The sequence below is a fragment of the Coffea arabica genome, chromosome 10c, assembly GCF_036785885.1.
Source record: "Coffea arabica cultivar ET-39 chromosome 10c, Coffea Arabica ET-39 HiFi, whole genome shotgun sequence".
Classification (NCBI taxonomy): Eukaryota; Viridiplantae; Streptophyta; class Magnoliopsida; order Gentianales; family Rubiaceae; genus Coffea; species Coffea arabica.
Genome location: NC_092329.1, coordinates 2,896,654 through 3,148,818, shown reverse-complemented (window position 1 = coordinate 3,148,818; position 252,165 = coordinate 2,896,654). Strand labels below are relative to the sequence as shown.

The 252,165-nt window shown below is 36.9% G+C and overlaps 31 protein-coding genes, 1 long non-coding RNA gene and 1 other non-coding gene across 67 annotated transcripts; 18 read left to right on the top strand and 15 right to left on the bottom strand.

Annotated features, from left to right (window-relative positions):
- The first annotated feature begins 954 nt into the window (after positions 1-954).
- LOC113714954 (uncharacterized) lies at positions 955-2,678 on the top strand. Of its 3 annotated transcripts, none has more exons than XR_011822241.1 (4): positions 955-969; positions 1,918-1,985; positions 2,409-2,485; positions 2,580-2,678. It is a non-coding gene; the product is annotated as an uncharacterized lncRNA (long non-coding RNA). The 3 variants fall into 3 exon arrangements; XR_011822240.1 differs by lacking the exon at positions 955-969 and adding an exon at positions 1,686-1,698; XR_011822239.1 differs by lacking the exon at positions 955-969 and having other exon boundaries at positions 1,904-1,985.
- A 16,232-nt stretch (positions 2,679-18,910) lies between these two features.
- On the top strand, positions 18,911-21,093 carry LOC113714296 (S-type anion channel SLAH1-like). The gene is made up of 2 exons (XM_072069839.1): positions 18,911-19,803; positions 20,456-21,093. The coding sequence occupies exons 1-2, from the start codon at positions 18,958-18,960 to the stop codon at positions 20,735-20,737; spliced, it is 1,128 nt and encodes a 375-aa protein (XP_071925940.1). The 5' UTR covers positions 18,911-18,957; the 3' UTR covers positions 20,738-21,093.
- Positions 21,094-30,462: 9,369 nt separating this feature from the next.
- Positions 30,463-32,732, top strand: LOC113714952 (floral homeotic protein DEFICIENS-like). Of its 2 annotated transcripts, XM_072068964.1 has the most exons (7): positions 30,463-31,042; positions 31,163-31,229; positions 31,329-31,390; positions 31,498-31,597; positions 32,133-32,174; positions 32,298-32,342; positions 32,465-32,732. In XM_072068964.1, exons 1-7 carry the CDS (start codon positions 30,855-30,857, stop codon positions 32,633-32,635), a joined length of 675 nt encoding a protein of 224 aa, XP_071925065.1. In that variant the 5' UTR covers positions 30,463-30,854; the 3' UTR covers positions 32,636-32,732. The 2 variants fall into 2 exon arrangements, with proteins under 2 accessions (XP_071925065.1, XP_071925066.1); XM_072068965.1 differs by lacking the exon at positions 32,133-32,174 and having other exon boundaries at positions 30,595-31,042.
- A 1,015-nt stretch (positions 32,733-33,747) lies between these two features.
- LOC113713508 (uncharacterized) lies at positions 33,748-40,528 on the top strand. Of its 3 annotated transcripts, none has more exons than XR_011822386.1 (7): positions 33,748-34,207; positions 35,080-37,260; positions 37,353-37,407; positions 37,949-38,097; positions 38,214-38,290; positions 38,520-38,606; positions 39,091-39,144. XR_011822386.1 is itself a non-coding variant. In XM_027237242.2 (7 exons), exons 1-7 carry the CDS (start codon positions 34,136-34,138, stop codon positions 39,879-39,881), a joined length of 2,781 nt encoding a protein of 926 aa, XP_027093043.2. In that variant the 5' UTR covers positions 33,776-34,135; the 3' UTR covers positions 39,882-40,528. The 3 variants fall into 3 exon arrangements, 1 of the variants encoding a protein (XP_027093043.2); XR_011822387.1 differs by having other exon boundaries at positions 33,749-34,207; positions 38,232-38,290; XM_027237242.2 differs by lacking the exon at positions 38,214-38,290 and adding an exon at positions 39,774-40,528 and having other exon boundaries at positions 33,776-34,207; positions 39,091-39,219.
- Positions 40,529-48,252: 7,724 nt separating this feature from the next.
- LOC113714951 (B-box zinc finger protein 20-like) lies at positions 48,253-50,151 on the top strand. The gene is made up of 3 exons (XM_072069669.1): positions 48,253-48,659; positions 48,792-49,343; positions 49,435-50,151. The coding sequence occupies exons 1-3, from the start codon at positions 48,474-48,476 to the stop codon at positions 49,768-49,770; spliced, it is 1,074 nt and encodes a 357-aa protein (XP_071925770.1). The 5' UTR covers positions 48,253-48,473; the 3' UTR covers positions 49,771-50,151.
- Positions 50,152-55,120: 4,969 nt separating this feature from the next.
- Positions 55,121-58,957, bottom strand: LOC113713423 (SH3 domain-containing protein 2-like). 4 transcript variants are annotated; one of them, XM_072069726.1, is made up of 11 exons: positions 58,618-58,957; positions 57,523-57,642; positions 57,373-57,442; positions 57,139-57,290; positions 56,891-56,992; positions 56,410-56,610; positions 56,246-56,308; positions 55,969-56,121; positions 55,787-55,861; positions 55,521-55,619; positions 55,121-55,427 (listed from the first exon to the last, which is right to left on the bottom strand). In XM_072069726.1, the coding sequence occupies exons 1-10, from the start codon at positions 58,675-58,677 to the stop codon at positions 55,554-55,556; spliced, it is 1,062 nt and encodes a 353-aa protein (XP_071925827.1). In that variant the 5' UTR covers positions 58,678-58,957; the 3' UTR covers positions 55,121-55,427; positions 55,521-55,553. The 4 variants fall into 4 exon arrangements, with proteins under 4 accessions (XP_071925827.1, XP_071925826.1, XP_071925829.1 ...); XM_072069728.1 differs by having other exon boundaries at positions 55,208-55,427; positions 55,567-55,619; XM_072069727.1 differs by having other exon boundaries at positions 55,244-55,450.
- Positions 58,958-60,129: 1,172 nt separating this feature from the next.
- LOC140016290 (uncharacterized) lies at positions 60,130-61,050 on the bottom strand. Its single transcript, XM_072069814.1, has one exon. It carries the CDS (start codon positions 60,926-60,928, stop codon positions 60,341-60,343), a length of 588 nt encoding a protein of 195 aa, XP_071925915.1. The 5' UTR covers positions 60,929-61,050; the 3' UTR covers positions 60,130-60,340.
- Positions 61,051-62,283: 1,233 nt separating this feature from the next.
- TRNAE-CUC (transfer RNA glutamic acid (anticodon CUC)) lies at positions 62,284-62,356 on the top strand. Its single transcript has one exon. It is a non-coding gene; the product is annotated as a tRNA-Glu (tRNA).
- Positions 62,357-62,427: 71 nt separating this feature from the next.
- Positions 62,428-66,244, top strand: LOC113713614 (uncharacterized). 2 transcript variants are annotated; one of them, XM_072069567.1, is made up of 5 exons: positions 62,428-63,034; positions 63,647-64,042; positions 64,323-64,928; positions 65,294-65,421; positions 65,898-66,244. In XM_072069567.1, the coding sequence occupies exons 1-5, from the start codon at positions 62,600-62,602 to the stop codon at positions 65,899-65,901; spliced, it is 1,569 nt and encodes a 522-aa protein (XP_071925668.1). In that variant the 5' UTR covers positions 62,428-62,599; the 3' UTR covers positions 65,902-66,244. The 2 variants fall into 2 exon arrangements, with proteins under 2 accessions (XP_071925668.1, XP_071925669.1); XM_072069568.1 differs by lacking the exon at positions 65,898-66,244 and having other exon boundaries at positions 62,449-63,034; positions 65,294-65,425.
- A 2,904-nt stretch (positions 66,245-69,148) lies between these two features.
- On the bottom strand, positions 69,149-71,939 carry LOC113714454 (uncharacterized TPR repeat-containing protein At1g05150-like). The gene has a single exon (XM_027238289.2). The coding sequence runs from the start codon at positions 71,703-71,705 to the stop codon at positions 69,294-69,296; it is 2,412 nt and encodes an 803-aa protein (XP_027094090.2). The 5' UTR covers positions 71,706-71,939; the 3' UTR covers positions 69,149-69,293.
- A 5,864-nt stretch (positions 71,940-77,803) lies between these two features.
- On the top strand, positions 77,804-86,315 carry LOC113714949 (kinesin-like protein KIN-7E). Of its 2 annotated transcripts, XM_072069530.1 has the most exons (15): positions 77,804-77,989; positions 79,713-79,799; positions 80,011-80,423; positions 80,789-80,878; positions 80,964-81,064; positions 81,173-81,286; positions 81,370-81,451; positions 81,537-81,604; positions 81,857-81,922; positions 82,090-82,214; positions 82,980-83,313; positions 83,542-83,646; positions 83,732-84,859; positions 85,159-85,457; positions 85,779-86,315. In XM_072069530.1, the coding sequence occupies exons 3-15, from the start codon at positions 80,201-80,203 to the stop codon at positions 86,098-86,100; spliced, it is 3,057 nt and encodes a 1,018-aa protein (XP_071925631.1). In that variant the 5' UTR covers positions 77,804-77,989; positions 79,713-79,799; positions 80,011-80,200; the 3' UTR covers positions 86,101-86,315. The 2 variants fall into 2 exon arrangements, with proteins under 2 accessions (XP_071925631.1, XP_071925632.1); XM_072069531.1 differs by lacking the exon at positions 79,713-79,799.
- Positions 86,316-86,978: 663 nt separating this feature from the next.
- LOC113714948 (uncharacterized) lies at positions 86,979-88,450 on the bottom strand. Its single transcript, XM_072069533.1, has one exon. It carries the CDS (start codon positions 88,192-88,194, stop codon positions 87,238-87,240), a length of 957 nt encoding a protein of 318 aa, XP_071925634.1. The 5' UTR covers positions 88,195-88,450; the 3' UTR covers positions 86,979-87,237.
- Positions 88,451-89,246: 796 nt separating this feature from the next.
- Positions 89,247-94,113, bottom strand: LOC113714826 (protein ACCUMULATION AND REPLICATION OF CHLOROPLASTS 6, chloroplastic-like). Of its 2 annotated transcripts, XM_027238927.2 has the most exons (6): positions 93,440-94,110; positions 92,909-93,133; positions 92,047-92,307; positions 90,939-91,905; positions 90,346-90,479; positions 89,247-89,654 (listed from the first exon to the last, which is right to left on the bottom strand). In XM_027238927.2, the coding sequence occupies exons 1-6, from the start codon at positions 94,007-94,009 to the stop codon at positions 89,364-89,366; spliced, it is 2,448 nt and encodes an 815-aa protein (XP_027094728.2). In that variant the 5' UTR covers positions 94,010-94,110; the 3' UTR covers positions 89,247-89,363. The 2 variants fall into 2 exon arrangements, with proteins under 2 accessions (XP_027094728.2, XP_071925633.1); XM_072069532.1 differs by lacking the exon at positions 89,247-89,654 and having other exon boundaries at positions 90,398-90,479; positions 90,943-91,905; positions 93,440-94,113.
- Positions 94,114-97,393: 3,280 nt separating this feature from the next.
- Positions 97,394-101,350, top strand: LOC113714305 (uncharacterized). The gene has a single exon (XM_027238088.2). It carries the CDS (start codon positions 97,846-97,848, stop codon positions 101,245-101,247), a length of 3,402 nt encoding a protein of 1,133 aa, XP_027093889.1. The 5' UTR covers positions 97,394-97,845; the 3' UTR covers positions 101,248-101,350.
- Positions 101,351-104,411: 3,061 nt separating this feature from the next.
- On the bottom strand, positions 104,412-109,111 carry LOC113713453 (probable 1-acylglycerol-3-phosphate O-acyltransferase). The gene is made up of 9 exons (XM_072069659.1): positions 108,691-109,111; positions 107,984-108,220; positions 107,396-107,442; positions 107,164-107,282; positions 106,915-107,075; positions 106,016-106,125; positions 105,841-105,940; positions 104,918-105,041; positions 104,412-104,756 (listed from the first exon to the last, which is right to left on the bottom strand). Exons 1-9 carry the CDS (start codon positions 108,930-108,932, stop codon positions 104,631-104,633), a joined length of 1,266 nt encoding a protein of 421 aa, XP_071925760.1. The 5' UTR covers positions 108,933-109,111; the 3' UTR covers positions 104,412-104,630.
- Positions 109,112-110,551: 1,440 nt separating this feature from the next.
- LOC113714906 (V-type proton ATPase 16 kDa proteolipid subunit) lies at positions 110,552-113,350 on the bottom strand. The gene is made up of 3 exons (XM_027239042.2): positions 113,103-113,350; positions 112,719-113,004; positions 110,552-111,016 (listed from the first exon to the last, which is right to left on the bottom strand). Exons 1-3 carry the CDS (start codon positions 113,179-113,181, stop codon positions 110,884-110,886), a joined length of 498 nt encoding a protein of 165 aa, XP_027094843.1. The 5' UTR covers positions 113,182-113,350; the 3' UTR covers positions 110,552-110,883.
- Positions 113,351-114,365: 1,015 nt separating this feature from the next.
- Positions 114,366-116,700, bottom strand: LOC113714886 (V-type proton ATPase 16 kDa proteolipid subunit). The gene is made up of 3 exons (XM_072069660.1): positions 116,485-116,700; positions 116,052-116,337; positions 114,366-114,848 (listed from the first exon to the last, which is right to left on the bottom strand). The coding sequence occupies exons 1-3, from the start codon at positions 116,561-116,563 to the stop codon at positions 114,716-114,718; spliced, it is 498 nt and encodes a 165-aa protein (XP_071925761.1). The 5' UTR covers positions 116,564-116,700; the 3' UTR covers positions 114,366-114,715.
- A 1,895-nt stretch (positions 116,701-118,595) lies between these two features.
- On the bottom strand, positions 118,596-121,211 carry LOC113714945 (uncharacterized). Its single transcript, XM_072068421.1, has 4 exons — positions 119,415-121,211; positions 119,264-119,332; positions 119,040-119,168; positions 118,596-118,940 (listed from the first exon to the last, which is right to left on the bottom strand). The coding sequence occupies exons 1-4, from the start codon at positions 121,209-121,211 to the stop codon at positions 118,731-118,733; spliced, it is 2,205 nt and encodes a 734-aa protein (XP_071924522.1). The 3' UTR covers positions 118,596-118,730.
- Positions 121,212-123,874: 2,663 nt separating this feature from the next.
- LOC113714395 (uncharacterized) lies at positions 123,875-125,503 on the bottom strand. The gene is made up of 4 exons (XM_072069526.1): positions 125,368-125,503; positions 125,050-125,134; positions 124,638-124,717; positions 123,875-124,293 (listed from the first exon to the last, which is right to left on the bottom strand). Exons 1-4 carry the CDS (start codon positions 125,429-125,431, stop codon positions 124,220-124,222), a joined length of 303 nt encoding a protein of 100 aa, XP_071925627.1. The 5' UTR covers positions 125,432-125,503; the 3' UTR covers positions 123,875-124,219.
- Positions 125,504-125,636: 133 nt separating this feature from the next.
- Positions 125,637-137,327, bottom strand: LOC113714394 (lysine-specific histone demethylase 1 homolog 3-like). The gene is made up of 9 exons (XM_027238204.2): positions 137,042-137,327; positions 134,303-136,645; positions 132,671-132,812; positions 130,196-132,538; positions 129,980-130,073; positions 129,038-129,459; positions 127,310-128,020; positions 126,985-127,059; positions 125,637-126,338 (listed from the first exon to the last, which is right to left on the bottom strand). Exons 2-9 carry the CDS (start codon positions 136,543-136,545, stop codon positions 126,273-126,275), a joined length of 6,096 nt encoding a protein of 2,031 aa, XP_027094005.2. The 5' UTR covers positions 136,546-136,645; positions 137,042-137,327; the 3' UTR covers positions 125,637-126,272.
- A 1,127-nt stretch (positions 137,328-138,454) lies between these two features.
- Positions 138,455-146,189, top strand: LOC113713512 (protein DECREASED SIZE EXCLUSION LIMIT 1-like). 5 transcript variants are annotated; one of them, XM_072069580.1, is made up of 14 exons: positions 138,470-138,935; positions 139,099-139,292; positions 139,433-139,495; positions 139,802-139,873; positions 140,034-140,090; positions 140,985-141,175; positions 141,574-141,632; positions 141,712-141,802; positions 143,029-143,095; positions 143,821-143,903; positions 144,012-144,103; positions 144,791-144,897; positions 145,391-145,454; positions 145,860-146,189. In XM_072069580.1, exons 2-14 carry the CDS (start codon positions 139,132-139,134, stop codon positions 145,962-145,964), a joined length of 1,212 nt encoding a protein of 403 aa, XP_071925681.1. In that variant the 5' UTR covers positions 138,470-138,935; positions 139,099-139,131; the 3' UTR covers positions 145,965-146,189. The 5 variants fall into 5 exon arrangements, with proteins under 5 accessions (XP_071925685.1, XP_071925681.1, XP_071925683.1 ...); XM_072069582.1 differs by having other exon boundaries at positions 138,479-138,935; positions 139,147-139,292; XM_072069581.1 differs by having other exon boundaries at positions 138,479-138,935; positions 141,012-141,175.
- A 5,447-nt stretch (positions 146,190-151,636) lies between these two features.
- On the top strand, positions 151,637-153,607 carry LOC113713599 (aldehyde oxidase GLOX-like). Its single transcript, XM_027237356.2, has one exon. The coding sequence runs from the start codon at positions 151,699-151,701 to the stop codon at positions 153,376-153,378; it is 1,680 nt and encodes a 559-aa protein (XP_027093157.1). The 5' UTR covers positions 151,637-151,698; the 3' UTR covers positions 153,379-153,607.
- Positions 153,608-163,426: 9,819 nt separating this feature from the next.
- LOC113715083 (histone H3.3) lies at positions 163,427-164,644 on the bottom strand. Its single transcript, XM_027239249.2, has 5 exons — positions 164,501-164,644; positions 164,322-164,406; positions 164,126-164,202; positions 163,929-164,019; positions 163,427-163,813 (listed from the first exon to the last, which is right to left on the bottom strand). The coding sequence occupies exons 2-5, from the start codon at positions 164,391-164,393 to the stop codon at positions 163,643-163,645; spliced, it is 411 nt and encodes a 136-aa protein (XP_027095050.1). The 5' UTR covers positions 164,394-164,406; positions 164,501-164,644; the 3' UTR covers positions 163,427-163,642.
- Positions 164,645-169,064: 4,420 nt separating this feature from the next.
- Positions 169,065-172,662, bottom strand: LOC113714572 (protein BASIC PENTACYSTEINE6-like). 5 transcript variants are annotated; one of them, XM_072069090.1, is made up of 4 exons: positions 172,450-172,662; positions 170,896-170,947; positions 170,625-170,678; positions 169,065-170,466 (listed from the first exon to the last, which is right to left on the bottom strand). In XM_072069090.1, exons 2-4 carry the CDS (start codon positions 170,917-170,919, stop codon positions 169,522-169,524), a joined length of 1,023 nt encoding a protein of 340 aa, XP_071925191.1. In that variant the 5' UTR covers positions 170,920-170,947; positions 172,450-172,662; the 3' UTR covers positions 169,065-169,521. The 5 variants fall into 5 exon arrangements, with proteins under 5 accessions (XP_071925191.1, XP_027094278.1, XP_027094279.1 ...); XM_027238477.2 differs by having other exon boundaries at positions 170,625-170,782; positions 172,450-172,660; XM_027238478.2 differs by having other exon boundaries at positions 170,625-170,782; positions 170,903-170,947; positions 172,450-172,660.
- Positions 172,663-176,473: 3,811 nt separating this feature from the next.
- On the top strand, positions 176,474-180,468 carry LOC113714944 (bZIP transcription factor 29-like). Of its 3 annotated transcripts, none has more exons than XM_072069674.1 (5): positions 176,474-176,908; positions 177,218-178,360; positions 178,458-178,533; positions 178,743-178,827; positions 179,816-180,468. In XM_072069674.1, the coding sequence occupies exons 2-5, from the start codon at positions 177,363-177,365 to the stop codon at positions 180,031-180,033; spliced, it is 1,377 nt and encodes a 458-aa protein (XP_071925775.1). In that variant the 5' UTR covers positions 176,474-176,908; positions 177,218-177,362; the 3' UTR covers positions 180,034-180,468. The 3 variants fall into 3 exon arrangements, with proteins under 3 accessions (XP_071925775.1, XP_071925774.1, XP_071925773.1); XM_072069673.1 differs by having other exon boundaries at positions 176,480-176,908; positions 177,372-178,360; positions 178,458-178,590; XM_072069672.1 differs by having other exon boundaries at positions 176,480-176,908; positions 178,458-178,590.
- A 2,614-nt stretch (positions 180,469-183,082) lies between these two features.
- LOC113714643 (uncharacterized) lies at positions 183,083-189,295 on the top strand. 3 transcript variants are annotated; one of them, XM_072069138.1, is made up of 18 exons: positions 183,083-183,228; positions 183,479-183,602; positions 183,700-183,906; positions 184,261-184,322; positions 184,427-184,494; positions 184,744-184,865; positions 185,099-185,204; positions 185,299-185,350; positions 185,822-185,939; positions 186,055-186,085; positions 186,189-186,212; positions 186,333-186,457; positions 186,774-186,855; positions 187,277-187,399; positions 187,493-187,546; positions 187,636-187,705; positions 188,393-188,426; positions 188,696-189,295. In XM_072069138.1, the coding sequence occupies exons 3-18, from the start codon at positions 183,714-183,716 to the stop codon at positions 189,028-189,030; spliced, it is 1,599 nt and encodes a 532-aa protein (XP_071925239.1). In that variant the 5' UTR covers positions 183,083-183,228; positions 183,479-183,602; positions 183,700-183,713; the 3' UTR covers positions 189,031-189,295. The 3 variants fall into 3 exon arrangements, with proteins under 3 accessions (XP_071925239.1, XP_071925240.1, XP_027094419.2); XM_072069139.1 differs by having other exon boundaries at positions 183,180-183,198; XM_027238618.2 differs by lacking the exon at positions 183,083-183,228 and having other exon boundaries at positions 183,276-183,602.
- A 7,557-nt stretch (positions 189,296-196,852) lies between these two features.
- LOC113714450 (protein IQ-DOMAIN 32) lies at positions 196,853-204,950 on the top strand. Of its 3 annotated transcripts, XR_003453713.2 has the most exons (7): positions 196,853-197,207; positions 199,889-200,218; positions 200,294-200,518; positions 200,915-200,992; positions 201,104-202,775; positions 202,994-203,203; positions 204,753-204,950. XR_003453713.2 is itself a non-coding variant. In XM_027238278.2 (6 exons), exons 1-6 carry the CDS (start codon positions 197,115-197,117, stop codon positions 203,011-203,013), a joined length of 2,418 nt encoding a protein of 805 aa, XP_027094079.1. In that variant the 5' UTR covers positions 196,853-197,114; the 3' UTR covers positions 203,014-203,391. The 3 variants fall into 3 exon arrangements, 1 of the variants encoding a protein (XP_027094079.1); XR_011822479.1 differs by lacking the exon at positions 200,294-200,518; XM_027238278.2 differs by lacking the exon at positions 204,753-204,950 and having other exon boundaries at positions 202,994-203,391.
- LOC113714943 (zinc finger CCCH domain-containing protein 6) lies at positions 204,243-206,968 on the top strand. The gene is made up of 4 exons (XM_027239092.1): positions 204,243-204,362; positions 204,753-204,962; positions 205,629-205,753; positions 205,852-206,968. Exons 1-4 carry the CDS (start codon positions 204,243-204,245, stop codon positions 206,966-206,968), a joined length of 1,572 nt encoding a protein of 523 aa, XP_027094893.1.
- A 1,265-nt stretch (positions 206,969-208,233) lies between these two features.
- On the top strand, positions 208,234-210,420 carry LOC113713786 (uncharacterized). Of its 2 annotated transcripts, none has more exons than XM_027237578.2 (2): positions 208,234-208,690; positions 209,932-210,099. In XM_027237578.2, exons 1-2 carry the CDS (start codon positions 208,334-208,336, stop codon positions 209,965-209,967), a joined length of 393 nt encoding a protein of 130 aa, XP_027093379.1. In that variant the 5' UTR covers positions 208,234-208,333; the 3' UTR covers positions 209,968-210,099. The 2 variants fall into 2 exon arrangements, with proteins under 2 accessions (XP_027093379.1, XP_027093380.1); XM_027237579.2 differs by lacking the exon at positions 209,932-210,099 and adding an exon at positions 210,260-210,420 and having other exon boundaries at positions 208,237-208,690.
- A 456-nt stretch (positions 210,421-210,876) lies between these two features.
- Positions 210,877-215,272, bottom strand: LOC113714751 (uncharacterized). Its single transcript, XM_027238806.2, has 7 exons — positions 214,991-215,272; positions 213,859-214,476; positions 213,066-213,253; positions 212,464-212,687; positions 212,124-212,323; positions 211,324-211,449; positions 210,877-211,225 (listed from the first exon to the last, which is right to left on the bottom strand). The coding sequence occupies exons 1-7, from the start codon at positions 215,141-215,143 to the stop codon at positions 211,127-211,129; spliced, it is 1,608 nt and encodes a 535-aa protein (XP_027094607.1). The 5' UTR covers positions 215,144-215,272; the 3' UTR covers positions 210,877-211,126.
- Positions 215,273-216,232: 960 nt separating this feature from the next.
- LOC113714873 (probable methyltransferase At1g29790) lies at positions 216,233-219,922 on the top strand. Its single transcript, XM_027239002.2, has 2 exons — positions 216,233-218,166; positions 218,479-219,922. The coding sequence occupies exon 1, from the start codon at positions 216,876-216,878 to the stop codon at positions 218,136-218,138; it is 1,263 nt and encodes a 420-aa protein (XP_027094803.1). The 5' UTR covers positions 216,233-216,875; the 3' UTR covers positions 218,139-218,166; positions 218,479-219,922.
- Positions 219,923-220,402: 480 nt separating this feature from the next.
- Positions 220,403-228,000, bottom strand: LOC113713606 (auxin response factor 5-like). 3 transcript variants are annotated; one of them, XM_072069078.1, is made up of 15 exons: positions 227,836-228,000; positions 226,658-226,834; positions 226,374-226,486; positions 225,513-225,611; positions 225,354-225,410; positions 225,056-225,208; positions 224,865-224,949; positions 224,375-224,465; positions 223,831-223,995; positions 223,611-223,733; positions 223,452-223,527; positions 223,204-223,339; positions 221,796-223,123; positions 221,143-221,333; positions 220,403-220,897 (listed from the first exon to the last, which is right to left on the bottom strand). In XM_072069078.1, exons 2-15 carry the CDS (start codon positions 226,761-226,763, stop codon positions 220,768-220,770), a joined length of 2,853 nt encoding a protein of 950 aa, XP_071925179.1. In that variant the 5' UTR covers positions 226,764-226,834; positions 227,836-228,000; the 3' UTR covers positions 220,403-220,767. The 3 variants fall into 3 exon arrangements, with proteins under 3 accessions (XP_071925179.1, XP_071925180.1, XP_027093163.1); XM_072069079.1 differs by lacking the exon at positions 227,836-228,000 and adding an exon at positions 226,974-227,819 and having other exon boundaries at positions 221,796-223,069; XM_027237362.2 differs by lacking the exon at positions 227,836-228,000 and adding an exon at positions 226,974-227,818.
- A 10,170-nt stretch (positions 228,001-238,170) lies between these two features.
- Positions 238,171-242,636, top strand: LOC113713277 (uncharacterized). 7 transcript variants are annotated; one of them, XR_003453494.2, is made up of 7 exons: positions 238,171-238,380; positions 240,059-240,210; positions 240,396-240,505; positions 240,655-240,740; positions 241,620-241,724; positions 241,869-242,058; positions 242,290-242,636. XR_003453494.2 is itself a non-coding variant. In XM_027236959.2 (7 exons), the coding sequence occupies exons 1-6, from the start codon at positions 238,271-238,273 to the stop codon at positions 242,005-242,007; spliced, it is 702 nt and encodes a 233-aa protein (XP_027092760.1). In that variant the 5' UTR covers positions 238,171-238,270; the 3' UTR covers positions 242,008-242,046; positions 242,290-242,636. The 7 variants fall into 7 exon arrangements, 4 of the variants coding, with proteins under 4 accessions (XP_027092760.1, XP_027092761.1, XP_071925673.1 ...); XM_027236959.2 differs by having other exon boundaries at positions 241,869-242,046; XR_003453495.2 differs by having other exon boundaries at positions 238,205-238,355.
- The last annotated feature ends 9,529 nt before the right edge of the window (positions 242,637-252,165 follow it).

Sequence of the window (252,165 nt, the reverse complement as noted above, 5' to 3'; positions counted from 1 at the left end):
TAGTAAGTGAATATATATATACTTTTTGGGTAGGTTATAGTAAATGAATATTTGACTGTATCTATTTCATTGCCATTTGTACCCTAAACATCATCTTGCATTTTTTTCCCTTGCAGAAGAGGTTATCTTCGATTTTGTCAGATTACAGGTTTTTTGCTCTCTCTTTTTGTAAAAATTTTTTTATTTTCCCTTGAATTGTTGATTTATTTATGCTTATAACCTATTAGGTGTAAGTTTCGATATTGGTTATCATGGATTAGTTGGCCTTCAAAAGATTAGGTTGTGGCATGTTTCCTAAACGTTTGAAACATCAAAGTTGATATAATGTTACTAGAATTTGTAGTCATTTGAGTATTTTATGGATGTCTAGCTTTTTGTGTCTTTTGTATACAGGATTTCTTGTTTTCTTCCCTTTTTTTTTTATCCTAAATTTCTGTAATAATGCAAAATGATATTTATACGAAATCAAGTGTTTTACAAAATGCCAAAACTATTAATTTGTTTGTAGTAGGTAAAACTGGAAAGCAAGAAAGTTTACATGGACCTAAAATCAGAATTTTGTATGGATCTTATTGAGTTTGTTGATTCCATAGAATATCTCCATTTCTGCATGAGACAAAATATGAACTAGATTATTGTTGACTCCGCCGTGTTTCTATGCAACACAGCTGATGCTTAGCAATTTCTAGGTAGACATGACGAAACCAAAAAAATTGAACATAGGCAGACCAAAGCTTCATAGTAACGTTTTAAATAGAGAGCATATTTCTAAGTTGTTTTCTCATTTGGTTTTCTAATTCAATTTCTCAATTAAAAGAAGATTTTCCTTTTTCTTTATATGTTTGTCTCTCAGGAAAGTATTTTTGTGTTGCCAATTTTTGGTTTATTTGATTTTGTGTTTTTATTTTATTGTCTTTGCAGGATGAAAGATAACAATACCTATCTTTCATTCTCTTCTATTCTCTAGAGGTATATTCTTTTAAAGTTTTTTAAGTCTTACTTTTTTCTACCTATTTAGTAAAAGCATGAATGAATTTGTTAAGATGAATGGTGATTGTGTTGATGTGGCTGTGTTTTATTGGTTGGAGGATGGTCGTCACTCACAAGGACTGCACGTGCTTAAGTTGGGAGGAGAAATAGCTGCTCATTGTTGAGTCTCCTTTCTCACCTTTCTCTTGATTGTTCTACCAGTCTCCTCATCCTCTTTTTCCAGAACCCCCTATTCCTTTTGTCTCATCCGAGAGTATGATTGACCTCCTCCATTCCTTCCATGGATTTCCTCCATTTTTTTCTCTGAAAAAAAAAGAAAAGAAACAGACTAATAGCACACCGCTTCTATTCTCTCTTTTTTCTTCATTTTCCCCCTCTTTTAAAGATTATTCGAAAAAATGACACCCAAAACCCACCTTTTATTCTCTCTTTTTTTTCTTTTTTTCTCTTTCTTATCCTGAGATAGGAGAACCTCGAAGATTGGTCGCAAACTGGTGTAAATGTAATGTCACACATCTGATTTATCTGCTTCTCTTATGCATAATGTATAGACTAGCTTTGTTATTTCAGTTACAAGATTATGGGTCACATTTGCTCTTTGAACCTAATCTTGGTATTCTGTATATTTAGTTCAGTTTTACTCTATTTTATAATCAACAGAAATCCATAGTACCTTGAATAACATCAAATTATAGTGCTGGTGTAAATGTAATGTCACGCATTTGATTCATCTGCTTCTCTTATGCATAATGTATAAACTAGCTTTGTTATTTCAATTACAATATTATTGGTCACATTTGCTATCTTTGAACCTAATCTTGGTATTCCGTATATTTAGTTCAGTTTTACTTTGTTTTATAATCAACAGAAATCCACTGTACCTTGAATAACATCAAATTATACTCTCCCTGTTCCATTTGTGTTTAGGTTCATTATTATGAGGACGAGTCTGCTCCAACGGGTACTTGTGCTGTTTGTGTTGTTGGTGGTGAAAGGTCAGTTTTGCGGAAAATGGTTTAGACAAAATAGTTTGTAAACTTGTCCTGAACTATCCCTGCTAATAAGAACTATCGTCCACAGGGGAAGTGAAAAGTGAAAATATTTACCTTGTCTTTTACTGGGTTAGTGTGGTAGTAATTTGCTTTTCTGCAGACAGCTATATGTCGATACTTCTGATGATCCTAAATTTGTTGTTGTAAACAAATTTAGGATATCTAAATATCTTCTTCTTCTTCACATATCGGCTCCCTTCTCAACAAAAAGGATCTTCTTCCCTATTTTTAAATTGTCTCTTCATTGCTGTCATGCTTGTTGTGCCTGATCTGACAATTAGCAGATGTCTTATTCCTTTCTTTCATGAAGTTTAGACTGTTATTAACAGACTGGATTGATAAGAATACAAATGAAACCCTATGCAGGTCACTTGTTGCAAACTTGTCAGCTGCAAACTGCTATAAATCTGAACACCTGAAGAGACCAGAAAATTGGGCCTTAGGTAAGCATTTTTTCTGTTTCTGTTTCTTTTTCCATTTACAGGATATACTCTCTTGTTATCTGATATCTGATCTGTTCTCTTGGCATTTGGGCAGTTGAAAAGGCCAAGTACTACTATATTGCTGGATTCTTCCTCACTGTTTCCCAAGAGTCTATCCTACTTGTTGCGGAGCATGCAGCTGCAAAGAACAAGGTAAAACTTTTGACCTCATAGCTAATCTATTTGGTTTTTCTTTTTCCATTTCTGATCCTCATCCCTTTTCCTCATAAACCTATGATTTTTCCCTCTCTCTACATAGAAAAATTTCTATTTTCTCTCATTTATTTTTCTCTTTATTGGGACATAATTACCTTGGAGATCTTTCTTATCTGATTTATTTTCTCTCCGCTGAGCTCGCCATTTTTTAGTTTTAAAACTTTCCTTTATTTTGACTGATTTTCTTTATTCTCTAATCAATTTCATGTTTGTTTCAGGATGCGAGTTTAAAGTTTGCATTTTATTATCTGGTATCCTCAAATCTCTACAAAACCCGCCAGGTAAGAAATCTCACATGATATTTATTTTTCTCATGACTTTTTTTACTATGATTATTTTGTTCTTATAGAATTTTTGTGTGATTATCTCAGGTAAAAAAACACAAGGAAGGCCGCTGGAGGAGGAATTACAGTTAGTTTCTTGCCCTTTCATTTTTTTGGGTTATTTGGCTGTGATAATATGGTGTTTTTTTTTTCTCATTTCTTCCTTCAACTATAATATGAGAAAATCCAATATTGTTCATACTGGTCTCAACTATTTTTTTGTTAGAAAAGTTATGGATCTAAAGTTTCGTTCTAACCATATTTATTTGTTGCCCCCATCCTCCTTTTTTGAGCGCATATTATATTAGAGATGAAAAATAATCATTATAGGGTTTTCTTTCGTATGGAATAAAATTTGATCATTTTTCTCCCAAGGACAGCTTTAAGGTATCCTGCAATTTGGGGCTCTCTTTCTGGAAAATTTTGTTTATTGCACGTCAATTAATTTCTTTGATCTCTTTTTTTTTCTCTTCTTTTGGTTGGCGGTGATCTCTCCATACCTTTGCTACTGGTTTATTGGTCTCAGTTTTAATAGTTCTCATGGAGTTGTATTTATATTTACTTAGATTGTTTTTTTTTTTTTGCCGTTTCTTTGAGAGCCCTTATACAAACTTATGATTTGTGTGATTTGCTGGTTTACTTTCAGTTACTACATTTCTCATTGTCTTTGGGTAATTGTTTAATAACCATCTATTTTACTTATTTGTTTTCAGGTTCTCTTTGTGAACTCTTTACCCTTTCTTCCATATTTTTCTTGCATGATGAGGTGGAATAGTTACAAGCTATCAGAATATATCGCTTCAAGAGGTGGAAACATTCTCAATTATGATATTTTTGTACCTGAGCACAAGAATGTATAGAAGGCCTGTTGCTCTATCATGTACTTAATTGTATTTTAGCGCATTTCAATTCCAAGTAAATAAGCTCATTTTATGCTTTCTTTTTTTGGAATATTTGGCTTATGTTTGAGGTACTATTTGGGTAGGTTTAGCTTGGAGTTATAGTCCCTTTTGTGATTTGTCCCTCATCCTTCAACTTGTGGATTATGTTTAGTTGATCTGGTGGATTATGTTTATTAGATTTAATGACTCATGGTTTCTTTTTTCATTAACAAGACCTTTGTTCTTCTGATCTTTTGCCTCTTAGAAAAGTATTTTGTATCACTGATATTCTTTTTATCTGATTTGTATTTGTATGTTATTGCCTTTGTAGGAAGAAAGATGGCAGCACCTACATTTCATTCTTTTCTGTTCTGTAAAGGTATATTCTTTTGAATTTTTTTAAAGTCTTTTTGGCTGATAAGAATGTTCTTTTGATTTCTGTTTCTCAAGTCTCAAATCTTTTGACTTTTTTTTGTCTTACCATTCTTTTTGTAGGAAGGAAGAGGAAATTATCACCGTCTGAAAAAAAAAGATAAACATTTTTTCAGTAAATAGACTTGTCAAAAAAGAACACTGGATATTCAAAATGCTATCTGAGTAGCAGTATGAGTTAGTAATCAAGGCGCTCATACCTAATGACCTCAATTTTTGTGATTTATCCCTTTTGAGAATTGGTGACTTCATTTTAGTGTTGTTCCCGCATTTTAGATTGTGGCCAATTCTCACATTTGAGAATTGGTTGTTTTATAATGATTATAGAAGAACCAGGTTTTAGATTTAGAAAGCCCTTTTTTCACTGACATAATTCTACTAAATCTGCTACGTTGTTTGGACATGTGGTAGAATTATCATATCACATTGTTTGAAAACTTTCTTGTGTTGTTATAAGAAGTACAAAAAGTTTTCAGAAAAAGTTGATTTATTCTTGTAAATATTGCCCTTTTTGACTTATCAGATATTAACAGAATTCTTATGTAATTCTACGTGTCCTTTTATATAGTAGATTGCATGCTTAAGGTGGTCCAAACCCTTTCATGTATTCACCTATGATGCAACAAAAATAACTTTAAAAGTATTTTTGGTCCTTAATTGTTGCTATTGTAAGGTTTAGGTCCTTTGTTTAGGTTTTAGATTTAGAAAGCCTTTTTTTTAATAGCATAGTTCTACTACGTTGTTTGGAAATGTGGTAGAATTATCATATCACGTTGTTTGGAACTTTCTTATGTTGTTATAGGAAGTACGAAAAGATTTCAGAAAATGCTGATTTATTCTTGTAAATATTTCCTTTTTGACTTATCAGATATTATCAGATTTCTTATGTGATTCTGCGTATCCTTTTATGTAGTAGATTGCATTTTGATCCATTTGCTTAAGGTGGTCCGAACCCTTTCATGTATTCATCTATGATGCAACAAAAGTAACTTTAAAGGTTTTTTTGGCCCTTTCATGTTGAAGCGCACTCTACATTCCTGCTAAATATGACTGAATTGCAATGAAATTAAGCATGCAGCAAGAACATTACAAATACCTAACATCTATTCTTGGTGCTACTTTTTTTCTGCATAATCAGTAATTAATCAGTAATTAATTTCATATAAATGGCCTGTTGTGGCATGAAACTCAAGTACGCTAAGAATTCCACCTTTCTATTTGTCAGCTTGCTGGGGAAAGTTTGAACCCAATTCCTACAGTGATGAATATGAGCGCAATTGAAATTTTCAAAAGGAGTTCAATTTTATAAATATAAATCGTAAGGTTTTTTTTTTCTATTTCGATTCATTCTCCCAACAATAAACTTCAGTTAGGGAACGTTTCCATTGATTGCGAAGATAGATTGTTGCACAGAAGATCCTTTTTAAAAAATATGAACCCTCTTCATTCTCAGTCTACACATACTTCAGACCATGTTCACACTTCCATTCTCCTGTCTAGAGTTGTCGCGTAGTTGTTCCGATTTTCATGTTACATGCAAAGAATTGAATAAACAATATAGAAACAATTGAACAACATCAAAATTAATGCTTGTTGTAAATTTAAAAACAGCAAAGATAATCAATCCTCCACAGAATAATAGAAAAAATGAATAGTGTTTACTCATTTTTAATATTTTTAAATCTCCCATTTACTTCCCCCAACACTTCGTCCCATCTCTACATGAAGCAAAATCATACTGATGAGCTTCAATTTTAGTCACCTCAATTGTTTTCTTTTCGATCTTTTTCTCAACGCCATGTTAGATATAAACCCTTATTTACTCACGTTTTGTTACAACATTGCTTATTTAAAAACTTAATCATTTTATAACCAAATAACTTAAATGCAATGCATACGATTTATGATATCTTCACTTGAAAATCTGGGCAAGATGAAATTAACACCGCGCATCGCGCGGTGATCCCCTCCTAGTCTTTTAATATGTGCTGTATATGAAATATAAAAGTGATTTGAATAAAAAATTTGGTTGGAAAAAGATTTAGGAAATAATATAAAAAAGAAAACTAGTATAATCACTAAACCAATCCTATTTATTAATAGATGCAATGAAGTTCTTCGTTTTCCTTTCTATATAATATAGAAAGAGCAAAAAAAATACTAAAAGTGTGAATTTTCAACAAACAAATGTATTATTTGCATAAATCTATCATAAACTATCAATTTAAATATTTTTCATAGTAACAATATATCACATTTACAAAAATTGAATAAAGATTCATCTAAACCTAATAGTGTCAAAATATCCTTACACATAGACTTTATAAAAAAATATATGATCCGTATTATTTATGTCAATTATCCATGAAAAGGCTAAGACCCCCGTTGGAATGGCAATAAGAATTCCATAAAGTTCTAACTTTTGAAGGTCTCACCTCATATTTAAAAACTAGTGAATTACAATAAAGAATGATTAAGGTTTTTTATACATTGTTAGTGTACAATTTTTTATACTAATAGATTTAGATCATGCCACATAATATGAATTCAAATTTAAAATTTCAATCAAACACATGTGATATACATCCGTAGCTACTAGTGTAAAAAATTAGTATATTGTTAACGCATATAAAGTTAATCTACAAAAAATATCTATACCTACTAAGGTTAAAGGCACACATAATGTGTGTACAATCTAAAATAATTACTATTTTTTTATGAATATATAAATTTTGCTTCTACGCAAATAAATTTTATAAAAAATTTTTCATTGACAAACTTCAACTCATGAATAAATTTTTCTTCAATAAAATAATAGATAATGTAATAGTTACAATATTTAAGATAGTTATGAATGCTTATGTTAGCAAAGATGATTAGGGCAAAAAATAATTTTTATAAGAGTAAAATTAGAAGTTCAAAAAATGACGAAAAAATTGTTTACACCAAGTATCACTGCTCACCCTTTTGCATTATATATTGCATGAATTTCTTTATTGTTATGTATTTTATCTATACTATTATCTATATCAATACTATATATTTCTATACAATAAACAAAGCTAGAGTAGTGGCAATTGATTGTGAACATTTTTTTGTCATTTTTCAACTTTCAATTTTTCGTAATAAAAACTAATTTTTATTCTAATTTTCTAATTGCATTTTGTTAACACAACTACCAATAATCACCCTACTTATTGTAATTGCTAGATTACTATAGCCTTATTGAAGAAAAGATTAATAAATCAAATTCGTTTAATGAAATTTTTATATAAATTTTGATTTTTCATATTTTGACAAATTTAAGCCTAGGGAGAACTGCACCAATCGTCCCTCACATATCACAGATGTGAAAATTTAGTCCCTCGGAACAAAAGTAATTAGTTTTAGTCCCTAACAAATAAAAAATGATCATCTTTAGTCTTTTTTCACTTTTTCGAACAAATTTTGGCCGGAATTCACTGGGTCCACATGCAATGCCCAATTTTTAAAGGATAAAAGTGACAAATCACCGTTGATCATGGTTGACTCTACGTAATTTTAATTATTTAATGTGTCAAATTCATAAAGATGGTGGAATATAGGTTGCTCTAAAGCATCGTTAATCCAATAACATAGCCCTAGCATTAGCTTTGTTTGTGGAGACACACACATTGTTGATTTTGCATCGTCCTATGTTTATATGAGATTAAGCCATCCATCTGACTAATTAAGAAGCATTAAAAGAAAGCAACATAACCAAAAACAAGCAAAATATACTTTTTAATAAAGAAAAAAATTTCATGGTTTCTTTGAGGAATCATTACTCAAATTTGTAACCTTGGATGATGATAGTGATTTAAGTTTTAAAAGATTGAAATTGTTGCAAACTCAGGGTGTGAAAATATTTATTCATTATTCAACAATAAATTTTAACACCAAACTATGATACTTAAAAGAAACTCTAATATCCCCCTTTGACACCAAAACAAGCTGAAGGTAGTCGCTCATAAGGAAAACAACACTTAGGGCTTGGGATGAGAGAACTCAAAAAAACAAGTTAACTATCACTAATTTACCATAAGAGCAACAAACACACAACAGTCTTTCGACTATGTGTTGAGCTTTTTAGTTTCCATGTTGCATGAACACCTTTTTGAAACTAGAAGAATTCTAACTTTTAAGTGGTAAAATTCAATACAAAAATTCAATACATCCACCAACGGTATGTAAACATGCAAAAGAAACCTAATCCCAAAAAGCTACCATATTCCTAACCCTTCATATACCATATCCCAATCCATCATCTACTACCGCCTGGCCTCCTGCGATTCATTTGTGCTCTTGCCCTTCTTGCCGAATATTGATGATAGATGTTTTTTGTAGCTTGTCTTAGGGAAACTTTGTCGGGAACCCAAAGGGTCTTGGGCTGCATTTTGGGTGGGAGGTGCCTGAGGAAAGTGTCTTTTGGGTTTTGTTAACTCTTTGACAATGATTATGAGTAGGCAAAATCCAAATGTAAGCAATGAATGGTGCTACTCCCAAAGTAGACACCAGCCAAATGACATGTGAGGTCCAATAACACCTCATGAAGGTGATAGAAAGTGTCAGGGTTTGGGAGGAGTCTTGCTAGACATATAGATGAAACTGAAAAAAATACCTACTGGGCCTATAGTCCACGGATTAATAAAAAGTTGACTTTGAATTTCTTGCCTACCTTCAAGTAGAGGTCAAACTTTTGATTAAAATCATGCATGAGGAGAGTGATCGTGTGTGAAGTAGAAAGATTACGAGCCATAAAAGCTCTTGTACCCATGCGGGTTGACATATAAAAAGCTATGATAGAAAGTGAGAAGCTCAAAATTCTCATCAAGATTCTTGCAAAGGCATTCTCCAGTCCTCTTTGGAATCTATTAAGCCAGCAGACTATTAAGAACAAAATAGAAAAAAGAGCGGAGATACGTGCAGTGATAGCCATTACAATACCAGTCACCATGTTGAGCTGAAGGTATTGGTACAAGTTACTGGGTTGAACTTTAGTATAAGAGCTTGATGGACGTGACTTTGAAAACCAACGAGAAGCAGAAGCAGAGAGCAAGTGATTTGGAATGGGAGGCACAAAAGTTTGGACAAACCTACTTTTTGTAAGCAGAAAGAAACCCAGAAAAGTAAGAAGGATACCAATGATCATGTAAAAACCTCTTTGCCTGGGCCTAATCTGATATTGCTCTTGTTGTGGAAGTTGTTGATGCTGCTGTTATTCATCTAATTGATGTGTTGGGTCCATCGTGCAGAGATTTGGTGATGAAGGTAAAAAATTAAAATGGGTGATGAAGGTAAAGAAATAAAAAGGGAAAGAATAGAGAGTTTCTGAAATGAAATGAGGAGAGCAACGAAGTGAAAAGGAGAGTTTTGGTGATGGGATGCATAGTAGATTAATTATATATATAGCTGATGATCATGTCTGTGACTCTTCAAACTTTTCCATCAAAGGGTGAAATATTAGAAAAGTAAAAAATACAACTGGAAGAAAGGTACAGACTAGTAGACTAGGTACAGACTTTTAGACTACATGTGTCCCCCGGCAGGGAGAGTGCTACGGGCATTACTGACATTCCGTTTTATTGTTGTTTGTCGACTTGCTCTTGTGGTTGTGTACCGCTATCCACTATACTTAAATACTATCATCGGATAATTTTCACTGTTATTATTCACCCTACGCACACTTTTACAATCACCATACACCTCTACCATCATACATATTTACATTGAGTAGCATTTTTGATGTGGTTGTTCCATTTTATTAACCATTTATGTTGGTGATTAGTGATCACATATCAATTATTTGCTGATGAGGTAAAAATTTCAATTCAAATGGGACTAACTATGGAATGTAGTAAAAGGATAGGGTTGAAAACTAAAAAAGAAAAAAAAAACTTAGTAGTACAAGAGTACTCTGGTGTGTATCACAAGGTTGTGTGCGATGACAAATGTCCAATTGTCTCCTTAAGCATATATGATATAGCACACAAAGCTTGCATAAGTCTCTATCCATATGACCACCTGTATTGTATCCTGTACAAATACGTCACGCTTTATCTTTTTTAACCAAGAGTATTATGAATAGTAAGTTTAGTTCAAGTAATAGTAAGTTTTTATAAATGAATAGTAAATCTTTTTGATAGAATAGTAAATTTGGTTAATCGTCAAAACTTACTAGTTTGTGGCATAAATTTACTATTTTACTTAAAGAAACTTGTATGAAACAAGTATTAGGAAGTTTATATAAAATAATGCTAAGATTTTTTTATTAATGATTGAAACTTAGTATTATAGTTAGTAATCTGGTAATGTAAATGTATAATAAATGATTGTATGTATCATTTATAAATTTTATGTGTTTTAATCATTTTAATAAATGTGTGTATCATTTATAAATGTTATGTTTTTTGATAAATTTATTTTGTAGGTTACAAGTTTAAAAGTTAAAGTTGTATTTATGTTGCATAATCTTTGAAAATTATAGTAAATTTATCCATATATTAAGTTTCGTGAGTTTCAAATATATTTTGTATCATTTACATTATGGATTTGTATGCATATTTTTTTGTAATTGGCAAATAGTATGTAAGTTGTTATAGAATGTCATTTTATAATAATCATAATTTTTTTGTAGATGAATGGTATATAATTGCTAAAATTGTCAATTCATAAATGATTAAATTTTACTACTTTATGGCATGTATTAGTTTGATCGATTAAAAAATTACCGTAATCAAGTGTACGTTGATGATTCAAAATTTGCACCCCTATCACTATTTCGTTATTGCTACCACAAGTTTTTCCAATCAAAGTAAAACAAAATCAAATATCTTTTCCTTTTTATGTTTAGTAAAAAATTATTAAACCATTTTTACATTATATAATTTCTAATGAAATTAGTAACATTTTCTAAATAAATTGGAGTAATTTGTTAAATATATTTTTTTACCAATATAATCAAAAGAAATTTGCACTATTAAAAAGCAAATAGAAAGAAAGGACGATGGCATAAGTATAATTGTGAACAACTACATACATATCACACCATGAGTTTAGGTTTGATTTGTTTAAAACATCGGTAATTTATTCGTTGGTAGATATAAAATGCATATTATTTTTCTACAAATGGAAATACAATTTAGTATATACTAATTGTCCACTTACAGAATATGTAGTGTGAACACGATCAATTGAGCTCATATTTTATTTGTTTAGTTATCATTTATTTTATTACTTAGGCTGAATATTTACATTTGAATAGAGTATTGCTATCAGCACTTCAGTTATTCTTAATGACACTAATTTTATGCTCATAAAAGTTAGTATAGACAATTAAGTGTCAATGATAACAATTGCTAAAATATTGTTTTTCAAAATTTTTGAAAAATGACAATCTAAGTCCCAAAATATTACATTTTTTTAAACAAATATCAACTTGTTAATTTAATTCAAATTAATTTTTTAATAAAAAAATACTCCATCCATTCCACTTTGATAGTTCTATTTTTCTTTTTTGTCTGTCCCAAATTGTAGTCCACTTTCCAATTGAGGAATGTAGTTGTCTTTTAATTTCTCTAAAATATTCTTATTTAATGTAAGTTGTTATTACTATAAACTACCTTATTTAATATAGATCGTTTGTATTGAATATAACCTACCCCATTTAATGCATTTAGATTTTTCAAAACATATTGATATATGAAAAGCCAACTTTATTTAATGTAAGGATATTTTAGGAAAATAGTAATCTAAATTTGTTTTTCCAATAAAATTAACTAATTTTTCTTAAATTGTGTGTAAAAAAACTAGGACTATCAAAATGAGACAGAGGGAGTATTACTCCTCAAACTAGTTGCTTAATCCGTGTCTATGCCCGTACTACGGATATTTCCAGCCCCAAAATTGCAATAAAATCTTCAAATTCTCAGCCCTGAGTTTGTAAGAAAATCTTGACAAACAAAACAAATGAAAGATAAATAAATTACAGCAATATAATCAAATGATTTTCAAGAGGACATGATGGTCTAACCTCTTTACCGCTATTTTTCAATTGGTCTTTGGCTAGCTACCACCTTCGCTAACCCTTTTCTTGTGTCTGGATATGACATCACCTAAAACCAACCGATCGATAAGGAAGGAGAAAGGGAAAGTGTGGACTAAAGAAGAAAAATTTGGAGGGAGAACATTTATTCAACCGTAACAAGACACAATGTGGACCAAAGAGGAAATTTCTGCTAGGGAATTCAACCGTGAGAAGTAAATAAGAAGAAGCATGTAACTTTAGAAAGAAGGTGATACCCAAAAAGGTTTCGGAAAAATGGAAATTTTTTACTTAAAGATCCAAATTTTTTACTCTTAGTATTAGTAAGTTTAATTGAAACAAAAATAACTTTTGTTAAATTATAAGTAAATTATATTACTCAAAGTGTAAAATTTTAATTTCTGACTAAAACCTACTATTTCAGACATATACTTACTAATTTTAATTAAAAACTTACTAATGTTGATATTAATTATTTTAATACAATATTTAAAAAAACATAAAAAACTTGATGTGTCGCTAAAATTAATAGAAATCTACAATAACAGATCACCCTAATATCGTTATCATAATTCATAACTATAGGCACTACAGCACTGTCCTTTGGAAAATATATGTCCGTAGATAGTAGAAATGTCAAAGGAGCGGTTTTGGGGACCCGTTTTGGATACCAAGGGTCATGATCAAGGCGTGAACGGGGCTTCTTTTCATCCTACTCTCCCTTTAATTGTCTCTGGCGCAAATGATCACAAAGTGAAAATCTGGCAAATTAAAGGTCTGACATCATGATTATTTTAATTTTTCTCCTGCCATTCCTTTTTTGACTAGTAGTTTCTTTTAACTAGCAACACCCCGTGAAGCATAAACTTACTTGTGTATATATTATAGACAGCACTAGTTTGGGTACAAGAGAATTCTTTGAGTGGAACTAAAGTATGTTTTCTAGGGTTTGGTTCAGTGCACTTCTGTGGTTGTATTTACTGATCTTATGATAAATTCCAAGTTCAATATGCAGGGATGTCTCTATTGCTGTTGGATGGTAGTTGACAATGTTTTCCGACACTACTTCTTCTGCTTTAAAAACTTTAATGACTTCTATGCATCACTTGTTTATTCTTGAAAGATTTGGTGCAGTTTTCTCATGATTTTGTGAACCACATATTTTAGAGTTATCGTTTGGAGTTGGTGCCTTGTGTATGCAGTTTCCGTCTAGTAAATCAGTCTAGCAGAGCTTAGAGTTAGAGGTAAACAGAAGATGTGAATTTCTTCTTAGAAAATTTCCTTTCAGAAAATGTTTCGTAATTTTCTTTTTAGTCAATTTCTTTTGTTGCATTTGAAACCTGGCTGTGACAATCTGATTTGGTACCCTTCATGTGCTGTTTCCGTCTAGTAAATCAGGCTAGCATAGCTTAGAGAATAAACAGAGGATGCAAACTTCTTCTTGGAAATTTTCCTTTCAAAAAAAATGTTTTTGTAATTCCAGTGTTTCTTTGCAGTCAATTTCTTTTGTTGCTTTTGAAACTTGGTTTTAACAATCTGGTACTTCCAAATTAAACTATTCTGCCTCAGATGCAAAAGGTTGGGAAGTCAAAACAATGTAAGGGCATGTAAATAATGTATCATGTGTATTGTTCCAGTCAGGGAAGGGGGACTTTATTGTCTCGAGTTCTGAAGATAAAGACAGTTCGAGTTTGGGATGCTAAGAAGAGCATTGGAATTCGGACTTTCTATAAGGATCATGACAGGTTCTGGATCCTTGCATCTCATCATGCGATGAATTTTCTGGCTGCTGGTTATGACAGCGGCATCCAAGTGTTCAAGTGGGAGAGGGAACGCCCAGCTTTTTCTGTGAGTAGTGATTTTCTGCTTTACTTCAAAGACCAATTTCTTGATATTTTCAACTATTCAACTGGGAAAGTATTCAGTTAATACCAATTCATAGGCCTCCTTCTAACAACTCAAACCTAGGTCTCTGTTCTCTTTCTTACGGTCATACTGTAAATGCTGCTGTAATCAGTTCTGACATCGATGGGGATTTTTATGAGCTCTGTATTTTACCTGCGGGCAGCGATACTAACGACATACTGGAGGCAAAAAGAGGCATTGGAAGATCAGCAGTTTTTGTGGCGCAAAATATGTTTGCTGTGCTTGAGAAGAGCAGCAACCAAGTCTTTCTCCGGAATCTTGGAAATCAGATTGTCAAGAAGAATGTTCTTCCAAGTTCCAATAGCAGCAGATGCAATATTCTATGCTGGCCCTGGAAACTTGTTGTGCTGGGCAGAGGAGAGATTATTTATTGTTGACCTCCAACGGTGGACTGTTCTTTGGTATCTTCAAATTCCTACTGTCAAGTACATTGTATGATCACATGATATGGAAAACGTCGCTTGGCTCCTAAAGCATAACATAGTTCTTGCTGATAAGAAACTTGTGCCAGCTTGCATTCTTAACGAGACAAATGCTATAAAGGGCGGAGCTTGGGATGATGACGGTGTTTTTTTGTGCTCAACCCTGACCCACATCAAGTATTGCCTCCCTAACGGGGAGAGTGGAATTATTAAGACTCTGGATGCTCGAATATACATCACTAAAATATGTGGAAATACAATAATTTGCTTTGACCAAGAAGGGAGAATTCTTCCAACCATTATTGATCGAACTGAGTATAGTTTCAAGTTGTCATTGCTAAGGAAGAGATATGATCAAGTTATGGGCATGATTAGGAATTCGGACTTTTGTGGGAAAGCTATGATTGCATATTTGCTGCAGCAGGGCTTTCCAGAATCTGTTCTGCATTTTGTGAAGGACAAGCGAACTTACTTCAACTTGGCTCTTGAGAGCGGGAACATTGAGATAGCAGTTGATTCTGCTAAAGGGGTCGGTAATACAATTAATTGGTCTAAGCTGGGGGAGGAAGCTTTTCATAGGGGTTATACCTGCATTGCAGAATATGCATACATGTGCACGAAGAACTTTGGTAAGCTATCTTTCCTTTATTTGATAACTGGGAATTTAGGCAAGCTGTCCAAAGTGAAGAAAATTGCGGAAGTAAAGAATGATCTTATGGCGCAGTTCAATGATGTCTTGTGCCTGGGTGAAGACGAAGGGCGTGTCAAGATTTTGGCAACCGCAGGTCATTTGCCTCTTGGACATAACAACCAGAAGCAGAATATCACTAACGATAAAAGCAGAACCTTGGCAAAGCCCCGCTTTCTTGGACATCCCGCTTAATGGATAGTGAGGTGTATCAAATGCCTACAGAAAAATAATAATGGGCGCTTATTCTTAATTTAATGGCATTTAAATTAATTACAAAATGTACTCGATTTCATAGCAATTTCACAAATGTTTCAATGGTATTTGTTCCAGATATGAATTAGCAATTGATTGGTAGAGTCCTAATCCACTTCCACGATAAAAGTAGCAATTATTCCAATCCGCTAAATTTCCATTGACACAACAATATTTATTGGATTAATCTTTTTACATTGTTAGTTTTGGATGAATGATAATTATGTAAAACTTAAATTTGAAATTCAATATCATGAGATCCAACGACTGGTATACATGATTTACACATATTTTTATAACAATTGGTTTATTAGAAGGATTGAGATTTCAGCGGATACTTCATTCTTCATCTCACTATGTGGAATCAAGTTTAATGGCAAATCAAAGATCTTCGAACTTATGATTTAGAGATACCATCTCTCCAGTGCAAGCACAGACTGTCATAGCCCGTAAACCATTCTTTCCGAACGATCAATTGTTTTCATTATCAACAAGAATCCATGTTGGTTCCTCCTAAATAAGCCTGTCTTTAAGTGGCCAAGCTTTGCTATGAGGACCCTTCTTGAACCAATCAATGATGTGATTTTGTCGACTATAAAGCTTCTGTGTGCTTGGATTGAAAATAATTTGAAAAACTTATTTATTTTAGTGGTATGATATTTTTTGTAGTGTGATGCATATAAAATAAAAATTATTAAAAAGACCAAAAAGATGGTTAAAAAACCTGTGAGGGAAATAAACATTTTTCATAGTTGAACTCTTATTCAGGATATGTTATGCAAGTGGTACAACATGAAATACTACTTTCTTTAAACTTGTTACTCTTTTTTTTTTTTTTTTTAACTCCCACACCTTTTCACATCTTTCTCATTCCCCACTGTCAGGTTCAAGATTCAATTTTGAACCTGGCAATGAGGAGAGTTCTTTGGGTTAGTCCTAGTGATTACTTTCTCGTTACTTTCTTTAAACTTGTTACGTTTTTTGGGTAAAAAAGAATCCAATATTATTAATAAACTAATTAAAAGTGGTCCAGTATGATTTGTTTGACAAAAAAAACTACACTATTGGCAAAACATATATAGGACATGTCACAGATATATCTAATATGAAAATCATTAAATTTATCTGAGTTATAAAATATAAAGGATTATACTATGAACTACAAACTGTCAGATCTGACCAATTATACGAGTTATTCCATAAATATCTGTGAACGTCTATTCCCTTAGATCTACTATCCAATTAGTTCAAGTTCAAAACTAATGTTCAGATTTGATGAGAAGACCCAAGAAATTTTAGATCTAACATATAGATCTAAAAAACTCTTACATCTACGAGAAAATAACAAAAACTAAACAAAACTTCCACTAAAATAGTTTAGTAGAAAAGAAAGCACACTCTAGTAAAATATTAGGAGAGACGAAACTCTTGCTAGAATACATTAGGAGAAACTTTATTAAATCTAAAATAAAAACAAAGAAATAGGAGGGAAGACTTTGCTTTGAGGCCAAGATCTCTCTCTTTGATTAAGAAAGAACGGTAGAGCGAAGGTTGAGAATAGAGAAAAAATAAAGAGAACGGGTGGATTGAGAGTAGAAAGGACATAGGCTATGTTCTTGTATCGTTACTCTTTAATCTTGTTACTTATCTTTTATATGAAAATATTATATATATTTTTTAGTCATATACATAGTAATTACAGATTTCACAATTCTATAGAAACTAAAACAAAATTTGCAAAAATATTTTTGTAAATTATTGGCTGAGTGGGCAATCCGATAGTCCAATCCAAGTTGCAATACCGGGACCAATTAATTTTGCATTGGATTTCAACAATCGTTTTTATATCTCCTCAGTGCCCAACATTACAAATGGAATCCAAATTTCTAAATAATTTAGAAAAACCTATAATTTTAGAATGGTGGGAAAACCAAAATAGAGGGCTCTTACAAGCAACAATGGGATGAATTTTCAAGTTCATATAATCATCATAAGGGAAAACAGTAAATAAGTCACAAATCAAACTGCCAAATCTAAGAACCATTGCCCCATTCCCTCCCTTCCCCTATTTTCCGCCTCTTCAGCAATTTTCCCATTTTTTTGGAAAAATGATTAGTGAATTTAAAATGTTACAGCAAAATAGTTCCTACGAAATGGCATGAAGGGTCTGATAATACCTCAACGCTAACTCACCTTTCGCATGAATAAGAACAAGGCGGATGGAGATTTGGATGTGATAATACGTTATACAGAAATGAATGACCCATATATACAGATCCATGCTATCTTTTTAAGATTATACTCGTTAAATTGCGCATAACTTGATTTTCAAATAGCTTTATTCTCCTGTACATTTCTGCTTATTCATGTCGTAAAATTAAAAGCTTGGGTATTTTTTTAGTTGTACAATGTTATATGATTTCTACTATTGTATGAAACCTTTTTGGATCCAAGTTGTTTTTCTTTAAAACGCCAAGAAACTTTTCTAAAAGTGAAGCTCAAGTAAAAGAATCAGTCAACAAAGTTTTAAAAGGCAAATTGACATTTAGGTTGAAGATGTGCAGCCATCCTTCTTTGTAATTGTAACTGAACATGTAGTTTTTTTTTTTTCTCTCTAGGTCTGTGCGAGGAGAGAACTTGGTCTTTAGAGAAAAAAAAAAAAAAAAAGAAGCGTTGAATCATTATTGAAGAAATGCCAATAAATAGAGAATTAAGTTTTTACCAATTTAATTAGGATGATAAGTTGCAAATTGGGATGGTGCATGATCACATTTGAGTTACAAGTAATAAGCATGAGATTTCAGAATCATGTAGTTGACATCAGCATAAACCATTTTGCGTTATTGTTACCTTTCACACAAACTTTTAGCATATTTATCCTGTCCCGAACGGCGCTATCTACGAACAAAATTTCGTATAAAATCCTACTCCGGCATCGGCATACAACATCAAATACTGCCGTCTTTACTCTTGTTTACCTTATTTTCTTTTATGTGGAACTATTATACTATTTTAGTAGTGCTCATAGTAATTACAAATTTTATAGTACAAAAAGATTGACTTTTGTGATCAATTGGTCGGGTTGTTACTCCAATTTTCCAATGCAAGTTGCAATATTGGGACCGCTCAATTTCCATTGGATTTCAATAATCATTTATATATATCCAAGGTGCTCAACATCTGTAATCCAAATTTCGGGTAATACTAAAACTCATACAAATCGTCCTAATGGCAGGCCAAAAATCTCAATCTGAGACCGAACATGTGATGGATGGAGCCACCATCTCTCCAAGTGCAATGACGCAGAGTTTTAACCTCTCAGCCGCCATTGTTTCAAAATCACTGATATTACTACTAACCAGATTCCATGCTGGCTACTTCAGAATAAGCCTCTCTTTAGGTGGTCAGGCCTTGCTATGGAAGACCCTTCTTCAACCAGCCAATCATGTTATCTTGACGACTATACCAATCATAGTGTGGTTATTTGCCTTGTTCATCCTAGTTTTATTCTCCATCCTATATATCCTACGGTGTGTATACCGATTTAACATGGTCAAGGCAGAATTCTTGCACCATATTGGAGTAAATTATCTCTTTGCTCCATGGATATCATGGCTACTCTTACTTCAATCTTCTCCTTTTGTAGCTCCCAAGAATGTCTCCTACCTTATCCTTTGGTGGATTTTTGCAGTTCCAGTCTTTGTGCTGGACGTCAAAATATACGGCCAATGGTTTACCAAAGGAAAGAGGTATTTGACGGCGGTAGCAAATCCGACGAGCCAAATATCGGTCATAGGGAACTTGGTTGGGGCAAGAGCTGCAGCTCAAATGGGATGGCAAGAAATTGCAGTCTGCTTGTTTTCACTGGGGATGGTTCATTATTTAGTGCTATTTGTAACGCTTTATCAGAGATTCCCGGGGTGCGATCGGCTGCCGGCAATGTTACGGCCCGTTTTCTTCTTGTTCTTTGCAGCACCAAGCATGGCAAGCTTGGCTTGGGACACCATATCTGGAAGCTTCGATATTGCGTCCAAGATGCTATTCTTTCTGTCACTCTTCCTGTTCATATCACTGGTAAATTAAAGTTGGGTAAATAAATGGATCTCTAGGATCTTAAAATAGTGATGAATGATGATGATATATATGTTTTTGGGAGTCTTAATTAAGTAGGATATTTCTTGGAGTTATTTAGTAGGAGCCGTGATGGACATGAAAAAGTAGACAATTTTTCTACTCCTACCACCGCTCTTCTATAAAGGCCTGCCTGGGAAAGTCATAATCTGAATGGTTTTCCAAAATAGAACCTTTGTTTGTATGCTGATTTGAGTTGGAGTTAAATAGACGGTGCATGTGCACGGGCACGGGTCCGATGTCGCATAATCTTGGTTTGTTGCTTCTTAATGATGGTAATTTAATTCTTAAAATTATGGTAGGTAGAAGAGAATTTGTCCTGTAGAAGCAGATGACTTGCGTATCTTGGGCGGCTTTAGAGTTTTGACCACGCCGCAGCTAAAGAAATTAGTAGAAACTATCTAGACGTACGACTTGAAATTGGATGGGATCTTCAATTTCTGTGGCCATTTTTGTGGTAGAATCGCACGTGAATACCAGAAAATGCTCTTAACTTTTCTGCATCGGACTCGATCCTTTTTTCATTAACACTGATCTGACTAATTAAGAGTTTTTTTTTTTTTGGGTGTTATTATCTTTACCAACCAAAAAACAGATTTGCAGACCCTTCCTTTTCAAGAAATCCATGAGAAGATACCACGTCGCATGGTGGGCTTACTCTTTTCCGGTAACTTCTCTAGCGTTAGCTTCAGCAGAATACGCTCAAGAGGTGGAAGGCGGTGTAACACATGCGATCATGCTCATTCTATCAGGGCTATCTGTTCTGGTGATCCTGAGTCTTTTGGTCTTCACTGCTCTAAATACCAAAATGCTTCTGCCGGACGATGATCCCATTCTCCCCACTAGCCTCCCAGATCATCCCTTATCCACTGCATGATGCCAGTTTTCTGAAAATTATTGTCATTTTTGTGCTGTATCATATCGTCCTCACCAGCGGTCCCGGTCGATTCTGCACAGTGGCAACAAGTTGCTTGCTATGACTAGCACATATTGCACTCTGGCAAATGAAGACAGCCCAAAGTTTAATTCATGGTCTGGTTGGCTCCTCTATCCTTCACTGTAAAAGATCAGGAGTTTGAAATTCTGCATACCTATAAAAATTTCTTTATATCTCTTTTTTTCTTTTTTGTAATACATTCTTCCTTCATCACTTAATTTAGTTTGTTTCTTTTTGGAATCCTGGTAGTTGCGCCGGAGTGTAAAGATATATCAAAGATTTTCACATTTTCTTTATTTGCCCGAGTTGAGGAGATACTGAAGGAGCATTGACTTTAATGGATTGCAATGGCTGCGAGGCAGACGACTTGTGTACTTCTTGATTTTGCACTAAATCAACACTAACAAATATCTCTTTTTGAGCACCAAAGCAACGTATAAACAACGTGCGGCTCAAGTATTTTTGGGACAATTTTGACCAATACCATCAACGAAAATCCTATTTGTCAAAGATTGACGTAAAATGTCTCCTTTTCTGTGTACGGAGAGCAGAATATAGTCAAACAATATACGCCATATTACATGCGACAATTTTGACCAATAGCATCAACGAGTATACTCAGCAGCGGAGCTAGAAAAAATATTCAGCGGGGCAAAAGAAACTCTAAAACTTTTTACTTAATTTTTTTCTAGTTTTTTAAGGAAAAAAATATTCACCAACAAGTACAAATGATTCATATATTTCATGAAAAATATAAAAAGATAAATTCTTATTAATGTAATAATAATTTTATTTCAAAAAGTAAACTAAACTATTTACAATTACTTATGACGAGTTTTCATATTTTGATAATTATTTACAATCTTTTCATTTTGAACTTCATGAAATATATTTTTCTCAATTTAAGTAACTAAACAATTATTCATCCAAGTGTCTTCCATTCTATTTTGTAATCAATTCTTCATTATATTCATAATTGAGAAAACCCTTTTTAAGGTAGTTGTAACAACAGATAAAATCAAAAGCAATTATAAAAGCATATAAACTAATAGATACACAAAACTCCAAGGGACACACTTGAGATTATATCAAATTTTTATCGGTATTATAGAAATTTAAGGGGCAGTGAGGCCGTGCCCCCAGTGTAAATCCGCCACTGAGTATATTACAGTTCACTAGAAACGAAAGGATTGTTGAAATACAAGGAACAACGTGTCAAAGACACAAAGAACAAAAGAGTAATTTTCAATTAACAAATATTTAAAGCCAGTGAAGGGTGACTGGCCATGCAGCGTCCATCGTCAAATGAAATGTTATGAGATCATTAGCAGCGTGCATGCCAAATTAACAACCAATATTAATACTAATAAAGAACAAACTAGCATGGGGAAATTAATTGGCTCCTCAAACGTAAGGATGGGCATAATGGGAAAAGGAATAAAAAATACCATTAGTATGTACAATAATTCTTTTGGTAATAAAAAATTTGGATGAATTTGATTTCGATCACCACCACAGGTCAAGACGTGTTAGAATTCGCCTACAAAAGTTCGTCTATCAACACATTTCTCGCATCGGTAGAGGAATTCAAACACATAATATTTTATAAAAAAAAAATAGTTTATTCTTATCAATTGAATCAATTTATATTGACGTAGTATGTATAATAATATTGCCAATCTTGGGTGCTTGGCTTGCCAATTTCGGCTGAGCCAGTTGTTATCTAGACGGGGAGGAGTGCAAGGGAGAAAGGGAAGGGCAAGCACGCCACGCTTGATTTTCTTCACCCTGTCGTATTCGTTAGCAAGCATCTTCTTAATTACGTTTGGCTTTTCAGGATGAGCCTGTAACTTCTGCTAGGATTTTTTTTTTTAAAATTATCTCCGAATTAGTTCGAAAAGAGCCAAGATTTGAAAACGAGGAAGACAAAAATGTGACCTGTGGAGACGGTGTAACCTAGTATACCACAATATACTACTATGGAGTTTTGTCATTCCTCAGGGACCAGTGATTTCAGGAGGGCGGCCGAACATCATATTCCACCGAAATTTGGTGGGTTTTCTCCTTAGTGCAGATCCAGGTTGTACAAGGCAACCAGAATTTCCATAGAACATGTCCCTATTTTCTAAACCCTGATGTGCGAGGGCAGCAAAACTTGACCTCCATTCATTGTTATTGTTTTTGCACTAGCACTGGGACCATTATAGCTCTCAGCATGTGACCACAAGCTGTTCAGACCCACAGGGAAGCACAAAGCCTCCAATTTAGATATCCAGGGTCAGCAAACTACAGAAGCAAATAATTTCTAATTGCCCAAATTGTTTGAAAATACAAATCCGGACTTCTGTTTTTATAAATTTTGCAACAAGTGGGGATGCATCAACAACTCTAGCAGACAAGACAACAGACAGACATCATCGGAACATCCAAAAAAAACTCATCTTGTCAATAACATGCACAGGTTGGGATAGTGAAGAGTTCTCAAAGAGCTACAACCTAAACCAATTATCGAGTTTGACACATTACCCAAAAAGATTTACAACTGAATATTGAATTGAGGAATCTAAAACACACAAATATTTCCAGAAGAAGGTCCCATGGGAGAGAAAAGCACGGTTTTCAACTTCCAATTTCTTAAGGGCTCAAAATAGATAGTCTGTTAGCCTCAAAAGAATGTTGTTAAGTAACCCAATCTTGTATAAACAAAAATTACCAGGCAATTATAAGTTTTATAAACAAAAATCACTTTTTATAAGTTTTCATCTGCCTCCTATGGGTTAATTAAGTAATTCAGAGGCATTCTTATTCAAGAGGTTAAGCAAATTGTACAATCATATGCAGCAGGATTACGTACAAAATGACCAGTTTAGCTTTTATTTGTGCATGCTGATCATTAATTTTGTTGGCGTAGAGGCTCATAATTACAATTAACACGCATTTATTGTGGAATATGCGTTAAAATGTAGCTCCTATCCTTCCCATCTTTTCGTTTATAGCTTTTCATCTTACAGGTTTATTGCTTTTCGCCTTTTCCCCTTATTTCTTACAGGTCAGGTCTACTGCGTCTTATGATGGTTGTATGCTTGTGTTTGATGGTATGGGTTATCTACCTGGTGTTCTTTGATTGCTCATCTTATTCAAAATTTGTTTTTGCCTGCTTGCGGTTTTGTAACTCAAAATCTTACCATTTTAAACTCCTCCTTGTTCTTAATTTGCCCTTTGCATTAGTTAGTTGTGGTATCTGCTAATTTGATCATGATTAAAGCTAGTTTCCCTTCTATTGAAGCATCCATTTCTGATATTTTTTGACCTCGGCTTTTCTGTTAACAGGTTTGATTTTGTTCCATCTTTTCCCCTGTTCTGTTAAATGCATTGATCATTGCCTCTAGCTTTCTTATATTGCTTCAGGTTTATATACTGATATTGTATCAGTTACTATGTTTAACTTTTTTTTTTTGCCGGCCTCTAACCTTGTGGATTCGATGGCTATTTAATTCACTTGACCACTATGGCTATTTGATTCAATGTGTTTTACATAGAGACATAAATCGCGGAGCTACTCAAACCTCTAGAAGGACCATATTTTCAGGTTATGGATCGTAAATCAGCAATAGCGTGAGTTCTTCATTTTGTTGGCCTTCTTTTCCCCTAGAAGAAGACCAGAAAAGAGTGGGACAAGCTTGCAAATCATTTCTTTTGATTACTGAATCTTGTTTGGCTGCTCTCACTCTTTTTTACTGGATGCTGTGTCCTTGGTCACAACTTTGCCCAATAACTTTGATTTGGTCTATCAACCTCTGTCTGATTTTATTTGCTTGCCAATTATCAGATTTTCTTGACATCTCCAGCGGGATTTTAGTAAAATTTACTTGAATACAGTTTTATGGTCACTGTTATATGCAGAAGCTGATCGCGTGACCAGAAAAAATTCATAATATTAGAAACTCAAAAGTCCAACAGACGCTTCCAAATAATGCTAATAATAATATTTTGTGCTTTATTATAAATGAAGCTAACACCCACTTCTGGGCAATTATCAAGAGTCACGATTGCAACATTTTATATATCCAAACCAGATACACATGAACCAAATGCACAATCTATAGACATACAAGGAAATGAAATTTGTAGACATCATCGAGCAAGAAGATTTGGATATTGGCAACGAGGATGAAGTTAACGGAAGGGAGAAAAATCAAGAATACAATTTCATTTTCTTTGAGATTGCAGCTGCTATCTTCCAAGTAAGAATTAGAAAGGATTAATAGTTGTGGTTTTATACTAAGTAATGCCGGCTACACCTACCAGTATTGAGCTCCAAGTTCAAACCCATGACCTTTACATCATCCAGAATAGCTAATGCTAATGCTATCAATTCACTTTGTTCAACTCCTAGTTCACGGATAGCAAAATATATCTGATACTAAGGAAGGACGAAAGATACCACTAATCTCCTTCACTTTCAGGTGAATCCATTCTTGTTTCCAACACATCCCAGTTAGTGGTTTCCTGGATTAACATATAAAATTCTACGACTAGAGTGAGCCAACTGAGATCAAAATACATCGGTTCCCTATTTTGGTGAGCCCTAAGAAAAATAAGGATGAACATAATGACCGATGCCACCATCACAGCAACATGTACCATCAGTCGAATCACGTCATATAAAGTGATTCTAGAACCAGTACGCATCCTCCGGTAGAAAGGATGAACAACAATGGGGGCGTGCATTAGGATAAATACTAGGGTCAGAGTTGCCCAGGTAACCATGGCAGCACCGAAGTTGTTTTTCTGAATACAGACCGTCACCATGGTTCCACACAAAATTTGTAGTCCTATCAAAACGATAGCCAACGTTCACCGCCGAATGAAGCCGTTTCTCTTCCGACATCGTCTCTTCATCAACATTTCCAAGTTTGGACATACTGCTACTATTACCGCCGGTGAAGTAAGTTCAGAGCTACTAGTCTCTATTTCTTGTGCAACAATCTCTGCTTCTTGGTCAACTATGTTGACCTTCACTGGAATGCTAGCGTCACCAGAAATGGTGGTTGAGCTTCCAGTAACAGCTTCCTCCGGCAGTCTATCATCAACTTTCAAAGTGGTATATGTGGCCAATATTCATCGCGTTAGGTTTCTCTGCCACCGAATGAAGCCGCTTCTCTTCCGGCATCGTCTGTTCATCAACATTTCCAAGATTTGGACACACTGCTAGTATCACCGCTGTAAATGAAGTTCAGAGCTAGTCTCTGTTTCTTGCGCAACAATCTCTGCTTCTTTGTCAACTATGTTGACCTTCACTGGAACGCCAGCGTTTCTGGAAACGGTGGTTGACCTTCCCGCAATACCTTCCTCCGGCAGTTTGTCATCAACTTCAGATCGGTATATGTGGCCAATGTTCATCGCGGCAGGTTTCTCTGCCGCAGAATGAAGCCGTTTCTCATCGAAAAATGTGATGGTCGGTGTAGTGTTAAGACCTGCGGGCTCTTTGCCCGGATTCATGTCATGCTCTTCAAGATTCTGATCAAACAGAGGAGAGAATAACAAAGAAAGCGAAAAAGAAATGAGTTGAGAGTAGAGAGAGAGAATTGAGAGAAGAAATAAGAATCAATAGAAAGAAAATTGGGATTATATCTTTTTGTTAAGCAATCGTCTATACAATCTAGAATTTATACACATTTGCTGTGAATGTTAAGACTCTAACGAGTAACGAGCTAAACTAACTCCTACAACGGTTTCTGGATTTCAGAAACCTCCCTGAAGGTTTTTCACAATTTTATTTAGCTCCTTCGAGATTTTAAAAATTACACATATCTCTCTTGTCACGTGAAATAATAATTCTATCCTTAAATATTTTTTTCTTAAAAGCTGAAAAGGGAGATATTATCATTTATTCAAAAACTGCATTTTTCTCTTAAAATATTGAAGAGTAGTATTATCATTTTAAATGACAAGAGAGGTATGTATAATTTTTTAAACTTTAGGGGAGCTTAGTGAAATTATTAGAAACTTCAAGGGAGGTTTCTGAAATTATCCCTAAATTTTAACTGCATTGGATTACTTTAGACTTTAGTCAATTGCAGGTTCCATGTTTCTTTTGTTTGAGTTGTGGACTTGAAAGTAACAGAAGCATGCGCTGATTTTGTGAATGAAACACTGTAGATTAACCTTAAGGCAGTTGGGCCTTAAGCACTGATATTTTGTTATTTCTTTTGTGAGGTTGCATTGCAGTGGCCGTGATGTCCTTGACTTTTCGATTTACCTTTTCGCGTTGGAGATTCCTTGGTCTAGAGGTGGTTTTATTCTTCTCGTTTTGCAGAGATTTAACTTTTGAAGTTGTGCTGGCTTTTTTTGGGTTTTTCCTTCTCTCTTTTAGCTTGTGCTCCATTGGACCGATCTGGGTTCAGACTTGATAGCTGTTGACCCTTCCAGTTAACGACGGAGCCAAGAAGATTACACTTGTATACACTTGTACATGTGCTATCTCCACTAAACGATATATAATGCACGAGCCAGATTTTCATATTCGCTTTATTTATCGGAGTTGAGGTGATACTAAAGCAGCAGCGATTAACTTGACTGATTGAAATGGCTGCGAGGCAGACGACTTGTGTACTTGTTATGCACTAACAAATACTCCTCTCTGTTTGTGCACCAAAGCAACATACAAACAGCGTGCGTCTTAAGTATTTGCGGGACAATTACCATCAACAAAAGTCCTAATTGTCAAAGATTGCAGTTCACAAAAGAAAGAACAAAAATGAAATGTAAAAGATTAGGAGTTCGAAACTTTTTAAACGTGTGTTAAAAAAAAATAATTTTGTTTTTTCTTTAATACGTTCATCCTACATCACTTAGTTTAATTTAATTGGGTAAAAAACAAAAAAACCCCTTGTGGTAAGCCTAATACACAGAAAAGCCCCCTATGGTTTCAAAATATACAATATGACACCTCATGCTTTGAACTAAATTGTAAAAGTGACGGAATCCGTTAAACTTAACGGAAATGACTTATTGGAACCTAAAAAAAAAATTTTATACCTAATTTTTATCAAATATACCTATTCTACCCCTTAACCCTCAATTCTCTCTATTTAGAGAATAAAACAAATGATTTTTTTGAGCTGTCTTTTGCTTAATTATATCAGGGCATTTTGGTCATTTCATCCATTTCGGTTAAGTTTAACGGATTTCGTCACCTTTACAATTTAGTTCAAAGTATGAGGGGTCGTGTTGTATATTTTGAAACCATTGGAGGCTTTTTTGTGTATTAGATTTACCACAGGAGACTTTTTTGTTTTTTACCCAATTTAATTTGTTTATTTTTTGCTCCTTGGTAGTTGCACTAAGTCCAAAGATATCAAAAGATTTTCACCTTCTCTTCGTTTGTCCTAGAAGATGAGTAGATAAATATTGTGTACGGAAAGCAGCATATAGTCAAACAATATACTCCATATTACATGCGACAATTTTGACCAATAACATCAACGAACGAATATACTACACTTCACTTGAAAGCAAAGGATTGTTGAAATACAAAGAACAACGTGTCAAAAACACAAAGAACAAAAGAGTAATTTTCAATTAACAAATATTTAAAGCCAGTGAAGGGGTGACTGGCCATGCAGCGTCCATCGTCAAATGAAATGTTATGAGATCATTAGCAGCGTGCATGCCAAATTAACAACCAATATTAATACTAATAAAGAACAAACTAGCATGGAGAAATTAATTGGCTCCTCAAACGTAAGGATGGGCATAATGGGAAAAGGAATAAAAAATACCATTAGTATGCATAATAATTCTTTTGGTAATAAAAAATTGGGATGAATTCAATTTCGATCACCCCCACCACAGGTCAAGGCAATTATAGTTCGCTTACAGAAGTTTGTTGTCCATCATCACATCCCTCGCATTGATAGAGATATTCAAATACATAACATTTTGTGAAAAAAATAGCCCGTTCGTACCAATTGAATCAATTTGTATTGACATAGTATGTATAATAATATTGCCAATCTTGGGTGCTTGGGTTACCATTTTGGGCTGAGCCAGTTGTTATCTGGACGGGGAGGAGTGCAAGGGAGAAATAAAAGGATAAGTATTACCATTTTGGGCTGAGCTAGTTGTTCTCTGGACGAGAGGAGTGCAAGGGAGAAATGAAAGGGCAAGCACGCCATGCTTGATTTTCTTCACCCGGTCGTATTCGTAAGCAAGCACCTTCTTAATTAAGTTTGTCTTTTCTGGATGAGCCTGTAACTTTGTGCATTTCTGCTAGGATTTTTTTTTAAAAAAAAATTATCTCCGAATTAGTTCAAAAAGAGCCAAGATTTCAAAACTAGGAAGACAAAAATGTGACCTGTGGAGACGTCGAGTGGCTTAATTTCAATTTTATATCCGAAAGAAATCTATTATGGATGGAGTTTTGTTTTGGTGGATCATTATTGACTATTCCTCAGGGTCCAGTGATTTCAGGAGGGCAGCCCAACACCATATTCCACCCAATATTGGGTTTTCTCCTTCTTGCATATCCAGGTTGTATAAGGCTATCGAAAATTCGCAGGACATAATCCGTGGGCCTCTATAGTTGGAATTTGTGTTTTCTTGAATATATTTCCGTGTGGTTTTAGGATCAATTACCGTTGAACCCCCCCGCTCGTCCCTTCCGTGATCAGGTTGTCTCACTCTATCATAAATAAATAAAGCAGAAAAATCATTCAAAGCGTAGTTTACATTTTATTAAATAATATTTTTCATTCCTCAGTTTTAAAATGCTGATTCTACGTCTCCTATAAAATTAAATCCACTAAATTTTGGAGGGATGATTGGGTTGGATTGAACGATAAAAGTAGATGGACTGTAATTAGTTAATATTAGGTTCAATCCGTCTCACTTACAAACAAAAATCCATCAAATTTGGTTTTAACTTGAATTTTTTTAGCCCCTTTTAGCCTGAATACGCTGTGTGATTTATATTTGTTTATTATTTTAAGTACAAAAAGGTCAAATTCTATTTTTTATGGGTAAATTTAAAAGTGAATAGAGTGAATGTTTAACTATATATGGGATCTGATTTTTATGCCCCTAAAAAGATGACCATGTAATGGTCACGTGATAGATACAAGTTAAAATATCGTCAGAAACCTAATTTGGGACTAAATTTGGCCAATTTGATTTTGTAAGAGGCATAAATAGTGTATTTTAAAAGCAATGGATGAAAAAATTCATTTGACGAAATGTGATGAGATATTTCGAACAATTTTCCCACTAAAGAAAGTCGGAAGTAAAATGGAAGTCAAATAGAGTACAAATCAGTGGCATTACCTCTACATGTATTTTGTTGCTCTAAACAAATTAATTTACAAGAATTCTGAACAAGAAGGAAAATAATTTTTAGTTACTGATACATATATACAAAATGATTTTGCTCGAGTAATTGGAGACCCAAGTCAGTGGACGAAGTCACTGCGTGAGCCAAATACACCAAAGGAAAGAACGAATTAACCAAAACCAGTCAATAGAGATGGTTTGAGCAAAGCAGAACTGAACAACTTGTGATTGCGTAACAGGAGGAAAAAAAAAAATGAAGACAAGACGGAGTTTTTCCTATTTCTTCCTCTCTAACTTTCGAGATGGAAGGCAAAAGGATTGGAAATTTCAGCAACGACTGGGACCCAATCACAGCAAGAAGAGTCTTAAAATCTTGAAGCATTGGCAGTGACAGATAACTAAGAAGTGACTGATTCTTAAACAACTTTATCAACTTCTGCCAACACTTTTTCGCGCAATTGGTAAGTCTTTCCATTTTTAGTAACCCATGGATCTAAACAATTCTCAACCTCTCCTTTCATTTCAGAAAATCCATGTGCGCTTATCCTCTTCTTGAGTAGGAACAGTAATAATACTGGTAGATGGCTAGATTCATATAACTCAACTGACTATTTAAAACTCTTTAAAGAGGGCTTAGGCGTAAAGAAGAGAAAAGAAAATAGTCGTATAGAAGGGGGAGGAGGAGGAGCAGATTGAGGTAGTAATAGTTTTAGAAAAAGGGCAAAAAATGGCTCGTGGGAAGATCCAGATCAAGCGGATAGAGAATCAAACCAACAGGCAAGTGACCTACTCTAAGAGAAGAAACGGGCTGTTTAAGAAAGCTCATGAGCTCACCGTCCTGTGCGATGCTAGAGTTTCCATCATCATGGTCTCCAGTACCCAGAAGCTTCATGAATACATCAGTCCCACGGCCACGTACGTGTCCGGGGAGCTCTTTTTTACTGTGTGTTCTGCGTGTGGTAATTAACTAGCTAGCCCCTACTGGGGTTTCTCTTTTTGATGCTTGTGCAAAGACATTTTTGTTTTGGTTTACAGGACAAAGCAGTTGGTTGATCAGTATCAAAAGGCTGTAGGGGTTGATCTTTGGAGCTCCCACTATGAGGTCCTTGATTTTTCTATTCCCTGCCTACATTTTTTTTTTTTTCCTTTTTACTTACTTTTTATGTCTGGAAATCTGCTTTCTGTCAAATTTTTGGCTCAGAAAATGCAAGAGCAATTGAAGAAGCTAAAGGACGTGAATAGAAATCTTCGTAAGGAGATCAGGTTCTTCTCTGTTTGTCTGTTTGCTTCTTTATATTTGAATATTCAATTTAATAATATGTTCTTGCTGGAGTAATTTTTTTTCCAAAAAAAAAAAAAACAAATAACAGGCAGAGGATGGGGGAGAGTTTGAATGATCTGAGTTATGATGAGCTCGGTTTTCTCATGGAAGACGTGGATAATTCTCTGAGGGCCATTCGGGAGAGGAAGGTAGAATTTTGCTTCATAGATCTAGGGTATCAAGAAGATTTCTTGTTTCTGCGTATCAAAACCTAAAAGAACTTTTCAGAATAAAGGAAAAGCTATGTCGTTTTTTCACTTCTTCCTATGAGAAATTATCACTAGTAGTTTGTAAAGGCTACCTTTTTCCCTATACCTCAAACATATATGTTGACCAATAAAAATAGAAGCAGAATATCTTAAAAAATTCCATCTGAATTTGTTTGCATTTTGATTAGATTAGGCCTATATGAATCCAACATGCCTCTCCATTAATTGAATCAGAATTTTAGACGGTTTGTAAAACTCGCGGCCTTCATGTGTGGATTACAATTGGCCAATGCTTCTTGGATCGTATCAAAATGCTATCCACTGTTTTTCCCTTTCTAAATCTATATCACAAATTGATATTGGACCTAACCTAAGTAACATATCTAATCACTTCCTAATTAAATACCCTCCGTTGGAGGGTTCATGATACCTATTATTCTTTTATCTCTAAAATTAGTCTTTTTCTCTGCATCAGTATAAGGTAATTGGGAATCAGATCGAGACTCACAAGAAAAAGGTATTCTTGATTGAAATATAAAATCTTGGAAATGTTTTCTTTTTTTTTTTCTCATTTTTTTAGTATGCATTTATGAAATTGGTATTTACCATACCACGCTGGTTACCAACATGCCAATTGCAGCTGAGGAATGTTGAAGAAATACACAGAAATCTCCTGCTTGAACTGGTGAGCTGCCTAGTTCTTTTCTTCTTTCCTTTTTTTTTTTTTTTTAAATGATGAGTATGTGAAAATGATGGAGGCCTATCACAAATTTTTTTTTTTTTTTTTTTGGAAAATTTGGTACGCAGGATGCTAGAGGAGAGGATCCACACTATGGCTTGGTTGATAACGGCGGAGGGGACTACAATCCGGTCCTTGGCTATCCTCGTGTGTTGGCATTACGCTTTCAGCCTACCCAGCCTAATCTTCACAGTGGAGGTGGAAGCTCGGATCTTACGACTTTTGCCCTGCTTGAGTAGCAATTTGATGTACTATATATATACATTTGATCTCTATTTCTACGTTGTGATGATCTCTATTTCTTTTTTAAATACATTTGATATCTTTTTCTGTGTTGTTTCTTTTCAAAACTTTTGACACAAAACACATATTCCGTTTCTTTTTTAATTACATTTCTTTCTTCTAAAACGTAAAAATACGAATAGCTTGTCCTTGTTTAGATTGTATAACTTTTCACAATAATTTTTTAAAAAATATTATCTCAACACATTCTTTAATTTTCTTGTTTTATATATATCGATATAGTATCTTACCAAAAAAAAAAAAAAAAAGAACTCAAAAAACTTGCCATTCAAACGGGTTCAAAGCTTATTAATCATCAATTTCAACATAAGGACAAGGAGGCCCAAGTCCAATTTTGGAAGTTTCTTCATTTTTCCTTTTTGGGTTAATTCCATCTCACCCCCTCAAATTATAGATGAAATTTCGCTTCAGTTCCTAAACTTTATAATGGAACAATTAAGTCCCTAAACTATGAAATCTGTCCTAATTAAGTAAAATCGTTAACGGAATTTAAAAAACTATCATTGTTTCTGGAGCGTGCGAAAACACACTCATTTAGTGTGGTTATCAAGTATTAGAAACCAAAATAACAAGGACATAAATGTAATTTCACCCCTAAATGTACAACAAACAAATAAAAAAAAGCAATCTAATATCTATACTACATATAAGCCCGCGCTGGGTTGTTCGGATGGTGGAGGCTGGGACTTTACTCAAAGTCCACTTGGATTCGATTTCAGTCCGCAACCCAGTTGTTTACGTCCTAGGCATCGGTCAAACCCGCTCTGTTTGGACACTGTGGGATTAGTCGGGTGGTCCCGGATACCCACAGTGTAGAAAAAAAAAATCTATACTACATATAAAGGGGGAGAGGGTTCTACATATAAAGGAATTGGTTTATAGATATATAGACCTAAACTTTGTTTATTTGTTTGTTAGATATTTTAGGGCGAAATGATATTTGTATTCTCGTTATTTTGGTTTTCAACACTTACATATGCGTGTTTCTCATGCCCCAATAATAGTGATGATTTTTTGAATTTCGTCAACAATTTTACTTAGTTGGGAAGGATTTCATAGTTTAAGGATTTAAACGTTTCATTTTAAAGTTTAGGGATGGAAGTGAGATTTCATATATAGTTTGAGGGATAAAGTGAAATTAACCCTTTTTCCTGGCGAATAGAGTAAGAAACTAACAAAGTTCTAGGACTCCTACTGTACTTCTACAATTCTTCAGAAGTGGTGACCCACTCTTAAAACCAAAATCCTTTTCTCCGTCACACTCTCACACAATCTGGAGACAAAGAATTCACAAGTTCAAGACACTCACAAGAAAGAAAAAGGTAAATTAGCAAAGAGGTACAAAGATAGAACAACCTGAAAGCGGCGCCGGGGCACCGGGGGAATAACTGAGACAGAGAGAGAGAGTTTTTTATGTAAGTCTTGTTGGGGCAGACATGGGAGCCCTCGCTCCGGTGGCAACTCATTGGCTTCCCCAAGATGATCTTCTGCTTAAAAACGCCGTTGAGGTAAGTTTAGAATCCAAATATAACATGTACAATAATATATTTGTGCTCTGTCTCAGAATTTCTGTTTTTTTTGGGACTTCTCAGAATTGCTTTACTAAGGAAAATTTGCTTTATTGAAATTCTGTTGCTGTTGTTTTATTTCTTTCTTGTTCTTTTTTTTTTCTATTATTTTTCGTGTTTTCAGTACGAAGAAAATTTTCTTTTTTCTTGTTTTGGGTTGTTTTTACTTTATTTAACTGAATTCGGCTGCGATTGTGTTGAATTGAGTTGTGCTTTTGATTTTCGAAAGAGAGGTCCTTTTTTTTTAACTCCAATTTTATTATGCTGCATTTCTTCTGGTGGTTTGTCCTTGGGACTTGAAAGTTGCATGCATTGTTTGCGTTTCTATTAAGCTTTACTTGAAGCATACCTGTATATACTACATATAGTTTATTCTTTCAGTTACAGTGCTAAGGGGTGAAGTAACTGATAGTGGAGTTTAGTTTAGATGGGGAAGTTCAGGCGTAGTAGTAGTAGTATAGTTATGGCTAGAGTTTGCACTACCAAAGCAGAACGGTGGCCATGGGGATTTTTCACTGCTTCCCATCATATTAAGTGCGACATTTCTTGCTATGTCGTTGCAGAAGGCTTATGGTTGGAGAGCCATTTGTCTTATAGATATTCTTGATGTGCTGATAGAAGGGAATCCACTACATTGTTGATTTCCCTTTATATAAAGCCCCGGAATGGCAATGAATTTGGCTAAGAGGGATGCACTACATCATTGAAAGTCTTGCACCCAAAATTTTGTAGTTTCTTATGATTAGTCATGATTATTCTGAAAAGATTGTTTTCTGAGTGCTCATTTTGTGGTTCCTTTTCTTCTGCTTTAGGCTGGTGCATCATTGGAATCCCTTGCAAAAGGCGCAGTGCAATTTTCTCACAGATTTACTGTTCAAGAATTGCAAGATCGTTGGCATACTCTTCTGTATGACCCAGTTGTTTCTTTTGAGGCATCAGTTCGCATGATTGAGTTTGAACAATCTGCTCCAATGGCACAATCAAAATTGAACAGGATTGACAATAATAAAGAGGCAAAGTGCATTTCAAGGAAGAGAAAAGCAAAAACTGTACGTAAATGCTATTATACTATGCGAAAAAGAATATGTAATGAATCTTTTGACTCGATAGATTTGATATTTCTGGATGAATCGAGTTATGGTGATGTTGGAAATGGAAATGGACCTACATCTAATGGTTTCCTGCTCGGAGATCAAATTTCAAACTATTTTGGGAATCAAGAACTAAATTTTGGAGCTATAGATCATTCTCTTGGAAAACTTGGAGTCAATGAAGGCGGTTCATGTGGTGATGGTCTTTCCGCTGCTGCATGTTGTACAGGATTAAATGATCATCATAGATTTTCCCCTGGTCAAGGCAATCAGCCTCAAAATCTTTGTCCTCCATTTGACGAAAATCTTTCTTTGACTGGGGATCACATTTCAATTAATGAATATGGCCCATCTCAAGAATTACAAGCTTGTAATTTACTTCAATCTTTGAATGTAGAGGAAAAACCCCAAAACATGTTTGGTCAAAGTGTTGATAAAGAAGGAAACGCCTGTTCTGGATCTACATGCCAGGTGATTAACTCATCTTTATCTGATTGTGGTACTGTTTTACAGAGTTTGGGTTATTGTTCTCCTATCACTCAGATGCCAGTTTTGAGTAGCATTGACAACATTTCAGCATCTGCTTGCCCTGGTGTCTGCCTTGGAGATAATGAACAGCATGGAGAAGATGAACTTCTAATATTGGACGACATTGATGTCCCCTCAAAATCTGAAATAAAAGATCAAACCATGTCTGGTATCATGACTGATTTCTCTCCTTGTGCTGAAAATTTTTCTTCAAATCAAACAATAGGTGATGAAAGGAACATTTTGGCTCCAAATGCTGAAGAGTATTTTGAACAGTTATCCAATTCGTTGCTCAATTTCACTTCTGAGGATGAGCAACTTTTCATGGATGCTGATGCTGATGGGAAGGACATCATTGATAAATCTTATATTGAGAACTTAAGCTCACTCTTGTTGGATTTTCCTGATGGAAGTGATGTACCCAGTCTAGGTCTATCAGAAGCTTCAGTCGCTCCACAAGAATGCCTTAATATTTCTAATGCTGTATACCATGGACAGGAATGCCTTGATATTCCTAGTGCTGCACTCCAGGGACAGGAATGTCTTGATATGTCTATCGCTGAACACCTTGGAGATTCAGGTGAAAACGAGCAATATGATTGTGGTGACGGGCGACAAGTTTGGAGTGTGGAGGCTCAAAGGTTATCTTCTGCTTTGACTGTGAATCCTATATTTCCAGAACTGCGCAATGGAGTTATTTGCTGCACACTCAACACTGAAGACACTGAGATTCCTGACAATGACGATGTTTTTCTTCCCATTTGGATGCCATGCTCATCTATCTCTTTGATAACTAATGCAAAATCTGATGAAGCTTATTATCCCATGACCTCATCTGTGAATGATTTCTCACATGGTGAAAAGGCTACTGCTGGAGTTATGGTCAAATGCGAACCAAGAAGCACCAGTAAAGTACATGTGCCTCCCCAAGAATCAAGATTTCTATCAGAAATGGGTCATAACCATCAATGTAATGATGACGGGCTTAGATTTGAACTGCCTTGTAGTGATGTCCCACATGTTGCACTCAAGAAGACAGGTGGTAGTGAGTGTCCAAATGGTGCTAATATAAAACATTTAAGCAACAAGGATATCATCAACGAATCTCTTAACAATGGTTTGATGAAGCAAGCAGAAAACAGTGATCAAAATGACAACTCTGGTGATTACGACAGACAAAAGAAAGCTATCGTCTGTAAGCAGGAAGGAGATTGTATATCTCCTGTTCAGATAAGCGATGATATACATGCAGAATTGTACTCCATAGGACAGATAGTTCCGAATCAAGCTGTAAATTGTGCTTTATCTGATGAGGAAGAGTTTTCTTGTGAGAGTGATGATGATGTGCCATATTTTTCTGATGTTGAAGCAATGGTAATATATTCATTGCTGTTAATTTAAAGTTTAGTATTCTGTTAATCTTTGCTTTCCTAACATCAAGATTTTTGTTACTCACTATATTACAGATCCTCGATATGGATTTAAGTCCTGATGATCAGGATGTTTATCACAGTCCAAGAGGTATTCTCAGTTTCTTGATAAAAGTTAAGTGATTTAGATTTATTATGTCTCAAGTAGAAGTTTAACCTAAGTGTGAAATTTGGGGGTTGGTCATGACTTCTTAAATATTTTTCAAGTAAATGGAGTTTTGCCTATTTAATAATATGTCCATTTCGGTTGATAATAAGATTTTTCTGGTAAAATATTAGTCAGCAGAATCAATTGAACTTTACCAGTTTTAGAAATTCTTGATTTCTGCTTCACTGAAATTGCATGGTGTCTGTCCTAGTCTCTATTATTAATGTCCTTTATTTGAAGTTTGAGGAAAACTTAACTCTGTATCTTGTAATTAACATTTTAATGCCCAGATCAACAAAAATTTTGAGTCAATTGAACTTTTTCAATGTCATTCTTGATTCTGGTGACACATGATATCTGTCTTATCTCCATGTTAATGTAGTGTTCGAAGTTTGAGGGAAACTTAAGCCCGTGTCTTGTGATTAACATTTTAATGATTGGATAGACAGCCTTTTACAGTCAACGACATTTATTTGATTTGCAGTCTTAAGATACCAACATGAAGATGCAAGAAAAACAATCATAAGGCTGGAGCAGGCTGCAGATGCTTGTGTGCAGAGATGCATTGCAGCTCAGGGAGCACTTGCTGTTCTATATGGCCGCCGCTCAAGACACTTCATAAAGAAACCCGAGGTATTATGATTCTTTCAGTGCCTCATTAAGTCAAATGAGTTCCAATAAGTGTTTGCTGACCCAGTGACCAATTATGGTTTTTATGGCTTTGCTATGGTGAACTGATTTATCTGAAGGCTAGTTTGATGGATCAGATGATGCATGCTTTTCTTTTCTCTTGGGGGGTGGATGTCATTCAATACAGATTTTCATAGTGAGCCCTTTCTGCATCTCTGTTGTCTTGAAAATAGAGTACTTGCCTGAAGTTTTCTAATACATGTTCAATTATGGATGCAAATTTCTGTAATTTAGTGTTAAAATGACCATGTTACGTTAAAAAAAAATTGATTATTTTGACTTAAATTGCATGCTATTGTAGAGTTCTTTTCTCTTTTTAATAATAAAGTTTCATTATGGAGTTTGCTAAGTTGGGTCGATTTTAGGTGTTACTGGGGAGAGGAACAAAAGATTTCAAAGTTGATATTGACTTGGGAAGGGAAGCCCGTGCAAACAAGATTTCCAGACGACAGGTGAAATGATGCTCCTACCTCTTGCATGCACTTCCCAAAGGGGTAGAATGAGTAGATGCATATTTTATGACTGAAAAATGTTCAGAAATGATCCGATCTTCTGTAATGCTGATTAAAATTCAGATTTATTTGTACTTAGCTTGCAGAGTAGAAGAAGAAAGCTTGGGTTTGGTTGGAAAAAATTGAAACACTAATTATGCTAGTACTTAAAAGCAAGAGAGAATAGTTGTAAACAAGCATAACCATGCTCATGACTACAAGCATTTGGTTAAAGAGGCTTTTTTATCAGTTTTTATTCAGCAGGGTTATCCTTGAAAATCCAATATTTTAGGAGCTCATTTCCTTTTATCTTTAAAACATCTCACCTTTAAGAGGAAGTCATATTTTAAATCTAAACAAGTTTTGTCTAATAGATGTTGACCTTCTGTGTGTGTTTATTATCATCTATTAAGTTTCTTAATTGCTTCTATTTGCTTTTTAATAGGCCACTTTAAAGATGGAGATTGATGGATCATTTCTTTTAAAAAACCATGGAAAATGTCCAACTTTTGTTAATGGCAAAGAAGTACTGCCTGGGCACAATGTCAACCTTATTTCTGGCTGTTTAATTGAGGTATGCTCATTCTTGTTTGGAGTACAGTGCTTATTTGTTTATCTTTTTATCTCTTAAAATAGATTATTTTTAATAGGTGCTAATTGTGCCCACTTCTCATGTTTTCCCCTGATAAAAATATGTGTTAATGGAACATAGATACATTATTTTTCTTTGAATTGTTATTAGTTTTTGGAATGTCACTATTCTTTAACTTGGGAGGAATATTGGTTGGTTTGAATAAAAGAGTGACTCGTTTTCTTGCTCTGGAACACCATAAACGTGTGAGGATTATTGTGATAGTAGCTGCTAAGAGTTCTGAACATTCAACTGTGATCTAGCAGTTGCTTACAAGATGTCTTTTTAATGACCTTGCCATTCAGCCAATTACGTCTCTTATTTGAGCGTAAACATAGGGCCAAAAATCTTGTTATTTTCTAGGTATTTCAAATAATCAGTTCTTCCCTTCAATGTTTATGATATGATGAGGTCAACATTTTCTTCTCATATAGCATAAATTTAAATTTAATTACATTTGTGCTATATTTGCAATAATGCAATTGTGGAAATTGCAGATGGGGAGAATTACATTTGTATTTGAGACAAATAGAACTTTGCGTAAAGCATATCTTGATAATATATGCGGTATGAAGTCAGACCTGGGATCGCAAGACATGGATTGAAACAAGTACTGGAAGGTGCGCGTTTCCTTGTTCTTTAGCAGCAGATTCCTGAAAATAGGTTCTAAATACCTTTATTATATCAGCACTTGTTCTGATCTCTACCTTTTGTAGCCCACTCTGCGTGGAAATAGTTTCTTTTTCTCTGAGCAGACGCATAAATTCCAATTTTTGTCCACCAAAAATCCAATCTCACCTTTCATTTGTGGGTTTGGGACCAAAAATTTTGCTTTGCGTGTCATATGTTGGTGGCTATTCAAAAACAGACGCTGCGTGCACATTGACTACTTGGCGAACAAAACCAAACCGTGAATGGAAGTTGTCCATATTCACATAATCAAAGTTTTGATATTTCTTGTTTATTTATTTGTTCTTAATTTTTTAATTTTTATGGTTGCCAAGATTTTACGAGTTTATCATCTTTGGATTTCATTGCGAATAGACTTGAATTCCAGATGGTGCAAGGATCTGCAGTAACTTTCAAGTAAGGTTTCATTTCCATATCCCGCTGTGGAAATTCTTACCTTGTCATGGTCAAAAAGTCTCTATCTAGTGTGTTAGTCCTCCTCAAGTTGTTGTTATTTCAAATATTGCACAAGGTTGAGGAACCTCGTTTCCCTGTTTCGGAATGAACTTTGGTTCTCAGTTTACCCATTCCTCTTTTCCCCCTCCTGAGAAAAGAATTTGAAAAGAGAGATGTCTCGTCATCTTTAGGGATGATTATGCACGAGGCATCTGATTATCATCGACATCTGAATTTTGCTTGCTTTCCCAAACAAAGAGACTCTGTTGAATTTGTACTGACCAATCCGACTGTGAAACTAGAGGTTTGCCAGCTACAGTACTACCTGCCTAAAAGGCCTAAAAAAGTTAAATGATAAATAGAAAGGTTAATGGCTTTCATCACAATTCACTACTCGAGCCCTGTTCTCGATTACTTCAACATGATTCATCCTTTTTTTTTTTTTTTGTATAATTTTGGGGGTTACTGTTTGATTCTCATTGCTTCTAGCGGATGCAGAAAATGAGAGAGATGCACTCTTATCTGCTGTTTTCAATGGGCGATTTGTAGAACTAATTTTTCAAAACTTGGACACTTACAATCCACTCAAGAAAGAAAGAAAAAGTATAAAATAGTAATATAAACTTGGACCGTTTCCTGGGGAAGAAGAGGAAAGTTTAGTCCCTGGACCACAGAGGTCCAATGACATTGCTGATATTGAACTAAAGAGCGTGTTGTTCTGCGGATTTGTCCATGTGGAAGTGGATTTATAAGATTGACTAGGCTCCATTAAACAGTCCAGGAGGACCACAGCAGCACATGATTCTTGAAGTTATCCGTGTAATCACCTAATTATTGAATGATTATTTCATCTACAAGCTCAAGTTATTATGCATCATAATGGTTTATCCACTTTAATCTACCCTAAACGCATTAGTTAAACTACCTTCTCGTACAAATTGGACGTAGCCCCGCAGGTTGGCACCCTGAAGTACTATGACCCACATTAACAGGAATGTTGCTATAGGAACACATTAACCCTGCAACATCACCAAAAGTTTCCGACTGAAATTTCTGTACAATTTCGCGCGCTCTCACCACATTGCCGTACGTACCCATCAGACTCTAATTAAGAGCAAGAAAAGTTGCTAGTCCACTTCTTTGCAAGTCCCAATCCCACAGACGTTTTACGTAGGGTTGAAAGATGAATCAAACTTCTCGATACTCGAATCGACTTTAGCTTGGTAGGAACTCGTTCGAACTTGATTTGTCTAACTAGTCAAATCAAATTTGAACGACGTTTGATGTTTGACAGCATTCAAACTCAACCCAAAAAAAAGAAAGAAAAACTCGTTCAAATTCGATTCGACGAATGAACAAGTTTGGTTCGAATAAAATTTCAAACTTGCTAAAATAATTAAATAACTTTGAACACTAGCACGTTCGATTGGATTACACTCCTAATTTTCGTCTGTGCTGTGACCTTCCAAAGCCTTGTCGAGTGTAAATTCTGTATCTTTCGACTTGCACTGAAATTTATCAGGAATCCCATTCAATTGGGTGAGTTGACGAACAAGGCAGCTCATCAGATCTTAGTTGTATCTGGAGCCATTGTCCGCACTTGCACAAAAACACGAATAGACACAGTAATAGTATTAAACAACCGAACCGACTGATTCAATTCTATTCTCGAGAAGAGATCACAAATATCGTCCACATATTCAATCCTCGTTTCAGAACGCGCAAAGTGCTCTCTTGTCCCATGCAGCCTGACCACAATTTTCCCATTTTTGTTGGGGGCGGGGAACGTGCAAAGTTTCAGACTACTTCAATTTCTCATCCCGACATCCTTAACTTCTAAATTCACGCCCCCTGTAATCTGACTTCGGGTCATTATCTTGCACCGCTCTCTTATACTGGTCAAATCATTAAGTATTATGATATTGTATCTGCGCATTATTATTAATTCGGTGATTAGTTCCATTTTAGCAAAAGCTTTGTCCAGATGAAATGAACTTGGATGGACGGGTGTCCGTTTCCATATGCACTTGAGAGTGGACATCTGTCAGCTGATAATATGTGTGTGGATCTAATCTTCAACCTGTTAATGATCGTTGATTTTAAGGAACATAAGTGACTTTTTTGCGGTGACATTATGCCCAAAAAAAAGCGTTTTTTGTCCTTTAGCTTGAGTGTTAGCTGCTCGTCGAAGAGGAAGATTTTTCGAACAATAATTGTTTTATGGATGCGTTGCTTATCGGATTTTTGTACTACTACTTCTAAGAAAGTATGTATCAGAGGCTTTTAATTAATTCCATTAGTCAAATTATTGCTCCTCTTTTGCCAAACATTACCCAATTTTCTTTCCCAATTGGGTAATTAAAAATTCATATAACATGCGGTTTCTGTTACGGCCAATCTGCGATTTCCCACTTCCCTTTCACATGAGTCGTCATTTGATATTGCGAAAAGTGATTGGATTCTCCTGGGGTTGAATTTACTAAAAAAAAGAAAATTTGAAACCAAACTGGCTGCGTTTAGGTTCTTCTTTTTTTAGGTATTTCCATTTTACCGACGTGGTGGTGATTGATCTAGGATAATGTTGAATTGTCCGATATTTTCTGCCGCATTTTCGGGCCTGCGGGAGCACGTACGTATGATTCGTTTTTTCATGAAACGGATGAAAAGGAGAAAGTCGAGTAGATTGGCTGCTCTCAACCGATAGGAATTTTATGGTTGACTGGCCAATTAACTCATGCAAAAAGTATTAGGGTAAATCTTTTATACACTGACTGACAGTGTATACACTAGCGGGTCTAAATGCATGTCACATATACAAAATTTGATATTTAAATTCAAATTCAGATGATATGGCATTCATCCAATCCCGTCAGTATATACACTGACAGTGTAGGAAAGATTAATTCAAAGTATTATGCTTGCAATCTTGGGATATAAATAAGTTCAATTAAAATGAAGCTGTCCACAAAAAAAAAAAGAATATGTAAAAGCGATGATCGATCTAGAGATCGGGAATTTCAGTAATTTTCATTGATCAAGAAATAAAGTACACGTTAGTGAGGTTTTCAACCTGTTCACAGAGAAAGGTTTACATAATAAGTCAGCTAATTACAATCAGAAACTAGGCATGTACTAAAATATAGATGCGTATACTAAAATATATTGTACGGCCGATTAAGGTCAGAAGACATCTCCAATTTGTATTTGCATACCAGTGAAAGAGACAACATCTAAGCAAAATATACTACTGTAACCCAACCCAATCCTCACGCATGCCCGTCCTTCACATGCAAGTTATAACTTTGATTACTACTAAACAATGCCTCTCGGAGATATCAGTTGCGAAGGCATCCAATTGCCTATCATTCACATGGTATGGGCTATCGATATGAGCTGTGGTGGTGGTGGAATTCAAGAAATGTAGCATGGTGGAAAATACTCAAAAAAAAAAAAAAGGGGATGAAAACAACACCTGCTGGTTGCCCATTGCCCATAAAATTAATGTGGGGCCCCTCGACATAGGATTGGCCGAACAATTTTTTTTTAACCTTTTTAAAATAAAGAATACAAATTTTACAGAGAAGAGGGAAAAACAAGGTATCAAAAAGAGTTGAACCAAAAATTTCACGATCATTTGATTAATTAGTTGTGTGCCTATAAATCTTATTGGTTGCCTTTACGAAATAAAGTTGCCTTCCAATGGTTCAATAACACCTATGGCATAATTCCAATTACTTGGGTGGTCTTTTTTTTTTTTTTTGGTAAATGGGAGATTTCGAATCTAAAATCTCTCATTTGCATTTTCTTCCTTCGTACCATCTGACTCATTCCTCTCCCTGAGTGATGGTGTCAAATAAAGCATACCTCTATCCTTGGTAAGTCCACAATGGACTCTAGTGCTTTGGCATTCATGAGCGAGGACTCATATTAACTATTCTCTCCATCTCATTTTATTTATCATGGTCAATTTTGCACACAATTTAGGAGTTTTATTGAATAATTCTTTCCATGACTCCCCCTTCATTTAAATTCAAATTTTATTATTAATTTGCTTTTAAATTTTTGAATTATACAATGGATGGTTAGAGCAATTAATTTTGAAACATGACTTTAATGCACTTTTTGGAAATTGAAACAAGGGTAAAATGGAGAGATTTGGTCTTTTTTCATTTCCCATTTTAGACTAGGATAAATAATTTGGAACAAATCAAAATAGAAAACAAGACTAATAAAATGGGATGAAAGGAGTATTAAGTAATGAACTTCGATTATCTCTCTCTTTTGGGTTTTTTTTTTTTTTTTTTTTTTTTATAATGCAGCATCTTATTAGTCATTGCCCGAGAGAGTAATCTTAATGTACTCACCAAAAAAAAAAAGTGCTTTGATAATTGGGTCTGAAAAAAATAACGTTATCCAGTTAGAAAAGAAAAAAAAAACAAGATTATCCTGTCAAGACAGATAATGAATAGTTTAATGGTGCACTAAAATGGCAAACGCCGAATTATTCCATTGGTCGGCAAAAGCTAAGGCTGTTGATTTACTGTATCTCTATTAATTTGCTAAAAGAAGTGTAATATATCCCATTAGCTTTCCTACCAAAAACACAATCCTGATGGGTCTAATTAGAAGGCATAAATCCGGATTAATTTAAGAAACGATGATGATGTTAGAAATATAGAGACCTAGACATGGGTCAAAACAACACGGCGGGCTAGAGAAATGTGGAAGGGAAGATGGATGAAGTACTAATTCGAAGGATAGGGTGGAAAATTCAATTTCTTTCATTCTTTTTTTAAACGTGCTACTTTTTTTTTTTTTTTTTTTTTTGTAGAAACGGGATATATAATAAATAAAGCTTAAACGTTTACGGGGCAAGAAAAGGCCCTATAATCAGCATTCAAAAGACTTTTTTTTTTTTTTTTTAACGTGCTACTACTGCGCCTGCTTCACGTGAGATAAGCGTATTAACAAAGTCAAGCACGGTCGTCATCACTGGAAAGGAGCATTGCGTCACGATAATCATCGTTCGGTTGTTTTCAGTAACAGGACTTATTTTGCAGGGTGAAGAAAATATCTTTCAGTAGTATTTTTCAAGCAATGATGCAAATTTTTTGCTGGTTACTGTAAAACAGGATTGAATGGTCTTTTGGTAGGTTAACGAAACAAAATTACTGTACAGTTCTGTCTCTCCAACTCGATCTTTTTCAAATTTATCTGAGGCACTTACATTGAAGAATGAACTTTTTCAAGTGACATATTTCTCTATTCATGCATGGTGCTTCATGTCTTGATGCCTCAACTTGGTGTATATGATGACATGAAGGTGGGTAATTTGTTGAAAACTTCCCTTCTCCTTTTCTTATTCCCATTTCAATACGTGATAAGAATTGGGTTCAGTGTCATTTTTGGCGTAAAAAGTATAATTTATTCTGCAAAAGTATTGCAATTCAAAGATGAATGGTAATAATATTGAAATTGTCATAATATATCCATCATTTTTTTTAGTCTGCTTGTCCATGTCCTTGAGAGTACCTTTCTACTTCCCTCTATTTATTAGAAAGAATCGTTCAAAATGTTATTCACATTTTTGCTAAATGAATTTTTTTGCCTTCACTTTTAAAATGTTAATTTTACACTCCTTACAAGTTTAAGTTGGCAAACATTAGTCTTAATCTAGGTATTCAACTAATTTTTAATTTGAAATCATCACGTGACTCATATGTGATTTTTTTTTAGTACAAAAAGGTTAGATCCCACTTGTTTTATGGAAAAAAAATGAATATAAATTGAGTTAGATCTAAATTTTTTAAAGAAAAATAAATATAGCTCAGGTCCAATTCTATATTTTTAGAGGTAAAAATGAATGTGTATTAACTTATTTGTTTTAACTACCAATGGTATCTAATCATTTTGTTTCTGAAAATGATCACGCGTGAGTCACTCTGATGGATTCAAAATAAAAAGTGATAAAAAACTTAGATTGAAACTAAATTTTACTAAAACTTATAAAAGACATAAAATTAATATTTTAAAAATAAAAAATAAAAATATTTATGTGATGCACGTTTTAATGGATTTTCCACGTTACTATTCAACGTTTATGGAAAGGAGTCGCCGGTAAGAGGTTTCTTTATAGGCTCTCCTCGTACAGAGGCAGGAGATATTCTTAGGTTTTTCTGCGATCTTGGAGCAAGGTCAAAGCTCCCTGCGATTAGTGGGGCCAATCGGGCTCCAATTACTACAGTAATTAGTTCCTAATTTTTTTTCCAAAAAAATTTGTTAAAGAAAAAGAAAAAGGAAATATTATAGCAAAAGTTCCACCTGCCACGACCACAACGAGGCTGCCTTTCCCAACGAAACATGGCATGTGGAACACAGAATTCCAGCTTGGAGAAGCAAAACAAAATTAACGTAGGACTATAGAATGCAGGGTGTCAGATGCATCAAATCATCCTTTCAATTTACTCTGCAACTAACCTTTTTTTTATAGTATTTTTTTTTAATGATAAGCAACACTATGGCAAAAGTATTCATATCAGCTTAATCAACTTGTAATTTTGTATCCAATAAATTAAAAGGAATCCCATCAAATCAACTTGTAATTTTCTATCCAATAGCTTTTCCCTTCTTTTAATGTATTTGTCTACGCATACTTAACTGAAAAGACCGCAACTTACACTCTAGAAAATTCACGACAATTGACGGTCCAACATTTGCGACTTTGTTTGGAAAGCAATATTTCAAAGGAAAATTATTATTATATTTTTTGTGAATATATTTTTTAATTATTTTTATCTTATATATATTAAATTATTATAATATTTTTTTTACAAAAAATTCAGAAAAATACAATCCAAACAAGGCCGTACTTCAGCATATTAATTAGTTCACTAACTTTTACAAATTCAGTGTTGCTTTTCTCTAATGGCTATAACATATTACGGCTAATTTAGACCCAACAAACAGTTGTTCAAATTAAAGCTTGGATTGTAGCTTTTTTAAGTTTTTTCGAAAATATTCCCTTAAAGCATTTATATTTGTTACCATAAAATTCTTTTTAATACAAATAAAAACTTTAAAAAAAACTCTTCTTCCAAAAATGCAGTCCAAACGGGTTCTGAATAGTAATGCATTGGCTGAATATGTTTCATAGGGATTAGTGCGGCATAATGTACACGGAACAGGCCAGCAGCCAGGTTGCCATGTCTCGCTCCGTCAAGTAGTCCAACTAACACAAATACTCCACACATAATCCGATCGTACATTTTAAGTATTTTTTTTTCTTTTGGATAGCAAAATATCGCAACGGATCTTCTGTCTCACATTTTGTGCCATTCTCTGTCCCATTTTTTATTATATTGCTATTTCTCCTTCATAAATATCGTATTTTAGTTCTTTTTTTATTTCCTTAAGATCTAATAACTATTAATTCTGTAATACAAAAAATTTAACAAACTCAAAAAATCAAAATGCATAAAAAATGAGATTTTTTATGCATTTTCTGCTGTATTTTTTAATTTTATATTATATATTACTTTTTTAAATCTGTTGTATTTATTTTTTACTGAATTAATAGTTATTGAATCATAAGGAAACAAAAAAGAACTAAAACATGATGTTTATGAAGGAGAAATAACAATATAATAAAACATGAGACAGAGAATGACACAGAATGTGAGACAGAAGATCGGTTTCGGCAAAATATCCAATCCACCCCATGACCTCCTCTTTCCAGTTTCCACTTTCTACGCTAACATATATTGCATCCTATATTGTACTTATCATCTCAGTACTGTTTTCAGTATTGTATTCCGGTATACATTATTCACCTAATGAGTATATAATATTCACCATATCTAATTATAGTAACTAAAATATTAAAAAATTTGCTTGCTTCTCGCTTTCAAGTTCCAAACTTCAACACCCATCCATCATCCCCCACCTTTTCTCCTCCCCTCTTTCTAGAGTCTAGATTCTCCTTCGTTTCCGGGCTTCCTGATCTTTCTCAGTTCTCTGTTTCCCTCAAAAGTGTCGGATTGCAATATCTATTGATCTAGCAATCAAGTTACCTGATGAAGATCCAGTGCGATGTGTGTGACAAAGGAGAAGCATCGGTCTTCTGTGTTGCAGATGAGGCAGCTCTATGCAATACTTGCGACCACAGGGTCCACCATGCTAATAAGCTAGCAAGCAAGCACCACCGCTTCTCTCTTCTTCAGCCACCACCCAAACAAGCCCCTCTCTGCGATATCTGTCAGGTACGTTTTCATCACTTCTTAAGTAGAAGTCCAAATTTTATTTTATTTTTTTTTTAAAAAAGGGACATTCTTGGATGAATAAGATAGTTATGTTGATCGTGATAATTTTTCTTCCGATTTTTATGCATACAGGAGAGAAGGGCCTTCTTGTTTTGCCAACAAGATCGGGCTATTTTATGCAGAGAGTGTGATATTCCAATACATAAAGCAAACGAGCACACTGAAAAACACAACAGGTTCCTTCTCACAGGTGTCAAGCTCTCAGAAAATTCTGCCCTTTATGCACCATCAGAAGCAGCAGCAGCAATCTCTGCTAGTACCTCTCTGACCAACGTTTCTGATGCAGTTCCCACTTTCAACCCCCAGAGCACAGTTATTAACAAGCCTGTTTCTATTAGCCGCGAGAACGTTTTGCAGTTTAATCCAACCCCTCGAACGAATGCCTCGAAGGCTACCAGTACAACTTCAGCTAGTGCAAACACGGTAACTGCAGCAGCAGCTACAAATGAGAAAGGTATTACTACCACCACCACCACTGCTATGAATGGACAAACGATGAATGGATTGGATACCAATAATAGTTCGACTCCCACAAGTAGCATAGCTGAGTACTTGATAGAGATGCTGCCAGGATGGCATGTTGAAGACTTTCTTGATTCCTCGTCTCCTTTTGGTTTCTGTAAGGTTTGCAAGCTATCCTTTCATTCACTTTTCTTTGTTAGTAATAGTCATGAATTTTCAGTACTGATGTATTTTGGCTAATTTGATTCATCAGAGTACTGGTGATGGTGAGATGATTCCATTTTGGGATGAAGGTCTTCATAGCGATCTGAGCTCGTTCCTGCCAGAAAATACGGGTCTTTGGGTCCCGCAAGCTGCGCCTGTGCCCCTGCATGCACATCCTACTACTCAACCTCAATGCTTTTCCACTTCCTCCGCATCCAATGTGGGTTTTGGTTTTGGTTTCGGTGGGCATATAGGTTCCAAAGACATGATCTCAAACATCAAGTCCAGCAGAAAGCGGAATGACGACAATTCTTTTGCGGTTCCACAGATCAGCCCACCTTCTTCTGCCTCCTCCAAGAGACTTAAAACGACTACTTTATGGTAGACCGAACTCATCCAAATTTCATCTCTTTAGACCCCATCTCGATGTGTCTCTCTTTTTCTTTTTCACCCCTATCTAGCTTCGCTCGCTCAAGTGTCACGGTTTTGCATTTTTTGTTTCCCTCTACCATATGGACAAGCATATTTCTCTCTCTCTCTTTTCTTTTTTTTCCTGTTGGATCCTGAATTTCTCTGATCCATGCTCCTCTCGAGCAACCAATATCGTCCTTACGGAATTAGGTTGTTTGATGCGTAGATCTTCTACGTGCCTGCTATGCAGCTTTCGCGATGTACTCGCAAGCCGCAAGGATCCCTTTTGGATGTAAATATCTTTTTCCTTTTCATGAATGATATGAATATGAAACCATCCATCCAATTCAGCAAATTTTGGGTACAATTTTGGTCCCTAATTAAACTTGAGCATGCTCTCCAGAGTGACAATCAGGGGTCACATCTCACGTGCTTGTTCATAGGAGAAAGAAACTGTAGAATCAAGGAAAATTTTCATGTTAATTTGGAAAGGAAATTAAGAAAAGGCAAACCATGAGTCTTGATTTGAAGCAAAGGAACAAGGAAGTGACAGTTAGAAAAGCACAAGTCCTTTCCCTTTTTGGACTGGGAATAAGGTTGATCTCGTGGAGACTGCGACATTGCAGAAAGTTGAGAAAATGATTATGCAAATTGATTAGATAAGGAGGACAGACTGGCAAATTGGATCGCTCTACCTTCGTCCCATACATAGAAATTGAATTCCCAAGTTTTCAACTTTATATTTTTCCCCTCCTTTTCTTTTTTTGGTACTAATATATTCCTCAACTCACTCAATTAATTGTTGGATTCCCTACCACCTGCCCCAGCCATAATCTGTCACTTCATCACCTCTCCTCCCGAAAGCTTTATGTGACCTCTTCTGATAGAATTAATTCCTCACGAAATTATTGGTTATGGTCTCAGCCTATTTGCATCCTCTGCTTACCTTTTGAGCCATGCACCTAGCTGATAACGCTGTTATGGTGCAAATATTGTGGCATTCCATAATGGCTTAGCTGCATTCATCCCGCAAGTTCGAAATCTTTGCCAAATAAGAGGCAAGAAACTCGAGAGCACGACGAGGGCCAGAGCCAATTAGGCTAGTGATAATTTTGGATATTTTCCAGACAAGGGATTGGCTCCATACTCTCATCCTCGTCCCTCATGCCCTCTTCCCTACGTAAAATGTTGTTTGAAGCGTAATAATTAGAAGTTTGGGGTTGCCTAGAAATGATATAGCTCTTGCCTAGACAAAACCTTGAAAATATTAAATAAAAGTCTTCAAGGAATTGAAAAGGCCAAACCTATGGCCACTGCAAGAGACAAAATTGGTTTTCAGACAAGTAGCAAGTACGAAACAAAAACATAAATGCAATAAATTCCAATCTAATCGGAGTTGAAATTGACAATTTAAATGTATGAACCAAAAGAAGTTTTTAGAAGGCCAAGAGTAGGACGAATGGCCTTGATGGGGAGGGGAGGCATTGAGGACTCCGCCATCATTTTTTTAATACCGTCATGGACCAGCAGCTCAAAGCTGCAGCCAGATCCAAAAATCTAGCGTGTGTATGACCATCAGACCATCACTATTAGTATTAGGGGAGTTGGCTTGATCTTCTAACCAGAATGGGTAGTTCTGGTTGGATGGCGGTGGAGCCTTTAGCCGAGTTGGCGCCAACCGGGTCTAAAGCTGCAAATGTGCACAATTGCCTGCTGCTGACAAGGACTGCTTTCGAGGCAAAGAAACAAGACAAAGTTAAGATGATTTTTTCCCCCTCCCCCTCTCCACATTCTTTCCTTTCTCAAGGCTCAGAATTCTAACCATAAGCTTGATTGTGTAAAAAAATGTAAAGAGCATCATTCGGGTAACTCCAATAGTTTAGATTAATTTTATATGGTGTATTCATATGAATTTTATATTGTTTGGATCGTGATTTTTAGGAGAAAAATTTTCCGGATACATGTTTGAATTATCTTTTTATCTCACGTACATTATTACATCGTTACAGTATATACTTTTTAACAAAAGTTTTTTTTTTTTAAAAAAAAAAACTTACCATGCAAATTGGTTCTTATCCCGATTCCCTTCTCTTGAGACTCATTATTGATATTTTCCAAAATCAGCGTTAAAACTTCATAAGGATGAAAAAGTAGTAATTACACTAAACTTTGACCAGTGACTGGACGCCTATTCGTCATGCAAGAGGTTACGAGAATTGTTTCGGCAACCTCTTCTCCAAGAAAGGCTTTTTTTTTTAAAAGAAAAATGGAAGCAAAAAAAATGAAAAAGCGACCATCTGTTATTTCCTTGATGAATCGATGGTATGTACTCCCTCCCTTTTTTTATAACTAACGTTTAAGAAATTTGCTCTTAAGTACTTTTATCTGTCGTTTTACTATCCCCATGCAGCATTAATTATTTTTTCACAATTTTACCCTTTTATCTTTCTTTTCCAATACAGGGTTCTTAATTACTACTCCTAGTTAGTTTGCATTGCTTTTGGCCTAGTAAAACAACACCATTTAGTACTCTAGTGAGAGAAAACATGGGTGAATTGGACAATTAATGAGGGTACAAAAGGAAAGTAGTGTATAGATTTAAACGATGAAAAACTTTTCTTAATTGGTGTGCAAAACCTTAAACGTCAGTTATAAAAAAAGGGAGGGAGTATGAGTTGAGAATCTTAGACTTTGAAAATTTGTTCAGGATATCGAAATTCAACACACATCCGAATAACAGATGCACCTCAAAATTCAAAGATAGAAGAGAAAAAGTATATAGTTTTGTCATCTTGTTTAGTTCTAGGAAAGTAGGCATCCGTGGATTCGAGAGCGGTGAAGTTATTACTTGTTAATGGGTTCACAACTAGGAGAATTACTCTGATAGTCGCCAAGCATATCGCGATGTCCTATTTTTGTACTTTTGGCCCACCAAAACTGTTTTTCCTTTCTCTGCCCTTGCAATGTTACACCTGCCCCCAGCCCCCGATCATAATTATTCCTCTTTTGGGATCTTTCATAATTATTCTTCTTTTGGGTGTTTAAAAAAAGTAAAAACCCCTGTTTCAGTCATCAGCCCAGCATCATCATGCAAGCATTATTATTATAGCAGTTATACCCTTCTTACCATGATTGACGTCGAATAAAAGGATTGCAGGATTCTTCAACTTTTCTGTATGTCTCGAGCCTCAACGCACCATTTCAAAGTTGGGGGAATGTTAATGCAAATTATTTTTGAAAGCAAGAATTTGACCTCGTGTCGTGTGTGAGCAGATTCATTCCCATTTTCCTTAGAATACCATTGTAATGCAAATCAAATCCCAATATCGAGGAAATGAAATTGAAAGATGCAAAATTACGCCGGCCAATAAATAATTTAAGGTCGGTAGAGGATCGATTTTCATATTTACGAGGGGTTCAAATTTCTGCTTCCTTCTTCTTTCAAGGTAGCAAGTCAATCATGTAGAGAATGTATATTTGGCGATTACAGACACATACAGTATTTGCACTTGCAAGCGACTTTATAATTTCGAATGTGTATTTTGGATCGTGATGATGGTGATCGAAATCGAATTTACTTAAAACTTTTTCCTAATAAGGAAAAAGAGGAACTGCAGTATCTGCTTTTTGTTTTTCAGTCTTGCGAATTCCAAGAGTAGAAAAGTGAACTGGGGCAAGATTGCTGGTAAGAGTATTTCAGCTGAAGTCTAATCTTTACTAGTGTTATTTATTATAAGCATTAAAGGGTTGGCCGACATAGATGAAACTATTCCTCCTTAGAGCCAGTAATCATCAATCATCATCAGTACGCCCGATGACTTGTTTAGGCTATAAAGTAAATTAAGTATGGCGAACCCACGCATTAACCAGCATGACAGCCTCTATCATTATTATTTTCAATTTCCATTTCTGCACCTGCAGAACGCACTGAAAGTTAACGGAGCTGGAATCTTTGCTCTTTCACCTGCCTTCTCTTCACTGATCTGCTACGTTTGATGGCAAATTAGGGGCAGTAACCGCTATTGCTACGTTTATGAGGAATTAAGGCAGGAACAGTTGCTCCATTAACTGTTCCTGCAGGTTGAGGGCCATGATTGATTAGTCTTTTTTCCTTTTTGTCCCTTTTGTGAAGTTCAGATCATGCGGGGTGTAATAAAAGACTGTAGATAGTTTTTAGAGAGCACTATTACTTTTTTTTTTTGTCTCAACGATAGAATTCTTATAACTTAATCTAACCTAATCCAGGGGGATGGGGGAGAATAACTCGATGTGAGTACAGACTCTATGAAAGAATGTCAATTAAAGCCGTCACATAAAATGACAAATTGACACCATCAAAACTTAAGTCTTTGGTGATGACCATCGGATCAAAGGCCTAGTGGCTTTAGAGAGCACTATTACATTAACATGTTTTGTTAGTTGACGAATCAGGTCAGCGCTTTTAGAAAGCGTCTTCTCAAATGTAAATGATAAAAGAATTGTAACTCAATATAAAAAAGAAAGTTGTCACACTTTTGGAGAATTTCAGAAGTTCAACATAACCCATGAAGAAAAGGAGTGTTGTTGTTGTTGTTTTTTTTTTTTCCGCAATAGCATCTTCATGGAATTCAAGTATAACTTGTCAAATAACTTTTCATGAATGGCAAAAAACTATTTTTGGTGTCCAAACAATTTATCCACATAATTATTGAAATTTACTCTATAAATAACTTGTGTTGCTGATTGGAAGGTACAAAATGTAGAAGAATTATATACACACGCACACAAAATAATAATAATAAATGTATGAATAGTTATTCTGAGATAATTTGAAGACAATATTGCATTGGTAATTGATTGTTATTTAATGCAGACGGTCATGGAAATTTGACCAAATTTAAAAGTTGCAACATTAATTACACTAAGAGTAATGAACCACCTGGTCCACGCAAAAGTATTCTAGTCAACGATTTAGCGGTTGAACTAACAAGTTAAACGGGGACAATGTGGGTTTCGAGTTTGAGTCCTTGATCGGACCAAACAACAGACCGGTTGACGGTTTAATCGATTCAACCACCCAATCCGGTCTGAATTTCAAAAACATATAGTTAAAATCATATCCTACATCGTAATGATTAATCAAATGACAATACCCAATGAATCTAAATATAATGCATTGTTTGTGTAAAACCGAATCAAGTGATGAAATAAATGGCATTATAAAAAAATTATTTATTAGAGAAACAGAGGTTAGTTTTTTTTTTTTTTTGGGTAAGTTCTTAAGGTTTATTGGATTAATTTTTCTTACTCAAATATATAAAATGATATTTGACAGATCCTCAACATGAACAAGGAAACCTTTCACCGGTTTACCCAAGTAATCGAATTCGTTGTTTTTCAACCAAGTTGGCACTACAGTCGAACAAAAAGGGTTCCAGCGCTCAAGGCAATGCAGATAGCAACAGGAATTTTGCAAACAGTACCAGCAAGAGGCCCAGTTCAAACTACACAACCCAAAAGGAGGTTTGCAAAGCTTCAAAATACTTCAGCCACTTTGCTTGCAAGAACCCGTTCACGTCTTTCCACATATCCAAAAGGGAACCAACCAGCCTTTCCCTTGCATTCTCCTTCAGCCCACCCATTATTTGATATCTACAAAATGCCACAAAAATCAACTGGGTCAGGAAAGTATATATTTGAACTTAACATGAAAGGAAGATTAAACAAAAGAGAGAGCAGCTGCACATGTAAAGAGAGAACAAGCAAGGGTGACCAATCCTACAGCACCAACCAGATAGCAGCTCTGGCGCTACAAGTTTGCTGTCGCCCACACAACTTAAAAAACTGCATTTAAGGAAGAACAATCTTACAGCAGCCATTGTGCTGCAACAGTGTATATAACCACTAACATTCAGGTGTGATATGAATATGATGATGATAAAAAAAACAAAAGGGAAAGATACCAAACACGCAAGGAGATGTAAATTGGCAATGAAAAATCGTGTATTTACCTTTCTCACTACGACATAGTCACCAACCGACAATGATAACTCCACATCAGACTCGGCTTGGTACGGATGCACTACCTAAGTACAAATCATAATGGTCACCAAGACGAAATTATAAGAACCAAAAACAGTGTACTGACAATTTGGATATAAGAGTGCGATATCAAGAACACAACAATATTTACCTCTCCTAGGAAGTAACCCAAGGCGTCCATGGACCCATCATTTGATTGAGAAGCAAACACACCATTAAGTTCTCCATAAGAAGGTGGTGGCTGCATGGTATTTTCTGCAGCCGTTCTTGGTGGATCTTCATTACGTTGACGTTCTGACAACATCTGTAAATAAACAATCGACAGATAAGTGAATATCCATCATGACATGATACACATACCACTAGACAAAATGGTTTATGTTGTCTTAAGATATAAAATGCAGTGGATAGAAAACAAAAAAAAATACCTCAGCTTCTAGTTGATCAAGTATCTGTAGAATTCGCTGATGATAATGGCGCTCTGCCTCGACCTTCATTAGAACAAAATTACAAGTTTCCTATGCCAATAAACTAATACCTGAAGTAAAATGGTGTTTGGCTTACTGCAAAAAAGGCAAAGAGATAGCATTACCATTGTTATAAGTCGCTGGAGCGTCAATCTCTGTTGTTGCGCTTCCACAGCAGCCATCGCAGCAGCAGCTTCTTTGCCCAATTTAGCCATATTTGACTTGAGCTCTTCAAGCTTCGTTTCTGCAGCTTCCAGCTTTGCTACATAATCAGGATGACCATTTGACTCCCTCACTTTAGCTTGGCGTCTGGAAACCTCAATAGCCTGCTTGGGTCCAAAAATGAATGTAATCCTGGCAAAAAGGATAATATGGAAACAGGGTCCTATGCGGTTCCACAATATAGTTGCTTGGTGCATTACATTACTCAATTCTCTTGATAATGACTAGCTGCGATTAAGTTACTTTATAAATTCCTGGAAGTCATTCTTTCCAATTGTATGCACACAAGTGGTAAGAACATCCACGAAGCTAGATTTGGTGGAGAACTAAATCAACCAAATAGGCAACAATAAGGAGGCGAGTCTGAATCTAATTTTGTGTTACCTGAGCTTCCACTTCTTGTCTCACTCTGTCATAACGTTGCGCAAGCTGCCGAGCATCCTCTAGTGGAGCACCGACAACCATGGCTCTCAATGGCTCAGCAACCTGGATAGAAAAATCCATTACAAATAGATGAACTACTAGTAAGGTAAAGAGTTATCATTGCTACTGTAAAGAAAGCAATGCCACATTTAATCTCAAAAAGGTCCCACTAAACAACCACTTAATGAGTTAAAAAAATCATCTCAAACCTGTGTGCCAAGTGCTTTCAACAGATGACCATGCTCCTTCTCGATTAGAGCACGAGCTCTACTGTAACTCAATGCAGCTTGAGATAACGTACTACCACAGGTACACGTGTTTTCAGCACCATACTTTCTACTATCTTCTGACAACTTAGTACCTGTAAGAGAAAGCGCACAATTTAGAGGATATATAACAAGATACCAATTGACCAGAGAAAAGGAAGAATGTTGGCTACTAACCGATCTCAACTTGCTTTGATCCAGTAACAATATAGCCCTCCACACCTCGAATAATATCCCTCTGAAAGTGCTGGTAAACAGGAAAAGACACATAGGTCAGGAAAAAAATAAATAATTGAGCCATAAATGAACAGTACCACAAAAATCAACCTTTCCAGCACGAGTAGAGAAGTAAAGTTTCTCAAGTTTTTGATGCTGCTGCAGTTCTGTGTCATCATTTACGGCAGTTTCTGAACCCCCAAGTCCACCAGCAAACTGTTTGAGCACAGCCTGGAGCCAACTCATACAAGAAAATGCAAGGGAGAAATATTTATGAGCAAACTTTTGAAGAAATTAACAACTAGAAAACAATGCTAACAGAACAACTTCCAGTCGCACATTCAAAAAAATAAAAGAAAAAAGGAAAAACAAAACAGTAGAATTGGCACATTACTTATCCACCATATGCATGCATATCAATTCACAAACACAGAGAAACTGGAAAAATAATCACTCCAATAGGACATAACCTCTTTCACCACTCACCAAAGGGGACCTGAGATATCAAGAGCTTTATTCCTCCACCTGACAAGTTGTAATTAAGTACTAAAGGATATCTAATTATATTCGCTTACTCATCAAAGTAAAAACTCAACAGACTTGTTTCAACAAGTGCATGCTCATAAAGAATCCACATAAAGGAGCTTATAGGTGTAATGTATGCAACTCCATGAGTAGCAATATTTTCCACCCAAAAAGAGTAGCAGAGCAAACGAAGATCCAAGGAACGCTAGGAGCAAGACAAATTATAATCCCGCAAATCAAATAAAGGGTCCTGTTCATAAACTAAGGCGAACCAGCCAATATTATAGCTCTAAAAAGATCAAGTTTTTCCTCCTTATACTACCACTGACAGATCATTAATACTCATGAATTTCGTTTCCAGTCTAAAATGGAAGAATAAAACACAACTCCAAATGCAATTACACAACGATATGAAGATAATACAAGGGCTGAAGATATTAGAAACAACCACTAGAATGAAGTCCAAAGCTTTCAATGTCACAAAAAAACCACAAAAAAAAAAAAAGAAGCCGAACCCCAAAATGAAAAGAAAAACAGAAAAGGTCCTACCTAACCAGAAACAAGAATACCACCATCTTGACAGTAAAAGCATTTAGTAAAAATCTATAGCTGGTAGGCATAATTTTAACAAAAAAAAAAAAGAATCAAATTAGGGCTTATGGGGTGTGGGGGCAGGGGTACCTGCTGTTGTTTGGCGACTTGTTCCCTGAGCTTGGTTGCCTGTTTCCTAATAGCTTCCATTTCACAGCACCATCAAACCACCACCACCACCGCCACCTTCCACATTAACTTTGGTGTTGTGTGTATACTTTATACTACAAATCCCACGTAAATGCCAAGTAGAGAGAGAGAGAGAGTTTGAGCTATAGTGAGGGAAGAAAAAGCGGAGAGACAAAAAGAAGGCTTGGGAGTTTGAAACGTGTCGGAACTCGGAACTGAGCTTTGAGCGATACCACACACATTCGGACCCGGGAGGCTTTTGAATTTGTTTGGACTTCGGACTTGAGATTTTGCTTTAGTTAACGTTGTTTGACCTCTAGGCTCTATCTACTTTCCCTTTTTCTTTTTCCTTTTTTTTTTGGTCTTTTTGGACCCTGAGCTGTTCCAATTATAATACTAGTGTAGTATTTGTCATGGTACTCAGTCACCAACGCAATGGTACTCTGCCTTTGGAACCAATAAAATTGTAGCTGTTTAATTATTTATTTAATTTCTGTGGACTGCGAAGATGACAAATAATTTAATTATATATATATATATTAGGGCCAATAGTCAAGAAACCTTGGCCCTTGGCCGTTTTTCTATCCCGAGTTAATATGAAACAATGCCAAAGATGAGTAATTTGCAAGCAATTTTGTAAAGTTGAATGCTTTCTAGGAGGTGTATATGACAATGGTCCCAAGAAGTCCTCTATATTCAGAACCGTCACCCCCCCCCCCCAACAAGAAGTCCGACTTCTTTTGATTTGGATCGAACCATGCGCCTCATCCTGTGCATGTTACTCTGTTTCTGTGGCCAACACAATGCTTCTGCCTCACTCATGAAGTGAGGTCGTGAGGTATAAAAGAAAGTATTGAACATCGACCCCAAAAGCCAATGAATCCTCTCCTGCCCGCATCAATCATGATAAGCTTCCAAAATAAAGTGCAGATGTTCTTAGAATGCATTCATTTGCCAGCATCTCTCTTTTTCTCTCTCAATGATCACTGCTTACGGGAAATAATCATGCCGGGTAGTATTCTGTTTCCCTCTGAAAAGAATATCTTGCAGGCTTTAAAGCCGCCCCAAAATGCTTGGTCCTCTTTTGAATTTGTGGTCTCTTTATCGTGCTTCCCAATGATTTGAGCTTCATCCATACACAAGGATACTGCAGATTGGACGTTCCTAAAATGGAGAACCATGGCAAGAGGCAGCACTGATATGTAAAGGAATTAGCCAACATTAATTAATTAAGCCACCACAAATGTAGATGACACATTTGCCACCATGCAGATTGACAAATCTGAAACAATTCATAGCAGTAATACGACACATTTGCCACCATGCATGCAAAGCATTTTGTGAAGTAGTGCATCACAAAGTAAGTTGTAAAGCCAATTAATGCATCAAATCCCCAGTTTATAGCAGTATATTTCTTTCATTTTCTCTAAAAGTGTGCAAGTATGTTTTTTGGCAGACAATACAAGGCAAGAATAGGGATACAATACAATTAAGAACAACCAATGCAAAGTCAAGGAGCACAACCATTACACAAAACAACTATAGTAGATGATAACTGCAACCTCATTTGGTTTACTAAGAGCACATTACCGACTAAAACTCGTATAGACACAACTTAAAACAGCCCTCGTTTCAAACTCATCTCAAAAAAGCAGATGTGGAGAAAATTGGAACGGAGAATAATCTAGCGTCTACAATGAGCCTTGCACATATTTTTGCAGTCATAGAAACAAGGTCCGCCACAATGAAGAGGACAATCCAGTCTCATGCCTTGACACCTTCCCTCCGTCGTGCATTGCGCAAATTCCCCTATCTTATAGTATTGGTTCGCAGGCACATTCTTCCTGTGTGCATGGCCTTGGTGCTCTCGCCCGTTGTACTTTTTTTGTGATCTCCCACATCCCCACCCCCACCAACCTCCCCCGCCCCCGCCCCATCCCCAGCCACCACCTCCTCCCATAGCACCCGCACCCCCACCACCACCACCACCACCAGCAGTAGCTCCCCCTCCTCCCCCTCCTCCACCTCCTCCTCCACCACCACCTCCATAATTTCGCTTTTCATTGTACTTGACGACAACATCATTGTAAGTTTTGTTCATTCTGTGTGCCTCTTGACCACTTCCTTGTGGAAGCTTAGCTGAAGTTTGTGAAGTCACATTGGTTTGAGCTAGAGTAGTGCTAATTCCATCTTGTTCCTCACCTCTTATTGACACCATCACAATCAAAGCTAGGAATAATAAAGCGCTCGAACCTTTTCTCGTCATCTCCATTAATGCTTTCACTACTATTACCCCTGAAAAGATGTTGTAAAACTCTTTTGTTGCTCTCCCGATTATATATAGGACAGGTACTAAAGTACACACCGACTGCTAAATGGTAAGCCAACCTAACAAACGTTCACCAAATACTGCCCACCAACAAACAGTTGGAGGCGGAAAGATGGCTTCATTTGAACTTTTGTCCCCACCTTGAAGCAGTTCACGCTTGGAACCGATTAGTGTGCTAACACAGGTTAATAAGGCAAGGTAACTGGCACGCATGCGAACGTTCTGCAGGTTTCAGTGCTCAGCTATCCCATCCTCAAAGGACCTCATAATTGTTGCCTGTCCTACATATTGGAAAGATACAAGGACATGAAAAGATTTTAAAGCATAAAAGTACGTAGTTCTTGTTTACTGTAGAATGCAAGTAACTACAACTTGCATGTGGAAGAAGTATTCTTGTTGGGACCTTAGATGGTGGCTTCACAGTGAATCTTGGATGGTGACAATCTTGAACTTGAAATATTCTTGTTGTATAGTAGCATGCTCATGATTGATGATACATAATACATTACGTTGTTGTTGGTTACTAACTTTTTATTTTTATTTTTTTAAAATCAGATGAGTGTATTGTAATCCAATCGAGAAATACATACTATTCCCTCACTGCACAGTGCACCCAGCGATCGTACGCTCAAGATGGAAGGAAGGATGCCAACTTGACCAAACGCCACCAGAAGCTTGCCATCAAACCAGTCCCACAATTTTTTCGGTAATGAAGTTCCTAAATTGTTTCAAAGCCTAAGCATGCAATTCTGCATATAACATAGTAGTAACCGACTCTCCATATTCCAGCTTGAGATTTGCATTTACCGCGGTTAAAGCTGTTTTGATGGTTCTCCTACTTTTCGCTCAAAGCCCCTTCTCCAAAGAGTGAATTGGAAAAGGAAGCTCTACGCATGCTTGCTTTTTGCGGAACGCCATTGCTGCCTTGAGGCATTTTGACTGCAACCGTAGAGCAATGCCGCTTTGTTAAACACTCTAATGATAGAATTTTCCGGAGATTCAATATGTTTAAAACTTCAATTTGCACCCTTAATTTGTACTAATTTATATAGTAATCTTTCCATACGGCTATCGTCACATGTTTCACAATCAAGAGTTATTTTTGCTACAATATCAACTGACAGAACGGAAATTAAATTAGTTAACACAAGAACTTTCCCGAGTACCTACCACCGGGGCTGGCTTTGGCGTAGAACTGCGTGGGTTTACATGTAATCATTTATTTATTAGTCTGACCACGATTTCAACCTTGTATTTGGCATAGATTATAGGGATCTAATTTAATCCTATGCCACAAATCCGTTGTAGTCTAGTTGGTTAGGATACTCGGCTCTCACCCGAGAGACCCGGGTTCGAGTCCCGGCAACGGAATTTTTTCAAATTTTTTTTTTTAATTTTCCTTCCTCACTGGCTAATTTCCAACGCGAGGTGCACGTGCTTCCGGTTTTAGCAAATTTTAGGGTTTTAGCCATCCAAAAAAATTCCGTCCATCGTCAAATATCGTCTTTACTAGTTTCTTCTTCTTCTTATTTCACCTTTGCTTCAGCAGATTTTCATCTATGTATTGGTTATTTTAATTCTTAATTATCTTCGCCCACTAAATTATCTATCAGTATGGGAAAAAATAAATTCATCGACAAGAAAAATTCGGCGACGTTCCAGTTACTCGCCCGGGATACTTCGGATCCGAACTGCTCATCCGGACTCTCTAGTGACCGAGGTTTCGTGAGAGTCGACAATAATCAATACAAAGTTGGCGGCTTTTCTGAGGATGAGGAGCCAGCAATCGACGGCGTTCTGTTTGATGACCCAAATTCAGTATTCGACGACGCGCCGGAGGACTATTACGAGTGCGGATACCCTGGGAATGGAGCTCGGACGGGGTCGTCGTTGCCGGACCATGTAAGGAGGGAGATACTTGAGCTAGGGTTTCCGGACGATGGATACAATTATCTGATGCATTTGAGGGAGATAAAGAATTCCGGCGGCGGTTCTGTTTATTATCAGAATCCCAAAGCTCAGCTTGGTCATCTTCTTCCCGATGTTAAGGTTTGTTAAGCTTGAGACTCTTCCTCTTTATTTATGCTATGTACAATATTAAGGATTTTAGCCTAAATGGGACTATATAGCTTAGAATTCGGATTAAATTTTGTTTTATTGACAAATTTCTAGCCTTCATTGTGGGCAATTGTTAATCTTGCAGAGATAGTTATTACGCTTGTGTTCATTTAGATAATATTCTACTAAAGAGCTCAGAGTTCTGTGTCTAACCCAGCTGAGCTCAAGTTGATTTTGCGTCGGCTTGATTTAACTTGGTTTATGTATCCCTAGATTTCAAGATTTATGCTAATCGAGCAGAATGGACTACCTTCACAAGTTAACATAAGCTTAATTTGTTCGGGGAGGATTGATTAGTTTATCAATCAATTTTAAATGTGCCCTTACTCAGTTTAGCTCAATGCTAATACCGTGTAGATAAGACAGAGAATAGTAGTAATTCAGTTTCTTTTGATTAGTAAATGAGTAAGGCATATGCTTCTCATGGATATAATTACCGAAGAAGTGTTGTTTCGAATTGACGTTGAGTTCTAAATGGTGATATTAATTGTGTGTTGTATGTGTTTTGTTCTGTCAGCCTCTTATGTAATTTGTTTCTTGTAGGCCTATAATGCATCAAGGCTAGAAATTTCAAGAGTGGAGGATGAGTCCAATGAGAAGTCCATGTATGCTGTTGCATCCAAAACTCGGAATGCAAAAGTTGAGAAAGTGGCTGATGATGACATTGCAGCATTACTAGATGACAGTGATTTGTCACGGTTTGGCTCTGATATAGAGGAGGACTTGGAAGAGGACTTTGTGGTCAAAGCAAACCTTCTAGAAGGACCATCTGACCTGGAACTTGGTAAAAAGCTGAGATTGCTAGAGAGCCTGCAGGTTAATAGGGTAGAAAGGAATGATTTGGTTGTCTCTGGTGCAGAAGAAAGTGTCGCAGGATCTGTTACTGTTGAAAATGAGAAGCCAAGGGTTCGCCGTCCTTTAGATGAGCAGTTTGACTTGGTAAGATTTTTTTTTTAACATATTGATCTTTATTTCTTTCCTAATATTTTAGAACAAAAGTTTTGATTTTGTTTCACAAATCTTTAGTATGAGTCAAGTATTCAGCATTGTTGCATTCGACCTTCTGTTCTTGTTAGAAAAGGGATGCAAACTTTGATAATGACAGAAAAACAGAAGTACAAACCATATAAAAAATTTTATAAAGAAGGGGAACCAAAGATGTCTGCCAAAATTGGGTATCTTATAGATTCAATTTCTCATATAGTGTAATTCGGTACAGCTTGAACTTCAGGAATATGGTGCAGACAGTGATGGTGATTATGGTGTTTATGATGACGCTGAAGAAGATGCTTGTGAAGAATCCCTCGCTGAGAAGCTTAATCATGCATTAAAAGACCGTCATCTTGATGGCTTAAATGGTAAATATGCAGTTCCTTCTGATCTCTTGGAAGAGAAGAAGGAATTGGAGGATCTGGAGTCACCAGAATCTGCTGCAGATGTCATCCAAAGGTGCAGAGAATATGCTGAAAAATATGAAAATGAAAGTGAAGATGAAAAGGAGGTGGTTTTTCAGGAAAGTAGTGATGAATCAGAGGTATGGGATTGTGAGACTATAGTTTCAACATATTCAAATCTTGATAATCACCCTGGGAAGATCGGAGCTCCAGAAACGAGAAAGAAGAAGCTAGCTGAAACCTTTGCTGCAACGTTGAGTTCTCCAGGACATATAATAGCTCTTAAAGGCAAACAGAAGCTTCCTGTAGACTTTTTGCCCACTAGAAAGTCTTCTACAGATATGGTGACGGACATGAATGGTCTGAGACCTGAGCAACCTCAGAGGAAACAACGTGGTCAAGAGACAAAGGAGGAAAAGAAAGAAAGAAAGGTATCTGTTATGCTGCTCTCTTCTTTTTTTTCTTTTTTTTTTTTGACAATGATTGGTTTTGAATGTGGAACCATTGCTTACACCAAATATTTTTGGTTGAACCTCTTTTTTCTCTTGACATTGTGGTTTTATTCTCAAGACAAGTACCATAAATATTTTCCAGAAGTGGTGCTCATGGGCTGAAAATTGATATTTGTGTCTTAATTAATCTGGCAATCTTCCTTGATGTCCTAACTACTATTGAATTTACTTGATGTGTTGCTATGCGTCTTAAGTGTTTTCCTTTCAGGTTTGAGTGACATTTTTACAGTTCCCCCCCCCCCCCCCCAAATTTTCCTATTGTCATTGATGTATAATGGTTACAGGCTGCTGTCAAAGAAGAACGACGTGAGGCACGTCGTGTGAAAAAAGAATTGAAGGGGGTTTACAAGTATGAAGCAAATCGTGCTCAGAAGGTTGCTGCTGTTGCTGGTCCATCTTTGGTTCATCTAATGTGAGTATGTATGATGTGATCATACTTCAAAGTTCAGTACACTGCACAGGAGTCCCTTGATATCTCGTGCTTTTCACCTATGCTGATTTATTGGGGAACTTGCCTCACATTCATTGATGTATCTGAAATTTGTTGAGTCCAGCTGTACTTAAGCTCAGTTCTCTGTAGTTTGAAATGTCATCAAAATGCATTTTGCAACTGTGCATTTGTCCTTAGTATCAATGTGATGTTCGTCATTGCAAGTGCAACTTTTTTGTTACAAAATTACATTTGGAATTTGAATCATATAATCTCCTGTCCCCAGTACACGTTTTGGGTTAAAGTCCCAGAGACCAACATTTTGCTAATCCAACCTTTATTTTGTCCCGTGCTTTTGGTGTTCATTTCGATTAATAATGCTTCTTTTAGGGAGTGCCTTGTGCTGTTGACTGATACTAATTACTAATCATCTGTTCTTTCTTTGATGTTTCCAATAGGTAATATGGTTGCGGATCATAGAAGACACTATGGTACTTCACCAGGATGTTTCTGCTCTCAAGTTTCTGGTAGTAGCTGATATTACTGGCTCAAATTGGCTAGCGTAGTCTAACATGCAGCTGGGATTGTATTGCTCTGACGCTTTGGTGTTTCAGGCTCTATGCTGTTTTTAGAGTGAGGAAAAAAAAAAAAGAAAAATAGAAGGAAAGCATATACACTATTTGTTAGAAATACAGTCTAGCGTGATCGGTATTCTGGTAAAAAAAAAAAATGATCAGTTGAGTTGTTTGGCATTACTGTACATTTTTGGACGACACGCCAGCGAAAATATTTTTTTTTGAACTAAGGTATGATTCCAATGTCAATTGCCGTATACCTAAGAGATCAAAATGGTTTAAGAATATATGGTCTCAAAGATGCAAGTAACTTTTGAAGAAAGTCCCCAGTTTGCTTTTGCATCAAGTGGGATCCCAGGGTTTTGCTAAGTTTATCAGGATTTTGTTTGTATGACGATAAATTCTGTATTTTTGTTAGTAGTGTAGATTCATAGAGATACACTCCCAAGTTTTCCGGCAATAAGTTCTAAGATTCAATATTTTGATAGCCTCAGGGAACGGATGCCCCTTTTTGTGAATTGGATGTTCTGCAACTCTTTAATTGTGTCTTTTGCTGTCAAATTCCAAATGCAGCTACGGTAACGTTTGTTTTGTTTGTTTCCTTGGAATTGCTTCAATGGACATAAATTTGAAGAAAAGCTCAGAGACTTTTATAACATGTGGATGAGCAGTTAAGTCAAAGTGTGAAGACAGCAGACACCGCTCACATTTTCTTAATCATACTGTGGTATAGTAATTCCACAATAGGAGGAGACAATGAAATGCCCTCTACTAAAATTTTCCAATTTGCCCGGATAGGAGTGACTTTAGCTACCTGTAGTTAACATGACACGGCAAATATGTCAGATGATTTGATTCGAACCTTTCATAATACCCCACGTAAAGGTGGCAACATAAAATGGAGAAGTAGATAGAGCCGAATTGCCGAAGATCAGTGAGGTGAGGACTGCAGTTTGAGCCCCTGACCACCATCATAACAGGCACAGCCATAGGCCGAATGGGGAAGGGGAGCTTCTGCTGCTGCGGCCGAATGAGGAAAGGTAACTTCTGGAACTGCATGAGGAATGGGATCACTGCTTCCTCCCCCGAAATACGGTGTTGGAACCCAATTGCCATAATCTTCCTCTATTGGATCATCAGGAATTGGAGTCTGGCTTTGTAGCTGCACCTCCTGTTCTTCAGCAGAGGCGACTGATGCTGGGGAGGAGAATGGTGCTTCTGCTTCTGCTGAGACTGTGAACAAGGATGGGGCTCTTGCATCGGCAGCTGCCCTTGTCATCAGCAATATCATCAGCAGCGCCAAGCGCATGATCAACCTCACAATCGCGTTCGCCATATCCAACTTGATTCGATACTCTCTGATCACGCTGAATTAGTTTTTAGCAATATAAGCAGTGCTGGCTTGCTTCTTGATAATCTCAGAAATCACCTTTTTTTGGAGTATGTACTCTTTGTTAGCAAACAATCCTCGCAATCTCGTTAATTTATGCCGTATTATCTGGAGGATGCTACGAGCACAAGGACAAGTTTGGCACACAACGTTTGAGGTTGGATAATACTTGTTGCATGCCATGCGTGTATGACATAATCATGGTTCTTGCATGTACAAGGTTTTTAGAGATGAGACAGCTCATGTCGTCGCAGAACGGACAACTTCCTACTTTTGGAGTTTCGTAGGTTCATCCAAATGCGGAGAGGAAATTAAGTGGAAATGAAGTAAAATTCGCTAAAATTAGAGTTTTACTTCAAACCAAATATTAAACCTTTCTTTATATTGTTAAAAAAAAAAAAAAAAAAGAAATCCTCCTATTGCCTCGACGAATGATTAAAAGTTTTAAATATGATTCCTAAAAAAATTGTTGCATTTCAACCATACAAATGCGTAGTACTGTGCCTAATTAGTTACATCAAAACTTTAAATTACTTGGGAGGGGTTATTATAGCGGTGTAAATTACACGTCCAAGAACATTAACATGTTAGAGCCTGAAAACAGAAAACTCCTCTTACTCGGAACTTATCTTTTCGACCAGGCAACCAAGACAACCATAACCGGCCAAGAATTTCTCAAGCGCAATGTGGTTTAGTTATAATTCAGCATTTATAGGTAAACCAAATGAGTTGCAGCATATAAAGTAATTAAAAAGAGATGGAACCTGTCAGATATGGATGATGATGATGATAATGCAGCTTGAGGCATATGGTGGATCATAACTTGAACACAAAAGGTAATACCAAGGAAGTTAGGAACAGACAAATCCAAACGTATATGCTACCAAATATCCAATACCGCAGAGAAGAAGACGGCGTGTCGTGCAGAATCCTTGCAATGAAAGGTGAAGATATAAAGCAATGGAGAAGTATCAAATGGCGAATCATCCAAGAGCCAGCAACATTTTCACTCATAGCTCATATGATCTGTTTTCATCTTATTCATCCAGACCTCTTTCTGCGATATAATGATTTCTCCAATTCTGTTATTCAGACTCTACTGGTATTCATTTGATGTTTTTTTCCCTATCACGCACGCTGCACGCATTACTTACCTTCGCTCACTTAATTTTATGATCTTTTATTCCATAATAAATGGATACGTTTGGTCTTAATAAAGTTAGTACTCGTACAAAGCATCACATGTGTATGTGTGATTTCACACATAAATTTCCTTTACCTGGGCACCCTGTTCAATAGGTTGGGGAGTGTAATTAACTGCTCAGATAGGATACGAACAGAAACAACCCAAATTCATCTATTCTCAGCAAATCCCCCTATGCGTGACTGCAACTTTTATGACCTGTACCATGAAAATGCAGTGTTTATTTGGATGTCTGATATCAGTCCCGTTTTCTGACATTCGTGAAATGCGCAACACAATGAAACAATTGACATGAAATCAGCTCTCACCAGTGATAATCAACCTCTTTGCATTCTGCAGTGAATTCTGTACACAATTAATATCCCGTAATACAATCCAACTCAGCTCAGTGAATGTGATCTTTACACGGAAAACCTTAGTTGAGAGAAATGTCATGTACCTAGGAGTAGTCAGCTACAGCCAATACAGCAACAGGACAACCAAGAAAAAGAAAGAAGAAAAGGGAGAGAGAGGAGAACCTTTACAGTGACTGCCACAAAGTGAAGAATACAGAGGTACCAGTGACCTCATAGGAATTTATTGTACAAGGCCAAAAAGCTCACTAAATACATTCAAGTGCTAAGCAATTCACACTGAACAAATCATCTACATCAAGCCTGCAAAATCACCCAAAAACTAAACCTTGCTAGCTAGGTACAGCAGGGGGGGAACTCTTAGAATGCCAATTGAACCATAGGCACTTATCCTTCACTGCTTCAGCTTCACTAACGTACTCTTTGAATCTGTACTCTTCTTGCTTGCATGCTGGGGGAACTTTCCCCTCACTGTAACATTGACTGCAGAGGCTGAAGTGTGATTTCATCTCCTTAAAGCGGGACCCAATGATAGGATATCTACAAGTTGCACAAATATGCCTGCCATGGCGATTTCTGTCCCCGATTTCTAGCTTCAGCAGAGTAGACATGATACCAAAACCCCAGTCTTGATCATCAAACATTGCAAGGAACTCAGTCAGAGAAACCGGTGATGTATCCATTTCTCCGTGTATTTCCAGCATTTCACTGACACCTTGAGAAGGAATGTAGATGGCCCTCAAGAGCTTGATGTACCTTTGAGCATCACTTTTTCTTATCTGGGTGCTACCTTCATTGACAGGCCGCCACAGCAGTGCATCATATGCCACCCGCTTCCGCCTCTCTGCAGGACCTCCACAAAGAGGGGCAGCAACGGCAAAAAACAAGCCCAAATCCACCCTGCCTGACTCAGATTCATCCAGAACAGAGAGGATTTTCTGGTTTATTGCCTTAACAGCTCCCACAAAGGTGTCAGGCTTCAAAAAACTCAGTAATTTGCGGAGAATCTCCTCTAGTGCAGCCTTGCGTATGGATTTTTCAGGCAAACCACCGCCAGAGTAGGACACTGGTACATCGTTGTCATTCATTTGCTTCTTTATCAGTTCCACATCACATCGATTCAGTCTGGTAATCTTCTGAAAAGCTCTAATATCAAGCGAGTTTGCTAATTCTGGCCTCAATGTAGTTCTCTCCCCCACAGTCTTGAACTTCGAGGGTTCCACAGTTATATAAACCTCCTCCCCAGTACCACTTCCATTCCCCTTCAACCTCTTCTTCTGGAGCTGCTTCAAGTGAGCTACTGCATCATGCAATTCAACCCTGTTTGTCATTTTCAAAGCTTCTTTCAAAGCTTTCTTAGCTTCCTCAGTTTCACCAGCTCCCAGCAACGACACTGCCTTATTCAGCTGTGCTTTCCAATGATTCGGCCAAACAGCCAATACCCTGGTATACATTTCAGAAGCTCTTGGATACCTACCCATATCCATGTATAGCCCACCTAAATTGTACAAAGCATCCACATGCCCAGGTTTCAAATCAATAGCCTTCTGAAACTCCTTAATCGCATTATCATCATCCCCCATAGCATGTAAAGCTGAGGCCAAATCACAATGCGCATCCGCATAATCATTTTTCATATAAATAGCCTCTTCCAATGCCTTAACAGCCGCCTTATACTCGCCTACTCCAAATAATGCACTACCCAAAAGTTTCAATGCCCTAAAATGAGTTGGACACAAAATAGCAGCTTCTCTATAATGCTCACAAGCACCAAGAACCATACCTTCACCTTCAAGAGCAATTCCCAAATTGACATGTATCTGAGGAAGCAAATAAGCCCACTGATTGCCACCAGCTTCAGCTGCCTCTAATGCCTGCAAGAACTCCCCTTTAGCCTCCCCATGCCGTCCAAGTACATATAAACAATTGCCAGCTCTAAAATGAGGCCTTACGTCAGTTGGCTGCAACTCGGAAGCCCTCTTGAAGCTCACAAGAGCCTCGTTGTACAAATGGTAATCATACAAAACCCTTCCAATAGCCATATGCCCATCAAATGCCTCCTCCCTTGACCTTGCCCCGTCTGCCCTCGACCTCAAAACACCCAATTCCTTCACAAAAACTACATAATCATGACCAGATTCCTCCCAGAGAAATCTCTTGTCCGAGATCTCTGTTGATGGACCCAATTCTCTGGACCAACCGGCATCTGAATACATATCCGAATTATCATTTTTAATCTTCCCATCTTTCGTTTGCTTCGATTTTAACCTTTTAATTAAAATATCAAGATCATCCACCAATTTCCACGTATCATCAAACACAATGCCGTGATTCGGTGATGCAGCCCAGGCCGCAGTCCTCTGCTTCTTGTGAGGCTCAATAACTCGCTCGTCAGCGATTGATGAAGTGGAGGCAGCTTCGTCGGAGATGCCAGCGGCAGCTGCTTCGGGCTTGAGCTCGAGACCCAAGGCGTCGAAATCACGGTCAACATCGCCAGCTCCATCATCATAAGTGCGCAACAGCCCGTCATAGGTAAGGCCCTTTTCGCCATCAATGAATTCGCCGTAGGTTCGGAAAACTTCGTCGAGAATGGCGTTGATTTGCTCGTCGCTGAACTTCACCCTAGGGTTGACGGCCACCACCAGTGCCGCCATCTCCTCCCTGTTCAGACCTCCATCCCGGTTCGCGTCGAATTGCTGGAAAATTCTCTTCACCTTCTCCGATCTGCTACCTCTAGTTGCCATTTGGAATTCTAACTTAATTATGAAATATTACAGCTGGCAATTGGAAATCAAAATGCTAAGGACTAAAAATTTAAACCCAACAAAGAAAGACTAAAACGAAAAGAATTTGAGAGGGTGGGGAATCTAATCTTGGAACTGAAGGGGATTGAATTTTGGATAATTGAAATTAGGGTTAGGGCTTAAGTCAGAGTTCAATAAGAACCCTAAAAGCTGGATTTTTGATGGGGGATTGGGCAAAAATGGTCCAAATTTTTGGAGGGTTATATGTGGGCGAGAATTGGTAACTGGATAGGGAAGGGTAATTGATTGGTTACGAAGGTGGTTGCATTGGATCTGAAGCAAATGGGAATTGGAATGGGAATCAAAGTGGAAAAGACTAAAGAGAAGAGGAAAAGGGTGTAGGGGTTCCCCTTTTTGCTCCAGCTGCTGCTGCTGCTTCAGCAGTTTCAGCTGTCTCATATTATCTTTTTGTGGCTGTGATGATGGACTGGTGGGGCAGAGTTACAGACCGGGGAATGCCTGCTGTTTCTGGGAATGGGATGTATGGACCTTCTTTTTTCTCCTTTTTTTTTAATTTCTTTTTAGTTGGCAAAAGGAACGTATTTGTCAGCCTCGAATTTTATAATTTTATTAAATTATATTTATTTTTTAAATAAATAAATATGAAAAAATAGTTAACAAAGTACAGGATGGTTAAGATCATAGTTAGTAAAATACGGGATGAGTATAATATAAGATATGATATATACATATATCATATATAATTTTTTTAAAAAAGTATGCTTAAAAGTTCAATGTAAAAGTACATGTCCGGCATAATTATATATGTAAATTCATACGTAAATAGTATGAAATATTAAAAAGTTACGAAATGAAAAATACCGGTAAATTTACTATAGTTTTCTAAAACTATGCTACTTTCATACCAATTTTAAACTTATTTTTGTTTGTGAGACGTTAAATTTATTAAAATTTTATTGTCATATTGCTTAAATATGTATAAATTTATAATTATTATGATATATGTCGCTCTTATTTTATATACAACTTAGAAGCATGTTATTTTCAATACTTAAATTTAAATTTTTTTTCAAACAATGAAGTATAATTCACAAAATATTATAGATGAAAGTTTATTACACATTTATATGGTTAAATGAAAGCACGAATATTTTTCAAAATATTTTTAAAATGAACGAAATATAGATATGGTTTTAAGTTGGAGAATGGAGATCGTAATGCTGCACTTTACATGTCAAAAGGCAAAATAGATTATTTAAAATAAAAGAGACCACCTGTGCAATTTTTGAAAATTTGAACTCAGATTTTTAGGATGTGTTTGATAAAATTTAAATCTGGAAATTGAAATCTAAAATCTAAAATTTGAAACTAAATCTATAAAGTTACTGAATTACTAAATACTAAATCCAATACATTTGAGTGTATATAACACTAAATGGTAAGTGAATATCTTATTACCTATTGTTTGAAACAAGTTTTATTTAGAAATTTAGTGCCAATTCATATGTACTTTTTTTTTTTTTTTATCAAATGCTTTTGAACGTATAAGATTTGAATCCATTGAATTTAAGTGTTGAATTATGTTATCAAACGGGACCTTAGTCAAAAAAAACAAAATAATAATAATAACTTTTTCTACACATAAAATTGCAAGAAATTTATAATTGTATGAATCATATAAACAAATTATAGCTCAGTAATATTACACACTGTCCCACGAACTATGGAAGGAACACTAAACGTATAGATATAGTTGGACCTGTAATTACTTTTCTTGATCGATTACTTAAGCAAGCTGGCTAAGGGGGACTCTTGAAATAAGTCTTGCTTATTTGACTGCTTCTTTTTCATTCATGTATAACACTTCAGTTAGTTGCGTTAATGAGTAGTTGCATTGATTGCTCATCAGCTGGCTAAAGACTCGAAGGAGAATAAGGGTTAATCAAATGGATGCTTTATCATATAGTTTTGCCTTTTGCTTTGCATCTTTCTAATTTCTCATCATACAGGCTATGATCTCAGTTGATGGGGTTAATTATGTTGGATTATAAAAAGGCCGTTGATAGATTAGTAGCTGGTCCTTGAATTATGGGCAATCGATTTCTTTGTTTCTTCTTGACTACTAGCATCTTGTTTCGATGGACTAAATGATTGATAATACGCCAATGACGGTAAGTAGGTTCGTATGAGAAAAGTTGATCACCATATCTATCTTAATTAGTACCTTCCTCCTCTGTTAACATCTTTCCACCTGAGTTGAGATTTTTTTTTGAAGGTAAATCGCATCAGGTTTTCGAAATAAAAACCAGTTGTAGATATCAGATTTGTCCCACGATGAAGGAAAAACCATACGTCAAAAGCGTAACAGAAAGAAACGTGAAAAGTGACCTTTTGGCCTTGTAAATTAGGAAATCATATCACGATCATCAGAAGAGAACCAACATGATTAATCGACTAATTATATGAAACTGGGAAACTCGATTATTCGTACATTGTTGTTAGTCATCCTAATTTGTTGCCATTTAATAAAACTTCTTCATTTCACTGACACAAATCATAATAAACAAGGGTTTTTCTGACGAACACTCGTTAACACACCTATTATTCACCTAACTTATCATATATTTACACATACTAATAATTATTATCCTCTCTTGTATTTATATATATATATTTTTTTTTATTTAGTCTTACCTACTCTTCCTTGTATTTATTTATTTTTTTCCAATTAGTTTTATATTTTCAAAAATATAACATCTGAAATATATTTTAACGAGTGTCCTATGGGCATCTGTTAGACAAATCGAATAAACAATTATTTGCGTCAATGAATCAATCCGCACTGGAAAGCAAAAGTATGTTTGCTTGGTTTAGAAATTTTCTTTCCCCTGGAGGATACAAAAGAAGAAGTTTAATAGTACTACTTTGTTGAGAAGTTTTTTTTTTTTTTTTTTTTTTTGGATTGACGTCGCAATATCCTCTCCTTTTCTCTTCAAGCTGGAGTCCAGCAGGCACGTTACAATGAGGACAACAAGAATGATTAATATTTGTTCCGGCCATGAATAAATCTTAGTATGATGCAGATCCAGAAGAAGTTTCTCCAAGTTAAAATCAAAAGCAAAGAAAATGCCAAAAAAATAGATACAATAAAAAGGATATCGACAGGTAAAAGATGGGAAATACATATTCACAAATTATTGTCCCTGTAGGAAAGTCCGTCAGAGAAATAGCCAAATTTAGAGTGAAGTACGAGGCTCAAGAGGTTTAGTACTATTTTTATGTGGAGTCGTCTATTTGGCGTCTTGTCGGGTGTTATTTTTTTCTTTCTACGGAAAAAAGGTTAATTTTTATTACAAATATCACAATTTAGGGATAAGTAGTAATTTTATAGGTTTAATAGAGAGTCTATCTTCCTTTTTGTGTGCTTATCTAGTGTAAATTCAGAAACTCCAAAAAGAAAATGCAAAGCTATCCATCCCATTATGTAGAAACTATGCAGACAGAAGGTATTACATATAAATTATCTGACTATTAAGCATTTATTACAGTAAAAGGGAAGGCAAAAAACAAAAATCTGTTAAGCGGTTAACAAACTCGATTTTTATGCCTCTTAGACTTGAGCTTAATTTCTTTGTTTTTTCAAGAAAAACTAGAATTTTACCCGTGCATCAGCACGGTCTTTATTTATTTATTTATTATGAATTTATACAAATATGAATAATTTAAATATATATAAACACATAACATAATCCAAATAGGATTCAGTATGGGTAAAACCCAAATAACCCACAATACATTAATTCAGTGAGAAACACTGTGATTAAAATAACTATCTTCATATATATAAATATATATATATATATATATATATATATATATATATATATATATATATGCGCACCTGCACGTCTACTTTAGCCTTGGGGCTTAATTTCTTTGTTTGCATGAGTTCTTTTTTTTTTTTCAATAAAAAGTTTGTGTGAATTCGATTCTGATCATCAATAAGGACCAGAGAGTATGTTCAATCGAAGCTAAAATTCAAACACATGACTTTTATTAAAAGAATAATCCGACCTTACCCACTAACCGACATACATTGGTTCATGAGTCCTTTTGTTAGAGGGCAAATTATCCATTTGGCCCTTGAACTTTTAGTTTAAGGAAAATTAAGCCCCTTAACTATTTTTGGACAACTTTTAGCCCTCAAACTTGTAAAATTGTGCACCTGTGACCTTTTGACCAGTTTATCCGATTTTGCAACCCTTTTGACCATTTTGCAACAGGAAAAGCTAATTCACACGAATGGCAGTAATCTGAGTGGGAGGGATTTTTGTCCGCATATTCTAAGCAAAAAGGGAACAACTGCTCCCTGTTGTGATGAAGCGCCCAGCAGGGGAACCACCCTAAAAGAGGATTTTTGCAACTGAATGCCTGCGTGCTGAACTGCCACCTCCATGGCCATCTTGACCACGGCCTTCATTGTGTGACTGATTCGTATGGCCTTTGCTCTTGAATTTTGCACCTACGTTCCTACCAACAAAGACTCCAACTTTTACTGTTGTATACAAGCCAACTGCAATTGCTAAAGGCCGCACAGCCCAGTGAAAATCCTCAGCATGCTGGTACTTCTTCATTACTCCAGGACATGTATCGAAAGAGACAAGCTCCACTTCAGCTGGATCTACCAAGAAACTTTTACATTCTCCCCCAATCACAAGTATTGCTGGGAATTTCACAATGACGCACCCATTTGGAAGTATTTGAGAAATTCTTCCAGTTGCCCGCATATCTCTGCCTTTACGAGGTCACTTAAAGCGGGGATTCACAATACTTGCCTTCAACCTCACAAACTGCCCCACAAAATACGGCTCTGCCATTTGGAGATCAGAAGGATGTCCTTTCCACAGAGTTTGTAGCCCTAAGAAACCAACAGCAACATTTCCATCACGTTGTATGAAGTGTAGAATACGCACAGATGAGTGTTCTTCGTTTTCCTTAATCAAGCGGACCCAATCTCCAATAGCAAATCCAAATGTAACCCTCTCAAGAGTTGAAACGTTCAACGTAAGAGGGTTTGGCAAACTAGGGATTCGCACAAGAACATATCCATCTTGATCAGTGTCCTTCTCCAAGCCAACTACAGTTCCTTCTGTTACAGCCATTGTCTGAGTACTGCAAGAATTTACTGCCTTCCGTGAACGCACTATGTCACCAACTTGAAGATGATCTTTTGAGAGAGACCATGAGGCATAGCTCTTGCAAGTTGACTTGTCCAAGAGGAGTGTGCTCTGAGGACCGCTCCCGTCCTCTTCAATAGTAGCAACATTCAGAGATCTACAAGCATCCGCTCCTCTGTTTCTCTTAATTTTGCCTTCAACTTGGCAGCTTTTGCCTCGGATCTTGCTACTGCAGTTTCAAATTCCTCTTTTTGCTTTTCTGTTGCATTGATCCGCCTTAGAAGGCCTGGTATCAACTCGATAGAATGACGGCACATCTCGTCGTCAATCCAATTCCAATACCCACAGCCACCAACTTCTTCTGAGCAAACGGCATACCTTCTCCTTGGATTTCTATCAGTCCAAGAAGTAATCATCTTCGTGACTTTACCGCAAGGACAAATAGGAAGCACAGGGCTACGATATTTGCGCATTTTTTCTTCCCTTCACTTCACTTTACCTTCTTCCCTTTTTCTTGTTTCTTTGCCGACTTCTCTCTCTTCCCTCTGCAATTCGTTTGTTGAATAAGTTAGCGGTTGGGTTAGGTTAGGAAATGGGAAGAAGGAGGAGGTGTTCCCTTTTTGCTTAGAATATGCGGACAAAAATGCCCTCTCACTCAGATTATTGCCATTCGTGTGAATTGGCTTTCCGATTGCAAAAGGGTCAAAAGGGTTGCAAAACCGGATAAATTGGCCAAAAAGGTCACGGGTGCACAATTTTACAAGTTTGAGGGCTAAAAGTTGCCCAAAAATAGTTAAGGGGCTTAATTTTACTTAAACTAAAAGTTCAAGAGCCAAATGGATAATTTGCCCTTTGTTATATATATATATATATATAAGTCAAAAAAATTTTCAACTTGTAGATGTGGAAGGTAGCTCTTGGATTGCAGCTTGGGATCTGGGGCTGGCCTCACAACCGGCAGCAGGCACCCGAGTTATAATCTCGCCGCTAGGGGTTTGTGAAGGGTTTTGAGATTGGACTGGAGTCCTCTCCTCCAATTCATACTCTCTTGGATGCTTATACCTTGAGCCGGGGACACAAACATTGGTATTGGATATTCCTCTTCCAAATTTTATTAATTTGGCCGGTTATGTTTATGTGGGCATGAAAAATCGTTATTTGGCAAAATTGCAGGAGCTATTCCTATTTCCTACTTGAATTACCATTAAAGAATTCCATCTTGCTATTAATAAAATGAACCACGTAGGGCAAAGTCATGCTTACAAAGAATTTTGGCCGGACCACTGCAGGAATGTATATCTTTGGCTCAAGAAAATGGAATGTGTTAGATAGAGCCATTTACATATGAACCGTCTCAGTCAATGAATTCTTGAAATCGTATTCAAATAAACTAGATTGAAGCCGGACGGAGGAGATTCACCAAATCTTCTCTCCTCTTGTGTCTCGGCGGTTGCAATTAGGTCCAAAGCATAGTCAAACATAAAAAGATGGCATAATGCAATACACAGCTTTCGGAAGTTCATTTTGTTTCTGTCTCCCGCATGCATGTCTCAATTGAACGTCTCCTACTACTTTAATCTTCTTAGGTTTCGTCCGTTGCGTTCACTGTGATTATACAGTTGGATTACATGTCACCGTACATCAGAAGCCCAAAATTGATGAGCGCCACAGGACTTTAAGACTAGACGTATTCAAGCTCAAGAAAAAAAAAATGGTCCAAAATCAAATGCAAATGCCTTTTGACTATTGAGTAGTATTGAAACGAGGCTATAGTTTAAACTTTAGTGAAGCACAGGCAAACTCTCCCAGCGCCTGTCATCAATCTCTTTAGTTTTCTTGGTTTGAATTCGTTTGACAATAATAATGTGGTTCTTCATACCATGTAATAGTGAGAGAAATGACTCCGAATGTTTCGGCTCAATATATCTTCTCTTTTCTTTTTTTTTCTTTTTTTTTGGTTGGAGGGAGCTTCATATATCTTCAAAGTTGTTATACTATTTCAATTAACTCACTCGATCACTTGGAAACGTCAAGTGATAAATAACTTACTTGGATAAAAATGTCATGACAAAAATAAAGCAAGGGTGACTGATTTAGGAGTGCGAATATAATTTTCCTTCGAAGAAAATTCATGGTGAGTTTTGATATCTTAGTATAAGGAAAGATGAGGTCCAAGACTCAAAGTTGGTACTCCATTAAATTCCCCCGTGTTCCTTTTTCTTCTATTGAAATATTGAAGCAAAAAATATATCCGTCATAGTTGGCGATGAATTTCGGCGGTCCAAATGCTTTTGACTCCGCTCAAAGTGTTGATATTGGTTTGCACTTCGCAGATTCTCTGATCCTCGCATGGCATGATCTCATCAAAAGTTAAATCCCCCTTGGAATTGGAAATGTTGTCTGGATTTGTCCGGAATTCTCTCCGGGTTCTCAAATTCTCCGTTTCAACCGTCATTTTAGCTCATCCGTTGTTCCCTAATAATGTACAACTGCCAATTCCCTCTTCCCGACCAGTCTCTCTCCCTGAACGTGGGAGTTTCTTTGTTTCTTCTTTTTGGATCATTTTGAGTTGCATTCACCATTCTTGATTCGAAACAATGCTAATAATGGTGAGCTAATCTTATCCGGGCATTCATTATTGCTGTGAAAATTGTAGTGCTCGTTCAGCATTTTTTGTTTATACTTTTTCATTTTCCAATTTCAATCAGTCAATGCATGTGTTTATTGTGTGTTAGATTGGTGGTCATTTTTGAGCAGCTGTTTGCTATCAGACATCAAAATGTCACTAAATTTACCTTGTTACTGGCAGATTGGAAGGTATTGCTCATTTTAGTGCTGAATACGTACATTTGCATTACAAACTTCAAGACCCTAAGGTTTTACCACCTTTATTAAGGTAGGATTTCTTGTGTTGCCTGAGTTACTCACACAAGCGTTATAGCACTGCAATACAAAAAATATTGTTTTGTGATTGCATGCAGCCCTCAAAAATGTAAAACCCCAGTCCTTTTTTTTTCCGAATTATTTTTCTACTACAATTTCATCCATATCTTATGTATCTTTTGAATGATCATTTCTTATTCTTTTCCCTTTTATCACATATACAGAGGCTTGTAGGGGTGTATTTCCATTTTGGTGGCGTAGGACGAGCGTAGAGCTTAGAGATGAGTTCCTCTTCTTTTCACGAAGGGAGGAGGAACCCATATTGGTTTTTGGTTCTCTAGTTTACCTGCCCATTGATTCTCCTTTTCAAGTGCATCTTCGGTAGCAGCTGGGGAATTGATTTTTGAGTCAAAGATGGGGATGGTTAATAATAATGTGGACGAGTCGGCTAAGTGGGATAATCAATTGTCAAATGCTCACGAAGAGAAGATCTTTGTCTCGATTAGACTGAGGCCTTTGAATGACAGAGAACTTGCAAATGAAGATGCTGCTGTTTGGGAGTGCATCAACAGCACTACACTTCTGTACAAAAATAGCCTACCAGAGCGTTCCGCGATACCAACTGCCTATAATTTTGGTGAGCAAATGGAGTAGCTCTTCCTTAAATGTGATGCAATTTCTTTTTGGCATTCCTGTAGCGGTTTAAGTAAACTTTCCTCTTCAGTAACTACGATGAAACTCAGAAAACCAAGGCTCTCAGAAAGTTTTCTTGTCTCCTAAATAGTTGATTCTATGGAAAATCTTGAGGTTAGTTGTTCCAGAAAGTCACATTGCCATTTAATTGAAGATATCCAGTTTAGCCTGATAATCAGGACTGATCCAATGTGCAATAGGCCACACATTTTGAGAACCAAAAATAACTTCAATATTGTCCTGCTGTTTCTACTTCGTTTTTGTTCCAACATTGACTTTGTCATTTCCTTTTCAATCCTCTGGGAATAGATAGAGTATTTGCAGGTGATTGCTCCACGATGCAAGTGTATGAGGAGTCTGCTAAAAGAGTTGCGCTTTCTGTTGTGGGTGGCATTAACTGTGAGTATTACTCCTGTCCTTGTCTTCTTTGAGAGCAAATCATTACTGTGATAAGACTATTCTTTAAAATAAAATGCTTCTGCAGCAAGTATATTTGCCTATGGCCAAACAAGTAGTGGAAAAACATACACTATGTGTGGGATTACTGAGTACGCAATAGCAGATATATATGACTACATACAGAAGGTACTTGCTTTTCCATTTTCTTTCTAGAATTCTTTTGCAACTAATTTTGCTGTTTCTTTATTTCATCTGGACCTCCTCTAACAACAATAGATGTTTTTGATTTCACAGCATCCCAACAGACAATTTGTCTTGAAGTTCTCCGCAATGGAGATTTACAATGAAGCCGTGAGAGATCTGCTCAGCTCAGATGCTACTCCCCTAAGACTCCTAGACGATCCAGATGTAAATGCGTAAAATATTAAAAATTTGTGCAATTTTTGAAGCAGTAGATGTGCTAGTGAATCTTATTTTCTTTTTTTCTACAGAGGGGAACCGTGGTTGAAAAAATAACAGATGTTGCATTGAGGGATTGGAGCCATTTAAAGGAGCTCTTATCTCTCTGTGCAGGTAAACGAGTGCACCTCCTATTGCAAATAGATTACCAGAAGTGAGTGCCATGGCTCAATTCCAAGTTGAATTTGTATTTTTGCAGCTCAAAGAAAAATTGGAGAGACTTCTCTGAATGAAATGAGTTCCAGGTCACATCAGATATTGAGATTGGTATGTCTATTAGTTCCTGAGCTAGTTTCAGTGCTTAAGATACCTAGATAGTAATTCATAAACTTTAACTTAAATGTCAATTTTTATAGGTCAGTTGGTAAACCTCTTACAAAACGTGAATTTTGATGCCCAAGACATTCAAACATATCTTTGTCTAAGTCATCAAATGGATCACATGGCATTGGACTTTAACACTTATAATATGCTCCCCAAAACATTCATTAATTCTTCTGCAACAATGTATTCTTGCAGACAGTTGATAGCTCTGCTCGAGAGTTCAGACGCACTGAAAATTCCAGCACTCTATCAGCTACAGTGGTATGGACCTTTTTTTTTTTTTCCCTTAGTGTTATTCTGCTGATGCTTGGTAATTTCATGCTCACTATGAGCCCTGCTCAATGATTATTCCCTTCTACTAAGCTGTGCATGATGTCAATAGATGAGATACAATTTGGCATCATCTTTAAATTCTCTTGCCATCACAGAATTTTGTAGATCTTGCTGGAAGTGAACGTGCTTCTCAAACCTTATCAGCTGGTACAAGACTAAAAGAAGGTTCCCACATAAATCGCAGTTTGCTGACCCTTGGAACTGTTATTCGCAAGTTGAGGTGGAGCTTCATTTTTTTTTTCCTTAAGAGTTTCTCACATTTGGATATTAATAACTGGCAATACTGTTGTTGGTCCTGCTCTTTCGTGTTCTGGGGGGTAGGGGCCAAGCACTGTTGGTCATTGAAAGGTCTTCTTTCCCATGTATAATGATAGCATGGCTCTTTCTAAGGTTGAAGAAAATATAATTTTAGAAGAACTAGAAAAAAGGGAAGAAGTTCAAAAGGAGAAAGGGAAAGAATTAGAAGGAAGACCAAAACAATTTAAGGAGAGAATTGCAGTGCTCTAGTACTTACTACTTGTGGAGAAGACTGTAAGTTGTCTTTCCACATAGCTTATACCTATTTCTCAGGAGTCCACAAAATCGATAATAAAATATTTATTAAATCAAAACAAAGAAAATCTGCTTATAGATATTTTGATCGGATGTAATGTAATAGTCATTTCCTTAGTCTGATCTTCAGTGAATGGTAATTTCCTCCCGTTGTATTCCTTATCATGTCCGAAACTGAAATGATAGCCATTATGTACTGAGAACACCAGAAAACCAAATGATAATAACTAAAATTCCAGAATAAAGAGCAGAATATGCACTCAGATACATGTTAACGATATGTTACTCATGTTTTTGTGAGGTTTCAGTCAGCATTTTGAGCTTGTTACTTGAGGTGAGGTTTTCAAAGGTGCTTTAGTAGCCATAACTAAGACTGTAATGTACATTTGTCAATATGCATTTCTTATTGATTTATGACCATCAATCTATTCAGCAAAGGTAGAAATGCACACATTCCATACCGAGACTCCAAGCTAACACGAATACTTCAGAACTCGTTGGGAGGCAATGCAAGAACAGCCATCATTTGCACCCTGAGCCCTGCACACAGTCATGTTGAGCAATCAAGAAACAGTCTACTATTTGCAAGTTGTGCCAAGCAAGTTAGCACCAACGCACATGTCAATGTAGTGATGTCAGAGAAGGCATTAGTGAAGCAATTGCAGAGAGAATTAGCTAGACTGGAGAGTCAATTGAAGAATATAGGATCACTTTCTAACTCATGTGACTCTCTTGCATTGAAAGAGAAGGAGCTTCTCATTGCAAAGGTGACAAGAAATTAATTTCCTTCAATCTTTGGTTTTGCATCCATAACATATGATTTCATTTCGTTTTAGCCATCCAAAACAATTTAGAATGCACCATACAGGGTGGGTTCTCTTGCGCTTTGTCCAGCTTGAAATCCACATGGGGCCATATAAATTTTGAATGTAACTAGAATATTTATCTAGCTTTATGCATACAGGTATGCTTAGCTAGTGTATTTACTTCTGCAGATGGATAAAGAGATTAGAGAGCTAACTGAGCAACGTAATGAAGCTCACTTTCGCCTTCAGAATTTGATGCAATCAGCTGGAGAATCTCAAGGTTCAAGACCATGGGTATGTGTACTCACGACATGTTTGTCATACGTTTTACCCTCATATTACATCTTGATAAAGTTTATTCTCCTTCCATCATTTTTAGGATGCACTCAGTAGCATGTCAGAACCTCAAGAGAAAGGCACATGGCTTGATGAATATCCAGCATCAGAAGCATCAGAGATAATTGATCCTTTTCGCTTAGATGTTGGTTCAAGCATATCTCATTTTTATGACAAAGGTGAAGGCCTGAGTTTTAACAAGTCCGAGGAACAATTTGCTGAATCTTCTGAAGAACAATTTCTCTCTGATGATACCTCCCCAAGAATGTTTATAGAGAAGTACTTTGGTCCAGATCCAACACAAGGTTGGGAGAAAATTGCAGAAAGAATTGACCTGAACAATGAAGACAATTGCAAGGAAGTTCAATGCATTGAAATTGATACAAGCATCAGAAAGATAAACTTTGACTCAGTGTCATCCCCAGAAAAGGAGAATCAGGGTTTGGAGAATGTTAACCTGAGAATGATAAACTTTGACTCAGTGTCATCCCCAGAAAAGGAGAATCAGGGTTTGGAGAATGTTAACCTGAGAATGATAAACTTTGACTCAGTCTCATCCCCAGAAAAGGAGGATCAGGGTTTGGAGAATGTTAACATGAGGAAGATAAACTTTGACTCAGCGTCATCCCCAGAAAAGGAGAATCAGGGTTTGGTGAATGTTAACATAGACCATGATAACAGAACTCTGAAGCCAACAGTTGACGAGGTTAAGGAAATTACAATTTCTCCCATTCATTCCCATCCAGTGGAACAGTATTCTTCTTCATCAGACTCAGAACTAAACGACTCGAGAAGCATTGAGTCATCAAGGAGCAGAAGTTGTAGCGAAGTCCTCACAACAATGCCATTTTCTCCCAGATCGAAGATGGAAAAAGAACATGAAACACCATCCATTGAATTTGAGGAGGACTCGATTAGAAGTCTGGAACACAACAACCTGAAATTCTCCGAGTCAGAATCAGTTGCAGATGGTAAAGATCTATGCAGAGAACAATCCGAGGATGGGAAGTTTTCCGAGTTAGAATCAGTTGCAGATGGTAAAGATTTACACAGAGAGCATTCCGAGGAATATTGTGAAAGTGACTCCACAGATGCCAAGGAAGAAAGTATGAAGGCATTGGGACTTGCTGATGAGGTGGTCAAGTCTAAGAATCAGTTCGTGAATGAGCAGGTTCTCTCTCTCCTAATTCGTCACCTTCCTTACTCAGTAGTTAATGCTTACTATTTATTAATTGTCACCCAATGTGAAGAATGCATCTTAATCACCTATTGATTGACACTGTACCTTTTGGTTATCATGCTTGCACAAAATTGGACAAAATTCCAAAATGAAAACATCCCCAACATGGCTTATTGTACAAGTGTTTGTCATTAATTATTCTAATACTTCAAATGACAAAGCAATCTTCCTTAAACTGTGAAGCAGTAGGTCTACTTGCTTTGATACCTGCTCATTGATTTATCTGTTAGGTCCTGGATGCTGAACCAACTTCTAACAAGTTTGAAACAGATTCTAATCTTGTTTTGGGTGGAGTACATGATTCTCAGAAATCCCCTTCAGATTGGTCCATACAATTCGAGAAGCAGAGAGCAGAGATTATTCAACTCTGGGATGCTTGCGACATACCATTGGTCCACAGGACCTACTTTTTCCTGGTCTTTAAAGGAGATCCATCTGACTCTATATACATGGAGGTAGAACTCCGCCGATTGTCCTTTCTCAAGGTGTCTCAGCAGACTAATACTGTGAAAAATGGTCAATCCTCGAGGTATAGATCTATTCTTGCTTTCTTTTTCTTTCCAACTCATTATGACATGCCAAATACGAGCTGCTTTTTGCACCAAGAAGCTGTTATGTGAGCTGAAGACACAACAAACCTGTACTACCACACTAACTATAGCTTGGCGGGATGAGTAACTTATTAAGGCCGTATCTAACTGCTTGCTCTATCTCTATTCCCAAAATTTTCTAGTTATCTTCATCTAAGTTGATCCCAAGCATCTTGAAAAACTCATATTAGCGGAAGACACCTTCTTCATTCCTGGTTTTACAGTTATATCAGTCGTATAATTAATTACTTTGGCTACAGCACGAGAGCACTGAAACGCGAAAGAGAGATGCTGAGCAGCTTAATGCTTAAGAAGGTCTCAAACACGGAGAGAATGGCCCTATTCCAGAAGTGGGGTATTGGATTAAAAACAAAGAGAAGAAGGCTTCAGTTATGCCAACGATTATGGACAGACACAAAAGACATGGACCACATCAAGGAAAGTGCTGCCCTGGTTGCAAAATTGGTTGGCATTGTGGAGCTGAGCCACGTCCAAAAGGAGTTTGTTGGACTCAGCTTCTCAACCCCACAGGTGAATGTTAGGTCCTTCAGTTGGAAACACAGCATGCCGTCTCTGGTGTAGCTGGAGGCAGTGCAGTACCTCATCCAAAGAGATGAAAGAAGAAATCCAATAAAAGATAAAGAAAAAGAAGAATGGTATATAGTTTTCCATAGCTAACCTAACTGTTTTGTATATTGTTAACATGTATAGGAATTCTGCTCAGGACCCAAATTATGTAAGAGAAGACTGATTTGAAGTCTCATTCAAATTCAATCATTCTACTATGGTCATTGCTATTCAGAATCTTCAAATAAATTGGCATTTTATAAGCGACCAAGCCTAGAACATATAAACTGACATCCGCAGCAAATTGCAGTGAATAAACAATTATTTGAATATGCAGTTGCTACGTGACTAGCAAAAACTTGACCCATGCCATCATGGCTGCAAAAATGATGTATTGTGGTAAACAGGATAGCAATTTTTCAAGGATTTTCACAGAAAAACTCGATCCCTCCCCTAGTCCCCTGTTCCTCACGGTTGCAAAAATACTATGTACTTACGTAATGAAAATAGAAAAAATAAATAGAAAATAGAAAAAAATCAAGAATCAAGCAGCAATAAAACTATAAGTGCTTGTGATGCGATTGTGTCCATTCTGGTTCTGGATCGCGATGACGAGTTCTCTGTTGTTGGCTTCTGGAGGCCGAGAGCTCCACTTCGGCTTCGCTAACTAATCCAACACCTCCACCTGAAAAGCACGAAAGATCAGATAGTGATCACAGGAATGGTTTGTCAAGTTTCATACTCGCTAATTTCCGGAATTGGTTTGGTTAAGCCCAAACTTCGTTTACGGATCCATCAACTTAGTCCTCATAATAATGTTTCAGAAGCAGTTATCAGGGTTGCAGCAGAATTGGTGATTTGGGCAAAAGAGAGTTCCCCAGAAAATTGGAAGATAACCTCAAAAGTGCAAATTTACATACCCATTTTAAATGAACAAATAACATCCCCACCTTTTTTCACACGTGATGTTTGACAACATAACTAACAAATGAACAAAAAGAAAAAAAAAAGAACGGGTTCATCTTACAAACGAACAAATGGATTTATTCCACATGCTGTTCACGACGGAGAAGACAAGAAAGGAGAAAGTGAACGAAATCCTGGGTGCCGCCCATTGGCCTGACAGTGCCATTTAATCCAATGGGATGGATATCAGAGCTTTCCTTCAATCCTGGCCTGAGTGAGCCCAACACATGCATCAACAAAGTCCTCGTCTATAAAATCTGTTGAGAAGATTTGCAAACGATCGACGTAACCCTTGGAAAGGCACTCGATAATAAACAGTCTAGCATACCCATGAATTCGATTGGTGACCGGTTTCACACATAAAATTGGATTATCAGCTTGAGGCGTTGCTGTATTCTCAACCCTGTAAAAGAATTTCCTGGAATTCGCAGGTGGCTGCTGGCTCAAATGCTTCATGTTGCTGTCAAACTTTGTAGATGGCAAATCAGTGTCAATCCAGTTGTCCTTCAAATAGCCAGCGCTCCACAGTGGACTTCCATGCTGAGGCTGTGGAGATTTCCTCGGCTTCCACACGCAAATTACTCTCTTAGGCAATAATTCTGCAATAGTCTTTCCAAAAACTGAATCATCCTGGGGAATAAGATATTCCCCGAGCTGATCCTCCAAGTACTTGTCAAACTCAGGAGGATCATCGTGTCCGAATTCTGTCCGAATTTCAAGAACTATGACCTCAGATTGGGTTTCTGAGAGGAACTTCTTAACATCGTTGATGACAACATCGACGCTGTAGGTCAGTAGGATCCCATGGCATACCCGTCGATCCTCCTGAACTCGGACATCGACGACTCGGGCACCTCTGACGAGCTGACGGTAGATTGAAAGAGATTGGCATTGAGCAAATGGGCGGGTGATGCAAGGAATTCCAATCTTATTAGTAGCAGAGTCATGGGTTCCAGGCCACACAATCTTTTCTATGACAAGTTTCCCAGGGTCAAGGCCTAACATCCAGTTTTTCCTATCTGCAGGACGGTAATCTGAACCAGGAAAGTCACTTCCACTGCTTTGCTTTAGATCAGCCAAAGCTTTCATCTCGGTTGAGATATTCTTCCTGCGTTCCGCCTGTTTAGAGACCTGGGCACCCATGATTAAGAGAAGAGGGAGAACAATGCTGTAATCGTCCTTCCCCTTCTTCTTCTTCTTCTTCTTCTCTGCTTTAGATTCCTTGCCCCTCTATCCTTTTCTCTTTGTTTGTCAACGTAGCCGGCAGGAAAATGATTGGATTTGTCAGTCTTTGTACGTGCATGCGCGCTGTATTTTACAAAAATTATGTAACGGGGTCAAGAATTTAACCATAATTATGATTCAAGGATAAGGTTCAATGGGTTATGACTAAACTATCATAATGATAGATAGAAAGATGAAGCTTTTCAATACCCTTCTTTCAATCTTTTAATAAATTGTCTCGTCAATGTCACTACACCATTTAGAGACATTTGGCGTTGATTTGGTATGGTGGAGCCAGCCACTTGAATTATTGGCCGATAGTCATAATCTCTCGTGCCAATCAATGCATTTGTATATAATCTCTCTTTGTTTGTTTGGTCCGCTGGTAGTTGTACAGCTGCCCCTGTGCCATTTGGTTTTGGTTGGTTTTGATTAATGTTGTCACATTCGCAATATGTATATATCTTCCTTCTTCTTGTCGACCTTCAGCTAAACGTACCCATAGACAAACAGAAGAGATCATCATTTCCGTCTAACCAGCTGCCACTTGGCAATCCAGAGATGCAAGAAACAAAAATATGCTACTATGTTGCAGCCACTGAGCGTAGTTAACAAAGTACTATCTGATTACGAGTCACCAGTCGCAACCTTTCAACGGTGATTTCACAGCCTTGGTGATAAACTAAGAATTGTGCAAACCAACAATCATATAATTCTACAACGATAGAATATACTCAGCGTTGAACTTTTTCACAATTCTACATCTGGAGCAATACCTTGAGCAATTTTTTTTGCATATCTCAAGCAATGGAAGCAAACATTGTCTGCCATGCAGTCTGGCAAAGTGCTACAGTCCAACGGCATTTTGTTCACACTGCTCGATTTTGGCAATCTTAGATTCCATTCCGAAACCAGAATTAGCAACATTCGTTCTATGCTTATTACCGAATATTTGTGTTGAGCCAGCAAAAGAATCAACAATAGTGGCAAAACTTTAATACTCAATCCACCAAAAACACAGAACTAATTCAACTCCATGAGTTCAGCAACATTTACATTAAAGAATTCATCACTATACAGATTCCAAATCATGCTTTTAGGACAGCTCCTTCTGTGATTTTCCAGCCTGATTTTGTACATGACATTTCATACCTTGTTGTGTAAATAGAATTATAAGAATCATTGTGTTCTGGATGGACCACATCAGTGAGCTGAGCTGACTCCTCAAGAGTGGCTTCCACAATTGCACGCTGACCATCAACAGAAACTGTTACACTGTCAATGTTAAGGTTCAATAGCATGTGTTGCCAAAACCAACCGTGTTGCGCAATCTCTGCTCCACGGTCTGTCCAAATTTTCAGCATTTGCCCATCCAGAACCTGGAGGCAAGTTAACATTCTTATTTTTAGTCTCAGGAGAATAAAAATAGTGCAGTTGAAACCAGGATCTTCATCCTACAACAAGCCCAGCTATAAAACCCAACCCATAATGAATAAGCAATCGAAGAGATTCTCCAGCTCAATGTTTGTATTTGGACTCTAGCTTGAACTTTTACTAAGGCTATTGACAACAGACCAAACGATCGAGTTAATCACCTGTTGCACCTACCCGTTTACTGCAATGCCTCTCCAGAAAGAGAGCTTAGAAAAATCTAGCAGATAAACTAGTAATACACGATACTTTGATCAGAATAGATATATATATATATATATATATGTTGTTGTGGGTGTGTCATGTGTGTGGGTGTGGGTGTGGGGATGCATGTGTATATGTGTGTGTGTGTGTGAGAGAGAGAGAGAGAACCAGGCATGCGTGGCTGTGTCACAATTTATGCCAAGTTTCTAAATGATATTGAGTGCCACAAATATCCAGGCATTCTGATTGGCTTCATTTCAGACAATGCACGATTAATATATTTCATTGCTACCAGATCCATGTACTTATAAAAATAAAGGTCAGATTAGAACCCCCAAGGGGGAGTGAAATAAAAACGAAACCAAAAGCTAGAAACAGTAGGAGGAAGCCAAGACTTTGACAATCAAATCACAAATTTACTCAGTTGATTCTTACCTCTGACAATTTTTCAAGACAATGATCAGGTCCAAGAGCTTCGGACTTGATATTTTGCCACTTGCGAACTAGATTTTCAGCCAACCTGGCATCCATCCTAGGTATTTTTACGTCCTTTTCATCTACTGATGCCCCTGCAATTTAGGCAACAATCAAGAGAACGAAGAAATAAAAGCCAGAGAGAAGGATGGACTCACATTAGAAACTGATGCATACGCTCTCATTTATTAACTGTAAAACAACTTCAAAATACATCCTGGATATTTACAAATCCAACCGCAAAGAATTCAATATAGAAGGGAAGTAATGGCACCACCCAAAGAAGCGTATAGTCTTTGCATGGATTTGATATACTTTCTCAGTGAAATTGTCCAGCAGTACAGCAAAACAGCTAATGTGGTATATTTCTGTGGCTGTAACCAGCCTTATTACAGGAGTGTTGTCCCAAGAATAATGTTTTGGTGTGTCAATTTCTAATCGCAAACCTTCATGCTTTTTTAATTTGCTCATTAAATTTCATGTACATATATGAAAGAAGATGTCAAGATACAGCAATCAATAATTTCTTGACTGACATAATCTGTAGGTCATACCCACATTGATGACGTCAGATTCAATAGCTGAACCAGCATCTTTGCGCAGAGTTGACATGCCATGTCTACTTGGAATGAACTTCAACCCAAACAGAGCAAGCAAACCAACAGCTACTCCAGCACACATAATCTTCACGATTGTCTCTTTTATTTCCTCAGTTATCTGCTCCTGTTCATGTAGTTCATCATATTCTTGTCTATCAGGTAATACTCCAGTATTGGAGGAATCATCCCAATTGTTAGGTCTTGTAGGCTCCTCACTTTCTCCGGCAACTTCAGAATTTTTTATCTCAAATTCCTCATCAGTTTTCACACTCCTGTCACTTGGACCAAGAGGGAACACCTTCTGCAGTGCTTGAATTGCACTAAACTTTACACTATCAAGCACAGCAGTAGCTTCAGCCCCCAGTTTTGCTATGGCTGCTGCAGCAGCCAATGGTGAACGACCACGTCCCTCCAACCTCTCTAAATACCTCAAGACCGTTGAATCATCATAATAGTCTCCTAGCTTGAATTTTATATGCTGGGTCTCCCTAAACCTGGGAAATACCACCTCCATCAGCCATGTTTCCAACAGCTTACAAAGCCCAGGAAGAACATCATTTTCCTGGTCATCTTTGGAGTGTTCAAGGACAAAGTTAACTATGGATGGATCTCTATAAGGAGAGCTCTCAGAATCCAATCCTAACCACATGCGACATTCATCAATTTCTCCTACAAGAAGTGCACAGAGACCCCTTTCCAATGCAAAGTCTATTTCGCGGGTCTCCCTAACAGTATAGACGGTCATGGAATTTGCAAGAGCGGTAACCTTGGTCTGTTGAAGTTGCTGAAAAAGGTTGTTAGCATCCTGGATCAAATGAGGTTTCTTACCCACAAAAGCCAGAGCAACAAGTGCAAGTGCCACTCCATAGACTTCAAAATTTTCTGGTGCAATATTATTTGGTGTGGCAACAAATAGATCAACCTTACAAAAAATCAAGAAAAAAAATTATTTACAAAGTAAAAGTTAAGTATTACTCCCCAAAAAAAAAACAAAGTAAAATATCACAGCCGGAAAAACTTAGAGCTACATTTTCCTCATAAACAAGAAAATGCAATTGATCACCTGTTCTGCTGCTGTCATATGCAGGAACGCCTCATTCATAAAACCTTCACGAGTAAACCCCCCAGAAATGGCAGCAGCACCTCCTCCTCCAACAGCCCATAAAATATTGCGCACACCTTGTAGACCCTCCGCCTTTTTTGTGCAAAAGTCCTCACCAAGGGGTAAAGCCAGGAGTTCAAGAACATATCGCGGGCTTATTTCTTCCAACGTCTCATCAATCTGTGCTTGCAAATCTTGTGCAAGACTACTTGCTCCTTCTTCCTGGAAGTGTACATTTACAAAAACTTGAATAGACAAGATCAAAAATAATTGAGAATAAGGGATAATTAATACTAATAACTGGTCTGGTTTTCCAAATAAGAAGATTCACATCCAATCTAAAAGTAAGGAAAGTTAAAAACTGAGAAGTAACAACCTGCTAGAAATCAGCTCAAGTCTTCCTAGTATTGAGAGCTAAAATAGTATGAGGGAAAAGCCTAGTGGCAGTTTCACACAATATTGACAATGTCTGGCAGGCGCCATTTCTCTATCTAGCTAAGCACATTTCTTACAGAACCAAAGAAACAAAAATCTAACTAATTGCACAAAGTAAAATGACCCAACAGTGGCAAATAAAGAGCAAAGAACTCTGAATTCCTGCCATACGCATTTACAAACATGAATGGGCACAAATGTGAGCTATTCAAACAGACTATTCACAACTAGTTTAAATCCAAACATATGTAATCAGCAATAGGTTAAGTGCGTGCCACCCCATGAAAATATAAAAAAGTATTTGAAGAATGGTTCTTGCAGTGTGCATTATGCAACTCATAAGGCAAATGCATGCTTAGGCTTCACGATCACACTTTTAAAAGCTTACCTGCAACAACTTCAATGCCCTCTCAAGGAGTTCACAACCTGTAATAAAATCTGGAGGTGAAAGAGCCATAGCATCCCTTGAAAAGTCGACATAAGCAAGTGCCATTGCCAATAAGACATCTTGCTTGAATGACTTCGGCAACCTTTCTTTCAACAAGTTCTCCCCAATTTTAAGTACTACTTCAGTCTCCCCTGCTTCTTGCAACACACTCAATGCTCCCGGAACCTTGCATATCAAATCATTATAACATAAGCTGTAATACAAGAAAATTGGTTTGACAACCCTTATTATTCCAATCCATTTGGACTAAACCGATCAAACAAATAATTAACTTGCCCACCAGGTTATCTACATTCCCAAGTTTAGACAACATTTCTAGCACAAGAGCGCAGCCTAAAAACTCAAGAGAAAGGAGCAATTGGATTACTAGTAATTTGATTAATAACCAGGACAATATGCAAAAAGTAAGATCAATTATGCTGCTTTCGCTAAGACAAATAATAATATAATCTGGATTTTCGGAAAGTTCACCTTATCCCAAGGTACTTGAGTGATAATAGTACCAAATTCATCATCCGCAAGCCCCTGATTATACTCTCTTCGAGAGCTAGCATTTGCTAGGGTTTCACAAGCAGCTTGAAGGATCATCCGTCGGCTGACTAAAGCATCTTGGCTGTAACCATACTGCGGCGGTCTGGAAACCTTAACTTCGTAAGCTCTTCTGATTCCATCGCCGAGGAAATGAGCCTCAGCGCCGAGAATTCTGTAAAAATCAATGGGCATTTCTACGGAGCGCTCGGTCGGGGCCAGTGTAGGTGTAGTAAATGGAGGATCGAGAGTGGCGGTGGCGGAATTGTCGTCGGAATGGTCGGCAGTGACGTTGGTGGAAGGGAGAAATTGGAAGTCGGCGAAAAGTCGTTCGGCCCATTTACTGGTGGCGGAGGAGAAGCTGTTTGGGATGCTGCTGCTGCTAGCGCTGCCGCTGACAGCGTTGAGTTTTGGGAGCTTTCTGGTGATCAGTAGCGGCGGCAGTGGTGGTGGTGGTGGTGATAACAGCGACGGAGTACAGATGCCAATGTTGAGGTGTCTCAAAACTTCCATTTGTTTCGGAGGTTTTAGAGAATTTACAAAATATATCTTCGCTCAGCTAATTGCCAGTTTTTTAGGTGCTAACTTCTTAAAGGGTAAAAGCCTTAAACCCCTCGTGCGGGCTGCTGGCGTTTTGGTCATATTTTATACGAGAGCAGATCCTCTAGCCAATATTTTGTATCCAATTTACTGTCCAATATAAAACTACGTAGTTTCACTTATTATATCTGCTGATGTAGCAACTAAAAATAGGTGGCTGTTTGGTTTGCCTTATACTTCTTTTTATTTTTTCTTTTTTGAATTTCCTTTATTTACACAACTTTGTTACAATTCCCATCTTTTTTAAATATTCTTTTGTATTTGAAATCCTTAATACTTTGTTTTAAAAAGATGAGAATTGTAACAAAGTTGTGTAAACAAAGGAAACCCAAAAAAGAAGAAAGAAAAAGAAGTACAAGGCAGCCAAACAACCACCTATTTTTAGTTGCCATATCAGCAGATATAATAAGTAAAACTACGTAGTTTCACATTGGACAGGAAATTGGACACAAAATATTGGACAGAGGATCTGCTCTCATTTATACTGCCTGTTTTTTCAATTCGCTCAGAAGAGGATCAATCGTAAGGGCGAGCAGCGCTCGCTAATATATAAACCCAAAAAATTTATTTCATAGTTAAAGTAAAATATAATATATAAATAATAAAACTACTTGATTAGGCTCAGCCAATAGCATACAAAGGAGTTCAAACTTTACTTGAAACCTAGAATAAATAGTTCGAATTCGAACTCGATCTCAAAATTGATTGAGTTCAAGTAGAGCATTTAATAAATCCACTTGTGAGCATTCCTAATCAATCAATGGTAGTTCCCCATTTACTCTCTTTAATGACTCCAAAGTTCTTCTATTGTTTCTTTTTTTTTTTGTTAATCCAGATTAATATTATTACTGTCTAGTTATTTAGCACCACTATATGGGAACTTCCCCCTAAACTTACAAATTCAACACTTCATTAAAAACATACAAATTCTATATTTTCTTAAACAAATATTATTCCATCCATTCCACTTTAATAGTTTTGTTTTTCTTTTTTATCCGTTCCAAATTATAGTGTATTTTACAATTGAAGAATATCATTAACTTGTAAGTTCTTTAAAATATCATTATTTAATGTACTTTGTTATCGATAAATATAACCTATTTTATTCATTAATTGCGTGACTTCATATCTTAAGTGGTGCAACTTTTCACAATATTGTTATTGTAATTAATATAAAGATATCGTGATTAGTCATACTTCTAATATCAATTTTATCAAAAAAAAAATGCTTCTAATATTAATGTAAGGGTATTTAAAAAAAATAGTTTTAACGAGACGGAAAGAGTATAAAGTGAATATAAGATTGCAACTCTTCGTTGACCCAATAGAACATCTAACTGGAGCTTTAATGGCTTTGCCCATGTAGACTCTGGGTCTGGGGGACAGGAGGGTGGGTTTGACCGAATTTCACTTTTACGGCTTTACATAATGGGGCTAATTTTATAAAATGGGCCGAATTTCGCCATGCTAACGAGACACGTCATTTGCCTGGAAAGAGTTGTAAAGTGACGAATGAGCGCGATCTCTTTTCTTCACCCAAACACGGCAGGTGAATTTTAGAGTTTCATTGTATTGGGCCTCCTGTCTATGAGAAATCCGGACACTCTGAGTCAGGCTCTTCTCTTCAAACATATATATTTCTGCTGGACTACTTTATCCAAGGGCTTGACATCCTAATCAAACACTCAATCTAACGTGTGAGAGAGTATCATCAAATTCTCTACTGAGCCACAAAAAAATGTCATCTCACAGGCTCCAACAAGATTGCCCTATAATTACTAAGAAAATTTTTTTTTATGCAAAGTCGTGCCAAAAATGATAGCTGCGTACGTTCTGTCGAAATGGTTTTCCCCAAAGCAGTAGTAGCGATCTTTAACGTCCTCTCTGCCTTGAAAGTGCCTAATTTTAATCATAAGAGTCCCCAAATGGCCGTCTTACTTAAAGATAAGAAGGCTCCACATTTTCCTCATAATGGTTAGCAAAGATCGATGAATACAAAGGAAAAAAAAAATCAGAATGCCCAGATATGTACAGACCATAGATGACCAAGTCGAAGGACTAATAATATATTCCTTCCTCTACTTGGTTCAATAATTTGGAGAAATTGCAAGGCACACGCAATTGAGGTCCATACGAAACCACCAGCCTTTGGGTTGGTAGCCACCACCTAGCCATTAAGGCTTGGTGGGGTGAATCCTTGCCTCCCACCAAATGCCACATTTAAAATGGCTTGACTTCAAAAAATCCAGGCAAATACGTAGTACACCCGTTTAGTCCGATGGTGGTTCAGTCTCTTCCGAGTTACTCCTGAACTTTCTTAGGTCCGCTCCTTCCTCCTCGTGTAGGATAGATTAGGTTATATAACAATTATCGTCTCCGAAAAAAAAAAAAAACAATTGAGGTCCATATGCGTCTTAATGCAAGAATGGGATAAGTGATAATATACTATCCAGACAAAAAATGCAGCATCGCTTTCGCTTTCGCAGGCATAAACTCTCGGATGGGCCAGGACATGCATGTTTAAGGATGATGCTTACCGCAACTCCACCAGATTTTATAAATTGACTCAATGCCAAGCTTTGTTTGATACCGCAACAGTGAAATCAAGGCAAGGTAGTTTGGGAAATTGAATGAACCCTCTACACATTTTTTGATGTTGAGCTCTGCGTGTGGAAACGCTCAACACACACAATAGCTGCCCTTAAAAAAAATGGGGCAGCAGTGGTCCGAGAGGAAAAATACTAGTCAGTAATAGGGGAGGGGGGTGGTGGTCCTAAGAAAGGGTCTGTACAGCTTAAAACAGTGACCTACTTGGACTTCCTAAAGATCATTATTGACTTTGAAAGGTGATTGCTACTGCCCATAGTTAATTTAGGGAGCTCTTCTTCCCCAGTCACGTTCACAGTCAATTTACTAATATGTCACTTTTGGCTGAGCTTCTGGGATGTTGAGATTTTATGGAAGAAAATCTAGTGCATGTTCTTCTTTTCGGCTCCTAATTTATATGAACACCTCTGCACCATTCTCGTATGGTAATGTATCTTTTTTTTTTACAGGTTAGTTTATGTCAGTAAAAACCAAATATGTTCTTAAAGAAGTACCAAAAATTTTCAACAGTCAATAATGTCTTAATAAAGGCCAATCAGGCTAAAGGAGTGAACAGTTTGCATGTGCTCATAAGTGACGCTATCCCAACTCTTGTGACATGAAACCACGGAGGGAAGAGTTGAGCCAATGATGAAATCCGCATTAGCCCTGTTGAAAAGGCACCCAAAATGGCCAGAAAAGAAAAAAAAAAAAGGCCATTCCCAGACTCTCCCCTCTACTTTTCGAGGACAGGGAAACAAAACAGAACAGACCCCCTTCCCCGTTCCTCGCAACAGAGAAAAGACAGCAACTCCTTTTTCACAAACAGTAGTCTCCCCATACATGTAAGTTCTACCAAAACCCACCCACCAACAAATCCCCTTTTTGGCAAATCAGGCATTTAACCGCAACATATGGCGTTAGCTCTGCCAATCTCAAACGTACTATTCCCCCAGCCCAGACCACCTCTGCTACAATACGCTCCTCCCCTTTAGCGCCTCCTCCAAAACTTCACCCGTTAAAAAACATGTCCATTCCAACGTCCCAAAACCCCCCCATTTAACCCTTAACCGTTCTCTTCTATTCCCCCGCCCCAACTCAGAAAACAAACAACCCCACCACCAGCGCCACGGCCATTTCTTGATTCTTTCTGCTCCCAACCCATGTCAACAACGGCTACGTTTCTTCACTTGACCGCGGTGGTGGTGCTAATGTGCGCCGCCACCTTATCCTTAACGTGCGCCGATAATGCAACCGAGATTCAAGCGTTGCTCATTTTCAAGCAGAATCTGGATGATCCGCTCGGAGCAATGGACGGTTGGGATCCATCCACGCCCTCAGCGCCCTGTGACTGGCCCGGCATTGCCTGTTTTGAAGGCCATGTTCGTGAACTCCGCCTGCCCCGGTTCCAGCTCAGCGGCCGGCTGACAGACCAGCTTCGTAACTTGCGCCAGCTGCGCAGGTTAAGCCTCCATTCCAACAACCTCAACGGTTCCATCCCACCGGCCCTCTCCCAGTGCGCCTTCCTACGCGCCGTCTACCTCCAGTACAACTCTCTCTCCGGCGCCCTCCCTCCCGCCTTGTCCAAATTAACCAACCTTCAAGTCCTCAATGTCGCCCACAATTTCATCTCCGGACAGGTCTCCGGCGACGTCCCGCCTGGCCTCCGGGTCCTCGACCTCTCCTCAAACTCCTTCTCCGGCAACATCCCGGCAAACTTCTCGGCCTTCACTCAACTCCAACTCATAAACTTGTCATACAACCAATTCTCCGGCGAGATTCCTGCGACGTTGGGCGACCTGTCCAACCTCCAATACCTCTGGCTAGACTCAAACCGCCTTTACGGCACAATCCCATCTGCTATCTCCAACTGCTCTAGCCTTATCCACCTCAGCGCCGGAGATAATAACCTACAGGGACTCGTTCCGGCGACGATTGGTATATTGCCAAGCTTACAAGTAATTTCTCTGCAGCATAATCAGCTTTCTGGGGTGGTCCCAACTTCCATAATTTGCAGCATTTCAAATGTCAGTGCTCATTTAGTTAGGATCATTGACCTGAGTTTTAATGGGTTCACGGGGATTCAGGGCCTAGCTGATAATGCAATATGTTCAAGTATTATGGAAGTTTTAGACCTTCACGGGAATCAGATAAAATATGTGTTTCCAGGGTGGTTAATTAATGTTTCAACCTTGAAGATTTTGGATATTTCCGGGAATTCAATTTCAGGGGTTATACCAAATACAATTGGAAATTTGATAAGTCTCGAGGAGCTTAGGCTGGCGAATAATTCCTTGACTGGTGGGATTCCGGATGGTATTCGACAATGTGGGTCATTAAGAGTGTTGGACTTGGGAGGCAACCGGTTGTCGGGCTTGATTCCGGATTTTCTGGGGGAAATGAGGAGCCTGGAGATGCTATCCCTGGGAGAAAATTATTTTAGCGGGTCAATTCCCGGGAGTTTAGGTGGTCTTAACCGGCTTGAGTCTCTGGATTTGAGTAATAATAATCTTAATGGGACTTTGCCCCAAGAGCTGATAGCGCTTAGCAATTTGAGTAGTTTGAACTTGAGTAGAAATGATTTTTCGGGTGGATTTCCAGGGAATATTGGGGATATGAAGGGGTTGATGGTGTTAAATGTTAGTGGCTGTAGATTTTTGGGGCCCATTCCTGAAAGTGTAGGAAATTTGTTGAGGCTGAGAATTTTGGATTTGAGTAAGCAAAAATTTTCAGGGGAACTGCCTCTTGGGATTTTTGGGTTGCCAAGTTTGCAAGTTGTTGCTGTAGAAGAGAACTTGTTATCAGGAGATGTTCCTGAAGGTTTTAGTAGCTTAACAAGCTTACAGTATCTGAACCTCTCGTCTAATGCATTCTCTGGTGAGATTCCCGATACATATGGGTTCCTCACATCCTTGACTGTATTATCTCTTGCTGAAAATCATGTTAGCGGTTCAATTCCTGCTGAGTTGAGCAATTGTTCAAATCTTGAAGTCTTAGAGCTGCGTGGGAATCGCTTAACGGGTCGAATTCTAAATGATTTCTCGCAGTTATCTCACTTGGAGAAGCTTGATTTGGGTCAGAATAGTCTAAATGGTGCAATTCCACCGAGCATTTCTAACTGTTTCTCATTGAGGATGCTACTATTAGATTCTAATCACGTTTCTGGAAGAATACCACAGTCACTGTCAAATTTATCCAATTTAACAGCGTTGGATCTCTCTTCCAATGATTTAAGTGGAGGCATACCCGAAAGTCTTTCTTCCATTTCTGGTTTGAAGCATTTGAATCTTTCCCATAACAATCTTCAGGGTGAAATCCCTGCATCTCTGGCTTCACGTTTTAATGATTCTTCTATTTTTGCAATGAATGACAATTTATGTGGAATGCCACTGAATGAGTGTAGGAAACCAAAAAGGCGGAGAGTGAAAAGGATCATTCTGTTGATATTTGTGGCTGCCGCAGCAGGTTTGATTTTGTTTTGCTGCTGTGGCGCGTACCTATACGGTCTTATATGGTGGCGTAAGAAGCTGAGAGCTAAAGCAGCTGGAGAGAAGAAAAGAAGTCCGAGTCCGAGAGACGTAGGGGGTCGCGGAAGTGGAGAGAATGGAGGGCCGAAGTTAGTATTGTTCAACAACAAGATCACATATGCAGAGACTTTGGAAGCAACAAGGCAGTTTGATGAGGAGAATGTGTTGAGCAGAGGAAAATATGGCCTGCTATACAAGGCTACTTATGCAGATGGAATGGTGCTTGCCATCCGTCGCCTTCCTGATACATCCATTGATGTAAACGCATTCCGCAAAGAAGCTGAGTCGCTTGGTAAGGTGAAACATCGCAATCTAACAGTTCTTCGAGGGTACTATGCAGGACCTCCTTCGGACATTCGCCTCCTCGTGTACGATTACATGCCCAATGGCAACCTGGCCACCCTCCTCCAGGAGGCTTTGCACCAAGATGGTCATGTCCTCAATTGGCCAATGCGCCACCTGATTGCACTCGGCATTGCTCGCGGGCTGGCGTTCTTGCACTCAGCCTCGGTGGTGCATGGAGATATAAAGCCACAAAATATCTTGTTTGACGCTGACTTTGAGGCCCATCTCTCTGATTTTGGCTTAGATAAACTAACGATAGCAACACCAGCCGAAGCATCGACGTCTTCAACCCCCGTTGGAACTCTTGGCTACGTGGCGCCAGAAGTCACATTGACTGGTCTGCCGACAAAGGAAGCTGATGTATATAGTTACGGAATAGGCTTACTAGAGATACTAACAGGAAAAAAGCCAGTGATGTTCAATCACGATGAGGACATCGTCAAGTGGGTCAAGCGGCAACTACAAACTGGTCAAATTTCAGAATTGCTTGAACCGGGATTGCTTGAGCTGGATCCAGAATCTGCAGAGTGGGAAGAGTTCTTGTTGGGAGTAAAAGTGGGTTTGCTATGCACAATGCCAGACCCTCTTGAAAGACCATCTATGACTGACGTTGTTTTCATGCTAGAAGGCTGCCGGGTTGGCCCTGACATGCCTTCCTCGGCTGATCCCACGACCATTCCTTCCCCCATCTGAGTTTGTAGGGAGAAAAAAAATAAAAATAATTAATTGACATTCATCACTTAACGGATTGCCATTGCCAAGCAGAAATCATTCTTGTGCAATTTTCCCCCCCAAATCATTCTTTGATATTTGTTTTTTTATTTCTAGTATTCTCTCACTAATTTCTTCCTCCGGATTTTAATGCTTTGAGGCCCTTGACCTTGATAGTGCGGTAGCTACTACTAGGTAGTGGAGTGGAATAATTTTCCGGGAACTCGGAGGGGACCCCATATCAGATTCCCGCCAAAAGTGTGAGTTGTTCAATGGGGAATGCCACGTGGTCTATTATATACCCACTACTACAGTCACTAGTTTCCAAAGGGGTCAGGGAAAGTAGCCGTTAGGCATATGAGCCAGAAGAGAGCCTGAAACGGACTTTAATTATTGGGAAAGGGCAAGTCAGTGACGCAGGATCCGTGAATGTCCTCTTAGATACTAGTACATCCGAGTATAAATTTGTTTGTCTGCTTCTGTTCTACTATGTAAGATAAACTACTGCTACTACTACTGCTACTGTAAGAGGATAGTGGTAGTCAGTCATTCACATGAAGTTCGGGTCGGCCCTTATAGATATTCGCTTCACGCAGTTTGTAGCTGTTATAGAAGTGGGTTGACACTTGACAGGGCATGTATGACTATGGACCCCCGCCCTTGCCATGCCATATTGCCATTTGCCTTGTGATTTTATTGCTTCACGAAATCTTTTAAGGTGGTCCGTCTTGGAGAAACCCCCAGTCCCTTTGGGTCTCCATTACTCCTATTTAGGATTAATCTTTGGGATAATTTCTCCCAAAGATGACAATTTCATTGATCTTTCCTCACAGAATTTGGGGCCCAGTTACTTACGTCACATGGTGCAAAATTTTGTTATACCCTATACATTATGTGTCATTAGAAGACTAAAATCTGATAAATGAGTCGTTAGGGCACATCCATTAATATGGTGCTACGTGAAACTATGATTAAACAATAATGATTTTGCAATTCTCGCTCTCTGCCTGAATTGCTTTAAGGTTGACGATGCTTTGGATAGTCTTAGATTGCATTACTATTTGCTTAGAGTAGAGCTACTGATATGGTTATAAAATCTGAACTTGTGATATTTCTCTTGGAATGCAGAATCCGGTTTGCACCTTCTTACTAGTTAGGTTTCATAGATGATTATTCCAGTTCTTAACTTGCATGTGTCATTTAATGGATCTATGATGTTGCAACTTGAACATATGACAAATAACTTAATTAGTTTATGCATTTCTCGTGAACCCATTTAAATCACTTTTTTCACCCTAATTTCTGCAAGAAATCACTCTTTTTCGCCTTAAATGCTGATGCTTAAAATGAAAATGTCTTCCTTCTTCATGCTGATTCATGTCTTTGTATACTATTGCAAAGGTATTCAATTTTAACCATTGCAAAAGAAAGCAACAGCCGTTGCTACAGTTTTGAGCAAAAATGGTTTGATGCTCCTTCTGACTCTTTTTTCCTTATTTTACTAATATCCCTTCACTTTTTCTAATTTATTTCTAGCTTTTATTAGTTTCCATTATTTCACTAAATACAACTTGTACCCCTACAAGAGGCGCATTTGTGGGAACAAAACTCCTTCTCGCTCTTGAAAACACTTTTTTATGTTCACTTTTCCTAACATGGGCTGATTTTGTTATCAAATGCTAAATCTCAAGGGAGATTAGTGTAATTCTGAAAACCTCAGGGGAGGTCAGTGATATTGCCAAAAATCTTATGGGAGGTTTCTAAAATTATCCCTTAATCTTTTCTACAATAGGGAGAATTTTTTTGTGCTAGTAAATCTACATGCATGTCACATGTCAAAAGAAAAAAAAAGGAGTTTCAAATTTAAAATAGAGAGAGAGAGAGAGAGGCTACTGTAAATATTATTCTCTATTTCATTCGCAGTCAAATTAATGAATGTACAGTTTTAGGAGTGAAGACAAAGTGACTTTTACTGTCAGTAGATTTGAATTCCAGATTCTAAGCTAATGAATGTACAGATTTTACTCTTCCAACCACCGGTTTAGAATGGATACTAATTAACCAAGCTCAGCGCCTTACGCTCCCTCACTTCTAGTTTATGATAGAATAAGTTATATAATTATTATCATTTTCAAAAAAAAAAGAAGAAGAATGGATACTAATTGATGTTGGCACTACAATAACATAGACAAAAATACAATGCCCATAGATCTTATTTCATTGCCCATATTTGCTTTTTACCCAATCTCAATACAATGTCAAATTAATGGGCGATAGAGTGAGATTAATGGAGGGTATATATACATATATTGTCTATCTTGTGTCAAAGGAAAAGTGTTACCATTGACAATTTGAGAGGTGGAATTTTCACCACCCTAGTCAAAAAAATATACTGAAATAAGTAGGGTTATCAATAGAGTAAATTGGACTTTGACAAATTCAAATTTGACACACAAAAATAAACAAAACTTTTGAGTTTTTAAGCTTTTGCATTCGAGTCCAGATTAGAAGGCCCAAATTTGATTCACATTTTCATACGAGTTTTGGAATCAAATTGGGTTCAATCCAAACTCATAATTAAACACATAATTTTGTATAATATATGTTTAACATTTATGAATTATTATAAATTTATAATTTTTATTGTAAATTATTATAAGTTTATAACTGGTCCAACCTCAACTCACATTTAATTTGAATCTAGCATTCATATTCAAAATCCGAGCTAGCCCGACCCTATTGATGGGTCGAATTTGAGTTAACCCGACCCTATTGATAATAATCCTAGAAAGGGGAGAAGAAAAAGATTTCTGTGAGTGGCACCGTGACTGGTTCCGAATACAATCACCATCGCCGCAAGTTCGACTTTGACAATATATAAGCTTGAAAGCTTATAGGTCTATAACTGGTTGACCAAGTGGTGACTTGAAGCATGGAGCGGAACCATCGGTCCTCTCATCCAATCGGAGTCTTGCGAGCTTCTGACGAAAGGAAACGGAAGGTCACTTCTCAGTTACTTCAGTTGGGTTGACATTGAGTTTGTCCCAGCGGGAAAAATAAGACGGTCATTGAGAGATTGCCCAAACCATGATATGGAAATAGAAGTTTGAGAAGGCAAATTAAGATAATGACACCAACAAGCCCAATGAACGAATTTAAAATCATACATTTTATTTTCTTTCGTCCTATGTCAGAATTTTACAAAGATCTCGGCGCATTTAAAATAATGCATAGAGCCCAAGACCAAACAAATACATTTAAAGGCTTGAATTAATGATACAATAAGTGGCAGCCTGCGCTCAAAAGAATGATGCTCTTTAGTACACTAAGAATTACATTTAGTAATACAACATTGAATTCTTCATCTAAGCAGTTGTCAGGCCCTCAGGGAGGGACTCACTGTCAGGATCAGGGGACAAAAACCTCCTGCAAGCATACAGAACCGCTGAATGGAAACCATCCGGAGCGTCTATAAATACAAAATGGCCAGCCTGTAGTCACAAAAAGACCACCTTTACCATCATTTTTAATCAGAATATAAATTATTAAATTATGTGTCTAATCAAGCGATAAAAGTTAAAGAAAGCAAAAAAAATGAAAGTAACTACTTTGCTTGTTCCCCTCATATCGCACATAAAGGAGAGATACAGACCTGAGGGACCCTTGTGATTTCGCATGGAACCCTCATATGCTGGCGAGCTTCTTGCGCCGCTTGATAATTCATCCAATCCTGGAAACCATAAATAAAGGAAGTTGGCACCTTCCATTCTGATGCCCTGCACTCAAAAAGATGACAGGATTGTTTACACCTTAACATAGAAACAATACGAAAAATAGACAGTTCTATTCAAGCCAAGCTATTTAGACAAGATTTGAAGAGCAAAATGTTATTGATGAACAGTTTCTCTAGCAAATTGTCATTCTATCTTAGTCGCTCAAATTAATATACTGGATCTAAACTTTGATTCTTTGAAGAATACAGCTACAAGCATTCTACAGCCTGCCTCTTAATCCAGCACTTCAAGAGAATAAAATATTAGGCTCTTTTGCAAGTACTATTGCAACCCGTCCTATGCAGACTTTAAATGAATAAAATTACGAGGGAAAGGGAAAAGTAAAAATGGAACCAAGGAAATAAAAAGCTAATCGCAGTTCTGTTTGAAGATATTGTAATATTGGTTGCAAGTATCTCTCAGAGATATCCAAGACTTGCAAAGTTGGAACTTGGCAGATCAGTTATCACCCACTACATTTCCAAGGAAATCAGATATATGCCTTGTCTTCCACAGAAGCAAATGCTGTTTTAGCTAAGGATCAATGATCCCCATGCCACAAAAAGGCAACAATGCAGTCATATGGTTATTCTGGTCTTTAATTTCCAGTCAAATATGCAACTTTTAATTACCGAACCAATATATTAACTTGTGGAAAGCATTCATAACTGCTGCCCACAAGAAAATTCACATGATTAACTCTTTGAAGATGCTAATAAGAAAATTGCAGTGGAATTCTGTTACAAATATTGGGAAAAAGTAAAGAATGAGAGAGGAGGAGAAAGTATTATAACCCTCTCACCTTTGGACAAGAGGCATCCTAGCAAATGCTCCGAACGAAAATATGTACTTTAAACACAGTTCTCCGCTAGCTTTGGCTGCTAAAGTGTGGTATACATAATCTTCAATCCAGAAATAGTCATTATGAGGAACTTTTCATACTGTGCCACAATGAAAAACATTTGATATTATCCTACCTGTGAGTAATCTGGATTCCTCCTCAGTCAGAACAGATCCCTGTGCGCGAGAACCAAACCGAGCACTTGTATATTTGCGGACCATATCTGGTCCCCAGGGGCCTAAACCTCTACATACAGAATTCCCAACAACAAAAGTGAATTCCAGACTTTTGGTATATTTAATCCATGGTAACTATATTTATCAGTTGATGTAGAACATGAGTACGCCACACTTCAAGCTCAAGTAAAAAAAAGTTCCATCGACTGAGAAAGAAGCAACCACCACAGTTAACCTGCCACTCATGCATAAAGAACCAGTGTATGATCATTTATTAGATGGAAACTACTTTATAAATTGGTTTGCTGCTACAGAACAGCATGCCCTCTGAATTGCTTTCCCAATAAAACAGGCAGCTTATATTACTAAGAAGAGATACTTGTAACATACTTGTATTACTAAGAAGAGATACTTGTAGCATAATCTTTATCCAGTCATGCATGAGAAGACGTCGGAGATGCAATTTCCGCAAGGACATATTGGGTATCACTTAACTGCTAATGCTAAATATAAAACTTAATCTTTCAGGCACTCAAAGAAAGGACCAAGGACTGCAAAAAAAGATAGTAGTTTTACAAAGAGAAGAAAGATTATCTGTACATCTGCTAGAGTCATCATAAACTGCCAGTGTATGGTAGGAATCTAGAAGATAAACCACAATGGGAGGAATATCAAAGTCAATGAGTGACAAGCTCTAAGATGACGCAGTTTTGTCAGGGGCATAAAAAATTGATGTTAGCATATGAAAGAACCTAAAAATGGCTGCCCTCTTTAAGCTAAACAGAAAAAATGAAGATAAAGAGCAGTATCAAACAAATTAAATTAAATTATAGATGCAGAGCAAGAGACCTGTCATCACCTTACAATTTTCTGTGGAGTGAAGTTAGACTCCCACAGATGATTCAAAACGGCTCCTTTCCACGTTGCTCTAAAACGAGTAAGCCATTCACTCTTGTAATCATTTTCTGAAGCAAATCCAGCAGGTCCAACTAAAATCAAGTGCTGAATGTGCTCAGGATGCTTCAAGAGAATGAAGTGAATATCAGGAATTGATAGCAGTCATCTTATACGCCGGTACGAGCAGAGACATAGCATGAGAAGTAATTACCTTGAGAGCATATTTTGCAGCAACATACCCGCCAAATGAATGACCAAGTAAAATAAAATTGCTAAGATTCTTGGCTTTGCGCCATTCCTCTAAGGAATCAATAAACCATGCCTCAGTTTCTGCATTACAAATTCCAGCAAAATTATGCATGATTATCATGATTGACAAGAAATGTCGGTGAAGAAATTTTGGGATTTAGATAAAAGATTGGGCTAATAAATCCACAACAGACCTTCTGTACTTTTGCACGTGAAGTCAGGCCTGCTTGATCCACCCCAACTGCAAAAAAGGAAGACGACATTCATAAAAATAGAGTACCTAATCATAATTTCTACACGTTCTTAACTATGAAAACCATCAACTTTCAGGTTTTGTATATATATTTTGAAAAAAAAGCTGGTAAAATGTTGGTAATTCAATCCATTTTTTAGAAGACGTCTACTAAATCTAAAACTCCTCTAACTTTATCAAAATTCTCAATAATGCCCGTCATCATGTTTAGTCTCAGTGCAATTAATATAAACATTTTAATGTATCCAGTTTTAATTAGTAAAGGTAAGTGTGCATTATTTCTATGTAAAAATATACATAATTTCATACTTAATAGCGAATTTCACTTTGGATCTTGTTCACTACAAAGCATACCATAAAAAGTTCCCGATGCTATTGAAAAATTTTGTTCTCTTCATATCTTTCAATGTACAATCAAAGTATGTCATTTTCCCACATCTCCAACATTGCAAGTGCTTCTAAAAGTATGTAAAGATAACTTGTGTTTCAAGCAGGATTGGATGCCGAAATTTACAGGCCCTAAACTCACCCAAGCTGATCAATAGCAATGACTTTGAAATGAGCTGCAAGAGTATCAAAGTTCCGAAAGAAGAAACCTTGGGAAGCACCGTATCCATGTACCATAACAAGAGTGGGAGAACCCTCTTTGCTGTCGAAAGTTAGTGTATTGATAAATTTTGGGTCATTGCTAACAGAGCGAAACCACCTGACATTAGAACCTGGTGGACCAGATCCTATGTTAACGTGTTCTTGAATATATGGAGTCCTGCCATTCAACCCAAACACAAATTAATGACATTGCATCAGTAACCAAAACTGCCAAACAGTGCACTAATTGAGATGGCCGAAACCAGAGATGCCAAACAATTACCTAGCTTTAGTCGCTAGTTTTCTCCAAGTTAACGCTAAACGGATCCAAATTGAAAATTAAACGATCAGAATCTAATCCTTGATGAACTTTCAAGCTAGAAATGATCAAACAAAAAGACATTTTTCTTTTCCTACTCTTAACATGTAAAATTCGATCAATTGCAAAAGCAATCATAAATTCATAAAATATGTCGGGAGGCTTATATTCATATCGAATCAATAATCCGCCGCATCAATTACACTTGGCATTGAACAGCAAATTAGAAATTCAACGGCAAAATCGGAATACTAAATTGAGAAGGAGATTACATTGAAACTGTCCCAAAAATCCGGAAGTGGGGAAGAAATGGAAGAGAGATAGATTACTTTACAACAGACAGGAGGCGTTTCTCAGCTCTGATGATGTGGTCGGTGGAGGTAGGTATCCAACGAAGAATGGAAGGCCATAGCGATCTCTTCTTGCTAATTGACTCGGCCGTTGTGGCGGCGGTAGAGGTTGCAGTTTGAGAGGTGGTTGCTGCTGCGGCAGCAGGAGAAGCAATTCCCTCCGCCATGCTCGCCAGCGATATCTTCTTTGACCACCTGCTGTTTGGCCTCCTAAGTTTCATGCGATTTTCAAAAGAGCGAGTCCAAGTCCAAATTTCATTTCACTGCTGTTGTTCTCCGAGCATTGTGACTCGTATATATATATATATATATATATATATATATAGCGCGATGGTGCGAAGGATCTAGGTGACTTCCCCCGACGGAACGGACCCTTTTTCCTTTGCTTACTTTCGTCTCTGGTTTTTCCTGCAAGTAATGCTAGCAATTAATAATAAAACACGCAGTCAAAATAAAATAACGACCTGAATGAATCTTCTGAATAGAGGAGAAGAGGCGTTCACATTGTTGGTCCACGTCAGGGATGACGTTGCTGCTTCCCTCCCTCCGATTTTTAATCAAGAATGCATTTACTTTTCTAGTTATTTTCTTATAAAAGAAAATGAAAATTAACGTTTCATTTCGAAAAAAAAAAAAAGAAGAGGAAGCTGATTCCAGCATTTCTGCTGTTTCTTATGTGGAGTATTACTTAACTAAGGATCATCAAAAAGATTTAATTACCTTTATGCCTTTCTCCCAAGAAGAAAATTTATTACTTTTCTCTTTGTTTTTTTTGTTATAGTTTTAGTGCTAAGGACATTTTTTAATCAGGTCAATATAGGGGAAAAAATCCTTAATTTTACTCTAAATACACATGAGCAAACTTAACTTTTGTTTGTTTACATTTATTCAATAAGTTCAGACCGGTTAAGAATGTTAATATACATTCTTATTGGATACAGTTCAGTCCCAGATTAAATTCTCATAGGAATGAGAATAGAGTATTAAAAATAAATATACCAATCAAGTTCAAATAAATAGATGCTCGAATTGGTTGCCGGAGCAAAGGCCAACTCGTAAGAGGAGACAAAGGAGATCATTGGAGCGGATACGGTTGGAAGAGGGGCAGGAACGGTTGCAGGAAACAACCGTTTTTTGACAGTTCACGGACAAGATTTGACCAAAAAAATATTGTACGATCCAGATCTCATCTTGTACTTCATTTTTAACATTGTACTTCATTTTTAACATGTATGGAAACCACAAAATTTTGTTTTAAAATTACACGATATTGTAAATAAATTACACTATATACAAACAAAGTTAAAACGGGTGCAAAATGCACATAGCCTTGGTCCGATACGGTTCGTCTTGAAACAGGTGCACTAGCTCTATTAGGCACCGTTTGGATTGAAGGAAAAGAAGGGAACGGATACCAATAGAAAAGGGAAAAAAAATGAAAGTGATTTCCATCCATCTTATTTGCCGAAGCAAAGGAAAAAAATACTAAATTTTTGCTTGGATTGAAGAAGGAAAAGATCAAGTGTTAATTTATTGAAAAAAAAAATGAAAAAACTACCTTTTAAAAAATTTTAAATTATTTCAATCAACAAAATAAAGATCCTTCCCCTCCATATCCTTTCCTTTCCCGTTTCAAAAATCAATCCAATCAACAAAAATCAAATCCCTCCAATTCCCCTCCACTCATTTCCCTCCCATTCCCTCAATCCAAACACTGCCTACAACATTTGCCTCAGACAGAAAACCAAACGAAACCCCCCAATAGACAAGTTACAAAACTGAAACACGAACACTGGCGCAATCAACTGCCTTACACAGGAGTATACACAAGATTCCCAGATTTACTGTTGCAAACAGAGACTCAACTAGTGAAAGATTTAAGTCTCAACAGACTAATTAAGATGATAGTGTTACACAATCCAATCCAACTTACAGATAATGAGGCACTAAGTAACACAACACAGATGTTATTCAAACCAAAAAGTCTAAATCCAATTTCCACAACCTAATAAAACAACAATTCAGATTGAGCAATGGCCTTGCATGTATATAATCTTAGAGAGACTTGGACTTTTATCCAACTGGGTGACCATCCCTAAATGGAGAAAACATAAACATAGTCCTTAATCGAGGATAAACACCAGAAAGTCTCCACTAAAATAAGTTCCTCTTCTAATCTGCTCTTGATTGACCAGCCCGAGAAGAGAGGATGATGCCAACAATAAGGCCATAAAGAGCCAAGGCTTCGGCAAAAATAAGAATAAGAATCATACCCACAAAAAGCTTCGGCTGTTGAGCATTGGCTCTGCAGTAGGCAAGTAAAAAGTAGAGTTATAATCATATGCATATGAGAAATGCTTGATAAAAATGCATCCCAAAAAATGCTAATATACAATGCCTCAAGAGATGGTGCACTAAAAGCTTCTCAACTACATAACACTCTGAAGACACACAGCGCAAAAGAAGATACAGTAAATGACGAAGCATCAGCGACGACAGTAGTAGCCTATAAGTTATTGCCAGTACTAAAATAAATTAAAAATTTATTTCTATCCCTGGACAACCATATTCAGAACCTTCTGTAACATGGATACATTACTCATTATCTCAACTAAGATGTCTATAGCAGCAATATATCATAGTTTTCGAACTACTTCAACAGTATTACCTGCATTGATTTCTGAACGGAGATTGACACTAGCTATAGAAGCTTAAATCAAGCTCTTTTAAGTCTAAACAGATCTACCTTGGTATAATGTAACACCTAGGTAATTAGTGATGTCCAGCAAAAATTCAAAGCTCAGGAAAAGAGGAAAAGATCAAAATCAACGACATACAAATAAAAAATAATTGAACGCTGCAAACCGAGAAGATTATAGTGCAATTCACAATTCAACTACACTATAGGTCTGTTTGATTGGAATGAAAATATTTTCTGGAACTTCCAATGTTTGGTTGCACAAGTGTGTGGCAAAATCTTTTCTGCTGAAAAATATTTTACACTGGCGGATGTAAAACAACTTCCTTTCTTGCCATAATGAATACATTTTACTCACGTTCTGCCACTTCATTTAATGCAAGGATAATGAGGTGTCGACTACCCTTCAAAGGCCATTATTAAGGTTACTCAATCTTTACCCATATGATTCATTGGTGATCTTGTTGGCACTTCTCCACAGCAATCTCTCTCTGAAGGCCCAAATTCTTGCTTCGTCAATCAAGGGTGACTTTTACATCTCTCAATTTGATTACCTATCTGATCATGATTTTGATATTGAGGTATAAATCTTTGAGGAAAGATACTCCTTCATTGAGGAACCAATCTGATGAATCTTAATTTCGGCAATATTATTTACCAGCAAATTGGAATTTTTGAATAATTTGTTATTGTTTCATGAGACTTCCCCATTGATGATAATTTTCTTTTACTATGGGGAATGGGTAGGGATGGTGCCGGGGCTGGCAAGAAGGAAGTGGTGGCAATGGTGGTGATGGTAAATACTGGGAGGAGGCTTTTTGCAGCTGTGGTGACAATGCGGGGAAAGAACATGGATGGTAGGCGGCTTTGCTGGTGGTGGGTATGACAGAGCAAACGGTATGCTAGGATGCAAGGTGTTGTTATGGTGGGTTGGACATTTGGGATCTAACTGGCTTCAATTTCTAGGAGACCAAATTAGTCAACCAAACACCGAAAAATGAATAGGAAAACATTTATTTTCTTTGAAAAAATTTTCTTTGGAAAATATTTTTGACCGGAAAATATCTTACACCCAATCAAACAGACCCAAAATTACTGAGAAAATCGAGTAAGAAAAAAAATCTCGCATGATAAAGAGGTAGATTTACTACCAGTAATTGATAACCAAGCTAGAATAGATACTCATGAAACAAGCTAAGAATTCAACTAAGCACGATCACAATGTACGAACAATCCAAAAACCCAGGCTAGTTACTTAATAATCATGCAGAGAAAAGTCAGGGAAGGGAAGGAAAGAGTAAAGTAATACCTGACGCCGGCATCACCGACGATTCCGATAGCCATACCAGCAGAAAGACCAGCGAGGCCACAAGCAAGACCAGAAGAAAGGTGAGCGTAACCATCGAAGAGATAGTAAGCTTTAGTCTTAGGGTTGATTCCGGTACTTATAATCACGGCAATAATCAATCCGTAGATACCAAGCACACCAGCCATGACCACCGGAACTATAGACTTCATCACCAGCTCCGGCCTCATCACTCCCATCGACGCCACTCCAACGCCACTCTTGGCCGTCCCATAAGCTGCTCCCATACCTACCAAATCCGAAAATTCAAACAATTAATATCGAATCCTAATTCTAATCCCCAGTTGATTTAAGAGGGCAAGAAAAGAAAAGAGAGCATATTGGTACATGAAAAGACTAGGGCAGCAGCAGCGCCGAGAAAGCCAAAGAAGGGTGCGGTCTCATCGCCACTGAAAGTCGAAGACATTTTCTTGGGATTAGATCTGGTAGGAGGGTCCAAGGAGGATGAGAGATTGGATCTGGGGGTCTTTCCAGCGACGTAGGCTAATCTGGCTTGATATGTTCAACGCTGTTCCTGATGTTGTCTCAATCTCACCATCACGGCCCCTTCGCTCCTTCCTGTTAAGCGCCTAGCTAGGAAATTTGTGAAATACAGTAGTTAGACGTATATAATAATTTGGGAAGAGGCAAAATTTGTGAAATACAGTAATAAAACGTATATATAATTTGGGTTTACGGGGAAAAGGGAAGAAATTCTGTCTTGTGTTTTCGTAAACAAAAAAAAAATGAATTACCATATTTAGCTTTTATGTGCACTCCGTTTTGTTTTGGATTCTGCATCATAATTGCCTCTCTTGAACAATTTATTACACTAAAATCTCTATAAATCAATATCCGATAAATTAATAACCTCTATTAAATAATAACTTTTTAATGATCCCAACTTGAATTAATGGGCTAAATTAATAAGTTTTATAAAATAATAAAATAAATTTTTTTTGTGAAAAACCTTACATAACTTTCTAGTCTTATTTATATAATAAATTAATAATTCACTAAAATATGAGTGTCTTATTTTTTTTTTAATCTAAATCTACCTGACTCCCATCCTTAATTCTTCCTGTTGCATTACTTGAATTCTCGTATTGTAATAAGAAATTATACATGCAAATCAAGTACATATTAGACTTTTAACCTCCTTTTATTAATAGAGTAATTTATATTTTTATAAAATAAAATAAAAATTTAAAATTAAATGAGTGTTTCTTTAAATTATAAGTACACTCAGTAAATTAATAAATTACTAATTTATCAATTAATTAATATCTCTTTAAATTAATAAATTTTATATGATTCAAAATTATTAATTTATAGAGAATTTACCTGACGTATTTATAGATGCCCTTTCGAACACAATAAAAGCTTTTGAAAGCTATATGACTTTACACACAATAATGAGATAATCCTTTGAAAGCTAGGATGTGGTTGATTTACTTGTGCAGAAAGGAACTTCGGCTCTAGTAGGCAGGGAACACAACCATTTAAACGACAGAAAAATGCAGATCCTATTTCAGGAAATAAAATGAATTACCCCAAAATGCAATACTGGGCAAATACCAAGGGCTTACAAGACAATAGACAAAGAGAGTATACGCCGGAATCACATTTGGAGATTAAAGATAATATAGCGAAACGTTTAGGTCCTCAAATAGCTAATGTAGATAATACTAGATAGTAGCGTTACACAATTCAATCCAGTTTTGACAAGGTGCAGCACCAAACAACAGTACAGAGGCTTTATTCAAGAAAGAATTTTAAACCCAAAATCTACATGCGAAGACCACAACAATTCTTGAGGTTGAGCAATGGATTTGCACGTATAAAAGCTTTTAGAGCAAAAGTAACTCCCGCAACAGGATAACCACCTCTAACCCGAGAACGTAATATAGTCCTTTATCAATTACTAGCACCACAATGTGTCAGCTAACTATAATCCAGTTCTAATCTGCTCTTGATTGACCAGCTCGAGAAGAGAGGATGATGCCAACAATCAGACCGTAGAGAGCCAGGGCTTCAGCAAAAATAAGGATGAGAATCATACCCACGAAAAGCTTAGGTTGTTGCGCATTGGCTCTGCAAAAGACAAGAAGAAATCAGAATCATAAAGATCTCTCCAGCGCAGAACCACGACGGTTAAAGCTAATGGCAGCCATATAACTGCATTTATAAGAGCCTAAACAGGTAGAGATTTCAATCCATCTCACAGGAACAGTACTCCAATAATGAACACAAAAAACAGGTTTCAGTACAGCATAAATAGGAACTTTCCCTTGTCCATACTGAGCAACATGACAAAAAGGGCAAACAATGAAATCAGCAAAAGCTTAATGCAAAAGGAGTAACATAACAAACCTTGTCCTAGAATGCTAGACCCCTTTGCAAGATCAACTATAAAACCTGATGGGATATTGTAAGATTGAGTTTTTATACCCAACTTAGTTATATAAAGCTACCTCTTCTCCTCCTGCCAAAGGTTATCATATTTTACAAACAACTCCAACTTATACTACCTTAAGTTTTTCGGTAGACACATCCACCAGGTGCATTTGATTGAACATTTATATGTTCCCAAAAAGTGAATATTCAATCACACAGATTGTACTAAGATGATTCCCCAAGAATCACAGAAGTAGTACAGATGTAACTCCGTATTATGAAAACAACATTAACACATATATCTCAGATAGAGCTTTAATTTCTTCAAACCACACATTTTAAGAACCAAAGGAATAAACGCAAAGAAAAGTTAAGCATAATAACATGAAAATGCCAAAGCAGCACGTATACTGAATAGATCAATTTCAGAAGTAATTTAAGTACCAAACCCTCATAAGCTAAATTCCAATCAAATCAAATTTTAACTCACACAGATGCCGCATAAAATTAAAAAAAAAAATTTCTTACAATGTAAAAATTAGTAAGTTACATACACTGGATATTCAAACCCTAGGCAAAAGCTTTTATCAAGTTGTTTGTCAAGCCACTATTCTATGGGCCAGATATTAGGAGAGTTAACCATTCACTTTAGCATATATTACACTTAAATTGGAAATAAACAATATTATACATAATAAGCACGCAAATAAAGAACTACCACATAATCAAGCTAGAGAAAATATTCATTCAAAAATTGCGGAAGAAAGAAACGTTCCTGAACTATCATCAGAATTCAGAACGCACAATCAAACACATCTTTTTGGCCCTAAGATCAGATGCAAAATATTAAGTAAGTAAAACAAAGTCTTGGCAAATTAGTCAAGGAGAGGGTAAATATACCTAACACCGGCATCACCAACAATTCCAATTGCCATACCAGCAGAAAGGCCAGCGAGGCCACAAGCAAGACCAGAAGAGAGATGAGCATAACCATCAAAGAGATAGTAAGCCTTGGTCTTAGGGTTGATGCCCGTGCTAATAATCACAGCAATAATAAGCCCGTAAATACCAAGCACACCAGCCATGACCACGGGAACAATGGACTTCATCACCAGCTCCGGCCTCATCACACCCATCGACGCCACCCCTACTCCACTCTTCGCCGTCCCATACGCCGCTCCCATACCTACCAAGCCATTAAAAAACACACACACACAAAAAAAAAGATGAACAAGGAAACCAAAATATCACCGAAACTTAGCAATTGTAAGCCTAGATCTGGACGAGAAGAGGAATGTCTTAGTATAAAAAAAAGTAGGCAGTGTTTGTTTACAGGAGAAGACTAAAGCAGCGGCAGCCCCCAGGAAGCCGAAGAACGGTGCCGTTTCATCGCCGCTGAAGGTCGAAGACATGTTTTCGGAGTGGATTGGATCTAATCAGAGAGGAAGAGACAGAGAGAAGAGTAGAAAAAGAAGGTTGGATCTGAGATGGAGATTTTTTTCCCCTTTTTTTTTTTTTTTTTTGGTTCACGGCTCCTGCGGGCAGGAGAGTCGTAGACCTGTTTGGTTTCGAAGCTGCCTCTATTAGGGGTGTGCATCGAATTCGAATTCGGTAATTCGGAAGTTTGAATTCGGAATTTTTCGAAATTTTGGTACCTGATAATTCGACCGAATTCGATTTCGAATTCACCACTTCCGAATTCGAATTCGTACCGAATTCAATTCGGAATTCGGTAAATTCCGATTTCACCGATTTCACCGAATTCGAAAAAATTTATATATTATTATATAATATAAAATTTATAATATTATATAATATTATATAAATTTTATAAATTTTATAAATTTTATATTATATTATATTATATAAATTTTATATAATATTATATAGTATAAATTTTATATTACATGTATAAAAAATATATTTATATATTAAAAACGAATTTGAAATCGAAATCGGAAATTCCGATTTGAAAAACTCCATTATCGAATTCGAACCAAATTCGAAATATATGAATTCGGAAAATCCGAATTCGATTCCGATTTCCGATTTACCGATTTCGAAAATTTCGAATTCAATTCGAATTCGGTCGGTAAATCGGAATTTTTCGATTTTGCACACCCCTAGTCTCTATCTCAGGGGGTCCCTTCCCCTCCTTTGCTCAGTTTATTTTAAAGGGATAATTTCACAAACCTCCCCTGAGGTTTCTGACACTTGCACTGAGACCCCTCCAGGTTTTAAAAATTACACCTAGCTCCCTTGCTTTTCATATTTTGGTAACAATTCAGTCCAATTAGCAATCCAATATTCCTGTCATGACAGAGTTGATAATTATATTCCATGAATGCCCTCAATGGAACTTATTAGTACAAGATTGGTAGTTGATAACAAGGTAGACATGATTATCAAAGTTGAAGGGGTATAAATGTAATTTAGGAAAAGTTCTTTTGTTACACCAAGCACTCTTCAGTAGGCAACGGTCTGATGCACAGGAATAGGCAACGGTCTGATGCAATCTTCCAACGGCCAAAAATTTGGAAAAGATTGTGCATATAAACATCCTCAATAGCAGATTCCATGGCCTCTTCAAGCCAAATTTTTTCATGCAAATTTGGAAAGCACATTTTATCCTCAAGAGCCAAAAGACTATGAGTAGCAGTCACAGAAGGCTAAGCTGAAAACATTTAGCAGATTCCATGGCCTCTTCAAGCCAACCAACAGAATTTTGGAATTCACCAACAACTTTCAGTATTAAGAATAGATATTGCTACTGCAATCGCAGGGCCACAGTGAAGATATCAGAGAGCGAAAAGAATCCAGACAAATTGTATTTCTGCTGCTCAAAATGCAGATATTTCAAATGGTATGATGGAGGAGAAGAAGAAGAAGTTAATAGCAGAAGAAGCAACCAAGACACAAACAGGGAAAGGAATATTAGCAGAGCTAGAGTGCTTGGCATTTCAGAAAGGCAATCTGAACCTAATGTGGAATTGCAACGACAATTGCCAGCTCAAAGTGTCTTAGGAAACGTGCTGCTCATCACCAATATGCTACTGTTAGCTATATATATTTTCATTCAAATAGTAAAATCAATCAGCTCCTGAATTCATGTAAATCTGCTGCAACAATGTAGCAGTTGTAGTATGCCTTTTGTGGTGAAAGCCAAATAAAAGTTATCCAGCTATGTCAGTTAGAATGCTACATAAACTAATGTAAAATCCATGTATGCAGTAGTTTACAGTCATTGTATGTGAAAGGGAATAGCACCAGTATGCTAATTTGATCAATAGCAACTGAACAATAGCAGCAGTTACATTACACATGCTAAAATGCAACTTTTCTGGCCAACAGAACATATAACATTTCCATCAATGCAATCCAGAATTACAAAACACCATCTACCAAGACAGTTTCTAGAATAGATGGTGAGGATTGCACCACTAATAGTGTAAAAGAGTGTGAGCTCCCATTAACAAAATATTTCAGCAGTCCTAAATTCTGGTACATTTCCAAATAGCAGCACCGAATTCAAAAGAAGCTAAACTAATCATTACATGCTAACTAGTCTGAACTGGCAACTCAAAACCAATTACTGAAAGTGCTGGTACTGCTAATGCTATTGGAGTTCATATTTGGTGGTGCATTCATGCTGACAGATGTAGCATTTTCAGCTATGTCAGAAGTCGAATGAACTAGAACCTGAGGATTGGAGTACATTCTAGTACTTTTGGTCCTACCAGCACCTCTGACTGTTGAAGTAGAAGGATTGTTTGAAGCAGGCCTTCCTCTCTGTAAACATAATAGGATGAAAATCAAGTTCAAATGAGCAAAAATTAGATCACAGAACTTGTTATTCTCTTACACAAGCTATAATATACAAGTTATTACCTTTCTGTTAGAGCCTGCAGCAGTAGTTTGACAATTATTTTGCACGTTAACACCTCCATTATGACCAGTAGGACTATGATTGCTCCCTTGACTGGAGTGAACTATAGGTACTGCTCCTTCTGCATAATCCTGTGAAATGAGAGCACTTGTGAGTCCCTGGAAACATTTTCACATATATAATTGTAATAGATAAGAAATGAAACATAAAACTGGCAGCAGAATACCCAAAGTACAGCTCCTGATAAGCCTGTGCTGGCCATTCCTCTGCCTGGCCTACCTCTCCTATTTGTCATCTGTGATAACAATTTCAAATGAGTAGCACATAACAAAAATCAATGTAAGATGATGCAATTCAGTGATAAAATGAGAAACTACCAGTTCAGCTGTGGTTTTGTTTGCAGTCGTTCTGTGCACAGGTTGTCCTTTGCAGGTCCTCTTATTATGACCAAAAGCTCCACAATTGCCACACTTGAGAGTGCTGCTCCTTTTTGGTTGTGAAGAAGAAGCTCCCTCATCAGCTTCCCTTCTTCGATTTACTCTTGGTCTACCAGGAGCTCTTCGCAAAGGAGGTGGCAACACAGTTTTTGGGAGTAAATCAGGCATCACAGGCCACCTTTTCACATCAGGAATAGGATGAATCATTTCTGAGTATGCCTTCAAATACATGTCCCTCGTGAACCAGGCTTCACAGTAATGTTCCAATTTTTCTCTCCTGTAAATAATTCCCAATGCTGCATGTTTACATGGAATTCCAGATATCTGAAAAGCACCACAATCACAGATTCTTTTGCTGAGATTAACTACGTAGCTTCTGTCACCATCACCAATCTCGAATGTATCTTCACTAGCCATATGTATCTCACATTTTCTTGATGCTTGGCTAATCTGTGTGAGTTTCTCAGCAATCTTGGGAGTGATATTAGCAGTCAAAGTGCAACCTTTCTGGTACCTCTTGTGCAACTTTTTCATGAACTTTCTCCTCAAACCATCCACTAATGTCAGTATAGGCTTTCCTCTAAGATCACCAACCCAATTATTAAAGGATTCAGTGAAATTATTTGTTACATGATCACACTTAAGTTCAGATGAGAAGACATGCCTACACCAGGAACTTCTTGGAATTTTGTCCAGATATCTCCAAGCAGCAATGTTAATATCTTTAATACTTGCCATTGCTTCATTATAGCCAACAACATCATAACTTTTTGCTGCCTTCCAAAAGAAACTTCCAAGTAATATTCCTGGAAATTGAGACTTGAAATTACTACATATATGCCTACAACAATGCCTACCAGTTGCATCAGGAAATATCTCCTCATAAGCAAGATTCAGTCCCTTCTGCCTATCACTCATGAAAGTTAAAGGGATGTTGTTGTCTAATGGTCCAAAGAACTCTTGAAAGTAATAGAAGAACCACCTCCAAGTATCCTTGTTCTCGCATTCAGTTACAGCAAATGCTATTGGAAAAATGCTGTTGTTTGCATCCAAAGCAACCGCTGTGAGAAGCACACCTCCAAATGGACCCTTCAAGAAACATCCATCAAATCCCACAAAAGGTCTACAACCTTCTAGGAATCCCAGCTTTTGAGCTCTAAAGCTAATGAATATTCTCAGAAATTTAGGCTCTATTAACAGATTTGGCCTATCATAATGTATTTTACAAATTCTATTGGGATTATTGTTCCTTAATAGTTCAGCATATGAGGGGAGTTTAGAATAAGATTCAGCATGTGTGCCTTCTATTTCATTAAGTGCTTTGTTCTTAGCTCTGAAAATCTGCATTTTACTTGGCTTCACACCATACTTTCTCAACTCTGCCTCTACACCTTTGCTGGTCATATTAGGATGATCTCTCATGACACCAACCAGCTTCTTGGCCATCCAATCAGAAGTGGCTTCAGCACAGTGTTTATCCATCACACAAGTGTGCTGTGATTGGTAACTTTTAATCTGAAAAGTTATATTATCAGCCACTGGTGATGCATGTATTCTCCACTGGCATCCCTCAGCATTGCATATAGCAGTCACTCTCGATCTCTCATTTTTCAATCTCAGAAGTGGAAAACCTTTTTGAATAACATAATCTTTTAAGACAGCTCTAAATGCATCCACATTGGTGAATAATTGACCCTTCTCAAATTCTATGTCATCTTTAAGATTGTAAATCCACATCTTTTATCTTATTAACTGTCTCCTAGAATTATCCCCTTCCTCACTTTCAGAATCAGGCACCACAATTTCCATTTCATTGTCTTCAAAATCAGAAAAATTAGTATCATTTTCTTCACTATCATCATTTGAGACCCTATCCAGAACTAATTCATCCTCATTGTCACTATACGGATTGTGTCTCCATGAAGAATCAGAGCTAGAATCTCCATACTGATCATCTGAGATATCAACATCTATAGCTACTGTCTTCTTATTCTGTTTACTAATAACCAGAGTATCTTGCATGTTCACAGTAGTCGGATTTACTAAGTTATTCTCTTCATCAACAGGGATAATTTCCATATCAGAGACATGCAAGTTAATCACTGGCTTAGATTGATGTATTTTGAACATCTCACTAACAGAATAATCATCATTAACATCCATCGTGCAATTTTTTTCAGGAATTTCACATCTCATCTGCATAATCATGTTAACATTCCCACTTATCTTGCTCAGTGCCTTTTCAGTTACATCAAACAACAAGTTAATGTACGAGTAGCCACTTGGATCAACATTTGGAATCCTGATTTTGTTTGCATTACAGTGAACAACAATGTCATATGCAGCAGCAATACTCCCCATCCTACATTTTCAGATTTGGATGCAAAGTAGTGATTAAATAAAAGTGCATGCTTCCTGCCTTTACATTCTTACATAAACACATATAATTTCCAGAAACACATCAGCATACATCTCACTACATATCAACGTACTTCAGCATTACAGAAACTACTGATCAAGCAAAACAGTCAATATTTGCTAATACATTCATGCACATTTTTAATAGAAGTTAATGAAATTTCCAGAAAACATCTTCCATGCATCCATCGTGCATGAAATTTCAAGAAACATCTTTACTTACAGTACTACATGAAGCAACAAACATCTTTAGTTTCTTGACACATCTACTGATCAAGATTAATACCTTAACAGATAACATGCACTTTTTTAACAAACTGATTCATCACAGCGGAAGAGATTATAGTACTGCATATCTGAAAATGAAAATTGGTACCTCAATTTCTGCTTCTAAGAAGCTTAACTTCCACCAGATGAAGACAGCTTCACACCAGTTCCATTGCCTTCTTCATTGTCCCGTTTCTTAGCATTTAGATATAAGACATGTTATCTGCCAAATTGGCGCCAAATTATAAGACATGTTATATAAGACATGTTCAATCAGCCTAGTCACATCACTTATCATCAGAAATTGGCGCCAAATTACATCTTCTATTGGCGCCTAGGAGTAATCATTTTTTAATCACCTTCATTACACATTAAATTTCTGTTATTCTGGTTAAACATAATTAGAAATCTCAAAATGCATTTGTGTAAGTAGTTAACGTCAGTGCAAATGTATCCTCTGAGGACAAATAGGTGATTTCAGTGCTCTGCATGTCAGATTTGGGCCCCAATAATCTGCCAGGGGAGCTAGGTGTAATTTTTAAAACCTGGAGGGGTCTCAGTGCAAGTGTCAGAAACCTCAGGGGAGGTTTGTGAAATTATCCCTATTTTAAAATACTACCAATCAATTATGAATCAATCAATTATGATCGGGAGTGGACCGGAAGAATGGTGCAAATGTGATTACGAATGAGAAGACGCTCAATTTAGATGTCATTGGCAAGTGATTACTGTGTATAACTCTGTTTTAGGGATCATTCTGATATAACTAAAAAATTGGAGCCTGAAATTAAAAAAAATGGAATTTAGATAAAATTTTAATTTATAAAATTCATATAGTTACATATGTTTGATAATAAGCTGCATACTAGGGGCATGTTTTATTAAAATAAAATTGGAGTGTGAATATTTTTTTTTAAGAAAAAAAGAGGGAATCTAAGTGGCATATTATTATTATTAAGATTAATGACAATACTACTTTTATGTTTTATTTGATAATTAAACACACTTTATTATTGATTGTTAGGTTAAAATACACGGAGATTGTACACTGACATTATATACACATTGAATATTATACATTAATATAGAAAAACTTTATTAAGGGTGTAATGATCACAAAGTAATATTTGTAACCCACCACCAACACCACCAACGCCCCCTTTTTTCTAGTCTTTTCAGAAGACTAAAAGGCAGAAGGGAGCGAGACTAAAGCCCAAGAAAAGCATATCCTGATTATATTCCAAAAGAAAAACACTACACTGAAATCGATTTGCTTTCAACTTGTACATACATGCAAATAAACATTTATCAGAAAGGATTAGCAGAAAAAACACAATAACATGCAGGACACAAAAAGTTGTTCTGGGCATTATGCTATCAATTGGGATTAAGTGTCTCCACAATCGTCAACCACACCATTATACACGATTATGCTCTACGATCTAGGCGCTAACACATGCATCACACTAGTACATCCGTTCTATGCACTAAAACAAGAAGTGTATTAAAAAAAAAAAAAAACACTTTTAACCCAGCTCCTGAAAACATGCAAAAAGTAGATGTTTCAAACTTGTTCTTTTGAGTTCATAAGAGTTGTTATTTCAGTTTGGTTTACACACTTCATTTGCTAGTGCTTACACTATAAAGTAAAATTATGGCTAACAATTGTAGAAGCCCCCCCCCCCCCCCCCCCCCAAAACCTCCTGCGGGTTAAATTTTGTAATTGCTTTATCATTAGGAAGAGCCAAAAGCTGCTTGCTAAAAATGGCAGAATCAAGGCAACAGACGCACAGCAACACCAGCAAAGAGTACACTCTTTTCAGTCTCATCACCAACTAATTCTTGATATTGAGCTCGTTTCACTCCTCGGCCCATTAAGCAGTGGAACACGCGGTTGTACAAATACCATTTGAAATACATAGCAAATCTAGGAAAATGCCCAGTGAATCAACAGAAAAGAACATTCAAACTTACCAAAAAGATCCATATCTAACACCAAATTACAATTTAATGACAATTTGAAACGAAAAAAAATTCTCAATTCCAATTTGCACGGTGGATCATCCTGTCGAATTAAGCTTAAGTTCACCACTATTTTTTGAAGCAAATTCTCCACAATGCAAAAGCATATAACCTAGTACAAAAGCAACAACAGAGATCTGAGCAATGTTTTCTGGTGCAACCACGATCCAATAAATGCTTATCACACAATGGTACATAAAAATTTTAGGAAATTGATATTTGCACTCCCATTTTAGCCTCTTGCAGTCCAATCCACTCAGTAAATAATATGCCTCCAAGGAGTGCAAGAGGCTTAACTTGGGATGCAAATATCACTTTCCAAATTTTGATGTACGAAATAAACATTAGGTTGCTGGATTATACATCCAAGGCATTCACCAAGAGCTAAAAGCAAAACAGTTCCTTCAGAATTTGTCAAGTATTTAATTCTGAGGGACCAACCTAATTTATCCTCACCTCTTAAAAGGATTTGGTAAACCATTTCGCCAACAATACACCTCACAAAGTCTTCAAGTACATAGTTGAATAGGTTGATTCTGAAAACAGAGAGAGAAAGCAAACTAATTGGAGGGATGAGGAAAGGAAGAGGAGCAATCCATGAATGTCAAAGAAAAGCAATCCATGTGTCGGGAACAGGTAAACTTTGGGGTAAAGAATTTTTAATAAATAAACATCATTTTTCCCTTTCCAAAGTATGGGACTAAACTATATCATGAACAATTCAGCACAGATAGTAAACACACTTGGATACATATAATCACTCTGATTCCACCCTCAAGAACAAAGTACTAAGAAAATTCCTAAATGTATTCCAGGAAAAGAACAAAAAACAGTGTGTGTAATACGCTTGGGATGGACCAGATTTTACCCAAAAATTATTGGAGAAAAATCTGAACAAGAACCAAAGTGCTCAATGCAAAAGGTTAAAAAGCCACGGCCTGCTTTATCTTTATCTGCAAACAAGAATAAAATGTGCAAGTGAATAACAGGACAATAACAGAAGGGAGAGTGTGAAAATTAGTACCATTGAAGCGCAAGACTCCAATCAGCATCTCCATCATGTATCGTCATCAGCAGATCTTTACAATGCATTTGGGTTAAATTATTGAGACAAAAGAAGCACCTTACCTATTCACTGTATTCCCATGCCTATATAAACATTAAGTCGCCTCTTAAAGTAACCTACCCAAATGCCACTGTGTCCGATCGTCATCTTCAGAACTTGGTGAACGGGTCTTACAACACAACATGGTCAAACTTGTTTCTTAACTCGCCATTCATATGGATGGCCAGCAGCTCCAAGTAAAAGAAGAAGCATGAAGCTGTACTCCTTAAAAACAACACAACACCCAAATGAAAAGTTATATTTGATCATATAATTGAAAATTAAAGCAATAATTCCATTTCTGAAATCTTTGTAGAACCAGAAAATATAATAAAGCAAGAGAGCATAAATGCCTTGGAATAAGTACGGCAAATGTCTGTACTCCTGTAGCCATTAAAACAATTCTGAGCTGTACATATGTCAAAATTAGGAAAACATGTCATTTCTCATCTACAAGGATCCCTGAATGGAAAAATTAGGGGTCTTCACTTTCTAACCTAAAAGATACAACTGATGAATTATGATGAACAATCCTAAATGTATTCTGTTCTTGTGTCTCAGAAGAGACTGATGCCTATCAGGTGGGATTTAAATCCATAACATTTCATATAGCACCCATGTTCAAATTTTCACCACAGGAGGCCTTTGCCATCCTGTAATGTAATTTCCTGTCACATTTTGGGACATATTGCATTAAACCTGACATTTTTTTGAAGAAACAATAGTAGGATTTGGTCGCCCCAACATAACTGTGTAGATTGGAACACAGTCACAAGAACTATTAGAGTTCCATCCTGAGCTGCATCCTTTAATTTACCAAAAGCTTGTTGGGTAGCTTGGATAAAGAAGTCAAGGCAAATCCAAAGGACGCCTCATTCTCACATGCAGGTGGAAGCCGAGGAAAGATCCATAAGGGAACAATCTTCTGCTTCCCCAACCATCAGATAAGCCACCAAAAAACTATGACCAGCCATTCCAGACAATCATCATGATTTCACAGCTGGCTTCATCGTCATGTGTCTTTCAATCAATTTGTCCACAAATGCACGAATCTGCATCGGAGAATGCAAAGAAACTTGCAAAATTAAACAGAAATTACAGAAGTAACTATTATTTGACCAAATGTCTGAAAGCAACACATGCAACAAAATGGAGAGATGAAGAATTAATTAGCTAACCACTTGAGAAAACAAAAGCAAGAATAGAGAAAGTTGACTAGAAGAAAAAGAAATAATGCTAACTGTTTGGACAGAGACAGGCAGGCAAACCCCAAACCTGAGTAATCATAAGCTAGTAATGAGACAAGAAGAATCTCCTCATGCTGGTTCAGTTTCACTTCTTTTGGACAAAGTTCATGGAGGACAGACACTTAAGAATCAAAAAGTCCACCATAATTTCATATCTCATTAAACAAATTTCCTAGAAAGCCAACCACCACCAAGACAGGAAAAAAAAACCCAGCCCAAAGAAAAAGAAAAAACTGTGCAAAGAGGCTTTCCTGTTATAGCAACAAGCTGTGTATTAACACCAGGATTTTCAAGCCTTCAAGAGAGGACATTTTACAAAAATTGTAGAAACATTCAAACCCAAGCATCCATTTGCAGTTTACAGCATGATAATGCATCGACTCTGGAAGCAATCTAATGTTGACAAAACAGATCTACAAGATATTTCACAAATGAATAAATGAAGCTTTACCTTGTTTTTCCGTTTAAAATCAAGAAATTCGGAAACAGACATTGCTTTCTCAGCATCAGTGGCTTGTTCCATTACCTGAAATTTGCTCAAACAATGTTAAATTCATAGCATAAACTATCAGAGAAGGAAATTTAAAACCACTTAGTGAAAAGGCAGCACGAAGACTGAAACTTTCTGTTAATTTTTCCATATCTGCTGCATAACAGAAATGACTCAATATCCAAACAAGAAGAAATCACAGAGCAAAGCAGCACTTTGCTACTTACCGTTAAGGTGATTGTAGAAAAAAGTGAGAACTAAAAGTAAAAAGAGGAGGAATATCAACCTTAGTAGCAGTTTTCTTCATTATTGTCTTGTAACCATCTCTGTCAAGTTTCCTTGCTTTATAGAGAGGCATGAGTAATGAAGCGACATATTCCACAACAGCCTGTTTGATACGCTCAGCTCCTCTAAGTTGATTTTTCACCAATTCCTTATTAACGGTAACTTGTGAAACTGAGCTCTCATTTGCTGGGCCATCTGGCTTCTTAGCAGGTAACTTTAATGTTGAATCCTCCTCATCAGTTAAGTGCATTGTCTGATGGTAGAAATCAGAATTAGCAGCAGCTGCCTGACATTGCCATCTCTCAATGTCATTGTAATCTTTTGTTCCAACACTACCAGCACTATCAACCCAAGCTTTGGTGAATAGGCTGTTGTCAACAGCCACACTTTCCCCTGAGTGCTCTCTAAAGTTCAACTGGCAGCCAATCTCATTTGACTGGCTATGCTGTGAATGATTATCAACAGACATTCTTGAGGGATCAAGGTTGACACCAGTAGCAGAGAAATCGACAGACCAGTCCCTGACTCTGCAGTTCCTGGAATCTATTTCTGATAGACAGTCTTGTTTCCCAAATGCACCAGCAGACCAATTCCTTCTGATATCAGCGTCATCCATACGTGAGTACTGTTCCCGTCTAGCAAATTTGTGAAAAGAAGGTATCTTGGGAAGATGCAAAGACAAGCCACTCTTGGCACCAGAAGAAGCATATGCCTGAGATAGGGAATAATCATTCAGTCACTAAAAAATTTCTCAAGATGCCTATAAGAGTAGTTAATGAGCATGGGAAGGCACCCAATCTTAAGAGCCAATTGACCCTCCAAGCCCAGCCATCGAAAAAAGAAGGGAAGGGTTGGGGGCAGGAAAAGATAAGAAGTCCCAACAACGAATACACTTTTCAAAATATGGCAAGTCAACCAAATCAATCAAGGTGCAGCAAAGTTCAAAAACACCCAAAAGTCAGGTATGAAGAATTTGCAAAGTCAAAAGTCAAAAGCTTTAAACTGCAACAAAAAAGGGAGTCCAATAAAGTCAAAAAAGGAAACCCTCATGACATACGTGGTTATCAAAAGATACCATTTAATCAACAGACCACACCAGATTGGAAAGCAAGGCACAAGAAAATAAGCAATGTGGCAATGCCCTAGATAAATGCACAGCAATTACAGATGAGGCAAAGCCAAATATAAGTTAAACACGGGCGATAGTCAAATGTTTAGCGCCCTGGCTGACTCAGTGCCAGCAGCTGCAGTATGACCGCCCTGGGGGGAAGGGGGGCAAGTGTTGTTTGGATATTAACCATAAAAGGGCAGGTAATAAATTGACTTATTGATTCCTAAATAACTTGCGTTCAGTGATGGCAACATGCCAAAGCTTTTAAATGCTACTTCACCTGCAGGCCAACATCATGTTCATGTTCATTGATTCGTAAAATGCTCAAGTATTTATAACAGTTTCAGTATTGATGAAAACAAAAAATAAAAGTTTAGCCATATAAAGTACATTCATACAAAAAGTGGAGGATCTTTGTTATTAATCAGTCCATTCCCAGCTAGCCAGCATCTAGAAACCATGGCCCAAAAAATTTTCCTTTACAATGTATCAAATGCACAACTTGATTAGTGGAAATTTCTATCATCCTTTCCAAACAAATGCTCCATCCCCTTCAACTCCAAAAACAAAAGAGATATGCAAATAAAAAGCAGCATTTTTTATTAGGAACAAACAAACCTTGGCAGCAGCAAGAGCCGCAGCAAGGGATGCTTCTTTTGCAGCAAATGCAGCTTTTTCCTCTTTTTCCTTAGTTTCCTCTCCTGTTGCATTTTGCCTTTCCACTGAACCTTCAGAACTTGATGGTTTAGCTTCAACTGTTGGTCTTATAACATTAGAACTTGAGGCTAAATGATTCCTAGAAGACGAAACTTTTGGACTTCCTCTGTTCTCTGGAGCAATGTGATTTGTCCGCAAAGGTGGTTTCCCCAGAGCTTGAGATGATCTATTCTTAAAAGAATCAACACCACTTGGCTGCCTCAATTTTGAGGCCTTCTTTTTGCGGAATATTTCAATCCACACACGAACAAGCTGGCTTGCTATAGCACGAATATCACGGCTGGTGTGTACACATACTTTTTCTTTTACAGTCTTCCCAATTCCTAAAAGACAATGAGAGATAGCATGGTGAATAAATCTTTAAGATTTGCAAATTGGAATTTAAGCCTAGGATCCGCATGGAAATTAACTTGGGAAAGAAAGGGACAAGGCATGCATCTGACAAGAACAACTTCATGCCATGAAATACCTAATCAACCTTTTGAACATGGAAATATTTTTCTTTCAGCCTTTCCTGAGACTTTAACTTCTAATATGTGACAAATATTCAGCCTTTCCCGAGACTTTAACTTCTAATCATGATACAGGTATAAATCATTTTTCTTTAACTGTAAGAGAGAGACCAGTTACTGAAGGAATTCAACTACTGGAGCTTCAACCAATAAAATGCTAAGAGAATCAACAGGGATAGAACTACAGCATGATCTTAAAACCCATCTTCCCTATAAAATAGACCTTTATGTGATTATTAGAGAATCAAAAAGAAAGAAGGGTACTTTGTTTTCACAGGGAGAGATTTGTATTTTCAAAAAATCAATGAATAACAAAGAAACTTCCAATCACCTGAAAGTCGAACTGCAAGCAAATCAGTCGAAACAAGTACAAGTAGACGGACACAATGACGCAATAGCTGAGTGCCATCCTTCCCCATGGAGTCCTGTTTGTAAGAATCAGAAGTCAAACCACCAAAAAATAAGTAGACACATGACATTCATAACATAAAGTTGACATCAATGATCAATGATCAATGACACAAGGAAACATTCCAGTAAAACATACCAGCATCCATGAGTTAAGCATGCTTAGGCCATCTTTGTTTCCAGCAAAGGATTTCAAGACTTGAACGGGAAGCTTCAGCAACTGCTTTGCCACATGCAATCTTCCTGCAGTAGTTTTTGCACTGTAAAATAAATCCTGTAGCAAACTCTTCTTGGTCAATATTTGAGTCTGATCCAAAGAATAAGCCTCAAGTCTGTTCATGATGTCCCTAATTTCACTCCTCTCAATGTCTGAATGTCTCTTTGCGGCCTCCATGGCCTCTGCTTCAGCTGTATAATCAGTTCCAGTGTTCAATATGTCAATGATGCGGACAGCCTCACGAAGTCCACTCATCATTGCCCCGCCAACTGTGTCCGGATGCTCCTTACAAGTAGCTTCACCAGCAAAAAATAAACAATTCTCAACAGGCCTACCTAACATATCATAGTCCTCTCCAGATGACCCCACAGCAACATAGGAGTAAGCCCCATAACTGTAAGGGTCCCGCCCCCAGTCAGTCACTACTGAAGCAACTGGATCAGGTACAGCCGTCTCTCCAAAAAGCTTACGTAGAACAAATAAAGCATGGTTTACATGATCAGAAGAGCTCATCTTTTGGCCATCCATAGCAGCTTTGCCAACAACTAAGGCTATAAGAACAGGGGCCCCAACAGTTTTCTTGACATTCCAGAACATAAAGCACCATCCTCTTTGACTTGTTTCTTCAGCAGTGGCACCAAAGTAATCAATCGAATCATCCCAAAAAACCTCGGAGAATTCCATGACAACTTTATTAAGAACACCAAAACCAAGCCGCTGGATTGACAAATACTTCCACTGCGGTAATGGTGGAGAAAACTTGATGGTTTCAGCTTTCAAGCATCCCAGAGGCACTGTTATCAGGATTGCATCACCAGAAAACTCACTGCCATTTGCTGTAAAAACTTTGACCTTCTTAGACTTGTCATCATTGCTCATGCCATCTGTCTGCCCATAAATAATATCTGTTACAACATGATTTAAGTTGACGCTAAGTCCTTCCCCCAATGAATCAACGACAGTGCCATAACCCCCTTTAATCATACAATGAGCTCCACCAAATCCTCCATAATCGTCATCTTGGTTCCAGTGAGGAAGAGAGACTTCTTTAAGCAATGCAGCACAACCATATTCCAGATTGGCAAAATGCCAATCCATAACCCTTCTCTCAAGAGGAGCCAAGATCTCTGTTTCACCACTATCACCCTGTGGAACTTCATCATCGGTAGAAAATTTTTCAAAGGCCATAACAGCATCCAAAGATTTAGGCAGTTCAGTATTCATGAGACTCTTTCCCCTTCCAAAACGAGCCATACAACGTCTTTTGAGGGCATATTCCAGACCCTCCTCAAGAGACATCCGCATTGCATTCTCCCCCCTCTGAGCTATCAACAATATCATGTCATCTAGGAGGCTGTTGTATTCTGCTTCCAATGCTTCATCGAGATTGGCCGGAACTTTTTGACCAGTTGCTGTATCATAAAGAGGACAATCACTATTCAAGACAGTCAACTCAAGGCCCAATTGAGCACAAACCAATGAAGAAGGGTCAGCTCTTCTTTCAGTAGCTACATCAGCCTCAACACCAGTAATAATGCTAGCACCAAGATCCACTGGAACTGATAAAGATGAGCGATCGGTATAAACTCGACCCCCAATTCTACTCCTAGCCTCAAGCACGGTGACATGAAAACCTTGACGCTTCAAGTGCCTTGCAGCCGTTAAACCTGCAGGCCCAGCTCCTACAACAATAATTCTTTTTCTGGTATCTAAATCACATATCCCAAAATGACTCTGGTCATCACACGAGCTAGGTTGACGATTAGAATCTTTTTCAAGTTGTGAAAGACCACAAGACAACAATCTGCCAACCTGTGCTTCACTTGTAGGAAATGAATCAGGATTTTCCACAGGAAGTATTCTACTCTTCTCATCTTCACTAGAAGGATTTGAACCCAAATAATCTGAACTCACTGTTTCACCAGGTATTTTTGCATCAAAAACACCATTTTCCTCATAATTGACAGCAGGAAACCCCTCATGATCAGTCTGGGCAGAAATTTCCTCAGCCTGAAGATTAATGTGTCCCTCATCTAACTGGGATTTAGCCATTACCTGTTTCTCATCACCCAATGCAGTGTCATTCTTCTCCATTTTGGAACTCTCTGGATCTCTAATCCTCCCAAGGATAAAGCAAACTCCATCATTTGCATCAGCAACAGGAGCCCCGGATCTCTCCACAAATTTTTCCTCCTTTAAAAGTTTCAAGCTATGTGCAGAACCATTTTCGGCCTTTTCCAAAGCAACACCAAAATTTATATAACCCTGTCAAAAGGTGGTAGGAATTTCAAACATGAATCTTGGAAACACATCAAAATGTGACCCCTAAATTAAGTTAAAATGCAATGCACTAAACTTAACAAGCATAAAAGAAAACAATTTATGCTTCAAACTTACCCATTGGTCAAGAAATGCATAGATATCTCTAACTAGCGAAGCACGTGGTGATTCATCCACCAAAGCTGTATCAGACACTCCACATTCTGAGAGTGGCAAAATGCGACTGACATCTTTGTTCCAAAGACTTAGAATGTTATTCCTACACCATATTGAAAAAGGTCCAAAATAAGAGCTAGAAAATTTTGAAGCAGCAAACTACAAAAACAGATATAATCAATTGACAGCATGGATCAATTGAATAAAACAGAAAATAAAAGAAATTTGAAGTGAATGTTGTTCATTAAGCCATGTCAAACAATGTATTATTAAGTACAAAATTAACTAGTCTAATTATCCCAAACAACTTTCATTATGAAGCGGATACTAGGTACTGAAAGTGATTTTAATATCTTCTTCCTACAGAGACCTGAACAAGGTTATACATGAAATCGAAGAATCTTAGAGCAAAATGATGTACAGTTAGTAGGATAACTAATACGTGTTAAGGATCACATCCTTGTATTTACTAATTTTGCTTGAGCAACGAGATGATTAATCCAAAATGGCATTCTTTCAACATGAAAAGCTTACCACTTGACAAAGCTAAGCAGAAAGCAACATGAAGTAATGCAGCTTACAGAAACAGCTACATTTGCTGCTTTTACTCTCAATAAGGAAATCAAGATAAACATAATTGGCTAGCCATCCCTAGCAGAAAATAAAACTCTGATATTAACAAAAATTTATCCACAAAGTTGTACATTTAGGCCGAATCCATGCTTAAGATTTGGTACAAACTTAACAATAGATGTATTCAAAGCTTGAGGATTAACTTGAAAACAGCATCAAAAAAGTTAGTAGTAAGTTTGCAATCTCGAATTTAAATAGTGGAAAAAGGACCAGCAATACAAAACTATTATAGTCCACTGTCTTACGGCCAGGCACAGAAACCCAAACAAAGTTCTTTTCCAAGAAACTGAGTTCATAATGCAATCCCACATTGGTGCTTAAGCCACCATAAAGCTCGTATTTACTACATACATATGTATGGCTGATTCATCCACTCCAACTCTGACCATCTCCTTGCTTCATAAATGTGAAGTTCTTCTCTGGTCCAATTGTTGGACAACTGGTTCTTAGGTCAAAATAGAGTAGTGTAGGTTTCTTACACGACGAAATTCTCTACCACTAACTTAGGGCATGGATGCTACTTTACTCGAACCTTATTCCTCAATAAAGCCAAGTGAGATTAAGGAATAGCATATGGCAGAGAAATGATATCAAAACAAATTACTTCATAATCAACAAACTAGGCCAGTTTTAAATCAAACTAACCTAATTGTTACAATTCACAATTAGAGCCACAAGAATCTTATCAGGCTCAGCAACAAAACAATAAAGAGGAAAGAAAATCAGAAACACCTGATCAAGTGAAAACAACAAAGGTACTATCAAACATGTAATACCCGTCAAAGGCAAATAGGAGTTGATAGTTGATAGTAGGTGATTATAAATATCACATCCTCAAATCTTTACAACGTAACTGCAAACATATGGTAAAAGATGGCGTATGCAAACATCTAAATAAAACAGGCAAATATAAGGAGAGAAATTTTTGCAAACACAAGCATATTAAAGTTAAGTAATGACCTGCAGTCTAGATATTCCTGCAGCCCTCCTTTGCGCTTCAGTACCTCCTTAAACTTAAGTTTTTCAACTGGACCAACTGCATGAGCTCTTAGGCCAGCTGATATGGCTGCTGCTCCTCCATTTTCAGTTTCTGAAGTGTTAGACAGAGAAGGACTCAATTTTTCCCTTGCTGTGGAAGACTGGAAATCATCTCCAACCTGACGGTCAATGAGAAAATCTTGCCCATGGATTAGGATCTCCCAGTCAGCATCACCCTCATACGCCATATCTCCAAGCCTACGCTTCCTAGGCTTGCGGCGCCCACCAACTTCTGTGCTGTTGGTTTTATTATCGGGATCAGGAAACAATCCTGCATCTTCTGCATAACTGTCATTAGAATCTGGCATGTCTGATGGTGAAGAGGCTCCCTTAACCTCTTCCTCAGCAGAAAAATAGTCCAGACTTGGAAAGGATGCGTCTTTTGACACTCCATCAAAAGGTTTATTTTGGTAAAAGCCAGAACTGCATTTATCAATCAAGATTAAAGAGTCATTGGGAGTTTGACATTGAGAAAGCTGATCGGCTTCACCCACGTGCCTCAGGGGTCCGTCCTGTTGCTTCACTCGAGGAGCAAATTCATACTGGGTGATTCCACAAGCTGATGCTGGAGATAAACTACCCTCCATGACATCTTCCTTTTCTGAAGAAACTGAAGCAGTATCTGGCTCGGCAGTGCAAATTTCCATGTCATGATTTGAAATCTTATTGGGTGAATCAGCTGTAGAAAATACATGAGCTTGAGCAGAATATTGCCCAGGCGGACCAGAATTTGAATCATCAGCCGTATCCATCTTCCCCGCAAATGTTGTTTCATCTCCCATTTGAGATATTGATAGTTCCAAAGTCTCTCCACAGACCTTTCTATTGGAGCTTGGGAATTTATCCTCACATGACCTGTTTAGTGTGTCGTCATCTAAACAAACCTGCAGAAACTGTTTACCAACACTATTGCAGGTTCTCAGCTCCAAGTTTGATGCATCATTACTTGAAGTAAAATCTGACCGTAAATTTTGCCCATTATTGTGCACTCGCGCCAAAGGACCCTCATCAGTATGATGGTTCTCCAATCCTTCCGACACAGAAACAGCAACTGGAACTTCCATTGCGTGCAATAAAGCACTAGTTCTTTCCCCTGAACAGTGCTCAGAGCTACATGAAATCTGTGTATGAGAAGTCAATCCAGCACCTTGGACTTGCATGAAGGTATCAGAACACCCCCTTAAACTAGATTGAGATCCTTGGATTTTAGACATGGGAACTAAATTATATGAAATTCTTTCAGATGATGTGTCATCTACATCGTCACTGGATCTACTGGAAAATTTTTGCTGCAAAATTTCATCATCCTTATCAGCACCCACTGTTAAACCTATCTTACCTCTACCAGATGCTAGATGTGAATACTGTTTAGACTCAGCTATTTCATTGGCCAACTTCGAAGCAGATCGAGACTTGCTAGTTGACTCAGGCATAATATCTTCTGAGACACCATTACGGGAAATTTGAGTTTCATTTCCAGATTTCAATCTCAAAGAATTGCACGATTTCCTAATGAAACCAGATTGCGCCTTGCGGAAAAAGGCAGATAACCGATCTTCTAAGCCTTCCTCTAAGCAGTTACTAGGACCGTCTCCTAGCCCTAAATCCCCATCCTTCTCATTCTCACATGAACCCTCACCAGAAGGCTGGCAATCTGAAATATTGTTAGACACAGAGTCAGCACTGACATCCTTTGACACTGCTGCAACTTTGGGTCTTCTATCTTTCCTTCTAGCCCCCAGTCCTAAGCCTTTGTCAACTGTATATCCATCATCGTCTACTTTGACTTTTTCTATAACCTTTGAAACCAAATCTCCAAGACCCTGTCTGGTAAAAGATTGAACTGATGGTTCTGCCACAGTACTAGCTAACCCCCCTCCAACCACCAGAGCAGGCCCACCTTCCTTCTTAGGAGCTCTCAGCTTCTTCCTAAAGCTTGCTAATGTGTCGTCCATGCCAACCAAATCCTGATCTTCAACCGACAATTTATCAACTCCTTTCCCTTTGTCTTCGCCATCTGAAACCACCTTATTCTTTTTGGGGTTTCTTTTACTTTTCAGCTTCAAAAATGACCCAATAGGTTCGTCATCATCTGAATCAATCCCAATTTCAATCCGCTTTACCCTTTTCTTCAAACCAACCTTGTTTTTTTCTTCCCCTTCCATCCTCACTAACCCTAGGGTTTTTGAACAGCGTCTCTCCACATCGAACCCCAGCCCCAAATTCTCCTCAAACTGGAGCCATCATGCAATCATTCAATTATTCCTGAGGGAATCCAAACAAGCAAACTTCAATATCACATTTACCAGAAACCAAAACAATATACCTTCATCTGTCAATTCACAAGTAACTCAACCCTAAAATAAAATCGACAGCAAAATTCTCAGCTCTTTCACAAACTGCGACCGCCACTCAAACCCAAAATTTTCACAGGAAAATTAAAACACTACCTATTCTCAAAAAGAATTAAAATATCGACTTCAAAACAATTGAGTCATCCATTCGGCAGTTTTCATACTCATTAGTTCCACTTATACAACAGAAATTACAGCTATTTACAAAATCACAAGAATTAAAAAAAAACAAAAGTGAAAGCTAGGGTTTTGTGCGAAAGGATACGAACTCAACCGACAGAAGGCGTGAAAAGGAGGAGGATCAGACCTGAAGTGGTGGAGCTATGAATAGGGCTTTTTTCTGCATTAACGGAAAACGAAGACGCCAAGACGGAGTAAGGAGCGAGCGTTAAGCGTTTCCTGTGGTACGTGACTTTTGAGATGGGATCGTCGTCGGCTGAATTCTCGAGCGCGCTGCTTCTAGTGTAGAGTGAGATGGTGGATGATTTTTCGTGTTTTTCGTTTTCTCTTTTTTACTTTTGCTTCTTTCCAAGATTATTGTGATTAATAAATTTAGTACAGTACATGATAATCTTTTTTGTTAGTTAATTAAAGATAATGAGTTGGCTTATTTTACCGGAAATTTGGAATGGTGCGCTTTTCGCGTGTTTTTATTTGAAGGCGTAACCTTTTATTTCCGTGGGTGCATTTTGAAGGCATAATACTTCTTCGTCTCTTATTGAAAGTATCATACTTTTCATTTTAAAATATTTAAAAATATTTAAGATATTGAAAAAATCAAAATATCTTTTAATTTTTCTTTCCAATATAACCCTTATTTCAAATCTTTTTTTTTTGTAGTTTATGCGAGAGGACTCGAATCCGAGACCTCTAATTTAGACTCTTTCCCCTTGTACTATCCAACCCAATCCTCTCCGGTTCTTCTTTTTAATCATATACATGTTACCATTTAAATTTAAAATTTGAATTTATGAAGGTAAATTTGAAAAAAAAAAGTGCAAATATTAAAATCAAACCATTATTTTTAAAAGGTTGGATTCGTCAAACATGACTAAATAATTGGAACGGATGGAGTATAACAAAAAGTCCAAAACTTCCTTTTTCTTTAAAAAAAATAATTATAACCAACCAATAGGTTAAAAGGCATTATTTGAAATATGAAATTGTCACAAACTCAAACTTTATGACCACTTCCTATGCCTATAGAATAGTTTGGGGGTTCAGGAAAGAAAAAAGTAAAATAAAAGCTTTTAATCCACATGACAAAATGTTAAAGAAGAATAAAATAGGTGATTTATATTTTAACTCTTAGATTTAAATTGACTAATTTAAAAGACAAATAAGACCATCCAGAGTTATTAGAGATGAATTTACATTTTATCCTACTCTTCGCATATATTTGAAAAAAAAAAATGTTCTTCTCATATATCTGAAAAAAAATGATTTAAAGAACGCTTTCTATTAAGAGCCTTTTAGCATTCTTTTTTTCCCTTTTTCTTTTATAATGAGAGAATTTTACTGTACATCTTTTGTATTATCTATAACTTTTCTACGGCTGTACGTACAATTGCTTACTTTCAAGCCATCTCTTACAAAACATATGCCCTGATTTTAGGAGGTTTTAAGTTCATAAGCTCATAGTTAATTTAATGGTAAAAGCAAATTATGGATCCGCTTAGTATCAATGAAGGATTTATGCTTTTTCCATTCTATTTTCTTTTGCCCACGTGTCTTCACGATATTTTGACTCCAGATAAACCAATTTTCACGGTTGATGACTTGTATGTCCGAAATTGTTTAGTTTCTTTCACGAATTTCCAAAAAAGAGAAGAAATAGAAATTTCAAATTCTCTAATCTATTTTTGTCTCAAAACCCTCTAAGCCAGAAGGTCCAGAACCGAATCGTTCAATCCATCCTTGCGTAGGACTTGACGGGAAAGCTCAAAAGTGGACGTGACAGGAAACTCACGCCTTCGTATTCGCCGTTGGCGCGAGGACTTGACGGGAAAGCTCAAAAATGGACCTTCTCACCAAACCATTAATTAACATGTTAATCTTTCTATCTAAAGTCAACTGATCCATCCCTTAATATTTAATCCCACACCAAATTCCAAACGTCTGATTATGATTGGAAATTCGTGGAATCAGAATCTAGAGACTAGAACTTCGAAGAAATTGCACGCTTCCACACCCTCCCACAAGTAAGGACAGCATTATTCAGTATGCCTTCTGTTTACTCGTACAAAATTAATACCAGAAATTTTTCCTTGGAGTGCATATCTTGTTCATAATTACCTATATTAATGAAAAGTAATTGAACTCTTTCTCCTTTTTCTTTTTAATTAAACGGATGTGCAACGGTAGAGATTCTGTAATTCTGATAAGGTGGTTGACAAAATGCTGCAATGGCAGGCTTTGCGTTGGAAAGCCATAAAGGAAGAGGAAGATTACAGAATGAGCAAGAGACCTCCGCCGGACCCGGTAGCTGTGCTCAGAGGCCACCGTGCATCTGTTATGGACGTCTGTTTCCATCCCTCCAAGAACATACTGTTCTCTGGGTGTGTACTTGTGTAAAAAGTTCACTTTGCCGTACTTCTAGCTGAAATTGTTAAATGACCGTTGAACATTCATTGCATAGATTCAGACGTGCTCCTAGATACTTCTTGCGTATAATTGGTTGGTGCTTGTTTTTCTACAGGGCTGCAGATGGTGAATTGCGCATTTGGGATAGTGTACAGCGCCGGACAATTTCATCTGCATTGTAATGAATTAGAATTTAGTCAGATAGGACGCATTATTTTGTATTATTTCTTACACGAAATATGTTCCCAATGAACTATTCAAATAACCCTTTGTTATTTTTATGTTGGTCACAATTATGGAAGCCGGATTATGAAGTATAAGAAATTATCTATTGATTTAAAAGTCAGTCTTTCACTTTTGGTTTTGTGAATGCATAACCAAAGTCAAAAAGGTAACTGAAAAGTGATCAATAAAAGAAAAATACAAAGATCATGAGAATTATTATGACACATGAGATGTGATAAAATTTTGTGAATGATTACAGGGTGCATAATGCAGCACACGGGATTATTGGTCTTGCGGCTAGTCCTTTGATTGGAGACGACAAAGTAGTTAGGTTCATTTCCTTTACTCACATACTTTATATTGGTTTGTGTCATCATACATGGATTACAATTTTGTAGGTTACTTGTCTGTGTTTATGTGGCTCAAAGTGACTTCATGCATTTCTGGTTTCTTTTGGTGCTTATTGGTCTCTGTGGCTCTGATATATGCAGTCAGGGCAGGGATGGAACTGTGAAGTATTGGGATATTGGAGATGGGGATCTCTCCAGGTATTTAGCTTTCCTTCTGGTTTCTACTTGTTTATGTGTGATTTTGGGGTTCAGTTGTTCCTAAGATGCAGAATCTAATGAAATGTAAGCATAATGTCAGTTCTTAGTGCTTGAATATGGCAGTTTTGGTTTGAAAATTGTCATAAGCTAGATTGCTTCACCTTATATTCTAGAGGTACAAGTCGATCAACTGATAATTGGAAGTAGAATAGATTTTTTGCATGTTTCTCTGCTGCCTCCTCTCCGTGTGGGAGTTGGATTAATGAATGAACCAAATCAAGCTTGCAAAGGAAAGTTAACCATATGGAGTATTAATCATCACCAAGAGGTTCAAGCAGCAATTAATTGGATCAGATCCTATGACTCCTTTTTTAAAACTCAAAGCATTGGGAAAGGTAAGAACGTGCCTATGCTTGGTATACCATTTTCGAACAGCAAATTGGGGTAACACAACAAATATCTTTTGCCAGTAAGTGGTCCAATTGCAAATAAACAGTGGAGGTTCTATTTGTCCATCAGCTCCTTCTTGTGTTGAAATTTCTATGCTTTATTTATCTCTTTGAACTGTTCTCATCGACTGGTTTGAGTTGAAATTTCTTTTGAATGTTTCATGGTCCAACAAGTAAAGCAGGTATAGAGGACTGGTGAGGTTTGTATGCTCATGAGAGAAAAAATTATCCAACTTTAATTCTAGTAACTTCTTATGTGACTGAGAAGAATTGACGCATTTAAGTTGTACTGGATTTTGAAGCAAACAAAAAATACTTGAAAATTACTTGACAATCTCTTTTGGCATTGACCTTTTTAGCTTGCTGCATGCATTACTTATTTTTTCACTTTAAGTTGAAATGAGCTGATTTCTGCCCTTTTTCCCTTTTCAATATAAACAAGCAGGTTAAAATCTAGTTTTTGCTTGAACAGGAATCCATTAGTTACAATTAAAACAAACTCTTACCATTTCTGCAAGCTTTCATTGGTAAAGAAATTTGCCTTTGGCCCATGCCAAACTGGAGTACCAGAGAATTGCCAAGATGCAGAGGGTGGGGAAACTACATTTCAAGGAAATCAAATGGAGAGTATAGAAGGTCTCTTCTATATTCTCTTCTTCTCTCTCCTCTTTATGATCCCATTGCTCTCAACCTTCTTTATGTCCATCGTTATGTACAATCTACCTGTACTGACGTTCCCAATGAGCTTCCCTTCTCTTAACCTCATGCTGCTTTTCAAATTTATGAACTATACTTTATATTTCACTTTTCTTATCTTATGGTTCCACTCAGGTGGTTCTGTAGCATTCTCCCTGACAAGTTTTAGTTTGGCACTTGAAGAAATTCATCCTGAAGACAAATTATCTGTCATATTTATCCTACTTTCAAGCTCATCTATAAGGAAATACTGTTTAGGAAATTTAGTTCTCCTCAAAAGTGCATGGCGGTGACGACACTGATGAAGATTGACTGATATATATCTTTTTATATCTTAGATAGTGAGCAAGTAAAAGGACCAAAATATGTTGCTGTTTCAGGGGAGCAGTCTTCTGTGGTTAGTTCATGCCTCTAAAAGCAGCTTATCATGCATCTATAGTTTCCGTGGATATGACCTCTGTGATCAAACATGCTAGGTTGAGCTTTGGGATCTAGCAAGTGCTGAGAAGTTTCTGCAACTACCTCATTTGTCTTCTGGCTTGCCTAACACAACTACGAAGGCTAGAGGTCAGATTCTTAACTATCTGCCAATGTTTTACTGGTTTAGTGAAATTGCTATATTTTATTTGTTAACAGTGTAGTTTACTAACTGATAATGTACTCCATATTTTTAAACATGATTTTAGGTCATTTATGTACATCCCCCATCTTCGGAGTCACTTATTAGTGCACAGAATTAGACAATAGTATGAAAATTGAAAATTGCATATTGACACTGAATATAGAAAAGAGACGATTCAAAAGAAGTAACGTCTGATGGGGGTGTAATACGATACCCTATATTGATTGTTCAAGAACTCATGATCACTCATATGGACTTTGATTTTTACCACATCATATTAGAGAAAATTCATGTATCTGCCAACTAATAGTTTCTGAAGAAAGTTTTTGAAGTTACCGTTCGACATTGATTTTTTGGACCTTTAATTTATTTGGACATCTATTTGGACTCAACATTCTTTAGCATTATTGCATAATTTCAATCTTGTAAAGTGATCAATCAGGATATTCTATTGTTAATAACATATCTTCATACCCATCAGCTCTTTTCGAGATGAAAGTTGCTTAGACAGTAAATAGAATATGTTACATGTTGATGCAGTTCTAAGAGTTGTCTGCTGCTTGGTTCAGTTGTGAAGCCTATCCCTAGAAAATTGAAAAAAAGTTTAAAATCCATATAGAATATATATTCTAAAGTGCCAGCACAGCATACTTTCAGTTGCTATGTAAATGCTATTACACCTTAAGATAATTTTAGAAATTTTTTGACAAATATCAAAAGTGCTTTACCCCACATTTTTATGACCTTGGATCCTTTTAGTTTTAGTTTATCCTTACAATCATTAATGATTTAAGATTTTAGCTCCGAGGACTTGAACCATGGAGGGGTTTTGACTTTGCTGTTTGGCATTCTCCATTTTTTTTCTCACCATGTAAATGGTCTCTCACTTTCTTAAACTCTGACTCTGTAAATGATGACCTGCACTTACTTTGCAAAGTGACCTGTTGAACGCTCTGGATTACTATACTGGAAATAAAATTTGCTTGTAATTTCTATTTATTTCATATATACTGAAGGCTCATCTTATTTATTTTTTTGCTTATACCCCCCCCCCATCTTTTCTATGTTATTGAAAGTGTGACAATATGTAGGCTAGCCCTGTGGTTGTCTCCCTTTATTTTCCATGCTGGAAGTTCTGTCTATCTGCCCCTAATTTGATATCTCACCCCAGGAATGTGCATGGCGCTTCAAGCATTTTTATCTCCTGAATCACAGGGCTACCTAAATGTTTTGACCGGGTTTGTCTTCATTTTATTTGCTCATCTTTTTTCTGCCTTGGGACTCAGCTTCTATTGCAATAGGGTAGAAACACTTATAGAATTGGGGGAAGGGCTTGTGCTCATGATGGCATGACAACAAATGATTGGGGAAACCCATGAATGCTATCTTTATCATTGGATATTTCCTGATGAGTGTGGTTCAGGTTTCCTTAAAGAATGATTTTCAGCATATTTAACTGGTTGAAGCTGCTCCCACCTCTGTCACTCAGCATAACTGATGAAAATCACCCAAACTTTTTTTGCATTCAGGTTACTACTCCTTACCAAAAATCTTAGCTTTTAGACATGAAGCAAATTCACCATATGAACAAGAAACTTTCGGTCAAAGCCTCATGGTTTTTTTTTTTTTTGAAAAAGGATACACAAAGTACAGCCCCTTTATTGATATATAACATCCAGCCTTTTCTTTGTCATCCTTTGGTCTTGGAATTATGATTCTTGTCACAAACATGGTACAATCAACAACCCTTTTTCCCCTAAAAAACCATCTCTATGACTGTTTGCCGCATTTTATCTGATTAAATGGCTTTATAATTTTTTGAGTTGCTGTGATTGGTAGATGCTTGATGTCACTGGAACAGCTGCTTAGAGTCTGCATAGAGCAGATGTACCTTACATCTGATTGAAATTCTTAAACTATCAAATGAAGTTTATTCACTCCCTTTATAGTTTCAATATTTTAGATATGAGGATGGTTCCATGGCTTGGTGGGATGTAAGGAATCCAGGGGTTCCAATGAATTCTGTTAAGTTTCATAAAGAACCAGGTATACTGGTGCTGGCTCCATATACATCATGTTATTTGTTGATTGCAACTTCTCTCTCCCCAAGAAACCCAACAAAAAAAAAATTGAGATCTTGTTCCTTTTTTGCAGTTTTGAGCCTTTGTATTGATGGGGCATGCAGTGGTGGTATCTCTGGAGCTGCTGATGAAAAACTTGTGTTTTTCTCTTTGGATTATCAATTGGTAAATTCAGGCTTGATAAATTCTTATCCCTAGCTTGTTAAGTCACTTTATTGCATGGCATTTTTACACTTTCAGCTAACAGGATGTGGCATGCTGCTGTTAGTCATTGCTGCCTTTGCCTTGCAAAAATGAAATATAAGACAAGATAAAAATATCATGTGCCATTTGTTGGCAGCTCCTCTATGGTGTTTTCATTTCCTGTTCTTGAAGTAAATTTGATGCTAATATACCTCAATCCAGCAATCTTTTGTTTTGCAATTGGTGACTAGTTAACATCAGAAGGTGCCTATTTTGAACTTTAATTTTCTTAGTGTGAGGATTACTGTTTTCCTTAATTTTGCATTCTTGACTTCCAAGTGGTCTCATAATAGTCTTCTCCTCCTCGTCTGGCAAATGCCAAGTGATCACGAGATGTTATGCTCGTTTGTAATGTGTTAGATGCACCTTACTGAAAAAACAAGTTCAGAACTTTGTGGTTTGCAATTTTGAAGGATTTAAATTGCAGTTGGTCTAAAAATGATGATTGAATTGTAGTTTGAACTTGAGCTGCATGTGATAGGCATCATTGACATGCAATATTTCTTTGAGCAGCGGCCAGCGGGCAGGAGGAAGAGACTTTTTGTCATTTTTAACATCTTGAATTTCAAATTTCTAAGTTATTCATCTTTCTACCGGCTTGCGATATAGGGATCAGCACTGGTCAAGAAAGAAATTACATTGGAGCGACCTGGAATAGCAGGAACATCAATCCGGCCAGATGGCAAAATTGCTGCATTTGCTGGCTGGGATCACCGGTTAGTCACTCTTGAACTTTTTCTGTGAGCTGCCCTGTTCAGAAAAATCATCTTTGTTTTTTCCATATGGTAGCTCATCAGTATGAGAGCAAATCTATGGCATCGAATGTAACAATTATTTGTGTGCTACTTTACATAAAATTTTATTCATTATAGAGAAATTGGGGAGGAGATGAGGTATATTTGCCCTTCGTCCATGTATTTTTTAAACTCATTCCAAGTTCTGCTGGATCTTTCAAAAGCACAGAAATAATCTCATCTCCTCCCCTGCCCCATGGGTGGATGGGTGTAAAACCAGCCTTGTTGAGTTCTGGTGGTTGTTTCTGATAAGATTGGCTTCTTTGAATTATAGTCATGGTTTTGGCATTCCTGCATTATCTGAATTCTATACGTTAAAGTTCCAATAAAGCATATCACGTACTACTTATCAGACCAAGAATTTGAGAATTTTTTACCAATCTTAAGCAGTATATGTTCATCCCTTTGGTGACAGAGTCAGGGTTTACAATTATCGGAAAGGAATTGCATTGGCCATATTGAAATATCATCATGCCACGGTATGCCAGCTTTTCTAATCTATATCCGTTGCTTGTTGTATAGTTTTTTCATCCAAAATACTAGAATTGTACTCCTTTTGAAGATTAGCAGCCAGAACTGGGTGGATTTTGTTTGACCAGTCACTGTTCTGGGAAGGTTATTTGTTTGAATTAGTTATTAGAAGTGCAGCTAACTTGTTTTTCTGGAACATCGATGCATTAATGGTTGATCGTGTCTCATTTACTGCTTACATGCTAAGATGAAAAAGGTAAGAGAGAGATTTACTTTCTCCAAGCTGCACGTAGGAGTTGAAGTTCAATGATACTTGCCCAGAAGTTCAATCGGCCTTTAGAGGTTATAGAGCTTGTTATTTCTGTAGGGGTGCTTGATCTCATCTTATGTATAGCGGGTACTCTTTTTTGCAGTGTAATACTGTTTCGTTCTCCGCTGATAGCAAATTATTAGCCTCCTCGTCAGAAGACACAACTGTGGCAATGTGGGAACTGTATCCTCCTCAAACTGTCACTTGAAATCCGGTCGTACGGACAGACATTCAATGGTTTTAATCAGCAAATATTATTAATGTGATTTCGACTTTGTGTCCTCCGCGTCAAACATTAACGCATTTTGTTTCTTTTTTTTTTTTTTTTTTTACCTGTTTTATGTGCTCTAATCTAAGATTTTAGGATGCTAAATGCAGTTGGCTACTTCTACCGGCCATGTATAATTAATACTCAACGCTGGATGTTATGGAAGCTCTGTTTTGATGGTAAAAAATAATGCCTTCTAATAGTAGGGAGCGCATGCTTCCTGTCCTATGCTTCAGTTGCAGAGCCAGGACTTGATGACCTTATCCTTTGTCATCTCTTACGTCAGCTTAGCCAAGTGTATTTTCAAGATCTTGGGCAATTTTGGGGACCTGGACTCGTGGTCCAAAGTTTGCTCCTTGGTAGTAGATTTGAACACGGCCCGCATTAACGAGTTGCATTTTTTTTTTAAACGGAACGATAGGATTTTTTCATTAATTAAAGGAAATTTACATGTGCGAGTAAAGGCTCGAAAAACTGTTCAATTAGTGCTCAATTGCTTCAACGAGTTGCATGCTCCAAAGAAAAGCTGTTGTCAGTTTTTAGATTTGGCGTTTTAGTTTTTAAATAAATGCATTTTGTTTACCCAAATCAGAATGCATGCATGTGTTCGATATCCCGCTAGAGACTTTTACTGCTTTTCAAGATTGGACTCCCCAAAAAACTGAGCCAAGGAAAGGCTAGACTTCTAAGAGATCTTAGAAATACTAGTTTACATTTTTCTTTTTTGATGTTGGATTTTTTATTGGCTTGACTATGTTTTTTTTTTAATAAACATATTATTGTGTTTTTAATAATAAAATGAGTGCGACCTGTGAATTGACTATGCGAATTCGAATCATACTGCCCAGTGGAATGCCGAGTAACAACAAGAAGATGATCGATCCCTTGGAGCTATATGTGGGTTGCTTCCTCAAATTTTCCTCTGCCATTAAATGTATGTCTAGTCGACAGCTGCCAAAATCGTCGAGGTGATGCTGATGGCAAAATGGCAATGTTGATTTTTGTGATCATGGGGATGTTAGTTTATATTACATTTCCAACTTCTTCTAATCTACTTCTCATTTCTCCCTCGGACTGGTTCCGTAATTTGACGATTTCTAGCAAGTCCCGTAATCGATATTTGTGTGCTACCTCGCTATGTATTCTTAGAGTAAGATACTACACAATTTTAGGAGATTAGTCTGATTGAAAAGTTAGGATACAAAAAAATAAATTCTAGTTCTAAGACCCAGCCCAGATTGGCTTCAATTTTGTGAATGCAAGGCAGTTCTTTATCTACTTTCTGGATTATTCGAACCTATAATCTACTCTCTGGATGATTCGAACCATAATCTACAGGTAAAATGTCTTGCCATCATAACTGTGCTTTCTTGTCCAGTAAATGCATAACTTTGTTTTAAAAAAAAAAGAAGCAATTCTTTATTAGAAAAATTGAAACATGACTCCAAATAGCTGATTTGACAAAAGTGGTACCAAACTGATGGTGTAGCAAGTTGTGCCTGGTAGCTAGCCTGGGTAATGGACCCAAAGAAAAGAGATACTTACTTCTTTCTTAAATAAAAATTTAATGCTGGTCCGGATTTATGAATTCATGAATTTTAATTTCCTCTCTGTCCCCAGTCCTGTTGGTTTAGAAGTTGTACAACTATATATATTAACGGTTCGAAGTTTTTAATGGTAGTACCCTCTCAAAAAAAAAAAAAAAAAAAAAGAGTTTTAAATTGTAGCATAATACAAGAACAACTGGGCCAATTCAAATTCCAACTCGACGCCCAACACCAGTGGCCCACAGCCCATCCGAAGACCCAATAGAACAAAGTCTTTACTTGTCCGTCCACGCCAATTAACTCTGGCTGGTCCCTTCGATTCTAATGTACAAAAACGAAAAATTATTGAAGCAAATAAAACATGCTTGAGCAATTTTAGTCATTATCAACTGCGTAACTTTCTTTGTACATCGTGTAACTTCTTTTTCACAGGATGTATTTTCACAACAGATAGTGGTGGGCCCCACACTTGACGCGGAAATCGAGTTACATGGTGTAATCTCAGCCGCACAAAATTTTGAGGGCAAATCTTGGCCCTTAACCGTGCAGGGACGGTCATACTGATGACCGTCCCTGCCCCAAATCCGTTTGTATCCATACTACGTCTACTACTAGACTAGTAGTAAGTATTTTCCAAGCTTCCTTTAAAAAAAAAAAAGAGTAAAGTATTTTTCAAGCTCGTCGGTGGTCTAGAGGATTTTGACTTAGTGAAGGAAACATGCCCCTACAAGAACACATATACAAATTCAAATTCAATTTAGACATGGAAAACAGTAGTATGATTTTGTCATTTTACTGACAAAAATTCCTCTAGAAATAAAAATTTAAATCGAATCAATTTGCAATAGGAAATGTGAAGCAGAGATTCGTGCTTTCCTTTTTTTTTATTATTATTTGTTTGGCCTTTTCTTTTCTTTTTCTAGTGCCCTGTGAATCATAACAGTTTGGCAAGCGTCAAGATTTTCTCCTTTTCCAGTTTGTCATTTGCAGGCACCGAAAGATGGATGGAAGCTAACGCCAGCAGTTTGGCCCTTTTCTTTTTTCTAGCAAGGTGAGGGAGGAATATTTGGCAGCCAACTCCATTCCTTTTGCTCATTCCCTCCATTGCCCTACCCACTCTTTCAGGTAGAGAGACGGAGGGCTGTGGCTCTTCAAATTTTTGTAGATAAAAAAAGGACTTGACAAAATGTAGAAATTCCATTCATTCTAAGAACCTTGGTAAGCGTTTTTGCATTACCTTTTTGGATGGTATTTAACAAAAAAATTAAAAACCATAAAAAAACACTACTGATAGGGGCGTTTTTGGTTGGTATCCTGGAATGAAGTAGAATTGGACACAGCAAATTGTGGAGCCAACCACAAATGAAAAAGGGGGACCCGAACACATCGGCATAGCCATGGTTGATCCTAGGAAGGAAAACAAAAAGATTCTAAGCAAATCATTAATAACTATTCCAAACAAGGAGAACACGTTTTGTAGGTCAATCCATCGGGACCAACAACAAAAGAACCTCTAACCTAATAGTTCTGTTCACGGGATTAGTATATGTACCAAAAACTCAATAGTTGAAGAAACACACACACACACACACACAAAAAGAGAAGATGGAGAGGGTAAATTTGCCTCCTAAGTCTTCAAGATTAATCATAAATTTTAATTTTCATTTGAGAGGGTAAAAGGATGCATTGCAAAAGCAAAATTTCTACTTAAAGCATCTTTTTTTTTTTTTTTTCTGGGCGCAAACAATTCTTAATTGAACCGTCCAACCTAAAGCTGCGAGCTTATATATTCAACTCTTTATCTTTGCACCGCTGTTTTGCGCGTAGGAAAAGAAGAAAAAACCAGAAGAACAAACAAAGCTATATGGAGTACCTCTTACTGGGGCCAGGCCAGATATCCTTAATCTTTTTGTTTAACGAATCCTGAATCTCTGAAGAGGACAAAGTTCTTGATTTTTTGTTTTTTTTGCCCCCTTAATTTCAATCAGTAAATCTTGCTGACCAAATGTGACTCTGATACTTACTACTGACATGGTTTCAGACGCAGAGATGCTAGCTAGCTTGAATATTTCTATTCCCACATTAAATGTGCAACCAACGCCCCTCCTCCTTACTCCTTAAATTCACATCCAACAAGACACTAGTATTATATCGTATGGGAATTGTTAGGGGACGATTTGGTATCTCGATTGAGCAGATTGAAGAAAAGCGAAGTTCAAACAAAATGGTAATGGTTATCCTCGAGTCCTTTTCGTCTTTCCACATTAAGTCCAAGACGTAACCGACTATCGCAAGAAGCATTTCTGAAAACGTACCATTTGAAAGCAGACTTTCATATGTCGCCAAAAAAAAATTACGAAAAAAAAGGAAGAAGGGGCAGCAAACTCATGGATTATGGTTAATCCTGCGCTTTCAAATGGCCTATGATGTTCAGCATTCCTTCTTCGGTAAAGATGCGTAACCAACCTTTTCAAGCGACGAACAACCAGACGAGGATTGAATTGCTGCCTATTATGTTCTTTGCCCGAATGGCCCAATCATCGGGTACCTGACATTTATTTATGATTTAAGTGTCAGCTTCAGTTTTTGGGCACCCACCCTTTATGTAAAGCGGAAAATTAACACTATGAATGAATAATGAGGCTGCTATAATGGAACATGGACGGCAAAACACGTCACTTGGCTATCTAAGATTGCAAGTTTGATCACTAACACTACTCAGGAATTGATGAAGTTTGGCAACTCAAAAGATACTTGATCTTCTCTCTATTACGCGTCAGAGGTTATGTTATGAGGCATTTTTGCCTTTGAACATTTAAGTGCATTGCTCGCATAGATATTATTTAAGGTTTATGGCCATTTTAACAGTGAAATTCAACAAAATGGCTAAAAAAATGTACATTATTATGAGTTAAGTGATTTTTTTTTTTTTTTGGTCATTTGCTCAAACATAAATGTTATGGCACCCCTTACTATTTTGCTGTAGATGGCTCGAAACAGTGATTACGCGTAATGGTAGCCACAGAAAGGCATCTAGTTGCCCCTCCGGGTTCGGTCCCATGGTTGTAGTCCCAGTTGGGGGAGAGCCACGTCCAGGGATCGAATCCCGGCTACTACCGTGGCTGGTGATGCTTGGGGCAGGCCGCTCCTAGCCCGCTGTGGGATTAGTTGGGCCGTACGGTATTACCAGTTTATGGCCCAGATACCCACAATGATGCCAAAAAAAAAAAAAAAAAAGGCATCTAGTTAGTAACTGGTACTCCTGGCTACCAACTCCCTAATTAATCACCCTTTAAAACTTATCCGGCAATACAGACAGGCCTACATATTCGATATTCTAATAAACTTTTATCTCTCAATTGGACGTTTTCTCTTCTTTCTTTTTTGACAAACAACAGTCAGGAAAGGGAAATTATTGTTCTCTTTTCAGAAGAATCAATTAGGTGGTGTCTTTTGACAGAGTTTGTCGTCCAACTCAACACAGGTAGCATTTTACATGCATGAAAACTATTCAGCTAGCCTTTCTAGTTTCCACCAAGGCAAGAAGTAGTGCAACTAATTTTGATATTAGAATCTGCGAATGGGGACTATAGATCCAGTTAACTTGTCACCTTAATCTGCTAGGCATTAATCACTAATACATTCACTATTTTTGTTAACCAATGTACCATTTCCTGTAATTCTTAATTGACATAATAAATGGCATCATTTTCCATAATGTACATACATTATTACCTTAGTCAGGATACTTAAAAATCATTTGTGGAAAAAGACTAATAATCAGTGCCCCGTCCCCATAAATTCTCTTGTACGCGTTTGCTTGCTTGCCTGCTTGGATGCCATAACTTCATTTCTCACCACCCAACTTTACAATGCACAAAGCCAAGAATTCTACTATTATTCTCGACATAGATAAACAAGCAGCAGTACTTCTCTTGCCCTAGTAAGTAGTAAATACACCCCTGCAGCATATAAAAATTTGAAGAATTCCAATTTACTATTGAATTATGTATTTATAGCGCTGGCATGCATTCACCAACTATACGACTTATCCTGCCAAAAGAACATCACGCTACTTCTCTCAACCCTCGAAAGTGTCCAAAAAACTTCCATAGGAACAAACTCTCATGACTCGAACTCATCTGATACGTTCCTCTCCCCCCTGCCACCGCCTGGTTCTACTGCTAGTGCTACTTCTGCACCCATGTCACCGGAAACTTGCGGAGGCCACCACCACCGGAGGCCAGTGGGCTCTACTCCAATCAAGCATTGGTATCACATCCATGCACATGCAACTCCTCAACAATGACAAAGTGGTCATTTATGACAGGACAGATTTTGGCCCCTCCAATATTTCACTGGCCAGTGGCAAATGCAGGTATGACCCCCAAGAGCAAGTCCTGAAAGTTGACTGCACTGCGCATTCTGTTGAATACGACGTCGCTACAAACTCCTTTCGCCCCCTCACAGTCCTCACTGATGTCTGGTGCTCCTCCGGCTCCCTCATGCCCGACGGCACTTTCGTCCAGACCGGCGGCTTCAATGATGGGGACCACGTGGTTCGACTTTACAAGCCATGCAGTTCTGGTAGCAACTGTGACTGGCAAGAAATTAATAATGGGCTAATACAAAGGAGATGGTATGCTACAAATCATATTTTACCCGACTCCAGCCAGATCATCATCGGTGGCCGCCGCCAGTTCAACTATGAGTTTTATCCCAAGACAGCGGCAACTAACCAAGTCTTTAATCTGCGGTTTCTTGTCCAGACCAATGATCCTGTGGTAGAGAACAACCTGTATCCATTTGTCTTCCTAAATGTGGATGGAAATTTGTTCATTTTCGCGAACAATCGAGCTATTTTGCTCAACTATAAGAAAAATATCGTGTTGAAAAACTACCCACAGCTGCCTGATGGTAATCCTAGGTGCTATCCCAGTACGGGTTCTGCTGTTCTTCTACCGCTGAGGAACCTTCAGGGGCCGGCCATTCAAGCTGAAGTTTTGGTGTGCGGCGGCGCGCCGAAGGGTGCGTACGCTAGCGCACAAAAGGGTAACTTCATGGGTGCATTGAATACTTGCGGTAGGATTAGCATAAACGATCCAAACCCACAATGGGTGATGGAGACCATGCCATTGGCTAGGGTCATGGGTGATATGTTGTTACTACCAAATGGCCACGTTTTGATGATTAATGGGGCATCAGCTGGGACTGCTGGTTGGGAATACGGTCGTAACCCGGTTCTCAGCCCGGTTATTTATCGACCCAACAAGACAATTGGGTCAAGATTCGAGGTTCAAAATCCGTCCACCATTCCGAGGATGTATCACTCTACCGCAATTTTGCTTCGTGATGGTCGGGTACTCGTTGGTGGTAGCAACCCGCACATGTTGTACAATTTTACCGGAGTGCTTTACCCTACTGAATTAAGCTTAGAAGCCTTTTCACCCTCGTATCTGGATCCCGGAGTTGCCGACTTGCGCCCACGGATCATCTCACCCGCGTCGCAATCTCAAATCGGGTATGGGCAACAGTTGGTGATCCGGTTCTCCGTTTCAGGGCAGCTAAAGGGGAATTTGGTCACGGTGACAATGGCTGCACCCTCTTTTAACACACATTCGTTCTCTATGAATCAGAGGCTTTTGGTGCTTGGTGGTGACAATGTGAAAATTGCTGGGAATTCAACTTATCAAACGGTGGCTGTTTTGACACCTAGCACCAGCAGCCTTGCACCATCCGGCTTCTATCTTCTCTTTGCGGTGCACCAAGATATTCCGAGCCAAGGCATTTGGGTCCATCTCCAGTAAATATTTAATTATAGACAGTAAAAAATAATATCCTCTCATATAATTCATTTGCACAGGGATTATACATAGGGAATAAGGCTTCCAACTCATAGGACTCACACCATACGTAATACGTAATACGTAATACGTACGTACATTGAATTTGTTGTGCATCTGTTTTAATACGTATTTACGACAATATTAATTATTCCTCGGTTGCATGGGAGTAGTAGTACGTTTGATTTTAACAAAGCGGTGAATCCTTTATCATTGAATTACTAGTTTTCATTTTCCTATCCTATTGTGCTAGACTACTAAGTGATTGGCAATGGTTCAGAGTACGGAATGCTCTACTTGTGCCAAACTTCCCGACAAGATAATAAAACATGGGTGGGATTAAGGCATACCTGAAGACCTCATTCATTCTATTCAAGATGATATAGAAAATACTAGTAGTAATTTGTAATGGTTCATGAACGATTTGGTTGGAGAACATTTTTAGAAACGTATAATGACTTCCAAGGATAAAGAATTGAGAAAGAACAATGTCGTCTGTTCCTTTAGTGTCACGAGACAGCTTAGGTTAGCTAGATCAAGTCAATTTATTATACACGATAGAACAAGCTAGGGAAATAAATACCAGTGAAAAATAATCTGCTGAATGGGTACTATCTATTATCTGTTTTTGCAGCAACAACAAGGCGTACCAATAGTAAAGCCTCAGAGGTTGGAAATTGTGGAAGGTGATGATGTGAATAATTAAGCCATGCCCCAATATATATATATATGTATTATGGCTGTGAGCAACTAAATCCTTGTTTCCATTGGTTTGAATACTTGAATTGTCCTCTTGATTGTCATTTGTCTATACTAGAACTCTTTCGAAGGGACAACATTAATGTCTTAGTGTTGAAGAATAGGTCATTTTCTTTCCATGCAAACTTGAGAACGAGATAGAAAGCAAAGATCGGAGGACTACTACCACCTCCATATATATGATCAGTAGTTCTTAATTACAAGAAGTCCTCCACATGTCCCTTAATTTTGTCTGGCGCTCACTGTCTGCAAGTTGCTTGGAGGTGACCAGTTCAACTATGTCACGGTGATTGGTGACCACCTCAATCAATAATCGCCATCAAGTCTCTGCCCTCCGGAGAAAAGCTTCGAAAAACCAGTTAATTTTGGCATACTTTTCAAGCCCACAATCACATACGTGGTGATTCTCATGAAGACCGCAGAATACGTTCTTATATCATAATGAATCACAGCTATTGAATGGAGGGAACTTTTACTCTTCCAGTATTTAGCATGAGATAGAAAGAAAAAATTTAACATGCAATTCTTTGACATTTGTTAACAAAAACAACTTTGATTCTTAATAGTTGGTGTCCAGTATTTAGCAGATGTCCAAAAAGTTGGTGTTCAAATGAACCAATCGTTGACATATAACGGTGAGTCTTAAGTGCAAATGTTCGGATGTCTCCGTCACAAGTTTTCATGCATGGAGCTAATAATTAATTACGCTCGATAGTATGATCACATCAAGGGTTCGACCTATACTGGATCAGATATAATTGGTCTCCAATTGATCCATCAGATTCAGAGGCATGAATTCAATTCTCTCTAAATCATCATCCATTACATTTCCTGCAGGCGACAACAGCTAAGCTTTAGACCCACATTTCGTTTTCTAGCGCAGGACGAGAAGCAAAGTGTCAGCTTCAGCTCATTTATAGAAATCGGAAATCAATTCTTGTCATGGATCACTCAATTTCTAACTTCTAATTAAGCAAGGTTTAAATCCCTTTCAGAAAATGAACAACTTAAATCTTCCTCCGTGATAGTTGATAATTGCTGGCATATCTATTTCGATAAAGCGCAATCACTCTTGACTCTTGGGAGGAGGTAACTAATTAAGGTTTGGCCCCGAAGGTACGTACCTGCTGGTGAGTTCGCTGGAGACATTTTTTATGGGGTAGGTCTTACATTTAAAGTGAACTTTTGTGGTTGAAATCTACGGAGCGCGATTGAAACGCATACCATCAAACTTTGGTACGACAATCTTGCGCTGGAAGACCATTACTAACAAATGCAATACGACAATGATTTCATGTTTTCCAATGTGATAGAGCTCTTTAATTTTGTGCAGATCAACTAATACGTGTGGGGGCCAGAAAACTTGAACACATACATCGTTTACACTTTACCAAGACTTGCTGCTATATAAGTAGCATAATAGAGAATAGCAATTCCTGGATAATCAAAAGGGGTAATATTAGAAATCTTATCTTATGGGAGGTTTCTCTTAATAGCACTTGGTATTTTTGAGATTTTTAAAAATATCACTTGCCTTCCTTGTTCATTGTAAAATGACTATATTAATTCTCACTTTATACATGACTTGCATGTCAAATAAATGGAGTTTAAAAAATTAAAGAAAAAGAAACAAAGTCACTTTCTTTTCTTTCCTCTTTTTTCAACAATCTATTTTGTCCATTTTTTTAGCTGACTATGCGATTTTTTTTTATTTTGTAAATTATTGCAAACTGAATTTTTTTAATTTTTTTTAAGTGATTGTGATAGAGTGCAGTACGATTTCTTTGTTCATTTTGATTTGATTTTTATAGAGGTTTAGTACAAGTCAAAAGTTTAAGTCATGCCCTCAAAAGAGATTTAAAAAATTAGGTTCATAAAGAATTGGTTTTAATGATATAAAGTTGAATTGGTGCTGAAGTATTTCTTTACAAGTGATGTTACCAACTGATATTAAGAGAGACCTCAGGTGAAGGAAGGCTTCTGATATTATCCCTAATCAAAATGAAACTCCCAATTGGTGCAAAATACATCTGTTGATGCTAATTAATCATACGAAGAGCCAACATGGATACATACATGCTCTTTAATTTTGATGTTGTGCTGCAAATGGCTGTTTAGCATAAACCAGATAAGCCTTCTCCATTATTGGATCATATCTATACAACGAAGTATCTTTTCAATTCTAAATGATCCGTGTAGCGGAAACAGTTTATTACAGAACTACTTTTATTGCTTACACTCAAACAAAGGACAAAGAACAATCATGTTCATCCATCCGATGACTAAATCGAAATGGGAAACTTGCATGTCCGTGCAAGCAAAGTCTTAAAGCTTAAATATTTCTCTTTTGTTATCTGGGAAAAAGACATCCTACTTCCACCTTCTGCACAAGTACAGCGCAAAGGAAAGAATCAGAAAGGCGGTTTGCACGTCACAGGTCTCCAAGACCATGCCGGGATTTCAAACTTCACGGGTCAGTCCGGCCATATTTTGGGATTTTCTGCCCATCATGAGATAAAAGGAAAAAGGACTAACGCGACACCCTGATTTGTCATTTACTTTTTTAAAGCAAGAACACTTCTGACCAATAAAACAAACTTCTCGAGTGACAGAAGTAACAGGGTTCTTAGCTAGTGCGCCCCCACCCTCTTCCAAAAAAAAAAAAAAAAAAAAGGGCGGGTTCGTCAAGAATTTCGTGTGAATAATGCGTTTGTTTCAGCTATGCCAATGCTCATTACTATATGGAGCGGGGCTTAGCCCTTAGGCTAGGTACCGGGTAAAAATTTGATATGAATGCTTAATTATGTCATGATTCTTCAGTCTTCACCAGTGGTGGAAGGAAGGAAGGATCCATAAATGAACTCATCGGCCGTGAGCCCATTTTGTCGTTCACCGAGATCCAAACGTTTCCTTCCGTTTTTCGATATCTCAGATTAGGATGACAACGGAATAAAAACTTGACTGCCAAATCCAGCTTAATTTACGAATAAGGGGAACGTCGCAATGTAATAAAATATTTAGACATAGAGGATAATCTCCCGTGATCACATTATTGAATACCACTACTGTTCCTATCATAAAAACTTGCCACCCTTCAGTTTGGAAATTTGTCCAGTTTCCATCTAGTTGTGTACTTCTTTGCTACATTCGAGGTAAAATGACATGACATGATTTTGATGTAAATGTGAATTTTATTCTTTTTTTCTTCGAAACGTTAAGTGATTCTATAGATAATAAACCTGTACAGATTCAAGTAAAGACTTGAAATAACTTTACAATCAGTGTACCCTAACACTGAGGAATCCAAAATTCCTGGTCTTCTATGAATTCTAGCGCTTGCACGCTAATCCGGTGACTAATATGGTTACTATTCCTATTTACTAAACAAAATGAGCACATGCGAAACAAGGACTGAAGGCTGTAAATATCCTCCATCAGAGTGGCCATTCGCATATCCTGAGATTTCCTTTGCTGAATGAGATTGTACGTTAGCTTGTTCTGGATTTGCATTTCAATCCTTTCCATTTTTTGGACAGTAGCTTTACACATCAGTAGTTTGATGGCTGTTAATTCGTCCATGACTTGGTGACCAGAGCTTCTTTCCTGTAAAGTCCAGCCTCGTATCATGTTTTGATTGTCCCTGGAGACAGTGACGCCTATTCCAACTTGAGGCGTGTCTTTACTCTTTTCTGTTGCAAACCTTAATCTCAGTATGCCTTCCATTTCCTCATGATGCTGGGGGGATTCCATCTGTTCTCTTGTTTCTTTTGTACTCGTGCTTGAGGTCTTTGTCAATGCCTCTTCATATTCCAACCATTCCTCCTGAGATGTCTGTATTGTTCTCATAGGGGGGTGCTGCTTGGCATTGAATTCCTTTTCATTCCTACTTTTCCAGATTTGCCAAAGGATGTTCGCTGTTAGGGAGATATGTTTGTTACCCTCACTTCTCGTGCTAGCTTCCATCATTGTAGCCCACCACCTGCTAAAACAATCATGCTGGTCTAGTATTCCTTCCCACTGAATAGGTGACATTTTCCACACTAGTTTGACTTGGTTGCAATTAAGCAAAGCATGCTCTATCGTCTCACCTTGCTCACCACAGATTCTGCATATTGGATCACCTTGTTTGGTTCTATCGTAGATGAGTTGTCGTACTGGTAACACCTGGTTTAGGCATTTCCACAAGAAAATCTTCACCTTATGCTTGATGTTCAGTTTCCAGAGATGCTTCCAACATTTCTTTCTATTCGAGCTCCAACTTGTACCAGTTACCTCCGTGGCTTCTTGCTCTCGTTCCATTTGGCCTTCAGATTGTATTCTATAAGCTGATCTCACTGTGTAATTCCCATTTGAACTATGGATCCAGTAGTTGTTGTCCTCTCTGTTGGTTAGGCTTATGGGGATGCTTAGAATGCACTCTGCCTCCTTGGAGCTAAAATTTCTGAATATCAGATTTTTGTTCCATCTATACTGGATGATCAGCTCCTCTACTTTAACCAGATTACACCCCTGTGGTTTTTGTGAGGTAACCTTTCCTTGATTGTTATCTGGCATCCAGCTATCTTCCCAAATATAGGTACTCTTTCCATTGCCTATCCTTCTCCTGGTTCCTATCTCTATCAGTTGCCTTGCTTCCATCAGACCCTTCCAAATCCAGGATGCATTCCTAGCTACTTTGCACTTGAGAAGCGATTGTTTGGGATGGCATTTGTCCTTAAGTACTTTACTAACCAGCAGATTTGGTTGTGTGATTAGCCTCCAAACTTGCTTCCCCAATAGAGCTGTATTGAATGCCTCTAGATCTAGAAATCCCAATCCTCCATCCTTCCTGTCCAGTGACATTTTATTCCAAGATCTCCAATGCATCTTGTTCCTTCCATTTGCCTCTCCCCACCAATAGTTTGCCATCACAGCATTAATCTCTTTGCATATCTTCTTTGGCATCTTGAAGCATGACATCGTGTATGTTGGCATTGCCATTGCTACTGATTTGAGCATAACCTCTTTGCCTGCCGCACTTAACAACTTGTTTTTCCATTTCTTCAATCGCTACTGGATGTTGTCTCTAATATAGCCAAAAAGTTGTTGTTTCGATCCTGTGACCACCATTGGGAGTCCCAAGTACTTGCCTTGGTTGACCTTCTGGATATTTCCAAGTGCTTGACAGACTTCCATCTTGGCTTCCTGCTCCAGATTCGTGCTGAAAATGACTGAGAATTTTTCTAGGTTGATCAGCTGGCCAGTGCCTCTTTCGTACACCTGGAGTATCCGTCTCAGCTCTGATGCATTCTGATAGTCAGCTTTGCAAAATATCAAAGAGTCGTCTGCAAAAAACAAGTGAGTTAGTCGAGGCCCTTGTCTACTGATCCGCATGCCTTCAATACTTCTTTCAGTTGCTACCTTCTGTAGGAGATTAGTGAAGCCTTCAGAGCAAAGCAGGAATAGATAGGGTGACAGTGGGTCGCCCTGTCTAATTCCCCTCTGTGGTATCACATATTCCTTCACCTCTCCATTGATCATGAAAGAGTATGAAACATATGAAATGCATTCCATTATCCAGCTCCTCCATTTGTCATTGAATCCCATCTTCTGCATCACAGCTGCCAGGAATCTCCATTCTACCCTGTCATAAGCTTTTGACATGTCTAATTTCACAGCCATAAAACCCTCTTTCCCAAGCCTTTTGTTTTTGAGATAATGTAGAAACTCACGGGAAATCATAATGTTATCTAAAATTTGCCTACCAGGGATAAAAGCTGATTGATTTTTACTAATGCAGGAGTGAAGGAATGTGAATTTTATTCACTCATGCAATTAGGTGGCGTTTGGTAAAAGGGTTTCGAAACGGGGAATTGGAATAAACTCCATGATTCATGTTTGATTCACTACTATCGGAATTGAAATTTTGGAATTATATCTAAAAATTTAGCATTCCACCATTCCTTAGTAAGTTGGTGGGTTTTGTCCAAAACCCAAGTGTGATTCCAAAATCTTATAATTACATAATATTTATATATATTATATATTTATAATTATATTATAATATATAATATATATAATATTTTATTATAATATTAGTATGTTATATAAATATATATTATAATTATTTAGTTAAATACAATTATATTTATATAATATATATTATAAATTTATTAATATTATATAATAATATATTTATAATATATATGTATATTTATAAATGTATATTATATGTGCATATAATTATAATATATAAATGTATATAATATTAATAAATTATATAATTATATTTATTATTTTAAATATAATATATATAATAATAACTATATTTAATATTAATATGCATTATATTTATATAAAATATTACTACAATTAATATTTATACATTATATGATTATAATTATATATTTATATTATAACATTTGTATAATTATAATTAATTATATATAATATTTAATTTAATTAGTTACAAACTTATAATAATGATATTATTATATTATATATTATAATTATTTAGTTAAATATAATTATATTTATATAATATATATTATAAATTTATTAATATAATATAATAATATATTTATAATATATATGTATATTTATAAATGTATATTATATGTGCATATAATTATAATATATACATGTATATTATATTAATAAATTATATAATTATATTTATATTTATTATTTTAAATATAATAATATATAATAAAAATTATATTTAATATTAATATGCATTATATTTGTATAAAATATTAGTACAATTAATATTTATATTTTATATATTTATAATTATATATTTATATTATAACATTTGTATATTTATATTATAACATTAGTATATTTATATTATAACATTAGTATATTTATATTTAATTATATATAATATTTAATTTAATTAGTTACAAACTTATAATAATAATATTATTAGTTATATGTATTATATAATGTATATTAATTTATTTACTATTTTATATATTATCAATTATACTAATAATTATACATATTTACTAACAGAAATTATTAATTAGTTATACTAAATTTACTAATACATTTGTACTAATATATTTAATTAGTGAAAATTTCTTATATCTCATTTACAAAGAGCCAATGACTATCATTTACGATGTGGTTTATAATATATTTATTATATTCCATTATGAAAGAGCCGACGAACCAAACATCAACTATAGTAATGATACATATTTCAGATACTTGAACCAAACAGATGTATTGGAATGAATGAGCTCATTCCAAACCCAAGATATCCGATTCCGAATCCAAATCCGATTCCAATGTGCGAACCAAACGCCACCTTAGGTTGTGTTTGGATTGCATTTTCCGTGATTTTTCATGAAAAAATTACTGTAGCGATTTGATGTATATGAGGGAAAAAGGTAATAGAGAAATGTGATCACGAAAAACGACGTAATTTTTCGACGGAAATCGGCAATCCAAACAAGGCCTTAGTTTACCCCCCCACGAGTTTAGCCACATGGTAGCAGCGTTCCCTTGAGACCTTCAGGTCCCGGGTTCGAAACTGCGCTATGAGGACGCCTGTGCACTTATCGTGCCTTGGTTGGGTTGGGGCGCCAAGCTCGGGCCGTAGGGAATTAGCCGGGCTCCGTAAGGATTGACCCGGACACCCCTGTGTCAAAAAAAAAATGCAATTAGTTTACGATAAGCCCAAAATTGCATGAACTTTAGGTCAAAGAAGTTAAATAAGATTTTTATATTAACTAGAATGACTTGGGCAGAAACGCCTGCAATCTCATGTCACTGCAGGAGGTGTTAGGGTAATACGTCTAGGAATCTAATGAATGAGGCTTTGGTGTCGAGTGCATTTGGGACAAATCCTTCTTGTTAAATTTCAGGCCTCAACAGAGCTTAGAATTTTACATTGCTAGAATGCCGGTAGCCTATTGGAGAAGAGTACCGATCCATAGGATATTGCGACGATCGTGTCCGAATATGTAAAAGTGCGGCCCTTTTCCAGGTCCATGTGGCTGGTCATTCATCCAGCCTAATAAAATCTACACCACACCACACCACACTAGTACAAATTAACTAGCATTGTTCCCTTCAGAGTGCATCAGATTATGACCACCCCCAGGTCCCTAGTTAGGGCTTCAATTCTCATAAGATCCATATACAGACACAATATCCGGCCTGGACATCAACCCAAAGCCCAGCCCTAAAAGAAGAACAATTGCAGAGGCCCATTTGACAATCGGAAGTTCATGAGCACGCAGCCAACACGACCCACGTGTGTTTGGATTAAAAACCCAGGTTTTGGCTTTGATTTAAAAAAAAAAAATTGTAAAATGTATCTGGGATAAAAATAAAAAAATTAAGAATAAAAAAATGAGAGATGTTATTAGCATTCTACCATTTTCATAATCCCTTTGGACTAACAAGATCAGAGCAGGAGAAGCGCATTTTCTCGATTTGTGCATGTCATCGGTGTACAAGGGCCGCGTTAATCTTCTCTCGTATCATTCCAATTTACTTAGGTATTTTACTTTCTTTCTCTACGTCCCTGCTTTTTTTTTATCACAACGATAATATTTGTATAAATTACTCTAATCTACTTTAAATTATAACATTTGAATAAACTACTTTAATCTACTTTAAAGAGAGAAGGAGCCAACACAATTTTCCCCGTAAAAGGAAACCACAAGGAAGCCACAGTTTAACGGCAGCCTCCGACGACGGACTTGCGCCTGCTGCCATTGACCCGTTCTGTGTCTTACTTCCATCCTCTATCTTAGATAATTTTCTTTTTGGCTCTTGGTACTCATCCACTTCAGCACAGCTCTCCAGCCTCTGCCGCGGCAAATATTTTTGCTCAGGTTGTAAGAGGCTTTGCTGGTAAGTCGTTAAGAGAACTTTCATATGGACGTCCTCCATTTTGAAACCTACCATTTGCATTTCATTTTTTTTCAGCCCCACTCCCTCTCTGTCCTTTGGATGAATCTTAATCCAATTATTATACTTAATTGAGAAATCTGTGATACTCCAATTAAACCTAAATTGGGGCAGCACAAGTGTAAAGAGATTCTTTGTCATATGATTGAAAAACGAACAACGATTGAAAGCTAAGACTTTCTGGAAATCATAATCTCGAGTCCAGGCAAAGGAGAAAGCGACTTTTCTGCCGACAACCACGTTAGACAGACATTGAATATCCCTCTGACGACGATTGCAAGACAAATCAGGAGCAAACTAATCAGAAATATTAAACACCAATTGGGACGGGGATCAAACATCCATGTTAAACTGAACATATAGAATCCTTAAACTGTAAAGTTATGAAAACACTAGAGATTTACAAAAACTATAAACGCCAATTAGGAATTAAGCCAGAGTAACTAACTAAATCAATACGGAAGCCATATGTATCTAAACAAGTTTCTACCAAGTATAGTATTTATTAGCTCGTCCAAGGAAAAGGCCACTGTTTCAGCACATAAATGTTGTCTAGGATGTCTTAAGCACGTTCTCCACGAATCCGCCGGGCAAGCTGGATATCCTTGGGCATGATGGTTACCCTCTTGGCGTGGATGGCACACAAGTTTGTGTCCTCGAACAAACCCACCAGGTACGCCTCAGCAGCCTCCTGCAGCGCCAGTACTGCATGACTCTGGAACCTCAAATCTGTCTGCAATTTGGCCCCCCCAAAAAAAAAATCAAAAAAAAATAATATCAGTTATCAATTCTCCACAGGATATTCCAGACTACCGCACATATAATTTATACAACAGTTCCAATTTTACCTTGAAATCCTGGGCGATTTCTCGGACCAGGCGCTGGAAAGGCAACTTTCGGATCAGAAGCTCGGTGCTCTTTTGATACTTTCGGATTTCTCTGTTCATTGAATAGAAAAATAAGAAGAAAAAAATTAACAGGTAAATTACTCAATTAAGTGACTTGGCTACACATATTAGCTGAGAATTAGGGTATAATTAATTACCGCAGAGCAACGGTTCCAGGGCGGTAACGGTGAGGCTTCTTGACTCCGCCGGTGGTAGGTGCAGACTTCCTTGCGGCCTTTAAAAGAAAGAACAACATAAATTTAGTACAATTCGAACCCCTAAAATCTTCAAATGCTAGTGCTACTTATCAATTTCTCAAGAACGCCAAACAAGAATTGAGAGTAAAATATAGACCTTGGTGGCGAGCTGTTTCCTGGGAGCCTTTCCACCGGTTGACTTACGAGCGGTTTGCTTGGTACGAGCCATTTCTTACACAAATCTACAACCACCATATGAAAAATTACACCCCATATCTTGACAATAAATCTTTAAAAAAAAAACACGCACACACACACACATAAGATGCAGCTTACCTTTACTAAGGGGGAATAGAAGAGAATCCCCGGTCGCTAGAAGGATTAAACTGTAACGAACGCAGGAGCGAGAGAAACCGAACCAGGGGGTTGGTATATATATATATATATATATATAGCTGCGAGGAAGCAGGGTGGGGTGGGTGAAGGACCTGAAGGTCGGTTAAATCGGGGACGTGGACTTGGGAGTGTTTCAACGGTTGCGTATGGGAAGAGGAAATGTCCCAGCTATTTGAAAAATATTTCGATCGGCGTGCTCGCTTCTCATTGGCTGTCGTATTGCAAGAAAGCCCTCTCATTGGTTGCCTTTTGGTTCACTCGGATCGCTGAAACCTGTGCTTCTTCTGTGTCTGTTTCATGCTCTGGCGAGTTTAGTCCATTGGTTCTGGTGGCAGGCACGTTTCTCTCACCGTTCAAGGTTTAAACTGGCTCCCAAACTCTTGGCCTATTAATTTTTAGGGTTAATTACATTTACCTCCCCTAAGGTCTGTTCCATATTACCAAAGAAATCTTGTGGCTTGACCAAATTACATTTACGCCCCCTCATCAATGACGGTTCTTAAACTCCCTTAATGAATGTAGTTAAATGACAGATATGTCCTAGTTTAAACTTTACCAAAAGTAAATTACTTATACTGTTTTAAACAAAAAATTTAAAACAAAGTAAAGGAGAAAGACAAAATACAACAATATAACAAATATAAAGAAATGAGAAAAATATTAAGGAAAAAAAAAGGAAATAATTGTTGAAAGACATAAAATATACATTGAAAAGTGAAGGCTTTTAAAAATATATATACATTGAAGAATGCACACCGAACCTGAACTTGACAAATACTAGTACTCACAATCGGCACGATAAAAATTTCAGAGGACTGAACCTTTTTTTTTTCTAACATTCTCCGGGTTTGTTTGGATTGCTTCATATTTTCCCAATTTTATTTGCTTACATCATCTTTACAATTTCCAATACACCTTTTTATCTTTCCAATATCTTTTTATCTCACATACATCACATCACAAAAAAGTGTTACAGTAAAAATATCACAAATAATCCCAAATAACTTACAATCCTATCCCTATTCTTCCTATCCTAATATATCTTGAATTTAAGGAGATTGAACTCATGCTCAAATTCGTTTGAGAAAGATATCAAATTTTGTAAATTAACATTTCGCTTGCATTATAAACACATTTCTCAATCCATATTTTTAGGCCACGTTTGAATTGCATTTTTTTGTTAAAAAATCACTGTAGCGATTTAATATATATGAGGTAAAAAAATAATTGGAAAATGTGTTTATAAAAACGTAACAAATTTTCTTTGAAAAATTGCTTTCCAACCAAGACCTTATATTTTCAACCACCTTCTTATCTCACATACATCACATCATAAAAAGTGTTACAGTAATTATTTCAAATAATTATGTTTCAAATAATACTCTATCCAAACAAACCTAAAGTAAACTCAAATTAACTCGTAAGTACTTGAACAAAAATTTAGGACATTTTACCCTCAAATAGGATAGATAGATAAAGCAAAGCAAACTCAAATTAACTTGTAACTCCTTGAACAAAAACAAGCCCTAGAGAAATTTAGGACATCTTATCCTCAGATAAGATAGATAGATAAATGAATTTTGGGCATGAATGTTAAACTCCCAATCTTACTATTACGATCTTATGATTTTATGATTCAAAATTATGATTTCGATCCCGATCTTAGTACAATTCTAGAGTTTTGAACTATAATTTTGTGAGTTCAAGTGCGAATTATATGATCTAAGAGGTTTCTTATAAGCATTTGAAAATCTTATATTTCATGCAGTTAGATCAATAATATTTAGTTTTTAAAATTTTAGCCGAAAAATGTAATAAATTCCAGGGTCATTTGAACTTTTACCTATTGCTACAAATCACATATTTAGTCGAAGAACTATACTGTTTTAGTTATAATTGCATTTGCATACGTTTTCACGAACAATATAAATAAATAAAATATCAATTTTTTGTATTTTTTAGTACAATTGTTCTCTAATTTGAGAGAAAATTATTCAACCAACCCCTAAACTATTTGCATGCACTCTTTTGGTCTCTCAACAATATATTACCATAACGAATTCCATCAACAAAAAGGCGTCATGTTCAAATACTTCCATCAAACTTAGCTATTAATATCAACAGAACGTGAAATAAAGTGTATAGAAAACCCTTAAACTATTCACATTGTTAAGTTTTGGCCCCTAATATCAATTGTCTCATAGCACCATGCCAACTATTTTAGTAGTAGGGTAAAAAACCTATGTCGTTGATCAAACTAAATAGTTCTCAAACTATGTCGTTGATCAACTTTAAGCTCTCTAATTATTAAGTGCATATGTTTACCTCTTGACTTGTAAAAGGGCATATTCTTTACCCTTTTAGGTTTAGATAATTTTAGAAATCTTCTTTGAGATTTATGGTAATATCATTTGGCACTCTTGAAGTTTCAAAAACATCACTCAACTTCCATATTAGTAGAATGGACCATTAATCACTATCATATTGTGTGAATTTAAAAAATTATCTTCACTACTTTAACAATTTTTAGGCAAAACATAATGAAAAGAAAATTTTTAGGTAAAACTTGTAAATGTTACATTATAACCAACTTGTTAGAAAATTCAAAATAAGACAACAACACAAATAGGTAGAATTGAGAGAAAAATATATCTCTCTAGTTAAATGATTATTATAAGAATAGTTTAATGACACAAGGGTGAAATCATTACAAAAGATATGATTTTAAGGGAGGTCAGTGATATTTTTGAAACTTTATGAATGCTAAGTGATATTAACATAAATCTTGAAGAGGTTTCTAAAATATACCTTTTTACAAGTTGGAGGGTTAAAAATATATACTTAATAGTTGAAGGGTTAAAAATCTACTAACATAATAGTTTGAGGGCCTTCCAAACTTTTTGCCCGTGTAATGAGTGCAGTTGGAACCAAAGGGCATTTTTGTCAAATCATTTAATATAACCATCATAACTAGAATCAGAAAAGATAAGACGAAAAATATACTTCATTAGTCAACATTGTTAAAGGCTGAATCTAATAATGGTAAAATGAAGTCTATATTTCTTCTTAACCCTTTTGGTTCTGGTCTCGACGGTTATACTAAGTGGTTGGACATAAATATCTTCAGTTCTAGATACACTTATGACGGATTTGGGGCAGGGACGGTCATCAGTATCCCTGCACGGTTAAGAGCCAAGATTGGCCCTCACAATTTTGTGCGGTTGAGATTACACCATGTAATTCGATTTCCGCGCCAAGTGTGGGGCCCACCACTATCTTTTGTGAAAATACATCATGTGAAAAAAAAGTTACACGATGTACAAAGAAAGTTACGGCCAGTTGATAATGACTACAATTGACAGGGACGGTTGCACCTGCAACCGTCCGTGCCCCGAGTCCCACCTATGACTAAGGGGTTACTCTGAGATAAATTAAGAGCCAAAACTTGACAATGAAAATCGTTTAATGGTTCCCTACATACTTTACCATTAAAAAACTCTTGTGTTCAGTTAATTTTATTCTTCGTTCTATCGGTATCAACGACTAAATTTGACAAAATTCCTTAAACGTGAAACTTTTTTGTTGAGGGATTTATTTACAATAATTTATTATTGAGTGCAATGAAAATAGTTTAGGAGTCGGACAATTAGCTTTCTCTTCCTCTAATGGGCTCTGTGCACTACGTTTTATGGATAAATGATGAAAAGTTCCGAATCTTTTACCAGCTACGTCCATTCATCACTAATTCACAATTACCACTTACATTCCTCACTGAATACACGTCATCCAAAAGTGGGTTTTACAAACAAAATATTCATCGTTTTTCCATTCTACCCGAGCCCTTCGCTAAAAACTCATGGCAAGGCGGGAAGGAATGCCTGAAACAGGATTGCAGTGCTAATGCATTTCTTTTGCTACATGGGAACTGTTTTTTGGATCCATCCGAATATCCAGTGAATTGAAACGTGCATGGTCAAAACTAAGGCTGCAAATGAATCGAACCGCTCGCGAGTCAAAGCTCGACTCGACTCGAGCTAGAGCTAGCAAAATCGAAACTCGAACTCGAGTTCGAACTCAAAATATTAAGTTCGTTAGCTCGTGTACATATATATATTTTTTATTTTAATAATAAAATTACATATATATTCATAATATTTTATTATTTATTAAAAAAATAATTATTTGTTATTTTTATTAGATTAAACTCGAGTTACTGAGCTGTTTACGAGTCAGAAATTCGAGTCACATTACGAGCTAACAATTCAAGTTGCTCGTGAGGCTTGTCGAGTCGAGCTCGAGCATGACTTTTCCTTGGTCGAGTTGAGCTCGAACTCAATTTTCTTGACTCGTCGAGCTCGAGTTCATTTGTTATTAAGTCGAGCTCGGCTCGATAAGTCCAAATCTCAACTCGGCTCATTTGCAGCTCTAGTCAAAATCAGCACTAACTCATTGTCAGCATAGAACCGGAAAGGGGTCAATAGCAATTGCCAGTGATCAATATCGATGCTCGAGAAATTGCCAGTGATCTATATTGAAAGCAAAATCTAAACAGAAAATAATAACACAATTAACATGTACCATGTACCTTAATACAGGAGAAATACAGCGGATCTCTACACTTGATACTAGTTACAAGCAATAAGGGTCCAACCTTACCCCATGGCCCATACAGCCCATACACATGCTCATTTATCTATCACTTTTCAATAGCCCTGCATCTTTTCCCCGACCAACATTACAAAAAGGAAAAAGGGGAGACGCAGACAGCTTAATTCTTCAGATTATCCAGAAAGGGAAGATTAGGGGTGAAGGAGAGAATTGATTGGCACCAATAAAAAAGGGAAAACTCCAATTACTTCGTTAACTAAACGAATAATTTTTCCCCTGACAATTCCAAATCAAATATATATAATTGTCAGTAGTGGCTGACAACCTTTCCCCCTATAAACTTCAACTTACATTTATTTGATGGTAATGTAGCGATTTGTGCCATGTTTCGCCCAGTGCTCTTTAAGGTCAACAGGGTTTGACAGATCGTGGCCTTCTGCTGCTAGGCGACTCAGCAGTTTGTTAAAAGCACTTCCACTCATCTTCCGACCACCAATTCTGGCATGACGCTTATTAGGCACTGCTGGCAATGGATACATAGACAAATTGGTGGTACAACAAGATGATTGCCAGCCTCCATTTCCCCACTTGTAGCATGGCCTGAGAACTCCTGTGCAGGAGCACACAGGCACTGGCATGGTTGACTCGTCAAAAGCAACCTGGTTCAAACCCAGGTCCTGATCCTTCCAGTCTGGCTTCGAGACACCTAGTTGTCTGTTCAGGTCATCAGTGCCACTACCCACTTCCTGCCCAGGCTTCCACTCATGTGACTTGCCAAACATTGTTTTGTTGAGGTCCTCACCCTCCCTTTTAACCTTCTTCGATGACTTTGAAGCCTTCTTAGTTGATGTTACTGCCTTCGGATCCTTGGTTCGTTTTGTCCTCCTGGACTTTGCAGGCTCCAGCAAACCAGGTGATATTGGAATAGCATCACTTATGGGCATATCTCTGCTACCATATGGAGGTTCATTTACTTGGGGCTGGTGGTGTACGTGCTGCTGAGGATGGTGCATATGCTTCACACCACGTGTAATTTGGCATCCTGGTGGGCAGGGAGACATATTACCACTATTTATAGAGTTTTCGCGATACTGAAGAGTGGCAATTGCATTATCGCGTTCCATAATGGCATTATTTCTTTCAGCTATTGCTGAATCCCTCTGCAGGATAGCCATGTCTCGTTCTGCCAAAGCAGCCTTCTTCTCAGAAAGAGCCAAATTCCTCTCCTGGATAGCAGCATCTCTTTCAGCCATAATGGCCATGATTTGTTTCATTGATGGCTGATGCTGCATTAACCACTGAAACAAATGCATCAAAATAGTTATAATTAGCACCTATAGATAGCATTCCATAGTACAGATACTATAGAATCCATTTCTCTCCCATGTAGGATTTACTAAAGAAAATGTAGTAAAAATAAAACCGTATCACTGATCCATAACATGTCGAATCTAACCTGACCCTGAGGTGGCTTATGACGCCCATTCTCACGATGCCCACTATCATCCATCTGTAACAAACAACAGGACTAGCGGCTGGTATCAGTATGAACTTTCCAACCAGTACTATAGGTGCAACATGGACTCAGGTAGGCATGAAACAACCACTCAGGCCCTGCAACCAAACATTTAAGAACAGCATATCTAAAAAGATTCCCAAAAATTTCTAAAGGATGCAAACTCTATACTTTTCTATACAAAAAATTACAAAGTAGAAATGAATGATACCATTAACCCAAGCAGGAGGATCATGAACTGAAACTCATATTCCGTAAAATTCCTGCTTGGAAAAATTCACTTGTGTGTCAGCATGATATCCAGTAAAACAAACTCATTATAACACAATATCTTTGACTTAAAAACAAACAATTTCTTAAGGCATAAGAAAACCGAGCAAGTAGAAAGTACGCACATACTATTTACATACAATAGAACTACACTATATTTCTAAGTCACTTCTGCCTGACGGATATCAAAGGATTGACATCCTGATAAAACAGAAAACCCCAACAAGAAGCACAAATGAAATACACCTGGAAAGCTCATACAGAATCAATGACCAATAATTTATAAGACAATAATTCTTCTGGAAGACAGTAGTCAAAATTGCAATTAGCATATGTTTCCTACATCATAACCAAGTGTGTTCAAACTCTTCTAGAAATAATTAAAATTCTATCTGTTACAAATGAACCTTGTTAGGATTTTTATCCTACTTTTTGTTGCAGACACAAGTACATGAGCATCTGCAAAAAAAGCATTTGCAGACACGTTATGAGACAGAAACAAGGGGAATATTGAGAAAGCAAATGCAGCACGTATTTCCAATAAACCAATGACCAAAATGTGACACAGAGTGGCAATGGGTGAACCACTTTCGTAGCTGAAGGAGGTTCTATAAGCTAACTTTGAGCAGCAAGTTTCTGAGAGCACTTCCAAATCGCAAACCAGAAACATGAGAAATTAGTCCACCCCAAAAGTATCTAGATTTTCTTTATCATGCATAACGGCATAACTTTTAGAGTAATAATAGAACCAGTCTAACGGTCCATTTTAAGGGCAGTATGAACCTTGAGTAAACTAGAGTTTCATCAAATAGGCACTTTTCCACCAATAGTTCTACTGGTAAAATTGTTCCCTTCTCAATGGGAAGCAAAGCTAACAAGAAGAAATCAAGTAAGCCTTTACACCTACAGTTTTTACATATTTGTCGGAACCAAAAGAACATTACAATATTCAGCACCCCGTCAATGTTATCCTCTCCATTTCCCTTCAATGCACACTTCATCTTATTTAGATCTCATTTGGGAAAGAAAGAACAACAGTAACTCAGCTTTAAAAAAAGAAAAGAAGGAAAATTAAGATCCCGAAAACCCCAACAAAGGAGCGGAGAAGGAAAGTCTGTCAACTGAAATGAACTTTAACGGCTTCCGAAGCTGAATTTACAGCTAAAATTTCAAACCTTCAATGCTCTAAAAAGCTCAAGTTCACCAAAAATGAACTTCAACCTGCATCACACTTGGGGAAAAACGAACTAAAACTACTGGCTTGAAAAAGAAAGAAAAAAAGATATCCAATCAACTTGATTAAAACTCAGCAGGGGACAAAATAAAATAAAAAAAAAAAGGAAAGAGCGCAAATTAATCAATGCAAACACAGTTGTATTGACATAAAATAAACAGTCAACCAAATCAAGTAAGAAGCTAACACAAAAAACGATGAGTAGAAAAATCAAGTAACAGCCAGGATTAAACAGAGATCATAAGTTAATCGAAAGCTCACAGTGAAATATCATGGAGCAAAGAGTTGCAGAGACTATAGAGAGAAAGCAAAAGAGTCAAAACCCTAAATCGAAGGAGAAGGTGATTGAAGAAATATCTATGACGAAAGAACAGTTGTTGTAAGGGCAAACAAGAGATTAAGCCCCCATTACTCCAACATCAACTCAACACACACGCGCACACACACACTCTCTCTCTCTCTCTCCTGTTTTTAACGTTCTTTGTTTTTTCACTATTTACAGGACCTTTCTCTCAAGTGTCAACGCCACCATGCCATCACCTTTTTTTTCAAAAAAAAAAAAAAAAAACTGCTACGCATAGGGATGTTTTAAAAATAGGGATCATATCAGAAAACTCCCCTAACGTTTTTCTAAAATGTTACCTAACATCCTTAAAATTTTAAAAAATTATTTACCTCCCTTCCTTTTGTTATTTGTGTAACAAAATTTTGAAAAATACTAGACCACCCTTTTATTTGCTAAATAAAAATACTCCAAATCCACTTTGTTTACTCTAAGAAAATCATCATCTAAAAAATAATTTCTAATAATACTACCACGTCAAAGTGTTATAGTCCATAAAAATATAAATTTTAAAAAAAATATTTACAAAGAAATATATCAACACCAATTTAACTATATATGTTCAGAATCATTTTCTTATGAGTCTTATATTTTTTTTCAACTTCTTCTCAACCCTGCTCAAACCTTTAAATTGTGTTGATTATCATAAAAATTAACTAAAAATAAACAAAAAAATCATACCACTCTCTATCACAATTACAAAAACTAAAAGGCAAACAACATTTAATATACTATGTATAATTTACAAATAAAAACCTCATAGTCATCCAAAAAAAATGAATAAAGGAAAATATTGAAGAAAGGAGAAAATGAAGAAAGTGACTTTTGTTTCTCTTTTTTTTTATTTTTTGAATTCTATTTATTTGATATGTAAATTATATATCAAGTGAAAATTAATGTAATCTTTTTACAATTATTAGGGGTACGTGATTTTTTAAAACATTAAAGGTGTCAAGTGATATTAATGGAAACGTCAAAGGAGGTTTCTGATATTATCCTTTAAAAATATTTGAAAATGATAGGGGAAGTGCGAAATGACTGCTGGTGAGGAGTGACCGCGAATCCCTCGTCCTGACTCCTGAGCCGTCCATTAGATGTTCTTAAGATTCGTGCCATACCACTTTTTTAATTTGTCCTTGTACACATTTGATCCAATGGCTTGGGTCCGCCTTTTTCCAAAACTTTTCTCCACAAAAAGGCAAATCAAATGGCTCAAAAGGATAATGCCAATTTGACCCTCTAAGGCTCCTAAAAACTTTTTTAAAAAAAGCAGAAGGAGCTCGTGAAAACTTCAATATGACCCCCTCTAAGGTGACAAATTTTTGATTTTGGCAAATCTCTTTTCCTCAAGGGTATGCCTGTAATATCCTTAAGGGTCTTAATTCTCAACAGAAGTTAATATTGTGAGATTAGCAGTAATTAAGATGTGGAATGGACTTATCCAGTTCCACCAAGCTAAGATGCACAAACTATAAAGTATCCTTGAATATTTGCTCAGATTATACATACTTTTGACATGAGTAATACAACTCAGCGTTTCGAAAAAAAAAGGAAGGGATTAGCAGTAATTTGCAAGTGGCTCCGTTTGGATTAGCTGTTTTTAGGGTTGTTTTTCAAAAACACCACTGTAGCATTTCGAATCTGAAAAACAAGTCCGTTTGGATTATTTGTTTTTGGGGTTGTTTTTCAAAAACTATATGAAAAACTTTTACTGTAGATTTTTTTGGATTATTTTTAGAGGTATTTTTGAAACATATTTTTGAGTATTTTTAGAATATTATAATTTTTATATTTTTATATAAATATACATTTATGCATTTATAATACATTTATATTTACAAATGTATAAATGTATATTATTATAAATTATAAATTATAAATGAATATTATATAAATGTATAAATTATAAATTATAATTTTTATATAAATATACATTTATGCATTTATAATACATTTATAAATAAATATATTTATATATTCATATAAAAATATATAAATGTATTGTATTCTATATAATACATAATATAAATATATTTATAAATGTATAAGTGTATATTATTATAAATGTATAAATTATAAATGAATATTATAAATATATTATAAATTATAAGTGTATATTATTATAAATGTATAAATTAATATATTATAAATATATATTAATATTATGTAAAAATGTATTTATATAATTAATATAAATGTATATATGCATTAATATTATGTATAAATGTAAAATTAATATTATGTATATTAATATAAATGTATAAATGTATTATAAATGTATTATATTATATATAATATATAATATAAATGTATATTATAAATATACATAAATATTTATATATTATGTATAAATGTACATTTATATAAATGTATAATAAATTATATATTATATTATATATAATTTATATAACATATAATATTTATGTAAATATATTATAAATATATAAAAATATATTTTAAATAAAATAAAATATTTATGATATGTATACGTAAATATATAATATTAGAAATGTATAATATATATAATATACATTAATATTAATATAATTTATATATAATATACATAATTGACATATACATATTAATATATTTTATAAAACAAAATTGCATAAATATATTTATAAATTTATATATAAATAAATGTATTTATATAAATATATAATATTTATTTCAATTGACATAATATATATAATATTATACATAATTGAAATAAATATATTTATATTAATATAATATATATATAATATACATAATTGAATATACATATTAAAATACATAATTGAAATATACATATTAAAATATATAATTAAAATATAATTGAAATATACATATAAAATACATAATTAAAATATACAAATTGAAATATACTTATTAAAATATACAAATTAAATATGCATAATTGAAATATATTTGGAGTTGTTTTTGATATATTGTTTGGATTGGTGTTTTTGAAGTTGTTTTTGAAATACACATTTACTGTAGCATTTGGAATGTGAAAAACAGTTTTTCAAAAACAGGCTCAAAAACACCAATCCAAACGTACCCTGCAAGTGTCTTTGAAAATAATATATATAATATATTATGAAATTGAGCGTATTCTTTAATTGGTTTCACAAACTTTAAGCCATGGGTGCACTTGCTCATCCTCAATTCCGTAGCCAAAACTCTTGGGGAAACTTTCCAATAATGATGCACTCTTATACAGAAACTTTGACATTCTATGATTTATGCGTGTTTTCATTCTTTTTTTTTGGTCATTCATCAATTTTTTATTTTATCTATATCCTACTCTATCCTAATCTATATAGAGAGGCCCAATTAAACCCATGAGAGACAGATGAGAACTAAACCATCACTGGATTAGACTACGCACTCATCTGGATTTCTTGGAAGATATACTTATTGTAATAATTGATGGGAGATAAAGTTTAAAATCTTGACTCACCCGTCACCGGTCCAAAAGCTGTTGGTTTGCGTGTTTTCATTCTTGGAAAGTGATTTTATGAGATAAAATCTAGTCTCATTTAATAACATCATCTTATCTTTAAGAGTCAAAACAAGAAAGACAGTTAATTTGCTCTAATCAACTTATGTTTTTCATTTTTATCATGTAAAAAAAAAAGAAAGTAAATTTCATTTTGATTTGCAGTGTCAAAGCATAGTCCTTTAACAATAAAGTGCCAAGCTCGAGGGCGATCGGGCTGAGAGTGTCAAAAATTCGGGTTGTATTCTATCGCTATAGAAAGCAAGAAGTCAAAGCTAGAAGGGGAATTTGGAAAATGAAAGGCTTTACACCACAAATATATTTTGATGAAGTGTCACACAAACGTGGTTTCCATATGGCAGTTTCCTGTCAGCAAATTCGGGCTGAGCATTGTCCCCCTGCAGGCCATCCAAGAAAGCCCAACACGGTTCGGCTGAAAAGTGAGGAGTGAAAAATGCAACTATGCAAAAGAGTCGACTGTACATTCACCTGAAATTCACGCCAAATTCACCGCGGACTTTCCCACAAACTCCCACGTCACCATCTTTGTTATAACTCCAATTTTGTGCCTCTCACTCCTCAGCTTGTTAACTTCGTACGGCCTGCACTGAGATAGCAAGAAAGCAGAGATTAATGTATAAATAAAAAAAACGCTTCTGCTTCCATTTTGCACTTTCGTCATTTTCTATGCAATCCGAAGTTTTTTGTCTTTTCCAGAACACCTTTTTCTTCTGCTACTATTTAACGTAATCACCGCCAGTTTCAGCGGGAAATTCGCTTGTTTTCAATATAAAGTAAGCGATAATTCCCATTACTTTCCTTCTTCCTCATTTTCTTTTCAACGCGGCTCCGCTGATCGATGGTTTGATTGGCTGCATTTCTGATGCTGTAAGGTAAATCACTTTTGTGTTTCTAGAAAAAGTTTTCTATCGGCTTAATTTTCTTTCGTTTCTCGTAGAGTTGTAGGGTTTTGGATGGATAAGAGTTATTGAGTGGAAATGAATCAAAGTTCTGAGTTTTCTCTGATTTTAGCTCTTGGTTTATTTGATTTAATTGGGTTTTTGATAGAATTAGTAAAATGCCGGAATTTTTGCTCCTTCATTTGTTTTGGGGTTTTGGGTTTAGGCCGGGGGGTGGGGGCAAGAAAAACCCTGCTTTGTTTGATACACTTCAGTAGTTGACTAGCTATATTCTTACTCCAGTTTCAGAGATTTTGGGCATTTGCTTGTTCTTTGAGGCTCAATTCAGTGGCCCATTGAATCAGCACTAAACTTCTGGGGGCTAGAGGATAATTTAGGATTTGACGAGGGAGGATATACTTCTTGCGTATTTGTAATCAGAATTTTGATGGCTCAGTTGAATTGTAAGCAACCCATGAATCAGAACTATGGCGCGGGGAGTTCGCACTCCAGGTCTACATCTCAACCTGCATTTTTTGCTAATCATAGCTTGCCCCCATTGAGCCCGTTGCCTCATAGCGAATCCTCATTGGCCTCCAACTCTAGTATCAAGGACGTGTCAATGGATGAAGTGGATGTTAGTTCTCGAGTTCCGCCAGTGGTTGGTGGTCCCTCCGTTACATTTGAGAATAATTTTCGAGGCAATTTTGAGGGTCTTCCGCCTCGAAAAGGCCATAGGCGATCCAGTAGCGATGTTCCCTTGGGGTTCAATGTTATGATTCAGACTTCACCTCAATTGGTACCAATAAGCGGTCAGGGAATATCGGGCAAAACAGCCTTTGGAAGTGATAAAGTTGGAATGGATAAGGCCATTCATTTGCAAAAGCAAGAAATGGATGCAATTAGTGAAGGTAACAGCAATTTCAACAGCATGGGTCAGAGAAGATTGGAGGGAGAGATTGTGAATGACTTGTTTCAATCTTATTTGAAATTGGACAATGCAGATAGTCTAAATCCTTCTAGAACTGATGAGAAAGATAAAAGAAGCATGGTTAGTGGCATGAAGAAATGTGGTGGTGAGAATAGTAATACTGAAGCCCAAAGCATCTCAAAGGCAAATAGTACTAAATTCGATGGGACAGGTTCAGCAGAAGGAAACAAAAGGAGTGCTACTGGGGATATTGCTCCTGCTGCTCGCCACTTTAGAAGCCTTTCAGTTGATAGTGCCTTTGGAAGTTTGCATTTCAATGAAGTGTCACCAAAGTTACCTAGCGCTGCTGGGATTCATGTCAGTGAACTCTCACCAAGCAATTTGGCCAGTGAAAACTCAGCTAAGTTTAGCTTGGACTTTGGAAATGGTGAATTTAGTGAAGCTGAGGTAAAAAAGATTATGACAGATGAGAGACTTGCTGAAATTGCCTTATCAGATCCAAAACGTGCCAAGAGGTATGTGTACTGGATATGAATTTGAACTGATGAATTTTTTTGAAGTTACATTTGTAGATTGGATGTCTCATTTACATGGTTGAAATTGTTTATCCAGGGTACTAGCTAATCGTCAGTCAGCTGCTCGTTCTAAGGAGCGCAAGTTGCGATACATCTCAGAATTGGAACACAAGGTGCTGACACTGCAAACCGAGGCCACTACACTATCTGCACAACTTACTGTTCTTCAGGTTTGCACATGAGTTTATGGAAATCCAGTACTAAAATCCCAGTCAGCCCTATGGAAATCAATGCCTTGGCCACAAATGCTTAGGACTAGTTTTTTTCTTAAGGAGGTAGCCTTGATCCTATGGTAATTGTCTATGTTTTTTTTTTCTTACAGAAAGATTTTTCTGAGCTTACAAATCAAAACAATGAGCTGAAATTTCGTCTTCAAGCCATGGAGCAACAGGCACGACTTAGAGATGGTATTTGCACTTCCTCCCTTGATTCTTTGTTGATAGTTTGTCTACATTGTTGATCTACTGGAATCTCTGTATAACCTTTGAATTATGTGTGTTTGCTACAGAACCCTTTTCGTAAATTTCTTTTGGCGAATAAGAGGGGGGGGGGGTGGAGGAGTGATTTGAAATTCGTTTGGATTTATGAATGCAACAATATTATTATGCACAGTCCACTGAGTCCTGATTATTAAAGATGATTTGGTTCTGTTTCTCCATTTGCTGACTTACATTGCACCTCCCTAGTTTGTTGAAAGTCTGTGTCATGATAGTTTTGGAGCTCAGATAAATCTTCCAAATTATTAGTATCTGCAAACCTGTTATCGTAAAAACAAGTGCAATTCTTTGATAGAAAATTGGCAATACGGTCAATATCAAAAGATTTAGGGCCTAAAACTCTTTATTTTACCAATTCTTGTGTCAGGTGTGGACTGTGACGTAGTGCTTATTTATTTATTTGCGTGTTGGGGCATTTTGCTGGGTGGGGTAAAGGGAGGAGGAGGCTCAGCCGGGGGGGGGGGGGGGAAGTTATTGTGACTGAATTTTGTATGAGTTTAATTATGGATGTGTGAGACCTAAAAGTAGCAGTTTGACCATTCAAGATAGAATCATGATAAGTTACATGATTGGATTATTTAAGGGCTACTCCTCTCAAACACCTCCTTCCAGCTTGTGGCTTATTGAAGACTAGAATGCGAGACCTCTTTATAAATGCTTGGTTGGTTAATGCTCCTCTTTAGCCTGCTTATATGGCAATTTGTTATGAAGAGTGACTTGGTATGTAATGCGTGCTTTTGCCCTGTTGTTGTGCAGATATGATGAGTTTGCCTGTCTTGTATTATGCAGTTACAAACAACTATTAATAGGCACAAGATATTATTGTACAGATAAATTTTTCCCCCCTTCATTTTAGTCTTGGGTAGAACAATTATTTATGTTGGTATATTTATGGCAGCTCTTCACGAGGCATTGACCGCAGAAGTGCAGCGTCTAAAGCTTGCAGCTGCTGAGCTTGGTGAAGATGATGGGTCATCGACTTCCATGATTCAGCAGCTACCCATGAAGCATCATGTACTCCAGCTGCAGCACCATCAATCCAGTCAAATCCAACAATTATCAGTTGCAACATCCAAAACTGCAACAACAACTTCGGCAACACCTACTTCAGCTTAGTCAGCTGAACGAAAATTCAGCATTCTTGGGCATTTCCTAACGAACCGGAAAACTTTGCCATATAGATAGAGCTCGTAGACTCAGGACGATCTTCCTGTGTTAGAAAAACTGAAACGTTCCGTACAATTTGTGGCTCCTTAACTGCTTGTTGCATACTTTATTTTGGGTTATTTATCCAATGAACCAGTGGCTTTCTTCATTGGATTGCTTTATAAATATTTAGGAATACTTAGACCTGCCGCTCTGTACTGCGGACAGTGGTGCAGCCAGTAGGAAACTCTTCCATCTTGTGGTTGTGGCTCCCCAGAACTTCTTTGTTTGTAAAATAGGTGGTGGATAGGTATACAAAATAGATTTTGAACATTCCAACGTTGTCTTTGTTGATGTACATTTTATATCGTGTTTTAATTGGTGAAGAAACTCATATTCAGGAAAGTTATGTGGAGTTGCCTTTCATCAAATTTTCTGTTAGCAAAGTTAACGTGGGGGGAATTCTGAACTTCAAAAAAGATGGGAAAATCGTTCAAAACGTCCCTCACATTTTACAAAATAACTTTTTTCGTCCTTTACTTTTAAAAATATAATTTTACGTCCTTTACAAATTCACATTGGTCAAATTTGGTCCCTGTTTAGATTTTCAACTAGTTTTTTGTTGGAATTCACCACGTGCCTTGCACGTGATCATATTTTAAGGGCAAAATTGTTAAATCTAATTTTATATAATTCGATTCATAATCCCTCACATTTCATAAAATAAAATTTTTCGTCCCTTATATTTCACAAAATGAATTTTTTCATCATTTATTGATCATGTGTGTGAATAATTTTTTAAAAATTCATGTATATATTTATTTGATTTTACTTGAACAGTACGAATAGCATATGAAATCAAATAGAGATATATTACATACTATTCGTACTGTTCAAGTGAAATCAAATAGATATATATATGGGTTTAAAAAAATTGTTAGTTTTTCACTTATATTCATTTTCTTTTACTCGAAGATTGAAAATAAAGAAGACATTTAATCCTAAATATTATCGACTGTTTATATCGAATTAAATTTGGATAGAAAAAGTAAACAAAAGAAAAGTATGACAAAAAGAAATAAATGACTGGCACTTTCAAATTTTAAGACAATCACAAGGTAAGTAATTCAACTGTTAGTCTTAAAAGTGTCGAATAGAAATTTCATATTTAAACTGAATTTTGTTAACACAATTATAAAATTCGAGTTAGAACCCATTAATTAGATGACCTTATTATACAATTCAATAAATAAATTATTATCAAAAGAAAAATATCACAAATATTGAATAGGTTCAAATGGTGAAATCATATAAATATATACATGGATTTCAAACAAAATCATTAGTTTTAAACCCCTATATATATATATATATATATATATATATATATATATATATATATCTATTGAATAGTTTGTATATAACTACAATTAGTATGTTTAGATGAAATATAATAGAGATAAATTACATGTTATTTATACTGTTCAGATAAAATCAAATATATATATATACGTAGATTTATAGAAAAAAACTATTCGTACACATAATCAATGAGGGATAAAAAAATTCATTTTGAAAAATGTGAGAGATAGAAACGTTCATTTTTTGAAATGTGAGGAACGAAACAATTCATTTTGTAAAATGTTAGGGACGAAAAAATTTATTTTGTGAAGTGTGAGGGACCTATGAATCAAATTATGTAAAAATTTGATTTGACAATTTTACCCTTAAAAATTGATCACATGCAAGTCACGTGGTGGATTCCGATCAAAAACTAGTCGGAAACCTAGGTAGGGACCAAATTTGGTCAATGTGAATTTGTAAGGGATGTAAAATTACACTTTTAAAATTGGGGGACGAAAAAAGTCATCCTGTAAAATGTGAGGGACGTTTTGAACGATTTTCCCAAAAAAGATGGAGAAGAATGCTTGAAAGTTGACATCTTGACACAGAAGGTGAGGTCTATAAACGACTCCGTTTGGATTGGTCATTTTTTCAAAAATAAAATTTTCAAATATAATACTACAGTAATACACAATAATTCAAAAAACATCTCATCTATACAATATATCAAATATTTCAAAAAATTATTATAGTAAAAATTTTTCATATATACTACTACAGTAAAATTTTTCAAAAACACATTAAAAAACAGTTAATTCAAACGAAGCCTAGAAGAACATAAAGTAGATATTGCTACATCTCATCAAGTTATCTTCTATTAATAAACTCTAAACACATCCTTCTTCTATTCAAAATTGAAAATATGTTCCCTCTTTTCTATTCAAAATAATGCAAGCAAAAAACCAAAATCAATATTTTGTTTGGATAGTGGATTATTTGCACAAATTTATTTACTTGTATTATTGACATATTTTTCAATCGCCTTATTATCTTACATGCATCACACAATAAAAAAGTGTTATAGTATTTTTTTCAAAAAATTATCCCAAAAATAAACAACCATCCAAACACACTCAATATTAATATTTTACAAATATAAAGTTAAATAGAAAAAACTTATAATATGAGATAGAATAATAATAATAGTTATATATGTATTCATATGGTAAGTTATGTATAATTTACGTGTTTTCTTATAGGACATCGTTAGAAAAACTCTTTAACATGTTATTAAAATAGTAAAAAAATTGAGAAAAAAAGGGGGAGAATATAGCCAAAAGAATTGAATGGGAATCAAGTCACTTCATCCTGAAAGTGAAATGTCCAACAGTTCAACCGTACAAGGCATACGGCGGGCTCACAAGGCTTGTTCGAAGATTTGGCCAACAAGTTAAAAAGCAGCCCTCCCCCTCCCTCGAGTCCAATTGCCCCTTCCGCCCATATATTGCCCCAATGACGAAATTTGCGGGAAGCTTTATGAGGCCGAAACCCTGCAACAAAAACAAACAGGAAATTGATCCGACGGTGACCAGATACAAGTCGGAGACAACCGTCCAGGCCCCTCGTCCATAAAAGTCATACCAAGCCCATAAAAAGTAGTACCGCACTACCATTTATGCCCGGACTGGATTTCGACGCCGAGTGAACAAATGGTACAATTATACTGCTATAAAAGGAAAGAAGAACGACAGATTTTTGAAAAATATTTGTACGCTTAAAGGAAGGAAACAGGTGAAGTCACTCACTTGAGCAACAATTCAAGTATATATCCCATCCCATCTACTCATTTTTTTTTTTTTATCCACCAAATTGTAAAGCTGTATTCTTTAATTAGATTCATTCATTTATTACTCATAAAAGTCGCATTCTCGGAAAACCCACAATCCCTGTCTTCGCAGATATATCTCTTTCACTTTTTTCTTTAATCCAAAAGGAAACAAAAAATAATAATAATAATAACAACTCCAACAAACACAAAAAAAGTGCTTACTCTTGTTGGCATTGTTCGTAGGGTTTCGAATGAGGTTTTCTCTCTGATCTAGGGCTTACTTAAACCCTAACCGCCGATTCCCGTAAACTAGCCGTTGCTCCGTCGATTGCAAGCTCTTTTTGAACCTTCATTCGGCGGCAATCGGGTAATTGCGGTTGGATCTCGGAGTTTCTTTGTTTGCTTTATATATATAAAAAAAAGTGAAAGGTCTTTTCATACCTAATAGAGTTTTGGTCGTTTAGTTTGCCGGAGATAGATGGCAGCTGTGGAGCCGGAGAAGAAGGTGGAGGAGGAAGAGCAGGCTGTGAAGGGTGGAGAGCTCTTGTTCTGTGGGGCCACTGCTTGGGACGCAGTTGGTCGGCGCAAAGGTTTGGAAGGGAACTTAATTTCTCCGACTCGGCTCCGCCCTCTTATTGGCATTAATATTTCTTTCGTTGCCTCTGGCTGCAGTAAGCTTCTTAGCTTTTTTGTTTTTCTTTTCCTCAGTCGCTGATTTAGCTTCAGTCTTTTCCTTTTATTTTGTGCTAAATATTTTACCTTTGCGTTTATTTACTGCATGTAGCTCTAGTCCTGCCATTTTTTGGTATGCTAGTTTCAGTTTTACCTGAATGAAGTGAAAAGAGCTTTGAAATTTATACATCTTCGACGCTAGTGGCTGTAGACTTGTTTGGCTTGTCATTTTTAGGTCAAAAGAAAAATGCAGCTAATATGGCAACAATTCAAGCATGCCTCTTGCTCTAAATGTGTACCAGGATCTTTCATAATACTGATATTTTGTTCCCGGGTGTAATGTGTGCCTTTAGCTTCTTGTCACTGCGTGGCTTTGGATGTTGATGGACGTTGCTACACCTGGGGCCGCAATGAGGTGATTTTTGAGTTTCAGTTCAAAGTTTTTCTCCCAGTAATATTTTTGTGTAGAAGTATCTGTAAAAAATATTATGTGGTTTCTATGTTGTTAAAAATGTGCAGAAGGGGCAGCTTGGTCATGGAGACAAAATTCAGCGTGATAGGCCCACTGTTGTTTCAGGACTCTCCAAGTTAGTGGCGTACTAGCTCATTATAATCCTTTCTTTGGTATTTTCCATCTGAATTCCGGTGGTATGAGCTCATGGTTCTTGTACTTTGCTTGAATTGCTTTGGGAATATCTTACTGCAGCCCTTTTTGATACATAATTTAGGGTTTTAGTTTGAACTCTGTTGACCCTCGTTATCTATCCTTTTTTTAATTCTTTACCATCTCCCTCACTAATGGAGACTAATTAAATTGCTAAACTCTTTTTTACCAGGCATAAAGTCATTACAGCAGGGGCAGGAAGAAGCCACACTGTAGTGGTGACTGAAGATGGTGACTCTCTTGGTTTTGGTTGGAACAAGCATGGACAGCTGGGTACCGGTTCTGCTAAAAATGGTTTGTGTTCTTCTTTGCTGTGCCTTGTATCAATATTCTGACAGTTGATTAAATTGGTGCTTTTTGTGAACAGTATGCTTGATGCACTGAAATGGATCAATATCAAATTTAGTGATCTAGTCTCACTTATATGTGGTCTTTTATGTGAATGTTGCTCTGGACATGGTAATACAAAGTTGTATGTACCTTACTATAAGGGCTTTGTAACTTGCCTACCTTTGCCTTTGTTGCAGAAGTTGAATTATCGCCTGTCCGATGTCATGTGTCTGATGTTAGTAACACTGCTTGTGGGGCTGACTTCACTGTGTGGTTGACTTCTGTTGAAGGAGCATCTATAGTGTATGGTTTGGGAATGTTTTCTCCTTCTGCATGTACTAATGTGGAGCTACTCTTTGATGATTTCATCCGTTGACAAGCTCTGTAATTTTTTCAGAACTGCTGGTCTGCCACAATATGGTCAACTTGGTCATGGAACAGATAATGAGGTATGTGTTAAGTTGCTCTTTAGACATATTTGGATTGTTTCCATACATATCAGAGAGAGAGATTTACACCAAGAGAGAAACAGGTTCTGGCTGTCAAAGCTAGAATCTTCAAAAAGTTGATTTTGTATCACATACTTGATAGTGTCTAACCTGGAAATGATCGATGGGCTGTGTTCTTTATGCTTGAAACAAAGCATGAGAACATTTACCAGGCTGAACTCCTTAAGAAACATTGTCCATTGTGTTAGTGTTGGCTTAAACCAAACTGTGAATGTTGTGGGTTTCATGCCACTCGATATTAAGATGCAATCTAATGACTACAAGCATTTACGGGTCTCATGAAAAAGGGTATGCTGCATCCAACTGTACATTGTCACGCCAGCAATTGATTTGTAGTTCATATAAGTGATGTTTGCATAAGTGGTGTTGCTATAATTATTGTAAAGGATTTTTTTAATCCCTTTTCTGCAGTACAATACAAAAGATAGCTCAGTGAGGCTTGCATATGAAGCTCAACCCCGCCCCAGAGCTGTAGCTTCTCTTGCTGGAGAAACCATAGTTAAAGTTGCATGCGGAACAAATCATACAGGTTTGTGAGATTATCTTCATACCGTCTATCTTATAAAAGTGTAATGAACCTTTATAGTTTATTTCCAAAATGCTGTTAATATACATCTGACTTGAGTTTTTAACATTTAATTCAGTGGCAGTGGATAAGAATGGTTATGTTTACACGTAAGTTGAGTTGCATGTTTAGTGATCTGCTATTAAGTTTTGTTCATTCAATTGCTACCATGTGCTACGTACTGACCTTCATTTTTTTTATTTTCTGGCGTAGATGGGGATTTGGTGGTTATGGGAGGTTTGTATTCTAGATTTTAAGTCAACTCATTAAGTCAATATCAAGAAGGTGTGGGCCTTTCTGATTAGCTGTCTCTTTTCCCCATGGTCATCTTGAATTTTGCTGGTCTGCTAATTACAGACTTGGCCATAGAGAGCAGAAGGATGAATGGGTTCCCCGCCGTGTTGATGTCTTCACTAGGCATAATGTTCTGCCTCCAGATGCAGTCGTTTCTGCTGGTTCTGTCAACTCTGCATGTACTGCTGGTACAATAAGCCACTCCTTTATTGGCTATTTTCAGTGCTACATGATACTCTAAATTTTATTGTTGCCGTTTTGTGAGCCTCAACCTCTTCTGCTGGTATGCTGCTATGGCATCATACAGAAGATAACTCTAACTGGGGCCAAGCTCCTAGAATGTATATCCTTAAAAGTGAAAAGGTCTCTGCTTAAGTCCTTTAAATAATAGATAAAATATTGAGGCACTGATTTCAATCAGAGGGTATAAGACCACTATAATACTGGAAAGTTTCTTCTTCTTCTTCAAAATAAATCAGGTACTTATGGTAGTTGTTTTTGCAGGGGGAGGACAGCTTTACATGTGGGGCAAGATAAAGAACACGGGGGATGACTGGATGTATCCTAAGCCTCTAATGGATTTAAGGTTGTGTACATGTCTTGAATCTTTATCATTACCTCTTTCTCGGTGTAGTTTTCTTCATTTGGCTGGGCACACATACATATACAGCGATTTCAAGTCATAAGCAGCGTACATGAGTTACTCTTCATCAATTCTTGTCTCTCATTGATGTTAATGTGTTGCTTTCTATCAGGGGAAATCTCCCACTTTTACGAGCACTGCATCTTTCTCCCTTTGAAAGTTAAAATGAACATGAAAATGATGTAAGATGTTAATGGACAAAAAGAATTTAGCTGATTGGTTTATTGCATTCTCATATTAAATTTTGCCATTTATACACTTATATTGAATTTGTTCAATCTAGCTTTGATATGGTATAATTTTGCCCTTAATTATTCCACATGGAGACTAACAGGGTTGTTCTCATATAACCTATGTTCTGAAGTGGCTGGCATCTACGCTGTATGGATTCAGGTGGTATGCACCATTTTGTTGGTGCCGATCGCTCGTGTATAAGTTGGGGACATGCACAATCAGGGGAGCTGGGATATGGACCTGAGGGGCAGAAGTATGGTTGACGTCCTACTGATAATCATTTTTCGTTTTTACCAGTGTTCCTCTGTCAGTGTTACTTATGTTTTCTGTTTCTTTTTCATTGCAGATCTTCTGCAGTTCCCAAAAAGGTCGACATTCTGGAGGGCATGCATGTTATCAGGTTGGTAATTCACCACTAAATACATTTAAATAGGTCACAAATTAATGTAGCAAGAGCTTATTTGAGCTTTCTTTTGTTCGCCAATGTAGTGTTGCATCTGGATTTGCCCACTCAATGGTAGTAGTTGATAGGACTAATGTTGATGATCGACTTGAGCAGGTAAAAACTTTGCTCATCTCTCTCTTTTTTGTTTTTAATTAAATAACAAATTCCTATATGGAGGGGATGGTTATATAGGGAGACGAAGTGGTTGAAGTTTAATTGTAGGATCTATTGTGTGGATTTGCCCACTCAATGGTATTAGTTGATAGGACTAATGTTGATGATCGACTTGAGCGGGTAAAAACTTTGCTCCTCTCTCTCTTTTTTAATTAAGTAACAAATTCCTATATGGAGGGGATGGTTTCTTGGATTTATCAAGAATGGGGTTAATAGGGAGACGAAGTGGTTGAAGTTTAATTGTAGGATCTATTGTGAGGTAGTTACAACTGAAATGCCGGAAGATTTAACATAAGGATATCTACTGTTATTGGTATTTGGTCATAGAGTATCCTTATGTTAGGTGCTGAGTATCACGCAGTTACATCCTTTTAATAGGAGTCTGATCTGACGTGATGCTTCTGATAATTATGATGCACGAGTTTTTCTTTTTGTGTGTTTTTTTTTGGGGTTTGGGCGGGTGTGGCAATGTGAGGAGACCATATTATAGTGTGTGTATGTATTTCTATCTTATTCTTCTTTTTTTTGTGTATATTTATTTTTAAGGATCAGCTTCTTTAAAAATTGCATCACTGTGTTTTACCCAGTTCCGCCAGAATATAATCTTTGTCCATTTACTTTTGGCAGCTGGACGTGTATGATGGCAAAGCCTCTTTTGAAGGTATTGACTAGCAAAATTATGAATAGGGTGTTGTTTCTGAATGTTGTGCATATGTTTAGGCATTAGTGCGTTGTATATTCAGCAACTAGTTGGGAGATCTTGAACGTGATCTCTTAGGATTTTCATAATATGGTTGGACTAGCTGTTCTGTTATGTAGATGGGGTTCAAGACACATAAGCATATCTGATGGACTTAATTTCTTAGAAAATCTTAGTTTGCAGATCCGGCATTGCCAACACTCCTCTGATTTTGAATATTGTTCCTGCAGCAAATGAAGAACCACAGAATAATACACTGGCTCTGAAAAAAGCAAAAAAGGGTGCTGAAAATTCCAAGAAAAGGAAAAATTCAAAAGATCTACCAGAGTCTGAAGAAGATGGCGAATCTAGTGACGATGCTAGTGATGAGGATGAAGGAAAATTGAATGGGCAAGCTGAGAACAAAAGGAAGCAGAATGCCAGAGGTCGAGGCAAGAGCATTGGCAAATCATCGGGTGACAAGAAGGGCAGCGGGAGGGGGCGAGGGCGTCCCTCGTCTGCTAAGAAAAGTTCCGAGAGCACCCCAGCAAAGTCAGGGAAAAGGGGAAGACCCCGAAAATCATGATCTACAGTTTTCTGCCGATGGAGCAATTTTGTTTTCCACCTGGGGTGGTGTACTATGTCCTTGTTGGCTGCTGCATCTGCAGTCTTTCGTATCATCTTTTTTTTTATTATTTTAAATGTGCTTTTCCCCTTTGCATTTTATCAGGATATGATTGTTTCTTTGGAAATGGTCATCTTGAATTTGATGACAATAGCGTTTTAAGGATGTGCCTTGTACCTTACATTATTACTTTCCAGGGAAAAAGAAGAATTTTTCTTACTTCTTATATTCTTTGTTTCAAAGATTGGGTAGCGTAGTAGCGAGGCAAAGAACTTTAAGTGGTGCCTAGTATTGCATGTTGAATAGAAGTTTGAGGTTTCTGGTCTTCTTCCAGTGAGTTAGCAGGTGATGGTTTGTGAGTGGAACATGCTATGTGGAGGAAATGTGCCAGGTTGGTTGGGAAGACTGGTTCGCATAGTTGCTTGATAACATTTGAAGGGAAAGAAAGACTATCCTGCAATGCACGTTAAAACTGATCCCCACTTGAATTGGTTGGATGTTTCTTCAGGGTCCTACCTTCACTCATGTTTGCTGCCAAGTATGGAAAGCTGTAAGCAGGTTTCCGCTTGCTGAGCAGAGGTTGTCAGTTGTGGTCTCACTGCCAACAAAGAATGTTGGAATCGGAGGAAGCTTTTTTACATCACAATCTGATTAATCCTACTGGGCCTTCTCTTCGCAATCATAAAAGCGATTTAATCATAATAATTGAGAAGAAAGGCACACGAGGACATCTGGGCTGAAACGCTACGGGTAATGTGCAGCAGTTGTTTGTTTCATCAATGTATTTGAATCTTCAGGAGATGAACTGTCCATCGCTTTATACGATCTAATAACTAAGTTGATCTCTCAACTCGCTGAAGGGATTTTTATCAATTTCTTTTTTTCGGTCCAAGGATTTGTATTACCTTACCCCCCTTCTTGAAGTTGAACGATGCACCAACGAGATTGTAGCCAGATCCGTACGAATGTTCAAGTCCTCCAGTTGTCCACAACAGACATTGAGACTCTCAACTCAAAGTGGCTGGACTTTACTGATGGAGAGGATGCAGTAATAATTCGCACCAAGAAAAAAGGAGCCTTGAATCAGTCCGTGGTTTGTAATGATTGAAGGTTTCTCCATGTGACCAAGGCTCCACCACCACAATGACCACACCTCTAATTCTTTTGAAAAAAGAAAGCTACACGCTTGAGAATGACCCCTGCTCTTGTTGTACCTAATTGCTTGTTACTTGCTAATTGCCCACGAGCAGCGTGGTATTCTCCACCTTCAAGTAATGACCATTAAGGCATGCCTCTGCAGTTTTCGACCGTGACGTATTGCCTTAAAAGATGTTCCCCAACCTATAACAAGCATGGAAGAACCATTTTATGCCTTCAAAGGCTGGTTTCCTTGATTAAGTAACGAATTCCAAACCCCACAAAAAAAAAACTTTATAACTGATCGTAGAAACATAAATGTCGAATGGAGGAGAAGCAGGCGAAGAGCAAAAAAAGGCTTTAGTTAGACTGAGCGTATGTTTTCTTGAGCTAGTTTGGTGCTTTCATTGAAGGGAAACAAAATGAGGGAAATTATCACGGAGAGGGACCAGACAACTAAGTCGGCATATCCAGTTCACATAGGATGGCATTAAACAAATATTAAGTTGGAACAACAAACTTATTAAATTGAATTTGTTGCGTTGTTGGCTATCTATCACCCACATGATCTGCATTCATGCCTGTGCTTAGTACATTTAATGTGTAAGGTATCCTCTTGTTTGTCACCTTCATTCTGCAAATTGAAATTTGTACAATAGAGAGAGAGATGTGATGGTCATTAGATGCAGACATCTCGTCTCGCTGCTCTAATTGCTATGCCCAGTGTAGACCGAGGACCAAACCAACCACCTCCAGTTGATTATTCCACTTCTTTTATTCTTTTCCTTTGTCCCCCCCGCTTTATTTCCTTTTCTTAAGCTAGATTTTATTTTATTTTTTTCCCCCATATAAGACTATTCTAATCAAAGTTGGTCCTTCAGAGAACAAGTGACTTGGTTTGGCACGCGAGATAAATTAGAGCCACGAGTTTTAACGAATCGAGCAAGTCTTTGTGCCTTCTGAGTTCGATCAAGTCCTTTTATACCTTCTTGAGTCGGACAATTGAGGTGGCTGCAGTTTAATATAACTTAAGATCAGAAGTTAAATAAAGCTAATTTGATGGCCATAAGCCCCACAACGTCCAATTTTCAGAATGTGGGATTGCATGGAAGATGTATGCCATAAGATACCTTTTTTTTTTTTTTTTGTAGTGCTGATTATTCGTAGTATACAATTACTCCGTCAACCATTTGGCTTCCCGCTCTTTTTTTTTATTATTTTCTTTTTGGGGGGAAATTGATTTTTTTGTCACCTTTTAGTTTACTTTTAGGTAGGACATTTTTTGTTATTTTGCCTTGTGAAATAAAACACGAAGGTGAGCCAAAATTTTTTTTGGGGTAACACTTTTCTTCAACATTGCTCCTTATGTTGAAAATATCAAACTTGCATATGAAGTGGCTAAGAAGGGAAGTTGTAATATATAAGGACATACCAGATAGAGAGATCTGCTAAACTAAAAAGACAATTGAGGAAAATTTGTTCAAACCATCCTTCACATTTTGTCAAATCAATTTGTTCATCCTTCATTTTTAAAATCGCAATTTTACGTCATTTACAAAAATTAAGTCGATAAAATTTGGTCATGTCGTCTACTTTTTTCTCTGAATCTATAACTTGATCCACATATAATCTTTATTTTTTAAGGAGTAAAAAGATTATATTCCATTTATAGTTAAAAAAGTGGTCTGGTTCATATTCAGTTTTGGTCCTAAAAAAGTAAGATATGACCCGAATCATATTCATTTTTTCCCGACTTAATCCATATTTATTTTTGTTGCTAAAAATGTGAAATTTGATATTTTTGTATATAAAAAATGACTACATGTAGATTACATAACGATTTCAAGTTAGAAATTGGTCAAAAACTTAATGTGAGATCAAATTCTGGTAATTTGAATTTGTAAATGACGTAAAGTTCATATTTTAAAAATGAATGATGAAAAAATTCATTTGATGATATGTGAGGGGTGTCTTGAACAATTTTCTTAAAATGAAATATCAAGTGTAAATACTCTCCAGGTTCTCCTCATCTAATTCTAGAGTTTGCTATTAAAATCTAATAAGTTTTACATCATTCATCTTTTAATCTCGAAGAAAATAGTACTCTACTTGTATTTATTTTTTTGAAGAGATATTTCAAACTGCACAAATGGAAAGAAAGAAACGGGGGGATGAGTTTGAGATTATGTAATACCAGTGAGAAAAGCACATTCTACGAGTATGTAAATTAAGAAAATTTTTAATTGTTTTATTAAAACCAATAAAAATCATTAGATTTTTTTTTTTGTTTTGCAAAATAGTTTATGATTATTTTTGGAAAACGAATTAAAAAATAGAAGTTAGTAGAAATGGAAGTATTAGAAGTTAGCACTACATTTAAGTAATTATTCTTATAAATCTTCACTTTTGTGAGGAAGAAATTAGAAAACTAAAAAAATGACACATTACTTTAACACCGAACCCATTGTTCATACTTTATATATAGAAAAAAAAGGCGTAGAATTAAGCATGTTTTTAATTTAGGGATAATTTCATAAACCTCTCATTTGACAATTTCACTCACCTCCCTTTAGGTTTGAATAATTATACTAACCTCCCTTTATGTAGTAAAATGACTATAATATCCTTCACTTATAAATAATTCATACAAAACAAAATTATACAACTACAACTAGTCTAAAACAACGACTACCACACAAAATAAACTATTATTTTCTCTCTCCGACCGTTTCTCCTGTATCTCATAATCCACTATTTTCGCAACTGCCATCTAATACATCTCAAATCCTTATTATTATAGAAATAGATCCTTTATCTTTTTTTTTGTGTTCTTTTTTTTTGTGTAAGTATTATTGAATTGAAATTTTCAAATGACAAGCTGTTGGACCAGATTTGTTGTCGCACTAAATGAAGGTAAAAAAATGTCATAATTGATTTGCATGGAAAGCTTTGGAACAACATTGATAGGCTGTCAAAACTGTGAGAATATGGAAATTAAACTGAAGTGGTTTATTGAGTCCGTTAGGGTGGTATAGTTGCAACGTGGAAGAAATTTATTAGTGAGTTTTCCCACTTCTAAGTAACAAAGGAGTATTTTAGGATTTTTTTAGGATAAATTTCGCATACTGGGTCTGTATTGTTACTGAAATGCTAATCATATTGGAGGTAAGTGTAATTTTTTAAACTAGAATGGAGCTTCTTGCAATAGTTAAAAACCTCAAGGAAGGTTTCTAAAATTATTACTTTAATTTAAGTGTTGATCGTCCTTTTCTTTTGAGCTAAATGCCAAATGACGATGGTGGAGCGGTCCAGCGGTGGGAATCCTGGTGGGTCCCATGGAAAGATATAATGGCGGCCTTCTTAATTGAAGCAGATATCTGACATGGCATGCGCAGCAGAGTTGGGCATAAAGTAACCCGCATTAGCCCTGCCCAGACCAGACACATAGCTGAATCGGACTCGTGTGCCATAACGTGTCGGTTGTGGATCGCAGACACGTGCCCAACCGGACAAAATAGCTGTCAAGATGGTTTGGTTACCTCACACTGGTCTGATCTGTTGGAGACCTCAGCCTCAGTCCTGCCGCCCAGCAGCACTTGTGTTCAGTTCACTGGGAAACTACTATTAGAAAAGGTTAAAGATAAGGCCTGGAGCTGGAGATACTACTATATTTGAGCCAATATCTACGAATATTTGGTGCTCGAGCCATAATATTGCGGTCCTTGAACAGATGTCAAGATCTTGCCAACTTTGAAGTAATGAGCATTTTCACAATTATGTTGTACTATAAAACAGCTCTTTGAACAATTCTTTATATATACGTAGAGATATGTATATAATTAGTATTCTGATCCGTGCTAAGCATGTCTAACCTGAATTCCAAATTACAAAATATTTAAATTTATAAACTATTATTAATCAAATTAAAATCTATATCAACTAAAAAAGAATAAAATTAAAGTTATACAGGTCATTATTTCATTTTTACATCTTATTTTACTGATCATACTTAAGGTCGAACTATAAACTAATATGTATTTATCTGAACTAAATAACAACCATTTTTTTTTCAAAAAAAAAAAAACTTATTTCGAACGCTATCATCTAACAATTTGTTAACAATCATAGAAAGAGTGAAAATTATTATGGAAATTTTAGTTACTCCAAAATAAATTCGATTAAGAAAAGCTACTTTCAAATTCGGAGCACTCGATCCAAATTTCAGTTGCTTGGTGTTTGTCAAACTAAAAGGATAGTGCATCACACCATAACCTCCGTTTACCCTGTTTAACGTTACCGTTTAATTAAATAAATTACTAGTCCTCCAAATCCTGATGGTTACCTGTCCCGGAGGTCATGATTCCTATCCGCTCGCATGAATGGTCCCACCCTGGGCCCCAACCCCCGCCGCGGTTCTGCTCTATGATTCGCTATCATTTTGACTTTCTCGGCAGGTCTATCGTGTGATGTGTTACGAGTCACCATCTTCCTCTTCTTCTCGCGCTTGCTTTATTCACTCTAATCATGCAGGATTATGACCAAACATCCTGGGTAATAATGGCATCAGATTACGGTCCATTGGCTAATCATGCTGGTTCAGTTGATTAACCAATTAATCCGACATAATTAGCAATGACCCGGCTTTTAAGTTGTAAGTGGTAACAACTATTCAGGTGGGGAGATGATTGCAACTGCAGTCACCAATTAATGACAATTTGAAGATTGATGATTATGGTGTGGTGATCTTATCCTTCCTGTGGGGTCAAAGGCTCATTCTTGTAGTGCTAAAAGTTATCGACAATGCTTGTTTATGCATCCAAATCCAATTCATCATTTTATTTCCTGAGCATTTGGCAAACCCGGTATTGTATTCGAGCATTCGTATGATGCACTAAAATCAAGAACAAAGAAAAAATTCTCTTTCCATCTATCATAGAATGCAATCATCTCCATGCGTACTTCCGTAAGCTAATCTAATTAGGTTGTTTCCTTCATGATAAGAATCATAATAATAATAATGTACTTCCGTTTTAGTTCACTGACTTGACGTGCTTTGTTTGAATACTATTATGCATTATAAAAAAGGTAGGAAAATGTAATTTACGCTCCATTTTTTATTATCCGTACTCTCTCACGCTCTATTTTATCATATAGTCTTATAAATTGAAAACTATGTTATTAAAATGACAGAAGGAGCATGATTAACCAAAAAAAAAAAGGGAGGATTAGATGTATTTGCATGTTTCTGTACGCTTATTTGTTTGTATCATAAACACATTTTTCAATCAATTTTTTTTTTAAAATTTGTTCAACCACCTTTTTATCTCACATTTATCATATCATAAAAAGTATTACACTAAATGTTTCAAATAATTTCCTATCCAAACACAATATATTTCCCAAAGGATATTACCAACTGTTTGCTTTGTTATTTTCCTAAAATTTTCACGAGATTCTGGGCACAACATTTAGCTAAGTATTTCTGTTAAAGATGACCATAAATCATACTTGAACGAATTTTGTGGCTGTTATGTGGAACTGGCCATGTTAAGAAAGCTTCAACTTGATATAAGAAATGCCGTACCATACGTGGTTATTAGTTTATGAAAAAAGAAATGATAGGCAACATTTCTACAAATTTTACCGATATGTTGAATTTCTTGTGTTTTTCTATGGGCGGGTGATAAATCTATGTGCAGAAGATTTTTTACCATATTTTTTTATGCACGTACCTCCTAAAATATCTTTTTGCAAAGTTCAACGGAAAAGTCAATAAGAATAAAACGTTTGGATCGTAGTTTATTAACACAAAATTTTTTACATAAACACATTTCTTAATCATCATTTTATCACACATACAATCAAATTATTATCGTACACATTTGTAAGAAAATTTTATAAAAAGGCAAATCCAAACGGATCTGTCAACAAAAGGCACACGTACTTGAATACATTTGCAACGCGTTGAGTTTTTAATTCAAAGTTAACCATAATCTATAAAAAGAAAAGGGTAAAAGCAAACTGGATACATACGAGGATTACTTGTTTAAATACCAATAGTAAAAATTAGTTTGCTTTTTTTTTTTTCTAAAGTATCTTCTAAAAAAAAAAAGTATTAGTGATGTAATTAAATAATTTTTTTACAAATAATGCCAATGCAAACACATCCATTTTTGTTGGTATCATATCCGTGCGAAAATAATAATAATATATCATAATACTGTTTAGACATAAGGTAATCCACGAAAAACTTAAAAAGAAAAAAGAAAAATGTAGAGAGAGAAAAAGGCAAGTATCAAACTTTTTACGGTGTAAACACTAAAACACATGTAACGGATAAAGAAACACAAGTACCTCTAGGCATGGTACTTTACATTCTTTGTCCGCTGTTGACACGAGATAAAGCAAAAAAAGTAAGCAATTTATCGTGATATTTTTTTTTAAAAAAAAAGCTTTACCCGATATTTCAATTTTGTACTAATCAATAATTGTTTTTTAATTCAGAAAAAACAAAGAAAAAGGAAAATTAGTAACAGTATGGATCTGACAACTTTTGTTAATCGGATTTCCAAACACTGCTGCTTTTTATCTCACTCGTCACTCATCTCTGGCTTTGAAATCTCAACGGATATATATATAGAGAGACGAAAAGAAAACGAGGACCTTGGCGGACTCGTAAAGCAATATTGAGCTGGATTTCAGGAGAGGGTTGAGGTCCGGCGTTCCTAAAACTTCCTCTCTCTCTCCGTCTCCCCCAGTGTGTCCTGCCTTGGGTACAATTTCCCATAACAAAGACCAACTTTAGAGCGACTCCAAGCAGTAGCAGTTCTACTACTCTGCTGGAGACTGTGAGAAGTGTGTGTACTGTGTGAGTGAGATCACGACATTAGAGAAAATCGATCGATAGAATGGTGAGATCTGGCACAGCTTCATGTTTCAAGCTCATCAATTGCGCCGGCAACAATGACTCCGTCGACAGAGATGATCTTCAAGCTCCTGAGGTATATGCTTCGGTTACTGGTTTGGTTTGTTATTCCTCCGCTGTTTTGTTATGAAGTTTTTGACTTCTGATGAGGAACTGTCGTGATTTTTCCATTCTTTCTGGAGATGAGAAAAGTAAGGATCTTTGCGAGTAGACATGGAGATTGAGGTAATATCTGAGGATTGGTATGGAGGTATGCCAATATTGTGAATGAACTGGCGAGCTAGGAAATTCAGAAGTTGGAGCCGTATTTCAGATGGATTAAGGTTTAACTAAAATCTTACTTTTGTTTACCCGGCAAGTTTAGGGATGAAACGAAAAATGTAATTTAGAGATTCAAGTGCACTATTAATTTCATACTAAAAAGCATATTATTACGCAATTAGTTGGTTTCTCCGGTTGAGTATATATATCATTAGGGAATCTTAATTCATGCGATTAGTCTGCCACGGCCGAGGTATGAAATCGATGTTGTTAGTTGTTTCCCCAGAAGTAATTAGCTATGACTATTACTTCAAAAGATTTAATTCGGTGTCACTGTTCACTTTGCCAAGATCCTTTGATAGTGTATTGCATTGGTAAATGCTGAATGTTAACGAGGTATTAGAAGTAGATCTTCGATTCTGGAAAGATAGAATCCTACATATCCCACTGTTTCGAGTTTTATTTGTCCTCCTTCCTCTGCATTTCATTTATCGACGAAAAGTGTGTAGAATGACTTTTGATTTCCAGTGGCTTTGCTTAGTGTAAATGGATTCATTTTATTGCATAACTGAATCAATTAGGATATTGAGGAATGAGGGCTGGGGTTTAGGATTTGAATCTGAAATTCGCTTGTGATTAGTCATTGTGGATATATGGTGCTACAGGATTTGCAATATTAAGGGAATCCGTGTCTCAGAAGGAAATTTATCTGTGTACAGGAAGTTATCTTGTTGATTCCTTTCCTTTCCACCTGGAATTATCTTGCTTTTTGTTAGATTTTAGACTGTGAACCTGATATCTTGTCTTTCTTCAAACCTTCAACTAGCTTCTTTCTATTAGAACAGATTATAGTTGCTAGCGGAGGAGTATCAAGATGTTCTATATTGTTGGTCCTGAATTGCTGCAGATTTAGCTTTAAATTTATCAGGGACACTGTAAGGGAGCTTTTACAGTGCAGCAGTTTGATTGTGAAGCTATGCATAGTTCTAAATGTGTAGTCCATTGCTAGATTGACATGGACTATCCAGAGAAGATACTTCTTGTTGTTTCTGCTTTGTCTTAAATAGTGGTCATTTAGTGAGATTGTTCCTTTCTTAAAAGTTGGAGGATGTGTGTTCAATGCTTCTAGGTTATTACTTATCTATCTATTAAATTTAATTTGTGGAATCACTTTGAAAACCTGGGATGAGTCAGTAGTTCAATGCGTCTCATGGTGTGCCTTACTAAAAGAGGGAACAAGAAATGCAAGAACCTTGTCTAGTGGCAATTTTTACGTTGTTATTTTCTGCAAAATTATTGAGATATTCATATTTTTCTGCTCATAACAAGTTTTGTCAAGATTTTATTGCCTAACAATATTTTGCAAGATATAGTAGCATGGATATGGCGTACATGCTTGAGGTGACTTGTGTTGCCAGCAATGAAATGCATGCAAGTAATTCTAATTAATGTATGTTGAGTTTTGGACATATTATTTAAGTTTACTCTAAAGAAAAGAACATGTTTCTCTCATCTACTTACAAACTACAACAAAATTAGAAATAACAGGCTGCTCTGCCAGGTTCATGGCTGATGCTGCACAAGCATTATTAGAAGTTACTAGTGGTTTTAAGGCCAAATATCTACCTACATAAATATGTTAATTCATTTACATCTAAACAGAGCATTTCTTGTGTTTCCTCCCTGAGTCTGCCCATGTGAAGAAAAAGATGAGCGCCTGAGCTTATTGTCCACCATAGTCATGGCTGCTTGTGAGTCTTGGTAGCAGGGTGGCTAAATGCTTGTTTAATTATTCAATTTTGTAAACCATCAATTGAAAATCAGGTTGATGGCTATTTCATCTGTCAATTGGAGGGTAGATGAAATTGTACAACATGAGTGTAATGTTTGCTAGTATCTTATCCGGTTTATGTCTAGGGGGTATTCTATATTAATTTCAGAAGGAACTTTTATTGTGCGCTGCAGTTATTAGTGACTTCCACCCACCTTTTATTTCCTATAACCAGCATCAAAGTCATCTGACTGAAATGGTTGTGGTTTCCTGGCTTCTCAACTTCTGAATAAATTGGTTAATTATGTACTGATTGCTTATCATGCATTTTGCTGTCTTCTTTTTGCAGCTACCTTCCAGCAGGATAATGTCTTGAAAGAAACTTCCAAAAGTATGGATATATGTTGTGTGTCAGCAAAATTAACATGTGTTGTGGGCTCTTCGGAGCATTGTGAGTCCTGACCAAGTGTGATTCTTCTTGGAAGAAGCTAGCTTTCTTCTGTTTCTGATAAAAGATCACAATTGATAATTAGGAACTTGCACCTTTAGAGTCTTTGTTAGCGTATGCTGTTAACCTAAATTTTCTTCACACTTGCGCATTTTTCTCGTTGTTGTGCGAATACGTGCATGATTAAACAAGTAGTAGCATTTTTCTCATTGGTATGCTATCTCTTCGTTTTATTCTTTTTCCTCCTCCCTACTTCCGATGATTTTGCTGCTTACAGAGTAAGGGCTCAAGTGATAGAAGTAGGTGGAGTTTCCGGAAAAGATCTGCAAGACATCGAGTGCTGAGCAACTCTGTTACCTCAGAAACACCTTTTGTGAGCAAGACTGATCCGGATACTGCTGCTGTCAGCTTGCAGACGCAGGCTAGCTCTACTATTCGAGATAAAACCTCTGCTGCTCAATGGACAGAGGAGAAAAACGAGGTGCAAATTCCTGTGGATTCAAAATCATCATCAGCTATAGCTTCTGCCGAGGATGAGAACGGAATTGCCAGCATCCTGGATGAAGCAATTGTAATTGTCATCCAATCTGCAGTTAGGAGATATCTGGTGAGGCTTTCAACGTATTGATTGTTTAACTTAAGATGAAAATAGATTTTTATTATGTGTTTCTTATGTTTCCAGGCTCAAAGAGTGTTATTGAAGCATAAGAATATAATTAAGTTGCAAGCTGCTGTACGTGGACACATAGTTAGGCGGCATGCTGTGGGTAGCCTTCGATGTGTCAAAGCCATTGTTAAAATGCAAGCGCTTGTCCGAAAACGCCGTGCTCGCTTGCTTCTAAAACGGTCAAACATTGAAGAAAATTTAGATGAAAAGAATGGAATTAACAATCATGGTTCATTCATGGTAAAAGTTCAGCTCAAGTTATCACTTTTCACAATTTCATCGTGAGTTAAGTTTATCATGGTGGTTATTTCTGTTTCCATTGATTGACTTTTAGACAAGTACCTGCATGAGTTGTTGGTCCATCCTGCATATTTAGGACGAGGATTAAGGGTAAAGTTTGTTTTTTTTTTTTTTTTTTGTCTTGTATAAATAGTATGCAAAATGATTTTCTAGAAAAATTCATTGTGATCTAGACAATTTGTGGTTGTTGGTATTATTTCTGGATTGTACTTTGAAGATGTCTTATTGTCAGGCTGACTTGCCTGATGGAAAAGTTTGAGGAAGAGAAATTTTGTATCTAAAATTTTACTGTGTTGTCTTTTAAATATTTGTCTAAATGTTCTTCAATGTGTTCAGGAGAAAGAAAATACGGGGACCGAGCCATACACATATACTTCCATAGAGAAGTTGCTAAGTAATGCATTTGCACGTCAGGTAAAAGAAGTTATTATGATTCCTATGTCTTTTATTTAATCTTATTAAGATTGGATGGTTGAGAATCTTATTCTGTTGTATCTTGTTTTCTGTTACTCTTCTTGGCGTAAGCTTCTGGAATCAACACCCAAGACCAAAACCATCAATATCAAGTGTGATCCTTCCAAGTCGGACTCAGCCTGGAAATGGTTGGAGCGCTGGATGTCCGTTGCATCAGTGGAAAATGGACAGTCACAGAAATTAGAGTTTGCTAAAGATCAACAAGGTAAGGACGACATCGTGGAAGCAGACTGCCAACTAGAAACTGCAGTATCATCTCCAGAAAATTGTCAATCAAGAGACATCAAGACTAGTGCTGAAGCATTGTCACTGGCTTCCGAAGCTGATAATAATGTCAACACATATGATGCAGACAGCTACAACTTTCAAGAATGCAGGCCAACCGTATCTTCAGTGAGTCACAGCCACAAGCAGTCCCATCCTCAAAATGTTGAACAAGCAAATTTGAGCAATAACACATTAGAATCTCTACCTGATGATCATAGAGCATCTGATGTTTGCAAAGCTGAGCCTGATTCATTTCATGATCAATCTGAAATGGAACGCAGGCAGCATGTGGACGTGTCCGAGAGAACTGCACCTGAAGGTTCTGAAATTGATGGAAAGAAATCTTCATCCGTATCAAGAAAGGCATCAAATCCTGCATTTATTGCAGTTCAATCGAAGTTTGAAGAACTTAGTTCAGCTGCCAATTTAGGAAAATCAGTTGGTTTGTCCAATCAAGATGCTGGTGTAGATTATTCTATGGATGCTGTTTTACCTGGCACAAATCATGCATTTGGTGCCAGGGAAATTGATCATGCTGAAAGTTCTATTCCCCAAACTTCTGGAATTCAAGTTGGTGGCTCTGAATGTGGGACTGAACTTTCTATTTCTTCCACACTTGATTCTCCGGATAGGTCTGAGGTTGGAGTGGTTGATTTTGAGAAGGAAACCAAAAGTTCGGAGTACGGCACTGAAAATCCTAAGAGCAGTCTAAACTTGGAAGTTGATGAAAAGGTTGAGTCCATACTCTCGGAGAGAGATGTATCACACTCAAATTTGAGTCAGCCAGAGAAACAGGAGAACAGTACTGCTGTTGAATCCGAGCATGTGAGCTCTATAGTGACTGTTGAATCATCTGAGATAGAGGAGAAGCCAGATTCTATTGCCACTGGTGTGCTTGTGGAGATGGAATCTGAGTCAAGCCATCCAGTGTCTAAATCATCACCTGAAGCTTCTCCAAGAAGCCATGTAACAATCCCTGAATCCCATGGAACACCTTCTAGTCAGGTGTCAGTGAAGCCCAAGAGAATCAGGAGTGGGAAGCATGGTACCAAACATAAACATGGACCTGTATCTACTGGTAAAGAATCCCAATTGGAACCTAATGAAGATAATGGTGCAAGAAGTATCTCAGAGCATTTATCGAGGGAGCATAAAGCAGGGAAGCGGCGCAACTCCTTTGGGACAGCTAAAACTGATCATGGTGATCAAGAACCAAGGGAAAGTAGTAGTAGCAACTCTCTGCCGAGTTATATGCAAGCAACAGAATCAGCAAGAGCCAAAGCTCTTGCTAATAACTCTCCAAGATCAAGTCCTGATACGCAGTACAAGGATGTGTACATTAAAAAAAGACAATCCCTATCTGGTTCAAACACAAGACAGGGGTCACCTCGTGTCCAGCGGTCTCTGTCTCAGGCACAGCAGGCTGCCAAGGGAAATGGAACTCATTCTCCTCAAGGTATTTTGGTTTTTTTAGCTCTACAGAGAGCTTGTTGAAAAGTTGATTTCATGTGTAATCATTATTATGTGTTTCATCCAGTGTTGGCTTTTTTTTCTTCTTTTTTTGTAAAATTTATTATTTTAATATTGTCTGTGGTTTTTTATTTGTATGCGGTTGATGTTTGGCTTGTAGCCTTGTATCTTTTTGTTCACAATGAGATTTTACTTTTTTTCCAGAGAGGAAGTGGCTAAGATGAACATATCGATGACACAATGCACATGATGCTCAAGATTCCTTGAAGGTTTATTTGCGCGGATTTGACCAATTTACAGGACTGGCCATCTGCTGGTGATTTCTGGCATTTTGCTCTTTATGATTCATACTAAAACTGGTACCTCAGGCTCATACTTTTCAGAGGCGGAGAGATGTGAAGAGACAAATTTCATGTAAATTAACAAATTGCTCTTAATTTCTTCTTTTGTTTATTTTCCCCTGCTTTGCCTAGTGAAGATTCGTGGTAAGGTTTGCCTGTATGCTTGCTGTAATTTGTGATTGATCACTGCATCTTGACACGATTTTGTGTGGGGCAATATATAATTAAAAGAAATGGCTGCTTGGCTAAGTTTTTAAGTCATGATCCGGTTGTATGCCCGAATCATGTTGACTACTTCGGCACCAAAATATTCCTAAAGCACTGCAGAAGTTGTTTGGTCGGACTTTTAACGGGAGGACGATGAGGACCATGTGTATGATGGTTCTGCTCTGATAGCTTAAACTCAAGACCTCTCAGGCCTCAGCCCAGAGATGACACTGTTCCACTGAGGGAAACTCCTTGGTAATTTCATCGTTTGATTAGTAGGAAGAATGAACTGTGCTGAGCTGGGGTCTAGAAGGAGCTTGACTTGGCATGTTAACCTATGTCCATGCTTAAACAACTGTGGATGATTAGTATAGTATACTTCAATCGGGGGATTTTCCAAAACGACACTTGGGAAGGAGTGAACAATCTGCAAAAGATGTAATCCTAGACATTGGTAGACATTGAACTCTATTAACTTTTCCCCGTGACAAGCGCATCAGCATTCAAGTAGTGTATAACATCTGATATTGTTGATGCCATCTATAGTTCTTGATTTTCAGAATCTTGAAAGAAAGTGAGTGATGGTTGAGTGGATCAGGGGCAACTTGCATATCTGTCTTGGTCAAGAGGTTTATATCATCTCGCTGCTTTAAAATAAAAAATTGGGTTTTCAGTTCCTAGAAGACATGTATTTTCTATTTTATCATATTCATCTAGTCCTTTACTTTTCTATGACAGTCTCCAGACTTCATTGTGCATCTGAGCATCAAGAACTGTGTAGTATGTGCAGCACAGGGTTGCCAATGTTCAAAATTTTATTGTTCTTTGGACAATACGGTTCCACACATGCTTCCAAAGCTGGTCACAGATAAGCTGCCTTGTCACTGGTGAATGAGGTTAGACAAATGGATGCAAGGATGCTACCACTTTCTTGGGAAGCAGTCATGCTCATCTGTGTTTTTGCATCTGGGATGAGGTGGTTTGGATTGTGGCAATTTGTGGAGGGAGGGGAGAGAGGGAGACAAGTGGGGTGAAAGTATTCTAAGGCCAAAATTGATTGGAGCTACTGAAGTGTTTTGGAACTTGGGAAGTGTGGTTTAATGTGGAAATTGCTTTTGCTGGCAATCTGCTTTTTGTAGTAGTTCTAACCAGACAATTTGTCTGTCAAGTTTTCTACTTTAAATTTCTTTACTTGGTTGTTCATATTCTTTTGCAACTTTATCTGGTTATTCTGGAAGTTCTGTGTCTTTTCATTCTTTTATTGCTTTATTGTTTGCATGCTTTAATGGATACACTATCAAAATTTTCATGGGAGTATTTTATCTGCTTGTCCCTTTCTTGATAATGTGGTACTTACAAACTTATATGATTGATTTATATTTGTGTTTGATGGATTAATGTATTTCTTTTAATAGGTAAGACTGTTTTTATCGGAAGAGACTCCTGCACAAGTTGGGTTTGGGTGTCAGGATCACCTCCAAGCAAAGACATCATGGTCATCAAACTCAAATTCCTTAGTGTCTGATGACAATTTACCACCAGGCTTTGAAGGAACTCAGCCTGCAAATCTCCTTTGGAATAAATTACCCCAAATACCTCTTATCAAATGGAAATGCCCTCCTAGAGTAAGAGACTTTTTCCACTGAATTTGTGGCGTTTATATTTCTCTTTAAACTCTTGAGCCATTCTTTCCATGTATGGGGAAAGGAAGAATAACACTGGGAAAGAGGATAATTTTTAATCAAATTTGTGATCAAAATATGATTGAGTAGAAACAAAGATGACTTATGGTGCTACTTTTTTTTTTAAATTATTTTTGGGTGTAATGTGGAGTTGTATACTTGCATGGAGTTGAAAATCTGCAGTTTTAGTTTGTGTTTTATGGAATAGAGGATGTCACATGGGGTGAAAGAACAGATTTTCGTTTAGGTTTTGGATATTTCCTGAATTACGGGGTAGGACGATAACTAATTGTCTCACGAGTTTCCCACTGAATTTATATTCGTTTAGATTGTGTGAGTTTGTTTCCACTTTGGTTTTCAATTTAGCATAAAGTCATATGTATGCAAAAACAAAGTTGCTCGTAAGATTCCAAGCTTAAAGTTTTGTACGTCTTTGTGGAAAAAGAAAATTTTCTTGGAAATCACTCTTTGTAGTAATGTGAACTGTCTCTTAAAGTGCATGATAAAGCATACTAATTGAAGACAATTTGCAGGTGCACGATCATGTAATTTGGGTTGCAGAACCCGTTCCTTGTTGTAACATTCTGTTTGTTCCTTTGGATTTGGCAGTTTGTATTGGATGATGCTTGGAGAGTGGTTGCTGGAGAAGAAAGTGTAGAAGTTGAACGTGAAAATAGGCGGGAGAACACAGTGCTTGAGGCAATTTATCCACGACCATCTGCTATTCCTCCAGAGTGGGTTTTCTTTCTTACTAGGTGCTTTATATTTGTATGTGTTTTGAGACTTATTAGCATGTAAAGTTTTTCCTCAAATTACATCTATTTCCATGCAGTCCTTCTACTGATGCGGGTGCAGAAATCTCTTCTGATGAACCAGTTACTCATATTCCCATCACTCCTATTGAAGATGAAGATGCACCTGCACCTACAAATGCATTATTTGATTCTGTGACAATGAACACTCTTCCCCTCAGCTTACAGTCCCAGCCCTTGACACCTGGAGCTTCCTCATCTCATGTGACAATTAATCATCCCCAGAGAGCCCCTGCAACTGAGGTAATCACTGGAGTGGATCTTGATGTTGTAGCAGCTGCACATGCTGCCTTGAGTGCGGTAATGACCAACACCAATCAAGGAAATATGATTGACCGCGACTTGCTCATCAAAATTCTGAGTGACCCAAAAATGGTTGAACAATTGGTCAAGAACCATGGATCCTCCACTAGTACACAAACCATGCCAGCGACCAGCATGCAGAATGTGCCAACTAATATGCAGCATATGGCATCTATCAGTACTCGAATGCCTGTTGCAAGCATGCAGAATGTGCCAGCCACTGCAATTCCAAATATCGCATCAACAACCACACAGAGTATACCAGGCCCTAGCATGCCAAATAGGCCCAGGCCAATGACACCAGGAATAAGTTTATCTGATCAGTCTCAGATTTCTATTAGTAGAACAGATCGGCCTTTAGCCCACATTAGCAGACCAGAAGTTGTTGCACCTCCTGTTACAGCTGCTTCTGGTGGAGTCTTCTACCCTCCGAGTCGGATTGCATCTATTTCCAATATGCGGCCGCCAGTACCTGATGTTGTCTCAGCTCCATCTCCATCTGTAGGGGCTCCTGTTGCAAAGGATATTAACTATTATAAGAGCCTGATCCAGCAACATGGAGGAGATAGACAAGAACCAATGCTACATTACAACAACCGCAGCAACACTCCCTTGCTCTCGGCCAGAGAACCCTTAAATAACCCGAAATCCAGAGATATGAAACCCAAAATAATGAAGCCTTGTATGTATTTTAACAGTTCAAGGGGATGTCGGAATGGAGCCAACTGTGCATATCAACATGATGAATCATCACCCCAGCAGAGGGTTAATGGAATGCCAGATTCACAAAGTGCTAAGAGAATGAAAATGGATAGGGAGATCACTGGTACATAATCCGTACAGTTAGCATCTCCATGTATATCATTTTTTGTTTTTTGGGTGGAATGCTAATTGTAGTGGGCCGTTTTCTTTTGTTTTCATTTTTAATACTATACAGCAAAAGAATCAATTTTTAATTTATTTATTTCTGATCGGTTGAGATTATTTTGACGTTTTGCAAATGTGCAACTTGATAGTTGGTATTTATTTGACATGGTTCCCGGAATTTCATAATGTGACCTTTTCCTTGTTTCCTGCCTTTCAATGTCTGATATCGGTTGAACATCTTTGGAAGTTTGATCAGCGATGATTGTTGTGTTCTCAGAAAGATGCTCAAAAGTTCGTAACTATTGGATTTGTGGATATTTACAGTGTGGGAATAACACATATGCAGTTCAATTTTTTTCCTTTTTTTTTTTTTTTTTGGTCTTTCCACTCATTATTCTTTCAATCCTTTTGCTTTCTGATATGTTTATGTGCATTGACGTGATAATTTTAGACAAAACTACAACTTAAAGTTTATTCGGAAAGTTAAAAAGGGAGAGAGAAGCTAAAACAATTTTCGCATTTAACTAGTTTTTTTTTTCTTTTGTTTTACGGCTTCTTATATTTCTATACCCGGATTAGCAGTTTGTTTTATTGAATCGAATCTTGCCTAATCCCTGCCACAAACTAAAAATGTGATCAAACAACAACCACATTGTGCTCAAAATAAAAGTATGACCCAATGCTGAAGGATGGAAATTAACATACTAAATTGGAAGCTAATATATGAGATTTAAATATTAAATTGTAATACGAAGAAAAATATATGAATCCGTATATCCTTAATTCAAAATGAATTTGACAAATAGAGAGAACAAAGTTAACCACAATTTAGGGGTTAAAAAAAAGAGCCAAACAACGAATTATTCTCGCATTTGAGGGCCCAAATTTGCCGTCCGAAAAACAATACTTCAAAGCAACACTGTTGGCCCAAAAGGCGAACACCACGGATCATAAGCCCCGTTCTGTTAGTCTCAGTGGACCAAGTGAATAACTGTTTTTCGGCCAAGGTACTTCTGGACGGGAGTCACAAGGCTCCACACGCGTCTCAGCCCAACAGACTCCCCAGTCCAGTAAGTTTACTCGTTGCCGAGCCTGTATCTCTACAGTAATGGCCCGGGGACTTTCCTGGGTCCAAACTCACACAGGTGGTGGTCCTGACCCGCTCACTTCGTCCGCGGTGTGATGCTCGCTTAGCCGCCAAAAAATGAATTAAAGAAAAGAATGGTTATTAAGAGGACCGATGTGGGACTGAGTAAAGGAGAGTTCGACCTGGTTTGTGCAAAACCTCAAGCGAGAGAAACAGAAGAATAGGAAAAAGGAAAGGTGGGGAAAATGTTGAAGTTCTTGTCGAAGGTGAGGATCGAGTTCAACGCATTGGATCCACGGACGGCGGCGTGTATGGAGTTTTTGGCTCAATGCAACGCCCGCAAGGCTAAGGAATCGAACCCAGCTTGCCAGGTCCAAGTTAAGCGCCGGACCGACGATCAACCGCCTCAAATCACCGTCACCTTCGTCAACGGAGTTGAGGAGAAATTTGACGCCACCGCCACTCCAGCGCAGACCATCCGGAACATGATTCTGGAGAAGGGTCAGTACCTGGAGACCGAGCAAATGTTCCGAGAGGCTGGGGAGCGGTGGCCTGTCATTATACCTGAGGAAGAGCTCAACCAACCATTCGCTGGTATTAAGGTAGCTTCTGTTTCCATTTTTTGGGGTTTTTCCCTTGATTATAATTTTGATGTGGGTTGGGAGTGGCTGTGGCATTTGGTCGAACAAGGTGTGTGCTTGATGAGTATATCTCATTAACCTTGAGGTTAATGAAGCAATATTCATGATGATTTTTGTAGATAGATGTTGATTATGGGCTTATATGATTTTCCTTTTGCTTTTTTTTTTTCGGAGGATTATGAAGCAAAATTCATGATCAAAATTTAATTTTTCTGCTAAACTTTAGGTCTCTTTTATTGGAGTCTGCCAAGTTTTAGCTTTCATGCTCAACATGTTCTTCATTCTATAAACAACGCTAGAAGTTAAATTGTGAAAAATGCTAATATAAATGCAAATAATGTGCAATTTGATAGTGCACATCAGCTTTAGATTCTTGAGAAATACAAAGAGCTGAAACTCTCTCTTCTTGTAGCTGAAAAAAGAAATAATGTGCAATTTTTATATCGAATTGGGCTTCTCATTCATTACGATTTCAACTTTTTTTTTTGGCCTATTTTACCTTGTAAATGCCAAAAACAAAAAGTACAAGTGTATTTCACGACGTGTATTTCAACTTTTTGTTTTTGGCATTTAAGTACTCTGGTGGGGTGGTGATTTTCATACTCGAAATAAATGCTTTGATGGACTGCGAGCTACTGTTGCCATGACGCGGTGGTGTTAAATTCCTGTGTCCCTCTTAGATGTAGCTCTTCGTTCCATGTATTTGACCCTTACACTGATAAGCCTTGAATGAGTGAGAGCTTTGGTTCACTAAACCGTTAAAAGTACTCGACTTGGATTAGGTAATTTCTAGCTCAGATTCATGGTACTAGCTCTCTTACCCATCCATAGATCAAGAAATGAATGGCCAAGCAATTTGTATAGTGGTTCTGTTGAGTTTAGTTTGAATAGCTTTGAGCTCATAAAGTATGCCATTTTTATTAGTGGTTCATAATTGGACGTAAGGGCCGCATGGTAATGCCTATTGAATTAGCAGCATCATTCTCAATAGAGTAAATGGCGAAAATTATCACTTAACTATCTAAAATAGCACGGTTTGGTCATTGAACACATTTTTTTTTATTATGCCAAAATGGTCATTCAACTCCTTAAAGTGGGTCTTTTGGGTCATATCGTCCAATTTCGCTAGTAAACCAACAGTAAAGAAGCACATTTGACCTGGTATTGTACAATTTTACGGACAAAAATGTCTTGCATTGCAGGTGATTTCAGAGAATGATCCCAAAGGCTTGTTTTAAGGAGTTAAATGACCTTTTGGTCGAGGAAAAAAAAAGTTCGGTGACCGAGCTATGCCATTTTTGATAGTTTAGTAACCACTTTCGCCATTTACCCTTCTCAATGTTCAAGTTCCCTTTATTACATGACATTATTTCAAATCATCTGCATGGTGCTGAATGTCGTGAATGGAAATATTTTGCTTGATTGTAGGCGCAGGATTAATTTTCTATAGCAGATTGTATACTCTAGTAGTAATCTGAAGTATACACGGCTTTGAGTACATATTTCTTTGTGCTTGTTTTTCTGTTCCAGCCGAAGAAAGCAGAAGAGAAGAAGCAGTGACTGCAGTCAGCAATGTCAAGGATATTAGTTGAGCAATAGGGCCGAGTCTTTTAGTTGTGACTTGAATCTCAATTTTGAAGACAAATAGTTTGTACATCTGCGTTATTGAAGGCTCAAACTTTTAAACTGGATCCACAATCTGTTTCATCAGCTTTCCATTCTTCTATTTCCCCTTCATAATTTTAAATCAGTTAGGAAAATTATAAATCACTTGGAATTTTGGACAAGACAGGAAATGATGGAATGCACTGAGAAGGGCTGAAGGAATATTTAGATGAATCAGGAAATCTGCTCGAGGTTTTCTAATTCCTTCAATTTGGAAAAAACGGATGAAGGCTTGCATCAAGGCCTGGTTGAATGTTCTATAACTGAACATTTCAGATAAGTGTTGCTCCAGACCTATATCGCTTGGCTTGCATGCCCTAGAGCAATAATTGCTTCCGATTAAATAACTGAACATTTCAGACAAGTGTTGTTGCGGACGTATATCGCTTGAGTATGCAAGTAAATGCCCGGCGGCAATAATTGCTTCCGATTATCTGTTGACAAAAAAGAACTAATACAGTAGGACCCAAGTGAAACAGTGGTGAGCAATCAGTAAAACAGACTTCCTGCCTCGGGCCGAAGTCAAATTTCTCCACAATCTATATATTCACAAATTTCTGTACATCCGAATCTAAGTAGTTTTCTATTGAACCCTAAAATCACAGCCTGGTGAAAAGGTAAAAGGAAGAAAAGGAAAAACAAGGGTGTATTGTCGCCATTTAACAGTCTGGCTTAAAATAAAAGATCCGCTTAGCCATCAATAGTCTGGCTTAACATAAACTATCCGCTTTTCTATCGATCTTCCCGTCGGACTATATTGGGATCAGATACCATGTCCATCATCATCTTCTCAGGCGAGTCCTCCCAGTTTCCAAACGTCTTCAAGTCAACCTGCACAGAAATTAGAAAGAAATACTTGAATAATTAATCTCAAATAGTTCTGATTTGATCAAGTTTCAAACGCAGAAGTGTCCATTCCCTTTATCTACCTTCCGTCTTTGCTCAGTGAAAAGCTCTTCTCGCTTCTTGTATGAATTTTGAACTTCTTTTGCTGTTCTTCCTCCTAATCCCCATACCTCCACCTCTAAAACTGAAGCTTCAAGTGGTAAAAACCCCTGGAATAAGGAAACTATAAGTCTTCATAGATACTACAAAGTCACTTTTAGCTTTTGACAAGGTTTGTGAGTTCAATATTCAAGTAACCCTCAGATAACAAAAAAGCAATACTATTAAGTGTGCCCAATGGTTGAGGGGCACTCAGTTTAACATTATCCCACTGAACCAGGAGTGAACATAAAGGGGCAATTACCACCATTCCACTAGATAATTTGTATTCCTAATTGCAATAGAGAAAGAGTTGAGTACAATACTATCATTAACTGTAAGGACTTTTAAGTAAACAAATAGTACTGAAGGGTTCTACTACATGGCAATTGGATGAGGTCAGGTTGGCATCTGCTCGCTACTTGAGGACGATGGAAGTATGAGATGAATATAGACTACAAAATTATAGTCTTCTCATAGATCATACAACATATCCCAATATGCATCCCATGGTTTGCTTGTTTCTTTCAGAGTAGTTGCTTATTGTAATTTTCATCTCCATGAAGCAAGACAAAAAAGAGCACGAAAAACCTTAGTGCCACCAATTTCTATAGTGAACCAAGAAATTGGTTCTAGGACAACAAGAATCCCAGTACCCAGTAATCAGTGGAAAAAAAAGGCATACATGATGACTTGCAGGTAAAAGTGATTGTCTCTAGCAACCTGAACATCATTAAAACTGTACCTGATCAGGGATGAGGGGACCATGTTGATAAGTTTTGTCAACAGCATGATGACGAAAAGTAACTCTAACAAAATCCTCATCCATAAGTATTCTCTCATTCCCAATGGATCCTCCAAATGCAATTCCAGCTGGCTTTGGATGAGGGTCATATGCCCTCATAGTTGGATGCAAGTGGCTGTACACAAAATTTTTTTCCCTCCCTGCAAAGGAATAGTAACAATTTTTTAACCTTACATAAGTACAGAGATGGATTTCACCTAACTTGCTGAGAGAATGCAATTTGTGTTCATTCTAAATTAAAAAATAAAAATAAAAAGAATTCTGTTTAGTGTTTACCTACCTGAAGACAAGTAAACACGAAAGACAGGATCTATTGCATAGAGGCTACCAGAACTTCCGTAGAATGCATCCCTATTTTCAAAACCCTGATGTGTGAGGGCACCAAAAATTGACCTCCTTTCATTGTTATCATTCTTGCAAGCAGCAATGAGCACTAACACTGGCCCATTATAACCCTCAACATGTGACCAGAATCTATTTAGACCTTTCCCGTGGAGAGATGACCTGCACATAATTAATAAAAGATCATGAGGCTGCCAACTGCAGGTGTCGGCCAACATAAAGTTTGCAAGTCCAATGGAAAAATCCCACATGTCAGCAAGTCAGGCTTTTACTCTTAAAACCCCTTATTATATCTAAAGAGCACTTTTTCCTGAAAGAAAATTTTCAGGTGCACCTAAATCACCCATATTCATGCAAGTTATATTACACATTTCTCAAGATCACAGGTCCATCAGAAGCAACTGGGTGCATAGCTAAACATATAACTTGAAGTGGAGAATTAAAAAGGTGAAAAAGTACACAGAAATTGCAATTAATACTAGCAAAAAGACGTAGGTAAACTATAACAAACACACGAGAGAGAGAGAGAGAGAGAGCAACTTGTAAAGTAGATTTTCGCATATCCAATCTGTTTCACTTGGGAAGCATGCTTTTAAAATCTCTTCATTTAGAGTACCACTTAGGGTCAGTGATACAGCCCAAGCCCTTCCACATGTAAGAAGGTGGGTATTGCAAACTTCTGCTGCAGAATTGGCATGCACAGGGAAGCACAAATCCTCCGATTTGCCCTGCCAATTAGGTATCCAGAGTCAGCATACTGTATAAGCTTAATATGTACTTATTGTTCACATTGTTTGACAATGCCATTCTACAGCTTTGTATTATCAATTTTGTGTCAGATGGGGACACACAAGAAGTCAACTACTCTAATAAACTGCAGACACTATCAGAACATCCAAAAACACTCACCTTATGGGACCCCAGAACGACATTAACAAGCATGGGCTGGGACAATGAAGAGTTCTCAAAGAGCCAGAACCCAAAATAACTATTTAGTTTGACACATTACACAAAAAGAGTTACAACTGAATATTGAATAAAGGAATTGAAAGCACAAACCTATTTCCAGAACAAGTCATCATGAGAGAGACACATGGTTTACACATGGTTTACAACTTCCGATTTCTAAAGAGCTCAAAATAGATAATCTGTTCGCCTCAAAGAATGTTGCATTTACCAAATTAAATCATGTAAAACAAGTTGTGATTTGTCCTTACCACTTGTTAGACCATATAACACCCAATACTGACTTCTAAACATGCGAAGGAAGATACAAGAAAAGGTTCAGAAAAAGCAAAGATAACACATCCAGAAAATCTCAAGGAAAAGGTACCTCATGGGTTGTAAAGTAACCCAATCTTGTATACACAAAATGCGCCAGGCAGTGTGCAAGATATGGCACTGTCTTCACTGCCCATATGTGAAATTTTGCAGCAAGAAGTTGAACATCCAAACCAGAAATTCTTGAGTTCCATAGATCAAATTTATTGCTTGATTCTGCACATGACTCAACAGCTGACAGCACCAAGTGATGAATATCTGGAAGACCACTACTCCCAGGGCTGGTAGAAGATTGCAACTTCCTTGAATCCCATGACATAATCCAACACATCCAAAGAAGCATAACTAAATCAGTGGGCAACAAGGATCCACTCATTTTACCATCATCTTCAGCTGAATCAAATTGCAGCCCCACAGGAAGGCCAGCCTTGTTATGTGCGATAACAAACACCTTGAATAAATTATTAAATGAAGCTGAAGTAACTGTCCTTCCACAGCAATTCACGTAACCTCTCAAAAACTCAACCCAACTGACCCCTCCTTTCTCAGTCAAGAAGAATTGGTCCACAATGGCAGAACCCACGTGACTCAAGAGCACCGGAAATTCTTTTGGCACTATACTTCCTTCAGTTGTTGATGATTGGTCCTCAATAATGAGGCCAAAGCATTTCTATTGTCCATAGAGAAGGAATGTAAGCATTTCAGTTGGAAAAACAGTTGATTTAACCAATTTGAATCCTAAACTAATACGATGAGAGAAAGAAAGTATGGAAATATGAGCTCACATAAGAGGTTCATCAAACATCAAAATCATCAGATGGCACACTTTTTGGCTCTGAAGAATATTAATACGAAGAAGTCAAACATGAAAATTGGAAAGAAAAACTAAAACCCCGCGTATCAATTATCATATCATAACAGAGGTGCGACAAACATCAAAATCATTGAAAAAAAAATATTTTTCGGCAACTACGAACTGGGCGTTTAGTTGCATATGAGCATGAATGAGTTAAATAAGACAATCCGAAAAAACAAAAGTCTAAACACCGCCAAAAACAAAGAATCAACTAAAGAATGATAGCTGAAATTGGTACGATCAGTTAGACTTATTTACTTGATGTAAAGGGAACTTGGGATGATAATTCTAACGGGGATTTCGTGGAGATTGAGTAATAAGCACCTACCTGGAGGGAATCAAGAGGGATAAGTTCCGTTTGGGGATCAGAGAGACGGGAAAATGCTTTCTGAAGAGTTGGAAGAGCCCCAGTAGATGCTGCCAATGATTCTGCCTCCCGTTGAACCCCTGAAATTTGTTCTGTCGATGATGATTGCCCCATTATTCTTCCCCTTTTCCTTCCTCTGGTTTCCTCTTCTTTCTTCAACCTTCCACACAAACTTCTCTACACGTTCTGCTGGCTGAAGGCTTGAAGCTGCAACTGTTCTCTACCGACGGAGAAGGGGAAGGCCAACAAAAAAAAAAAAAAAAAAAGCTTTATGAATATCTTTACTGGGCTGGGCTTTACGCTCCCTGGACCTGACCCAAGCCCAAGACAATCAAAGTTATGACCCAAACACTTTTTCAATTTTATTTAGTTGTTATTAATGTTATTATTATTTAGTTAATCTACCCCCTAATTGGGTCTTGTGCACCAAATTGCGCAGAGTAAAGCAATGGGTTATACTAATAAATGACCAAAAAAAAAAAAAGCACAGTAGTGAGATACATTAATTAAATAACTGTGACTTTCTTTATTTAACTCTTAATCCCTCCCTCTTTTTAATTCATCTATTTGTTCTCAACAAGACTGCAACACATAAGATTCCAAACAACAACTGAAAAGAAAAGCAAAAGGGAAGAGAGTTTCCGCAGCTATGATTTTCAGTTTTTGAAAACTTTTGATAATTTAGTGCTAACATTTTCATTTTCTCTTTTCTTCCTGCCACGACTTTTCCTTTAATAATCTGGGGTCAAAACTAGTTTATATTAAGTTTATAACACTAGTTTATATTAATTTTTAAAAAAAAATGTAAGTGGGAGGTTTCAAATTTCAAAACCTCGTATATCATCCAATCCAGTTAATGCATTCCTCTTCCGTTGTATCAAGTCACTTTACGGTTGAAGATTTCATATAATGTGAAGTTATAAAGCAGGATACTAAGAAAAGCACATGACACTTCTAGTTTTTACTTGTATTTGTGCCACACATAAACCAGATTTTAAGTCCATTTTACGAGTTGAAAATTGATGCTTTCACAATATTTCGACGGTAATAACATAAACCAAGCGAGGGCAACATTGCTCAAGAAATTAGATTCAATACTTTAAAGAATCAAATGGCCGAAGGGGAACAGCAGGACATTGCCGATTGTTCTCCCTGCTTCTCTTTTGGGCTAGTTTTTCATGGCAAGCTCTAAAGTGAATGGTAAATTAAACTACTGGACTGGACGACGAGTGGATGTTTGACACTAACTAATGTTCTCGTGCCTGAGGTTTACGTCCAGTGATGATGGGAGATTGGAGACCAGTCGTGGTCAGATCAGTCTTCCCGTCTTCTCTCCAGTTGCTAAGTGCAAAGCGCATTAACACCCCGTTGACAACCCTTTGCTTTCTTTGGAGTGATTTGACTCATGGGTCCGACGCCCTTTGTCATAATACTCCATTAATTAGCAAAACAACCGTGCCACTTCAATACATTATTATTTTCACTTCTCCGGATCAATTGATCAAGCAAATCTTGGCCCTCGGGTATTCCATCTTTTCCGCGAGCTCACCAGGACCGGAGGATGGAGGAGAGCGGATTCAGGTAATTCTGGACCAGACCCCACAAAGGTCCAATCGATTTCATACACGTACACGTCTTACACTAAAGCATCCCCTATCATAGCCCAACCGACGAGTATCTGACTCCCAAGTTTATTGTCTTAATTTCTTCTTAATATCATAATCAACTTTTTAATCTTTTCTCTCCCACTTGCTGGCTCACTCACTGTCAAGACTCTCACAAAGCTCACTCTCTCTTTCACGGGCTTGTGATTTCCGATTCAGTTCAGCAAGAAAGCAGAGCAAAGATGGGCTCTGTTTCGCTGAAAATAGGTGATGGAACAGCAAGATTCAAGAGGGCTTCTCTGTGTTCCTCGGCAGTGAATGTGCTGATGCTTTTTTCTGTAATCACTACCAATCTTTTTGCTTTGTATGCTTTCACTTACTCCCCTAAGGACCCTCTGACCAACCACTCAATTCACCATACTCAAAAGAACATATCTTTGATATCCGAACAAGTCTCCTTGATCCTCAGGGAGATTGAATCTTCTCAAAAGAAGCTCGCCCAGATGGAAAAGGAGCTCTTAGGTTATGAAAGCATCGATCTTTCCAGACCCAATACTGCAAATGAGCTAAAAGCTTTCTTGCAGCACCATTTGCTGCCTCTGGGAAAAGATTCAAGAACTGGGATCACTGAAATGGTAGCTTCTGTGGGGCATTCTTGCGAGAAATCTGTGGATTTGCTGTCTCAGTACATGAATTATAAGGTCAGTGGACCTTGTCCTGATGATTGGAGTCTTGGCCAAAAGCTGATTTTGCGGGGATGTGAGCCATTGCCTAGGAGGAGGTGCTTTGCTAAGACTATTCCTAAGGTGGGTCTCCAACCTTTTCCTATTTCACTTTGGAAAAGTGTTAGTGAAAAGGTTTACAGTTGGAGTGGTCTTACTTGCAAGAATTTAGCTTGTTTGAATAGCAAGAAGTTGAATAGGGATTGTGCTGGTTGTTTTGATATCGTAAATGGTTATGAAACTCAAAAGTATATTAAGGCAAGAGGCAAAAATGATTTCCTTATTGATGATGTATTAGCCTTGGGGAGTGGTGGTATTAGAATTGGATTTGATATTGGTGGAGGTTCTGGGACTTTTGCTGCTAGAATGGCTGAAAGGAACGTGACTGTAGTTACTGCCACTTTGAATATTGATGCACCATTTAATGAATTCATTGCTGCAAGAGGGCTCTTTCCTGTGTTCTTGAGTTTAGATCATAGGTTCCCTTTCTATGATAATGTGTTCGATTTGATTCATGCTGCGAATGGATTGGATGTTGGGGGCCGCCCTGAGAAGTTGGAGTTCTTGATGTTTGACATTGATAGAATACTGAGAGCCGGCGGATTGCTTTGGTTGGATAACTTTTACTGCTCTAATGATGACAAGAAAACAGCTTTAACTCGGATAATTGAACAATTCGGCTACAAGAAGCTTAAATGGGTAGTGGGAGAGAAGATCAATGGATCAGGAAAAGCAGAAGTTTACCTCTCTGCTGTTCTTCAGAAACCAGTAAGGGTACAATGAATTAGGACTGGTCCCTGCATATTAAGAGGTAAGAATAGCTTATCTAGCAATAGACTCCACAATAGATATTTTGGCTGTTATCTTATTTCTTAACTGCCTCATATATTTCTTTGCAATGTGAAATAAGCAAGGTGAATTGGTTATATCTTTCTCGACTGCAATCAGCAACATACATGATGATAGGCTCTGCCAATTTCCAAGTGTTGTATATCTGTTTACTTTATAAATTTGTTTTACTTTCTTCTTGATGAATTTTTAAAGAAAGATGTCTTCTTAGTTGGATTTTTATTGACAAGGTCATTTGTAATATCAATTTATTCAATATTTTGAAAATTTTCAGCACAACCTGAGGCTTATATCTGGATGAACTTGCAATGTGGGTCACTAAGGTGCTTCCAGTGAACTTTTTTATCTCACTGATAAGCCCAGTTGTTGAATGCTTTTGGTGGGTGTTGGCTTCTGACCGTCAAAAGATTCTGCTTGATTTCTTCAATCACCTATTTAAGGGCTTTTGCTGCATAAGTGCTCGAGGCATTTCATTGAGATACAAAATGGTCCTCAAATGCTGTTTATGCTTTTCAATGTTCAGGACTTTGTGCTCGTTGTTTCTGGATCATTGCCTTTTGTTAAGCTTTTTATTGTGTTTGGTTCTTCTGTCCGTAATTAGATCTGTTAGCGTAGAGATTCCATATCTCTAGAATAGGTTTTTAAGGTTCATCATGACTAGCGGGCATGTGCCAATTTTGCATCTGGTTCATCGAATGGTTTCTACGACCTAACTTTGAGAGAAATAATTCTTAGCTGTCATAGCATGTGTCAGCTTTTGGTCGACAAGGAGACTCTGCAGAGTATATGGCGAGGTATTTGATGCTTTCAAGCTTTTTTATCTGGATTTCCAGGGAAGGATAAAGTATTAAAATCCAGCTGGCCTGACAAGCAGCTCCTACGACCATTCTTGCAAAAATTGTTGAAAATCCTCCTCCCTCTTCCTCCATAGTTGCCAGCATTCAGCTTTAGTACCCTTGCACAGGGAAATGTTAGACACGATTAGAAAGCCCTACAGTTTTGATTAGATTTCATTCTTGGTCTTTCTGGTTAATCCTACTGGTTGGTTGCCATATTAGGCCTTCTTAATCCATTTCAGCCAGTAAAAATGTTTCCAAGGGGTTCAGCCAGAACGACAGAAGTTCCAACAATTCAGTTCCCCAACCCACAAAGTAGACCTACTCTCTTAAATGATAATTCTCAAGCTGGTTGTTTTCTGTATGCATTCTATCATCCATCAGACTATACAGACTAGCAATCTGATACAGTGGCGAGTCCCAGATATTCCTGATAAGTGTAGACCATCTTTATCAGTGATACAGTTATAGCATATCTCTCGTAGGTTTCTTTAAAAGATAGTTTTTGTTCTTTTTGGACATCGTTCAAGAGTATTATTTGGAAGACTGCCAGGGTTCTCAATTTCCCAAGGATCAATACTCTCCCAAGGGTTCAAGAGTATTATTCAGGCTCATCCGACTCGTCTAAAAGAGACAAGTTCAGTCTCTGTCAATAACTTGTATTACGATGGAGATCAACAGTTAACATTAAGTTTGCAAAGTTGATTGTAGCCCTAATTATTAAGCTCTAGGCCTAGTTCTCACCAACTAAAGACTTGTCCACTTGCAAGCAGAGTTGTTGGCTCTCTTCTGGGGCCTCTATTTCTTCCATTTTAGCACTTGATTTTGGGAGTTTGTAAGAGTGAATGTCATGCTTCAGCTATGTCAACTTCATTTTAACCATCATCTCCAAATATTCAAGTGTTGTATGTTTGACCGTCTGCATGGTTGGGCCTGTTAATTTAGACAACAAAAACTCCTGAGGGGGCATTCAATTGTTTAATGGTATTTGGTTCATTGCCATGGAAGATATACGCTACTGCCAGGGCCACAGTTCCCTCTTTAAGCGCTTTTCCAGATTATTAACTCTCCTGTTTTTCTCTGAACCTCGGTACAATGTACATCCTTAGGAGGCATCTTTCAAATGCCTGAAATGTTAAGTAGCGAAGCGAAGCGGAAGAAAGGTGATGTAAGGTGAAGCAAATGGGAAGCTGTTTCTCTTAATTGTAGCTTGTTTGAAATGCAAAATACGAATCCCTACGTGATGAAAGTTGAGAAATAATAATAAAACAGAGTTGCCTTACTTCTGCATAGGATTTGGTTCATTCCTTGAACACAACACTTGTTACCAGTTTTCTGGAGAGGTCTATTTCCACACTAGCGTGTATGAACTGCAAATTGTCTTCCCATAATAGCTTCATATGCTAAAAATGTCGCCACTCGCTACTACAGAACCTGATACGTTTCCATCATACAAGACTTGCATTTAAAAATGCTCAAACTACTGGTACGTTTCCATAACACAAGACAAGCATTAAAAGAAAGCTCAAACTACAATACTACTCTACACCACCTGATAAGGTTGTACATACATTACATTAATACATTTATTAGCATCTACGCTGCAAACCAACATGATACTGCGATGCATGGATTAAGCAGAGTTGAAAATCAGACTTTATCTCAGCATCAGCGAGGAGGGGCAACAAAGCACCGCGATTTCAAAAGCAGGCGTGCTTTCTCACATATTAGCCAAGGCCATCACAAGAACGTCCTGCTTCTGAGACAGAGTTTAGAAGTTGCATTCCCTCTTCACCCATTTGCTGAACCTCAGAGGGTGATAGGATTCTGATGCACTTGACACAACCAACAAATTCCCTGTAATTCCATTTCAGGATGAAAAAACAAAACCTTTGTCAGCAAACATAATTGCTCTGATTCGCCATACATGCTATGCTGCATAATCATGGAGTAATATAGTAAATCTGAGAGAGAAATTTTGCTTGCAAGTAGTGTCTCCAGGACAATATCTGCAATAAATTTACAGCAAGAAACTAAACGTGCCTTCTGATGTTGATGATACACAAGGCTTTCTATAGACACAGAATAGAAAAGCAACTTACTCCCAAGGATCATCCCCAACAAGAAGCACATCATTCTCAAAATCCACATACACCAGTTTCCAGCCAGAACCTTTCGAGTCGTTTAGCAGTCCCTTGAGACCAAACATCCGCTCAATTGCAGAACATAGTTCATCATAATTCTTGAAACTTGAGACGTCAATTGACCTTCCAACAGATCCAGCCTTTTGGATCTATCAGCCAATACGCATTCCATCATTGAGGAAGTAAAATAAGCGAAAGCCATTAAAAATTTGGAAAAGATAACAGCAATGGCATGCATAACATGCACAAGGCAAGCTGAAAAGTTGAAAGCCAAACAGACATGAATAAGTGTATGCCAAATAATCTTCCATAGAGAGTCAGTGACTTAGCAGGAAGAATATTCTACAGGTCCATAACATCTGTCAGCATTCCAGAAACAAACTTGACAATGGGCGACCACTTACTAGAGGTATGACTCCACAATCTTTTGCTATGAACAATGGGTAACCGAGATACTCCAGTCAACCAACAAAGTGGTTGAACATATCTCGGAAGTAGATGCAATGACATTACCTCTTCGTTTATTATAAAAATTACTACATTCAACTCAATACTTTTGCAAATACTCCACAACCAAATGCACAACTTGCTGCATGCAACAAATTGCTTACCTTTGTATACGTTCGCACCCTTGGAGTTGTTTGCTGCCAGGAGCTATTTGGCAAAGCATTGCTCTCATCAAAATCTACATCGCTTGAAGACGTACCACCCGAGTTATCAACAAATTCTTGCACAGAGAAAGCTTGAGAATCAGCCAAGCTTGTAGAGGTAATCTGAGATTGAACATCCTGGCACGAATTGAAGTTTCCCATGAGGTAATCCGAAGGACTCTGGAAATTAGAATTCTTTAGCGTGCAGAATTCATCCAATGCTGTGCTTGAAACAGAAGGATCAACCACTGTGCTTCCACTGTTATTTCCATCAAAATTTAGACAACTATACATATCACTTTGGTTAGAGCTCTCATTTGACAAATCTTTTAAACCAAATGAGCTGGCTAAAAGGTGAAGGTTGGGTAGATCATGCTGAGGTAATGCAACAAGGGGGTTTGTCTGGGACAAAAATTTCGTATTATTAAATTGGTTATTCCACAATTCTTCAATTGTCGAAAGTTCAGGGCCCAATCCTCCTGATAATATAACTGGCTGATCATGCTTCCTAATTGCAGCAGATGAAGATCCAGGAGGTTTGAGAAGCCCAGCCAGAGATTGGCAAGATGAAGGATATAAATTCCATTCATTGTGATCTGGGTACACAAATAGACCATTGGCGATCGAATTTTCTTCTTGGGATGCATCACTTGGCAGAGACTGGAGAAGATGCGAGTCCAACTGTGCCTGCATCATCTTTGGACTTGCTTGCACTGCTAGCATATTATTATTCTGATTCAATAATACGATATCATTTACGAGATTATGCGAATTTGCAGGCTTAACTACCAATCTATCATCGTTACAGTGTCCAAGTGATGAATATTGGCTCAACTGATCAGATTGCAGCTCAGGCTCTAGTTTGGTAGCTTCGGTATGAATTACAGAAGGTGTTTGGTTTCCAAGTTTGTCCAGATGTTGTGGTTTCCCAGGTAGAACTGATTGGGATGAAAAGTTCAGTTTTGAGTTGTTGGCTTGGTCAAGATGGCTTTGCTGAATACTCTCACTTTGCGAAGATACATGCTCTCGAGGAATAATCTCAGCCTTTTGCTTGATTACTGCCTGCGTAATCTTTTCAGCCTCCAGCACTGGAGAAACCTTAGCATTTGCTTCTAGTAGAGAAGATGCAGTGCTGGGAAGATTGTCGACACAATTGGGTCTTATCAGCATCTTCATTAGTTGTTCTGACCATGGGTTGGAAACAGAAGGACACACAATATCCCCACTAAGATTTCCTGGAACTCGAAGAAAAGGTTTGTTAACTAAACTTTCCCATTCAGTTTGTGCTCCTGATGCAAGATTATTTTGATTTGGTTAGTATCACTTTAATACAGGGGCTGGCCACAAGACATCATAAGAAGAAACTTACCCAAAAATGCAGATTGGAAAGGTCGTTTAAGACCTGCAGTCAGAGAAGGAAAAATGAAGAGACTTTCAGGGGTTTCAATCTCCCAAGGACTCACTCTATTCTGCTTATCCCCACAACCAGGCTCATCCCACTCTACCTGTTGTTTGAACAGAGGTAAAGTTCAATAAGCAAATATGAAAGCAAAACTTGCCGAATTTGCCAAATTGACTGTTCTTGAAGTATCCAACATTAGTCCCAATACACTTTACCTGAAGACTTCGCCACTTGGAACCAGGCCATCTCAGTGGATCCAAGTCACTTATGCCAACAATTGTACCCATATATCTGTCCATGAAACAGAAAAGTTTGAGAAAACCGAAGTCAAAAGGGACCTTGTTCAGTAAACAGCCAATGACAACAGAACTTACCTTCGCTTACTTGATTCCTCAGTTTCAAACATCATTCCAAACCTCATACCAGCTGAAAGCTGTGTTCCATATACTGATTTTCGATATCTTGCCAAAGGGATGACAAATTCAGAAGGACATGCCCTGTGAAAGTACAAATTTCACCAAAGGGTACTCGTTTTTTTCAAATAATGATTGATCATATAAAAATAATTATTGTAACAAAATATTTGCAAAGTACCTGGGATTGTAGAAAATTGTAAACGGACTCCTATTTGCAGCAGCATGAGCTGCGGCAGCAAGGACTCCTATATGCATGCTATCAGCAGAGAGTACCGATGATGGTAAAGCAGCCTGTTGACGGTTAGCACGCCTCACTCCAAGCAATAACTGTGACTTCTCATCCCTATCACAAATAGCGTCGTTCATTACTAATCTTCAAAAATCAATGAATTACACATTCTTGATCTGTGAGTATTTCGAACACTTTTTCTATCATGAATAACCACACATGAAGCCAACTAAAAAACTAAATTTTATGTGATGAACCGTATTATTCCAATAATCAGCACCAAATAATTTATGAAGATCAATAGTCGCATTGCACGCAACAATGAGTTTCCATTTCTTTTCCTCAAACAGAGAAATGCACATGCTCATCAGAATTTGTAATAACATCACTTTATGGCTTGAAAAAAATAAAAAAAAATCCAACCATCTCAAGAAATGCCACGCAATGGAAATCGAAAAATAACCAACAGTCAGTTGATTTGACTTGAAATTACCTTATAAACAGAACAGAATCACCTGCTCTAAGTCTCTTTGTTCCAACAAACATGCTCCAACCAGTAGTAAGAAGATGCCGCTTTGGCTGGCCTACATAAGAAACCAAAGTATTAAAAGCAACAGTCAATAAAAGTAAAATGAGAAAAGGTCAATGCTGAAGATCAATTCTGACTTCAGGTCAGTATTGGATAATAATAATGTAAGACTTAATCCGGCCTCAACAAGGACAACCCTGCTATATTACAATACAATTATGACAAACATGTCTGCATGTCATTGGCTTCCTGGTTGGAATGGTTAATTGCAAGTTATCAATGAATAATAGAAAATTGGACATTGTAGAAATATGGAGACTATCAATGTGAAGATTATTTTTCAATGAACCTTATCGTTACAGACGAAATTGTGCTAGGCAATCCTAGTATCAATGAAACAAGCATGAAATAATATATAGAGTGAAATTTAAGAGGGAAATCAGAGAATGCTCACCTCGGTATATATGACGAAAAGTCCAGGTATTATCGTGCAAGTCTCGGACAACAAGCTCTTGAGTTGGAGGTTGCATTGAGTAATCCTAAAATGGCACGATTGAATATGGAGATAAGAAAAATCAATGGATGGAGTAGATGATCCATGAACAGAAGCTGGCAAAAGATATCTCAAGCAATAAGAAACCTCACCAGTTGAGGAAAGAGTTTTTCAGCTGCCCTTCGAGGAACTGAGAAGCCACCATGTGTGCTAGTGTCACTTGCGGTCAGAGTCTTGCAAAAGAATTCGGTAGGATGTTTGCTTGGCTTTATTCCAAAGTCTGGCATGGGAAAAATATCTTTATCCTGGTGCAGAAACAGAAGAAATTCCGTCAAGGAAACTTTTTCTAAGGTAAAAGAACTTAAAAGGAGTTTGTTTATTTATTTCATTCTAGGCTTAGCTGATTTCATATTATGACAAGTAAAAACAGTTTTTCAACTCTGAGCTTACAGAGTTCACAGGTTGAAGGCTCATTTGGGCATAAATCTCATCAGTATCCTTATCTGCCTATCACAACCAAAGAATGCCACGAGAAATGTCAATGACTTGTACACATTAGCGAAGATTTTATATAGAGAGATTCCTGAAAACATCTCTGAGAGCACATACATGTTGTGTGACATTGTGCACTTGACACAAAAGTTGGGAGGGGAGATTGGGATAATTCGGGATTTGAGACGTTGCTGTTCTATTTGTTGAAACTGAAACCTGTGTCAATGAAAGCAAAATCCCATTAGCCCAAAAAACCAACTCGGTAACCCAGAAAAGCATCCAAAGAGACTGCATGTATTAACATTTTAATCATATCAAAAGTAGATCATACTCCTGATACATCCCTATGATAGCACATTTAATCTATTCTAAGTTTAGTCATCCATTTTTAGTGATCATAATCCTGCAAAGTTCTAAATAATCTGGAAAGTCCACAACATATTGTACCTAACACTAAAGCTTGAAAACTTAAAAGCACCAAATCTGGAAATGGTCTGGCTACTTCAATAGTCGATGAAGCCTACAACCAAGGTATTGCACACACTGTCTAGATTTAATTAATAGTTCATTTATATCATTCACCAAGCTGTTATTTACCAAAAAAAATCCCCAATTTGTCAGCAATTTCTCAGACCTCAGAGCCACTTTTGTCAAAGCAGCAGTAAACTGGCATTGTGAGCTTATAAGATTCCTTATTTCTAGGCCTCTTCTTTTTCTTGTTTTCGGGTGCACTGAAAACCTTTTCCCATCCCTAAGGCCATCTCCTAAAAGGTAACATTCCACTTGAACTTTAGAAAGAATCACTTCGCCTGTCATAAACAAGCATCCAATTTACCGCACTCTACCAAAGCATGTGAAATTTCCGCCAGAAACGTGATAAATTCAATGCAAGTGCAAACTGAAAACAAGCAGCGTTTTACCTGTTTCTTTAACATGATAACTCTGTTGAACTTAGTAGCAACAAAATGAACTACTAACCTGCTCGCTGTGACCTTGTGGAAAATAATACACAAGGCTTCCCACCTGAGGCAGCATCACCAGTGGACCAGCACATGCGTGCCACAGCTCCGAATTTATTGGCTTTCTAATTCCTATGGAAATTCAGGTTCAGCAAAGAATAAGACTCCGATCAGAATAATGTCAAGAGACAAATGCTAAAGCCAGAATATTGAAGATTACCTCTCTCTCGAGCCTCTAACTGGTGAAGACATTATTCAATTTAAGAGTTATGAGACAAATAAGAATCAGTTTAGGGAACTAACCAGACTGATCCTGCATTTCCTTCAACAGTTTCATCTCCTCAAGTAGACTGTTCTGTACTCCGGGAACCAAAGCTCCTCCTTTGATCTTCTCTTCAACGGCACCCATCTTGGCCGGTACCTCTTCTATTTCAACTCAATAACACAGTAAAAGAACTCATCTTTGCTCAAGCAGTGAACCTAGCAATCAAATCAGAAAGAACCCTTTAATATGCCATGCAACTGATCAACATCACAAAAAGTTCCAGTCTTTCCACCCATCCTAAGGGAGTAATACAAGCTCAAAAGAAGGACCAGAGATAGCAAACCACTAACACACCTGAAAAGGGATCACATAATTCTTCAAAGCAAAGAGAAATATCCCTTTACCCCTTTTAAAGATTCTTCTTCATACTTTCTTCAACTTTATTAATAGGCACCAACAAACCCATGTCAAAGTACTAGCCTAACATGATATTTCTGAGAGAAACTGAGGATTACGCCAAAAGACCAACAAGTGAACACAGCTGATTAGAGAATCTAGAAGTAACACTATGTGAGAAAACAATCCATTTGACACACGAGAGAGAGGGAGAGAGCATGCCCAAATAATCCAAAACCAAGGAACAAAAGCCCTGCAAAAGGTGCTGAAAATCTAAGTGGGGCTTCTCTCCATCAACAACGCCATCACAGCGAAAGGGAAATTTTTGAAAATGAACTCCCCCTAAAAACAAAGAAGAGAAATAAAAGGAGGGTCCGGGAGCAGGGCCAAGACCGGGGCCGGTCAGTTGGTATCAAAGCACGCGGATCAAAGCATGACTAAATATTAGCGAGTGGTCGGATTATCATTTATCAAGTGTGCCTTTGATATCCCTTTTATCTGTTCTTTTTCTACCTATCCTCAAAAGAAACCGACCTTTCAATGAAAGTGATCATTATTCTGATTCCTCTCTTCTAAGCTCTGAAACTACCCGCCCATCCCAGTCCTATTCGGCCCACCCCTTGTTTTGCCTTTCCCTTTTTCTTTTCCCATTTGTCTCTCTCATTCATCATAATTGACACAAAAGTTTCACTCTTTTTTACCAAAAACTTTTCTCCAAAGATAGCCCATTTTCTTCTGGGTTTTTTCTACTAATTTCTATTCCTTGATTGAGTAAATGAACCAAAAACTGAAAAGGATTAGTGTGAATGCATGGTCTTACCCAGCCCAGCTCATATACACTGGATATGGGTGGATTGTTTTGCAGCTTTAGGAATCTGATGAATAAAACTTTGTGACGAGTAAATAAAAATGGGATAAATGCAGCAGGGGAAAGCTATCCCAACACGAAATCGATCGTGTCAGAATTAATAACTGAAGTATTCTACTACCATCTCCACCGTTTCTTGCGTGCATATATCCACTGGTCTAGTAGTAAAGAAAACAAATCTTTGAATTTTTCCCGTTTTCTTTTGTAGTTTCGAATTAAAAAAGAAATGGAGGGAGTGCTATTTGGGACTTGGGACATGGGAACAAGACAGATGCGAGGCGCATTTTAGCACGTGGATATCGAGGGAGAGAATTTGACTCCCTTTTTTAAAAAATTTGACTCTCAGTCCTCAAGGTTTAGACCAAATTTGTTGCGTCCCTTGTGTTTCTTCTTTGGGACCGGTCTTTCAAGTATACGAAGGGCGAAGAGGAAATCAGCTCTTCTTGGGCATGACCGGCACAATTAATTTCTTGTTAAATGTTTAGATTTTTGCTATTGACTATTTCATCATATGAAATAGTAATACCGTATCTAACAAACGTCATCATCAGTTTTAGCCATTAATATTTCGATCCAAACTTATTCGTATGTCTTTTATTGTTAATCGAATTTGGCATCACTATACAAAAATTCTCAAGTAGCTTAATTTATTTAGTTTCCTTGTAAATCATGTGATAATTTTTTTTAGCAAATTCCGTTTACATGGAGGGGTTATTTTATTAAAATATCAACAAAATGCGGAGAGAACAAGGACCTAGCCTTCAGTACAAAGAAATAAATAAATGAAATAAGGAGTGCAACTCTCTCAGTTCACAATGTGTAATTTTAAGTATAGCAAAATAATTCTATTTAAATTAATTAATGCCTGAATTCTAGATGAAAAATGATGGAATGAGGGAAAACAACTACTACATGATCTAAGTGAAAACGAGGCAAGACCATCAAGATTTACGGTAAACACGAGAGATAGATTATTTGAAGACATTAAGGGTGATCTGAATCTATTTCAAATATTTGCACAAAGGCCACTTAGCTTTTGAACTGGAACTTAACAACCTAATAAGTGCAGCTAAATCCACTTCCACTTATATAGCATGATAACCCTAAGAAACACATAATTGCAACCCATGAAGCAAAAGCATAGCTCTAAGTAGTAAAAAAAATGTCCAAAGTTTTTGAACTCCTCGTAGAGAGAAACAATAATGTCACTATTACAATCTCGAAAGATGCCTCCACCATAAGTATTGTTGCTGAACACACTAGCATCAGTATTTGGCTTGTAAAAACCTTTGTAGTGGCTTGTACCAATTAATAGATTGAAAATACAATTCCTAATCTAGCCCTAACTTGAAAAAATCGAGCCAAATAGGTACCTTGATCACCTGACAACTATTGATTAAAAATTGAACTAATTGCTCCCAACACTTTGAAAAAAATGGGTTGACTTCAAAAATGGTTTTTTGAACTTGAAATGAGACATTTTGAAATATGTGGTATATCTAATAGTATCATATTAACAAAATACTTATCTATGATTGTGATGATATAAAAAAGTCATGTAATTTTTAACTATACTATTTAAATTATAAATGAAACTGCATACTAGATTTACCTAAGGCCTTGTTTGGATTGCGATTTTTCGTCGGAAAATTACGTCGTTTTCAGTGATCACATTTCCATATTACCTTTTTCCCTCACATACATCAAATCGCTACAGTAATTTTTTCATGAAAAATCATGAAAAATGCAATCCAAACACAACCTAAGTATTTATCAAAACTTATATGTTTTTCTTTTTAAGTACATTTGTTGCACTTAATCGTATGAAAACTATATCTAATAATTGTTTTGTCTTCAAATGGTTACCCTTTAGGTGCATAAAGGACCAAATGTTTTAATACAAAAACACGAGAGACCAAAATAGAACGAAAATAAGAATTTGGGAACCAAATATGATATTGTTGAAACTTGACGGACTAAAGTAGAATTAAAAATGAAGCCAAGGGATTAAGAGTGCAAAAATTGGGCATATCGAGGAAATGCTCCAAGTTCTTAAATGTATTTCAAGAACCAAGAGATTCAGATTCCACGACTTTGTAAAGTTTCTATTGCTTTTTCTGGGATGATTTTTCAATGCAAATTTCTTCGTGGGATCTCTGCCCTTTTCATTGGGGCCTACCTTTTTCACTGTGCTTTCCCTTCTGATGTTTGACCGTTCGGCCACGCCTGCGGTTCACGACAAATTTATGAGAGGCGCATGTTAGTGAAACTGGCCACGTGCCATTCATTTAATGGTTCATTCTGGCGCAGGTCTGCTCAAACCGTTTTAGTTACAACGAAAAGCAATTAATAAGGTTTTTTTTTTTTTTGGGTTGTTATCAAAAGAATGTTCCGTTCAGCGGACGATAAGCGACATTAATCATCCTTAAAACCGCAAGCATTTTTACATCGCCTACTTTATATGGTAGGAGTATTATTTTTCTGAACAGTTCAAAAAAGAGAACATAATCTGAATAGAGCCCCCAGTTTTCTTAATATATCCTGCAGTAAAGGTGGATTCGTTTTTATCATCTCCTTTTAGTCCTTTAATCTGAAAGATGACTCCTGCAGAGGATAGCCAAAGTGAGCAAATGATTTGTATTGATTTTTATTTATCAATTATGTTTATGACAAAAGTTCGAATGTAGTAATTCTTTTTTGAAAAAAAAAAAAGTTCAAATGTAATTATTGACTCAGTGTTCTATACTAAGCTTATCTTATCGGCTGAATCAAATAGATGTGAACCTGCACCAAACCCAGAACAAGTTATTCCAAGTTTCCCACCGCCTTTTGATCCAAATTTTTGGTCGGATTTCGGCAAAAAAAAAAGCTAGTGTACTACTACTTGCCAGGCTCGCTTTTCAGTCCCATTCAAAATCTGCCCTTTTGCAATTTCTACAAATGCAAGGCCCGCTGTTTTGTCTTCAGTCTTGCATGGAAGTAATGACGATTTTTTCCCTGGAATTATGTCATCAGTTATAGAGCTAGGACAAGGATGTACAATTAACAGCTCAGATTTAATTTGTGCTTTTTTCTTTCTGAACCACTAAGAGTTCAGAGATTAATGCAAATGCAGTATTAAATTTGAATATGAGTTGGGATCTCATAGCATGACACTACATAATTATAAACTTCAGAGTGTTAACAATGGCAGTTCCCACTCCCACCTCAGGCGAAAGTCGAAAAAAAGATTAATATTCTATGTACTGATATATATATATATATATATATATATATATATTCGTATTTTTAGAATCAGATTTAAGAATCTGTTTGAATTGTTATTTAGTGAATTTTTTGTAGAATAATGTATTATGATGATTTAATATATATGAGATAAAAAGATGATTGAAAATGTATTTACAAAAAATATTTAAAAATTTTTGAAAAAATAAATGACAATCCAAACAGGGCTTAAATTTATTTAGATTAAATGGGATGCATCTAAAAATAAAAATAATACCGTGTAGTATTTAGTAGTGACACTACAGATTTATCCTTGATCCACAAATTCGCATCAATCCTGCGCAAGCCACGTGATTTAATGGATGGGGACCACAGAGTAAGTATCATGCATGCATGCATGCGTGTGTGGATGCTCACTTGATCCAACGGTCCAAACTCTTCTCCGAAATCGAAATCCCAGTAGCACGCGAAGTTGCGAACTACTCCTCCTCCTCTTCCCACCACTTGCGATCTACTCTACTCTACTCTACTCTACTCTGTATGGTGAGTAGTAAGGAATTGGATTGGAGGGTTCGTTTGCAGTTTGCACACTTTTCAATACCTTTGGAAATTAAACTCGCCGCAATCCCAGCACCACATTATTGATTATTCCTCAATTTTGTGGTACTCTCGATACCTCTTAATCCCCCACCCTTAATCTCATCACACGTGTCGATCTTGCACATGCTTCCCACGGGGTCCCACGACATGGATTTTGCCTTAATTTGGGTCCTATGGACTGTAATAAACAAGCATCCCACGAAAGTACTGGTAGTAGTAAATACTAAATACCCCTCCTTACTGGTGCTAGGAATTCCCTACGTACGGAGGTAAATTTGGCCTACAAATCTATCTATCGCTTCTCCGTCCATGTGATACAGTTCAAGACATCAGGTGAAGGGCCAGGTAATTTATAAGAAAAAAAAAAGGAAATCGGGTTCTATCTGCAGCAGCCTCAGGATAAGGTGATTGTTTTATTAACCTTTATTGGAAGTTGAAAGTGTCGTCCTTCGTTCTTCTTTGTGTTGATCCTATATACTAGTACCATCTATCAAAACAACAAACAAAAACATGAAAGACAAATTAATTCTATCAAGTCTAGAGGTTGGAGGACGTTAAATATCCCATTTGGCATGTACTTAAAGGTGGTATCAAAATTCTCGGTTTGGCAAATGAGTTTTTTAGGTGTTTGTCTAAAACTCTATTGTAAAAGCTGTAGAAAAATTATTTGAAGTGTATAAATTTTTAGATATTTTGAAGCGTATAATTTAAAAATTTTGAGAACTTTTTTGAGATTATTGTAACTAAAGTTAACAGATAAGGAAGAAACAGCTCCCTCCTCCCCTTTCAAAGTGCTACCAAGTTGTGACCCGTTGGTTTAATAAATCAGGCTAAGATTACTCAGGAGAGAAATGAAACAATCAGAATAAGAATGAGCTTCCTTTTTCGTACTGCACAAATTTTGAGTAATAAAGTGATGCACATATTGCTACTTAATGCACAGAAGTTTGCAATTAGTGAGTGCCTTAATAACATGACCGTTGCAAACTTAATAACATGACCAACTGCTTGCTAAATACCATCAGATTGGATCCACCGCAATTCCAACAAATATAGGCCTTGTTCTCAATTGTGTTTAAATTTTGCAAAAATCTGGTTATAGAAAATGATCATAGAGATTAATCAGAATCAGCAAAAATCTATTATTTTGAGTGATTATAAATTTTAGTAGCTTTTTCGTTATTAAAAAATACAAAAGCAATCGATAGTATCACAATCACTGATTATCCAAAATTAAAATTTATAATCAATCGAGAACAAACCACAATCATGGACAATGAATTCTTAATGGGGTTTATAGGCTTGGTATCGTACTCTCTCTCTCTCTCCCTCCGTTTTTTAAATTTTTTTATTTTTTATCCCTGTACTGTACTGAAAGCACCACTGAGCTGGACGAGGACGGTGAAAAAAAGCCAAAATTCTAGTACTGATGTCGAACGTATCTCCTGTTTGTAGAGTGGTCCAGGCATCGGTCTACATTCTGTTCTACAACAGTAAGATCACGATGAATACTGGTAAAGCTGAGATATTCTTTCAAATAAATTGAAGAGCCCCACGGTTTTAGCCTTTTATTATGGTTTGTATTTGGATGTGGGGTGCCTTTTTTGGACCTTTACGACAATCGGGAGATAGATGGCTCATATGACTAGTATCTATTAATTAGTAGCAATCACTTTATGAAAAATGCAAATGAATTTACAAAAGTGAGTCATGCACAAAAAGAACAGCATAAAGGAAGGAAAAAAAAGTGAGAGATACATAGCTGGAGAGTCATATCAGCCGATGTGGATCTGTCCATTCCATCATTAAGTTCTGGATTTGCTACTCGTGATTAATTTTGGTCAATTGTGATAATTTACAACGTTGAATAAGGAGGACACTGTACTCCAGGCGCAGGGGATTAGTCGGGCCGTCTTCGGGTCTTGACCCGAACACCCCTGTGTTGAAAAAAAAAAAAAAAAAAAAAAAGAATAAGGAGGACACTGGCATTATTGTGCTCCATCCTGCGCCTTCGTCAAATCCATTCTAGATCATGCACAAATTAATGTCAATCATTTACCACCCAAAAAAAAAAGAAGAAGAAGAAAGTTTTATAGAGCAAAAGCCAGGACATCCGGCTGCTGCGGTTGCTTATGATGATTTGAAGTGGGCTACCCTCAATCTGCAACCACAGGGACGACCTGTAGGCCGTATGTGGTACGAGTTGAAGTGTGGAGATTAAGCAATATGGCAATGACAGAAGAGAGAGCGAAAAGGAAGAACTGCTCCTCATCAAATTACGTAACTTGAGCATACAGATAACGCAAATTACTATGATTTATGAGTTGCGCTTTTAATTTTTTGCGTGCAATCTGTTAAGCAATATGGTATGAGTTGGTTATATGCTTCCAGGTACGTCTAGGCGTAAATTACAATTCAATTATATTACTTCATCCACATCCATCCATTAATAAGTGAATTTGAATGCGCAATGAATTTTAAATAGGTTTAGGTGGGTGACTCAATCAAGTCCATCTAATCGATCGGTGGATAATAAGTTGATTCGCATTACCTATTTATACCTATTTTAAAAAAATTGCACGTTCGAACTCAATTTTTTGTGAACATTAAGTGGATGAATTTGAATTTCTAGCAAACTCAATAACAATAAAATGTTGTTTTCACTTGTCAAACAACATCTAGACCCAAAAAAAAAAAAAAGTAAGTAGAATTTTAAGCAGGTCATAAATAGGCAATTAGGTATATTCATGTTCATTTATTAAGTGGGTATATAGGTGTGTTTATTCAATTTGACATACTTATTGAACTTGTATGAATTATCCATGTGGCACCTCTACATCTGCGAGATGGACTCCAAAGCTGCAAGCACTTAATAGAATGACGATTTAGCGTGTTCAGGTAGAAGATGATTTGGAAATTTTTTTAGGGGAAAAAATAAAAAGTGTAACGCTACTGTTTTTGTTATATGATTCTTTTTTTAAGATGAAAAGATGATATGCAATGCAACCAATCCTACCTTTTTCTTTTCCTCTTTCTCCGTAGATCTTGTAAAGTGCGTTCAATTTGATGGCCAGAAACATGTCATCTCTCAAAAAAAAAAAGCAGGTAGAAGAAGAAGAGGAAGACTATGCAGTAAAAGTCTATACGTGGGTATTTCCAGGTTTAGGAGATCAATAATTACAGGAGTGTAAGTGGTGCAATCATGACATTCCATCACAGAGGAAGCACTTTTTCATAATAGATGGGTCAAAAAATTGCCGGAACTTTATGGAACACTGGAATGATTAAGATTATGATTAGGGACATAATAAGAGAGTATTTATTTGGGTAAAAACAAAGGGAGTGATTAGGAGGGGGTATTAAGAGAGACAAACACATAATAGGAGGAGGGGTCCAGACACCAGTGGTTATAATTGACAGAAGGAAAGAAGGCAAGGGGAATTTTGAGCGTGCTGCCAGGGGAACATAGCAACAGTAGTGCGTGTAGGGATAGAGGGAGACACTTGTATTGCTTCCTCTGATGACGATCAAGTACGAATCACAACACATTAGAGAGCCCCGTTTTGTCCCACTCCAGTCCAGCCCACTTATCCTTCATTCCTCCTGTACTACTCGCTTCGTTGGTCGCACCCACTCACTCCCAGTTTAATTTGGGAGATTCGGGTAATTCAATTTTTTTTTCTTATTTCTTTATTTAGTATGGGATGTCTAGAATCAATCAAGATTCTCTTATTTATACTTTTTTTTTCGTACCATTCAATCTATTTCTTCCTCCAATAGGGTAATTAATTTGTTAATCCTTTTACTAATGAAAAGTTTTATATATGCTCAAAACAACTATAAAAAAGCATGTCTAATACTTATTTCCTAACTAATGAAAGGATTCCACGTGAACATATAAGAGTCCACTTGGCTTCATTTAACATGTCAATTGAACTCCACTTAGCATGTGAATTAGTAAGTGAGATACTTATATGTTCATGTGATGTCTTTTTTTTTATAGGTTATGAACAAAATACTACGCATGCCTCGTAGTTATGCCAACTAACGTAAAACTTCTCTTGCTTAGTAACTATTCTTCCTGCTTTAAAATTTACCTTGCCAGTGAATTTAGTACCATCTTAGTTGTGTATTTTGTGGCATATCCAATCCTTAATTGTTTATACTTAAGAACTACATGCCATGGGGGGATGGAATGAGTAATTCAAAAGAGAGAGTGTATGTGAGAGATTTGGGATTCGAGACTCTATTTACAAAAAAAAAAAAAAAAAAAAGATTCCATTCAGTATGGGATTCTATGTAAAAATCTACGAAATTTGCCTAAAAGTCTGGATATAAAAATATCTAAAATGTGAGGGGGAAAAAAGAACAAGCGATCGATTTGAAAAAACTAATGGCTAAGAGCAATATGTAACCGCTAACATTCCTATTTTCCTTTGACATATTAGGTGCACTAAATTGCTCATCTACTTACTTTTGTTATTTCCTAGCTACTTAAAGCGACAACAAAAGTAATTATTAATTTCAGGGTGCATTTTGGGTTTTACAGTCCCATTTATCACAAATTGCTCTTCAAAATAAAAGGGTAAGGGTGTGACAAATTACCTTAGTTCCCCCAACAAGCGAATTTATGTACAAAGTATGCTGCTATTTTTCTTCTTAAGAAAGATTACTGTCCCTTTTTATTAGGGCCAATCAGAGACCGGAACTAAGTCGCATACAAATATCTTGTTGTTTGCCAACGCGTTAGTAGACACTCCATGGGCCAGGAAGATACTCTTAATCAAGCAATAGCATGCGTAGCGCCAGGCGGGTCAAACGGCCCAGTAGTTTCAATCTAACATATTTTTGGGTGTCACGCAATAATAGCATTATGAAGTTGGGGTCAAGATCAAAAACTGGTGCCCGCAACTTGTGGCAGATGAAAATGTTAGGCCCGTGCCCGTAAACGTCTGCTTCCTTTTCCAGACCCGGCAAGTTTGAAACTTCAAATAAGAAGGGTTTATCTAGGGTTTGGGATAGTTTCAGAAACCTCCCTTGAGGTTTATGACCAGTTTCACTGTCCTCACCTAAAGTTTTCAAAATATCATTAACCTTCCTTAAAACTAATGTTCTTGTAACAAATTAGCCCAATTCAACAAAATCAACAATCAGAAAAATGATTTCAAAAGTAAGAAGAATATTTCATACCAAAAAATACCCCTTAACTTATTACTAGTTGGTTATCAAAAGAAAGTATAAGTTAAAAATAGATAATAAAGACTAAACTCTATCATAAGTGTAATAGAATATAGTAATAATGACTATTTTTCATAGTACTACATAAAATAGCAAAATCAAAGTATTGGAGAGAAAAACTTGTTAATTTGGAATCAAAATTTACGCGAAAAATTCCTAAACTCTTATAGCTAATTTGGGAGCTGTGATTTGATTAGAAAAAACACTTTTTCTAACGTTTGGGAGTTTTTGAGGGATATAAAATTATGGAAAAGCATTTGATTTAAGCGGATGAGGTCCTACTGTTATGGTTACCCTTTGGGCAGAAAGTATCGAAAAAATTGAGAGTGCCTAATAAAATTTTTTAAATGCCAATTTTGTTCTCAAATGCGTACTGAACAAAATTTATTGACATATATATATATATATATGTATATGCAAAATCATCCATTTTCCTACCTTAATTTCCAAACAACATTAAAATCTCTTCTCTTCTTTACTTTTCTTTCATAATTTAACATTTCCCATCTTTTCTTTTCTAATCTCAACTTCCAAACTAGCTATTAGTATTAGAATTTTGAATTATTTCTTTAACTTATGGGGTCCATTATTTCAAATGATTAACAAGAAATTTTCATCATTTGTAATTAAAAAATAATAATTCTCAAGAAGCGTTTGGATTAATAAAAGGGTATGATTTTAATGGAAAAGCAAATAAATCAAAGTAGAAATTTTTTTTTTCTAACCATCTTGTTTGCGTTACTTATACAAAGAAAGAAAAGATTTACCAAATATTTTGGAAAAGAAAGGAAAGAATAGGTTATGTGCAATTGCATTTTATCCATAACTTAATAAAATATAATTATAAATATATATTTTAATACTTTACCCTCTCTTTGTGTATTTTTCATATTCATCTTGTTATTCTTATGAAAATTTTATGAAAGAATATATTTAAATAGAAATTTTAACCTTTTTTTTAGAAAGAAATTACAAGAACTACTAAAATATAGAAAAAGAATTTTAAAATGTTAACAATTATCGTTATAAAATTTAGTATTCAAGATTTTCAATTTTTTTTATATTCAAATTCATGATTAATTTAGTACAAGTGACTAAATTATTTATCTCCATATAAATACGTAATATTTCCTAAGTTGTAAGGATATAAAAGTTATTTGACCAATCATGAGGTAAGCATGGACCTAAAATAGTTTATAAGGGAGGTGAGTGATATTTTCAAAACTTTAGAGGAGGGCAGTGAAATTGTAGAAGAAACCTTCATGAAATTATCCCTAGGGTTTCCCTGCTCAACACAAAGCAATTCTCTTCGTGGGTTAAAGCAATGGAAGGGCTGAAGTTGGCTGCCGCCAAATTGGTAGTCTATCTACATCCATCCAAGGCCAAAAATGTTGCCGATGCTATTCATGGTGAAATCAGCTCTCTACTTTTCAAGTAATAAATTTAATTAATTTCTGCAAATTCAATTATCCAAAATTATGTTACAGAGTGCAGTTAATTTCTAGTTTCTTGTTAATTCTCCTTATTTGTTTTTTAATCAACCGCGGCTATTAAGGAACGGTGAGTTCATGTTGATGGTTCTTTGCATTCAAGCAGATTTCATACCTTTAAGTGAAACTTCAAATCCAGAACTTAATGTATTCTTTAGCATCCCGGTCTTTAGTAATCTTGCGTACTGAGTCTTAATCTTCGTTATTGGTGAGTGTCATGAATGTCAGTCAATGCTGCTGTGCTAGCTGCCAATTGTAATGCGTATCGTCCACTGTAAAACTCAATTAAGATTGGGTGAAGGTTTATAATTTGCATAAATTCGTTTGCATAGATTTCAGTTTTCGTTCTCCAGGTTCTTCTCCATGCTGGTCAACTTATTGGCAAAAAATGGATAGAACAATGTTGTTTTAATGCATGAAAGCATGCTGGCCACCGAGATTGTAAAATGGCAATTTATTCATTTATCTGGTCTGAATGAAGCTCAAGTGCAGCTATTTTGGGAAGTGAGTTTGTACTATGGTTATGACGCGAAAAGACCCAGCTGCAATCATACCTGCCAACTCTGACAAAACTTGGGAAGCCAAAGCTATTATGATAATATACTCCATAAGTTTCTTAAGGAGTGATTTTCTAACGGATGTTAGCATGTTATGGCAATTATGTGCATTTAGGTGCTTTACAAGTGCCACTGAGATAGTAAAACGCCTATCTGTTGTGTGTTTTGATTGTCTTTATTAAGTTGGGCAATTTAGGACCTTTGAGTTCGTATTTGTGATTAGTACGCACAAACGATACGTTGAACTGGTATTTGATGCAAAATTCATGACTTGTGTTTAAGAGTTTTGTGCTGTTGTGTGTTGTTTTTTCAAAATGATGAATCTTCATATGGAGTCAAGCATAGATATTTAAAAAGTTTTGAGTTCAAATAGCTTGAAGCGGAACTTGATGTAAGGATGCATCAGGTTTTACGATTTTGGTTTGTTGTAGTTTTGTATTTTAGCTTGAGTCATCATACAACATGATCTTGATGAATGTGCACTCAATGCTGATGTCCTAGCTGCCAATCGTAAAGCTTGATTCTGGCCCATGAAAATTGATTGCATGTATTGTTTGGTCAATAACTGAATTCCTCAGCTTTCACATATCTTAGCACATCAGAGCCTGCGAATTCTCGAACTCTTCTAAGATTGTGGAAGTTTTTTATTGTACTTTTAGCTTCATTGTATATTTTCCCCGCATTCTAGTGAAACTTGTCAAAATCCTTCCTGTCCTAATTGGAATCCAATATGAATTTTTGATTGATTGCTAATATTCCAGTAAATCCCATGGATGTGAGAAATCATTGTTGACTGGTTACAGAATGGAGTGAAAAAACGGTTTATTTGTCAAAAGAGTATACTTGGATTTTATGGCATGGTAAGAAAAAATTCCTTGAACCTTAAATTATACTGTGTATTAACCATTAATCTTTGTGCCCAGCATAGAAAGTATAGAGTTTTGTGATAGAATGGTAGAATAATTGCAGCATTATGCTAGTTCATTGCAGAATCTGTTTAATTTGTGGTTAATTTAGTTATCTTTTTTTTTTTTTTTTACCTTGGGTAATTGATGCATGTACCAGGTTCAATGAAACTTTTGATGGTGTTTTATTGGCATATGACACGGACTTCCCAAGTAATTTGGCTAAGATTTTGCCGGGAGTTCATCCTTATTTTGGAGTGCGGCTAGAAACAAAACTGCTGCTTTTTCATCCAAAACCAGACATGGTTTTAGGTACTCCCAAAGTTTGTCTTATTAGATTGCAACATTTTTTATTGTAATAAAACAATACTAAACTTGAATGATGATAAATTCGCCCGGACACTGGGGGGATTCTGTTGCACTGGTTAATACTGTCTGTTTTCTTGCAGATGCTTAACTTTCTCAGTAATTGCTTCCCTGTTGCTTCTCTTTTGCAGAGGGAGAGGTAGTTAGACTTAGCGAACAGTCCATTCATGTTGTTATCCTTGGTTTTTCTGCCGCTGCTATAATGGCCGAAGATATTCGTGAGGAATTTAAGTTCAAAGCTGTGAGCTTTCACAAGTGAAAAGTTTACTCTTCTATCTGTTTATTAATTTGGTTGAGGGAGGCATGGACTAGGGGGATGGAGGCTGGTATGTATGTGTGTATTTAAGCTCCTAAATGCGACTACAATGTAAGTCAACTCTTTTGCTGCAGAAACCTGGCAAAGAAGTCTTTCGGAGTACAATTCACAAGAAACACAGGATCAAAATTGGAACTATTATACGCTTTGTAGTTAAAAGGTAGAATGGCCGATCTTCTAAATACTGTATTTTTTGTTGGCTGTGCACTATTTTAATATCCCTATAGGTACTTGTGCAGAATGTCTTATATTGTTAGGTTAGACACACTGCAAAGATCTAGTATCCTGGTTGTCTTTCTATGATTTTTGATAAAAGAAGAGCAGGGAGATATGAAGGATGTTTGCATGTCTTTTGCATTTGTTCTGAATTCTAATTGGATTACAAGTTAATTTGTAACTTGGGGTTCATGTGTTCAAGTTCCTTTGTTTCAGTTGATCTCACTTTAATTGGAAAGTTGCTTGTAAAAGATGTGTTTTTCTGTCTATGATTTGTTGTTGTTGTTGTTTTTTTTGGTGGACTTTCCTGCTCTTTATGTGCATATGCCATTGTGGTCGGCATAATGTGTGATGCGTTCTGTGAAAATATTGGACCTTATATCAAGAGGGGCCCAAAAGTCATGTGAATCATGTTTTTCTGGTCAATTGGAAAAGTTGTAGGAAAATATCTCCATAAACTGCATCTGATGGCTTTTTCACAGAACTGTAAGGCTGGCTAATATGATCTCTAAGATTGTTTCAATAGTAGACCCTTTTCCTGGATTTTTCATTTTTTGGGGTTTTGTTGTGTGTGGGGGGGGGGGGGGGGGGGGGGGGGGGAAGAGAAAGGATCTTCTGTGTGAAATTGACAAATTTCTGTTATTTGGGATCCTGTATAAGATTGTTGTGATTGCTTTTTTTGCATTAGTCATAAAGCCTAGTTGTGCTTCATATGGTAAGAATATTTCACGAGATTAATTTAATACTTGCAGATTTAAGTAGTTTCACTATGAAATTTGGATGAAATGGTTAAATAATTGTATGTCGTAACTTGTCATTGTAGCTTCGATGAAGAAATACTGCACGTATCTGGCTCATTGCTTCCTGCTCACACAGGATGTGTTAAATGGTTGGAAAGACATTTGGAGGAATGGTCACAATCTGACAGGTTCTAGTCTGAAATTCTACTTGGCATAAAAATGAATTTGGTCTGAGTTTATTTATCTTGTTTTAAATGAGTGCGTCTATCTTACGGTTTATTACTATTTGGCTTGACGAGTAGTGATGTTGTCTGCGAAAACTGGTATTGCAGTACAATTAAAAAGAGGAGAGCAAACGAGCAAACCGGAGAAATTTCAGAGCCTGATAAAGCCGCAAATGATGGGAAAACATTTGCTGTAAATACTGAAAGTCATAATAAGAAGTCTAAGAGAAGGAAAAGTGAGAATTGATGAAAATTTCCTTGAAGTCGATGTGCATACATTTTGCAGGTTCCACGCTTGGTAATTGTTACTTGTGAAAATTGAAAAATTGAATAACATTCTTCTCTGTATTGTTGGCTTGCCATCTTGTCAGCTTTTCAAGTCACCCTCTTGAAGTGATTTTCCTTTATGCTCTTATTTTGCATACTATCTTGATTTGGTGGCTCTGCCAATTGTTTCATGTTTTCTTTTCTTGATTTAGATGAACTAATGTTCATTGTATTTGGATTTTGTGTGCCATCCATTGTGTAGGTAATACCAGCATTTTCTAAAAGCTTTCTTTGAGCATCAAGGGCCTATAATAGTTCATTATTGAAGTGAAGAATATGAGAGTTTTGAAGGCAATGCAATTTAAAGCTGCAAGTCTACTGGTGATGTTGTCATGGATGCTGATTATACCTAGTCATTCTCTGTTCACGATGTAAATCTCCAGCTATGGAGGCAAATGCTTCGTTATTTCTCAAAGGTGTAATTGTCCCGGGCATGAGAAATTTCCCTTTATTTTCTTTTTCCCTTTCCAGGATGATTGCTTACCGCAAAAAGGTCGAGTTGTAATACTATTGGACGATTTGTATCTATATGATTTTAGATTTCAGTTATTTTGCGCCACTAAAGTGAAACAGCTTCTACTCTGCGTTGATTGCTTGGTAGGTTTTCTGCTGTGCAGAAGCAAAGGCAGTCTACAAAAGTGTTGCTTGTCACTGTTTTTTTTTTTTATTATTATTTAAATTTAAGAACATGGCTTTGTTTAAATGGAAAATATTAGTGGCTTCATCCTCTCTGTGTCAAAATATTTCTCCCTATGATCGGTCGAAGAAAGTTGGGTTGAATGGTTTCAAAGGCAAATTATTATTCTATGCATATGCGTGTATGCATTGCAAGTTTAGGTTAATTGTTGAGAAATGCTTTGAGTTGCTCTAATAAATCTTAAGAGAACTGGACTTAACCAGTCCAAAAATGCTCTTATTGTTAACCGAACTGTCTCGAATGCTTCAAAAATTGTTCTAGCCACTTGCGTCAGGCTAATACTGGCACAGATTGGATCTTACAAATTTCATATTCTCCGCTTTTCTTTTGCATTGATGGCAGCTGAACGCTTCCTGTCGTCGGTTCATGATTACAGCAAGTAAGATGGAGGCAAATCTTAGCTGATTATGAATCTAGATCGCTCATTTGGATAAAACTCGGACTGTATTTTTTAGGGGGACCCGTCGTGATAGATAGCCCTTTATTATTTGTAACCTAAACTCTAGAGACGTCAAAAACCTATGAGATTGAAGTTTATTTGTTTTTTGGTGGGCTTGTGAGACAAAGTGCAAGAACTTTTTTTGTGATTTACAAAATCATATCTGCTGTTTTAGGGTGTAAGTACATTGGATTTGCCAATGCACTTATAATTAGAACCAATCAACAATTATGTAAACCATATATCAGATCAGAGAATATATTGTAGGGGAATGGATGATCAGCATTGGGTACGGGGTCCCTTTCTAAACACTCCATATTCCACTTTGGGTCCCTCCTATAAATCCAATGGAAAACGAAAGCTGTAAAGGAAAGTAATCGTTTTTAATAATAGGAAATTTGCTGTACGAAGTATGGAGATGGGAAAATGGCGGAGTTTCAGGTTGGTAAATGATGGCCGGAGTTGCATCTTCCTGCCATGTGCGGGTTGGATTTTAATAATAGGAAGAAAACAGAGAGCGTTATGACAAAAGCTCCCGTGCAATCCGGGCCAATAACATGGCTTCTAGAGTAGACTCTCCATCCTAATTCCTAAGAAGGGTATGATTCCATCACATCTCCCCTCTCTTGGTCTTGGGCAGGTTTTATTAATCAAGTAGTTAGTAGCATTTGAATGAAGAGGAGCAGCAGTTAAAGGCCGAATCTTTGTTTGGTTTACCTCTTTCTAATTTGTCCAACCTCTGACAACCCCAGTTCCCGACCTGCCAAGAATGGATCTCAAAGATATTTTCAAGTACTTTAATTATGGCTATTCCGAATTTATGACACGAAACTTGAACTTGGACGGCACCCGGAAAAGAATTTTACCACCCGTTTTGGAAGCTAAACTGGAAGCTGTGATATTTCTGGTTGCGCTAATAGGAGAAAATGGAAAAGGTTTTTGCTGGGAAAGATCTCAATTGAGGTTCATTTAGCTGAAACATTTTTGTGTCTTGGCTATGGAGAATCTGGAAATGCATATGATTGTATAGCATATGCCTTCCCTGACTATTTTCTCAGGAATTTGAATACATGAAAATTCTTTTGTTAAATCCGTTTACCTGCTAATTCCTTTTTTTTTTTTGCCATTCTTCCGCCGAGAGGCAGAAGTCCATGTGAATCTCATCTATTTCGCTGGTAAGCCTTGTAGCGTTTGTTTATTATTCTTGGAATTGGCTAAAGCTGCAATCAATCATTTTCAATCATTTGCTTTAACTAAAGAATCGAATGATGGGAAGTGATTGAGAGTAAGACTAACGAACCTCAACTCCGCATCGTCCACTAAACAATGGAATCACCAGGAATAAGGTCATATGCCCCCTGCATGATTTAGTAGGCTAATCGTGTCAACGGTTGCTGAATTGAAGTACGGTCCACGATTGGTACGTTTGATGCAAAAGACGGGGCATGCTCGCGAGAGTTATAGCATCTACTTTCCTGCAAAAGATAGGAGTCCATTATTTCCTTACAACCGAGAGAATGAAGGATGAAACCTGCATCCTGGGTTTGAAGCCCTTGACAATCGTCTTCAATAATGTCTACTTTTATTCAAGAACTAGATTCTGGTGCAATCAAATTGTGGCTGCTGTTGCTGAATCAACGATCACCTAGACTCAAAATCCTTGAATGGGGAACTTGTTCCTCTCATTTGTCCATCATTGCTTTAAATGCTTTTTCTCTATAATGCAGCGGACCACGGAAGGAAAAGTTTATATGAAATCCCACAAGGGATGGATGGAGCTAGAGGGATAAAGACTAATACGTATTTCTCGGGAATGACCTATATCCTTAATCCATGTGTAAGAACTAAGAATACTAATCCTCTGCAATAGGCTATGCTGCCTCTCCTACTACGCCTATCACGGTTCGCGGTGGTGGGTTGCAGTCTCGGTTGTTTCACATCCGTCGCGGCATATTGGTTGAATATCGGGTGATACGCACATTATAATACATGAAAGTTTTCAAAAAATTTGAAAAATTACAAAAATTAGAAAATATAAAAAAAGACACAATTTGAAAAAATATCCGAATCGACTCCGAGTAGACTTGGATATATCGGTCAATACCATGCATCACGAATCGGCCAATATTAGCCGAGTCAGAGCGTGTCGCCGCGGACATGGTAACATCCGGGATTCGGAGATCGGTATCGTACAGATCCCTTCCGTTCCGGTTACGATTCGACCGATACGCATCGGTATCGGCTGATACGTAATACGTATTTGTCGGGAATGACCTATATCCGTAATCCATGTGTAAGAACTAAGGATAATAATCCTCTGCAATGGGCTACGCTGGCTCTCCTACTACGCCTATTGTTCTATTGACTTTACACATCAGATAGATTATTGATACAGGCTGCAGAGCCCTTACACCAACCCATGTGAGTATCTTTTAAGGACTGGATCTGCACCCTGCAATCATAGTTGTGAAAATCATTCAATCACCATAGGATGACTTAGTTTAATAAGAACGGATGAAAAGTTACTCCAAGTTCTACGTAATCAGAGTGGTCGTTAGATTGTTTATACATGTACAACATTGGCCGCTATCAATCAGGATTGGTGGGTTAGAAGAGGGTTTATGAATTGATGGTCTGAAAAGCTGGAACAAGCGAAGCTTTCGGTTCGCGCCGTTGACGTCAACAGTAGTATATTGTATACAATTCATGATGCTACTAAAGAAGGAGGCCTCACTCCTGAGGCAGACACTTGGGGCTGAAATCTATAGGTTTCAGTGCAGTTCTATCTGTACTGTCTTCAACTTTTTAGTTGTAGAGCGGTGTTTTGTTTAGACTTTTAACATATGCGCAAAGGTACAATATATGACCAACATCATCGAATCCAGTAGTGGTACAATTACAAGTAACGAGGATATCGACAACTCAAACTACTGAAGAGAAGGGATGGGAGAATTCCGCTTCCAGATTGAAGGCAGCTAACTCCTGATATTTCTGTTACCTGAATTGTGATCAAGGTACCAACTACCAAAGAGGAGATTACATAAGAAGTGAATAACTCGAATTAAGGGCCTGGAAATCTGTTACTAATAATTTAGTAAACATCTCTAGCTAGTAACTTTTCACAGATTCATCAGATCACCCTAAAAGTTTTCAAAACGCTGGTGGTCATCCAGATACACAGACGGCCGTTCTTTCACTTACAAGTCACCTGGACAGTTGATCCAATCATGTAGAATGTGACAGTCGGTCGTTCCATGATTCTGGAACGGTTAGCCAGGAAATTCATCCAAGAAATATGCTTCCCAGATACAGAAACTGTCTGGCGTTGAGGAGTTAATCAACGTACTCATTTACATTATTATTGGAATTTGAACCTACCTCCAATTCTTTTTATGCTGGATTCCCACCATCATTATTTGGACCCCATTTTTAGCTCTCTTATTTATTTATTCATCTATTTATTTGTTGGGTGAGTTGTGACTGAGAAAACCAGCATCTGGGCGTTTGCTAGAATTGTGAAATTTGAATTAAAATACAACTATGCAAAAGGGCTTGGAAATTGGAATTGGTTATGTAGTTAATGCTTTTCTGACTAATCCGGTCATCTTAAATTGATTCTTTTGCAGACTATCATCCCATAAAAGCCAGGCAGCAGGACTGGATTAGCAACAAAATGAGGGTCTACCAAGTGTGGTGTCCGGCTTTCGCTTTTGTTTAATTTATTTATGGAATAAAGCTGGCTACATCAATTTAATCATAACAAAAGCTCCTAAATCAAGAATCTTTTTGCTGTCGCCATGCCACGGTTTCATTGACACGTCTTGCTAAAAGCTAAACTGATTAAAACTAAACCCCGCTTAATTAGAACCGCTATTTTACTACTCCAGCAGTACGCTACCAAACAAAGCGGGCACCTTTTGGCGTTTTCTGTTTTCTCCGTTTCATGAATCCGATTTCTTTTCTTAATTAAGTACTGATTAAGGAGGAGACGAAATGTACGGAGTTGATGATGACACTGCTTCCTTTTACAAGTCACAACAGCCATGAGCATGAGGACGTACTATGATGAATGAAATCTTTCACCATTGATGGTTGAGAAAATCTCTTAGTTTTTTTTGACGTGGCGATATGCGTTGTACTACTACTACCTTCACAAGAACTACATCACTTGCTCATAGATGAGTTTGTTTGAGGAGCAAGATTTAGGCCACAAACTCCTTTGCTTAATTAATTATGTCATGAACTTAGAACCAACTCTTGAGAGGAGTAAATCTTGAGGTGTAAATCCAAGCTCTGCCAAAACTGCGTTGCTCATAAATATTTGCAAATCCAACTCATTTTGTTGCAGTGAATCTTGGATCGAGCTTGTTTTTATTTCTCCAAATCTGTTTGGTCGGTTCCTTCTCATAAAAAAGTTTTGCCCTTAATGCACATTTGTGTCAGAAATGCACTAGCATCGCTCAGAACTGTCATCTCTACGTGTTCCCAAAAGCTGGAAATAAGAAGTCATAAAGTACCGATCCATCGTCAGTATGAATTTTATCCTAACTGATTTGTCATTCAATTGACCGTGTTGTGTTGATCAATCAAATCAAGGTTTGCTTGTCAAAGATAATTACGCAAGAGCCAATCAAGTGAGGTGGACTTGAGGTTCCATGGATGTTTTCTCGTGGTGCAATGTAACTTTCTTAGTTTATTACTCATAACCATGCGGGAATCTGATCAGCGTACGAGGCCATGTATACGTACATAAGAGCAAGATTTACGCCCTCACGTTGCTTTGTCTGCATATAATCAATTAGCAAGAAGAATATTGAGCAAACATTGAACATTTGATGCGCAGCTGCTATGTGGTTGTTGATTCCAAATTTTTGCATGAAGCCAAAAATGAGTTGAGCTAAGCAATAATATCCATTGCCTGTGCCAGCTATTCTGCTATTGCTAAAGGGGCATACGTCCACCGAGATTGTCGGGCTTAATCCCACAGCATTCTTCTCAAAGCCAAAAAGCTTGGATGCAAATTCGTGGATAGAACTGGACATTCTCTATTCTACGACAAAACACAGTTGCGGAATTTGTGAACTGGTGTTTAAAGCTTTAGGAAGTGTCTAATGAGAATATTTAGCGATGGTTGAATAATCAAAGGATTATTAGCTGTAAATGCAGAGGTCGGCCCGTACATCAATCGTTTCCACTCATCTTAATTTGTGCCTAAGCATTTTTCTAGACCATTCTTTGTTTTCATCTATCTCATCCCCCCCCCCCCCCCCCAAAACAAAAACTTCCAAAAACCTTAAGATAACAAATGGAGTAGTAATTAACAAAAAGATTAGCTGATTGCAAATTATTATATAGCTGGAACCCGTACTGAACCGAGTGCCCGCCGTTCAAAAATCTTGACGTTCGTGTGTAAGTTTCGTCATGTTCAACATTGAAATGAATAAACTAATCACGTCGAAAGACCAATTCCAACTGGGCCGTACAAAAAAGTGGCCACGGCGGGTGGAGGGGAGGGGCCGTAAAAAACTTGCGAGTCTGCTGAGTACAACTCAGCTGCCCGGAACCTAGACGCCCTTGCTGCAAATACTTCTGAGTAGGGATGGCAACGGGACCCCTACCCCGCCTCCCGTCTCCCGTCTCCCGTCTCCCGTCTCCTTGCCTATTAATTCCCTCTATTTGTTATATAATTTAATTATAGTCAAATTTTAACAAATAATTAAGTATTAAAATATCAACATATCATCAAATTATTATTTATTATAATTTTATAATTAAAACTCATAAAAATAATCAAATAAAAGCTATTTGAATACAATTCAACCTGATGAAACAAATACAATTAAAGTAGTCAAGTTTTCACTTTTGACACAAATACAATCACTAAATCATTATTGTATTTTTGTTTAAGAAAAAGAGTGTTATTGTATCAAGTGTAATTAGAAATTTAGTAAAAATGTATTAATAAATTTAATATAACTAATTAATAATTTCTATTAGTAGACATGTATTATTATTATTATGATTGATAATATCAATTATATTACATATACCAATATATATTATATAATATATATAACTAATAATATCATTATTATACATTTATAATTAATTAAATTAAATATTATATATATAATTAGACATATATTTATTAAATTTTTTATCTAATGACAGGGCGGGAGATGGGGCGAGGATATAATCCCCCGCTCCGTTTCTAAAGGGGAGGGGAGGGAGGTGGAAATTCCCCGTTAGTCCCATGTGGACACCCGTCCCAATTACCATTCCTATCTTGAGGCCCCTCCCCCAAAAAAGGTTTTAACATGGGCTGTTAAAATATTGATGTAAATGCCGCCATATTGGGCTATTTGAATATTGAGTGACAACTGGTGATTGGCCCAATTTGAAGGGGTCAGTGGATCAGTGCAGTGCCCCACTACCACCAGAGCACCAATAGGAGATGAACTGTAGCTGGAGGCGGTGCTGATGCCTCCCAAGACGGTGCCATATCAGCCCCTGACGCTGACGTGAGATAACGGTATTTCTTTGAAATACGCGCCGAAACGTAGCAGATAACACTAGTGACACTGCCACATCATCAAATCATTGGGGGCCCATCCTCCTTTCTTGATACTTGTATTGGAGTAGTACCATACTGACCTGGATCATTGATCGATGCTCCTTTAACCCTGGGACGGGACCAATGCAGCCATTTTTATGCAGTGAAAGAAGTTTAGCTTGATTCCCCAAATCCCCGCAAGTACTGTTGTCTATCCATAATACAGATAACAATTCTTGCTCATTATATTCCCAAATCTTCAAATACTTATTGAAGAGTTAGTAAGAAGCAACAAAATCGGGGAAAGTGTAATTGTCGTGAAATAAAAACAAAAGTAGGATAGGAAAGTGAGTCTAATTTTTTTTTTTTTTTATGAAATTATACATGCACCAAAATTGTCAAATGGTTGTATGGATTTTATATGTTGGAGAAGTGTAGCTTGGCTTTTTTTTTTTTTTTTTTTTTTTTTGGGGTATCTGATTAAAACATTGAACAAGGTATATAATTATAAATGTTGTGATCCTTAAATCTTAACAAGTGGGGGCACTAAATGCAATATTGAGGTTTAGGGGGATGCATTCTAACTCTTACTTAACACGAATGCACAACGTGGGACCAATGAGTGGCTTCAATGCCAAATTACGGACACCAACTATGGACCTTCAAACATCCAAAATCCCTACAAATAAAGAGCATTATGGATACCATAAATCAGAACAAAATGCATTATTGTTGTTGAAGTTCGGACAAACGCCACATGTCACGCACCTTCAATGTCCAAACGTTTGAGGTTCAAACAGTGCATACCACGTAGTATTGTACATTGGGATTTAACTGAAATTTGATTCCGTAGAAACTACTAAACAAAAGTGATTAATTAAGAGGAGGAGCATTTTCATTTTGGCTGCTTGTTCGGATGAAACTGCAGATGGGGCAGCCTCGCACATGGGTCAGATGTGGAGAATACAGAATAGAGAGCTTTTAGTTAAAGGGATGTAGTATTAAGTAAATATTTTTTATTTTAAAAGGAATCTGCCTCTTTCGGCCCAACTACCCTCCCCCTAGAGAGACAGAGAGTCCTACAGTCCTTCTCTGCATGTGATGTGGCGGGTTTTGGAGTTTGGAGTTTGGACTTCCAAACTTCGTGCAGCCACCACTATGACTCTATCTATGGCTGCTTCAATCACACATACATATATATACAACAATAGTGAGTGAGATCAATATAAACTGATTACAAACCATTCAATTGAAAAACACATTTAGCGAGACTTAAGACTACTAAATTCTAAAGATCTTTTTAGTCATGAGCATTAGATCAGAACTTCATTATTATTTCTTCTAAAGCCTCAGTTGTTCACCAGTAGTGAAAGTAGCAATTTTCCAATAATTACGGTTAAGATGTAGAATTTCAAATAATTACTCTAAACTGTAAAAACATACCTTGTTTGGATTGCTTCAAAGAAAAATTGCTACATTTTTTCGAAAACACATTTTTTAATCACCTTTTTACCTCACATATACTAAATCACTACAATAATTTTTCTACAAAAAAAAATCTAAAAAAATGCAATCCAAGCAAGGCCTTATAAGAAATCTTCAACCATTTGAGCTTAGCAGCCAACGTTTAAGAAGTTGATGTCGGGATAACGAGGCGTCCGAATCCGTTTTACGGTCTACAACTAATCATGTTCGAGTCGGGTCAGGCCTCATAGGGGGTAGCTCTCCCAACGTCATTTTTTCCATTCTCATGGGTTTCAAACCCGATACCTCATGGTTAAGGGATGCAAGCCCCTTCCACTTGCACCAACATATGTTGGTTATCCTCTATTATTATTAGATACTACGTACATAGGAATGGTATCCCGGTTTTTTTTTTTTTTTTTTTTTTGTGTGGCCTTTTCTAACCTGTGCTCTTTTGTCAAAAGTTCAACAACTAGTGCGGACACACACACACGCACACCCGAAAAAGTGTCTTTATTTAAAATTTTACTTATTGCTTCCCCACAAAAGATTTATCTTCCAAAAACATGGCAACTCATGTGCGTAGTTCAAATTAATTACTTACCAAATGAGAATAGATTACTTCTTTTTTTTTTTGGTTATTACGAGAATAGATTACTTAATTTGGCAAAGCACAATTAATGGTTAATAAATTATGAAAATTTCTAATAAATATCCAGTGACACTCAGTAGCACACTTAAATTACATCCCTTATATTTAAACACTTTCTTAAATTTCATATATATATATATATATATATATATATATATATATATATATATATATATATATATAACATCTTAAATTTCTTTTAACAAATGTTCACCCTTCTAGCTAAACCGATAAATTATTTTTAAGAAATAGTCCTGTACCACATCAGGCACC

Bases quoted from the DNA above. Each gene is read 5' to 3' on its own strand.
- LOC113714906 (XM_027239042.2), bottom strand. From the start codon at position 113,181: ATGTCTTCGACTTTCAGTGGCGATGAGACCGCACCCTTCTTTGGCTTT. The intron at 113,005-113,102 runs GTACCAATATGC...CGGATTTGGTAG, and splicing joins TGCTGCCCTAGTCTTTTCAT to GTATGGGAGCAGCTTATGGG. The intron at 111,017-112,718 runs GTATTACTTTAC...TGCCTACTGCAG, and splicing joins GTCGGTGATGCCGGCGTCAG to AGCCAATGCTCAACAGCCGA.
- LOC113714943 (XM_027239092.1), top strand. From the start codon at position 204,243: ATGGATGCAAGGATGCTACCACTTTCTTGGGAAGCAGTCATGCTCATC. The intron at 204,363-204,752 runs GTGGGGTGAAAG...TTCTTTTAATAG, and splicing joins GAGGGGAGAGAGGGAGACAA to GTAAGACTGTTTTTATCGGA. The intron at 205,754-205,851 runs GTGGGTTTTCTT...ATTTCCATGCAG, and splicing joins CCATCTGCTATTCCTCCAGA to TCCTTCTACTGATGCGGGTG.
- LOC113714394 (XM_027238204.2), bottom strand. From the start codon at position 136,545: ATGGAAGGGGAAGAAAAAAACAAGGTTGGTTTGAAGAAAAGGGTAAAG. The intron at 132,813-134,302 runs GTCATTACTTAA...AATATGGTGTAG, and splicing joins CAGGAATATCTAGACTGCAG to GAATAACATTCTAAGTCTTT. The intron at 129,460-129,979 runs GTGATTGGAAGT...ATTGTCTTTTAG, and splicing joins GCTTGCAGTTCGACTTTCAG to GAATTGGGAAGACTGTAAAA.
- LOC113713599 (XM_027237356.2), top strand. From the start codon at position 151,699: ATGACTCGAACTCATCTGATACGTTCCTCTCCCCCCTGCCACCGCCTG.
- LOC113714296 (XM_072069839.1), top strand. From the start codon at position 18,958: ATGGCAGGCCAAAAATCTCAATCTGAGACCGAACATGTGATGGATGGA. The intron at 19,804-20,455 runs GTAAATTAAAGT...ACCAAAAAACAG, and splicing joins TCTTCCTGTTCATATCACTG to ATTTGCAGACCCTTCCTTTT.
- LOC113714948 (XM_072069533.1), bottom strand. From the start codon at position 88,194: ATGGGTGCCCAGGTCTCTAAACAGGCGGAACGCAGGAAGAATATCTCA.
- LOC113714952 (XM_072068964.1), top strand. From the start codon at position 30,855: ATGGCTCGTGGGAAGATCCAGATCAAGCGGATAGAGAATCAAACCAAC. The intron at 31,043-31,162 runs GTACGTGTCCGG...TTTGGTTTACAG, and splicing joins TACATCAGTCCCACGGCCAC to GACAAAGCAGTTGGTTGATC. The intron at 31,230-31,328 runs GTCCTTGATTTT...TTTTTGGCTCAG, and splicing joins TTTGGAGCTCCCACTATGAG to AAAATGCAAGAGCAATTGAA.
- LOC113715083 (XM_027239249.2), bottom strand. From the start codon at position 164,393: ATGGCTCGTACCAAGCAAACCGCTCGTAAGTCAACCGGTGGAAAGGCT. The intron at 164,203-164,321 runs GTCTATATTTTA...TTTCTTTTAAAG, and splicing joins GGAAACAGCTCGCCACCAAG to GCCGCAAGGAAGTCTGCACC. The intron at 163,814-163,928 runs GTAAAATTGGAA...GCCAAATTGCAG, and splicing joins AAATCGCCCAGGATTTCAAG to ACAGATTTGAGGTTCCAGAG.
- LOC113713606 (XM_072069078.1), bottom strand. From the start codon at position 226,763: ATGGGTGCCGTTGAAGAGAAGATCAAAGGAGGAGCTTTGGTTCCCGGA. The intron at 225,612-226,373 runs GTTAGTAGTTCA...TCATTGACACAG, and splicing joins CACAAGGTCACAGCGAGCAG to GTTTCAGTTTCAACAAATAG. The intron at 223,124-223,203 runs GTAAGTTTCTTC...ATCTTGCATCAG, and splicing joins TTTCCAATCTGCATTTTTGG to GAGCACAAACTGAATGGGAA.
- LOC113713277 (XM_027236959.2), top strand. From the start codon at position 238,271: ATGGAAGGGCTGAAGTTGGCTGCCGCCAAATTGGTAGTCTATCTACAT. The intron at 238,381-240,058 runs GTAATAAATTTA...TGCATGTACCAG, and splicing joins ATCAGCTCTCTACTTTTCAA to GTTCAATGAAACTTTTGATG. The intron at 240,741-241,619 runs GTAGAATGGCCG...TTGTCATTGTAG, and splicing joins ATACGCTTTGTAGTTAAAAG to CTTCGATGAAGAAATACTGC.
- LOC113713614 (XM_072069567.1), top strand. From the start codon at position 62,600: ATGGGAAAAAATAAATTCATCGACAAGAAAAATTCGGCGACGTTCCAG. The intron at 63,035-63,646 runs GTTTGTTAAGCT...TGTTTCTTGTAG, and splicing joins ATCTTCTTCCCGATGTTAAG to GCCTATAATGCATCAAGGCT. The intron at 64,043-64,322 runs GTAAGATTTTTT...AATTCGGTACAG, and splicing joins TAGATGAGCAGTTTGACTTG to CTTGAACTTCAGGAATATGG.
- LOC113714305 (XM_027238088.2), top strand. From the start codon at position 97,846: ATGTCAACAACGGCTACGTTTCTTCACTTGACCGCGGTGGTGGTGCTA.
- LOC113714945 (XM_072068421.1), bottom strand. From the start codon at position 121,211: ATGTGGATTTACAATCTTAAAGATGACATAGAATTTGAGAAGGGTCAA. The intron at 119,333-119,414 runs GTAGTTTCTCAT...TTGTTATCACAG, and splicing joins ACAAAACCACAGCTGAACTG to ATGACAAATAGGAGAGGTAG. The intron at 119,169-119,263 runs GTATTCTGCTGC...CTCATTTCACAG, and splicing joins TATCAGGAGCTGTACTTTGG to GATTATGCAGAAGGAGCAGT.
- LOC113714826 (XM_027238927.2), bottom strand. From the start codon at position 94,009: ATGGAAGTTTTGAGACACCTCAACATTGGCATCTGTACTCCGTCGCTG. The intron at 93,134-93,439 runs GTGAACTTTCCG...TTGATATGCAAG, and splicing joins CTCAAGTACCTTGGGATAAG to GTTCCGGGAGCATTGAGTGT. The intron at 90,480-90,938 runs GTATGACCTACA...CCTAAATTGCAG, and splicing joins ATCTGACGTCATCAATGTGG to GGGCATCAGTAGATGAAAAG.
- LOC113713453 (XM_072069659.1), bottom strand. From the start codon at position 108,932: ATGAAACTTAGGAGGCCAAACAGCAGGTGGTCAAAGAAGATATCGCTG. The intron at 108,221-108,690 runs GTAATCTATCTC...GTTGAATGGCAG, and splicing joins CGCCTCCTGTCTGTTGTAAA to GACTCCATATATTCAAGAAC. The intron at 105,042-105,840 runs GTGAGAGGGTTA...TTTTGAGTGCAG, and splicing joins AGGATGCCTCTTGTCCAAAG to GGCATCAGAATGGAAGGTGC.
- LOC113714873 (XM_027239002.2), top strand. From the start codon at position 216,876: ATGGGCTCTGTTTCGCTGAAAATAGGTGATGGAACAGCAAGATTCAAG.
- LOC113714572 (XM_072069090.1), bottom strand. From the start codon at position 170,919: ATGATCCTCCTGCTTGGGTTAATG. The intron at 170,679-170,895 runs GTATCATTCATT...TGTTTGTTACAG, and splicing joins TCCTCCTGCTTGGGTTAATG to ATGGATGATAGTGGGCATCG. The intron at 170,467-170,624 runs GTTAGATTCGAC...CATTTGTTTCAG, and splicing joins ATAAGCCACCTCAGGGTCAG to TGGTTAATGCAGCATCAGCC.
- LOC113714944 (XM_072069672.1), top strand. From the start codon at position 177,363: ATGGCTCAGTTGAATTGTAAGCAACCCATGAATCAGAACTATGGCGCG. The intron at 178,361-178,457 runs GTATGTGTACTG...TTGTTTATCCAG, and splicing joins GATCCAAAACGTGCCAAGAG to GGTACTAGCTAATCGTCAGT. The intron at 178,591-178,742 runs GTTTGCACATGA...TTTTTCTTACAG, and splicing joins CACAACTTACTGTTCTTCAG to AAAGATTTTTCTGAGCTTAC.
- LOC113713512 (XM_072069580.1), top strand. From the start codon at position 139,132: ATGCTGCAATGGCAGGCTTTGCGTTGGAAAGCCATAAAGGAAGAGGAA. The intron at 141,176-141,573 runs GTCTCTTCTATA...TTTATATCTTAG, and splicing joins TCAAATGGAGAGTATAGAAG to ATAGTGAGCAAGTAAAAGGA. The intron at 144,104-144,790 runs GTAAATTCAGGC...CTTGCGATATAG, and splicing joins TCTCTTTGGATTATCAATTG to GGATCAGCACTGGTCAAGAA.
- LOC113714395 (XM_072069526.1), bottom strand. From the start codon at position 125,431: ATGTTGTGTTGTAAGACCCGTTCACCAAGTTCTGAAGATGACGATCGG. The intron at 125,135-125,367 runs GTAGGTTACTTT...TCTTGTTTGCAG, and splicing joins TCGGACACAGTGGCATTTGG to ATAAAGATAAAGCAGGCCGT. The intron at 124,718-125,049 runs GTAAAATCTGGT...CTCTGTTTTCAG, and splicing joins TTTTCTCCAATAATTTTTGG to AATCAACCTATTCAACTATG.
- LOC113714951 (XM_072069669.1), top strand. From the start codon at position 48,474: ATGAAGATCCAGTGCGATGTGTGTGACAAAGGAGAAGCATCGGTCTTC. The intron at 48,660-48,791 runs GTACGTTTTCAT...TTATGCATACAG, and splicing joins CTCTCTGCGATATCTGTCAG to GAGAGAAGGGCCTTCTTGTT. The intron at 49,344-49,434 runs GTTTGCAAGCTA...TTGATTCATCAG, and splicing joins CTCCTTTTGGTTTCTGTAAG to AGTACTGGTGATGGTGAGAT.
- LOC113714886 (XM_072069660.1), bottom strand. From the start codon at position 116,563: ATGTCTTCGACCTTCAGCGGCGATGAAACGGCACCGTTCTTCGGCTTC. The intron at 116,338-116,484 runs GTAAACAAACAC...ATGGCTTGGTAG, and splicing joins CGCTGCTTTAGTCTTCTCCT to GTATGGGAGCGGCGTATGGG. The intron at 114,849-116,051 runs GTATATTTACCC...TGTCTTTTGCAG, and splicing joins GTTGGTGATGCCGGTGTTAG to AGCCAATGCGCAACAACCTA.
- LOC113714450 (XM_027238278.2), top strand. From the start codon at position 197,115: ATGGTGAGATCTGGCACAGCTTCATGTTTCAAGCTCATCAATTGCGCC. The intron at 200,519-200,914 runs GTAAAAGTTCAG...CAATGTGTTCAG, and splicing joins ACAATCATGGTTCATTCATG to GAGAAAGAAAATACGGGGAC. The intron at 202,776-202,993 runs GTATTTTGGTTT...CTTTTTTTCCAG, and splicing joins TGGAACTCATTCTCCTCAAG to AGAGGAAGTGGCTAAGATGA.
- LOC113714949 (XM_072069531.1), top strand. From the start codon at position 80,201: ATGGGGATGGTTAATAATAATGTGGACGAGTCGGCTAAGTGGGATAAT. The intron at 81,452-81,536 runs GTAAACGAGTGC...GTATTTTTGCAG, and splicing joins GCTCTTATCTCTCTGTGCAG to CTCAAAGAAAAATTGGAGAG. The intron at 85,458-85,778 runs GTATAGATCTAT...CTTTGGCTACAG, and splicing joins AAAAATGGTCAATCCTCGAG to CACGAGAGCACTGAAACGCG.
- LOC113714751 (XM_027238806.2), bottom strand. From the start codon at position 215,143: ATGGGGCAATCATCATCGACAGAACAAATTTCAGGGGTTCAACGGGAG. The intron at 213,254-213,858 runs GTACCTTTTCCT...CCTAATTGGCAG, and splicing joins GTTACTTTACAACCCATGAG to GGCAAATCGGAGGATTTGTG. The intron at 211,450-212,123 runs GTACAGTTTTAA...TCCTTATTCCAG, and splicing joins GTCCCCTCATCCCTGATCAG to GGGTTTTTACCACTTGAAGC.
- LOC113713508 (XM_027237242.2), top strand. From the start codon at position 34,136: ATGGGAGCCCTCGCTCCGGTGGCAACTCATTGGCTTCCCCAAGATGAT. The intron at 37,408-37,948 runs GTATTCTCAGTT...TTTGATTTGCAG, and splicing joins TGTTTATCACAGTCCAAGAG to TCTTAAGATACCAACATGAA. The intron at 38,098-38,519 runs GTATTATGATTC...GGTCGATTTTAG, and splicing joins ACTTCATAAAGAAACCCGAG to GTGTTACTGGGGAGAGGAAC.
- LOC113713423 (XM_072069725.1), bottom strand. From the start codon at position 58,677: ATGGAAGCTATTAGGAAACAGGCAACCAAGCTCAGGGAACAAGTCGCC. The intron at 57,643-58,617 runs GTACCCCTGCCC...AGTTGGCTCCAG, and splicing joins AAGTCGCCAAACAACAGCAG to GCTGTGCTCAAACAGTTTGC. The intron at 56,993-57,138 runs GTTTGAGATGAT...TTTTCTATCCAG, and splicing joins TGAAAGCACTTGGCACACAG to GTTGCTGAGCCATTGAGAGC.
- LOC113714454 (XM_027238289.2), bottom strand. From the start codon at position 71,705: ATGGCAACTAGAGGTAGCAGATCGGAGAAGGTGAAGAGAATTTTCCAG.
- LOC113713786 (XM_027237578.2), top strand. From the start codon at position 208,334: ATGTTGAAGTTCTTGTCGAAGGTGAGGATCGAGTTCAACGCATTGGAT. The intron at 208,691-209,931 runs GTAGCTTCTGTT...CTTGCATTGCAG, and splicing joins AACCATTCGCTGGTATTAAG to GTGATTTCAGAGAATGATCC.
- LOC140016290 (XM_072069814.1), bottom strand. From the start codon at position 60,928: ATGGAGATGACGAGAAAAGGTTCGAGCGCTTTATTATTCCTAGCTTTG.
- LOC113714643 (XM_072069138.1), top strand. From the start codon at position 183,714: ATGGCAGCTGTGGAGCCGGAGAAGAAGGTGGAGGAGGAAGAGCAGGCT. The intron at 184,495-184,743 runs GTTAGTGGCGTA...CTTTTTTACCAG, and splicing joins GTTGTTTCAGGACTCTCCAA to GCATAAAGTCATTACAGCAG. The intron at 187,400-187,492 runs GTATGGTTGACG...TTTTCATTGCAG, and splicing joins TATGGACCTGAGGGGCAGAA to ATCTTCTGCAGTTCCCAAAA.